Genomic DNA, 245,025 nt, shown 5'->3' with positions numbered 1-245,025 from the left:
GGCCTGCGGTGCAGCGCGGGAGGCGGCGGCGGCAACGGCGCGAGGAGGCCCGCACTGCGCCTGCGCGCGCGGCCCCGCCCGGCCCCGCCCCTCGCTCGGGGGCTGCCGGGGCGACTCGGCGGCCTCCGTGGGTGTCTCGCCCGAACCCGCGAGGGCGGGGTGGGGCGGGCGGCCGGTGATGCGGGCAGGCGGGTGATGCGGGCAGAAATGGCTCTCCTGCTTCCGACACACATTCCTTCCATAGGCGCACACGTGTGTGTGTGTGTGCGTGTGTGTGCGTGTGAGTGTCCCGAGCCGGGCGATCTAGACCCCGGCTGGCGTCGCGGTGTCCTCGGGGCTCGAAGGACGCGTGGAGGGGCAGACCTGCCCCCATTGTTTCCTGGAGCCGGAGCCTGAGGATGCAGACGGTCACGCCTGTCCCAGAACCGGAGCCCGTGGCCTCCGCGGCCTCCCCTCGCCGGCGGAAACAAAAGCCGGAATCGGAAAGACCCCCCTTAAACGGGCATTGAGGTCTTCCTGCTCTTGTCGGCGCCCCGCTCGCCGCCGGCGCCCGTTCCCGTGGCCCTGCCGAGCGGACAGGAACGCCGACCCCAGGAAAGGGCGCGAAGCCAGAAAGAACACGCTCTTCCCTTAAAATTCTGCGCAGCGTCCTGCTGTGTCTGCACATCTGTGCAGTGAGGGTGGGCCTTTATTCACGGAGGCCGGGGCTTTAGGGCGTTTTTAAGACACGGGGGGCTGGGGGGGGGTTGCAGTAAGGAGTTGCTGCCTCGGGACCGAGTCTCCGCGCCCCAGGAAATCAGGAAAATCAGAAGGTCCTGTTTGTAGCTTCCTCGAATCTGGAAAGGATCGGGCTTGGTAATTTTTTAATTGCAAGATCCCAAGCAACCAGGATTGGGGAAGAGATTCCACCCCCGCCCCCACCACCACCCTCCACCTCCCCCACCCCCAACCTCGCCCGGCAGCCCCGACGCACGCCTGTGGGATCTGGCCGACTTGGGTGGGATTTTGCGGGGGGAGGAGAAGAGAGAAGGTGACGTGCGTGGCGCCATGATCGGAAGTCTGGGTTTAATTCTGAGCTGCGAGGTGGAAAATTTGCGTGGGAGGGCAATTTCAGAGGTGAAGCCTCGCCTTCCCCTCTCCTGAGCAGAAGGGTTGTTCTGAAAGCTGGTTTTGCTGGTCTTTCATTCTGGCTACAGGCAATTCCAGAGGTACATTCGCGGATACATGGCTCTCTGGTAGATTATTCAAGTCCCCTTTTATCTCTATCTGAGCTTGAGGTAAATAAATCTCCACATTCCTTTAACTAGTTGCTGTTATCATACTACATATCTTCTGTAATTAGGGGTTGTGTAATACCAGCCCAGGAGTCTCAGGCTCTTTTTAGTGGAACTATTTTTATACGGTATACCCTTCAGGCAGAGGGAAATAGTTCTATAAAGTAAAATCCCTTTTAAAAAAAAAAATTAGAAGGGGCATATGTTTTGGTTCATTAGTTTTATTAATATGTTTTGTTTTGCCCAAGAGGCCTAAAATAAGAAACTGGTATTGTCTTACCATTTGACTTTCAAGAAATCAGATCTCGCACTCCAGAGAAAAAGGATTTTAAGTATGTGAAGGTACAGAAGGTTTATTAATTGGGAGTTTACAGTTTTTCAATCAAGTACTGGGACCGAGTCCTTGGTTATTCTCTTTTTAGTTGCATAAAAATTGTTCTAAGAAACAACAAGTATCCTTGTAAATTGTAAATATGTGATAAAGTATATAGAAAAGAAGAAAGGGTCCTAGAAAATTCACAAGAAAAAAAAAAAAAGACATGCCATGCCACTGACTTGGTAGGAATAATTAGTAGACAACCAGATAGGCAACCTTCTGCTTCTGTTGCTCCGTTGGGACATGGCTATTAACTCGCAATGAGAAAGAACAGGAGAGAACTAGAACTTGGCAATCTGCCCACTAAGACAAGACACTTCCACTCCAGTGCAAACAAAGGATTGGCCAGCCAGGCAAGGTTTGGTATCTGTACTAGTCAGGATAAGCTACGTTGAAACAAACATCTCAGCAGCTTATTGCAACAAAGGTTTATTTCTCACACTGTTACCTGTTTGACCATGTTTGATACAAGTTAACAGGTAGCCTATCACAGTGGGGTTCACTATGGAACAGACCCCTAAAACTCTTAGATTTTCATGCAGGAGGTTATTGGATAGATAGTGCTTCTAGGGACGATCTCTTTGGAGCGGAGGGTCCCACGATCAGGCAGAGGGAGAAATTCAAGTGCAACGCAGTTGTAAATGACGCTTTAACCCAGCCGTTCTCAACCTGTGGGTTGCAACCCCTTTGGGGGGTCGAACGACCTTTCACAGGGGTTGCCTAAGACCATCGGAAAACACATATAATTACATATTGTTTTTGTGATTAATCACTATGCTTTCATTATGTTCAATTTGTAACAATGAAAATACATCCTGCATATCAGATATTTACATGACGATTCATAACAGTAGCAAAATTACAGTGATGAAGAAGCAACAAAAATAATTTTATGGTTGGGGGTCACCACAACCTGAGGAGCTGTATTAGAGGGCCGCGGCATCAGGAAGGTTGAGAACCACTGCTTTAACCAATTCTGCAGAGAGCACTGATGGGTGGACCTTCAACATTGTCCTACACTGGGGCAGGGGCCAGGTCTTTATACCCTCACATCAACCAGTCATCGAACAGGTCTGCCCCTAGGGAAGGGAGACAACCTTGGGATAGAGCGCTTTCTTTAGCCAAGAACAACCCCAGAGAGGGACCCAGCTAGCAGCCACCAACATCTCCAGCAGTTGGGAGAGGTTGTACTTGAGTCCTGAAGGGTAAATCTGGGTAGCTCAGCACAACCTTTACTACATGGACTCTGCTCCTTGTAGTTACTCAAGTCCCCCGACTGATGGAAGCTTCAAAGAGACACATGCTTTCCAGATTGCCACTGTAGGAATCATGAGATGTAATTGCTGGTGCTGCAGTGTTTTGGTATGCCTGAGGAATGAAAAGGAGGCCAATTTATTAAAGCATAGGAGATTAAATTAGAGAGGTAGGCATGTGCCACATCATACGAGGCTGGTAAGGCCATCATGAAGGTGTGGATCGTTTCCCTATTTGCTCAGTTCCATACCCTTCCCTCCTCTTCTTTTTACAGGGGCTGACTCCTTCAAACTAAATTTCCAACACTCCCTTGCATACTGGCTTCCAGTTCGGCCCAGCCAATGGGAGGCACAAGCTTAAGTAAATCCAAGCTCCTTAAAATGGAACAGAGGCTCCCGCTCATTCGTTTCTTTCTTCGGCAAATACGTATTGTCCACTGCGCTCCAGGCTCTGTACGAGGCTACTTTGGACATAAGGAGCAAAACTATCGAAGTCTCTGCCCTCACAGACCTCTGGGATACCAAAGAACTTAGTTTCTCAAACACACGTGCCTTTGTGCCTTCGCACTTTGTTTTGTCTGCCAAGAATGCCCTTTCCCCCTCTGATTATCTCATTAATCCTTTTTACCGTTCGACACCCAGCTCAGATTGTACTACCTCTGAGAAGATTCCCCTGACCCCAAACTCCAAACAAAATGATTCCCTCTTTGCATTACTTTATTTTCGTTTTTATAATTTATAGTATTTTTATGATAAACATGCAGAAGCTTTACAATCAGAAAAATATATAGTTCACTGTTTTTAAAAGAACAGATATGAATGATACCTGTATGGTGCCTGAATTTCAAATTAGACAGGTTTTTTGTTTTCTTCAATAAAGTCATTTTCCTTTATTAAGTTTTAGGTAACTCCACCTACCCCACATTAATTTCATAATCTGTCTTTTATACCTTTCATATGAATTAGTTAATAACATTTTCTAACAGTTAATCCAGAAGACATCTGTTAAGAGGGAAAGAAATATGAGGGTATTGATTGGGTTTGGGAGTTGTCCAAAAGGAAAACAGATACTAAAAGGAACGAGGGAGGAAGTGTGGACAAACTCGATCAATTCATACATTTTCCTGGGCTAGCCATGTCTGTGGCTAAGGCAGAATAGATTATCCTCATTTTATTTTGAAAAGCGAAGCACATGCATATCCAAAAATAAATAAATAAAAGCAATTAATCAAATCTATATACCAAAAGACTGAATTAAAGTCCTCACCCTAGCCTGGGTCACTCAGTTGTTAGAGCATTGTCCCAATATGCCAAGATTTTGGGTTCCATCCTCGGTCAGGGCACATACAAGAATAAACCGCCGAAACCGGTTTGGCTCAGTGGATAGAGCGTCAGCCTACGGACTGAAAGGTCCCAGGTTCGATTCTGGTCAGGGGCATGTACCTGGGTTGTGGGCACTTCCCCAGTGGGGGATGTGCAGGAGGCAGCTGATCGATGTTTCTCTCTTCCTCTCTGTAAAAAAATCAATAAAATATATTAAAAAAAAAAAAAAAAAAGAATAAACCAGTGACCCGGCTGCTGTCAACCTATGTACCAGGAGGTCACGATTCGATTCCAGGTCAGGCTACACACCTGGGTTGTGGGCTTGACCTCCAGTGTGGGGCATGCAGGAGGCAGCCGATGAATGATTCTGATCTTTGTTGTTTCTATCTATCTCTCCCTCTCCCTTCATCTCTGAAATCAATAAAAATATTTTTTAAATATAAATTATTTTATATTTAAATATATAGTTACAGATTATATTATGTTAAATATATAATTATTTTTTTAATAAAATTATTTCATGAAATAGTTGGAGCTAGTTGTAGTCCCTGGAGTGAAAAGCCAGGTAACTGAGGACACAAAATAAGGCAAAGATACTTGATTCTGCACAGGCGTCTTTGTATCTTGAGGATTAGAAAAAAAATCATAATGAATATTTTTTTTCTTACTGCGCATTCTACAAATGTTTGAAACTTTTTCTAGGTATTAAGTATGTCGCTATTATTCTCACCTAGATGCTGAGGCTGTGGCATAAACATTGCAATGCACAGAAGTTAGAGAACAAGACTGTCTTATGGCCTTGCATTCTAGTTTTTCTGGCTTTTGATAAATATTTATCTGGCCTCTCATAATGACCTCCAAATAACTGCTGTAGACTATCTGCTTGTGGAAATTACACAAATAATTTCAAGAGCAACTGAAACTACTGTAATACCTTCCTCGCAACCTTCACCCTGTGTAAGATAAGTACGTATTCATTCTTTTTAGAGGCTACTGAAATATAGAAATATTTACTTCAAAACTTACTTTCTGCTCCAGCTGAAATGGATAGAGGGTCAGCCTATGGACAGAAAGGTCCCAGGTTCGATTCCAGCCAAGGGCACATGCCCAGGTTGAGGTTCAGTCCCCAGTGGGGGGAGTGCAGGAGGCAGCCAATCAATGATTCTCATCATTGATGTTTCAATCTCATCCTCTCCCTTCCTCTCTGAAATCAATAAAAATACATATTTTTAAAAATACTTTCTTCTTTCTTTATCTAGAATTTTCCTGCTTAAAATTGGTTAGATATTTAGAGCTAAAATGTGGTGTTTTTATTTTCTAAACACAAAACTAATCATACTTAAAATTTGAACCTCTTCCACTCAAAAATTCCTTTTCCCTTCAACTAAAACACCAATGTTAAACGCCCATTGCTGTAGGAAGTTGAATTATACAACAAATTTAGGATAAAATCTTTTTTTTAAATTTCTTTATTGATTTCAGAGAGGAAGGGAGAGGGTGAGAGATAGAAACATCAATGATGCCCTGACCTGTTTGTCTCAGTGGATAGAGCGTCGGCCTGAGGACTGAAAGGTCCCAGGTTCAATTCCGGTCAAGAGCATGTACCTTGGTTGCAGGTACATCCCCAGTAGGGGGTGTGCAGGAGGCAGCTGATTGATGTTTCTCTCTCATTGATGTTTCTTGCTCTCTATCACTCTCCCTTCCTCTCTGTAAAAAATCAATAAAATATATTTTTTAAAAAAAGAAAGAAACATCAATGATAAGAGAGAATCATTGACCAGCTGCCTCCTGCACACCCCCCACTGGGGACTGAGCCCACAACCCAGGCATATGCCCTTAGCCGGAATCGAACCCGGGACCCTTCAGTCCGCAGGCCTATGCTCTATCCACTGAGCCCAACCAGCTAGGGCTAGGATAAAATCTTTGTCTAAATTTGGTCTCAAAGGTGTTCGAAAAGCAAGAAGACCACCCACTCTTTTTTATAGAAAGAAATCCAAGTTACACTTATAAAAATAACAATTTAAAAAAAGACTGATCGTGGGCAGCTCATCTCAAAGCACGTCCGTATTTCATTTGGCATAAAGCTAACCATATCTCTGGCATCTTTAAGATTATTTTGCTTCAAAACAATCATTGCCTTCTACTGGCTAGCTCATTTCTCCTGGGGGACTCTCTTCCAGTATATACTGTTCGTATTAATCCCATTTTTCATTATAGCCCTAGCTGGTGTTCTGTGATTAGAGCATCTGCTTTCACAGATTTGATTCCTGATCAAGGGCACATACTTGGGGTGGAGGTTCGCTTGGGACACGTGCAGGAGGCAACCAGTCAATGTGTCTCTCTCACATGGATGTTTCTCTCTTGCTCGCTTTTTCTCTCCCCCGCCCCCCTCACTTCCACTCTCCCTGAAAAAGCAATGGAAAAAAATATCCTCAGGTGAGGATTAACAAAAAATAATTTTTTCAGTATATATATATATATATATATGTGTATATATATATATATATGTATGTATGTATATATATATATGCTATTATCCAGAAATCGGCTCTATAAACTTATTCTTCTTAAAGCACAGAATTAAAATATGGAACTATCAGGCTTATGGGTTTTTTCTCTTTCAAATATTACAGAATATGCCGAAACCGGTTTGGCTCAGTGGATAGAGCGTCGGCCTGCGGACTGAAAGGTCCTAGGTTCGATTCCAGTCAAGGGCATGTACCTGGGTTGCGGGCACATCCCCAATAGGAGATGTGCAGGAGGCGGCTGATCGATGTCTCTCTCTCATCGATGTTTCTAACTCTCTATCTCTCTCCCTTCCTCTCTGTAAAAAATCAATAAAATATATTTTAAAAAAAATATTACAGAATAATCGTTCCACATACCAAAAATAAATGCTTTTAGGAAAAGGCACCAAGCACAAACTATTACTAGAATGGTTCCACAGCTAAGAATTACTCATACACATTCTGTTTCCAAGTTTTATGTAGGACATCTAACAGAAATTTTATTTGCTATTGCCTCTCTTTCCTACATCTTCCTCTTAGGATTTTTTTTTTTCTTTGCACAAAATGTCAGTAATAGAAAAAATGGGGCAGAGAGGAAAATCTGGTGGTATGATTAGCCTCAGTAACAATTTCTAATTAAAAGGCTAATGATCAATATCACATAACCAATTATCCATTACCTCACCTATCTCTAACTAAGGACATTTTTAATGTTAAGGTAATTTTTAATGTTATTTTCTTCTTTATACTTTTCTATATTTTTTACTTCCTACAATATATTCTTTTTAAATTAGAAAAATATAAATATTATTTTAAAATAGTAGCTCAGGACAAAGAAAATTTTAAAAAGTAGTCTTTGGTATTGACAGCAAAAATTATACTCAAGGGAAAGGAAATACAAAAAAAAATACCAAACTCTCTGCATATTGCCAAAAAACAAATTATTTCACAGATGAAACTTTATCATTAGCACCATATCCTAACACTTATCAAAATCTTCTGGATTTTTTAATATTCTATTTAGATATTTTAATATTCTATTTACTTTGATTTATTACCAGTTAGATTTGTGACTCTTTATTTTTCTGTTTTATTGTAATATATCATTCATGTAAGCTTCCCAAAGCCCTTGGTGGAAGAGAAACAGTGTAAAGCGATTCCAGCACTAGAATTTTAACCAGGTTTGACCAGGTCCACATAGTTAGCTGAAGTGGGAATACTTCTTTAGAGCAAGGCATCATGAAGACAGCAAAACAACTAACCATGTGGCTAAAACCCATAGTATAAAAGAGCTCCAGCATGCAGTCAACATAGGCATACCTATAAACAACAAATCATCAGCGATACGCAGGAAGTTCTGACATTTATTTCTATCTCTTCTTGATTATACAACTAATGAAAACCCTTAGCTGCAAATGGCTAACTTGTGTTTTCTTAAATTTGTTTTAATGTACCTTCTTCTGCTGATTTTCTTTTATGGGTTCGGTTCTTGCACAATGCAGATCTGGCTAATATACAAACAAGACGGCTTATGAGATCAGGACCTTTATTATTATTTGCTAAAGCAGTGATGCTTTCTAAACCTGTAAATTCTGAATGATCACTTCAAATTGTATTGTCTAGGTTGTCAGTACAACTCCTGGTCAGGGCACATACTTAGGTTGTGGGTTTGATCACTGGTGAGGGCGCATGCGGTAGGCAACCAATCAGTGTTTCTCTCTCACATTGATGTTTCTCTTTCTCTCTCTCCCTTCCTCTCTCTCTAAAATCAGTAAAACATATCCTCGGGTGAGGAGGTAAAAATAAATGGTGCAGCCCTAGCTGGTTTGGCTCAGTGGATAGAGCATCGACCTGCGGACTGAAGGGTCCCGGGTTCGATTCTGGTCAAGGGCACATGCCCAGGTTGTGGGCTTGGTCCCCTGTGTGGGGCATGCAGGAGGCAGCCTATCCATGATTCTCTCTCATCATTGATGTTTCTTTTTTTTTTAAATATATTTTATTGATTTTTTACAGAAAGGAAGGGAGAAGGACAGAGAGTCAGAAACATCGATGAGAGAGAAACACCAATCAGCTGCCTCCTGCACACCCCCAACTGGTGATGTGCCCGCAACCAAGGTACATGCCCTTGACCGGATTCAAACCCGGGACCCTTGAGTCTGCAGGCCGACGCTCTATCCGCTGAACCAAACCAGCTAGGGCTCATCATTGATGTTTCTATCTCTCTCTCCCTCTCCCTTCTCTGAACTCAATAAAAATATATTTAAGAAATAAAAAAAAAATGGTGCAGCCGTTTTGGAACGCAGTTTGATAGTTCTTCAAAAGTTAAGCATACTTGCCCTGACCGGTTTGGCTCAGTGGATAGAGCGCCGGCCTGCGGACTGAAGGGTCCCAGGTTCGATTCTGGTCAAGGGCATGCACCTTGGTTGCGGGCACATCCCAGTGGGGGTTGTGCAGGAGGCAGCTGATCTATGTTTCTCTCTCATCGATGTTTCTAACTCTCTATCCCTCTCCCTTCCTCTCAGTAAAAAATCAATAAAAATATATTAAAAAACAAAAAAAAAGTTAAGCATACAGTAACCATATGACCCAGTAATTCTAATCCCAGGTATGTACCTAAGAGAAATAAAGACATGTCTATATGAAAATTTGTACATAAGTATTCACAGAAGCACTATTCATAATAACCATAAAGAATAAATAACTCGAATGGACATCAATTGATAAATGGATAAATAAAAGTGGTATGTCCATGTAATGGAATATTATTTAGCCCTAAAAATGTGTAAGGTACTGATACATGCCATAGCGTGGGTAAACCTTGAAAACTGAGTGAAAAGAAGCCCAACTCAAAAGACTATAAATTGAATGATTCTGTTTATATAAAATGTCCAGAATAGGCAAATGTAGAGACAAAGTAGATTAGTGGTTGCCTAGGGTTGAAGCGGGAGAGGCGTTGGGAGCAAATGGGGAGTGACCAGTACTGGAGAAGGAGTTTCTTTAGGGAATGATGAAAATGCTATAAAATTGATTGTAGTGATGGTTGTACAATTCTATGAATACACTAAAAACTACTGAATTGTCCTACTTGTTTATTTATTTATTTTTGTTAATCCTCACCCAAGGATATTTTTTCATTGATTTTTAGAGAGAGTGGAAGGGAGGGGAAGAGACACAGACAGAGAAACATCCATGTGAGAGCTCTCTCCCACATGGGCCCTGGGGATCAAGCCTGCACCCGAGGAACATGCCCTTGACCGGAATCTAACATGGGACCCTTCAGTCAACAGGCCAATGGTCTATCCACTGAGCAAAAATGGCTAGGGTTGAATTGTCCACTTTAAATGAGCTAATTGTATTCTATATGTAGTCTATCTCAATAAAGACGTTTTTACAAAGGAACTGAAAGGCATTTGCCAGTAACAACTAAATTGTTAATTCTCAGCTCCAGCCCATGTGGCTCAGTTGGTTGGGCATCATCCTGTGTACCAAAAGGTTGCCAGTTTGATTCCTGGTCAGGACACATACCCAGGGTATGGGCTCGATCCCCGGTAGGGGATATGCAGGAAGCAGCCAAGTGGATTGATGTTTCACTCTCACATCAGTGCTTCTCTCTCTCTCCCTCTCCCTTCCTTTCTCTCTAAAAAAATAAAATAAAAATTGCTAATCTTCAGACTGTCACTTCTCTTGTAGAGAGGAAGGGAGAGGGAGAGAGAGAAACACCGCACACACCCAGTGACCCGCCGGTGCACTGGCCGACTCTCAACTAACGGAGTCACACTGGCCAGGCTCTTGCAGGACACAATACTTTCTGAGAACAGAACCACACTTGAGAAACACAGTAGATCTTAAAGCAAAAATTTCTGAGTCCTTCTATTAACCTTAGAAGCGGGGCAAAATCAAGATTACGAAATTGAATCACTTCTTTCCCATGGGCCTTTACCCGATATTATCAGCATATTTATACACAATCTGGTTTGTTGAGAACAATGACTGAAATCTTAAGCTGCTTTAGGTTATACGAAGGGAATAATCCTTAACTTGTAAACTTCAGGCCTTAAAGTAGGTACCGGAATTTGTAAGCTTTGCTTATATTACCAGTGGTCTTTCTACTTCCTTCAAAACTCTTGTACAAGCAAGTGGTGTATTAAGCAAGAGACAGAGCTGTGATAAGAGAATTTCTTATAATGGCAGTGTACCTGTATCCCTGCTGAGATATCATCTCTTTGGTGACAGGCTTGTTTTAAACTTTCCCAAAGAGCTGCCAGCCAGTAATCCTATCATTCAAACCCAAGCAACAATTACAGCAACCAAGATGATGAAACCGGTAACTAATGGTACGAATCCATTACAGTGCCAAAGCTGGTCGCTGGTCTCTACATCACAGAGGATTTCGTACTAGGATTAGAGGGGAAAAATAATTAATGAGGTCATAATGGTAAACAAATGACAAGAGAAGAGTTAAGTGAAGTCACTAGGATTTACTTAGAAATCAACTGAAGGTTTCAAGCATTTTTGCAAATAACATGAAAGCAAGAATAGAAAGGTGCTTGCCTTCCAGAACAATTCCAGAAGGATGGATTTATATGATTTATTTTAACAATTAGTAAAGTGACATTTACTTTTTTTTACATTAACTTTTACAGAGCATTTTCACACCTATTTCTGCATTTAGGCCTCCCTCCCGTGGGGTGGCTAGAACAGGCGTTACTTTTCTCATCATCACTATCATAAGGGATGACCTATACCGAGTTCTTTTGTCCCAGGTAAAAAGGGATTTTCGGCCCCACCACTTTAGCCCAAAGAATGTTTTCAATGGGTCACAGGGAAAAAGAAAATTTCATGGAAATAATAGCTACAAAAGAAAGCTCACCATAGCAGTAGGTAAAATTGACAAAGTTTATGAGCATAAAAACCTAATGGCTGAGCCCTAACCGGTTTGGCTCAGTGGATAGAGCATCAGCCTGCGGACTGAAGGGTCCCAGGTTCGATTCCGGTCAAGGACATGTACCTTGGTTGCGGGCACATCCCCAGTAGTGGGTGTGCAGGAGGCAGCTGATCTATGTTTCTCTCTCATCAATGTTTCTAACTCTTTATCCCTCTCCCTTCCTCTCTGTAAAAAAATCAATAAAATATTTTTTTTTAAAAAACCTGAAATGAATCTCAATGTACATGAAAAAAAAGTTGATCCTGAGCATAATCATTGCAGTAAAATAAAAATGAGAATAGAAAAAAGTTGGAAATAGTTTCACTGTTATTGCAAGGACATTTGATCAAGAAATACATTGGTTATAATTATCGTTTAAATTGATATATTCATAATAATAGGGTTTAAAATGGCAGGTTAAAATTATGCACATGATTCAAATGGGGGAATAAAAAATAAGAAGGAGAGAAAAAAAATAAGGAGGAGTAAATGGCAGGATCAAATTGACATTATTGACTTGATTGTTAGAATCCTTCCTGACTTCTTACCAATTTAACATAATTATATAATGTTAAAATAAATCTGATTATCGCCCTGGCTGGTGTAGCTCAGTGGATAGAGTGTCAGCCTGTGGACTGAAGGGTCCCGGGTTTGTTTCCGGTCAAGGGCATATGCTGGGTTGTGGGCTCAATCCCCAGTAGGGGGTGTTCAGGAGGCAGCCGATCAATGAGTCTCATCATTGATGTTTCTATCTCCCTCTCCCTTCCACTCTGAAATCAATAAAAATATTTTTAAAATATAAATAAATAAATAAATAGATAGATAGATAGATAGATAGATAAATCTCATTATCATCCTGGTGTGGCTCAGTTGGTTGAGTGTTGTCCTGTGCACCAAAGGGTTGCCGGTTCGATTCCCAGTCAGGACACATGCCCAGGTTTCAGATTCGTGAGTGTGGGAGGCAACTGATCAATGTTTCTCTCTCGCATCTTGGTTTCTCTCTCTCTCTCTCTCTCTCTCTCTCTCTCTCAAATCAATAAAAATATATTTTAAAAATAAATCTCATTATCAAGCTCTCTCTTTATCTGTAATACAAAAAATATAAATATAGGCACCACCTCATCATGTTGTGGATGAAATGAGATAATGCTTATAACATGGTTAGCACAGTAGTGCACAAGTGGGAGGTGTTGTAACCCTACCTTTTCTAAGAATTTATTGTATTTTTTTCAGTGTACCAGACCAGGATCTTTAAAAATAGGTCTCCTGCTCATTAAACCACATTACTCCATCTGTAAGTACTTTCTTGTAATTGACGGAATACCCAGAGAGCTCTCTGATCAAGCTACACTGGAGCTTTACCTCTGACTATCTATATATGTTAAAATAAAATTTTAAATTAAGAAACATTCTCCCAAGCAACTACTGGAGTATAGAGATAATTAAATATTCTCCCAATTGTTTAGAAAATATGAAAAATAAAAATACCTGTGTAGTGGTGTGTGTTTTTTTATTTGACACATGAATAGAAGTTATTTTAGTTTGGCTTATCCACCCCAAAATTGCTTTATCTCTTTTCAAGAAAAAAGGTAGGCCAATGAAGTAATGGTATTTTTAGTTTCGCTAACAATAACGAAATATGGAATACTAGGAAATTATTCAGACTATCAGTCTTCTATAGAAAATAGACATGAGTAAAATACACCCACTTCAGAGTTGTTGTGAGAACTAATTAATGTCTTTAAAGTGCTTTGAAATTCCCATATGACAGACACCTAATCTGATCTTTTTCTGGGAGAGATGGGTAAAACATACGTGGGAAGACACTATTCATTTAGAAGCTAAACTTGGAGTTTGCTTGTGTAACTTGAATTTCTACTTGGTAAAAATGTAATTTAGCAGAGAGAATGCTGTTATACAATTTTTTAAATGCATGTCTCAAAAGCATATAATACTCATTCATTTTTTCATTTCATTCTTCATATATGATACCAACCACAGGTACACAAAGTGCTCAATTTCAAACAAACATAGCACTTGGAACTCTTTTGTGTGGTTATGCTATTATTTTTTAAAATCTTTCTTGTTTTTTTCTGTAACCCAAAATACGCAATTCTTTTTTTTTTTTTTTTTTTCATTTTTTTTTTTTTTTTTTATTGCTTAAAGTATTACAAAGGGTATTACATATGTGTCCATTTTATCACCCCGCCCTAGACAGTCCCCTAGCCTCCCCTATCCCCCAGTGTCTTATGTCCATTGGTTATGCTTATATGCATGCAAAATACGCAATTCTTAATTGTTTTTATTTCCAGGTTCATAATTTATTGTACACATTGTATCACATGATGTGTTGACATTAGCTTCTCCAGGAATGGGAAATTAATAGATGAGGTACAGTTTAGAATCCTTTTGTTAAAAAAGTTTTTTATTGATTGATTTTAGAGAGGAGGGGAGAGAGAAACATCGATTTGTTGTTCCACTTATTTATGTAGTCATTGCTTGCTTCTTGTATGTGCTCTGACCAGGATCAAACCCCCAACCGTGGTGTATGAAGGCAATGCTCTAACCAACTGAGCTACTCAGCCAGGTCTAGCATCTTTTTATGTTGCTTTCACAGCTGATTTTTTTTTTGAGACCTTAACTTGAAGTATAAAACCAGCAGAGCAATGCCTCCAAATGTGTCCAATACACAATTAATTCAACCCGTGAGAGTATAAGAGTTGAAATATTTTTGACACCTGTGAAAAGGAATTAGACATTAGTTTCTGAATCTGCCATGATTTCAATTTTAGCCTCTCCTGCCTCCTCCACAGTGCTAAGGATGCCCAACTGAGGGCTTAGGCTTGCTCCCCATGGGGAGCGGGGAGTGGGCCTAAGCCCTCGGTCGGACATTCCCTAAGGGCTCTGGGCTGCCAGAAGGATGTTTGACTGCCAGGTGAGGCCTGATCCCCTGGGAAGTGGGCCTAAGCTGGCAGGTGGACATCCCCTGAGGAGTCCAGGACTGGGGGAGGGCACAGGCCAGGCTGAGGGCCCAGTGCACGAAATTCATGCACTTGTGGGGGAGGGGTCCCAAAGCCTGGCCTGCACCCTCTTGCAATCTGGGAGCCCTCAGGGGATGTCTGACTGCCATGAGCCCGGCTTCTGGCTCAGTGGTGCTCCCCCTGTGGGAGCACACTGACCACCAGGGGGCAGCTCCTGCGTTGAGCATCTGCACCCTGGTGGCCAGTGCACTTCATAGCGACTGGTCATTCCACCGTTTGGTTGATTTGCATATTAGACTTTTATTATATAGGATAATAAAAGCCTAATATGCCCTAACCAGTTTGGCTCAGTGGATAGAGCATCGGCCTGCGGACTGAAAGGTCCCAGGTTCGATTCCGGTCAAGGGCATGTACCTTGGTTGCAGGCACATCCCCAGTCGGGAGTGTGCAGGAGGCAGCTGATCGATGTTTCTCTCTCATCGATGTTTCTGACTCTCTATCCGTCTCCCTTCCTCTCTGTAAAAAAATCAATAAAATATATATAAAAAAAAAAAAAGCCTAATATGCAAATTGTCCCATCTACTGGGAGTTTGACCAGGAGGCAGAGCCAGCCAGCCAACTGTGGGAAGGGAGGCCCTGGTCAGGAGTCGGCAGCCACTAGGGACCCTACCCATGCATGAATTTCATGCACTGGGCATCTAGTATATATCCTATCAAATAATAGCCAAACATTGTAATTGACCGTACCTTCGCTACGCCTCCCATTGGCTAATCAGCACAATATGCAAATTTACAGCCAACAAAGATGGCAGTTAATTTGCATATACCAGCTGGGAGCGAAGCAAGCCAGGTGGCCAAAACAAGACGGGCGGCGGAGGCGGGAGCAAAACAAGCCAGGCAGTGGAGGGAGGCGGGGGTGAAACAAGCCGGGCCGGGTGGCAGAGGGAGGTGGGGGCGAAACAAGCTGGACATCCCCCAAGGGGTCCCAGACTGCGAGAGGGCACAGGCCTGGCTGAGGGAACCCCTCCCCCCCCAGTGCACAAATTATTGTGCACCAGGCCTCTAGTATATAATATAACTAATATATAGATACGTACGTATATATATTGCATATATGTATACACATATATATGTATATGCCACCCAAAAATTTTGTACCAACTTAATTATACTTATTTATATATGTAATTATTATTTAAAAATATGAGGTTATTTTATACACACTATATTGCAGAGCTGAGATTAGAATGAAGCAGAAGAGGAGAGAGACTAGGATGTAAAATTTAAGGAGGCATTCACTCTCAGGGACCAAACCTGCACCCCTACTGTGCTAACAGTGAGTGCTTCCCTAAGGATTATGCCCTTGGCCTTGCCTCCCTAGTCCCTATACCTCCTGCAACTTGCTTTTTATTTTTCCCATTAAGTTATCCTGAACATATTTTCATATAGAACTGTTTCTTTTCAGTGGCTACATAATCTTATTATTTACTTGAGCACCTTATGAAGGACACGTGGTTCTAATTTCAGTGAGCATCCTTATTATACACATCTGTGCCTATTTGTGTTAGAATTTCTCTGTGTTGAACTTCAAAAAGAACAACTAGATCCAAGTCTAGTAAGCACTTAATTTTAATAACTAAAGGCATTTTGCCCTCAAAAACAATTGTACTAATTTATACTGTCATCAAAAGTGCCTGTTTCCTAACATTCTGACTAACACTGGGTATTTATGAATTTGTAAAAGCTTTGGCAGTTGGATAGGTAAAAATAATAGCCTGATGTGGTTTTAACTTGCATTTCTGTAAATGATGTTGGGCATTTCCTTCTCTTCCTTAATCATTTTTTTTTTTTTTTACTTCTTTTGAGGATTGCCTCTTTATGCAATTTGGAAAATTTCTCACAACATTGTTTTTCCTGAAATTTTATGAGATCTTTGTATGTTAGGGATTTTAGTGTGTGTGTGTGTGTGTGTGTGTGTGTGTGTATTTATTTTTTTTAGAGAGAAACATCAATGTGAGAGAGATATATCAATCTGCTGCCTCCTGCATGCCCCCTACTGGGGATTGAGCCCACAACTCGGGCATGTGCCTCTGACTGGAATCAAACCTTGGACCCTTCAGTCCACAGGTCGACACTCTATTCACTGAGCCAAACCAGCTAGGGCTTAGCTCTTATTTTTAAGCCTTAGGTCCATTTTGACTTAATTTCTGTATATAGTGTGAGGTAGTATGGTCCAACTTCATTCTTTTGCATGTGGTTTTCTATTTATCCCAGCACCATTAGTTGGAAAGACTACTCTTTTCCCATTGAACTGTTTTGGCATCAATGTAAAAAATCAACTGATCTTTCATGTATGGGTTTATTTCTGAACTCTCAGTTCCTTCCCATCGATCTGCATGTCTATGCTTGTGCCAGCACCACACAGTTTTGATTCACTGTTACTTTGCAGCAAGTTTTGGAATTAAGAAGTGTGAATCCTACCTTTGTTCTTCTTTTTCAAGATTGTTTTGGCTTTACTGAAACCCTTTCGTTTCCATATAAAATTTAGGATCAGCTTGTCAATTTTTTGCATAAAAGCAGCAGCTAGGACTGCTCTCATTTAAAAATATTTTTTTAAAGAATAGTTTATTGCCCTGACCAGTTTGGCTCAGTGGATAGAGCGTCGGCCTGCAGATTGAAGGGTCCCAGGTTCAATTCCGGTCAAGGGCATGTACCTTGGTTGCAGGCACATCCCCAGTAGGAAGTGTGCAGGAAGCAGCTGATCGATATCTCTCTCTCATCAATGTTTCTAACTCTCTATCCCTCTCTGTAAAAAATTAATAAAATATATATATTTTTAAAAAAGAATAGTTTATTGATTTTAGAGAGAGGAAGGGAAAGGGGGGAAGAGGTAAACATCAATGCAAGTGCACAACATCAATAGCGCTGCCTCCTGCATGTCCACTGCTGGGGATCGGGCCCAAAACGTGGGCATGTGCCCTTGACGGGGAATTGAAAAGGCAACCTCCTGACAATGCCCAACCAACTGAGCCACACTGGCCAGAGCTCATACAAAGTTTATTAATATATTTACTTGCGATTTCTTATAGGACTTTTGCTCTACCTATATTATCAACAAATTCCTCTCAAATCCCCTTTACTAACTTCAACCTTGTGGCCTAAAAACAGGCTGCAAAAAGATACAGAATTTTCTGTCTAATTAGGCATAAAAGATGTGAAACACTATAATATTTATTTACTACCTACAGGGAATTGTTAGTTTCAAATATAAATGTAGCTTAGTGCTGTGCCCACATCCAGAAACCAGATTGTGAATCAGATGTCAGCACAATGTATCATCACTACCTTGAAAACCTTCCTCCCGTTTTATGTCTATGGGCCAAGTGACAGACTTTAATTCATGCCTATTTGTACTATGCTCATTCCTGCTTATTTATGCCTGATAGTATGGTACAAAGTCAAACAGCAGGACATTTTAGTTAATAAACAAATTCTATATCTTATTTTGTAAAATATCTCTTTTTAAAAAAAATTTTTTTAATTGATTTCAGAGAGGAAGGGAGATGGAGAGAGAGACAGAAACATCAATAATGAGAGAGACTGTGTCTCATGCACTGGCACATGCGGTCACCGTAGGAGGGTGGACCTAGGAGCCCCCTCACTCTGACCACTGAATCCCGCTCTTCACACCCCTCCTGCCAGGGGCAGCCCCTCCAGGAAAGATGCCCAAAGCCGAGGGGCTGGACATGGCCTCTTCAACTGGGAATCACTCGAGGGCAGCCTCTCCCCTGCCCCTGGACCACAGGAGCCCGTCTGAGCCCCAGGCCCCTCGCCGCTTCAGCTACCGCTCCAAAGGTCCGGTTTCAGATGGGGTTTGTTTGGTTCTGTTTTTGTTTGGGATGGGTGGGTCACTGCGGTCTTAGATTGTGTTTCTCTTGCTACCAAACAGTCATGTATTAACTTTCTTTGGATGATGAATTTTAAAGTCAATAAATAGAAACACCAAAATAATAATAATAATAATAATAATAATAATAATAATAATGAGAGAGAATCATTGATCTGCTGCCTCCTGCACGCCCCCTACTGGGGATCGAGCCCACAACCTGGGCATGTGCCCTTGACTGGCATTGAACCAGGGACCCTTCCGTTTGCAGTCTGACACTCGATCAACTGAGCCAAACCAGGTAGGGCTGTAAAATATCTCTTAATGTAATGCATACATGTATTTATAACTGTTTGACTTAACACTAACTGCCTGGCCAACATTATAATTCTGAGAATTGCTCTCTATTGTATCATCTAAGACCAAATGCAGCCCATGCATCTAGGGTTCATTTTAGCATACTTGCATTAAACACTGTGTGAAACATTATAAAGGTAAACAATATAAAAGTATACCTTTATAATGTTTCACACAAGGAAACTCATGTGAGGGGTTAGCTGGTGTTAGCTGACAATAACATTTTGTGACAAGCATTTCCCTTTCTTTGTAAACTGCTACAGCATGTATGTTTACTTGCACCAGTAGTGTAAGTCTTCCTATATTATCAGTGATGGTGTGCCTTTCTAACTAATCATTTAAAAATAAAAGTTCATCTGCCCTGGGCAGTAGCTCAGTGGTTGGAGCATTGGCCTGCACACCAAAGGGTCTCAGGTCCGATTCCTCGTCAAGGGCATGTACCTGGGTTGCAGGATCAATCCCCAGCCCTGATCAGGGCATGTGAGGGAGGCAATCAATGTGTGTGTGTCTCTCTCCCCACTACTCCCTCCCTTCCACACACTCTAAAATCAATGGGGGAAAAATCCTCCTGTGAGGATTAGTGAAACAAACAAAAAAGTTAATCCAATCTTATATTTCATTGTTTAGTTTGTTTGTTTGTTTGTTTTAGAGAGAGAGGGAGAGAGAGGGAGAGAAAGAAACGTTGATTGGTTGCCTCCTGCACACCCTTCACTAGGGATCTAGCCAGCAACCCAGGCATGTACCCTGACCTGAAACGAATAGGCAACCCTTTGGTGCATGGGTCGGCGCTCAACCAACTGAGCCAAACCAGCCAGGGCTATTTCGTTGTATTTTTGTCTTCCAAGCCATAAACTTTTCACCAGCCAGAAAATCAACATGAATGAACATCTCCAAACTCCAGAAGCAGACCCAATAGTAACCTTGGAGAACCAGGCAGAAGGCTGTCACAGGACAAAATGAACAGCGGAGAGCATTACCAACCAAGTAGGAGGAGCCAGTGCTTACAGTTAGTCGCCTTCCATTTTCATGTTCTGTCCTTTAGGTCCATTTCTCCAATTTCAAGGAAAGATGTACATACTTGACTACTCCATGGGAGCATTTTCCGAATAATTGGGTGCTGTTTTAAAATCACCAACACTTGGTGTCGATATACAGACCTCAAAGCCCTCTTCGTTTAGCCTCTGTTAATGGTACAGAGTCTCCAAACTGTAGTGGCCACTATTGAATCTGGATTTCTGCCCTGACCAGTTTGGCTCAGTGGATAGAGCATCAACCTGCAAACTGAAAGGTCCCAGGTTCGATTCCAGTCAGGGGCACATGCCCAGGTTGTGGGCTCGATCCCCAGCAGGGGATTTGCAGGAGGTAGCCGATCAATGATTCTCTCTCATCATGGATGTTTCTATCTCTCTCTCCCTCTTCCTTCCTCTCTAAAATCAATAAAAATATATTTTTTAAAAAATCTGGATTCCTAGATGCCCTGGTGAGCCTCGATGTAGCAGCTTGGTGCTGAACTTTCTCAACTGATTTTAAAAGTTGTTTCAACTGTGCCTTCACTAAAATTCAATTGAGGCAACATAAATTAATACAAGATTAATGGCTAAGAGTGTAGTCTCTGAAGTTAAATCACCTGGGTTACAATCTCAACTCTGCCACTTTCTATTTGTGTGACCTTGGATGTTAACTAACCTGTCAATGCCTTAAGTTCCTTATACAAAAAAAATGAGGATAACAATATTAATTTACTAATGGGGTTAGGATAAAGCTTAAATTAGTTAACTTGTATAAAACATTTAGAAGAGTGCCTAGTACATAGAGATTACTTAATAGATGTTAGTCATTATTACCAACACTCCACTTGGAATATATAGATGAACTTCATGAAATCTTTGAAATTGTATGCAGAATTTTGGAGGTATGTGTATACTGCATTTTCTGGAGAGTTCATATTTTATCACATTCTCAATGAAATTCCATAGCTGCAAATCTTAAGAACCATTGTCTTTCAAATAAATTGTTCAGATTTTAAAGCAATTATAATTATTTATAAATTCATATAATTTCAAAACTTTCTCTAGTGTATGTAATTATAAATATATTATTATCTTACCTTATTTTTAGTGTACTATTATTTTAATACAGTAATAGTTATCTAGAGGTAGTAGTTTCATTATTATGTTTAATTTTCTTCTTTACATTTTCTATAACCTCCAATCTTACTTTTATAATCAAAATTTTAAAAAAAAATTAAGGGTAGAAAAAACGAATCTGACAAATACTGAGATATTTTATTTAAAAGGCTATCTACCTCATAGAAAATTAATCAAATATCATCACACTTCTCCTCTTTAACACCAAGTACCAGAGACAGTGAAATAATATCTACAAAATTTGAGGGGAAATTATTGTGATCCAAGAATCCTATACCCAGCTAAGCTATTTGTCATACGCCATTCAACAGAAAGTATTCTCACACATTCTTCATTTTTTCAAGGACCCAAAAAATATACTATTCATATACACTTTGTAGAACAATATTACTCAGAGGAACACTCTAGCCAACCTCCTAATGATTTAACTTAAAGAACTCTTGAAAATGCTATGCTAAAATAAAAAGAAGTTAACAATGATCAAACAGTACAGAGTTTAACTTAAACAGTTATAATTTAAAACAATTTTAAACCAAAATTTTTCTACTTAATTACTGAAAAGTTTCATGAGAAAAAGAAACTAGGACTCATCACTTCCTGTTAAGCATTTTTAAGTGAAGTTCTCTTTTAGCAAATAATACCTACTCACTTGAGAAATTTGCATCCCAAAGAAGAGGTGGGAAGAAATCAGCCCTCAGGTGTTTAGGCTGCACATTGTGATCAACTTGACTTAGTGACTCAAGCCAAGTAATAAACAAAGAGTGAACCTGACTGTCTGTGCAGGACCCAACTTGATGGGGAATTAAGGGAATTCAAAAACAACCATCGAACATTACATGGCTTGGGCCTTTGTTTTTCAGAACACTATAATTTCTCATCATCTTTGCCTTGGTTTTTCTGTTACTGGATATATCTCTTCCTGTGGATTCTTTTGAAAGTCTCTCTTCATGCCACCCTGAGGGTCAGGCTTATTCTAGAAGTGCAACGAAAAGAATGCTAGACCCAGGTGAGATGGCTGGCTCCAAGTCCAGCTCTGCCAGTTAGGAAAGTGATCCTGAGGCTAGTGAGCAAAACATGCTTTCTGAGCCTTCGTGTCCTTACTGTTACTCCGCACTACCTTAGTCAGGGCTGAAAAATGAATGGACTCAAAGATGCTTTGAACATTCTCAGATGCTCTTGTAAAGGTAAAATACTGTCTTTATTCTTTTACTTGGAAATCACCAGTATTCAATCAGTCTTGATCGCTTAGCACCTCAATGTTTTTTCCCTCCTCCCTCCCGCCCTCCTCAATTTGCTTTTAAGATTAGTATCAATGTCAGTTCCACAGTATGTAATGTTAAGAATAAAGTGCCTCAAGAGTGCGGAATCTCGGAGGGAAAGTGGGAGAGGGTAGGTGGGTGGGAGGTAATCAACCAAAGACCTTGTATGCCTATATGCATAACCCATGGATGCAGACAGTGGGATGGTGAGGGCGGGGGAGGTGGGAGGGGACTGATGGGGGAGTAATACTTTTAACAATAAAGATTAAAAAACACACAAAAAACAAAAAATAAACTGCAAAAATAAAAAGAATAAAGTGCCTCAGAAGATAACTGGTTATCTTTCATTTGTATGTTTTTATAAGAACAGGAGCATGTCAAGGGGCCCCAAGGACCAACCTGAAAGAATGTCAGGTAGCAAGAGATGGAACCATTTGGGTAACATCATGATACGGGGTTTTTGGACTGGAGCGTACGGCGTTCCCCTGGGCAGGATGGCTTCCCTGGGCTCTTTGTCCATCTGAATCGAAGAATGAAACCACAGACGGAAGATGCATAGCAAAGGTGGAAATTTATTGAAGGACAAGCACAGACTCCCACGTGGGGAGGGGGAAAGAGTCCCACCGAATTCCTTTTTTCATGGTTTATAAAGGCTGCGGTTTTTTGTGCCTCGATATCCCCTTAGATTGGTCACTATCCCCTTCTGATTTGGTCACTATACCAGCTCAAAGGTCGAACCTCACATGGGCCATGTGAGGCCCTCCTCCCTCATTGTTCTCCTATTCCCTCTGGGCTTTCTTCCTCCTTCTTTATTTTGTAAATATAGACCTTTTGCTACTCCCAGTTCCCTTATCTTTTGGACATATAACTGCTGCCTCTTCCAACTCCCTTGTCTTATGGAAATGTAACCTTTTGCAACTCTGTAGCCCTGTGTTTTTTCCATAGACCCCCTTAATTTAAAAAATTCCCTAAACCTGCCTATTTCACCCCTAAAAATTTCTATTTCAAAAATTAATAACATAATGTTGGATTATAACTCAAAGTAAACATTAGTATAAGTCCACACAAATATAAATGAATGAATGAATGAATGAATGAGGAAGAAGAAACACATCTCCTGACAGAAGAATTCCATTTAGTCCGTTCACCAGGAGATGAGCTTAGTCTCCGCTCCCCCACGACCCACCCCAGCCCCCTCCACCTTTCTGAGAGTAGGCTACACTTAGTGAGTTGCTTCCAAAGAATAGATCACAGAAAGGGGGAAATGGTAACACTACAGTGAAGAAGCCTGGCAAACTTGGCGTTAACCGAATGATGAAGGTGAACTTCACCAGGGATGCCTTGTCATGTCGCCCACCCCTGGTGTGATGAGAAGGGCACCGCACCTCGGAGGTGTGCTTTCCAAAAGCCACAATGGCCACCCGATTGTGAGGAAAACCCCAGACAATCCTAATTTGAGGGACAGTATAAACTCTGACCACTACTCCTCAAAACTGTCAGGGTCATAAAAAAAAAAGAAAAAGGAAAATCTGAGAAACTATCACAGCCAGAGGAGCCTAAAGAGACATGATGATTAAATGTAATATGGTATTTCTGGATGAAATCTGAACTGGAAAAAAAAAAACACCTTATGCGAAAACTAATGAAATCCAAATAAATGTGGATCCAAATATATAATCCAAATATATAATAATAAAAGCATAATATGCTAATTAGACCGGATGTCCTTCTGGACAACCTTCTGGATGAAGCCGGGTGCCAGAGGGAAGCTGGTGCTGGCAGCTGGGGGACGAAAGGCCTACTTTTGCACGAATCCTATCTAATAAAGATGGAATATGCAAATTGACCATCACTTCACCACAGAGATGGCGGTGCCCATAACCACAAGATGGCAGCACCCAGTCCCCTCAGCACCACTGGAGTCCCCCAGTCCTTTAAGCCCTCGCCGCGGGGCGAGGGGCAAACAGCGCCCCAGTACCCCGCAGTGAGCAGACAGCAGGGTGCAGCTTGCCCCTCTTTGTGGAGGCTAGGGGCAAGCAGGCCCCCGCAGAGAGAAGACACCAGGGCCTGCGGTGGCATCGAGCAGGCAGGTCCGCAGAGAGCAGAGAACCATGGGGAGCGGGCCTAAGCTGTCAGTAGGACATCCCCTGAGGGCTCCCAGATTGGAGAGGGTGCAGGTCAGGCTGAGGGACATCCACTCCCCATGCACGAATTTCGTGCACCAGGCCTTTAGTAGTTAATAATAACGGGCCAGTGTTGGTTCCTTAGTTGTAATAAATGTACCAGAATAATATAAGATGTTAACAGTAGGAGAAGCTGGGTGAGAGGTTTATGGGCACTGTCTTATCTTTGTAACTTTTCTGTACATCTAAAATCATTCAAAAATTAAAACTTTTGTTTAAAAAAGTTATTATAGAAAATGGGAGAAAAGGCAGTTCTTTGGAGGAAGCCATATATTGTAAAATATACTTTTAAATAAATTATTCTCCCTTGAAAATGGTCCTATCAAGAGATAAACAGGCGTGAGAGTGATCCTGAGGTGCCCTGGGAAAGGATCCCTTCATTTTGTAAATTGTGTTTTAGGGTAGAACATATTAGCATTTGGTCCAAAAACTCCAGGCTAAGCATTTGTGAGGAAATTATTCGAACGTTCACAGAAGCAACATAAGGGCTTGCCTGTCCTTGCCTGCGGCTTTCTTCATCTGGCTCTGTTTTCTGGTAGGAGCTGCTGATTTGACATCTAAAGGAACATTTTCCCACTGATTTCTCATGCTCGCCTGGGGCCTCTGAGAGCCAGCAGGGTGAGCCTCCAGCGGAGCTCCGAATTCGGGGAGGGCCGGCAGGGGGTGATTATGCAGACAGAGCTGTCTGCATTTTCCCTCCCTCTGCTTGGCAGAACAAGTACAAAGTCCTGAAGATAAAAGGCTTCTATTAATACCAAACCAATGAAACTCCAAGAGCTTTCTTGACGATGGTTGGGTCATCACCACTATTTCTCTTTCTCTTCCTTCCTTCCTTTCTTTTTTAAAGAACGTGTTTATGAGTCAAAGTCAGGATTTAGGCTTCCCTGAGCTATTTTCTAGTTTCTATCTTCTAGGAGTGCAGCAAAGATTCGCATGCAGCTTTCATGGTTTCCAAGAAGGAGTAGAAGCAAATGCCTTAATCCCTGGCAGCTCCTTTTCCAGCTCCCAAGGACAGGAGGGAAATGGGGAAACAATAGAAACTGTCTTTTCCTCCCGTGTCACATATTGCCTTGTACTCAGACATCTACTGTCTCCAGTCACAGCTCGGAGAGCTGCTGCACTGCACTTCAGGGACCCACACCCACTCTTACCCAGACCTCGCCGTCCTTGCTGCTCCACTTCCTTCACGAACGCGCTGGGTGGCCACAGTCTCCTTCCCCTTTGTCCATTTATTCCTTCAAAGCTATTGAGCAAGTCCTTTTAGGCTGAATGGCAGGTGCAGGGTGTAGGTGAAGTGCTCCTGGGATTTACAGTCTCCTGGAGACACGGCTGAGTTTTGGGTACACGGAGGTGAGAAATGTTAGAAAGATGGTTGGAGAGGGAACTTCTTTTTCGGGGGAAGGGGGTGATTTGCATACTTCTACTTCGGCCCTGTGGGCTGAAGGTAGGGGTATGGTGTTCAGACAGAGGGAGCCAAAGTCCTAAGGCCCTGAGGCAGAAATGAGCTAAAGTACTCCCCTCTGGAAGGCTGAGGTCCAAGAATGGAATGAAAGGAGACAGGCCAGAGAGATAAAAGCAGGGCCCATCGCAGGGTCCTTGTCTGTCCTAATAAGGCAGTGGTTCTCAACCTTCCTAATGCCGTGACCCTCTAATACAGTTCCTCATGTTGTGGTGACCCCCAACCATAAAATTATTTTCGTTGCTACTTCATAACTGTAATGTTGCTACTGTTATGAATCGTCATGTAAATATCTGATATGCAGGACGTATTTTCATTGTTACAAATTGAACATAATTAAAGCATAGTGATTAATCACAAAAACAATATGTAATTATATATGTGTTTTCCGATGGTCTTAGGCGACCCCTGTGAAAGGGTCGTTCGACCCCCAAAGGGGTCGCAACCCACAGGTTGAGAACCGCTGTATAAGGGGTTTTCCGTTTCTTGTCATAGGAAGCCATTAGAGTTGCAAGCAGGGGAGTAATATGATGGCTCCCTTTCTTTGGAGGGAGTAGCTTTTCCTACGTATACGTATACGTATACGTTACTCAAATCCACCAATTGTTTACATTTTACCCTGATTGGTTTTCTCTCCCGTCTTGTAAGACACAAATGTCAGTAACAAAACTCTCTCCCTGAACTCCGCTTTCCCTTCCAACTGCCGACCTCACACCCTCGGGCAACTGCTCCACAAGGCAACCTGGGGAAGGTACTTACCTATCAATCACACCTGAGAACAAAGCTCATTGGCCACAATGGGTGGAGCCACTGCAAGCCTGAAAATGTTGGGGTACTTAATCCCCTTAACAAAGGCGTCGTCTCTCTTGTTGCTTTTGGCTCCCTTGCATTCCCCTGCATGGCCCACTGCCGGGCGGGCCCCACACGGGAAGGACTGATGGACTGCAGCTGGAAACACAAACGGAGCTAGGGTGGTGCTGGATCACACTGCTTCTTCATGGAACAGAAACTCAGACACTGGCTTCTATTTTAGCTCTTTTAAAAGCAAAATGGGACTTCTCTGGCAGGACTGAGGGAAATGGGACTTTGGGAAACTCAGGGGTTTAACTCCATACAAATAAAAACCACTCACTCTCCTGTGCACGTCTCAGAAAATTCTTTTTCTTGGACTGTCCACTCCCAGGAGCAACAGGTAGGGATGAGAACCTCTCTCTGCTTGTAACAACAGGATTACGGGTGATTTAATTCTCTTTAGTATTCATATAATTTTTTCTCTGTGATGAATATGTATTATTTGTATACTAGAGGCCGGATGCATGAAATTCATGCAAGGGCCTTGGCCCTGGCCTCCGCCCGCCCGCTGCTGCTGCTGCTGCTTTGTCGGGAAGGAAGGAAGTCTGGGAGGACATCTGGTCTAATTAGCATATTACGCTTTTATTATTATAGATAAAGTAGGCATCTTGAGGCACCCCTGTGCTGCCTGGGGCACCGATCCTAAATTGCTTCTCTTACCAACTTCCCAGTATGCTTCCTACCCATTCAAGGTGTTTCTGGATTCTGACCTCAGGACTTCTTGTTCCCAGGGAGGGACTCTCTTTGTCCTCAGACCAGATTCCAAACAGTCTTTTGGCTTTGCCACTTGTTTCTTTATTCTAGTACAATGTGGGCTCTCCCTCTGGCCAAAGTGCTGTTGGCCACCCTGTGTAACAGAGAAAATATGCTGGAAGAGAGAAAGGTACTCTTTCCTCTGATCTATTATTTCACTTTGTGGAATATTTTAGGACTAAAAACATATTTTCATTGATTTTAGAGAGGGAGAGAGAGAGAGATAAAAACATCAATGATGAGATTCATTGACCACTGCCTCCAGCACACCCCACACTGGGGATCGAGACTGCAACCCGGGACCGTGCCCTGAGCTAGGAATTGAACCCTGACCTCCTGGCTCATAGGTCAATGCTCAACCACTGAGCCACGCCAGCCGGGCATTTTCGGACTTTCGAGAACTTGGAGAGAAAGATCATGAGTAAAAAGTAAAGGTTTGGAATAACATAACAGACTTAGGATGTGTATGAAAGGACCAGGCTTGTTTAACCTTAAAATGAACTAGATAACATACCATGCTCCATCTCCACCGAGGAAAAATGTAAAAAGGGGCTGCAGTTGCAGAAAAGGGGATTTTGGTTAGATCAGCAACTTTTACACTTCTGGCTGTGGAACTTTCCTTTTAACAAAACAGAACCTGGGAGCCTAATATGTGAAAGAGCGAAAAGAGGAATGGGGCCTACTGAAGCCTGAGTGGGGGTCGCCCATGTCTGCCAGCTCTTCCTTCCCTCAGAGGACTTGCCAAAGCAGTTTGAAAACCAGTGGTTTAGGTCAAGTCAACAAACTATAGCCAGCTGACTTTTTTTGTACGGACCATGAGCTAAGAATGTCTTTTCCATTTTTAAATGGCTAGGGAAAAAAGAATTATTTTATGTGCCATGTAAAAACTGCATGGCATTCAAATTTCAGTGTCCACAAATGAAGTTTTACTGGGACACGACCACGCTCATTTGTCTATGGCAACAACGGCAGAGTTAAGTAGTTGTGTTAGAGATCTTATGCTCTGTAAAATCTAGAATATTTACTGGTCCTTTGCAGAAAAAGTGTGCCAAACTCTGGTTTAGATGGAAAGCTTTATGATAGTGTACTGTTTTTAATATGTGATAAACCATTTATGTGATTTCTTCCTTTTGAAGGCATTAAAGTCAGGCGAGGCTGTGGTTTACGAGAGGTCCTGACTATATAGAGTAGAAATGACTGGTCTCAAACCACCCAGGATCCCTGACAGTCTGTCCCTTCCAGCCCTGGGAGGCTGTGGTTTCACCCTTGGGCTCCAGCCAGTCGCCTGCAGATGGCTAAAGGGAAAAGAAGGCAATGACCTGGCAGTATGCCAACCTCCCCAACCCTCCCTTTCCCAGTTTGGAGCCTTGAATTCCTGGCAGTTAAGAAAAGGATTTCCTTCAGAAGAATACAATGCAGTAAAGCTCTGGCCAGTCATTAGATTTCACAGGGTGGGAAAACATCTGTGATTTGGGAAGAGGAAAGAAAACCCAGTCTTAAGCACTGATAAGAGATGGTGCTGAGGAAGACTATGAGAAAGGAATAAAAGCACGTCTAGAACAAGTGGAGAATGATGGAAAATCTTAACATCTCTTAATGCTTTCTTTGAAATCACCTATCATTTTTAAAAAAATTATTTTTATTGACTTCAGACAGGAAGAGAGAGATTTCTATCAATGATGAGAGTGAATCACTGATCGACTGCCTCCTGCACGCCCCCCACTAGGAATTGAGCCCGCAACCCAGACATGTGCCCATGACCGGAATCAAACCCGGAACCCTTCAGTCTGTAGGCCGACACTCTATCCACTGAGCCAAACCAGCCAGGACAAAATTACCTATCATTTAAGATCAAATCAGGTCATTTGCATTAATACTTAGGACAACTCTTTTGTCTCCAATCTAGCATTTCACAAACATTATGTTTCTCTGATATATTAAACAGGTGGAAGCTGGAATTATTTTCTGTCACCAAAATGAGGATGAGCTCTGACCGGTTTGGTTCAGTGGATAGAGCGTCGGCCTGCGGACTGAAGGGTCCCAGGTTCGATTCCGGTCAAGGGCATGTACCTTGGTTGCGGGCACATCCCCAGTAGGGGGTGTGCAGGAGGCAGCTGATCAATGTTCCTCTCTTATCGATATTTCTCTCTATCCCTTTCCCTTCCTCTTTGTAAAAAATCAATAAAAATATATTTTTTAAAAAATGAGGATGAGACCTTAATACTGTCAGGGCCAGGGAAACTACCCCCTCACCCCTTTAGTTCTTCCAGCTGGTCAAATAAGTCAAATGACATGCAGCAGAATAACAAGAGAAAATAAAATTTTAATTCGTGCAAATAGGGAATTCACGTAAGCATGAGCATTCCAATGAGGCAAAATGAGGTATATATGCCATTTTGGACTAAGAAGTCAATAGGCAATTCACAGGTAGATGAGAAAGAGCAAACATCCGGTAAATAAATTATTGCAGGGCCACCCAGAAACAATGGGCCACAAAGGGGAATCTAAGGAACATACTGTGTCAAAGTGAATGTTATTTCCCTTCCTGAAGCAGGTTTTTCTGTCTGAAACTCTTTAGGCAGGTAAAGGGGAGGTAACGAACTCTTCTTGAGTTTGTTGGGTTTTAATTGTTTTCATCTCAAAATAATGTGCATGCGAGGGTGGCACTTTCTGGGGACATTCACTCCCAACCGCCACAATACCTTCAAAACCATGGGGCAATTTCTCAGCCTGAAGTATAGTGATTAGTAACTGGGGACTGAGGGAGGGCATGTGTGGGGAACTGATAAATCTCAAGTAATTTTTTCATTTATTTTTGCTCTTTAGTGAAAAAGGCGTGATTACGGTGATGAACCACAAAGCTATAAAAAAAGATATATCCCTCATGATCTCCACAGGGGAAAAAGGGAATAAAACAAATAGGCCTTGGCTGGTTTGACTCAGTGGATAGAGCATTAGCCTGCGGACTGAAGGGTCCTGGGTTTGATTCTGATCAAGGGCACATGCCTGGGTTGTGCGCTCGATCTCCAGTGGCGGATGTGCAGGAGGCAGCCAAGCAATGATTCTCTATCATCATTGATGTTTCCATCTCTCTCCCTTTCTGAAATCAATTTTTAAAATAATAAAAAAATAAAACAAATAGCCAGTATCATAGCTGTTAAAAGACTTTCTCTAAGCCCTAGCCAAGTGGCTCAGTTGGTTGGAGCATCGTCCCATTGACCAAAAGGTCATGGGTTTGACTCCGGTCAGGACACATACCTAGGTTGAGGGTCCTCAGGGGGTGTGTAGGAAGCAATTGGTCTTTCCTTTACTCTCAACATGGGTGAGGATTTATTGTTGTTGTTGTTTTTAAATATAATTGGTTTTTTACAGAGAGGAAGGTAGAGGGATAGAGTTAGAAACATCGATGAGAGAGAAACATCGATCAGCTGGGTGAGGCTGGGTGAGGATTTAAAAAAAAAGACTTTCTCGTCCTAGCCGGTTTGGCTCAGTGGATAGAGTGTCAGCCTGTGAACTGAAGAGTCCTGGGTTCGATTCTGGTCAAGGGCACATACCTCGGTTGTAGGCTTTAGGGCGCATGCAGGAGGCAACCAATCAGTTTCTCTCTAAAAATCAATGGAAAAATACCCTCAGGTGAGGGTTAAAAAAATGTTGAAAAACAAATAATAATTTAAAAAAACTTTCTCTAAAATCGTTTAAGGTTACACTAGCTGCTGAAACAAATAAAAATATTAGGTTGAATCATATTACGTTTTTACAGGTAAAAAAAATATCGGCAATTTCATGGTTCAAGCTAACATAACCCAACGGTAACAAAAATTTCTTTTTCTATAATGTCCAAAATGGATGTTCCTGATTAGTGTCTAGCTGTCCTCCAAGCCAGTGGTGGTGCTTCAGAGCACCAGGTTTTTTACCGTATAGCTTGTCGCTTAACACCTGGCTCCCAAGATTACTGTTCGTCTGCATCAATAGAGGGGGTCAGAATAGGGCACTGACAACTTCATTTTTATGGGCCAGGCTTCCAAGTGGTGTGCGTTACCACCACTACCATTCCACTGGCTCCAACTCAGTCACCTCTAACTACAAGGAAGGCTGAGGAATATAGTCTAGTTATGTTCCCAGAGATAAGAGAAATGGGTCTGGTAAAAGGCTGGCTGGTGGTTACCACAGAAGGTTCCCTAATGCCTCCGAGACTTCTCCCCTGCAATACGTAACTCTTGGGTCTTCCATTTTAAGTATAACAGACTTTGAGTAATACTTTATACTTGTTCAGTTTATAAGAAATTCTTGCATAAATTATGAGTTTCCAAGAGCCCAAGGAGATAAACAATTATTTCCATCTTCTAGATAAAGAAATGAAGGCTTAGAGAAGGCACATGCTGACTTGTCCAAGGACATGACGATGAAACCAGCTCCTAACAGCAGCAAGGATACTAACTTATATAGTACCTTTGGCTTATGCAACTTTCGTGTGTATTATTCCTCTGACCGCTACTGCAGGGACCTCCCATTCTGACAGTTTGTGGCCTCTCCGTCATGGCTGCTGGTTATTAGTATGTTGCTAACCCAGCAGATTATAGGATATAAATAGATTCATTTGTCATCTCTTGCTGGAGTCAGACACATTTACCCCTGATAGAAACCAAGGCCTTCTCTGCTTCTGGTCTCAGGTTAGGAAGGCAGGTTTTGAGGCCGTAAGAATTCATGTGATGGCTTACCTACACCTCCTTCTATGGTTCGGCCTGGCTCGCCAGGTGAACACCAAATTGCCAAAACTCAAAGGATGTTGGGAGAGCAGTCTCAGGGTGGGGCTATGGGACACAATGGAATGTACCTGCCAAGAGGTAGCTCTCTGCTGCTGCTCTGCCGTTTTCTACTTTCTTCAGTGTGCAGTCTCTTTTCACGGATTTCTCTTCCATAAACTCTAATTGCACTTGTTTTCCCTTTCAAAATGTATTTCTGATCTTCTATTGAGATCTCTGCTTCTGCTCCCCTGCATTCCCACTTCTTTAAGCAAGCAGGGACTGAAATAGCAACATGACCATCTTCCTCTGGCGGGTTTGAGGTTCACTTTGTGAACTACCTGAGGGTAGCAGCTGCTACATCTTCTGCATCTTTGAGTTCTCTTGGATACTTAGCAGGTACCTGGTCTCTGGTGGCTGTGTCAAATGCTTGCTGACCAAGACTGTTGTACAAGTATCTTAGAATTTTCAGAGATAAAGAACTCAGAATTAAAGCAAAATAAATAGCATGCTATTGCTTTAAAAAAATAAGACTTTTAATTATGATCACTTTCAAGCAAACAGAAAATACAATGATCAACCATATACCCACCACCACCACGTATTTCAACAAGATTCCAATTGTCAGGCTGTTAAGAAAATGTGCCAACACAGAGTAGCTTGCACTTGTCAGAATCATAGAGGTACAGCGGGGGAACAGAAGATGAGCCAAAGCCAAGTCTTAAAAGATGGCCTTTACGGCCTTGAGAAGCAACAAGTGGACAGAGAACTGCAAAAAGTTCTGAGGGTGGGCTCTGAAGAAAACGGCTCAGCCAAGGCCTTGGTAAGCATACTGAGGACCCAGAGAAAGTGGAGAAATATAGAAGTTAGTTTAAACCAGAAAATATAAAATTACAATTTTGAAGAGAAGGGTGTAGAATGCAATGAAGAATGAGTTAAGTTTTTAAGCAGGGGTTATTTTATGTGGTGGTCACAAGAAAATTCTTCAAATTTGCTGATCAAAATTAGGTATATAAAATTCACCTGAGCTTCCCATTTCAGCCTACATTCCCAAGGCTCTTTAGTAGGACCAGTGCTTCAATTTTAGCACAAAGAACCCTAACTTCCCATTTGGTTAGTGCTTTAAACAGTTCAGACTTTGGCACTTAAAGCTGAGAGCTCTGTTGATGGGGAAAAATATACAAAACAAAAAGGGGTATATATAAAAAAAGCCGATAGCTCTGTGATTCAACTTTGTTTTCCCCAGGCCTGTAGAAAACTCAACTTGACTAGGACTTTAGTGTTCTCAAAGTCTACTTTACTTCGGACAGAAAGCTTTGACTATACTGCTCTTAGCAGTCCAAATACCACTTTCATCTAAAAGTTATTCATCTAAAAGTCAATAAAGTGTCGTGGTACTACTGTTTGAGGCAAAATGACAACATTCTCTGGGTAAAAATAAACAGCTTTATGTTATAGAAATTTGTCTACAGATGGCTACATGTACTTCATGCAGCATTTACTTCAATCAAAATACCTAAATTTGAAATACATTTACATCTCTTAAAGTTTGTATCATCTTAATTTCTATAAACCTTATGACAGGTAATGTTGACCATTATTTATATATAGAAAATGAGGGGGGGTGGGGGGGGTTGGCTCATTTGCCCAGCGTTACATTAAAAGCATAAGTGGAGCCCTGGCCAGGTAGCTTGGGTGGAGCGCTGTCCCATACACCAAAAGGTGGCAGGTTTGATCCCTGGCTAGAACGCATACCAACTGATGTTTCTCTCTCTAAAAATCAGTAAAATATATCATGTGAGGATTAAAAGAAAAAAAAAGGCGGTGGAGGTGTAACAAAGATATAATCATTCTAACTAGCCCAACCCCTTGAATGCTTTTGCTGAATTGGGTTTTAGCATGATGTCCATGGCATACACAGAGATGCAAGACGTAACAATTCTATGAGAGTTGTGACTATCATGATAATACATGGCTGTCAACCAGGCTGCTGTTCACATATTAAACACCATCTTTTAGAAATAAAAGATTTCTCTTTGGTGTTCTGTGTCCTGGTTTATATCTCACATCTACTAACATATTATTTTTGCTCAGTTTGTTTTTCCCTTTACCCCCCTTTCTTAATAAAATGAGCCTGTATTACCCTTTATAAAAAGTCCCTTTAGCTTACTTTACGAACAATTCAGGGCCTACATTAAGAATTATTTTGTGCCCTAACTGATTTGGCTCAGTGGACAGAGCATCGACCTGTGGATTGAAGGGTCCCAGGTTCAATTCCCGTAAAGGGCATATGCCCAGTTTGCAGGCTCGATCCCCAGTGTAGGGTGTGCAGGAAGCAGCTGATCAATGATTCTCTCTCATCATTGGTGTTTCTCTCTCTCTCTCTCTCCCTTTCTCTCTGAAATAAATAAAAATGTGGTTTTTTTTTAAAAAAAAGAAAAAAAATTATTTTGTTAATCTTTTGGAACTGCAAATAAGTAAATAAAGATAGGAACATGATTTCTTTCTTTCTGAAGAGATGCCCAATATTTTTGCTCACCTAATTTGAAAATTTTTAACACAAAACCCAGCTTTATTTAAATAAATTCAGAGGCAGAAAGATAGCAGAGAAGGAAAAAAATGAAAGTCCTAAAGAGCGAGAGAAACATAGAGATTCTTAAATTGGTCCATCTAATCACTGCCTTACAAAAGGCTGTTTCAAATGAATGATTCACAGCTCTCACTTTTCAGATATGCTTATCAAAAACAGTAACCATCAAACACCAAATAAAATATAGAAAGGGCCAAAGGTTCTCTACCTAAAATAGAGATCACAGAACTGCCTCAAAATACCAAGAAAATATTTTTATTTGTGTTACAAAGACTAAAAATAATGACATAATAAAGTTAACAGAGTTGATGTCAAGACACAAGTAGGTTTGAAAAGCTATAGATGAGTAACCACTTTGTTTCACTAAAACCTCTGTTCCTCCTTGATTATCTTAGGGAGCATCTCTGGCATACTCTTGACTGAATCTTAAGCACGATGTATCCAGGTGATCCAACTGTGATTCCTTTCCATTAGTCCTCATTACCTTTCTTCTTCTTCTTTTTCTTCTTTTTCTCTGGACTCTGAAAATAACCAACAAGAATCCTTTTGAAAGAGTTGTAAATGTATGGATAATAAATTTTTCCTCATACAAAGCAAAGTAGATCTATTTCTCTTAAAAATAAATTTAAGCGAGAGATTAACATTTTAAAATATAAGAATCATCTCTTGCCCTAACCGGTTTGGCTCAGTGGATAGAGCGTCGGCCTGCGGACTGAAAGGTCCCAGGTTCGATTCCGGTCAAGGGCATGTACCTGGGTTGCGGGCACATCCCCGGTGGGGGATGTGCAGGAGGCGGCTGGTCGATGTTTCTCTCTCATCGATGTTTCTGACTCTCTATCTCTCTCCCTTCCTCTCTGTAAAAAATCAATAAAATATATTAAAAAAAAAAAAAGAATCATCTCTAAGAAAGCTATCTGTAGATCATATTCTCTCCCTTACTCAAAGCAAATCCATTTTGTAGTGAGTCTAATTTTGAGAAACAGTCTTTTATAGTATTGGTAATCAAAAACAAACATACAGGAACCGCTGTGCTGGTGCATGGTTCTTCCTCAGAAAGCGGTTCTTCCTTAATGTGTTTCTTCTTATCCTTTTTCTTCTTCTTCTTCACAGATGTCTCCTGTTCTTCCACCACTAGTACTCCTTCTTCTTCCTCTTCTTCCTCTTGCTCTTCTTTTTCTTCTACTTCAACTGAATAGGGTAAATGTAAAGATATAACAGTTAACATGGTATCAGACCTCAGTCCCCCCAAACCTTTTGAATCTTAGTCTCCTCCTGTCATTCTGGTCAATTATCCAGAGTTTATTAACACTCACCTAGTGCAATACCACTAACTTTACAAATGATACAAAGCTCAGAGATAAAAATAAATTACTCTCGATCATGCAGCTATGCACAGAAATTAGAATTAAGACAGATCATCTCATCTGCAAATCCACTGTTTTTGGGAAAATAGTGAATCACATCAGAAATGATTAAGAGTTTGTGCTATGGAGTTAAAACATGCATTAATTCACCCTGAGCAGTGGCCCTGAGTAAGTCATTTAACTTCTGTCAACTCAATTTCCTCATCTATAAAGTGCAGCAATGCACATCTCAATGGACCACTAGGATGTAATGAGGTAACACATGCAAAATACTTAACACATCAGAAGGAAGATTCGGTAATAGGTAGCTATCATCAAGACAGTCTTTTTACACAGAATCAGTGCAAAGGATAAAAATAAGGCAGGAAGGGCCTAGTGGGTGTGACTCAGTTGGAACACTGATTGTCCCAAGCAACAAAAAGGTTACAAGTTTAATCCCTGGTTGGGGTGTGTGTGGAAGGCAATGGACTGATGTTTCTCTCTCTCTAAAATCAACAAACAGCCGAAACCGGTTTGGCTCAGTGGATAGAGCGTCGGCCTGCGGACTGAAAGGTCCCAGGTTCGATTCCGGTCAAGGGCATGTACCTGGGTTGCGGGCACATCCCCAGTGGGAGATGTGCAGGAGGCAGCTGATCGATGTTTCTCTCTCGTCGATGTTTCTAACTCTCTGTCTCTCTCCCTTCCTCTCTGTAAAAAATCAATAAAAAAAAAAAAAATAAAATCAACAAACATATCCTTGGGTGGGGATCAAATAAATAAATAACGAAAGAAAGTAGGAAGAGGAACACTGAGGAAGGTGATGCATGTGGACATTTACACAGAAGTTAAGCAAACACCTAACAGAAGTGAGGAAATGAATAATGCATGAAGCTTGCCCTGGTTGGTGTTGTCCAGTGGTTAGAGTGTCGGCCTGTGTACCCAAGTCTCAGGTTGATTTCCGGTCAAGGGTACATGCCTGGGTTGCAGATCGGATCCCCAGACCCAGAAGGGGTCTTGTGAGATGCAACCAATTGATGTGTCCCTCTATCTCTCTGCCCCCCTCCCCTCCACTCTCTTTAAAAAAATCAATGGGGAAAAAAATCTTTGGGTGAGGATTAACAAAAACAACCAACCATCACCACCCACCCACCCCCATCCCCCAATGAATCTTGAGGGAAATATTCCAGGTAGAACAAATGCTAAGGTTATTTTGGAAGAGGGGTGGATGGCAGCAGGTTCAGGGAATAACAAGAAGAGCCAGTGTGGCTGTTACATTAAGAAGTGGTAGGTATGATAGGTGGTTAGATTCTGGGCATATTTTCAAAGTAGAATCAAGAAGATCTGCTGCAAGAATACATTGGGTTATAAGAGAACACAATTCAAGGATAAGCAACAGAGTGGAAGTGGCAAGGATCCATAAATGTTAAGTTTGAAAGGCTTATTGGGTATATAAGTGAAGATACATATCTGGAGTTTGGTGCTTTCAAAAGCTCCTAATGAATTGAGAGATCTCCTTATTGTTCAGTAAAAAAATAGAAGCATAGGAGTTAAATGTTTTCTTCACCTAGGGCAGGAGCCCACATTTGTTCACAGTATACTTTTGACCACTGAGCTATTTAGAAACCAAAAATTAAACCAGTCATTGCTTTAATGCAGAGGTCCTCAAACTTTTTAAACAAGGGGCCAGTTCACTGTCCCTCAGGCATTCCACACATGTGCACTGCGGGCCCAAGACTAGTCAGCTGCTAAGCAGGATAGGCAGCGGCGGCAAAAACACCCGGCGGGACGGATAAATGTTTTCGGCGGGCCGCATGTGGCCCGCGGGCCATAGTTTGAGGAGCTCTGCTTTAATGCTTGTCTTGCTAGACTATGTGGTAGGCACTCAACATAGGTCCAGCTAATAAAAAGGGATACTTGCAAGACAGCCTAGTATACTGGAGACTTTTTTTCTTTTTCTTTTTAATATTTTTATTGATTTCAGAGAGGGAGAGACAGAAAGAAACATCAATGAGAGAGAATCATTGATCAGCTGCCTCCCACACACCCCCCACTGGGGATTAAGCCTGCAACCCAGGAATGTGCCCTGACTGGGAATCGAACCAGTGACCTCCTGGATCATAGGCCAACACTCAACCACTGAGCCATGCCAGCCCCCGCCCCCCTTTTGATTTCAGAGAGAGGGAGAGATACATACATCAATGTGAGAATCATCAATTGGCTGCATTTTGCACACCCCCTACTGGGGGTCAAGCTCACAACCCAGGCATGTGCCCTGACCAGGAAACAAACCATGACCTCCTGGTTCATGGGTCTATGGCTCAACCACTGAGTCACAACGGCCAGGCTGAAGAGCACCTGTTATTTTTATTTATTTTTATATATATTTATTTTAGAGAGAAAAAGGGAGGGAGGGAGAGGGGGGGAGAGGGAGAGGGAGAGGGAGAGAGGGAGAGAGGGAGAGAGGGAGAGGGAGAGAGAGAGAGAGAGAGAGAGAGAGAGAGAGAGAGAGAGAGAGAGAAACATCATTGGCTGATTCCTGTATGTGCTCTGACAGGGGATTGAACCCACAACCTTGGTGTATGGGGATGATGCTCTAATCAACTGAGCCACTCAGCCAGGACTATTTTTAAATTTTAGCCCTAGCTGATTTGGCTCAGTGGATAGAGCATTGGCCTGCAGACTAAAGGGTCCCAGGTTCAATTACGGTCCAAGGGCACATGCCGGGGTTGCGGACTCACCCCCCTCACCCCCCCATAGTGGCGTGCAGGAGGCAGCCGATCAATGATTCTCTCTCATCATTGATCAGCTGCCTCCTGCATGCCTACTACCAGGAATCGAGCCTGCAACTCTAGCATGTGCCCTGCCCAGGAACTGAACCGCGACCTTGTGGTTTATAGGTGAATGCTCAACCACTGAAACACACCAGCCTAGCTAGAGAACACCTTTTATTTTTTTAGTTAATCCTCACCTGAGGGTATTTTTTTCCATTGCTTTTCAGAGAGAATAAAAAGGTTGGGGGGGGGGGGGGGTTAGAGAGAGAAACATCTATGTGAGAGAGACACATCAACTGGTTGCCTCCCACACTAGTCCTGACTGGGAACAAACCCGAAACCCAATCCTTTGGTGATCAGGCTAATGTTCTAACCACTGAGCTATGCCAGCCAGGGCTGGAGAGCCCCTTTTAAATAGCATTACTAAGATGGTAGGCTGATAGTATATTAGCACTCTAGTCCATTCAATGTAAGAGAGAAAAACACCTCTGGCTGGCTCAATCCTCCATTTAACCATGTAACAAAAAGATCTAAATAACTCATTTAGAAACCGCATATTTTTTTTTTTCCATTTTAAGCTGATTTTCAAAATAGTTCATGTGGTAGAAACCAAAGTTTTGGTTTGATATACTTAGTGTAATAAACAATTCCACATGTTCATAGAAATGAACCCCTATGAAATCTGATAAATTTTACAATGTCCTAACTATTCTCAGAGAACACGATGGCTTATTAAAATAACACTAACTTTCAATATGGATGATTTCACAATAAGGTTCAATGGCACAAATTTTACCAAGACTTATGAAGTCTGTACTTAAGGAATAAGAGTATAAATGACATTTAAAAATTCAAACTAACCTTTAATTTTAACCTTAGCTTTTTTTGCCTTCTTTTCAATTATTTCATCCTCTTGATCTACCTGTTCTATCTTGCGTTTTTTAGAACAGGTTGGCAGTGTGGAGTCACCAGAAGGATCATAAGTCTTCACTTCACTGAAAGAATCAAGGAATTTAAGAAAATCTCTACAGATATCTGTAACTAAAATAATCCTAAAGAGGTTTAAAAGAAATGCTATTAGATAACACATAAGCATAAAATGCTGTTTCAGTTTAGTGGCTTTGGGGCAGTTTATGAAAACTAAGTTTCCAAAAAGGTAGAGTGTTTTAATATTTTCCAGGAAGGTTCATCACACTTCAAGAGAAGTGGTAAGCTAAATGAAGTCTGAATCAAGTGACTACAGTGTAGAAAAATATTTATCCCTGGCCGGTGAGGCAGTTAGAATATCGTGGGTTTGATTCCCTGTTAAGGGCATGTACCTGGGTTGCAGGTTCGATCCCTGGCCCCGGTCGGGGTGCATACAAGATGCATTCTCTCTCATATCCATATCTCCCCCCATCCCCTCATCACCTCCCTTCCACTTTCTCCAAAAATCAATGAAAAAAATATCCTCGGGTGAGGATCAACTAACAAATAAATAAATAAATTTCAATCAGCATAGGGGAAAAAATCTCTTTACACCAAATCATTATACCAGGAAAGTAAAAACTGAATCAATTTAGGTTTTACAATATAAAGTAATTCAATGAAAACCAAACCAAACCAAATGATCTCAATCAAGTTTAATACAGAAGGCTCATCTCAAGAGCCCAAAAAGTAAAGGAACAAGAAGGGAATATCTATGCATAAATCCTTAAAACCCAACGATTGCTTTGGTTCTAACGTAGCACAAAGAAAAAAAAAATGGAAGCAAGGAGTGCTAAAATGTGACATAAATCTCATAAGTGCATGTGTTTAAAGTTGTAAGCATAGAATATTAAAAATTTATACAAAACAAGCTGAAGAATGGTCTGTTTTTTGAGTTGCAGGCTAATAACTAACTTTTAGAGGTTAAAAATTAAAACCGTAATTTAAAAAGAAAGATCCACATTTGTCAACTAAGAAATCTGGAAAATTTACAAACTATAAAAGAAAACATTAATGCCTAGCCAGTGTGGCTCAGTGGTTGAATAGTAACCTATGAACCAAGAGGTCACTGGTTCTATTCCTAGTCAGGGCACATTCCCAGATTGCAGACTCGATCCCCAGTAGGGGGCGTGCAGGATGTTTCTCTCATTGCTGTTTCTATCTCTCCATTCCTCTCCCTTCTTTTTTCTCTAAATTAAATAAACACATTAAAAAAAAAACAAACCACAAACACATTAGTGTCCATACTGAATACATAAGGTTTCTTTTTAGAATAAAACCATTTTTCTGAATGTGTATATTTAAATACATATACTTACAACTGTGATATACTGTATATTGCTTTCCCCACCCATTTCTTTTTAAATTCTTAAAGAATTACAAGATTCCTAAAAGTAGAATTTATGGGTTAATGACTGGAAACATTTTTAAGGCTCTTGATGCATACTATCTAACTGCTTCTCAGAAAAGCTGTCCTGCATTCATTCTACTTCCATCATCACAACCCCGTCAGTATTAAGCATCACCTCAAATAATAACCAGAACACCTCTCCCCACACATATCTTTCATAAATTTTAAGGTTAATCATGTGTCTTAGCCATTTTTATTTTTAGACTTTTCTTTAGTCTCTTTTTTAAGATAAAGATGTTGTTTAACTCTGAATTTTCTTTTTGATAAATTGTATACTATACAGGAACTATGAATGTCAAATATTTACTATCAATATTTGGAAATGAGTAGGGTAAATATTAAAAAAGCCAAACAAATATAGAATATGTACTTATTACAACAATATAAATGTGTGTATTTGATTAAAAAAACAAGACTGAATATGAAAAACTATAAATGCCACAAAAAAAAAGGGGGGGGGATGACATTGAGGTGCTTCAGTTAATAATAATAATAATAATAATAATAATAATAAAGTGCTGTCAACAATTAACATTTAAATAAACAGGAACTGTCCTCCATCTCCCACACATGTACTCACCTTTTATGTTCATATTTTTCTGCTTTTGCTAATGCCTTTCCTGTCCCACTTATTTTCCTTATCTAAGAAAAGAAAAATTATTTTCTAAGATAAGATCTTATATAGTATATACTCTAATACATCAATTCTTATTAAATATAAGGGAAATTGTCAAAAGTAGACACAAAAAGAATACTAAAATGTATCACAATACTGTTTAAAGGGGTCAATGGGGGGAAAAGAGGGACATATGTAATACTTTAACAATAAAGATTAAACAAAAACAAAACTGTTTAGCAGGTGAATTAAGTATATAACCTCCTCATAGTTGATTAACTTTTAACAGGTAACACTTCTACAATAGGCAGGGTGTGTTTCTTACCCCTCTATCTTCAATGGCCCTCAACCTGGCCTCTAATTTGGCTCTGTTCTCAACTCCCATCGCAGAACTGGAATCTTCACCAAAAGCATCATACCGGATAGCCAAAACAGTTTTGGCTGCCAACATTCGGGAAATCTAAATAGAGAACTTGAAGTTAGAAACATTCATGCTAGGATTTTCTTTAAACCAGGAATTACAAAAGCATTTTGAATCATACAACTCAAGCCACCTATCTTATATTTAAATCTTTGCTGCAATATTAACCACCATCGTTTTGGTGGATAAAAAGATCTTTAGTAGTTGTGTCTAAAACCAGTTCAAACTATTCTGCTAATGCCCTCCTTTAGTTTCTACTCACTGATATTAATTCTACATGAGGACAACCAGAAAAAGTGCAGCCCCCTTTTCAAGCTAATTAACATTTTATTTTATCAAACTCTTCATTACTATCACTTTGCTCTAAATTTTATAAAATTTTAGTTTCTTTTAAAATATTTGCCCTACAAAATAGACACAACATCACTGCACAGGGCTATTCTCTTTTATAATTTGCAAAATTATAAAATTGATGCTAAGTTGGTTTCCTGCCACTGTGAACACTTTTGATGTACCCCTTACCAATGGGTGTTTCCTATGAAAATACTGACACAGGAAATAAGATGGCTTTAACAGGACCAAAAGTACTTTCTTTAAAACTGTTCTTTCAGTATACAGAGTGCATTTTTTTTTTTTTTTAAATATATTTTATTGATGTTTTACAGAGAGGAAGGGAGAGAGACAGAGAGCTAGAAACATCAATGAGAGAGAAACATCGATCAGCTGCCTCCTGCACATCTCCCACTGGGGACGTGCCCGCAACCCAGGCACATGCCCCCGACCGGAATCGAACCTGGGACCCCTCAGTCCGCAGGCCGACGCTCTATCCACTGAGCCAAACCGGTTCCGGCCAGAGTGCATTTTTTAAAAAAATATATTTTATTGATTTCTTACAGGGAGGAAGGGAGAGGGATAGAGAGTGAGAAACATCGATGAGAGAGAAACATTGATCAGCTGCCTCCTGCACACTCCCTACTGGGTATGTGCCTGCAACCAAGGTACATGCCCTTGACCGGAATCGAACCTGGGACCCTTGAGTCCCCAGGCCGATGCTCTATCCACTGAGCCAAACCAGTCTGGGCCAGAGTGCATTTTTTAAATTTAAAGAATTCACCATTCTCTACTTAATGAGAATAGAAAGATTTATTGCATACTAAAGAGTATGAGGAAAAATGAGTTGTTTGGAGAAAAAAAAGAGAAAGTCTACCTCAGGAAAACGCTAACTCACCTTTCCCTTGTGTTTGGGACTTGTCTGGCCTACGAGCGAAGCGTGATAAATGAGACCATACTTAGGGGTATCCCGTCTAGACTTTAGAGCTCTGAAGAGTGCTTTTTCTGCTCCAAGAATCTGAACTGTGGAAGCTGCATGTTTGGCCAAATTCAAAAGAGAACCTTCAAGAGAAAAGAAGTAGCTACAATCACTTTTTAATTACTTCAAAGTCCCATGCATTAAACACAGAACCTACAGTCTGGTATTACAGCCACCAGAATAAAAATCTGATGTAATACAAAAATTTTCTAAGTCTAGAATTTCCTAAAAATCCTGATGCCTCAGCATTTGTGATTCTTCCATTAGCATCACAAGCAAAAGTATATGGTGAATGTCTGTGACAAACTGAAGATTGAGCTTGTTCAATTTTACATATTTGCCTGAAAAAGGGTTTTATTATTTTGCATTCCATTAGCATACCACAAGATCCTATATAATAAAAGCCTAATATGCTAAGTGTCTGGTCGTTCGTTCAATCAATCAAAGCATAATATGCTAATGATATGCTAAGGCCCCTCAACCGCTCACTATGACTCACCACCAGGGGGCAGCTGCTCTAACCTGTAGGTGAGCTTGGCTGCTGGGGTCCGGGCAATAGGAACTGAGCGAAATGGGCCGGACACACCCTGGAGTTCTCCCACAGTCCCTCCAAGGCCTTGATCATGCCCCAGTGGGGTCCCTCGGCCTGGCCTGCACCCTCTAGCAATCTCAGCTGGGGGCCATCCCCCTGAGTGCATGATTTTTGTGCACCAGGCCTCTAGTATAAATATAAACATACGTATTTACAGACAATCCTCAATTTAGTGTCTGTTTTTTGAGATTTTGGATATCAAATATACTTCAGATATGAAAAAAAATACACAACAATCCCATAAAAGTAAATGGAAACTTATTAGGACACCTTATAGAACCATGTGATAAACTCCAAACACTTATTTACCACTGGTTAAGATATGGATGAAGAGATATGTTTATAAGTACACAAATTGGGTATGAAAAATTGCTGCTTTGTTAGATCTGCTAAAATTTAGATAAACCTATGAAATTTTGGGTGCAGACAACAAAACCATCCCAAATGATTCTATCCTTACAACTGTGGATATTTGATGACATATTTAACCAGTGAAGTTTCTATTCTACTTTAAACACTTTGCTATAGGTGACATATTAAGATCTGTGATGGATTATTACATCTCCAATAATATAAAATAATGAACCAATACCTTACTATATTTAAAAGTATTCATTTACATAGTTTTTGAAGCACCCATCTTTATGATACCACCATATACAGTGAGTTTTAAGTTCCTTATTTAAAATGTTTTTACATGTCAAATATATTAAAATATACAACAGCATATTCAATTGTGAAACACATTCTTGATCAAGGTTTATATAGTCTGACATTACCGTCAACAATAGACGACATATATGACAGCAGTACACCATATAGTGTAGGAGGCTACACAATCTAGGTCTGTGTAAGTGCACTCTATGATGTTCGTACAATGTTGAAATGGCCTAACAATGACCAGTTTCTCAGACTGTATCCCTTTCATACAGTAGGGCAGGACTGTAAGCATCATCACCTGCTGTGATTTCTCAAAAGTATTCAAATTTTGATCCAATCAGTTTTCAAATTTTCTTTCTATAATCCTTACCTGAGAACATGCTTAGGAGGAGGGAGGGAGAGAATGATAAACATCAATTGATTGCCTTCTGAATGTGCCCCAACCAGGGATTCAACCCGATACCCAGGTATATACCCTGACAGGGAGTCTTACTGGGAGCCCTTCGTTATACAGGACTATTGATGTTAAACCAATTGAGCCAGGGTGGCTGGTAATTTTATTTTCCAATTAAAGTTGACCTTCAGTGTTATTTTGTATTATTTTCGGATGTACAACAATCACATACATTACACAAATGGTTAGACAATCACATACTTTACAAAATGTTCACCGGACATTTAAGTACCAACCTGGCACCATACATAGTTATTATGTACTAGAGGCCCAGTGCACAATAATTTGTGCACTGGCAGGGGGGGTATCCCTCAGCCCAACCTGTGCCCTCTCACAGTCTGGAACCCCTCAGAGGGCTTAGGCCCGCTCCCCTGGTGGCAGATGGCACGCCCAATCCCGTGGTGCCTGCCCCGTCTCCCCCGGTCGCAGATGGCAGGCCCAGATCCCACACTGGGTTGGGCGGCCAGTCAGATGGTGCTGCCGCCCGCCCCGCCCACCCTGCCCCACACAGGGCAGGCCCAGGATCGCGCTGCCGCCCACCCTGGGCAACACATGACAGGCCTGGATCCCATGCTGGGGCAGGCGGAGGCTCGGGATTGCTGCGGCCCGCCCCGCACACGGCAGGCCCAGATCCTGCACTGGGGCGGGTGGCGGCTCAGAATTGCTCAGGTGGCACAGCAGGATCTGCCTGCGGTATGCAAATTAACCGCCATCTTTGTTGGTGGCTAATTTGCATATCACTCTGATTAGCCAATGGGAGGGGTAGCGAAGGTATGAGGAATTACCATGTCTGTCTATTATTAGATAGGATTACTGACTACATTCCCTATGCTCTACTTTTACTTTCTTGGGGCTACCTTGTAACTACCAATTTGCACCTCTTAATTCTTTCATATTTTTCACCCAGCTTACGAGCCCCCCCCCCCCAACCATAGTTGATGACTTTTTATTATTATAAAATGTTAACTGATTGCATCCTCCTGTATTCATCTGATTATTCTAATTAACAGCAAAACTTCTGACAATGGACAAGTGTCTCAGAAGAGGTAGTGACTAAAGATGCCTTCATTATCCCAAAGGAAATCAGGCATATAAGTAAAAATCATCATCGAACACTGGTCCTTAGCCCTCACCCACATATTACCTACCTCTATTTATTATTTAATTTCTTTAATAACTGTAGTTTAAAGATTAAAAAAAAACCTTTGCTAGAAAAATACTCAATACCCATATTACAAATTACATTAAAATCATCACCTGCATGAGCAATGAGCCGTGCTCCAACTAATTCTCCAACCATGACTGTGACATTGGGTGCAATGGCCATCATTCGATTTTGTAGGTATTCATAGAGCTGTGTTCTATATTCTGAGATTTCAATCACCTAGTATAAGGAACAAAATGATTAACTCGTAAATGACTAAGAGTACAATTTAAAATTTACATGTCTAAAACCTCAGAGTCCTGTATCTATCATAGAACTAGTCATTGCATACCTGTTTCCTATAAAAGGGCTGCTGTGAAGATTTTTATTACATAACTTATGTAAACAACTTAATAAACTGAAAATGCTAGCCAAGCTCTAGCTGGTTTGGCTCAGTGGATAGAGCATCGGTCTGCGGACTGAGTGTCCCGGATTCGATTCTGGTCAAGGGCACATGCCCAATTTGCGGGCTCCATCCCCAGTAGAGGGCATGCAGGAAGCAGCTGATCAATGATTCTCTCTTATCACTGATGTTTCTATCTCTCCCCTCTCCCTTCCTCTCTGAAATTCAATAATAAAATATATATGGCCCTGACCGGTTTGGCTCAGTGGATAGAGCGCCAGCCTAGGGACTGAAGGGTCCCAGGTCTGATTCCGGTCAAGGGCATGTACCTTGGTTGCGGGCATATCCCCGGTGGGGGGTGCGCAGGAGGCAGCTGATGGATGTTTCTCTCTCATTGATGTTTCTAACTCTCTATCCCTCTCCCTTCCTCTCTGTAAGAAAATCAATAAAATATATTTTAAAAAATAAATAAAATAAAATACATATGTAAATAAAATGAAATAAATAAACTGTTAGCCAATATTACTGTTATTTTTAAAAACCTCCAAGGATTAGACATTTGTGTCACCCTCTGATTCTTGTACAGGTATTTCCAAAGGAAAGGGGGAAAAATCACTACAGGCTATAGACATAAACGTTAAAGTAACTCAAGCTATCCTTCTCTGCCTTCTTAATGAATTAATAATCATTATTCTGACAATGCAAAAACACAAATAAATTAGTACTTAAAAAAAAATCCTCACCTAGGGACATGTTCATTGATTTTTAGAGAGAAGGGAAGGGAAAGCGAGGGAAACACCCATGTGAGAGAGAAACATCAATCGGTTGCCCTCAGCACACATCCGAGACTGCAGCTGGAAATCAAACCCGCAACCTTTAAGTGTACGGGACAACACTCCAACCAACTGAGCCACAATGGCCAGGACAGCACTCTTATATTTCATTTTAGTATATATTTCCCCCTTCAAGTATATAAATCAAGATGGCATCAGATGAGGTAGTGACTGAACACCCTCATATTTATTTATCAGGTGAACAATAAGTTTAAAAATCATCATTGCCATCAGAAAATTATTATTACAGTGCTGGTATCACCACAACTAGTTTCTCTATGTGCAGTTTACCTGAGTGCAGAGATGCAGAATGTTGCAAATATCTTCTTCTGAAACCTCTGTTCCCATAGATATCTCTGCAGCTGCTTTCACTTCTGCTTCAACTTCCTCTGGCAGTAATTCAGAAAGTTGGGCTGAGGCATAATTCTTTCTATCACCTATGGAATGTTTGCAGGGGATGAGGGAGAATCACTTTTGAATAAATTATACAAAAACCACCAAACAGTCCAAAAAAGGGTAGAGATAAGCCAATGCAAAAGGTGCCTAAACAAAAACAAAAAGCAAACAAATTTGGCCTAGTAATTTTCCTTATGTAAAGGTTTAATTTTAGAGAGTAAAATCTCTCCCCATCACCTCCCTCAAGAAACAAACAAATACAATAAAATGGCAATATAATGAGCCAAGTAACTCATTTATTAATATTCAGCATCTTCTACTAATATTACTATATTATTGATATAAATGATACAGACTATAACACTAATAATACAGGTAGCAATATTGTGTTTAATATTAATTATGGATATCACCAGTCTATAGTTGCCCCTATTAATGGCAAATTCATTATGAGACATATTCACCAGAAGAAGCCATTTAAAGAAAAATTAGAGATCCACGTTGTTGCACAGGCCTTAAAAATAAAAGTTAAGCCCTAACCGGTTTGGCTCAGGGGATGGAGAATTGGCCTGCGGACTCAAGGGTCCCAGGTTCGATTCCGGTCAAGGGCATGTACCTTGGTTGCGGGCACATCCTCAGTAGGGGGTGTGCAGGAGGCAGCTGATCGATGTTTCTAACTCTCTATCCCCCTCCCTTCCTCTCTGTAAAAAAATCAATAAAATATATTAAATTTGTTTTTGAAATCTAACAGATATTAACATAGCTACACGCCTAAAACATAATTTTAATTGTAAAAAACTCTGGGAAGCTTGTTAAGAAAAAAAATTGTAACTCATCTTTTCAATGCCTTAAAGCATAAAGTTAACTCACCAACTTTCTGCAAACACTTGCAGTATGTCAAATTATCCGAAATAATTTTTCCTAATTCAGGGAAATGCCAGCCATACCATTCTCTACACCGCATAATGTAGTTGTTTAGTTCTTTATCCAAATCATCCAACAAGGCTGCAGCAGATTAAAATAAAAAACAAAAGGAAATAGGAATTTAAAAGGATTTTAAAAATTGTGCTAAATACACATAAAATTTATCACTTAACCATTTTCAAATGTACATTTCAGTGGCATCAAGTACATTCACAATGTTGTGCAACCACTAGAGAACTCTTTCACTATCCCAAACTAAATCTCTGTACCTACTAATGAACTCTCCACCCTCACCTTCCCCCAGGCCCTGGTAATCTGTTCTACTGTCTATGTATTTGCCTATTCTAGGAACCACACAAGGTTTTTTTTTGTGTGGCTTATTTCACTTAGCATGTTTTCAAAATTCATCTGTTGTAGATAGCATGTACTAGAATTTCATTCCTTTTTAAGGATGCTTATTTCATGGTGTGTATATACCATTATGTTTGTTAACATAACAGATGTGTTAACGGGCATATGGCTTATTCCTATCTTTTGGCTATTGTAAATAATGCTGTATAAACAGGGGTGTATAAGTATCTGTTTTGAGTACCTGCTTCAAATTCTTTTGGGTATATACCCAGAAATGCAATTGCTGCTTAAAGGACTTTTAAATATTGAAAAATTAAAACTGGTATTTCAAAAAATCACTAACACATTGCGTACTGCATAGAAATCTCTAAGACATACGCCAGGGACCGCGCGTTTTTGAGCAAACTGCACGTTATTTAAATCATAATGCACTTTAGGTGTTGTTTTTCAATAATCATAACATTTTTATTTACAAAAACAATTAAAGTTCCTAGTACTTTTTTAACGTATGGCACTGTGTAAAACATTTTCCTCTATGAAGAGGGGCCAAACAAAATTTACATAAGTATCTAGATTTGCTCCTTTTTCCATGGGCGTGAAAAACGAGAACACTTGTGAGCGGTCCTTAACAGATGGCGCACAAAACACGAGAAAACTCCTGAGCGGTACGAAATGTGTTAATGTGGAATGACCTATTATAAAATCAAGTGAAAATAGCAAAACATAGCACAATACAGTTCCCATATAGTTTTAGCATTTTTCATGGAAGACAAATGAAATGGTTTACACTAATAACGTCATTCACATATTTCCAACTAGTCTAAATTATGGGTAGTTTTTCCTTTTTCTATTCTGCATTTTCCAATTTTTAAAAAATATATTGTTATTGATTTCAGAAAGGAAGGGAGAGGGCGAGAGAGGCGGAAACATCAATGATGAGAGAGAATCATTGACTGGTTGCCTCCTGCACGCCCTCCACTGGGGATCGAGCCCACAACCCTGGCATGTGCCCTTGACCAGAATCGAACCGGGGACCCTTCAGTCCGCAGGTCAATGTTCTATCCACTGAGCCAAACCAGCTGGGACTCCAATTTCTTAGTAAGTTATACCCTGGCCAGTGGGACTTAGTTGACTGAGTGTCCGCCCCAGCCCCAAGAGGTCACTGGTTTGATTCCCAGTCAGGGCACATGTCCAGGTTGTGAGCTCAATCCCTGATCGGGGTACATGTGGGAAGCAGCCGATCAATGTTTTTCTCTCTCCTCTCCCCTCTAAAATCAATTAAAAAAAAACATATTTAAAAGAAAGAATTCCAGTTACTCTCTCTCAACAGAATTATAAAAGGTACAGTTTTTAATAGTAGGAAAAAACCCATGCAGAACAGAGTAGACCTCACTTTTACTATACTTACAAATTGCCTGGACAATCATTGTGTCCACTTTATCAGCACTAAATTTCAATCTATACCGGGACAAGCTGGGGAGAAGGAAGATAAATTACTAAGATAGCATTTATAAAAAGCATTTAATTAACATTTTAAAAAGTTGTAAAATCCAAATCCCTCCCTCAGAGCTAGTTTTAGTTTTACTTTTTCTACATGGGAAAATCAGTTCCAAGACCAGAAAATACACATTTAAGAAGAAAATACATCTGTCCTGCTATAACCTATAGTTCTGTAACATTCATTTACGAATGACAACTAGAATAATTCTGTATAGTACAGGTCATATTGATTCAGATTATTTTTACAGCATTTTCTTAAAAATATATTTTATTGATTTTTTACAGAGAGAAATGGAGAGGGATAGAGAGTTAGAAACATCAATGAGAGAAACATCGATCAGCTGCCTCCTGCACACGCCCTACTGGAGATGGGCCTGCAACCAAGGTACATGCCCTTGACTGGAATCGAACCTGGGACTCTTCAGTCCGCAGCCCAATGCTCTATCCACTGAGCAAAACCAGTTAGGGCTTTTTATAGCACATTAACGTCTTTTACCAGCAGGCAAGGGGAAAAAATGCTGCATGGTAACACCTGAAAACAGAAAGCTATGGAGGAATAATCCTATGTAATAAAAGCATAGTATCCAAATTGTCCCCGACCGGCAGTTTGACTGGGGGGAGGGGGTGCACGGCCAGGGGAAGGAAGAGAAGCCGCTAGGGACCCTACCAGTGCACAAATTTCATGCACTAGGCCTCTAGCACTGTATAGAAAGATTTCTTAATCTTGGCACTATTAATCTCATGGGCCCGATAGTCTTTGTGGTAGGGGAGCTATTCTGTTCACTGTAGGATGTTTAGCAATACCCCTGGACTCTACCCATTATATCGTATTGTTATTTTTAACAATCCTCACCTGAGGAGTGAGGATATTCTCTCCATTGATTCTTCAGAGAGTGGAAGGGAGAGGAGAAGGGAGGAAGGGTGAAAGCGAAACATTGATGTGAAACACATCAATTGTTTGCCCCTCCTGTCTCCCCGCTGGAGATTGAACATGCAACCCAAGTATATGCTCTTGACTAGGAATCAAATGCAAGACCCTCTGGTGCACAGACTGATGCTCTAACTATTGTGCAAACTGCGCCCCCCGTCCCCCACCCCCGGCCATGGCTACCTGTTATATATTAATAGCAGACCCCCCTGAAGTTGTAACAACCAAGTATGTCTCTACACATTGCCCAATATCCTCTAAGGCAGTGATCACCAACAGGTGGTCCGCGAGGTCTGAAAGGTTGGCAACCACTGCTCTAAGGGATATGTGATTGAGAACCATTGTTGCACACAATGCCAATTTAATGACAAGCTTGACTCGACCCAGTGTAGCTATTTGTTCTCTCCTAGAATTGTTTATTACCAAGTTCTTTCTGACTTTTGTGCATTTTACTTATAAGTCAGCAGAGCTTTAACCCTCCATCAATCTATGCTCAATATTTTTTGTTCAAAGGTATAGACTTTTTTTTTTTTAATATATTTTATTGACTTTTTACAGAGAGGAAGGGAGAGGGATAGAGTTAGAAACATCGATGAGAGAGAAGCATCAATCAGCTGCCTCCTGCACACTCCCCACTGGGGACGTGCCCGCAACCAAGGTACATGCCCTTAAACGGAATCGAACCCGGGACTCTTCAGTCCCCAGGCCGACGCTCTATCCAGTGAGCCAAACCGGCTAGGGCAAAGGTATAGACTTTTGTGTGCTATATTATTCTTTTAGTATAAATTTAATGTCAGTTTTACTGTTAATATTTTCAGGGCTATTGTTTTTGACAGTGCTCTGTTCACAAGGTTGCCTAAGTTTTGAGTAGTCTGACCTTAATCTTATTTTTCTTCACAAACCCTGTTATTTTAATGCAACTTCACAGAATGCCAAGCTTTTCAGGAACACATTACTGCAGCATAGCATAAATTCCTGTTCTAATGGACTCTAGTTAAATATGATAGGTCACCTGGCCGGCATGGCTCAGTGGTTGAACATTGACCTATGAACCAGGAGGTTATGGTTTGATTCCCGGTCAGGGCACATGCCCGGATTGCTGGCTCGATCCCCAGTGTGGGGCGTGCAGGAGGCAGCTGATCAATGACTGTCTCTCACTGATGTTCCTATCTCTCTATCTGTCTCCTCTACAATAAGTAAAATCAAAAACAAAACCGAGTAAAACAAGCAACAGAGATTAACACACAAAAAAGAGAGACCATAGCAGATGAGGAAAGTTTGGGAGATGGTAAATAGATGGAGGAGTAGCATACGATTCAGCAGAGATAAGAAGGGGGTGGGGGGGAGTCCAAGAGTTGTAGAGTCCAACACCAGAGAGGTAAAGGCCTACGGTGAGGTTTAGAGTTCAGGCAATAAAGCCAGAATGTCTGGGTTCAAATCAAGATAACAGCCAGTATTGACTTTGGGATGTACTACTGATTGTTATGAGAATCATAGAATGTGCTTAGAACAATACTATATAATTGTTTATTAAGTAAAAGCCAACTTTGTTTTCCAGTAAATCTCACCTGTGGGCCAACCCAAGACACATAGCCGCCATTTCACGTGGCTCTACCCCAGGTATTAATCCATCCATCTGTGAACGAATTCCTCTCATAAGTTCATTAACAACAGGACTATGGATGCAACTGAGATTCAGCTTCTCCTGTAATAACAAGAAACATTTGTATTAAATAAATAAAAATTATAAAAAGTTAAATACAGTTTAACCTACTTCTGTGTTTTATTGGTGTGAGGAATCTTTTACTACCTTACTTATTATTTATCTTCTTTTAAAAATTATAAGAGTAATTAAAAAATTATAAAGGTAACATACACAGATTTTAATCAATAGCACTCTAGGACAAATAAATAAAAAACAAAATTTTAAGCCTTAAGCCCTTTTCCTACAGATAAATGTTAGCATCCCTTAAGTACTGCCAAATACACATATACATGTGCTAACAAACACCAGCATTTTGGGCCATACCACCCTGAACTTGTCTGATCTCCAAATATATACATGTTAATATGTATGTGTACATACATACAAAAACCTTCACAATACAGTTTAAGTATTTACACACCCCTTACAAACAGGATAGTAAATTTTGTTTTCCATACCTTCATTTTGTCATATTAAGTGTATTTGCTAACTCGGTCATACAAATCTACAGCTCTAGTCCATCAAATACAAACATACAAAATTGTATATACTGCATCATGTTTAAGAAACAACTACTTAGAATGCATATGAGTAATATTCAGTGTAATTTTTTAAATGGAGAAACTGAAAAGAAAAAATTAAAGTTACCCATAACCCCACCATTAAGCAATTTGCCGTTCTGCGTGTCTGTTTACAAACTTTTGCTAAAAGTTAATGTTTTTTAAATTATTTAAAAAATATTTATATTAAATAAATTTTTATTGATTGCAGAGAGGAAGAGAGAGAAAGAAACATTAATGACTAGAGAGAATCATTGATAGGCTGCCTTCTGCACACCCCCTAACTAGGAATTGAGCCTGCAATCTGGGCATGTGCACTTGACTGAAATCGACCCCAGGACCCTTCCATCTGCAGCCCAATGCTCTATCCACAGAGCCAAACCAGCTAGAGCTAAAAGTTAATGTTTTTAACAGAAAAAAATAAACTAAGAATGAAGGTAGAGACTGACACCATCACAGAAAACTTCATGACCTGATCGTATTAGAAATAACCTATTTACACAAACTTCTTAAATTCATAATCCTGGCTTTAAAAACACTCAAAATTTCTAACTTTCCTACCTAGAAGATCTACAACATAAAATAATTCCAAAGATCAAACTATCACAACTGGCTCTCAAACGGTTCTGTTTTCCATTTTTGGGAGCCTACTTTTTCAGTCTTTCCTTCCACTCTCACTTTATGTTTAACCTCTAGCAACTCTACCCCCTACTAAAGTTTTCCAACAAACACATACACTAAAAAAACAATGTCATGACTCCATTAACGTTGGGGGTGGGGGGTGGGGGGCGACGTGCCTAAACTAAAATACGGCAGAATATACACAAATGGTTAACAGACGATCTCTAGGTGGCAGGATTAAAGCTATTTAAAAAAAAAATCTTTTTTTGGTGTATTTGAATTTCCTACAATGAACATACATGCTTAGCTCTGATAGTCATATTGAAATCAATGATGTAGCCTAGGGAAAAAAGATAAAGTATGAGAACTTATGACGAACAACTCATTACAAAGTCCTAGCTTTGAAGTCAAGATGCTGTATGGTGAGTTCTGATTAGAAGCACGAAAGAGAATCGTAACTTTACCTTTATGACCCCTCCTAGTTTAGCATCAGCTACAGCCAGGGGTTCATGAGCTTCTTTTACTATTTTCTTCAGAACTTTTTTCAGTTGCTTGTTGATTTTGCCCTCCATCAGAGCTGTGAATGCTTTTCAGGAAAAAGAAAAACAAGAGTTAATGCTCAAATTTTTAACTGTAAGAGCTTAAGATCTTATTTAAATTTAAAAAATAAAACAAAATATACACTCCCTTTCAAAAGGGCTAAATTTAACATGATTTCTACAATGAAATGATAAACATGTTTTATAAGTTACACATTTCACAACATCATCTGATCTTGCCGCCCTCATTTCTGCTCCAGAACCAGGAGTTAAACGGAAGGTTCTGCTGCTATGTAAGCCTGTTCAATTTTGGGAAGGCTTTCATTTCAGTTAACCTTTAAATCTGTTACTTTTATAACCCTCACCTTCCTTAGACCTACACTTAGATTGTCTGGACCCACATGAACTAACACCTCTTTTGATATCTGCCTGAGTTTTAGTTGAATTTAAAGTATGCCTGGCAAGAAGGAAGTTTGTCATAATTTCTAAGGCCAAGCATTTAGTCATCCAGATACTTGCTCTTTCCTCCTGACAATATCTCCATTCATTTGAATTACACATCAATTTCATTTGTTACCTGGGAATATTGAAGGTGAAGACAAAAACATTTGGCTACCACACAGCCCTCTACACCCTAAAAAGCTAAGGTTCAACCTATTTTGGGGGGATCTAACCTTTTACATTTTGTACAATAATGAATCCTTAATAATTTACCTTTCTAATAAGAGTTGAATTCTTTCCTTACATAATTAAAAACTTCTAGGGGGGGGGAGGGCAGACTAGAAAGGGTCAATGGGGAAAAGTTAGGGGACATATACTTTAAAACTCTCTACTCTAGATCTATTCTAACATTTACATTGATCTCCCCCTTTATAAAAAAGTTCATTAGCCCTAACCGGTTTGGCTCAGTGGATAGAGCGTCGGTCTGGGGACTGAATGGTCCCAGGTTCGATTCCAGTCGGGGGAATGTACCGTGGTTGCGGGCACAGCCCCAGTGGGGGCGTGCAGGAGGCAGCTGATTGATGTTTCTCTCATTGATGTTTCTAACTCTCTATCCCTCTCCATTCCTCTCTGTAAAAAATTCAATAAAATAGATTTTTTAAAAGAAGTTCATTAATTACTGTTCATATGCACTTTAAAAAGATGACATATAGCCCTAACCGGTTTGGCTCAGTGGATAGAGCGTCGGCCTGAGGACTCAAGGGTCCCAGGTTCGATTCCAGTCAAGGGCATGTACCTTGGTTGCCGGCACATCCCCAGTAGGGGGTGTGCAGGAGGCAGGTGATCGATGTTTCTCTCATCAATGTTTCTAACTCTCTATCCCTCTTCCTTCCTCTCTGTAAAAAATCAATAAGATATATTTTAAAAATAAAATAAAAAGATGACATATAGATGGTGACAGGGAAAGGGGCTGCTGAGTCTTCCCTCTACTTATCTTCTCCACTGGCCACTGTTTAGTATCTCCTAGTAGTTCTCACTTTGTCCAAATGTAGGCTGGCCCATATTTTACTGTGACTATTTGGAAGACTTATATTTTAAAAATTTGACCAAGCGTAAAAATAAACCTTTTCACGCAAAAGTCATATCTGAACGTCTGGGACCAATATAAATTGACATTACACCTCATCAGATGCTTTCTTACAATATGGAGTGTTAACGCATAGTCTGACATCTGCAACCACTGAATTTTCGTTGACACATCAAAACTGCCTTGTAACAGGCAGTGGGAAGTTTAATTCTCAGGAAGAACTCTGTTCTTAGTAATAAGGCAATGTTAAAATTTCTGGTAAAAACAGATGGGAAAAGGCATTGTAGAGGTTTCTGTGACCAGATTCCTGATAGAGCTTTCTACTTTCATTCATTTACCCCAAAATATTTATGTGCTATAATCTAGGGGTTTGAGAGCAAACAACAGTCTCTGCCTTCATGGAACTTAGATTAAGGGGAGGGTCAGAGGGTTCTCACCTCGTATGGAATTTTCACTAAATATCTTACAATATTTTAAGAAATACCAAAAACCTGGTAGGGAAATGTGCTTCTTCTGAAGCCTCAGTTTTATCATCTGAAAAATAGTGATATTACCTACTTCACAGGTTTGTTTCAAGATTTTGGAACGATGAATACAAAATCTGAAAAACTCTATGTGATCAATATATTAGCTATAGTAAAAACTTGCTTCATGTTTAGGTAGAGGTTGGACCTATCCATTTAATAGTTTAATAAGGATTGGTCAGAAATGTCCCAAAAAGATTAAAGAAGTTATATACAAAATAAGTTCAAGAGAGTCCACTCAGAATCAGGGTTTGCAGCTCTTTACAACTCTACTATGTGACTAATGCATCCGAGTGCATTTACCCATATTTAATTTTAAAGCTATGATGTACAGAACTGTATTTAAAAAATTCCCCAGGTAAAAATTATCATAGTTGTGCTTTATGGCGCTATAAGGCTTTTATTACCAATTTAGCAGCCCTAGAACCATTTTTAAAAATTAAAAAATTGGCCCATCGTTGGGTCTTCCTTCAGCTCACCCCTCTGCCAAGATTAGGATGGCCCATTAATAATCCAGCATATTTATTTAGTTGGATTCCTAAGTTTCACAAGAGAACTATATCTTTCTCCTGTGGCTGATGAAACAAATTATTTGGGTCTATCAAATTCATTAAGGCACGTCCTTACTTATGGCCCTTCATTTTCAAATTATACTTCAAGTAGGTGGCTGATTTGATATAGAATGTAAGCAACTGAAAATTTAGGGTTTTATATCTGGTCTCGTGTCCCCTAATATTAAAAAAACAACGTATAAAACCAACTGCTTACTGAAGTCGTCAATAAACCCTATTAACGTATGTCTGTTGTCCTATCAGAACAACTAATTGAAGGATGAGCCATCCATTCTTCTAAAGCATAAAAAATCATGCCTCCTTAAGTAACAGCTCTTATGCCTCTCTGTAGTTTCATAATAAACAAACACAAACCTAAAGGTATTAGTTTTCCTAAAACTTTTAATAATGTTGTGCTTTTTCAAACTAAAAATGTTATCCTTGGAGAGCTGTTTTATTATTTCAATTGGGAATGCTGGCTATTCTCAACGTTACCATTGTAGCAGAATGATCAGAGCTGTGTGCTTGACCACATTACCTTGGTCCCTTGTAGAACAGCTTTTACTGAATTGTGCTTTAGCATTATGCTGTTGGTTTCCACAGGGAGATCAATTTAACCACTTCTCAGCTCTCATCACATGGGGGGGAAACCAGCCCTATGGTGAAAAAAGCTAACTCAATGTTGTCTCAGTGGTAGTGACGAATTTGTTAGATCACTTAAATTCAGTTCTGAAAAGAATGCATCATTGACAACATTGAATAAGGTTAACTCAGGCAACTGAAGCAAACAATTTTTTAATACGGATAACAAATTGCCAAGATTAAAAACAAAAAAGCTAGTCTTTGACTTTACCTGCTAATGCTTCTGCTGTATCCTGAAATTTCTCAAAATGTTTTAGCTTAACTCTAGAAGAAAGAAAAAAATGTCATGCAGGCACACTGATTTCTGTAAAAGCCACATATTCAGGAAAGGGTGTTGAACTGTTTCCAAAGCATGCACTGATAAAAAGAACGTTCCTGTCAAAGGGTACCAGGGTGCAAAGTTAGACATTCTTCACAAAATGACCAGTTCCTCTAAATGTTAGACTAGTAATGTTTGGACTACTATAGAGAAGGTTGTAGGCTTTGAAGGAATCAACAGCAAAGAGGTTGGCTACCACATCTAAACCACAGGAAAGACGCTAAAGCTTCAACATCACCGCTGTTGCTTAAAGCTAGACTCAGATGCCTAAGAAAAGGCATGCGAGTCCGTCTTAGGCCAGGAATCTTACGACACTAATTTGTCATTCCAGTAAAAATACCATTAAACAACAGCTTATTGTCAGACCTGATTCCTGTCAACCTTATTTTAATTTTACTCCCTTCTTTCTCCCACACTTATGTGCAGAGTAACATCATTTTATATGGAAACAAATACATTTAATCCATTGCTGTCTCAGTGGTAGTGACGAATATTTGAGTGAGATCACGTTGATTCAGTTCCAACAAGAATACATCATTGACAACAATGAATCAAGTTAACCCAGCCAATTAAAGCATATATCCCTTTAAAAAGAGAAAATTAGCCCTAGCCAGTTTGGCTCAGTGGACAGAGCATCAGTCTGGGGATGGAAGGGTCCCGGGTTCAATTCCAGTCAAGGGCATATGTCCAGGTTGTGGGCTCAATCCCCAGTAGGGGGCATGTAGGAGGCTGCCAATAAATGATTCTCATCATTGATGCTTCTATCTCTCTCCTCCTCACCCTTCCTCTCTGAAATCAATAAAAATATATTTTAGGGAGAGAGGGAGGAAGGGAGAGAGGGAGAGAGAGAGAAAGAGAGAAAGAGAGAGAGAAAATATGAATGGGAATGAATTAGTCTTCTATTGTGTCTAAAATATTATCTTAAACAAGCTTTTCTTACCTGGTCAGAAACACCCTGTTGGCCCCTTAAATACATACCCAACAATACAAAGATTTAAGGAAAAAGTAGTAATTTCATTTGTCCTACCTCACTCACCCCTATTTGCACCCTTCTGCAGTGGCATTTGCTCATACCTCTCTGTATTTGTATAAATGCATATATAGATGCACAAGAACATGGCAAAAATGGGATCACTTTATACAAAATTTGAAGCATGGTTTTCTCAGTATATCATGGGCCACTCTCTAGATTTGTAAGAGATCTATAGATATACTAAAATTTATTCAACAATTATAGTACCAATGAGCATTATTTCAAATTTTGGGTTTTGCCACTACAAATGATAGAACTACATATTTGTTTCTCTATTTCAGCGGTTCTCAACCTGTGGGTAGTGACCCCTTTGGCGGTCGAACGACCCTTTCACAGGGGTCGCCTAAGACCATCCTGCATATCAGATATTTACATTATGATTCATAACAGTAGCAACATTACAATTATGAAGTAGCAACGAAAATAATTTTATGGTTGGGTCACAACATGAGGAACTGTATTTAAAGGGCTAGAAGGTTGAGAACCACTGAACTATTTAGTATGACATTTCTCTGGGTTCAACACTCTTTATCTTTAGCAAGCTTTAATAGTTTTCTATTCTTGTGAGTTTTTATTAGCACTAGCAGGTGAAATATTAAACGACATAACCTAAATCCACATGTATCAAGATATTAGTCAGGTCCTTTCTAGGACCACATCCACTAAATGGGTTATTTCAAAAGGTGATTCACAGATGGTGGAAGCCATCATGACTACCTTGAGGAAAAGCCAGCTCTCTTACCACTCATTCCTTAAGCTGGCATCAACATCACACTCTATTTTCTACTCCAGAGACCTTGGGGAACTCAGGTATACCTTTTCAGGATGTCTTACCTAGTTATTACTCTAGTGGGAGCTAGGAAGTAGAAGTCATAAAGAATGAATAAACTTCAAATTACGTTAAAAAACACTGGAATAACACTAACTTAGAGAAACTAAAAGTTAAATCCATGCTTTTTGACAAATATTGCTTTTGACAGAAATTTATACTTAATTCACAATCAGTTCATGCTTTGAAAGAACTTACGAAAAAGTGCTTTTGTGTTGCTGCCCAATCTAGTCTGAAACTAATAAAAACTAGCAGAGATAGCTTATGCTCCAAACAAGGAAATCTAATAATTAGGCTCATACCAGTATCATTCCTGAAATACATTTTAAAAGTTATGAATATAACAATTATGTGAACGGAAGGGAGGGGTATGTAAAAAGAAGCCCTACAAATGTGAAATGCTACATTCTTTTTTTCAAGGTGACTTACATTTTATTTGCTTTCTCAGGAGTTTCAAATTCTTTCCACAAACTATCAACCTCTTGAAGTTTCTTCTCATTCAAAACCTGTAATAAATATTTAAATAATTCTTAAAAATAGCACAGCTTAGCCCTAGCCAGTTGCTCAGTTGTTACAGCGTCGGCCCTCAGACTGAAGGGTCCTGAGTTAGATTCCAGTAAAGGGCACATACCACCCCCACCCGCAATATCAATCACTGCTTCTGTCTCTCTCCCTCCCTTCCACACTCTCTAAAAATCAATGGAAAAAATACCCTTGGGTGAGGATTAACGATAGATAAATAAATAAAAGCACAGCTCAGGCACCCATATACACCTACACACTTCAAGTACAACTGCACATGTAAAATGAGAATGGTGTAAGTTATTTTTTTCCTCTGAAATAATGAACCAGTTTTCTTGCCCAGTATAAAATTTTCAAATGAGTAGCTCAAGTAGCACATTTAATAACTGGATGGAATCCAGATTGGGGGAGGGGGTGGAGAATGTCTTTGCTGAAAACTTGCTATTTTTAAAGACACCTTAACTCCATCAAAAAGCCTATTGTATTCATACTTTCTTTAGAATACTTTTAATATGCCATTATTTTATACTGCCAATTAAACTGCCCTGCTGTCAACTGTAAGACATCCTAATTTCAAGGATGTTAAATTAAATAGGGGGGGAAATGCACCTTAAGATTGATCCTACCCTATCTTGTACTTGAGCAGTTAACTTATCACAGAGTTCTGGTCAGGGTGTAGAGAAATAACTTGTATTCACTCTTAATTTAAGTGAAACTAAGGGGATTTCTTGAAGGCAATTTTGTAGCATCTATCAACATAAACCATGCATATCCTATATGATCAGTTAACTGCTTTCTATAGAATAAATTTTGTTATTCACTGCTAATAATCTGAACATAAAGTATTACGGATTTCTCTAAAACTAAGATGCCATCAATTGTAAGACACATCCTGGCATTGAAAAATTTTAAATGCAAAGAAAAAAAAAGGGGGGGCACTTTAAATCTAAGAATCAGTTATTGACATTTAGGGATATATTCTTTAAGACTTCTTGACTGGGTGACATTTTATTTGTGCATACCGCACACTTAGCATACCATGGATGTGTAATCTTAGGTTTTAACAACCTAGAATTGCTGTGTATGAATATACCACCATTTATGCTTTTACTGATAAATATTTAGGCTATTGCTAAACTTTCCTTATCCTTCAGAAAACGTTGTTGTATGCACACACGTTGCATCTCTATAGAACAAGCTCCTGGAAGTGGAGCTCAGGAGAGTGGCCTCAATTTACCTCGTTCTTCCTAACATTTCAATAGCCTCCCAGGATACGAACGCCCCACTGCTCAATAATTTCTATGCTGATAAAGCCTTAACTTCAGACTTTACCTACGAAAACACCCTAATCTCAACTTGATCATCATCAACCCAGATTTCTCCCCTAGGTCGGTTTCAAATTTGAAATGACGGTTGCTTCTCCACGTATAATAGACATCGCAAGCTTCCTGCAGCCAACCCGTAACTCTTCAGTCCCCCCCGCCCGACTGAAAAGTCAGCCACCTGTTTCCCTTCCCTATCATCGCACATCCACCCACTTACTGACACCAAAACCCCGTTCAACCCATCAGCCAATCCCGTCAGTTCTACCTTTAAAATTCTCCCTAAGACCATCTTCCTATCAACCTCAATCAAAGCATCTTTACCTTGTCTGCTTTGATGCAAAACCACCCTGGCCTCCTCGCCTGCAGCCCTGCAATCCGGCCAGACAGCACAGGGAACCTATTCCTCTCGTGGGAACTTCTCAGCCATTCAAAACACTCGGGCTAAAGCCCCAACTCCTTCATCACCTCTAAAACTCTAACATGGCTTCTGTTCACCTCCCTCCAACCGGGCCAAACCCTCACCCAGAACCCTGCGCCCCACAGAGCGAGGCCACGTGCTCGCCGGAACACGCGCCTCCCGCGCCCAAAGCCTGGCCCTTCCTTTCAGAGCAGGGAGCATACAAGGCACCCTGCGACCCTGAGCAGCGTCACCCTCTCCGCGAGTCTTTCCTCTTCCCCGCCGGCCCAGCACGCGCCTTCCCCCTCCAACGGCTCACTCTCCCCTCTACCTTAAAGATGGCGTAGCCGACGGACGTTTCAAACAGCACCAGCATGGTTAGGCCGGGTCCGGGCGCCGCGCGACCCGCCGCGAGCTCTTATCCCAACAGAAAAAAGACCCGACGTGCGGCCCCCCAAGCCCGCAAGGCCGCGGCCGGCCAAGCACAAGCACGCACGCTGCCCTGCAAAGCACCAGAGCACGTTGCCTAAATGTTCCACGCTGCACTGCGTGCAGCACGCGTGAACGCGCTTCTCCTCCACCGAGGATTCTGGGAAGTAGCGCGCTTCCGGCGGGTGACGTGACGCGGAGAAGCGTAGCGGGACGTCACTTCCGCAATATTCCCGCCACGGGGAGTAGGGGAGGCGGGAGAAAACCACGGGATTGTCGCGAGATTTTGTCAGGCAACGAGTTTTTATGCCTGCAGACTGCACAGAGTCAAAATAAAACTTTGCTTACTATTATTTTTAGGGCTCGTATATGATATATTCCATGTGTGTCTCGGTGTCTGCCGCGGGCATGTGTAATTTGAGAGCTGCAAGCCGCTAGGCTGTACTCCTGCCTTGAAGTCCTCAGAATGACAGTATGGTCGTCACAGTTTCTGCGAGCTCTCCTGATGGTTCTTTCTGGCCAAAGGGATTGTTTTGCACAGATGTCTTTCAAGTATATGTGGGCCTCTCCCCCACCCCCACCCCTTTATTTACTGCAGTGACTCTAGGGTGTGAATGTAGATGTTCTGTTCTTTTCTTAGTGTAATTGATAACCGGAACGGTGAGCCGAGGTGTTTTCCGGGGGTCGTGTCTCCGGATGCTGAAGAATGAGCTACGCGGACCAGAAGATTTAAGCAAAAGTGGGGAGAATTTATTACAAGCAGATTCAGACTCCCCACCGGGGAGGGGCCCAAAGAATGGGTTTGCTTCTTAGCATATATGTGCTACAAGCCTGCTCCACATCTATCTATGTCACCACCTGATTGATTCCCTCACTGTGCCCAGCAATGAACCTGAACTTGCTGTTTCTATGTGTAGGGACACCTTGTTTATTGCAGGCCTCCCTTGGTTTCCCATGCCTCCCGCTCTGTATCCAAAAACATTTTATTTTTTTCTCAGCATGGCTGGTTTCTGTCATTAGGCTTGCTTAAACTGCCGTGTCTGCCCCTGTCTATGTTCTACCTGCCTTTGTTTCCCCCTGGATCCCTGCCCTATCTGCCTGCGTTTCAAGCTAACTCCTCTCATAATTTGCTTTTCTGATAACTTGCAGTCTCCTTGACTGGTTTAAATACCCCAATTCTTACACAAGTCTGGCTTCCAATAGCAGTAAAATTTCTTCCCTCACTTCCCAGTCCCAATATCCAGATTGCCTGCAAATATTAAAGAACAACCTCCCTGCCCTAGCTGGTTTGGCTCACTGGATATAGCGTGGGCCTGCGGACTGAAGGGTCCCAGGTTCAATTCCAGTCAAGGGCATGTACCTTGGTTGCAGGCATATCCCCAGTAGGGTGTGTGCAGGAGGCAGCTGATCTATGCTCTTCTCTCATCGATGTTTCTAACTCTCTATCCCTCTCCCTTCCTCTCTGTAAAAAATCAATAAAATATATTTTTTAAAAATTATAAAGAAGAAGAAAAAAAGAACAACCTCCTGGAAGTTTCGGAACACTAGGGAACTTGATTTTCACAAGCAGCTCTGCAACCCGAAATCAAGAGAAAAATTCTTAACTAAGTAACAGAAAAAGATGAAAGTGGGGGGAAATCAAGGGGTAGGGAAATCTATGGTACAGATGAGAGCGTGATTGATTATACCGTAGGATCCAGTGTCATCAGGGAAACAGAAGCCAAAATGGCTGGATTAGGAGGGGGGTGGGAGGGGCAGATGAATTGGAAGCACTGCATCTCTTTATATTGTTATATAACTTCATAATTTTTGGGGTCTAGTTTCCTTAATGGCAGTGCATCTGCTAGAGAATGGAATCTGTATCTTTCACTTACTTGGATCCTTATAAGGAATAATGTGCTAGTCATGAAGTCAGATCTCATTAAGTGATCTGTAAACATTTGATGAATGAATATCAGCAAGAAGTAAAGTTCTTTTCCTTGTGTCTAGAAGAGCTTGAACCCTTTACACAAAGAGAAGTGAAAATATTCAATGAGAAACTTCTTTCCTGTGGCATTTCCTAGGAGTTTTCTTTGCATAGTGCCCATTAATTAAATTAAACAATAACTCAAATAGACAAGAGGAGGTGACATCAAGAAGGAAACTAAAGGCTGGAGGTCACAGTTTGATTCCGGTCAGGGCACATGCCGGGCTTGTGGGCTCTATTCCCAAGTGTAGGGTGTGCAGGAGGCAGCCAATAAATGATTCTCTCTCATCATTGATGTTTCTACCTCTTTTCCCCTCTCTCTTCCTCTCTGAAATCAATAAAAATATTTGTTAAAAAATAGGATAAAAAATAAACACTGCCTGCTTCCACTAAGGGTAAACATGCATATCACACCCTACAGAAAGGGAACACACAAACCACCATGTGCCCTGAGAAACAAAAACAAGACACAGCACAACTAGGGTCTAGTTCTAGATCCCAAATTAAATGAAACCTTGAGCCTTTCTGTAAATTATTTACTCCCAAAGAAAACAACTCTTCTGCTGACTTTTGCAGTGCTGGTATCTGAAGATCAGCTTTGCAGATAAGATAATCATCTGAGTCCTGGCTGGGTAGCTCAGTTGGTTGGAGTGTCGTCTTGGGCAGCAAAAGTTGTGGGTTCAATCCCGGGTCTGGATGCATATGGTGCGTATGGGGAGCAACCGATTGATGTTTCTGCGTCGCAATGGTGTTTCTCTCTCTCTCTCTCTCAAGTCAATTAAAAAATCCTCGGGTGAGAATTAAAAAATATATATAATTATGTGAGAAAAATGCAATTTTTAAAAAACTAATTGTTAACTTGGTAACGTATTTTTCTTTTAATGAATGTTTTGTTTACTCTGTTTTGTTATGAGCAAGCCTTTGAAAACTGGCCTCCTTAATAACTTTCTTGGCAAGTAAATTTTCTTTCCCAATGATTTACCTGTTGACACTGAGTAGACTTCGGTGCCAGAGGAGTACTCTTTTCACCTAGACATAATCTTTCTGGCTCTTGCGTTGCCTCTCATGTGGCAATAGAGTTTTACTGACTAAATGTCTTTCTCTATTTCTGTTTCTGTTTCTGGTTAATGGCCAAGTCTGGATGTTGTTCTGGTTTTGATTTGTACAACTGCTGCTGGCAAGAACATGAAATCTGGCATATTTGTTTGTTTGTTTATGAGATGACTATTTGGTGTATGCTAGATGGCAGTCAGATAGGCACAGGGAATCTTGTCCGGTTGGCTAGCAGAAGGCAGAGTATGTGACTTCCTTTGTTTGTTTTTGATTATTTGTTCATTTGTCTGTCTGTCTGTCCTGCCACTCTTTGTTACTTGTCTTGTCAGTGGGGCATTATGAGTTACATACCTAAAAATGTTTTATGTGTCTGTGAACAGAAACTAGCTCTTTGAGATCTGGAACCACTGTAACCAACTGGTGAGTTCTGTGCTCTGTTTCCTTTCAACCCTTGGCTGAAGTTGGAAAGCTATGGCTACTGGTTTTGTTTGTGTATAAATGAAAAAAACTTTTTTCCTCCCTGCAAATGAAAGGTAGCTAGCTTTTATAATGGTTCGATTTCTGTATCTGTAGCCACACACGCCCTCTCTGAAAACTATTGATGATTAATTGTCATAAAAATTTGTCATTTGTGCCCTAGACAGCTTGGCTCAGTGGATAGAGTGTCAGCCTGACTGAAGGGTCCCAGGTTCGATTCTGGTCAAGGGCACATGCCCGGGTTGTGGGCTTGATCCCCAGTAGGGGGTGTGCAGGAGGCAGCCGATCAATGATTCTCTCTCATCATTGACGTTTCTATCTCTCTCCCTCTCCCTTCCAATCTAAAATCAATAAAAAATATTTTAAAATAAATCTGTCATTTGTATGTAATCAGAAAAGGGGAGGAAATATATACAATGAGGGTGGAAAATGATTTGAAAAAATAAATAAATTGAAGTTCTTGTTAATTACAGAAAACTAGAGGCCTGGTGCATGAATTTGTGCATGGGTGGGGTCTGGCTGGCGGCTCTAATGGGTGCCAATCAGGGGTGGGTCCAGCGGGGGGTGGGGGAGCTGTGGGTGGACAATTTGCATATTAGCCTTTTACTATATAGGATAATTTGGCCTTGCCCAAGTCTGGCCTTTGCCCTGGGCTTCTGGGAGGTAATCTACATCATATTTGATAGGCGTGTCTTTGTTTAGGATGGGGATTGCTCATTCAGGAAAGACCAACCATGTGATCAACCAGGCCATAAGTTCAACCATATGGGCAATCAATCAATCAATCAATTGGTATGCCTAGATTATTAAGCCCCAATAAAAATCTCTGAAACTGCCCCCTTGCTGGTTTGGCTCAATGGATACAGCGTCAGCCTCTGTGGATTGAGGGGTCCCAGGTTTGATTCCAGTTAGGGGCACATGCCCGGGTTATGGGCTCAGTCCCCAGTGGGGGCAGCCGATCCGTGATTCTCTCTCATCATTGGTGTTTCTATGTCGCTCTTCTCCCTTCCGCTTTCTGAAATCAATAAAAATATTTTTTTAAAATCTCTGAACCTAGTTGGCAATAATCTATGAATATTGTCATACTTCAGGGCTGGGACGGTAACGACATCCTCACTGATGGGAGAGGACAATGGAAGTTTTGTGTTTGGAACTCTGCCAGGTTTTGCCCTGTGTGTTTCTTCCATTACTGATTTGGACCTGTATCCTTTCCCTGTATAAAATTATGGCCCTTCCAGCTTGGCTCAGTGGTTGAGTGTCAAACTATGAATGAGGAAGTTGTGGTTTGATTCCAAGTCAGCGCACATGCCTGGGTTGTGGGCTCGATCCCCACTGGGGGGCGTACAGAAGGCAGCTGATGATTCTCTCTCATTATTGATGTTTCTGTCTCTCTCTCCCTCTCCCTTCCTCATGAAATCAATAAGAAAAAACATTTAAAAAAAAACCTTTTAAAAAAAATTCTTTAGCTTTCTTTAATTAAAATTCTTTATTATTTAAAGTATCACACCTGTCTCCTTTTTCCTCCATTTATCTCTCCCTGGCTGTTTCCACTCCCAGCAAAAACTTTTTCTTTATAACAGTCATTTTCATGTCTTCATGTCTTATCATACCTCATGAAAAAAATTCTTGTGGGCTTCCTTTGGAGCACGCCCAGAGATTTCTTCCTCCTTTCTCAAGCATGTACCTATGTTCTCTTTCTCCTAAACTCAAAGAGTCTCAACAAGACTTGCAACCAGGGGAGCAGCAGGCAGTGGCATTTTGTCCCAGGTAACCCCCTGAACCTGTCTCCAAGGCCCCCTTTTCTCTGACTTTGCAGTGAGCTAATAGGAGCCTGCCTTGGCTCACCCCTGTCATGTGACTTTTATTTCTCAGTCAGTCCATTCTGCCCTATGTGACTCACTTTCCCCCATAACAATTCTGGAGGGCCAAAGCAGAGCATGCCTAGGCTCTCTCCTGTGGCTTCTTCTATACCTAAGCCCTTCCTTTGTTCCGCTATCCCCAACTTTCATAAATGTAACCTCAAGATAAAAGGAAAAAAACCCAAGGAATCCTGAGTTCATTTTCAAACAAGCATGTTTTTTGTTTTTGTTAATCAGTGGTGGGCAAGCTCAACCAAGGGTTCGGTGAGCCTGAGGGGGGGCAGCGAAGGATGTAGAAAAGACAAAGAGGATAAGCTGGGGTGGATCTTCCTGTGCCTGGCTGAGGCCACAGAGAGAGATCCAGACGTCAAGCTGAGCCTTTATTTTATAGCCAGAGGTAAACAAGGTAGTGGTCACCATAGTTACAGTGTTCTTGTGAAGTTCACTTGTTTTGGCAGCACTTGCTGCACCTCTTGCAGCCCATTAGCTACCCAGATAAGATCTAGGGAGCATCATAAGGTCAAGCCTAATTATGCTAACAGGGCTGTGCCCTCTAAGCTGGGGCTTGTTTGTGGCTTTGCCAACAGGTCAGTGTGAGGCTTAACCCTATAGCTGCTCCCTACATTAATCCTCACCTGAGGATATTTTCCCATTGATTTTCAGGGAAGTGGAAGGGAGGAGGAAAGACAGAGAAACACCAGTGTAAGAGAAACACATCCATTGGTTGCTCCCGATTGGGGGCTCCAATCGGGAGGAGCCTGCAAACAAGGTACATGCCCTTGACTGGAGTTGAATCCGGGATTCTTCAGTCTGCAGGTCAACGCTCTTTCCACTAAGCCAAACCAGCTAGGGCAAGCATTATAGAAAAATATTATATATATATATATATATAATACTATATATATATATATATAATTTCTTTTTCCAGAGAAGAAGGGAGAGGGAGAGAGATAGAAACATCAATGATGAGAGAGAATGATTGATTGGCTGCCTCCTTCACACCGCCTACTGGGGATCGAGCCCCCAATCCAAGTATGTGCCCTTGATCAGAACCGAACCTGGGACCCTTCAGTCCGAAAGGTGATGCTCTAGCCACTGAGTCAAACCAGCTAGGGCAGCATGTTTTCAAAGAAAACCGATGAAGAATTAGAAGCAACCTATAGAATGTAAGCTCAATGAGAGTAGAGGCTTTATTTGTTTTGTTCATTGCTCAGAGTGGAACACTACTGTAAAAACAAACAAACCTATGTGACATTTACATACAGGTGGGTGGTGGGCAGAATAAATCTAATATCAATGGCCAAAAAGAGGGTAAGCCATGAGATGCAGTGGCAAAACATTTTGCAAAACTGTGTTGCCTGAGATTATTTGAGCAGCAGACCACATGTCTACTGAGCCCTGGGGGAAGGGAGTAGAAAATAGAAACTTAATAGAGGTTATTTTTAGAAGAGAGTGGCAAGATATTATAAGAAAGAGATGAGATCAGGAAAGAAATCCCTTAAGGGTTTGTAAGAAGCAACAGAAAGGAAGAGAGTCTAAAATTTGGGGCCTTACAGCCCCAGCCAGTTTTGCTCAATGGTTAGAGCATCAGCCCTCAGACTAAGTGTCCGGGTTGGAGTCCTGTCAAGGGGCTCTGGTTGGGGCTCGTGCAAGAGGCAACCAGTCGATGTGTTTCTCTCACATTGTTGTTTCTCTCTCTCTGTTTCTCCCCTGCCCTTCCTCTCTTTCTCAAATCAAGAAAAACATATTTTAAAAAAAGAAACTACCACTTGTCCAGTTGGGGTGTACTATCAAAGAAAAAATCACAATGATCTGAAAAGGCTACTAAAATAGTCCTTCCTCCCTCCTCCAATTATATACCTGCATGAGGTCGTATGTTCTCTACATAAACAAATTATAACAAATACAGCAACAATTGAATGAAGTAGATACAACTACCGGGTGTCTTCTATCAAGCCAGGCTTTTAAACAATTCAAGACATTTGCAAAAACGAAAAACACTGTCATTCTTCTCATTAGGTTTTCTAGTTTTTGAATTTAGAACATGTAGTCTTTTTTTATACAAATATGTTATTTATGCATTTCAAGGGCTCATTATTTTTTAACAAATACATATTTAATATGTTTTTTCAGTTTTAATTTCTAACATGTTAAATATTGATAGCAATAACACGTAAACAAAAGCTCTTTGGAATCTTCAGCAATTTTTAAAGGTTTAAAGGAGTTCTGGGACCAAAACGTTTAAGAATGGCTGTTGTAGCTGATTTCTACTTATCCTTTGGATTTCAATTTAGATTTTTTTTTTTTTGGAAGCTTTTCATGGACATCTGGTTGAATGTAAGTGTCCTATGTACTCCATTAATAGTACCTTACTTATTATTAGCAGCTCCTCCCAGCTCTATTATATATACACTAGAGGCCCGATGCACGAAATTCATGCAAGAGCAGGCCTTCCTTCCCCCGGCTGCTGGCACTAGCTTCTCTCTGGCACCCGGGACCCCGGCTTCCCTTCCAGAGGGAGGCCCTGCCCACGTGCCATAGCCCACCAGTTGGTGGCCTGGGCCTCCCTCTTTGGGGTGATGATAGAGCCCCCGATTGATCGCCCCAAACCAGCTAAGGCTCCATTATATTTTATATGTAACAGTTTTATTGAGGTATAATTAACATTTCATACAGTTCACCTACTTAAAATGTGTAATTTCTAGTTTTTTAGTATATTCACTGTGTTGTGCAACCATCATCACAATCGATTTTAGAATATTTTCATCACCTCCAAAAGAAAACCTGTGCCTCTTAGTAGTCACTCTCTATTTCCTCCTTCATCCCCCTGGCCCAGTAGAAGGCTGGAGCAGTAGTTTACTAATTTATTTTCTGTCTCTGTAGAGTTGCCTACTCTGGACATGTAATATGAATGGAATGATACTCTATGACTGGCTCCTTTCACTTAGCATGTTCTCTAGTTTTATCAACATTGCTTGAGTACTTCATTCTTTTTATGGCCTAATGATGTTCCATTGTATGGATATACAACTTTTGTTTTTCCATTAGTCAGTTGATGGATGTTTGGGCTGTTTCCACTTTTTTGCTATTATGAATAATGTTGCTGTGAATATTTGCATACATGTTTTTGTGTGGACATATGTCATCAGTTCTCTTGGGTATATATCTAGGAGTAGAATTGCTGGATCACACTAATTTTGTGCTTAACAGTTGGAGGAACTGCCAGAATGTTTTCCAAAGCACTTTATATTCCTCCTAAATAGTATACGATGATTTTAATTTCTCCATATGCTTTTCAACACTTCTAAATATCATTTTCTTTTTAATTACAGATATCCTAGTGGTGTGAAGTGGTATCTCATTGTAGTTTTTTAAAAAAATATATTTTTATTGATTTTTTACAGAGAGGGAGGGAGAGGGATAGAGAGCTAGTAACATCGATGAGAGAGAAACATCGATCAGCTGCCTCCTGCAAACCCCCCACTGGGGATGTAACCGCAACCAAGGCACATGCCCTTGACTGGAATGGAACCTGGGACCCTTCAGGCCAATGCTCTATCCACTGAGCCAAACCGGTCAGGGCTCATTGTAGTTTTAAGTTGCATTTCCCTGATTGCTAATGATGTAGAGCATACAAATGTCATTTGAATAAATGACTATTCAGATTATTTTAGTAAATTTTAATATTGGGTTGTCTTTTTATAATTGAATTGTAATGGTTCTTTATGTGTTCTGAATATTAGACCCTTACATATATATATATACTTGCAAATATTTTCTTCCTTTCTTTAGGTTGTCTATTCAGTACCAAAGGCAAAAGTTTTTAATTTTGATGAAATTCAGTTTATTTTCACAAATTTAAATAAATTGCGTCACATCTAAAAGCCATCCCTAAGCCAACAGTAAAACTGATGCCTTTGTTTTCTCCTAAGAGTTTTATAGTTTCGGCTCTTACATTTAGGCCTTCATTTTTAAGTTAAATTTTCATAAATTCCGAGGTAGTGATCCAAGCTCATTATTTCATGCGGATACCCAGTTGTCCAGCAACATATGTTGAAAGATTTCTTTCACCATTGAATTGTCTTGGCATTCTTGTTGAAAATTAACTGATGTGAGTGCTTCTTGATTTATTTCCAAATCTCTATTCTATTTCACTTGTCTATCTCTTTATCCTCTATGCTTATGCCAGTAGGGCCATTGTAATTTATTTTATTATGTATTTACTTACTATTTTTTTTTGGAGGGCCATTGTCTCTTAAAGGTCGTAGAAGGATCATTCTTTAACTCAAAGCAACCAGTTCAAGGGTCGGACTTAGCTCCTCCTCCCCACCAGTTTAGAACTTCTCAGCAGCATCTTTTTCATCAGTAACCACCCCATGTCCCTCCCATGAGATCCTTGTTTTGTTTTGCCCCCCCCCCCGCCCCCCCGCGCCCCGCGCATCAAGGTCACGTGTTTGCAGGGTCGGGGTGAGGGTGGGGGCTGGTTAAGCAAAATTCTTAGTCTAGGGGCCAGGAGCGCCGGTTTCCAATGCGATTGGAGATTGACCGGCCAGGAGACAATGGGAGTGTGTGGGCTCAGCCTTCGGAACCGGGCTCGGTGCGGAGAGGGGGGGCTGTCAGCAAAGGCCCAGCGCGGGGCGGGGACCGGGCCCGTTTCCCCTGAGGGTGGCCCGGCCTCCCGCGGAGCCGACGAGACGGTAGTTCCTTCACTCGCTCGCCCGCCGCCCGCAGCCCTCCCGCCGCGGCGCCCCCCGCCCCGTCCGCGCTCCGCCTCGGCTCGGTCCCCGGCCCCGCTCCCCGCGCGGAGCGGAAGTGACGCGCGCCTCAGCGGAAGTCCCTCCGGCCGCGGTGTTGTGCTGTGGGGAAGAGGGACGGAATTGTAAACCCGGAGCGAGGTCCTGCCTGCCCGAGGCCGCTGCGCTGCGGAGACCCCGGGTGAAGCGCCGTCACCATGTCTGACCAGGTACCGGGCGGGGAGCCGTGTGATGGCGGCGGCCGGGGCCTCGCTCGGCAGGTCCGCTCGCCGCCGGGCTGGGGCTGGGGCTGGGGGCTGGCAGCGCGGGGGAGGGGAGCGCCGCCGGGGGGAGGGGGCGGCCGGTGGGGACTCGGCGGGCCGGGGAGGGGCGTGCACTGGGGCCCGCGGCGGCGGGGCCTCCCGGGGCCTCCGGAGCCGTCCTGCCCGCTCCGCGCTCGCTCCTCAGCCTGGGTCCCGGCGCCTGTGGCCGCGGCCTCCTCGAGTCGCCCCCCGTGCAGAGCCCCGCTCCCAGCTCCCTGGGAGGGGGAGTCCTTGGGGAGCCCGTCTGCCTCCCTCGCGGGAGGACTGATGATGGCTGGAGCCGGGCCCCGGCCCCGGTTATGTAACGGGAGCGAATCTGCCCCGGCGGCTCGGTGGCCCTGGAAAGCGGGCGGGCTCCACTTTCTGGTCCTGGAGCTGTGGATGGTCCCGGAGTGGGGCGGGGGGGCGGGGGCCGGGGCGGGGAGGGCGACGCTGTCGGTGCCGCTGGGGACCGGGGCAGCTGCTCTCCGTTCGGGTCGTCGCGGGGGACGGGCCGCTGCTGCTCTCTCGGAGCCTTTCTCCAGGTGGGGGTGCAGAGCTGTCGCCCCTTTCCTTGTGCCTTTCCGCGTCTCACTCGGGATTGGCTCCGCAGCGCTCCAGTTGCGAGCGAGCCCTCGGGATGACCGAGGAACAAAGTAGAACGGCGCTGCTCGGGCCGCGGAAAGCGTTCCCTCTGGGCATTCGCCGAGGGAGACGGAGGCTCTTTGGGGGAGATCGGATAGCTTCGTGTGTTCAGAGCCGTCGCGGAACGTGTGCGGAAAGCTGCCTGTTAGGGCCAAGCGCTCCGTTTCGATGTTCGTATCAAGAATTTTCTGGGAATGTGCACTCCCATCAGGGGCGTCCGGCCGTCTGTGCTAAGCCTTTTCTTAATCCTTTTCTAGTTAACCACGCTTACGGCTAGGTTTCTTTGTTTTGTTTTTTTGTTTTGTTTTTTTTTTAGCAGTAAGGTGTTTTTGTCTGGCCTTTCGTTAGCCAAGGTGACGTTGACTTTTTAAAGTAATTTTGGGCCTTTCACTTGTTTAGTAATTATCTAGAAAACTGTTTCTCATTCAACTCCATAATGCACTTGAACTTTTAACTTGAGCACACTTACTCCCTTAAGCTTTTAACTCAGTTCAGTTTTGTGCGTCTTGGGCATACCAAGGGAGGCTTTGGTGGGCTTGTACTGTTGTGGGAAACGTACGTTTACATTTTTAAAGCTTAACTATAATCTAGATTAGTTTTGGCTGGATCTTATTACTAACAGTCTAGATTAATTCCCAAGTTGGTATGGGGATGGCATTATAAGTATCTCCCTAGATAGTTGTTTACTTGGTTGCCAGGGAGGAGAGAACAGGTGTCAATGTTTAGTTTCATCAGCCTTTTATTTTGATGCTCAGAAATGGCTAAGAAACACGTTGAGATTTACTAGTCGGGCGAAAGGACGATGTACAGAAGAACTATAAAGTAAGTTGTAGAATGTATTGCTCCAGTTTTAATTCTGCTCACTTACGAAAGACTGGAAGGAGGAAGTAAAGGACTTGGGACATTAACAGCTGGCTTTAGCCCAGAGGGTCTTTAGATTCTTTTCCAGGGTTCCTCAAGGCCAGCGCTTTTCTTTCTTTTTTAAATATATTTTATTGATTTTTTTACAGAGAAGAAGGGAGAGAGAGAGAGTTAGAAACATCGATCAGCTGCCTCCTGCACATCTCCTACTGGGGATATGCCTGCAACCCGGAATCGAACCTGGGACCTTTCAGTCCGCAGGCCGACGCTCTATCCACTGAGCCAAACCGGTTTTGGCAAGGCCAGAGCTTTTCATGGTGATACTAGGACGTTATTTGTCCTTTTCACTCTGATTCTTCCATGAGTGTTGAGTGGAGTTTTCTAAAGACTGACATGACTGATACCACGACAGGTTAAAATGTGGAAGCAGATGTGAAAATCCAGCTCCTTTCTATTAAGCCAGACATTAAAGAGATTTGAAAAATGTTGAACAGTGCCACTCTTCTCACTAGTTTTGTTTTGAAAACTATTTTTTAAAATTGATTTGAGAGAGAGAAGAGAAGGGGGGGGGGGAGAGGAGAGAGAGAGAGAGAGAGAGAGAGAGAGAGAGAGAGAGAGAGAAGCATTGATTTGTTGTCCCACTTAAGCATTTATTGGTTGCTTCTTGTATGTGCCCTGACCAGGCATGGAACCCAAAACCTTGGTGTATTGGGACGATGCTCTAACCAACAGCTATGTGGCCAGGGCCTTGAAAACTGTTTTACTAAAAAGTTTTGCTAATATATGATGGGCTTATTGTTATTTTAAAATGAATTAATATTTAAAGCATTTGTTAGTTTCAATGCCTAGTACTGTAAACCGTAATAGGTGTAATTAACCTGGCAAAAGTTTCATGGGGTTCTAAATAATTTTTAAGAGCATAAAAATCCAGAGACCAAAAAGTTTGAGAACGTTTTTTTAGTCTGATAGACCAGTATCATTGTTAATAATTGGGACCCAGTACAGTTTCATGTTGGGTGCTGTACAGTTTCATGTTTAGGGAGGATGCTAAGGATTTAGGGAGGTAGGAAGCTGAACTGTATCCTTAAGAGGCTTATAAGAGGAAGTAAGAATCCCAAGTTACTACTGGGCAATATCAGTAGCATGAGACTGAACCATAGTCTCCAAAAGACAATCTTTCTTTAAAGGAAGTTTTATTAGAACGATGTATTTTTTTCAGGAGCCTCTCAGGAGGTTATTGTCTGGGGCTAAGATACTGAAATTGAGTAATAATTTCAGGTTAAATTAGGTAGACATTAAATTCACACAGGACTTAAATTTCTGGGTTCTCCATTATTTAATGAAATATGAATATTTTTGGAATTTGAGTGAAACACTTGATTATAATTTTTAACAATTCCAGCATTATCCAGTGGATTTTTTTAAAAATATATTTTTATTGATTTTTTACAGAGAGGAAGGGAGAGAGATAGAGAGTTAGAAACATCGATGAGCCGAAACCGGTTTGGCTCAGTGGATAGAGCGTCAGCCTGCGGACTGAGGGGTCCCAGGTTCGATTCCGGTCCAGGGCATGTACCTGGGTTGCGGGCACATCCCCAGTGGGAGATGTGCAGGAGGCAGCTGATCAATGTTTCTCTCTCATCAATGTTTCTAACTCTCTATCTCTCTTCCTTCCTCTCTGTAAAAAATCAATAAAATATATTTAAAAAAAAAGAAACATCGATGAGAGAGAAACGTCGATCAGCTGCCTCTTGTGGGGATTTGCCCGCAACCCAAGTACATGCCCCTGACCGGAATCGAACCCGGGACCTTTCAGTCCGCAGGCCGACGCTCTATCCACTCAGCCAAACTGGTTAGGGCTCAGCATGTGTTCTTTTCAGCATGGAGACCACGGGATATTCAGACTTATACCATCTCAGGGCCCATAGAGAGAGTGAGTATTCCCAGAGAACCCTGGATGGACACCTCAGGCCTCCTAGGACCTATACTTTGAAGTCATTTCTGCCTTCTATTGGTCAGGCAAATCACTAAGGCCAAATTCAAGGGAAAGACATTTATATATTTATTTACTTACGGAATTATTTTTAATTGGGATGTAATTGACATATTAGTTTCAGTTGCACAATATAACGATTCAATAAGTGTATATTGTGAAGTGATCACAATAAGTTTAGTTAGCATCCATCACCACACAGTTACAAATTTTTTTGTGTGATAACTTTTAAGATCTGCTTTCTTAGCAACTTTTAAATATACATACAATTTAGTATTAATTGTAGTCACCAAGGGAAAGATAGGTTCTGTTTCTCAATGGGACGAATAACTAAAGAATTTGCAGTCATCTGTAATCCACTACATTAATGTATTTTTTAAAAAATATATTTTTATTTATTTCAGAGAGGAAAAGAGAGGGGGAGAGAGATAGAAACACCAATGATGGGAGAGAACCATTGATTGCTGCCTGCAACCCAGACATGTGCTCCAACCGGGAATTGAACTGTGATCTCCTGGTTCATAGGTTGACGGTCGATCTATGAACCACACTGTCCAGGCCCCTGCAGTGTTCTTTATATTTCCCTATTGATGTTTATTGATTTTACTGTTAGTTTGAGATAGCAGGCAATATGATGAACTGGGTAGGTATTAGAATTCATAATTATGTATACTATTATGAAATAGAATCAGTATGCTGAACTGTAGCTGTGACTTGAGAGAAATGGTAGTCTGACAGATACATGAAGTATTGCTAGTGGATATTGCAAGTATATAGGTTATAACAATATTACAAAGAAAATCTGACCTAAAAAAATATTTCATTGTATTTTGAAAGCAATATGATTGTTATGGATAGAGAACTCATAAAGGTACGTTGAATAGTTCCAATTTCAAAGCTATAAAGCAGTCATAAACTTCCCATAGCAGTTAGCTTTTATATAAAGTGTTAACAATTGTTTACTTAAGTTCCTTTCTGCATGAGACTGTTCACTTTTGAAGGTCAGGAATCAGCCTTTATTCATCCTTTATTTCTGAAATGTCCAGTACAGTGACTGCATACTTAGTAAAAGTTCTTGAAGTGGTCAGATTCATTTATTTAACAAGTTTATATTGAATGCCAATATGTTCAAGGCACCATTCTAGACCCTAGAATTGGATGGTTGCCTCAAAAACATGAAGCAGCAGGTATGTTCCTCCTCCACTTTCAGTTCCCAGGGTGTTTTGTTATTAAGGGTTGGTTGTCATGGAGTGGTTTTTATTTTCTGACTAGAGGCCCGGTGCACAAAAATTTGTGCACTCGGGGGGTTGGGGGTGTCCCTCAGCCTGGCCTGTGCCCTCTCGCAGTCTGGGACCCCTTGGGGGATGACCACTTGCTGGCTTAGGCCTGCTCCCTGGGGGATTGGGTCTAAGCTGGCAATCAGACATCCCTCTGGCAGCCTGGCAGCCCTCAGGGGATGTACACTTGCCAGCAGGGAGCAGGCCTAAGCTGCAGTCGGACATCCTTAGCGCTGCTGAGGAGGCAGGAGAGGCTCCCACCACCGCTGTACTGGCAGCCATCAGCCTAGCTTGTGGCTGAGCAGAGCTCCCCATGTGAGAGCGCCCTGACCACCAGAGGGCAGCTCCTGCATTGAGTGTCTGCCCCCTGGTGGTCAGTGTGTATCATAGTGACCAGTCATTCCTAGTCCTTCTGCTGTTAGGGTCAGTTTGCATATTACCCTTTTAATATATAGGATAGAGGCCTGGTGCACGGGTGGGGGCCTGCTGGTTTGCTCTGAAGGGTGTCCCGGATCAGGCTGAGGGTCCCCACTGGGGTGCCTGGCCAGCCTGGATGAGGGGCTGATGGCTGTTTGCAGCTGGTCGCACCCCCTTCAGGGTGGGGGTCCCCACTGAGGTGCCTGGCCAGTCTGGGTGAGGGGCTGAGGGCCATTTTCAGGCTGGCGGGCAACTGAAGCTCCCAACCTCTCCTTTTTTTCTTTCTTTTTTTATTCTGGGATTTATTTACCTTCTTACAGCTGTCACTGGAGCTGAGAGCTGGCTCCAGCTTTGAGGCCTTGGCTGCTGAAAGCAGGTATCTGGGGTTTGTTTAGCTTCTATAATTGCAACATTGTTTCTTAGAGTGCAGCTCAGAGCCCGGCAGCAGCAGGCGGGGAACCTTGGCTTTCTCCATCACTGGAGCAAGCAAGCCTCCTGTTCGCTTCAGCTCCCTGGCTGCCGGCCGCCATCTTGGTTGGCAGTTAATTTGCATATTGCCCTGATTAGCCAATGGGAAGCGTGTCAGAGGTACAGTTAATTACTCTATTTGTCTATTATTAGATAGGATGTTTTTGCTTCATGATCTTTAATTCTGTTAACAAGTTATCTGGTAACTTTATCTCCAAGATCAAATCATTTGCTTCTTCCAGAACATTGGGCTTATTATGGATAATTTTCTCTAAGACTGGTATAGTATCTCATTTTGGAATTTACAGAAATTGTGATTTTTTGGGGGGTGCGTAGATAATTCTCTAATATTCTACTTCTTTAAAAAAGTCATGTGGGCCCTGGTGGGATAGCTCAATTGGTTGGCGCGTCATCCCCATACACCACGGTTGTGGGTTTGATCCCTGGTTAGGGCACATACATACAAGAGTCAACCATTGAAAGCATAAATAAGTGGAACAGAAATTGATGTTTCTCTCCCTCCCTCCCTCCCTTTCTTCCCTCTCTTTATTAAAAAACACACACACACAGAAAAACCCCAACAAAAAACCAGTGTCCTAACTACATACTGGTACACAGATTAGTCTTTTTTTTTTTTGATATATTTTTTATTGATATTTTTACAGAGAGGAAGGGAGAGGAATAGAGAGTTAGGAACATTGATGAGAGAGAAACATCAATCAGCTGCCTCCTGCACACCTCCCACTGGGGATGTGCATGCAACCAAGGTACATGCCCTTGACTGGAACCGAACCTGGGACCCTTCAGTCTGCAGGCCGATGCTCTATCCACTGAGCCAAACCGGTTAGGCCACAGATTAGTCTTGACTGTTTTAATAAATTATAACATTACTAGAGGCCCAATGCATGAAGATTCATTCAAGAATGGGCATTCCTTCCCCTGGCTGCCTTTGCTTGCCCGGAGCCGCCTTTCCACCTTTGCCTTTCCGCCTTCTTCTGGCCCAGAGCCGCCTTTCTGCCTTCCCGCCTTCCCATGCTGCCCAGAGGCTCAGAGTGGCTGGGGCGGTGCGGAGCGCCTGCGTCGTTGCCATGGTGACAACCGAAATGTCCCACTCCACTCCCTCTGCTCAGCGCCTGTGTATGCAAATTAACCCACCATCTTTGTTGGGTTAATTTGCGTACTCCTGATTGGCTACTCAGTGGGTGTTGTGAAGGTACAGTCAATTTGCATCTTTCTCTTTTATTAGTGTAGATGTAAGTGGAATCATACAGTATGCACTTCTGTGTCTGGCTTCTTTTGCTCAGGATTGTTTGGAGATTTGTATGTTGTTAAACTCATTATTACATTGCGTTCTATTTTGTGACTGTACCATGATTTACTTATCATTCTGCTTTTGATGCACATTTGAGGTAGTTTTCTAGGACCTGTATATATTTTTTAAAGTTTTTCTTAATCCTCACGGGAGCACATTTTTATTGATTTTCTTGTTGTTGTTGTTAGAGAAAGGGGAAGGGGCACAGAGAGAGAGAGAGAGAGAGAGAGAGAGAGAGAGAGAGAGAGAGAGAGAGAAACATGAATGTGAGAAAAATATCGATCTCTTGCCTCCCACACACACGTCCATTGGGGCCAGGGATCGAACCTGCTACCTAGGTATGTGCCTTGACTGGGAATTGAACCTTTCCGTGTACAAGACTACGCTCCTACCAACTGGGCCACTCCGGCCAGGGCTTTAGGACCTATTTTTAACATAAGCCAAATGGTATTTATTTACAGCACCTTCTCTGTCAGTTCAGACTGCTTTTGAACTGAATAACAGAAAGTCTGATGTATTAGGTTAAACAAATATGCAGCTTATTTTTCTCATGGAACATAAAGTCTAGACTTAAGTAGTTCAGGACTGGTAAGGCAGATCCACAATACCTTCATACTCCTTTCTTCTTTATCCTTAACAGATGTTCACTCTCATGTTTATCTCCTTGCAGTAGCAAAAAAAGTTATTTTGTATCTTTGTTCCAGGCAAGAGAAAGGGATGGAGAAAGGGAAGTAGTAAAAGGAAAAAATATGTCATCTTATGTCTCATTGGCCAGCACTGCATCAGAGAAGCTAAGAACTATGTTTTTGTTTTTTTTAAAATATATTTTATTGATTTTTTACAGGGAGGAAGGGAGAGAGATAGAGAGTTAGAAACATCGATGAGAGAGAAACATCGATCAGCTGCCTCCTGTACATCCCCCACTGGGGAAGTGCCCGCAACCCAGGTACATGCCCTTGACCGGAATCGAACCCGGGGCCTCTCAGTCCGCAGGCCGACGCTCTATCCACTGAGCCAAACCGGTTTCGGCATGTTTTGTTTTTTTGTTAATCTTCACCCGGAGATATTTTTCCATAGATTTTTTAGAAAGTGGAAGGGAGGGAGGGAGGGGGAGAGAGACAGAGAGAGAAACATCAATGTGAGAGAGGCACATCGGTTGGTTGCTTCTCACAGGTGACCTGACCAGGGCCAGGGATCGAGCCTGCAACTGAGGTAAGTGCTCTAGACTGGAACCAAATCCGCCACCCTTCAGTTCGACATTGTCCACTGAACCAAACTGGCTAGGGTGAGAAGTATGTTTTTTAGCTGGCCAGATTTAGGCTTCCCTTTGTAAGAAAGGAGAAATGGATATCAGATAGGTGATTAACAAAGTCTGCCACACCTCTAAGTCTGTTTGCTAGTACTTTTGGATACACTGAAACAAACTTGTTCCAGGTTTTGCATAGATCCATAGTCTAGGCTCCAAGAGGAGGTTTTACAAAACCAGTTTAGCTATAATTTTTAGTTCCTGAGAAGTTGGCTGTGCATATCTAGCATTTAACCACAGTTCTAGGATTGCATGTAAATTTCCAGAAGATCCAGTATCTTGACAACTTTACTAAACATTGAGGCTACGGAGCTAAATCTGGTCAGTTTCATTGTAAATCTCTAGTAGTGTCTCATCAAGTGTGAATATATGGAGCATAAAAATGAAAGTATATATGTATTTTTGTGTTTTTAGAATTGTGTTATACCCACTGAAGTATGAGATAAATGACGTTTTCTTTTAACATAACCAGGATACTATTGTCACACCTTGAGAAATGAACAGATCTGTCCTGGCTGGTGTGGCTTGGTTGAGTGTCATCCCATGCAATAAAAGGTCGCCAGTTCGATTCCTGGTCAGGGCACATACCCAGGTTGTGGGTTAGATCCTAGATTGTGGTGTGTGTACTGGAGGCAACTGATTGGTTTCTCTCTCCCTCCCTCCCCCCCCCCCCTCTCTCTCCCTTTCTCTAGATTCAATGAAAACATATTTTTACAAAAGACTTAAACAAACAAACATCTGTTAATGCCATCAAATAAGAGTAAATGTATTTTAGGTTTTTGGGTTTTCCCCCAAATCACCCGTTTCAGAAGAATGAACAATCCTTGTACAATTGGAAGGGTCAGTGACAGATTGGGGGTAGTAGTTAAATTTGATGCTCTCTCTCTCCAGTTGATTGAATTGTCAACATTCTAATTGCCAGAATGCTTTTAAGCAGAGTTCTTGTTCTTTTGACTTTGAAATTGCACAATAAAATCCTTCTCATGAATTTTGAACATTTGTAAATGAAGATTGCTGTGTTTTCCATCCTCTCCAGTCTAGTTTTCTTTTCAGATCCTTAGATGTCTTCTATTTCCAAGCTGTTCCATCTATGTATTTTTTAAAATTAAATATATTTTTTATTGATTTTAGAGAGGAAGGGAGAGAGATAGAAATAGAAACATTAATGATGAGCGAGAATCAAAAATTGGCTGCCTTCTGCACCACCCATACTGGGGATTGAGCCCGCAAGCCGGGTACATTCCTGGACTGGGAATCGAACCATGACCTCCTGATTCATAGGTTGATGCTCAACCACTGAGCCACGCCAGTCAGGCTCCATCTATGTCTTGGAAAGAAGAGTTGATAGTGGGTAGTGTCTGATAAATTCCTTCATCATTCCAGTTACCATGATTCATTCTGTGGATGGCACATATCTGAAAATGTGGAGATTTCCAGTTCTTCTCTTTGATCTTGCATATACATTTACTTTTCCTTCCATTACCAGTTTCTTCTGCTCTGGGGCTGTGTATTTTTTACAGCCAAACCGACCAGAGCTCTCTGGGATTCTCTTTTCTCTGATGACCTAGTGCCCCAGACCCAGTGCTGAATGCTTTCACTGTTTTGTAACTAGTGTGCCATACCATTCTGCACTGGCTGCTTTCTTACAGGGGGGAGAGGGAAAGGCATCATACAAAAGACACTGAGATTACTGGAGACAGACTTGGTGTTTTTGTCCAAGATCACCTCATTTTCCAGACTAGTCCATCAAAGGAAAAAAAGCACATGAAAAGTTGGAATACAGCATTAGGCAAGCATGGGGCTATTAAGCAAGGGGCACAGGCACATTATTACAGTGCTTCAGAGTTGGGAAGAGATCACCAAAGTGGAGTGAGTGACTAGGGAAATTGGCAGCACACTTTTGGAAATTTCAAATCATAGCATTTACATATTCTTACGAAATTGAAGTGAATTTTCTCTTACCCAATGGTGAATATAAAAAACTGAAAGAATTTTTGTTTGGACTGACTAGTGTGTACAGTAGAAGTATGAAGCATTAGTAAGATTGGTACAGAAAATATTAATCAGCTTAATTCAACAACATTAAAGAATTGCCTAGCGTTTGCCTGACACTATCCTATATAATAAAAACCTAATATGCCAATTGACTTAATGGCTGAACAACTGGTCGCTGTGACGTGCACTGACCACCAGGGGGCAGACATTCAACGCAGGAGCTGCCCCCAGCCCGCAAACCCCAGGCCAGTCAAGGCGGGTGCCAGTGGGGGCCCCCCGATTGCCCAGCCAGTTGCCCCACATATTGGCCCTGATTGCCAGCCAGGCCTAGGGACCCTACCCATGCAGGAATTACATGCACCAGGCCTCTAGTAGAGATTATAAAGATGAAAAAACTTGGATTCTCTCCTTGTAGACTTGTAAGGAAGATAGGACATTCAAAATGGTCACAGAAAACATTAATTTATTTAACAAGCACATTGACTATCTTCAAAGTTCTTTGCACTTTATTTGACTAGAAATATCAAGAAGAGTAAGGCATACCAATAGAATCTGCTGGGAGATACAGATATTTAAATATGTGGTTATAAAGGATAAAAGTAAGTAGTGTGAGAACATTTAGGCAAGTGAGCAGGGACATAATTTTGAAGAAGTGATGCCTGAGTGGTCTTGAAAGGGGAATAGCATAGGAAAGAGCATTCCAAGCAGAGGGAATTAGTATGTACAGAGATAGTAGAGATAAGGTAGAGTGTGCCATGTTCAAGAAATTGTAGATAGTTCAGTATGGCTAGAGCAAAGGATAGTATTAGCAAGAGAGAGAGGAGAATAAGGCTGTATTGCTAGACAGACCATCACTGGAGGGACCAACGTATGTCAGCTAAGGAGCTGGAATTTAACCCTGAGATTTCTGGGCAGATTGGATTACATTTTAGAGTGATGGCTTTGGTGGTAGTTTGGAGAATTAATTGGAGGGAGCAAGACCGTATGCCTGGTATGCTGTTGCAGTAATGTTAATGGGCAACAATGAGTGCCTGAAGTAAGGCAATGGCTTGGAGAGAATGGGATAGACTTGAGAGCCAGTAAGAATTGTCAGAATGATGAATAAGTGTGAGATTTAAGAGAGAATCTCCAAGTTTCTGTTGTGTGCAATTGAATGTATGGTAGTAATTTATTGCAATTGTGAATCCAGAGGGAGTTGTAGAATTTTCCTTTGATTATGGTTTTCAGGAGCTGGAGTTAAAAGTAACAGCAGTGATATAACCATGGGACATCCAAAGTGGAGCTAGTCAAGCACTTTTATAAATGAGTGAAACTCAGAAAATTGTCAGGTTGGAGAGAATGATAACAGTTATTAGTACAGGCACATGTTAGAGATATTGCCAGTTTTGTCCCACACAACTGAAGTAAAATAACTTGTAATATTTTGCTGGTGGAAGGTTTTACCTTCAGTTTATAAAAAAGAACATCTAGAAAGTGCCATAGGATGAGGTATGCCTGTGTCTTAGAGGTAGTTGGAATCATGGGCCATCCAGGGAGACCAAAAAAAGCAGGGAATTGAAGACATGGAATCCACAGGAGCACCAGCATTTAAGGAAATGGCCAAGAGGAGGAGAGAATGGAATCTTGGAGGCCAAAGGTAGAGAATTTTCAAGGAAGGAAGTCATCAAGGAAGACATGTTTGTTATGTTAGGGAGTTAAAGATGAGATTTGAAATTATCCATTGTATTTAGCAATAAGGAGTTGAACTAGTAATGTTGGTGAGAGCAATGTCCGGTGGAATGGTGAGAGATAAGCCAGATTAAAGTGGGTTGAGAGAGAAAGTAGAGAAAGCAAGTACTGAATACTCTTATTTTTTTTTTTAACATTTTTCTTTACTGTTGAAAATGTTATAGATGTCCCTCCTTTACCCCCATTGAGCCCCTCCATCCAGCTCCCATATCCTCTCCAGGCCTCCCCCATACTATGTCTGTCCATGAGCTCTACATATATGTATATAGGGTCATTGGTTAATCTCTTCCCCCAGCCCTTTTCTTTGAAATAAGTCAGTCTATGGATCTTCATTGTCTCTGGATATTTTTTGTTCATCAGTTTATTTTATTCATTAGATTCTACATATAAGTGAGATAATGTGATACTTGTCTTTCTCTAACTGACTTATTTCACTTAGCACAATACTCTTCAGCCCCTTCATGCTGTCTCAGAAGGTAAGAGAACCTTCTTTTTTTTTTTTTACAGAGAGGAAGGGAGAGGGATAGAGAGTTAGAAACATCGATCAGCTGCCTCCTGCACACCTCCTACTGGGGATGTGCCTGCAACCAAGGTACATGCCCTTGACCAGAATCGAACCTGGGACCTTTCAGTCTGCAGGCCAACGCTCTATCCACTGAGCCAAACCAGTTACGGCGAGAACCTTCTTTTTTACAGCTGCATAGCATTCCATTATGTAAATGTACCACAGTGTTTAATCCATTCATCTACTGATGGGTACTAGGGCTATTTCCAGATCTTAGCTATTGTAAATAATACTGCTAGAAACATCGGGGTGCGTATATTCTTTCTGATCAGTGTTTCTGGCTTCTTAGGATATATTCCTAGAAGTGGGCCAAATAGTTCCATTTTTAATTTTTTTATGTTTTTATTGATTTCAGAGTGGAAGGGAGAGGGAGAGAGAGAGAGAAACATAACGATGGAAGAGATTCATTGATTGGTTGCCTCCTGCACACCCCACATTGGGGATTGAGCCTGCCACCTAGGCAGTGCCCTTGACCAGAATTGAATCTGGAACTCTTCAGTCCACAGGCTGACACTCTATCCACTGAGCCAAACTGGCTAGGGCCCATTTTTATTTTTATTTATTTTTTAATATATTCTTACTGATTTCAGAGAGGAAGGGAGAGGGAGAGAGAGATAGAGACAGAAACATAAACATCAGTGCTGAGAGAATCATTGATTGGCTGCCTCCTGCACACCCCCTAACCCGGGTATGTGCCCTTTACTGGAATCGAACCTGGGACCCCTCAGTCCGCAGGCTAATGCTCTATCTACTGAGCCAAACCAGCCAGGGCTGTTTTTATTTTTTTGAGGAAACTCCACACTTTTCCATAGTGGTTGTACCAGTCTACATTCCAGCAGCAGTGTACTAGGTTCCTTTTTCTCCACATCCTCACCAGCACTTGTTTGTTGATTTATTAATGGTAGCCATTATCATTTTAGTTTGCATTTCTCTGATAACGAGGGACGTTGAACATTTTTTTCATGTCTCTTGGCCATCTGTATGTCCTCTTTTTTTAAAAAAATATATTTTATTGATTTTTTCACAGAGAGGAAGGGAGAGAGAGAGAGAGTTAGAAACAGCGATGAGAGAGAAACATCGATCAGCTGCCTCCTGCACATCTCTTACTGGGGATGTGCCCGCAACCCAGGTACATGCCCTTGACCGGAATCGAACCTGGGACCTTTCAGTCCGCAGGCAGACGCTCTATCCACTGAGCCAAACCAGTTTCGGCTGTATGTCCTCTTTGGAGAAGTGTCTATTCAGGTCCTCTGCCCATCTTTTAATTGGGTTGTCTTTTCTTGTTGAGTACAGTGGGGCCTTGCCTTATGAGTGTCCTGACTAATGAGTTTTTTGAGATACCAGCTGTCTCTCGGCCGATTTTTTGCATTGAGTTGACAGAGTAATTTGAGTTAACGAGCTGCTTAACGAGCTCGGTCTCGGAACGAATTAAACTCGTAAGTCAAGGCCCCACTGTACTCTTGTACGAAGTTTGGTGAAAAAGATGAGGACAAAAAGTAGAGAAGCCGATTGAAGGGGGAGTATTTTTAATTGAGAATAAATGGTATAAAAGATATGAATAGGTTGCAAATGAGAGCATTAAAGGAAAATATTAATCCCATTTGGAAGGTTGAGGCATGCTTTGGTTCCTCAGAGTGTTTTTTAAATACTGGACTTCAGATGATGAGGGGTGCATTTCCCTGAGATGATTTCAAGAGAGGCTGAGGGAAGATATATATATTCCTAGTAAAGGAAACAGAAACCTCAAAGGGTGGAACGTGGAGAAATGCTGAGGGGCGTTTTTGGGGAACAGTAAATAAAGAGTCCAATGTAACCGACTCCTTGGGTTTGTAAAGAAAGTGGTAAGAGAAAAAAGTGAGAGTTGAGCTTGCAGTGGAGGAACTCAATGCGGGGCTGTGGGGTTTAATTCTATACCTTAAAGTACTGGAAGCTACTAATACTTTTTGATTGGGGTAGTTACACAATAAGAGCAGCTGTGCTGTAGAAAGAGTTCTGAAGCCTGTGGACGATGGCGGGGAAAGAACTCTTGTCCTGAGCAGCCTCTGTAGCTACCCTATCTAGGAAATACTGGAGCAAAATGCTCCCTATTGTGCTGACTGACTTCTGCTGGGGCTGGGGCTGGGGCTGGGGCTGGGGCTGGATTCTTCTTTGTGCTCACTTACACAAAGCTTCTTTACTAACACTCCTCCCAGTAGTAAAAGAGAACTCGGGGCTTTGTTGCTCTTCACTGCATGGAATAAGCTGTCCTTGCCCTCTGTAGATACTTAAAGGAAAAAGCAGCTGTTTTCTAGGAATACAGATTCATAGAAATGTGGTGGTGAGACTATGTTTAAGACAGTCTTCTAGTTTTCAGGTGAAATACTGTCTCAATAAACAAGGTTAATTTTGCCTGCTGCTGTAATATGCAGTAGTCAGCAAATGTTGAAAGTTCTGCAGAATGCAAAGAGGCAAGGAAGGATTCACACTAATGAAGTCAATTCTGTTATCTAAGTATTTTCCTAGACACTAACCTATATCTTCATGTTAAAAGCTACTTCTAGTTTAATAGGTTCAGTTAAATTTTGAATGTTAAAGAAAATTTACGGAGAAACCAAGATGGCAGCATAGGTAAACACCAGAGATTGCTGCCTCGCACAACCACTTCAAAAATACAACTAAAAGACGGAACGAACATCATCCAGAACCACAGGAAGGCTGGCTGAGTGGAAATTCTACAACTAGAAGGAAAGAGAAAAGCATACTGAGACTCAGAGGACGTGCAGTGCAGAAGTAAAATACAAAGGTGCGGAGGTGCATGCAGAGAGGTCTGGCGGCTGAGGACATGATTGTCTTTTTCAATCAGGAGGGAGTCTCAGGCTCTGAGCTCCAGTTCCAGGCGAGTCTCTGGGGACCCTGACTCATACGGGAGAAACGGGACTGTCTGGTTAACAAACTGCAGCTGTCCCAAGGCCCCAGGGCAATGTGCATTGTTTTACAGCTGGCTTCCGCTGGGTAGCCTCAGGCAGAGGCTAGATTAGCACCTCCTTAGATCCAAGAGCCAATGTACCCAGTGGTCAGAGTGGGACCATCCAATTACAACTCCTCAGATCCATAAGGGACACACTCAGGGGACAGACTCAGTGAGCACCAAAGCCCCACTGAAGCAAGTCTTGCCTCAGAAGGGTGTCTTCAGCACAGAAGTTCTCCCACTGTAGACGCGGCTGATTCTCACAGCCAATTGGCTTGGAGGTCAAATCCTCCCAGTGTTACCTACAACAATCAAGGCTTAACTACAAGAAGACTGCACAAAGCCCACAGGGGGTGCACCAAGAGTGTCTACCTCAGGCAATTGGGGAGGCTGAGCCACTGGGCCCTATAGGACACTTAGCACAGAGCCACTCTATCGACACAGCGAAGCATAAAAAATGCGGAGACAAAGAAACAGGTCACAAATGACAGAAATGGAGGAAAGCAAACGACTGGATATAGAGTTCAAAACCACACTTTTAAGGTTTTTCAAGAATTTTCTAGAAACCACCGATAAACTTAATGAGACCCTCAAGAAATCTAGTGAGACCCTCGATGTTGTGATAAAGGACCAACTAGAAATTAAGCATACACTGACTGAAATAAAGAATATTATACAGACTCCCAACAGCAGACCAGAGGATCGCAAGAATCAAGTCAAAGATTTGAAATACGAAGAAGCAAAAAACACCCAACCGGAAAAGCAAAATGAAAAAAGAACCCAAAAATACGAAGATAGTGTAAGGAGCCTCTGGGACAGCTTCAAGCACACCAACATCCGAATTATAGGGGTGCCAGAAGAAGAGAGAGAGCAAGAGATTGAAAACCTATTTGAAGAAATAATGACAGAAAACTTCCCCTACCTGGTGAAAGAAATAGACTTACAAGTCCAGGAAGCTCAGAGAACCCCAAACAAAAGGAATCCAAAGAGGACCACACCAAGACACATCATAATTAAAATGCCAAGAGCAAAAGACAAAGAGAGAATCTTAAAAGCAGCAAGAGAAAGACAGTCAGTTACCTACAAGGGAGTACCCATACGACTGTCAGCTGATTTCTCAACAGAAACTTTGCAGGCCAGAAGGGAGTGGCAAGAAATATTCAAAGTGATGAATACCAAGAACCTACAACCAAGACTACTTTATCCAGCAAAGCTATCATTCAGAATTGAAGGCCAGATAAAGAGCTTCACAGATAAGAAAAAGCTAAAGGAGTTCATCACCACCAAACCAGTATTATATGAAATGCTGAAAGGTATCCTTTAAGAAGAGGAAGAGGAAGAAAAAGGTAAAGATAAAAATTATGAACAACAAATACACATCAACAAGTGAATCTAAAATCAAGTGAATAAATAATCTGATGAACAGAATGAACTGGTGATTATAATAGAATCAGGGACATAGAAAGGGAATGGACTGACTATTCTTGCGGGGGGAAAGGGGTGTGGGGGGTGCGGGAAGAGATTGGATAATAATCGTGCACCTATGGATGAGGACAGTGGGTGGGGAGTGAGGGCGGAGGGTGGCGTGGGAACTGGGTGGAGGAGAGTTATGGGGGGGAAAAAGAGGAACCAGTGTAATAATCTGAACAATAAAGATTTAATTAAAAAAATAAAAGAAAACTTACTAGTTTTAAGTTATTACCAGCCTGAGATACACAGGTAATGGCCTTGTGATTTTACTTGTAAAATACAGTATCATTTGTTATATTCTTATCAAGTGTGGATTAGCAGTTTGAAATTGTTACAAATAATGGAGTATATATTTAAATAAGTGGATAATTTCGTGGCCAATTGAAAATTTCCAAGCTACTGCAGGATATGATAACAGACCTCTTTCTTGATTTCTAGTAAACTTGTGTTTGGGCCAGTAATTGACTTAGGATATTTTTGCTTAATTGACTAGCCAAGAAAATACATGTTGTTTGTATTCTCAAGTGCTTATTTTGTACCCTGAGCTAAAATAATGGGTAGTCATAAGTAAGAAATGAAAGTAGCATGTAGGAACTTTTATCTTTAAAAGTACTTTTCTTTCAGGAGGCAAAACCTTCAACTGAGGACTTGGGGGATAAGAAGGAAGGAGAATACATTAAACTCAAAGTCATTGGACAGGTGAGTTTCGTTATTTTTCTTTGTTGACTCTCCTTGAATATGTGAATAATTTCTGACACAGGAAAAATTCTGACTGGCAAGACAACAAGACCTTGCTTGGTTCTTGTCGTCTTCTTTTTTAAAAACTATTATTGATTTCAGAGAGGAAGGGGCGGGGGGGGGGCGGGGGGGGGGAGAGAGACAGAGGGAGAGAGAGAGAGAGAGAGAGAGAAAGAGAAACATCAATGATGAGAGAGAATCATTGGTCAGCTGCCTCTTGCACGCTCTCCCTCCTGGTGATCGAGCCTGCAACCTGGGCATATGCCCTGATTAGAATCGAGCCATGACCTTCTAGTTCATAGGTTGACTCTGAACCACTGGGACATGTGGGCCAGGCTTCTTTTTTAAAAAAAATATTTTTATTGATTTCAGAGAGGAAGGAAGAAGGAACTGTGACCTCCTGGTTTGTAGATAAACGTTCAACCACTGAGCCACATGGGCCAGGTGGTAAAGATGTTTTGTTAATTTTACATTTCTCTGATTATCAGTGAGCTGTAATTTTTGGTCTACATGTTCATATTGATTACATGTTCATATTCTCATTTACTGTGATTTCTTATTCTGAAAAATTTTAAAGATATAATTCAAGTACCATAAAATCCATTTTAGAGTGTATAGTTCAGTGACTTCAGTTGTCGGGGGAGGTACTTTTTGTTTTGAGTTGCTTTGAGGAGGGGTTTGTAATAATTCAGCTTTTATTTTACATATATAGGATGGACATGCAATTATGAAGGAATGTATTCTTTGATATACATGCTTTTACTTACACTGCTAACTTAAAAACTCAAGACAGATTGTCTTTATGTTTGTTATATTAAGTTTATTTGGAAATGGGTATAGAGTAATGATTAGAGTGTTTTAATAACACCTGTTATGAATAATAAAAAATACTTTGGTGGGAAAATACAGGTGACAAGGTTTGCTTCTATTTGTGTAATTAAATTATTTGTTTCAAGTAAAGCTAATAATTTACACAAAGAAGGGTAATTTTTTTCTTGTATCTCCTTAGGATAGCAGTGAGATTCACTTCAAAGTGAAAATGACAACACATCTCAAGAAACTCAAAGAATCATACTGTCAAAGACAGGTTTGTATGTTATTGTGGTAAATACAATGCTTTATATGTCATTCATTTATCTTTATGGCTTACCAGTGTATGTAATAAAGGCAAGTGCATTTTGGTGATCACTATTAAATTTCCTTGTTTGTAACCACGAAATGTTTAGTCATATGTTAAATTTACTATTAATTATCTTTTTGTTTTGTTTTTGTTATCCTCACCTGAGGATATATATATATTTTTTTAAAGTAGCAGTTATTATTCATTTGTGAGTTTTGTTTTTTAATATATTTTTATTGATTTCAGAGAGGAAGTGACCGGCTGCCTCCTGCAGGCCCCCCACTGGGGGATCGAGCCTGCAGCCCGAGCATGTGCCCTTGACCGAAATTGAACCCGGGGCCTTCCAGTCTGCAGTCCAACGCGCTATCCACTGAGCCAAACCAGCTAGGGCTTGAGGATATTTTTTCCATTGATTTTTAGAGAGAGTGGGAGGGAGGGAGAGGGACAGAGAGAGAAACATCTATGTGAGAGAGACACATCTATCAGTTGCCTCCCGCACACACCCTGGCTGGGGCTGGGGATTGAGTCTGCAGCTGAAGTATATGCCCTTGACCTAAGACCCTTCCAGCCTTGGTCTGCTCTAACCACTGAGCACCCGGCTAGGGCAATACTTTATTTTATGTATAGTACTACCAATAACTGCTAATTGCATTCTATGCTTTCAGTATTAAGGGATTTTCTCTTTTAAATAATCATACAGAAGTCTGTTTAATTTAGGAATACCAGATTCTCAGAGATTCTGGCCTTTATGAGTTAGATCAATAACAAATTCCTTTAACCTTTCTAGATTCAAATTCGGGCTCCATCACTGTTTGACTATGGGATCAAGAACAAGTTATGTGCCTTGTTTTCCCCTTAGAAAAATGGGACTATTACAGTGCCTACCCCATGAAGATGAAATAAGATGACCTACATAAAGCGTTTAACATGATGCCTAAAAATGTTCAGTAAATGTTACCCATTATCATTATTAACAAAATACATTAAAAAAAATAAGTGTACTTGGAATTAATATATAGATGCTCCTTAAAATGGGGTTGTGTCCCAATAAACTGATCATTAGTTGAAAATATTGTAAGTCAAAAAGGCATTTAATACACCTAATCTATTGAAAGTCATAGCTTATTATAGCCTATCTTAAACGTGGCAACACAGTACACTTAACCCTCATGTTCGCCTTACTGACTGGGAGCTACAGCTTGTTGCTGCTGCCCAGCATCGTGAGAGTATTGTACTGCATATCACTAGCTTGGGAAAAGATCAAAATTCAAATTTTGAAGTACAGTTGACCCTTGAACAACACAGGGATTATTTTGTATGTTATCTGTATTATATACTGTATTCTTTTTTTAAAAAATATTTACGTAATCACCTTTATTTATTTATTTTGTGTGTGTTTGTTTTTGTTAATCCTCACCCGAGGATATTTTTCCACTGATTTTTAGAGAGAATGGAAGAGAGAGAGAAAGACAGAGAGAAACATTGATGTGAGAGAAACACATTGATTGGTTCCCTCCTGCAGGAGTCCTGACCAGGGCCCAGGCTGGGGAGGAGCCTGCAACCAAGGTACATGCCCTGAACCTGGGACTCCTCGGTCCGCAGGCTGACGCTCTATCCACTGAGCCAAACTGGCCAGGGTTATACTGTATTCTTATAATAAAAGCAAGCTAGAGAAAAAAATCATAAAGAAAATCATGAGGAAATATATTTATAATACTGTACACATTTATTGAAAAAGATTCGTGTATAATTGGACTCGAGAAGCTCAAACCCATTTGTTCAAGGTTGAACTGTACAGCTTCTACTGCACCCATATCATCACTGTTGGACCATCATAAAGTCAAAAAATCGTAAGTTGGGGACCATCTGTATAGAGGAGACACCAAGATATGTTTTAATAATTGAATTGTGTTACATGATATTATTAGCTCAGGTATTGTAGGTTTTCTGGAGGGTTTCTTTTTACAGTTTAAATCAGTAACTTAAGTAAAAATCACTTTTGCTAGAAGAAAAAGAGATCAATTAGGTGTTAGGATAAGTAAAACAGTTAACATTTCTCTCTCCTGTTCTTGATGTTAATTGTTAAACCCATTAAAATCTTATTAATTGGGGCTCAACTGGTTCACATTTGTAAAAATGGTGATGAAAGCTAAAATTGAGTGTTCACCAGGGAAAAGGAACTTGCATTAACTGTGCTGTGCTAGGTACTCAGAAATAAGAAACATTGTACTTAATCCTCACAACAATTCTGAAGAAAATTATATAGTCTTTTTACCCCATCTATAGACCAGGATGTTGATTATTGAGGAAAAACAGCACAAAGTAAAGAAGTAATTTACAAAGCTCAAGTTTATGGAAGGTGCTAGGTTTGGGGAGATAATTAAAATATAACAACAACTTAGAATCATTTTCAGCGGTTTTTTTTTTTAATGCTTTTTTTATTGATTTCAGAGAGGAAGAGAGAAAGGAAAGAGAGGGAAACATCAATGATGAAAGAGAATCATTGATTGGCTGCCTCCTGCATGCCTCACATTGGGGATCGAGCCCATAACCTGGGCATGTGCCCTGACCAGTAATCAAACTGTGACCTGATATATAGGTTGATGCTCAACCACTGAGCCATGCTGGCCTAGCTCCATTTCACATTTATTGATTGGTTTGTGTATAAACTTTAAAAAATATATATATTTTTTATTGATTTCAGAGAGGAAGGAAGGGAGAGAGAGAGAGAGAGAAGAAACATCAATGATGAGAGAGAATCATTGATCAGCTGCCTCCTTCAGGACCGAACCCGCAACCCAGGCATATGCCCTTGACCAGAATCGAACCCGGGACCCTTCAGTCCACAGGCCAACACTCTGTCGACTGAGCCAAACTGACTAGGGCATATAGGAACTTTTTTGACCCCAGCACAATATAATACTTCTTTTTCAAAAAGATCCTATAATTAAATTAAAATCAAAGCATATTCCGCCTTTGTCAGTTAAACTTATTTATTTTTTTTAAAATATATTTTATTGGTTTTTTACAGAGAGGAAGGGAGAGGGATAGAGAGTTAGAAACATCGATGAGAGAGAAACATCGATCAGGCGCCTCCTGCACATCTCCTACTGGGGGTGTGCTCGCAACCCGGGCACATGCCCCTGATAGGAATTGAACCTGGGACCCTTCAGTCCGACACTCTATCCACTGAGCCAAACCAGTCAGGACTAAACTTATTTTTAAAAATATATCCCTGGGCCGAAATCGGTTTGGCTCAGTGGATAGAGCGTCGGCCTGCGGACTGAAAGGTCCCAGGTTCGATTCCGGTCAAGGGCACATATCTGGGTTGCGGGCACATCCCCAGTGGGAGATGTGCAGGAGGCAGCTGATCGATGTTTCTCTCTCATCGATGTTTCTAGCTCTCTATCTCTCTCCCTTCCTCTCTGTAGAAAATCAATAAAATATATTTAAAAAAAAAAAAATATATCCCTGGAAAGAATTTAAAATGAAATGAAGGGTAAGTGTGTGTGGTCTTATATACTTATGGTATAGTACATATTGAAAGATAGTTTTAATTTTTTGATGCTTTTGGGATGGTGTTTAAGCAGAAAATCTTAATATATTAGGTATGGAGCAAGACTTTCATAATACTTGTGGACTAAATAAATAATTCTTGATTTGTATTTATTAGTTATTTCTCTTTAACTTAGCATTTCTCTCCTTACAGCTATTTTGTTGAACAAATGATTAGAAAAATATATTTTAATATTTTTTGTGATATTTACAGTGCTCTGTATGCCATCACAGGTTTATTGTAGTTTATCTGGATAGCTACTGTGCTTTACCAAATTTCTATGATTTAATCTTTTAAAACCAGTTTTGCTTGTGTAGCTGGAAGATAGTAAGGGTGCGCATCCAATTTTTGATTTTATCTTTCACTAGGGGCCTGGTGCACACGAAATTCGTGCACGGCGGTGGTGGTGTGTGTGTGTGTGTGTGTGTGTGTGTCTGTCCCTCTCAGCTCAGCCTGTGTCCTCTCGCAATCTGGAACCCCTTGGGTAGGGTCCCTAGGCCTGGTCGGTGATCAGGGCCTCTTGGGGCTTTCCTTCCCCCGGAAGCCAGTAGCTGGCCCCGCCCCCGCCACTGCCACTGCTTGCCATCTGTGTGGCGTTGCCCCCCCCCCCCCCACACACACACACACATACACCGGTCGCCTCCCTCTGCGGGCAACAGGTGTGGGGTGTGATCGCTTGGCTGGCCTGGGCCTCCCTCTGCGGGGCGATCATGGGGCGATGGTGGGGCCCCCCGACCAATCGCATTGCACCTGCCTTGGCTGGCCTGCCTGGTGCCAGTGCATGTCATAGCATAGCTGTTCTGAAGGTCTGGACGGTTGTTCTGCTCTTTAGTCGTTTGGTCGATTTGCATATACGCTTTTATTATGATAGATATAGATAGATGTTAGCTTACAGATTTCAGAGGAAACTATAAAATAGTTGTCCAGAGCAGAGGCTTAGAATAGATTTAGCCTTAAATTTTGGCTAGCTATTGTACCCTGTCTATACCTTTGATTCCTTAGCTGTATAATGAAGATAAGGTGACAGACATTTATGATTATGTAGGTCAAATACTTGGAACAGGGAGGACCTAGCAAATAGCACTCAATAAATTGTGATTATGATAGGATTCGCTGTCTAGTTTTATGTTCTGTGTGTTCTGTTAAAGTTTTTATGTTTGCTTTTTGTGCATCAAAGTTCTTATTTCCTCTAAGATTTGTATGTATACATATTTATATATATATATATATATATATTTTTTTTTTTGCCTTTTTAGGGAGTTCCAATGAATTCACTCAGGTTTCTCTTTGAAGGTCAGAGAATTGCTGATAATCACACTCCAAAAGAAGTGAGTAAAATGTCTTCTTTGAGTTAAGAAAAATTTTAAATTCTGCATTGAATGATTTGGTTCACTGGTATTAAACTGCCCACTTCTTTTTTGTTGTTGTTATTAAACTGCCCACTTCTTGAATATTCTCTGATTTAAGTGGTATATCATTTGTCAGAGAGAAAAAGAATCTTTTGAATTGAACTTCCCATATGTTGCCTTCCAAAGTGCCAATAAAAAGAAAGGTTGAACGTAAAATGAGGCCGTCAGAAGACACACACTGTCTTTTTGAAGATGGACAGATGGTCCTCTGATTTGGCAGATTTCTGATACACTTTCATGGTGATGGTGACCTTTATGGTTTGATTTTGACTTTTTAAAAAAAAGTTTTTTTTATTACTGAATTTTAGAGGCAAAGCAGGAGAGGGAAAGAGAGAAACATCAGTGTGAGAGGGAAGCATCGATTGGCTGCCTCTTGCAACCCCCTACCGGGGATCCAGTCTGCATCCAGGCATGTACCCTGACTGGGAATGGAACTGGCAACCATTTGGTGCACTTGCCTGGCCAGGGCTCGATTTTGACTATTGACCCATTTCGAGAACTTGATACAGAAACTTAGTATATATTAATATATTTGGCTATGTCACCTTGATTTATGTTTTTAAGTGCTTCTGTGTCTTTGTTTTATCATATAACCTGGTTTGTTTTGTTTATATATTCCTTCAGTTTGGATTTGTCTGACATTTCTTCATTATTAGATTCAGTTTGTATTTTTGGTATGCGTGGCACAGAGTGAAGCTGTGTACTGGAGAGTACATCACACCAGGAAGTACATGGTGACCATTGTCTTGTTGGGGGTAATACTAACTTTGGTAACTTAAGGTGGTAACTGCTAGATTTATTCATTGTAAAGTTACCATTTTTTCTTTTTAATTGTGGGGAAATACTTTAAAACTGAAGATTCTTCGTGGGTTATTTGCCAGCGAGGGACCCTTCCGGTTGGTGTCTGTGTTCTTTTTAACATGTCTCCATCTTTTTTAAAGTTTTTTTTTTTTTAAAGACATATTTTTATTGAATTCAGGGAGGAAGGGAAAGGGAGAGAGAGAAATATCAATGATGAGAGAAAATCATTGATCGGCTGCCTCCTGCACACCTCCTACAGGGGATTGAGTCCGCAACACAGATATGTGCCCTTGACTGGAATTGAACCCAGGACCTTTCAGTCCACAGGCCGACACTCTATCTACTGAGCCACACCAGCTAGGGCTTTTTAAAAGTTTTTATTTTGAAATAATTTTCAACTTACAGAAAAGTTGCAAGAGTAGTACAAAAAATTTTATTCTCCCACCTAGATTCACCTGTTTTAATAGCATTCCACCTTTGCTTATTAATTCTTCCCTCTCCTCCCCTCCCTCCCATGTATAAGTGTACATATATATATATCCCTTGAACCACTGGGGATTAGGTTGCATGTGCCATGGCCATTTACTACTTAATATTTTATTTATTTGTTTTATATTTTACTACTTAATATTTTAGTGTGTATTTCTTAAGAACAAGTATATTTTATGTAACCACAGTACTGTTAATCAAATTCAGGACACTAATACTATTAGAATACTTTAAGCTACAAGCTAATTTTGTTATTTGTCCCAATTATGTCTTTTATAATAAATTTTCTCCTGTCCAGTTCCATGTCAACATATTTTACTCAAGTGCCTTTTTAGTCATCTTTAATTTAGAACATTTCCTCAGCTATTCTTTGTCTTCCATTACATTTATAATTTTAAGGAATACAAATCAGTTGTTTTCCAGAAAGTCCTGGATTCGGGCTATGCATTTTTGAATATATTTTATTGATTTTTTACAGAGAGGAAGAGAGAGGGAGAGAGAATTAGAAACATCAATGAGAGAGAAACATCGATCAGCTGCCTCCTGCACACTCCCCACCAGGATTGTTTCCGCAACCAAGGTACATGCCCTTGACCGGAATCGAACCTGGGATCCTTGAGTTCGTAGGCCGACGCTCTATCCACTGAGCCAAACCGGTTAGGGCGGGTTATGCATTTTTGGATGCAATACTACATAATTGATGATGTGTCTTTCTCAGGGTGTAGTATCTGGAGCACATGAAGCCCTTTATGGGTGGTGTTAATTTTGTGTAAAAAAAAAAAAAAAGTTTTTATTGATTTTAGAGGAGAAAGGAGAGTGATAGATAGAAACATTGATGAGAGAGAAACTTCAATTGGCTGCTTCCTGCATACCCCCTACTGGGGGTTGAGCTGCAACCTGGGCATGTGCCCTGACTGGGAATTGAACCGTGACCTCCTGGTTCATAGGTCAGTACTCAACTACTGAGCCACACTGCCCCAGCAAACCATTATTATTTTTTAATCCTCACCAGAGGAGATGTTTAGAGAGAGAAAGGGAAAGAGAGAGAGAGAGAGAACATCAATGTGAGAGAGAAATATCAATCGATTGCCTTTTGTACATGCCCTGACCTGGGATTGAACTTGCAGTCCTGGTATGTGTCCTGACCGGAAATAGAACCAGCAACTTTTTGGTGTATAGGATGATGCTCAACCAACTGAGCCTCTCTGGCAGGCTTAGTTAAACGATTAAATACATGTTCCATTAGATTTTAAACTCCTTTAAGGTCCTGTTCAATAAACACTTAAGTTTTATATGGTGAATAAGCTGGGAAATGAAATTGATTAAGCAAAATAATAAATGACTTTATTGACACATCTCTGTGTCCTTTAGATTAAAGGAACCAGGACTCTTACTTAGTCTTAGAACAGTGTAACTTGGATCACCTCTGTATCCTTTTTTCTTTAAAACTGTGGCCACATAATTGCAGCCAATTAAAAAAACAGTGCTTTTATATTCTAAAATATTTTTCTTTTCTCTTACAGCTGGGAATGGAGGAAGAAGATGTGATTGAAGTTTATCAGGAACAAACAGGGGGTCATTCAACGGTTTAGATACTCTTTTTATTTTCTTTTCTTTTCCCTCAATCCTTTTTTATTTTTAAAAATAGTTCTTTTGTAATGTGGTGTTAAAATGGAATTGAAAACTGATGCCCCCATCTCTTTAAAACATCTGGTAATTTGAATTCTCGTGCCCATTATTCATTATTGTTTGTTTTCATTGTGCTGATTTTTGGTGATCAAACGTCAGCCTCCTCATAGTGCCCTCTCCCTTTGAAATATGACGTGTGTGCACAGGGAGGCCACCTTTTTCAGGACTGTGCATTTTCAGGCTTGTGATAAATAAGGTCGACCAATGCAAGTGTTCATAATGACTTCTAATTGGCCCTGAAGTTCTAGCGTGTGATTGCTTCACTCCTGGACTATGACTTTCAGTGGGAGGTGGAAGTTTTTCAGAGAACTGAACTGTGGAAAAATGACCTTTTCTCAGCTTGAAGCTACTTTTAAAATCTGAAGGTCTGGACCAAAAGAAAGAGGAATATCAGGTTGGAGTCAAGATGACAGATGAGGTGAGAGTAAAGACTAACTCCAAAGATGGCTTCACTGAAGATAAAGCATTTTAAGAGTAAAGGAAAATCTTGTCAGAAGATCCCAGAAAAGTTTTAATTTTCATTAGCAGTTAATAAAGTTATTCATGCAGAAGTGTGTGCAACAGAACACTGCTCTTTTTGATTTTATTTGTACTTTTTGGCCTGGGATTTGGGTTTTAAATGGACATTGTCTGTACCAGCTTCATTAAAATAAACAAAATGTTTGTAAAAATCTTATTAATGTTCCATTTTATTTTTATTGTATAGAAAGAAAAAATATGGCCAAAACAAGATTTTCTTGCATAATACTGGAAATTATTGTTTGTATATGGAACAAATAAATTTTTCTTCAGTACTGTACAGTGATGATTGTGACTTTGAAGCACTGAAAGTTACTGAAGTGCCTTCTGAATTAGGGATTTAATTAAGGCCACAATACCTTCTTAAATGCTCAGTGTTCTGTGTGTGTTTTTAAAACTTGATATTTCTGTATGGTGCATATATATGACACTTCCCCAGTCATGTTGAATAAATGGGCACGTCAAAAATTCTTAATTGATTTATATCGATAATTTCAGTTTTTCCTCTAACCAAATGTTCTCTGCTTAAGGTTTGGTATATTTTGTTTATTTTTCTTTCATTTCTTTATATCTTATATATTTAAACTTAAAATACCAAATTAGTTTCTATTAGAGGGCTTAACCTTTTAAGTTTTTTTATTTTTATTGATTTTTTTAGAGAGAGGGGAGACATCGATTTGCTGCCTCCTGCACACCCCTTACTGGGGATCAATCCTGTGCCCTGACCAGGAATTGAGCCATGACCTCTTAGTTCCTGAGTCAATGCTCAACCACGGAGCACACCAGCTGGCTAACCTCTTAACTGTTTAATAAATCACAGAATTTAGTATATTTGTGCAAACACATAATCCAGTTTCATGTTATCCCAAATAGAATGCCATCTGAACATTTGAGAAGAGCAAATAAAACGTATCTCTAATGCATTTTATAAATTGTTATAAATTCCCTAACCAGGTCACCTGTTGAAAAATAATTGGCTTGCCTTATAAACCTATATTTAGCCCTACCTGAAAAAATGGTTTGTATTATACATGTATAGTCTAGGTAAATTAGAGCTTTTAGACCGTCACCTGGCATTTATTACATTACTGTATATTCAACAGTGATTAGAAATTAGACCCACTTGTAGAAAATATTCACTGAGTTGCATATTTGTATCAGGCCCGAGTAACAAACCTGATAGGCTATTTGAGCTATCCAGAATACATGAATATGTAGTTTGGTATCTTATTTTTGTTTGCATCTGTGAAGGATCTCAGCACTTAGGTAGTAGAGCTTAGCTACTGGGAAATAACTATTTTGATTGCAGTTAATTGGATTCTTCTAAATGCAATGCATTCTGCTATGGTTAAAATGTGCTTATCTGGTGTAGTAGTGTTGATAAAATAGGCCTTTCACAGCAATAATTTAATAGCATATCAGATTTGGACAGGAGCTTGAAGAACATTTAGTGTAGCCGCTTTACATAGTGCTTGACTGCAACATCCTAAATTTGTAAAAGAAGGAAGAAAATAAAGTCAGTAATGGTAATTTCCATGACAGGGATGTTTTCCTTGAGTGTTCTTCTGTTCTTGGTTAAATTACTTGAGATACTCCTTTTTCATCTGATAAAGTATTAATGAATGAATGAATGAATGAATGAGTAAATGTGTAAGTAGGGTCAACAAAGTTGAGAAGAAGTGCATGACATTTAAATTCGCTATGACTAATAGCCAATGTTTGGGTCATTTTATTGCTATTTTACATAAAACATAGTTAAAAATAAGTATCAAGTCTAATAAGTTCAACAACACAGCAATACAGAATCAAAATTCTGTTTGACTTCTGGATTGTAGAAGTGCAGCTCCTGTAGAAAGCAGGTGCCTTACAGGCATTAGTGGGAAATTCGAGGGAGCCCCCTGCAAATACAAAGTTTTCAGCTGTGGACATGAAGGATAGCCTAGGGCAAAGGGGATTTGTGGGAAGGTTCAGGTTCAGATAATGCTTGCTTTGGTATCCTTTCGTAGATCTTTGCTGAGGCTCTTTCATCCTCTTTAATAATCATTCCATGATCAATCCTAGATAGTGATAGTGTGATTTTTAAAAAATGGGACAATTACGTCTGTGGTTTATTCTTCAAATCACAGGTGGGAGCAAACCTTAAAATTTGTTAATTTTCAGGGTTCTAAAACAGTGCTGTCCAATAGAATTTTCTGTGATGATGAAAATGTTCTATATTTGTGCTGTTCAGTATGGTAGCCAGTAAGCCACATGTGGTTTTTGAGCACTTGAGCTGTGGCTAGTGTGACTGGAGAATTGCGTGTTTTAACTTACATTTAAATAGCGACATGGTTTATTGGACAGTGCAGTTCTAGAATCTATACTTTGAGGGTGTGAGATTACTCTCACAAAGCAGCTCATATTGCTCAAATGAACATTTATCAATTGATTACCTTGTTTTAAATAGACATTAGATTTTTAGGATGAAGTGGATGTGGTTTTGCTTTATAAAGACAATATAATAAAATTCTTAATATATGAATGAGCTGCTCTTAGCTAAATCAGAATCTGCATTACAGAATTTCCATTTACTTGCAACTTTTTCACACTTTAATGAAAATGAAGTATTTGGACTAGCCTAAGATTATGTTAGTGCCTTACTAACTGAAATTTCCTGAAATGCAAACAAATTATGAAATTTTGGGTCAATTTTAGGCACCAAAGCTTCTGAATTGAATTCATGTGATGCTAGAGAGGGTAAAGGATTTAGATGAGTGAAGAGTTTAACTGGATTGAGTAAAGTATTTGTGGCAGGGAGGATTGTTGGGAATGGGATTAAGTTAGGTGTGGGTTGAGGTGAACAAGACGAGATGGAACTAACTGGGTTCAATATGGAACATCATTATAAAAGGAAGTTTCTCTTTCTTTTACCACCTCCCAACTTACTTTTTAGTTTTCTTCTAGCCTTAAGGTCTGGGTATTTGTAGGAACTGGAAGTAAGAGTAGACCCATGGTCTGGAAATGCTGTGTGCCCACTGTAGGCCATTGGCTTCCTTGTGGAGTTCTTGATAGAAATGAAGATGTTTCCTCAAAGCAGACTTTTGCCTAAGGAGACAACCCCACCCAAAATCCCAATACTGATTAAACATCCTGGAAATGGTCCTTAGAAGCTAGTAGAAGAACTTTGGATTTTAGTGATCAATAAGACTTGGGACTACTGATCTTGCATTTTAGTGTGCATCTTGCATCATACTCTGTTCATTTAGATACATATGAGGTTTTTAGTATCATGAGCTTCCTACTGGGAAAGTAAAAGGAAAGGCATAATTCTCAGTTCTTAAACTTGTATTGCTGGAAGGGACTCCCTTATTTTAGAGGGAAAAACGGGCCAGAGAAATTAAAGTATCTGAGCCAGTATCACAGTGAAGAGGAAATATAGGCAATTGGCATTAAATTCCAACCCTGGAGTGAAGCTCTACTCACACATCCCTTTACTGCTCGGTTTTCTGTTTTCAGCTGTTTGCAGGAAGCCTTACAAAACTGCTCAACTGCCCCTCAGATGACCTGTCAGTTTTCTTTTTGTGAAAAATTGGAACTCCAATAGCTTGCTTTTGGTCTCAATACTTACGAATCCAGCCCTACTGCTATGACATGTGGAATATGTAATTTTGAAATTGAATCAAGATTTCACCAAAGATCCATTTTGTACTTCACACAACAGATGAGGCAAGTCCAAGAGAGGAACAACTCAAGGTTAGGTGGGAAACCTTGAAATAGAATACTGGCTGCCTTCTCTCTCTGGTCTCCTAAAGAGCATTAGGTTATATGCAGCTTAGAGAGTTGATTAAAACCGTATTACCCAAGAGATCCTATTATCAGAAAGACGCACTGAGCATTACTACTGTGTGAGAGTAAAGGGGGCAATGCCACTGGCCCCTGATGACTGGTTCTGTGCCTTTTCTCCTGACGAGGCCCTTGTGAGATCTGGTTTGGGTCTCTCTCGCCAGCCTCCTCTGGAGGTATTCTTTGTGCCTTGTTCACTTCCTTCCAGCCACGCCGACTTCCTTTGATGCTTCTAACATGCCAGTCTCATTCCTTTCTTTGGCTCTTTGCACTTCTGGTTTACCTGCTGAAATATTTTTCTCCTCGATGATTATGTGGCTAAGTCCATGTCATACAGATTTCACCTGATATATCTGAGAGGTCTTGCCCTGGCCAACCAATCTAAACTAAGGCTCCTGCAATCCTATCAGAGGTTTAAATTTTTTTCTGTATAGCATTTATTGCCAGCTAAATTATAAATAGATTTGCTTAGGGTATGTTGCCAACCCGCCGCCCCCTCCCCTAGCAGGTAAATGGCATGGTAGAAGAGACAGCTCTTCCTAACTCCTGAATTCCCAGTATCCAAAGCAGTGTCTCTGTTCCCAATAAATACTTCTTGAGAAAGGCAGGTGGTTCCGACTCGGGGGAGAGGGGAGTGTTTTCGATCTGGTCCTGGCACTGCCCCTAACTCACCCTCTGGCCCTGATCAAGATCCTTCCTGCTTTTGGGCCTTGTTTTTCTCATCTGTAAACCAGAGGCTGGGATCATCTCTGAACTCCCAGCTTCAATACAAGTTGTGTAAGCCCTGAAGAAATTCTGACATGGTAGTGAAAGACTCTGTCTTCTAGTTCTTTCAAACTGCTCAGGAGGGTGGGAAAACTTCACTTGCCCGAGGGCGGTGCCAGCACCAGCACCCGGCAGCGAAGCCCGTGAACAACCCCCGGACGTAACTGCTGCCCACGCACCCAGTACCTGGCTCGTTCGTGGGTTTCTTTCATGGCTTTCTCCAGAGCCAGCCTTGCTGCTTCCTCTTCCTTTTGCCTCCTCTCCTCCGCCGCCAGCCGAGCCTTCTCCTCTGCCTCCTGCTGCCGCCGTTGGTACTCTAGCCGCTCTTCTTCAGCCATTTCCACCAGGCGCCTGTGTTCCTCGGCCAGCTTCATTTCCAGTTCCTGCTGCCTTTGCTGCTCTGCCTCTGCCGAATAGAAAAGGGGCTGGTCTCAGCAGGGGTCTCTCTTGGGGAACACAGTTCTCGGACCCACCTCCAGCCTGTGGTTCCCCGGGATTCCCCAGAAGTGCGGCAGCTTACCCTCCAGCAGCCTGCCAGGTCCTCTGGGGCTTCCCTGAGGGTGAACTGACTGAGAGTACACAATCAAACCTACTATGTGCAGTACACTGTGCAAGGCACACAAAGCCTTGGGGGAGAATTTTCCAGAGCCTAGTGGTCTCCTGAGGTGGTATGCAGATGGGTTGAGGAGTGGGGATCCGGTCAGGGTCTGGAGAAACTTGGTGCTTATTCAGCTGGACTGTCCAGTCCAAAATGTGCCAGATGCAGAAGTTTCTTTCCCTTCTCAAAAGTGAGGCTGTAGAGATTGCCCACATCAGCACCTGAAAGGCTGCCCTGAAGCTATCCAGAGGTTTGAGTGTTTCCATCTGCTGGGGAAGGAAGCTGGGAGCTGGGCTCTCTCTAATTCAGGCAGCTCCTGAGCAGCATGCAAAGGGCAATGGGAAGGGCTGAGTCTCTGTTCAGGGGGTTCCTGAGTTCAGAGCAGGAGCCAAGAGTCATTTCCACAAATGAGTTTTTTTTTTTTTTTTAAATCTATCTCAACTCACTATAGTCACACATTTATTTCAGTTATCTTGGAAAGAAAATAGCTCATACATTTACAGTGCTTCACACACTCAGCCGGGATAGGCGCAGCTCCTGGGAGGTGCAATGAACACCCGAAGTGGGAGAAAGATGCTTCTGCCCAGAGGGACAGGGGGGCAGAGCGCTCCAGAACCCCCTCACCAGCTCGCGCGGCTTCCTCCTGCTGCTGCTTCCTCTGCAGCGCTTGCAGCCTCCTCTGGAACTCTTCCTGCTGCTGCCGGGCCCTCTCCTGGGCCGCCTGCAGCTGGAGCCACTGCTCTCTCTCCTCCTCCTGCCGCTGCCGCTCCTCCTCTTGTTTCTGTGTCCTCAAGCTGAGAAAACACAAGATGATCAGGGAAATGGCAGGAAAAACGGGCATCCTCGGCGCTGCAGGCCACGTGGAACATCCCCCTCAGAGGAGACAAGGTTTTCCCCAGGGGAAGCGAAGGCCAGAACACCTGGAGCGGGCCTGGAACTAGAAGCCCGGCTGTTTCAGCACCGCTCCGTGCTCTGGGGTGAGGGCCTTCAGTTCCCAGAACTTCCTTTCCCACTTTCATAACACGGATTTTAAAACTCCCATCTCACAGGGTTGCTATGAAGATTGAACGGAGTCCGGAGTCAAGGCCCATGAACAGGTCTCGTGTAAAGCAGACAATGTGGGCAGAGCTCAACAAATGTTTTCTTGACTGAATCGCAGAGCCCTGCCTGGAAGGCCCCGTGGACCTACAGTAACCCCTAACGACCAACACGCATATTTTCTCTGGTCCAGGTTATTCCTCGTCTAGCTGAGGATTGAGCAAAATGAGACATGCTGCTTTACTTCGGGGCATGAGCTGCAGAACCAACTTCAACCCTTAACATGGCCTTTTCCTTCTGCTTCCTAACGCGGCCATGGCCTCGGGCTGCGGCTGGACCCACCGGATCTCCTCTGCGCGGCGGCGCTGCTCCAGCTCCTCCTCCATCTTCTCTGCCCTCTCCAGCTGCTCCTGCCGGAGTCGCCTCTGCTCCTCCTGCTCCCTTCTCTTCCTCTCCACCTCCAGCCGTCTCATCTCGGCCCTTTCTGCTCGCTGCCTGTCCCAGAGAGCTTTCTCCTGCTCCCTCTTGGCCAGGAGAGCCTAAGGAACCAGAGAGTTCTTAATGCAAGGACTACGGGGAGCTTGTTTCAGCAGCGAGCCCCCCCCCCCCCCCCCCCCCCCCCCCCCCCCCGCTTGCCCCAGATGAGGTTGTCTCCGTTCTGAGATGGAATCATTAAGTTGTGTCCACACTCTGACCTCAGCTGCATACACTGCTGCCACCAGCGTGGGCTCTGGGACCAGACTGACCTGGGTGCAAGTCTCTCTCTTGCTTGCTTCAAGATTTGGAGACCACAGCTTCATTTCTTTGATACCATCTTTCTCTTGGGGCCATGATTGGGATTAACTGGATAGTGAAAGTGTCAACATCATGTTTGGCCCAGAATGTTTGTATGTCTAGCCTTCTCACCCCCAGCTGCACAATAGAATCACCTGAGGAGGTTTGAAAAATTACGTGAGACCAAGGCCCCACCCAATTCAATGAAATGATCATATTTAGGGTTTTAAAGAGCGTCTCTGATGAAGCCAGGGCTGAGTACCCCGGATTCTAGATAAAGGCTATTCACCAGGGGCAGTCTTAGGTATAGATGGGTCAGACTCACGTTTCATTCCAGACAAACCCACTTTTTCCATGAAAGGTTCTTTTTTCTCCCTGCTGCCCCTTTGTCAGAAATATGCCCATGAGGGGAAGCTCGAAAGGCAACTCTTCCATGTGTATCCAACTTGGGGTGAAACTTCCTCGCTTTTTAGCCTTTGCAGAGGCAGCATGGAGCGACGGGTTGACAAAAAAAATCTAAGAAATTCTGATAGTCCAGCAGGCCCAGAAAAGTTCTGCACACAGTTTGAAATTTCCATCTGCTGTGTAGAGCGGAATTCTGTAACCTAGGCAGCTGGGAGGACTAAGACCTATAAAGCAAACATCTTTCTGAAATCCTTTTTGGAAGACCATGGGCCATAAAATAAATACATAATAATTTAAAATAGTGACAAGAGTTCTGATTTTGGAGTCAAAGGACCTGGGTTTAAGCCTTGGCTCTACCACTCAATGGTTGTATAATCCTGGCAACAGACTTTTAGCTCCTGCAAGCCTCAGTTTCTAGGTCTGTAAAGTGGAACTAATCATACCTAAAAGTGTGGCTGTAAAGATCAAATGAGATTCAGCAGAGTTGTACCATATGCATGTAACGTAGGCAAGTGTAACCACAGGGGTTCAACTGGGTGTTTTTGTAGAGTTTAAAGAAACTTTTTTGGGGGTATAATATTTTTAAATGCAGTTCAGCACTTTCACCTCAGTGGAAGGAATAGCTGAGGAAAAATTGGCTATTTTGGTCTTATTGAGAGATGTACCTGGAAGGTATTACTTTTGGTTAATTGCAGGGATTTTCAAGGGTAATTTTCCTTATACTCACTTAGTTTTTCTCTTAAATACTTGACATTGGAATCAAGGCCCCTGGAACGAAGTGGCTCTGACATGCAGAAGCACCCTGTAAAGGCAGGTGTGTGGGAGCCGCCTGTGGGCCAGCTGTGGGCCCTGAAAAGCATTCTAGAAAGGAGGTATCTCCATCGCCTTTGGAGGCAAGCAAGGCATGAGCTTCAGGCCAAGTCAAGAATATGTGCTGGGCTCTGATGTCCTGAACCCACCTTTCCTTGTAACTGTGAGGCCTGTGCCCCTTACAGATGGCTCCTGTGCCAACTTCCTGCTCTTTAAGGCGGGGGTACATGCCCTGGAAGTTGGGGAGCCTCAGAATGCATCATTGCAGAGGGCCTTTGCCACCCTATGACTTTGACCAGGTCTGGCTTCTTCAGAAAGTCAGTAGGCACCAAAGCCTAATAAGGAAACCATTCTGCAGTCGAGCCGTTTCTGTAACGGCAGTAGAATGTGGGCAGTTTCCCCACCTCTCCGTTGCACCAGTGAGGACAGAAGTCCCTCTGGCCAGAGCGACATTGGGTCCTACCTTCGGAGGATCCCCGTGGCTTCTGTCTTCTTCCGATTCCGTGTTTCCTGTGACAGTCACAGTCGGGGTGGGCGGTGATCTTCCGTCTATTGAAACCTGGCTCTCCTGAGCATCAGCTCTGGGAGAAAGCCACGGCTCCTCTGCATCAAAGCCCGAAGGAAGGAGACCTCTGTCTGGGGTGCCTTCTTCTGTTCCCTGGGCGTCGGAGACATCAGGCCCCCTCAGCTCCGCTGCTGTTTCCCGGCTCCTTTCCTTCTGTGCCATTTTCCTTTTGACGCCTGACTGTTTTCCTTTGGGAACTAGCTCTGGTTTCTTTTTAGCCTTTGGGGCCTTTGACTTTCCTGGGTGAGAAGAGTCAGGGACAGAGGTGTGGCTAAGTAAACATGATCTCTATGCATCCTTTTCAGTAACTTTGTTTTATATATAAAACAAATATATATACAAAAATATATATATAAAACACACACACACACACACACTGAGAGGCCAGATTATTATGACCACCTGACGTTTGTAGGCAAATTAGCTATAATTTCACGCTGAAGTTGCTAGAGGGCCAGATCATTACAAACGTCTGAATAGCACAATATACCTAAGTATTGTTGCTGATCAAGTTCATCCTATCATGTTGATGGCGTATCCCAATGGAGATGGCTTCTTCCAACAAGACAATGCGCCATGCCACGGTGCTTGTATTGTGCAGTAGTGGTTTCAAGAACATGAGGGAGGCTTTACCTTGCTTAGGTGGCCCCCACAATCACCAGATCTCAATCCAATTGAGCATTTGTGGGACGAAGTTAAAAGAGCCATCAGGCAGCTGGTTCCACAACCATCAAATCTCACAGAACTGGACAGTGCTATTCATCAGGCATGGTGTCAGATTCCTCGCATCACCTTTCAATATCTCGTGGAGTCAATGCCAAGAAGAATCGCCGCAGTATTGAAGGCAAAAGGTGGCCCAACGAAGTATTGATGGGGTGGTCATAATAATCTGGCCAGTCATAATAATCTGGCCACTCAGTGTATATATACTAATATTTAATATGGAACGCTTCACAAATTTGCATGTCATCCTTGTGCAGGGGCCATGCTAATCTTCTCTGTATCGTTCCAATTTTAGTATATGTGCTGCCGAAGAGAGCACAAAAGAGCATATATATATATATATATATATATATATATATATATATTTTTTTTTTTTTTTTCTTCAGAGAGGAGGGGAAAGGGAGAGAGATAGAAACATCAATGATAAGAGAGAATCGTTGATTGGCTGTCTCCTGCATGCTCCACTGGGGATGGAGCCCACAACCTGGGCATGTGCTCTGACTGAGAATCGAACCATGGCCTCCTGGTTCATGGGTCAATGCTCAACCACTGAGCCACACCAACCAAGCCTCCAGCAACTTTTTCACGCCAGTGTGCAATGGAATCTCATAGGATGCAGATTCCTGATTCCCACTCCTAGAGTCTGATTTGGTAGGAATCTGCATTCTAACAACCACGCCAAGTGTTTTAAGAAGGGTAGTACACAGGCTACCCTTTGAGACACTGCCTTATTCTACTTGGATCAACTGTAATACAGCAATCTTGCTACTATAAATGTTCTGTTTTACCCTGACCAATGGTGGGGGCAAGACCTCCAGAGGGGAGGCCTGTGGACACAGCTGGGTGGTCACGCCCCCAGAGGCTGGCTTGAGGTGGCAGCTTTGTAACCTGGCAAAGCTTAAGCCTTCCTGGCTCCAAGGACTCTTCCTCAGTTCACCTCTGGGGCTCACAAGTATTTCCTTCTTCCAGTTCTGCCACTGCCATCCAAGCCATGGGCTACAACAACATGGACTCAGCAAGACTTTAAAAAAGCAAATCTTGAAAATAAATCTGGCCCAGGAGACTATTTAATGCCACCCTTTCTTATATCCTTTGATTTGTTTGGAGGGCATTCTGAATCAGGTGGCCAGAGAAGAACAGGAGCAGTTTTATATATATATATATATATATATATATATATATATATATATATATATATATATATATATATATATAAAAGTCTTTGGAAGCACAGGAATGTGAATTCCTTGTAAGAAAAATGGTTGCTGGGGTCACTCTGAGCTGGTTGCATCCGTTCCCTTCTCAGATGCTCTCCCTGCCCACTTCTCAGATGATGATTTAGTTATTAGGTCATGAGGCCGAGGTCATGGCATGTGTTTGGAATCAAATGGCAGGGTCAGGCCCTGGGTTGACCATGATACTGTTGGATCTGTTTGATCTTATGCCAGTCACCCAAACTCTCTGAGCTTCAACTACTACATGATGTAATAGTAGTTGTTCTATATGTGAATAATGTAGAATAGTATATAATATTTTTATCAAGATGTGGGGGTGGTACGATATCATGTATGCAGAGCTCCTAATACAGTGGGTACTCAGAAAAGAGGTGCTCATATTGTTATCATTCTCTCTCTCAGTGATCACAGGTCTCTAGGCAAGGCCAGTTTCCTCTGCCCCTGTCTACTGAGACATTGACATGACAACACCGTCGTAGCCGTGGTGGTCTAGGAGACTCAGAACAGAATTTGTTCCATAGGATCCACACTGATTATCAATGACAACTCCCAGCCCCCAGCACAGTCGCTTACCAACAACAGTCTTCGTTTCTATGTGGACCTTTCCTTCTCTGTCCCCATTGGGCACCTTAGACTTGTCTGCCTTAGTTCTTTTCTTTCTCTTGACATTGTCAATCGACTCCATCTCCTCCTGAAGGTGAACATGTAAGGAAATGGACTATGATTCAGGGACCATGATACATGTAGGAAAAGGGGGGGGGGGGAATCAAAGGGAGATTATGTTGAACAAGATGGAATGGCTTTGAATGGAATGCGTGTGGGTTCCAGATGAAGCAGAAGAGCAGGTCTTGGAGAGTGTGGAGCCTAAGGTTCGGCCTTTGATTTTCAACTACGAGGTATAATTTCACAGGAGAAAAGAGGAATAGAGTGTATTTTATGATCTGCCCCCTTTTTTTGATGCTAAATCATGGTCTACAGAGCAGGATCAAAGTGAAGCAGTTTTCACCTTTGATAGATGGCTGTTGCCACGATTACTGGCTAAGTGGTTTAAATCAAAGCCAGCTTTATTCACTGCTGCATCATTTGCTCACTTTCAGGAAGCCTTAAACTTTCCCTGTAGGCTGGAACAACATGGAGGTTCCTTCTAAGAGAGGATGGCAGAGCAGGGTCATAGCTACCCACTCAGTACCTATGATATGGTGACATAATAAGAAATAATACATTTGGCCTTCCGTCCTCAGTCCATGGCACAAAGCTCCTAAATCCTGTAATTTCTGGAGCATAAAGGGAGTATGTTTTGTTATTCATACCAGGCTCCTTTCAACAACACCTGAGATTATGTTAATGACGAGACTTTTGGAAAGTCCCTAAGCGGGGGGGGGGGGGGGGGGGGGGGGGGGGACTGGTTGCCAAGGGAAGCAACCAGGTGATTAGAGGGTTGGACCTTTTAGCCCCACACCCCCAACCACAGAGGGGAGAGAAGGGCTGGAGTTTGAGTTAATCGCCCTTCGCCAATGATGTAATCCACCACGTCTGTGTAATGAAGCCTCCATGAAAATCCAAACCAAAGGAGTTCAGAGAGCTGCTGGGTTGTGGACACATCCACATGCTTGGCGGGGTGACAGACCCCAAACTCCACGGGGAAGAAGCTCCTGCAGTTGGGACCATTCTGGACTTTGCCCTATGCATTTCTTCATCTGGCTATTCACTTGTGTCCTTTATCATAAGCTTTGTAATAAATCAGTAATAGCAAAAGTAAAGGTTTCCCTGAGTTTTGTGAGCCATTCTAGCACATTATCAAACCTTTGGGACTGGAGGGTGAGAATCCCCTATCTAAAGCTTGTTGGTCAGAAGCATAGGCAACCACCTGAGACTTGTGATTGACATCTGAAGTGGGGCAGTCTGTGGGACTGAGCCCTGAGTGTGCTGGGCCTGGACGAACTCCGGGTACTTACTGTCAGAATTGAAGCGTAGGACACCCCGTTGGTGTCCTCGAGAGCTGGAGAATTGGTTGTTGTGAGGAGAACCCCCACGCATTTGGTGTCAGAGGTGGTGTAAGCGAAGGAAAATGGAAGTTTCCTTTTAGTACCTTTGTAGGAATTAGAAACAGGCACCCTGTCCTTCAGGGGGATGCAGCCCAGTGCCGGGGGGCAGGACATGGTGAGCAGGCCAAAGACTGGATTTCAGCTCCAATTCGCTGGCTTTGTCAGGTGCCTTTCTATAGTAAGCAATCTACACAGTGATGGTGGGAGCCCTGCTGGGAGCATGAGCCAGGTGGGGCTTTTTGACCAAGCTCCTAGGTCTTTACACTCACACGACTGATGCTGGCTGGTGTTTGCTGCTTGGACAATCTTGGTTTCGTCTTCCCTTCTTTTTTCTTTGGAAGAAGAGGTGTGTCGACAGGACCCAACCTCCCTGGGGACTCAGGCCCAGGTTCTGCGAGTCTTCTGTGCAGATGGAATATGTCATCATCTTTGCCCCTTTGAAAAAAGCAAACCAACAGGACCAAACTAAAGAGAAAACTCTAGCGGACAAGGAAGAGAGAATGTGAACATTGACTGAGCACTTGTTCTCTGTCATTTCACATACCTGACCATTTCACACACCTGGCCATTTCACACACCTGGCCATTTCACACACCTGGCCATTTCACATACCTGGCCATTTCACACACCTGGCCATTTCACACACCTGGCCATTTCTCACACCTGGCCATTTCTCACACTTGGTGGGCATTTCATACACTTGGCCATTTCACACACTTGTGGGCATTTCACACACCCGGCCATTTCACACACTTGTGGCCATTTCACACACTTGTGGGCATTTCACACACTTGGTGGGCATTTCATACACTTGACCATTTCACACACTCAACCATTTCACATACCTGGCCATTTCACACACTCAACTATTTCACATATCTGGCCATTTCACACACCTGGCCATTTCACACACCTGGCCATTTCACATACTCAACCATTTCACACACCTGGCCAACTTGACCTTTCACACACCTGGCCATTTCACACACTTGGTGGGCATTTCACACACTTAGCCTGAATAAGGAAGATGAGAAAATTTGGCCTTCCCTTTTGGGATTGTCTCAGGCTCAATTCTAAAACTTAGGTAGCAGGGAAAATAGTTTGCCTCTTTGGGATTGCATGTTTACACCCTCAGTTGAATGACATCGGATTATCTAACTGAAATTTCTTCTACCAAAGGCATAGCTGAAAAATAAGGTGACCTTTAAGAAAGATCGCATAAGAAGATGCAACTACCCATCCATTCCTGCATGCCCTTGGAATTCTAATCTTGGTCAAATTCAGCCACCAAAAGGTCAAGTGCTGTGTTAGTTTGAGCCCCAATAGAATTGTTGTCACCGACAGTGTGCCTTGTGGACAACTGACTTATTTTCTCTGGGTGAAAAGGTCATTAGAAACAGCCATATGGATTTCAGGAACGGCGCAGCTATAGCTGTGTGCTGTGTGCCAGGCCTGGTTCTGGGCACTTTCTTTTTTAGGTACATCAGTATTGTATTTATTGTGCTGTGCTAGCACAGGGCCTTACTATAGAAACTTCAGAAATATTTGTCCAATGAGGTAAATGGAATTTTCCTGTAAATATATGAGTCTTTAAATCACTCAATGTCACTCTATAAAAACCCACAGAGGTATCCTTTAGAATTTAGGTCTGGGAAAACATTTATTTTCCCCGAGGAACAGGTATGCTGTAAAGGAGAACCGCAAACCTGACCGTGTTGCTTTTTTCCCTTCCACATTCAATAATCTCTGTATCAAGCCTGAAAGTCTGCTCTTTAATCACACTGTCTATAATGACTTTTGTGGAGTGTTGGTGTTCTTTTTTCCTTTCCTCCTGATTAAACAATTTTTTTGTTCTCTCTCTCTGGTATTTTTCTGAATTAAGAAAAATAAACAAGCCCGGCCAGTGAGGGTCAGTGGTTAAGTGTCAACCTATGAACCAGGAGGTCACGGTTCGATTCCAGGTCAGGGCACATGCCCAGGGTTGCAGGCACCATCCCCAGTGTGGGGCGTGCAGGAGGCAGCCAATCCATGATTCTCTCTCATCATTGCTGTTTCTATCTCTCTCTCCCTCTCCCTTCCTCTCTGAAATCCATAAAATATATGTTAAAAACAAAATAAAAGCAGAGAAGTCCACGTCATTCCAACTTTGAACACTTACGCCTTTGGGACAGTGTCTACCTCAGGCCTCTGGATGCTTTCAGCCCAGGAAGCACTGAGAGGGTCCAGGGTCGCACTCCTGGGCTCTGGGTCTGTGAAAACAGAGAGCATCCTTCCTCAGCAAAGGACAACAGTCAGTGGTCCCCAACATGGGAAAATGTCTACCTGGTAAGCAGTCAAAAGCATGCAAATTAGAACAGTGAGAGAAGCTGTACCCAGGAAATTAGCAAATACTGCAGAAATCAGTGCTGGCACATGACATTAAAATTAATAAGACCCTTTGGGAAAGTATGTATCAAGAACCAGAGAAATGTCTGGTCTTTGATTGGGGATCTCACTCCTGGGTATTTATCATAAGGAGATAATTCAAAGGAAGAAATAGCCTTTTGTACCAACTTATTTATTACAACTTTATTATTAATAGTAAAAAATTAAAAACAGCTCAACAATGGGGATTAGGGAAGTAATTTATGATGCATTAATTTGACGTTTAAAATTATGGTTGTGGGGAGAACCAAGATGGCGGCATAGGTTAACGCCGGAGTTTGCTGCCTTGAACAACTACTTCAAAAGTGAAACCAAAAGACGGAATGGACATCACCCAGAACCACAGGAATGCTGGCTGAGTGGAAGTCCTACAACTAGGAGGAAAGAGAAACGCATACGGACACTCAGAGGAGGCGCAGTGCTGAAGTCAAATTCTGAGGTGCGGAGTGCGAGGAGCGGGCTGGCGGCAGAGGTCGCGGTTGGCGTTTTCAATCGGGAGGGAGTCGCAGACTCTGAGCTCCAGATACAGGCGAGCCTTTAGGGACCCAGACTCAAACGGGAGAAGCGGGACTGTCTGGCTTCGGTCAGAGCGAGTGCAGCTTTCTTTCCGAGGTTTGCAGGACTCAGAGAGGCAGAGCCCCTGGGGACAGGACTGAGAGCAGCCATAACTGCTCTCTCCGGCCCACCCTGTTGATCCTGTGCGACCCGCCCCGCCCAAGCCCTGCACAGAGGCATTTGCCGGATAGCCTCAGGCAAAGGCTAGATTAGCACCTCCCTAGAGGACAGAAGTTCTCTCACTGCAGACACAGCTGATTCTCACAGCCACTTGGCCTGGAGGTCAAACCCTCCCTGGTATTAGCTACAACAATCAAGGCTTAACTACAAGACTGTGCACAAAGACCACTAGGGGGTGCACCAAGAAAGCATAACAAAATGTGGAGACAAAGAAACAGGACAAAATTGTCAATGGAAGATATAGAGTTCAGAACCACACTTTTAAGGTCTCTCAAGAACTGTTTAGAAGCCGCCGATAAACTTAATGAGATCTACAAGAAAACTAATGAGACCCTCGATGTTATGATGGGGAACCAACTAGAAATTAAGCATACATGGACTGAAATAACGAATATTATAGACTCCCGACAGCAGACCAGAGGAGCGCAAGAATCAAGTCAATGATTTGAAATGCGAGGAAGCAAAAAACACCCAACCGGAGGGGCAGAATGAAAAAAGAATCCAAAAATGCGAGGATAGTGTAAGGAGCCTCTGGGACAGCTTCAAGCGTACCAACATCAGAATTATAGGGGTGCCAGAAGATGAGAGAGAGCAAGATATTGAAAACCTATTTGAAGAAATAATGACAGAAAACTTCCCCCACCTGGTGAAAGAAATGGACTTACAGGTCCAAGAAGCGCGGAGAACCCCAAACAAAAGGAATCCAAAGAGGACCACACCAAGACACATCATAATTAAAATGCCAAGAGCAAAAGACAAAGAGAGAATCTTAAAAGCAGCAAGAGAAAGAAAGTCAGTTACCTACAAGGGAGTACCCATACGACTGTCAGCTGATTTCTCAACAGAAACTTTGCAGGCCAGAAGGGAGTGGCAAGAAATATTCAAAGTGATGAATACCAAGAACCTACAACCAAGATTACTTTATCCAGCAAAGCTATCATTCAGAATTGAAGGTCAGATAAAGAGCTTCACAGATAAGAAAAAGCTAAAGGAGTTCATCACCACCAAACCAGGATTATATGAAATGCTGAAAGGTATCCTTTAAGAAGAGGAAGAGGAAGAGGAAGAAAAAGGTAAAGATACAAATTATGAACAACAAATATGCATCTATCAACAAGTGAATCTAAGAATCAAGTGAATAAATAATCTGATGAACAGAATGAACTGGTGATTATAATAGAATCAGGGACATAGAAAGGGAATGGACTGACTATTCTTGGGGGGGAAAGGGGTGTGGGAGATGCGGGAAGAGACTGGACAAAAATCGTGCACCTATGGATGAGGACAGTGGGTGGGGAGTGAGGGCAGAGGGTGGGGCGGGAACTGGGAGGAGGGGAGTTATGGGGGGAAAAAAGAGGAACAAATGTAATAATCTGAACAATAAAGATTTAATTAAAAAAGAAAGATTAACAAAAAATAAAAATAAAAATAAAATTATGGTTGTAAGATAAGTGAGCAGTATGGAAGATATTATACAATGACAATATAAACTATAGTATGTTAGAATTATGTAAAATATGTATGTAGATGAATAAGGTCTGGAGGAGAAAATAGAAAAAAATAGACTGGAAGGTTTATGTGTACTTATATTTTTCTTAAAACCCTGTGTGGTGATAACATTAAAAAGAAAATTGATTAAAAAACACAGAAATGTTGTTGTAGGAGGAAGGCTCATGCAGTTCACACAGTTGGTACTCTTCGCTGGGGACGCCAAAGACCATACTGTGTAGCTCTTTTAAAATGAGAAGAATCTCTAGATTAAGACTTCATATTGGACTATCAGCTAGCTTTTATTTTAGTTACTATAAACAATTTTTAAATGATGGAAGATACAGGTTATTGCAAAAATTTGGAAAACACAAAAAAGCATAAAGAAGAACACCCCCTCCCCCATAGACACATAATTATTAGAATGACTAAAATGAAAAAGACCGACTACACAAGAGTTGACAAGGACACGGAGGAACTGGAATTCTCATACACTGCTGGCTGGAATGTAAAATGGTACAACCACTTAGGAAAATAGTTTGACAGTTTCTTAAGAAATTAAATATTAGCCCTAGCTGGTTTGGCTCAGTGGATAGAGTGTCGGCCTCTGGACTGAAGGGTTCCAGGTTCGATTCTGGCCAAGGGCACATGCCCGGGTTGTGGGCTCGATCCCCAGTAGGGGGCGTGCAGGAGGCAGCCAATCAATGATTCTCACTTATCATTGATGTTTCTATCTCTCTCTCCCTCTTCCTTCCTCTGAAATCAATAAAGAAATATATTTTTTAAAAAAAGAAGTGAAATATTATATATCATGCCATCTACCCATTATACTTTCAGGTATTTTATCCAACAGAAATGAAAGCCTATGTTGATACAAAGACTTGTACACAAATGTGCATAGTAATAATTCATTTGCAATAATTGAAAACTTGAAACAGCCCATATGTCCATCAACAGGGGAATGATGAACAAACTGGTGTGTATATACAATGCAATACTCCTCCGCAGTAAGAAGGATGAAGTAGTGATACACTCAACAACATGGATGGATCTCAAAAGAACTATGTAGTGGAAGAAACCAGACAAAAAAGAGTACATATGGTATGATTCCATTTGCATAAAATTCTAGAAAAGTAAATGAATCTATAGTGACAGAAAGAAGATCAGTGATTGTCTGGGGATGAGGGAGGCTGGAAGGGGTGGGCATGAGGAAATGTTTGGGAGTGATAAATGTTTTATCTCGATTGTGGTGGGTGGTTTCATGGGTGTATAGATATATCAACACTTATATAGTAAGTCTCAAAAGTTCTCCTCACGAGAAAAAAAATTGTTAACTATATGAGCTGATGTATGCTAACTAAACTTATTGTGATAATCACTTTGCAATCTATACATATATCAAATCATTATGTTATTCACCTTAAACTAATACAGTGTTGTAAGTCTATATCCTCATAAAACTGGGAAAAACTCAAAATCATAGCTATGCTTAATGTTTCAATGACAGACAATTTTGTAATTATACAAAATTAAAATCTAAGAAAAAGCAAAGTTGACTGCATTAAAATCTTTAAAAAAAAACTTTATTGTTGTGTTACATATGTCTCCCTTTCCCCCCATTGTGCATTAAGATCTTTGCAGGAGCCCTAACTGGTTTGGCTCAGTGGATAGAGCGTCGGTCTGCGGACCGAAAGGTCACAGGTTCGATTCCGGCCAAGGGCATGTACCTTGGTTACAGGCACATCCCCAGTAGGAGGTGTGCAGAAGGCAGCTGATGGATGTTTCTCGCTCATCGATGTTTCTAACTATCTCTTTCCCTTCCTCTCTGTAAAAAATCAATAAAATATATTTAAAAAAAAAGATCTTTGCAGGAAAAAAATAAATCGTAATATTGAACACAACAAAACCTATCTAATTGTACAATTTAAATAGGTCCCATTTATATATGTTAATCGTCCCTGAATAACGCCGCTAAAAGCCTAACAAAATATATATTAATACAATAAAGTGCTTAAAACAGTGCTGGCACCTGGTAAATAACAACAACAAATACCTCACCCATAATCACTCTGCCCTGATACAACTGCTGCCAAGAATTTGGCATGTTTACTTTCACGTACAAATACGAATTATACACTAACATTTTAATAGAATTGATAAATAGTGTACTTCTATGTTATTATACTTTCCTGTATCATAAGTATTCTTAAAAATGATTTTAATAGCAGCACAGCATTTCATCATATGGATGTACTATAAATGACTAAAACCAAACATGTCACCTTTGAAATACTTACTACCTGCCAGCATTGTGTTAGGTGCTGGGAATATAGTGGTGAGTAGGACGGACACACACCCTGGCCTCAGGGAGCTTAAGGTCTGGTGGGGAAGATGGATGTTAACAGCAAACAAAACAAAACTAAAACGAAAAATCTTTTTGAAGGTCGGACTCTAATATTCAATCCCCGTATTTTTCTCATTCTCTTTGAGCAATAGATGCTTGCACGAATTAGTTTATTTCTTCTCAATTTTATTTAAAGGTATTATAATTTAATGAAAGATTTGAAAAGAAAAAGTCACCCTGCCAGCATCAGTCTCTTAATAATACAGTTAATCTATCTTTCCGTGTTCAGTTGTTGTCCCGGTGCCCCCCACCCCAGAGCCTCTTTCCAACTTGGGCTTCCTTCTGCCATTCCCACACATTAAGGGTGGCGTATACACCAACCTGCAGGCTTTGGGGTGGGGACAAAACTGAATGCACAAGGTCGCATTCACTGAGGACACTGAGAAGTTGACTGAAGTGGAATCTTGGAATTTGTCTTGAGTAGCATGTAACATTAACAGAGCATGAGAGCTGATTATAGTATTTCGTGATAAGGGGAATTCTGTGAGGGTGTCTTTCGTTAGCATGGCTGGCTCAGAAAAAGCTGTGTCATTGGACAGCCACTGCTCCCCACCGCTATTCTGAACAGGGCACGACAGGACCAGCAGAGGGCGCGTTTGTATTGACCAAGAGCTGAGGTTCTGCACCGGTGTCATCTCACCATTTTGATTAGAATCGAAACCCTGTCCGTTTTGGGATGGGAACCATAGCAAGGTGATTTTTTTTCTCTCTCTAATAAAATAACCTGATATTTAGGAAGTACTGAAATAACCAAGGCAGTATTTTGAGTTACATTTACAACTTTTCACTGTATTAAAAAAATCTGTAAAATATTTTAAGAATGCAGAGTATAAAAAAAATACTGTATCATGATTACCCATGTTCTCAGCACCTAACTTTGTGAAATCTTAACATTTTGCCATATTTGATCCACATTTTCCCCAAAGAAATAAATAGTCCAAGACTTCATTCGAGCATATACAATGTCACTTCCCTCGCTCTCCCCCCCAGAGTTAACCATTCTCTTAAACTTGGTACTTACCAGTTGACAGGGTTCAAAACATGCTATTCCAAAATATGTCACCTTGGCGTATTGAATAGTCTAAGCTGAAGGACCCTGAGAAACAGCGGGTACAGAAAGGACTCGCACCTCCCTGTTCTCCCTGAAGCAGGTCAGGTGAGGGGCCCTCTCTTTAGGAACGGAGCATCCTGGTCCCTGGAGACAGCCCTTTCTTTCCCCACTGTTTTAAATGCCACTTTGCCATATGTGAGTGCATCCCCCCGCCCCCCCCCCCCCGATTCTCTATACTCTTCTGTCTGTCTCTAAGCAATGTCATTTAGCTTTAAAGTAAATTTTAATATTTTGTTGAGCAAACTCTTCCACTTTGCTCTTCTTCAAAATCATATTGGCATTTTTGACTCCTCTTTATGACTTTCGGGATCAACTTACCATGTTCCACCAAAAACCCTATTGGGGCATTTTTAAAAGTTGGAATTGAGCCCCGCCAATTTGTGTGGCTCAGTGGATGAGCATCGACCTATGAACCAGGAGGTCATGGTTTGGTTCCCGGTCAGGGCACATGCCCAGATTGCAGACTCAATCCTCAGTGTGGGGCGTGCAGGAGGCAGCCGATCAATTAATTTCTCTCATCATTGATGTTTCTATCTCTTTTTCCCTCTCCCTTCCTCTCTGAAATCACACTGGGGATCGAGCCCGCAATCCAGGCATGTGCCCTTGGCTGGAATCGAACCTGGGACCCTTCAGCTCACAGGCCGAGGCTCTACTCACTGAGCCAAACTGGCTAGGGCAATAAAAAATATTTTAAAAAATTGGAATTGCATTGAATTTATGGATTAATTTAGGGAGAACTGTCATCTTTATGATAGTGAATCTTCCTATCTATGAACATTATATACAGCATTATATAGAAAATTGTATGTATTCAGGTCTATTTTTATTTAATTTAATACAATTTTATCATTTCTTCATGAAACTGACATGCCCTTTTTTAGGTTTATTGCTATATATATATAGCAATATATATATATATAGCATTATATTTAAAAATTACATTTTTCCTGCCTTCCTACATAAACTGAACCACTGGATAACTAAACAGTAGAAGAGGGAAGTTTCTTTTTGTAAGAGTTTCCCAAATAATAAGTGAAGAAAGAATGATAGAATTTCACCATCACTATTTTGCAACCTCTCATGGATGAAAGGATAAGTAATGGTTGGCATCATGAAGAGACAAGCAAATATTAAGTGTCCCGATGGAAGAACACACGCCCTCCATGAAGTGGACTTGCCAAAAGGAAAAACCAAACCTGTCTGTGATCAAGTCTCTAGACTCTAGATCTAAGTACGAACTTAAAGGAAATACAGAAGACAGAGGAACCTGTGAAACTACACCATGAGGATGCAGCCAGCAACATCTAAATTGAGAGAAACTCTACAGAACAAGTGACTCCATTTCCTAAAAATAAACTAAAAGGGAGGCAGGCATGGAGGGGAACCTATCAATTAAGTAAGACTTAAAGGTCATATAACCCATTGCAATGAGTTCTAAAACAACTGTAACAATTGTGAAACAATTAGAACACTGAAAAAACTGATTGAATATTCAAATACATTAAAGAATAATTCTAATTCTTAGATGCAATAGTGATATTGCTATGGTTATGTCAAAAGAGTCTTTTCTTATCTTTTAGAGATACATACTCAAGTATATGGTAAAAGGATATGAGCCTGGAATTTGCTTAGAAATAACATGGAAAGGAGGAATGAGTTGGGGATGTAAGTGAACAATATTGGCCAGGAGATGGGGACTTGGGATTCATTGTACTGTTCTATTCACCTTTGTGTATGTTTGGGGTTTTCCCATAACAATTATTTCAAAATTGCATTATAAATCATGCTTTATGTTTTAAAACAACCTTTTCCCACCAATGACTTTTATTTATTGATCTACATTTAGTAATCTTGCTGAATTTTGGGGTCTTTTAATGGTTTGTCTTTTAATAGCTTATCTCCGTAGAGGCCCTCGGATTTTCCATGTAAGTAATACTATTGGGAATAATGACAGTGTTATTTCCTTCTTTTCATCCTTTTCCTTTCCCTTTCCCTCCTGTGCTGGTACAGTGTTGAAATAGAAACAATGAGCGAGGGCATCCTTATCCTAGTCCTGCTTCTAAAGAGAATACTTCTAAAGTTCGACCATTGAAGTGTGATGTTTACTGCAAGTTTTTGGTAAATAATTTTTTTTACCTCTTGATGTGAATTACATAAACATGTTTTCAAATGTCAGATCATCTTTTCTGAATTCCTGGGATAAATGAATTCAGTCATTATATCTATATACCTATATGTTTATCTATTTTTATCTATCTATCTAGATAGATCTAAAGATTTCATTGGCTAATATTTTATAGGAGTTTTACATCTTTGATCATAAGTGAAATTGGTCTATAAATTTCCTTTTTTATATTGTTCTTGTTTGGTTTTGAATAATTTGGTGTCAAAATAGAAGTGAGCTTTACTTCCTGGAAGGTGAAGAGAATTTTCAGGGTCAAGGGCAATAGCTGTGTCCTGAGGTTCTCATCCTGGGCTGATGGAGCGAGCCAGAGACATTCTATTTGTTTTTTAAAAAGTATATTTTTATTGATTTCAGAAAGGAAGGGAGAGAGAGGTAGAAACATCAATGATGAGAGAGGATCATTGATGCCCCCTACTGGGTATTGAGCCCATAACCTGGGCATGTGCCCTTGACCAGAATTGAACCTGGGGCCCTTCAGTCTGCAGGCGGACACTCTATCCACTGAGCCAAATCAGCTACGGCCAGAAACATTCTTAAGGAGGCACCACTTCCTGCTCTGGAGGAGAACTTTCTAGAAGGAAAAATAAAGCAGCAACAGAGTGTGTAGGTCACGTGGGTTGCTGAGGACTAGCCAGCTCTTTGAACCCAGTACCGGGGCTCCAGATAGCAGAGCTTGGCCGTGCCCAGTGATTGCACAGGCCTTGCACGGAGCAGTCCAGGGAGCGAGAAGCCCCGGCCAGCATCATGAGGTGACACTGCAGTGGTCTCACCTTCCAGGCTGCAGATTCTAGGGGCAGGGGCACTGCCTCTGAGCACACACTCTGGTCTCTGTTTTCTCCACCGCTTTAAGAGAAACCTTTGCACCACGGGCTACCCCTCACTTCTTTGCACAGGTTGGGCAGTCAGTACACTTGTGTCTTTCTGGAGCTGTTTACTCCTGGGGGCAGGACTGACCCTGAGCAAAGGCCATGAAAACGAAGCTAAATTGAACTAAACACCCACAAACACTGCGTAGAGACCTGGATTGCCTTGGTTTTAATAATTAGCGGCAATTTGCATAATTGTCTTGACTTCTAGACCTCAACTTCATTTATCTGTAATATGAAACGATTTCTAGAGATTTTAAATAATCTCCCAGATTCATGCTGGCTTAAAAAAACTGCTGCCATAATTTTGTGACATTTCTGACTTTGTACCTATTTCCTAATCAGAAACACACGGATGTCGTTACAGCTCTTTTAAAAAGCCAACGGCTTGAAGTGATAGGAACCCGAGTTCATACCTCAGCTCCTCCGCTTACTGGCTGTTACCTTGGGCAGGTTGCCTAACCTCTCTGAGCCTCATTTTCCTTATCTGTGAAACAGGATCATGTACTTTATCTCATAAGGTTACAGAGAGGCTAAAATCAGATAAACTAGTACATAACCTTCCACAGAATGCAGAGGCTGGTAAGGCTGCTTTCTCAGATTGGGTCTGCTACCCACACCTGGATTTAAGCAAAAAAGGACTTACAGAGAGGACTCAATCAGTCCCCCCAGAGCGATCCCCACCCACTGAGGCTGATTTGGAAAGTAAAGAAATCATCACGGTCCTGGCTGGTTTGGCTCAGTGGATAGAGCCTCGGCCTGCGGACTGAAGGGTCCCAGGTTCGATTCAGGTCAAGGGCACATGCCTGGTTTCAGACCCGATCCCCAGTAGGGCGTGTGTAGGAGGCAGCTGATCAGTGATTCTCTCTCATCATTGATGTTTCTGTCTCTCCCCTCTCCCTTCCTCTCTGAAATCAATAAAAATATATTTTAAAAAAATCATCATGTTACCAACTTAGAGAAAGTCCCTCCTGACAAAGTGCAATTCATGGCTACTAAAATTAAAGTCTTAAAGAAATAGATTAATAGCTAATCTTTAGTGAGTCCTTATTCTGCATCAGGCATTCTTATAAGCCCCTGACACATTAACTCAGCGGTTCTCAACCTGTGGGTCGAGACCCCTTTGGCAGTCGAACGACCCTTTCACAGGGGTCGCCTAAATACATCCTGCATATCAGATATTTACATTACGATTCATAACAGTAGCAACATTACAGTTATGAAGTAGCAACAAAAATAATTTTATGGTTGGGTCACAACATGAGGAACTATATTTAAAGGGCCAGAAGGTTATTAACTCCTTTATGTCACAACCACCCCATGAGATAAGTACTGTTAGTGTCCCCATTTTACACATGATGGGGAAAAAAAGCCCGGAGAAGTTCAGTAACTTACTCAAGGCCACACAGTAAGTGGTGGAGCTAGGATTTGAACCCAGGGAATCAGGCTGCATAATCAATGCTGCTGATCACTGTAATGCTGCCTAAATAGTACTCTCCAACCCTTCCACACCTACTATTTTTAAAAGATTGGAAAATCTTTTTTTTTAAAAAAATATATTTTTAAAAAAAAAATATATTTTATTGATTTTTTACAGAGAGGAAGGGGAAGGGATAGAGAGTTAGAAACATCAATGAGAGAGAAACATCGATCAGCTGCCTCCTGCACACCCCCTATTGGGGATGTGCCCGCAACCCAGGTACATGCCCTTGACCAGAATCGAACCTGGGACCCTTCAGTCTGCAGGCCGATGCTCTATCCACTGAGCCAAACCCGATAGGGCTAGAAATTCTTTTTAAACATTAGCATTTATCGTTCCTGACAGGCAAATGCCTTCTTTAATGTTCTGCAGTGACATTTCGCTGCATTAAGGACTGTGTGAATGACCTTTATGGAGCTCAGCTGCAGCCTGCCCGCTGCCATGAGGCAGGTAATGTGTTTGACTGACTTGGTTGTTGCTTAGATTCGGCCATGTTCTGTGCTGTTTACCCTCTATTGCCCTTGGCGGGGACCTGGGATCCTCGTCAGGGTTCACATTCCGCACATGGATTTATGCTACGGAAGATGTGAGGCCTGGGGCGAGTTTCCCTAGCTGTTGTCACTCAGTTAGCTGTGAAAATGGAGGCGGCAGGATACTTGTGTTAGCAGAAACCTTGCTGAAAAGCTCCACCAAACCCAGGGGTTGGGCGACCGTAATATGGTATTGTCTCATATGCAGAGCAGTGAAGCCTTTTTAAATGAGTATGAAAATTACTTTTGTCTAGAATGCCAAGTGAAAGCTATAGCAAAAGATGCACACAGAAAAAGATCAGGTTCAGGGTGAAATCCCAAGCCCACGACTGCACATTCATCTCCAGTAAGCTCCCCTGGTCTCTCTCACCCACGGGGGTCCAGGTGCCCCAGGGAGAGTCACTGAAGGACTACGGTACGCGAATTACTTCATTTAGTCTTCAGGCAACCTTGCGGTTCCAGCCTCAGTTGCGGGCACGGAGGCAGAGAGGTGGAGGTGGGGGTGGAGGTAGTCCTATTCCAGGGCCCGTGCTCTCCACTCAGGTGCCCAGAACGCTGCTGTAGCCTAAACAGAGCATCTGACGTGAATTGGGGAAAAGGCGCCCCAGTACGAGGGCCACGTGGGCAAAGGAGCCCTTCTGAGTGGGCACACCCAGGCCTGGGCGCAAGCCTAGTGGGCAGCGCAGGATTTCAGCTCGCACCTGCTCCCTCTGCTGGACGCCTTTGTACAGCAAACCACAAGCAGAACCCAGGCGGGCCCACCCTGCTTCACTCCTTGAGAACTCGAGTCTCTCACACGTGCTTTCACTCCTGCAAGAAGCGAGGAGGAGAGAGAACAGCTCTGCTGCCCGAGCCTACCCCACGCAGCGTCGCCCAGCAGCACGTGGAGAGGTACGTCACCCAGCAGGTACGCCCAGGGGAGAGCTAGTGTCTCGCTCAGGGACTGCGACTATTAACTCTGCCAAAAAGCCCAGTTCTGGGCCCAGTAGACTCATCATCATTATGAAATGGAGCATCGTTTTTGGAGGAGGCCGCCCTCAAGCAGCTCTGGGTCTCTAAAGGTGCTGCTCCCTGTCTGATGACGGGATATTATCCCTCCAGGCCGGGAACCGCAGCTCCCTCACCTGCATGTCCAAGCCCCTGTGAAAGCAGGAAACAGAGGGAGGTGCCTGCGGGGCCTTTTGTAACCCGCCCCCCCCCACCTCCCCCAGTCTCCACTCTCTTCCATCCATCTGCAGCCACTGGCAGGAAGGAAATCGTTCAGTAAGTAAGCGCATGTTATTATCAATCAGTTGGCTTGTGATGCACTAAGAACCCATGAGAGTTAGACTGAGCACTTTGGTCTGCATTCTGACTCCAACCCATGACCTGGGAGGAAATGGAAGGGTGGTCACTCCCCATTAGCGTCCTTGAGCGGGCGAACTTCATCCGGCAGCTACTGTGGTAAGATTCTAAAGCCCAGCCCAGCTGTGTCTCTACCTTGGGTGTCTTGATGATCTTCTCTGAGGGGTCCCCCTGCTTCTTCATGGTGGTCCAGTTCATCTTCACTTTCCTATTCGGTTAACACACAACAAAAGCACGTAAGACCAAAAGAAGTGCCAATACTCCAGCAGTCCATGCCTTTTGGTAAAAAGGAACCCCATGTTCTTAGTTGTCTCGTCTCTTTTTATGTCATCTTACTTTAACTTAAGTGGACAGGAAGTCTGCTACCAGTGTGAACGGCCCTGAAAAGCTGGGTGGCTTAGCCACAGCGCCGAGCAATTTAGGTTCTTTGTTATCCTCGTGTGGGAGGCTCATCCTCTCCACCTGTGCAGGGCTCAGTGCCTGGCGTTCACCGGTGTAAACGGGGATGGGGGGCGCGGGGCGGGGAGGTGGGGTGAGGGGTGGCAGGGAGAAGAATGTCATAGACCAGGGGTGGGCAAACTTTTTGACTCGAGCGCCACAATGGGTTCTTAAACTGGACGGGAGGGCCGGAACAAAAGCATGGATGGAGTGTTTGTGTGAACTAATATAAATTCAAAGTAAACGTCATTACATAAAAGGGTACGGTCTTTTTTTTTTTTTTAGTTTTTTTTTTTTTTTTTTTTTTTTTAAATTAAATCTTTATTGTTCAGATTATTACATTTGTTCCTCTTTTTTCCCCCCCATAACTCCCCTCCTCCCAGTTCCCGCCCCACCATCCGCAATCACTCCCCACCCACTGTCCTCATCCATAGGTGCACGATTTTTGTCCAGTCTCTTCCCGCATCTCCGACACCCCTTTCCCCCCCAAGAATAGTCAGTCCATTCCCTTTCTATGTCCCTCATTCTATTATAATCACCAGTTCATTCTGTTCCTCAGATTATTTATTCACTTGATTCTTAGATTCACTTGTTGATAGATGCATATTTGTTGTTCATAATTTGTATCTTTACCTTTTTCTTCCTCTTCCTCTTCTTAAAGGATACCTTTCAGCATTTCATATAATCCTGATTTGGTGGTGATGAACTCCTTTAGCTTTTCCTTATCTGTGAAGCTCTTTATCTGACCTTCAATTCTGAATGATAGCTTTGCTGGATAAAGTAATCTTGGTTGTAGGTTCTTGGTATTCATCACTTTGAATATTTCTTGCCACTCCCTTCTGGCCTGCAAAGTTTCTGTTGAGAAATCAGCTGACAGTCGTATGGGTATTCCCTTGTAGGTAACTGAGTTTCTTTCTCTTGCTGTTTTTAAGATTCTCTCTTTATCTTTTGCTCTTGGCATTTTAATTATGATGTGTCTTGGTGTGGTCCTCTTTGGATTCCTTTTGTTTGGGGTTCTCCGCGCTTCTTGGACCTGTAAGTCCATTTCTTTCACCAGGTGGGGGAAGTTTTCTGTCATTATTTCTTCAAATAGGTTTTCAATATCTTGCTCTCTCTCATCTTCTGGCACCCCTATAATTCGGATGTTGGTACGCCTGAAGCTGTCCCAGAGGCTCCTTACACTATCCTCGCATTTTTGGATTCTTTTTTCATTTTGCTTTTCCGGTTGGGTGCTTTTTGCTTCCTCGCATTTCAAATCATTGACTTGATTCTTGCGCTCCTCTGTTCTGCTGTCGGGAGTCTGTATAATATTCTTTATTTCAGTCAGTGTATGCTTAATTTCTAGTTGATTCCCCAATATAACATCGAGGGTCTCATTAGTTTTCTTGTAGATCTCATTAAGTTTATCGGCGGCTTCTAAACAGTTCTTGAGAGACCTTAAAAGTGTGGTTCTGAACTCTAGATCTTCCATTGACAATTTTGTCCTGTTTCTTTGTCTCCGCATTTTGTTATGCTTCCTTGGTGCACCCCCTAGTGGTCTTTGTGCGCAGTCTTATAGTTAAATCTTGTAGCTAATTCCAGGGAGGGTTTGACCTCCAGGCCAAGTGGCTATGAGAATCAGCTGTGTCTGCAGTGAGAGAACTTCTGTCCTCTAGGGAGGTGCTAATCTAGCCTTTGCCTGAGGCTATCCGGCAAATGCCTCTGTGCAGGGCTTGGGCGGGGCGGGTCGCACAGGATCAACAGGGTGGGCCGGAGAGAGAGCAGTGATGGCGGCTCTCAGTCCTGTCCCCAGGGGCTCTGCCTCTCTGAGTCCCAGCACCCGCTGCAAAGCTCGGAGAGAAAGCTGCACTCGCTCTGACCGAAGCCAGGCAGTCCCACTTCTCCCGTTTGAGTCTGGGTCCCTAAAGACTCGCCAGGATCTGGAGCTCAGAGTCTGCGACTCCCTCCCGATTGAAAACGCCAACCGCGCCCTCCGCCGCCAGCCTGCTCCACGCACTCCGCACCTCAGAATTTGTCTTCAGCACTGCGCCTCCTCTGAGTGTCCGTATGCGTTTCTCTTTCCTCCTAGTTGTAGGACTTCCACTCAGCCAGCGTTCCAGTGGTTTTGGGTGATGTCCGTTCTGTCTTTTAGTTTCACTTTTGAAGTAGTTGTTCAAAGCAGCAAACTCCGGCGTTAACCTATGCCGCCATCTTGGTTCTCCTCTTTTTTTAGTTTTATTCATTTCAAACGGGCCGGCCCGCGGGCAGTAGTTTGCCCACGGCTGTCATAGACTAAGGCCAGCTGGTGGAAGGAATCGGGGAGCCTCCAAGGACTTGGGGGAGGGCCCATGTGATGAAAGCAGAGACTGAGAGAAGTGGGAAGGGTGGGAGGAGTCAGACCTCCTAGGCCCTGATGGTAGCGTAAGGACTTTGGTTTTTATCTTGGGAACAAATGGGAGGCCCTGAGGGTTTAAAGTCAGGGAGCAAAAGGGTGAGACTGGCCTTTCGTGGAGTGTCCAGGATTATCACGGTTTGGGTTTCTTATCACATTTAATTCCCTCTTCCTTCTTTCTCTGAGTCTCGTAAGCTGCTTGCAATCCTACTGTCCAGATCTCCATGACTGTGGCTCTCAATCCTGGCTGCATATTAGAACTCTTCACGGAGCTTTAAAACGGACGATTCCCAGGACCTAACCTCAGACATTAAAATCAGACTTTCTGTAGCTCTGGCATTTTTAAGGCTTCTTGGCTGATTCTAATACACAGCCAGGGTTGAGAATCACAAATTTCCTCTGAAGTGTTGGAAGGGCGGCTCTTTAGTGGCCAGAGAGATAGATGTGGCAGGTAGAGCCGGTGCCCCCGGGGAAGCCCCATGTGTCTGATGAACCAGCCCTTGGCCTTCGCCCCCTGGATCTCTGATTAGTCCACAGTTTCACTTCAGCTGCAGGGAAGGAATCTGGTGCTGGAAGTCTCTCCTGGAAGCCCCTTTAGGGACAATCGGTTTTTCAGTTTATTATCAAATACTCACGCTGCTTTGGGAAGAGACAATTCATTTTTTGCTAATTTGTTTGACATTCTCTCCTCACGGGAGGGCTTTTTACCTGTCGTGTTTCTCACTTGGTAACTTAGTGTTTGTAGCTGATGAATTAGTCAAACATAAAAAAGCCGGAGCAGTTAAGTCATTTTCTTTCTTTTGCATGTTTGCTTGTGGAGACAAAGCAGAGTTGGCCTAATGCAGTAAAAAATTCACCCCTGGATACATGGAAAGGTTTAAAAAAAATTATTGCAGGAAAAACCTGCCTCAGTCATACTAAAGTGCTAAGGTCGAAGAGTAGAAAGAAGCTAAATTAAAAAAAAAAATCCCTGTTTATAAATCCTTTTAATCTAACAGGAACCTTGAATCTTAACAATATGCAGCTACAAGCCTTCTGGGGCAAGATATATTCTCATTTCACAGATGGGAAGATGGAGGAAGAGAGTCAGGAATTTGGGAATAATATTTTGGTGAGTCCCTGTTAGAAAAAGAAATAGTGTTGCCCTGGCCGGTGTGGCTCAGTTGGTTGAGTGTTGTCCCATGCACCAAAAGGTCGCCGGTTTGATTCTTGGTCAGGAAACTCAAATCCCAGCTCTGTTATTCTGGCCAAGTCATTTGCTCTTCATCTGCTCATTTAGCTCAGGAACATTAACTGAGTGTCTGTTGTGTGCCAGGCACTGTGCTAGGCACTGGGGGTAGCAAGCTGAAAGACCTATTGGTAAGAAACTCACTGACTTACAGAAAAATGACAAGAAATCTCAACCGTTGCACTGCAGTGTGGTCAGTGTTGTGACAGATCCTGACAGATTTCTGCAGGACCTCAAGAGGCGAAGCTAAATTGGGCCGGGGAAGGTTTGCCACCAGTGGAGCTGGCGCTCAGTCCTGCAGAGAAGGGCAGGCAGGGCAGTTCCCGCAGAGGAAGCCGCGTGCTGGTTTGGGGGTGGTTTGATGTGTCTGTAGTGCATGGACAGTGGGACTCAGACACAGGCCAGATCTTACGTGGTGCAGTTTGGGGTTTAAAAAAAAACGCCTGCATTTGTTATATTTTTCTATTTATAAAAGAAATACATCTTTGATGCTGGGATTTAATGGGAAGGCGAATGGGGACACGGTGAGGAATCTCAAGCAAACCAGGGATATGACTAAGCTGAATTTAAAAAGAGCACTGGCAGCAGTGTGGTGCTGTAGGGCTGAGGAGGGGGCAGGCTGGGTGGGGATAGAAACTAACACTTTGCAAGCACAAACTGCAGCACGGAAGCCAGAGAGACAGTTGGGGTGCCGGTCTGGGAGCCCGACTGCCTAGGCTGAAGGCCTGACCCCCCCCTGCGCTTCTTGCCTCGCAGATCACGCGAGTTATTGAACCTCTGAGCCTTCTTCAAATGACAGGGGTGGGTCAGGTGACCCTAGTTCCCACCTGTCCTTGGAGAACCTTACACCTGCCAGCTACCCTCACATACAGCACCCCATCTGAGCATGGCACGTCTAGGCCCATAGCAGGCTTTCGTAAGGAACTGTGGGAAGGATGGAGGAGCATGGGGTGCAGAAGTCAGACATGGGGCTCCGGTTGACTGTGAGCCAGCGGTGCGACCTATTGTTGAACCCAGGCTTTCCATCTGTGAAATGGGAGTGGTGATCAATATTGTACAGATTTCTTAAAAGGCTTAAGTAGGAAAATACATTTGGAAATTCTGTGTAATACCATGTAACAATGCATCTGAAAGACTAATTTCAATACCTTCTTAATGATGGAAGAAAATCAGGATCTCATTTGAAAATTTCAACTTCAAGATAGTACAACTTTTTATGTGTATTAAAAAGAACCCATACTTTTTCTTTAAAAAAGAAAACTGGTTTATGAAAAATTATAAGGTATCTTGTGAATAAGATTAAAATATATTGCCCAGCTGGTGTGGCTCAGTGATTGAGCATCACCCTATGAACCAGGAGGTCATGGTTCGATTCCCGGTCAGGGCGTGCAGGAGGCAGCTGATCGATGGTTCTCTCTCATCATTGACGTTTCTCTCTCCTTCTTCCTTCCTCTCTGAAATCAATAAAAATATATTTAAAAAGATTAAAATATATTGAATCCCCCCTCCTTTCCCAGGTTCTGAAGCCAGAACAAAGGGATACAATTAAATTCTTCATAGGAACAGACTAGGTAGACCTCAGGATCGGGTATTGTAGGTTTTGTGGCTTTGAATCCTAGTTTTCTTCGCTGTCAGCCTTGTGAGTCATCATCTCATCTCACCAATCCTCACTTTCCTAATCTACACAGTGGAGTTCTGCACACGTACCAAGAGGGAGGTGGGGAAAATGAAATAAGATTCAGTATGTGTGGGGCCTGGCTCTTAGCAGGGATCAATCAGTGTTCCTTTCTCTGTAAATTGAATCCTTTATAGATGTGAACACTCTTTGAAAATTACTATTTCATATAATTCTTGCCTCACTGTTGAGAGGCAGGTATGGAGATCCCAGTATTATTATCTTTATTTTCCTAAAGAGAAAGTGGAGTCCCAGAAACCTTACAAGGTCACTCAGGGTCACTCCCGGTCTGATCCTTTAATATAGATAAGAGTCTACTGGGCCTCTTTCTTTAGGAAATGTAATAGGCCCCATGCCCTGAAAATTTTTCCTTGCAATATTATTGTTCACGTGTCCTGGAATCATTGCATTTCAAAACTAGCTTGTTATCCCTCTACAGCTGTCCCATCAGTGGCCAAGGAAGCACGTTTAAAGGACTTAAGGCACCGAAACTTCTTTCCTAAGGGGCCGCTCCGTCTCTGAGCAATGTTGGAAGCCAAACATTATTTCCCTGTTACTTCCACTCACTGGACCATGCTGGCCCTCCCCCACATGATCACAGTGGCAGGGGCAGTCACCCTCTGCCTGGTGGGATGTGCCCACACCTGCCTGCATAAGTGAAACCTGGGGCTGGCCCCAGACAGGGGGTGTGGGTGTTGGGCAATGCTGCTCCAAGCCTTGCACTGATTTCAAGCAGGTTCCTCCTCTACCTCAAGTTTGAGGGCACCAAGCGATACCTGTCTGTGTGATGACTGTAAGGTGGAGCTTTTCTTGATTCTTCACATCTTCTGGGTATAACGTACCTATCCTTTGATGTCAATGTTGAGTATAAGCATAGTCAATTCTATATCTAGTATTAATTGGTGTTATTGCTATTTCCCCCCCCCCCACTCCCTAACCCTGACAATTTATTAAAGTTCTTGAGGGGGGGGGGGAGAATCTCTGTTATAATTTATTCATCAATTACCCTTTCTTTTTCAAAAATAGATTTAAAAAAGTGCTTCAATTTTTATGTGAACGCAGATTCCTCTGGATCAATCATGTGTTCCCAAATCTAAGCCTGATAAGATTTTCTTATAAAATGGGCTAAAAGTGTTACAGCCTTCAGTGTTTAAGGAGGTTCTTAAATTTGAGGAGGATTCACGTTAACAACTAAGAAAGGAACGAATCTCTCCCATCGTTCTCTCCCTGGGCCTGCCTCTGCGACAACACTGTACTGGGTAGCATTTGTTTCTCTTCATCTCCCCCTTAGTTGTGGTCTTGTGGGCAAGGATGGTCTGGGGGTCAGAAAGCTTGGTGTGTGCTCCATGAGTCCCCTACAGAAGCAGGCTGAGTTACAACTTCTGTATCGGGGAGAGGGTGGACTGGAAAGTGGGCCTTCAGAGTGACAGTGCCTTTCTCTCTATAATATGGTGTATAATATGTGTAGTGTATATACATAGATGGCGTATGATATATAACGTAGTGTGTAATAATAATATGACGCCGAAATTGCTGAGCGAAAAGTGCAACACAAAAGCCTTGTGGACACTAAATACACAAAAAGTTACTGTAAAATTCCTCACTCTGAATTCTGCGGTTTCTAGATGCTCCATAAACATCTCCTTATCTCACTTTCGTAGCAATAAGCACCTTTTAACATACTGTACCCATTGCCTGGAGCGGGATAAGGATCTCAGTCTGTTTTGTTTGCTGATGACGTATCCCGAATGCCCAGCAAGAGCAGACACATACTAGGTAGAAGATGCTCACTATGGGTTGAATGAATGAACAGTGACAATGATGGTATTACCTCATCCCAGAAAGTACCAACCACAATTCTTCAAGCCCTAAGGGGAGAACTAAACGGTTGCAAAGAAAAGAAAAAAAAAGGCTGGTTTCATTAATATAAGTGTTTTGGGCTAAACTAGGTTCCTACAAAATTCACATGATAAAGTCCACCCTCAGCACCTCAGAATGCCACTGCATGTGGAGACAGGGTTGTTAAAGTGGTAAAATGAGATCATCAGAGTGGGCCTTAATTCACCATGAGATAAGGACACCGACAACCCCAAAGGGAAGATCGTGTGAAGATACATGGAGAAAAAGGCTATCTACAAGCCAGTGAGAGGCCTCAGAAGAAATCAAACCCGCTAACACCTTGATCTTGGACATGTAGCCTCCAGAATTGTGAGAAAATAGATTTCTGCTGTTTAAGCCGCTCAGTCTATGGTACTTGGCCCTACCAAACTAATACAATAAATGCGAAATCAAGGCAATTATTTTGAATGCTTGTAGCAAATATCTTTTGTTGCCCAGAATCATTCTCTCTTCTTCAGATTTTAAAGATCCTGTTTTCCTTTTTGAGATACTTCTCCCCTCCCCACCCCTCGTCCCTGTGGTTCCAGGCTGGGCCAATCAATGTATTCCACTCCCCTGGCCATGTTGATTCATTTGAGCATGGACATGTGACCCAAGTCGGGTCAATGAGATTCATTTCTAGAATGACCTAGAAAAGAAAAGCCGGTGGTCATCTTGCCACCACAGGGAAGAGCCCATCTAAGAGGAAACAGGAACGCAGAGCCCAGCCATGCAGGGAAGAGATTTGGGGCAAATACAGGACTCTGACTCAAAGCCCCACCTTGCAGAGCTGAGAAGGGAGTGGACCAGAGAAAATGTAACACGAGAACTCTGGCTTAGTGGAGGTTAGAAAGGTGACCCTCATGGTCTGCAAAGTCCCAGCCAGTCTACAGCACTGGCTAAAAGCCACAAAGCGTGTATGGGGTTTCTGTCTCTCCTAGTCACTTCTTATCCAAGGGCTGGGATTTAGTCCTCTCTAGAGAGGGTAGCATGAAGGATCTGAGTCCCTTCCATCCCAAGCCTTGCTTTGTTCCCGACAACTTTCTTTTACTCCATGGTCATTTATTTCTAGTTCATTCAGCTCTCAGGTGGGCAAGAATGGGTAGGAAGAAGACCCTAAGCCATAGGCTATGGGATGAAAAGGGGGATCAATTTATGGGGCATTTATGGCTACCTCCCACGTGCAGGTGCGGTGTTAAATTGGGCAGAAAGGAGTACTGCAAAGATGGACAAATGGCATCTCTGCAACAGGCACTCAGTACCCTAACCTAGGTGAGAAGCTGAGCTCGGGAGAACAGGAACCAAGATGAGACATCTGGAATAGGATGTGCAGTTGACTTCTAAATAGCTAACTCAAGAACTAGTCTTCTCCACAGTAGGAATACCAGCTCTACCAAGTTACAGTGGTAAAATGGTAACAATTATTTGAACTGCTATTAAGATAAAGTGAATTGTATCTGCCTGTTTTATTATGGGGTGGTTCAAGTTCAAGGTTATCCTTTCTCCTCTCTGTTCCCTGTCCCTCACCATCCCAACCAGATACCCAACTGATTTGTCCCTGGCGGCTGGCTGCGATTACTGTCCTAATTTGTTCTTTCTTCATCTGCTACAAACTGCCTATTTTCTGTCCCTTGTGATAAAGCAGGAACTCTGAGGGACTTCTGAAGCTGTTTTGTACCATGCAGAAGTGTATTAACCGGAACGCCTGCGTGTGTGTCTATAAACCCCCTCGTCCTCTCAGTGTGAGATCACCTTCAGGAACGGTGTCATGTCGATGAGCAGCTTGCGCGTGCAAAATTCTTTTCTGTTTGAACATATCAGCCCTTTATTTATACAACTTTGAGGCTCTCCTGCCTTCTGAGCTGCTGCCTCGAAGGTCCGCAGGGCTGCCTGTGAAGAGAAGCAGAAAGCCCACCTTTCATAGGAATGATATACAGTGCGACCAGAGTGAGTCTAAATCCCCAAATATTTATAGAAAGTGACTTTTCATCGCTGGAACACTAATAGTAACACCTATTTTTACCAGGGAAGACACAGGGGACCCTATGTACACAGAATAACCCGAGACTGGTTATTAATTCATACCTGGAGCTGGTGTGATGGGGAAGTGGAGAAAGACACATTACTATGTTCCAGGGTTGTAATCACTTTACTTAATCCTCACAACTACCCTGTGAGGCAGATACTCTTATTCCCATTTCACGGACGAGGAACCGGAGGCTCCAGGAGGTGAAGTAACTTGCCCAAAGCCACACAGTTGAAATCCCCATCTTCCCAAGACTCCTTTCTTAATGAGATGGTTTTGATACTTCTGTAGCTTCCATGGATGGTTATTAAATCTGCCTTGCACCAAACAGAGTTATAGCCAGGTTCCAGTTTATTTCCAAATGTGAAACATGTTTGCCGCGTGAGGAAGAGTCACTTGAGCAAATCGAGCAGAGAGGGAAGGAGGAATGAGCGAAGAGAGGAGTCTGGGAGGTCCCAGGGGCTCCGGAGTCTTGGGGCCTTGCCTTCTCCTGTCACCACAACATGCAGATGGTGCCCTGTTCCAATGCACAACACAGTTGGATCTGAAGTTGCTTTCCAGCCCAAGCCTTTCCAGCAGCATGGGGGATTGATTGTTCTGAGATGCGAACCAGTGTTCCTCCTCGGCTTAAGACCTTCAGCAGCCTTTGCCCGCAGGATGAAGGCCAACCGGCTAAGAAGGTTTACAAGACCCTTTCTGCCTGGCCCTGGACAATCTCTCCTGCCTCATTTAGTCACTCAACAGATATTTATTGAGCGACGTTTCTATGCCGGGCAGAGCAGATGCGGCAGCGCAAGAAGCAGACAGAGGCGCCACCCCATGAAACTGCACATGCATTCCACCGAGAGGGAGGTAATGAGCAAGTAGACCGTAAGTTACGTCTGAAGGTGATTCGTGATATAGAGAAAAATACAGCCAAGAGGGGAGCGGGGAGTATCTGGGAACGGCATGAGGCTGCAGTTTTAAGCAGGGTTGCCAGGGAAGGTCCTCCAAGAAAGCAGTGTTTGAGCTCTGCAGCAGGCGAAGGAATGGGCTGCGGGCTCTCTGACGGAAGTGCTTACCTCACTGCGGAAACAGCAGGGTCAAAGGGCGGCTCTCAATGCTGACCTTTCAGGTCCTGGACAAGGCCATCAAGCAGGCCCTGCCTTCTCGTGGGCACATACTCCTCCCTTCCAGTCCCTTCTCATCCTTCAGGTCTGGCTCCTCTGTGCTGCTCATGACATCCCAGGGCACCGGGCACTCCCGCCATGTCCACAATGACGCCCCGACCAGGGCTGGGAACTGAGGCTGCAACCGAGGCACGTGCCCTTGACTGGAATCGAACCCGAGACCCTTCATTTCACAGGCGGACGCTCTAACCACTGAGCAAACAGCCAGGGCCACTTGATACATATTTGCTGAACAAAAGAATAACTATCGCATTGGGGACAACCTACATGTTATGGCCCAACTCGGTTCAAATGCAAAGGGCCAGTGAAGACACCTTTACAGGCGGTAGGTGCCGACCTCCAGAGGCCTGTCCCCTGTGTGGCTCTGGCTCCTCATCCCCGAGGGCTGACTTGCTGGGGTTGCATACATTAGTGTGCCATGAGATCACCCTGGGCGTGGACTTGATCATTTCCATATTTTCTAGGAGACTCACTCTCAGAAGTCTGTTTCTCTGGACTGTCAGAAACATCCCCTCCCATAGCATTTATATTACTTTTAAGTATTAATGATGAATTAATGGTTAGTGTGTCCCCACAAACAGCCATCATTCCAATGAACATCCACACCCTTTTCCTTTGTTTTGAAATATGGCTAGAGTTAAAGACAAACACATAGCCAATTTTTTCTTTTTTGGTTATCTCAGCCATAGCTGATTAGCTTCTCCGGGTGAGATAGCCCTTCCCTGTTTCTAGATCCAATGAACGAATTTTGTCCAAGCTAGAATCAGCAAAGCATTTCAAGCTTTCTAGCTTCCAAAATCATTCATGAATCACTGGGTGGAATAGTAGAAATCTGACAGTACTGATTTAAGGGAAATTTCTCCATTATCTCCAAGAGACAATTTTGTGATGGGCTGGGGACAAACAGCATAGCCAAGTTGGGCTGGAATTATTGTAACTCCTCATGTGGGGTTCAGATTGAAGAGTGGGGAGTTGGGAGACTTTGAGAAAGTCCCTTCAAAGCACTTGGCCTATAAATCTTTTGATACAACAATTCTCTTGACTATATGGCTCATCTCTCGAACATCTAGGGGCCATCAATTCTAGCTTAATGGAATGTTTTCAATGAAGGCTCTGTCGTCACTGGAATGTGAAGTACTGTTTGCTTATTATGTTCAAGAGTTCTAACAAATAAATGATAGTGAAAGGGGGCTTGGGAGATGGGAGGAAAGGAAAGATGAAATATATAAAGAGGATTCTGAGAGGTAGTGAGAAGAGGAGAAAAAGAAAATTGAAACCAGGAAAGAAAGCTATGCTTTGGGGCTGTTTATTTTTTAAAAATATATTTTTATTGATTTCGGAGAGGAAGGGAGAGGAGACAGAGAGATAAAAACATCAATGATGAGAGGAAATCATTGATCTGCTGCCTCCTGCACACCCCACACTGGAGATCGAGCCCACAACATGGTCACATGCCCTGACCGGGAATTGAACTGTGACCTCCTGGTTCATAGGTCGACGCTCAACCACTGAGGGGTGGTTTTTCACTGATTCATTAAATTGATATTTACTGAGTGATAGTGTATGTGTCAGACAAACAAACACATAAATAAGCAGGATTTTAGGGAGTGATAAATCTGAGAAGACAATGAAATGATGACAGGATGGAGGTTGATGGGGAAGGGGTGGGACTTGCCTTTGGGTGATCAGGGAAGACCTCTCTGAGGAGGTGACATTTGAGCAGAGAGCTGGGTGACAATTAGGAGCTATTCCTGGAAGGATCTATCTTTAGCAGTCAGTGTAGCTGATTATTCAGAGGTGAGACCAAGCAGGGATTCTTTGAAAAGGAAAGTAGAATTCCTGATGTGTGCCTGTTCTGCCCCAGCCTCCTGGGCCCCACCCCTGACCATGTGAGGCACCCCTCTCTTTTCTGAGCCATCAGAATGGACACTTGCAGCTCTTGGGCTATTTTGAGAGCAAAGACTGCAGAATAAGTAGCGAACAGAAGTCAAGGTCTCTGAAGGTGTAGAAGGGAGAAGAAAACACAAAGTTAGCCAGAAGGGTGAAGGTGGGGGAAGTAGAAGAAGCCAGAGATGCCTGGAGCTTTTTTGTTTCGTTTATGTGCATGCTGTAGTGGGGATGATCACAGCACGGATGGACGGGTGAAATGTTGAGCAGAAAGTCAAAACCCCTTCCTTCACCTGTACATACTTTAATATTTCTATGTCCTGCTAAAAACACCTGGAAGCCTTTCCCTTCAGTAAATGAAACAATAAAGATTAATGAGCGAATGGGGTAAAGCTGATTTGAATTGCACAGAAGGTGTTGCGTAAGTTCTTGGCATTTAAAACGTTATCTGACATTTAAAGGGAGATGACTGCTAATGAATTCAAGATCTAACACTCCGAGAGGCTGAGCCATGGAAAATCCAGGATTATTATCTTGCTGTAAACATGATGTGATTCAGTTGAAAGCCAGAACAAAAGAGAACCATCAGCTGTATACCAATATCCATATGCACACGCATATATAATGCAGCCAAACTTACAGAGGTCGTCCTCAAATTAAATATCATTTCCTTTCTTACTCTTGGATTATAACATCTGAGCTACAGACTCAAGGAGAAATGCTTCTCCCCAACAATTTTCCTCCTCCTTCAACGTGTGTATTTTGAAGGGTCACTACCGTGGGCTGGCTCTACACAGTCATTGGGATGTGTTACCATAAGGAGGAAAGGAGATGCTAAACCCAACCAGCTAGATCTCCACCCATGGGTCCCACAGAGCCACCAAAGATACGGATCTGTCCTACAGGCGTCTCTCAGGCCTTCCTCTTCTCTCACTCCTTTCTAATTGGGGTTCCCCATCTCTGAAGCTGCGGCTTAATGGCTCCAAGAAGAGCTATTGTCTCTCATTAACGAGGCTGCAACGCTCTCGCTGTCTAACTGCCTCCCACGCAGCGCACAACTTCATTCTCCTGGGAGCGAGCTGCCAAGAGTCTCTGGGAACTTGTGGGCAAGCTGAGCTGGAGGAAGAAAACAGAAGGCAGGAGGGCCTTTGGAGCCAAGATCTGAAATGTGCCGGAGCACACACCTCACCATTATCTTCACACATGGAGGGCAGGGGCGGGAGGCCTTTGCCGAAAGCCTTATGGGGTCTATCAAGTTGTCAGTTGAAACCTCTGTGCACACAGGGCGTGTGTCCCCCTCCTGTGAGCAAACAAAAGGAGCAGAGCCAGTCTCTCCTTAGGACCCCTGGGCCCCCTACTTGGCTGAGAGTCTGTCCCTCCACTTCCCTGGGTGGATGGGGGAGGAGAGGCTCTGGGTCCCAGTGGGGATGGATAGATCTGAGAGATTTAGTTATTGGGACTTGGTGGGGAAGGGGACCTGAGATTCCAAGCTTCCCGTTGGCCATGTCCCCTGATGGGTGGTGGGGACCAAATCCTGGAAAGGGCCGCGCCTGCCTGGAGCTGTGCAAGCTTCCCTGTGCTTGGCCTTCTCAGGCTGTTGTTTCTTGCCCATGGCAGCCTGCGGGCCTGTAAGTGGGCAGTAGGGATGGGGTCACAGGTGGGGCTGAGGGGGGCAAGGAACTCTTTTGGGCTCCTATGACGGGGCTGCCTGGAGGGATCCGAGTGGACAAGTGGCTTCTTATATCCTATCCAGTTGGAGGGGACCTCGCTTGTGCAAGGCCGGCCACCCTGGCCACGCCCAGGTCCTACTCTGAGACCTCATCTCTAGGTTTCCTTGGCCTCTCTGCATGGCTTCTTTGTGAGGAGCAAAAGAGATTCCAAACCACAGTGTGGCTCCACTCAGCACAAGTCTGCTCAGTGGTTCCTGTGACAGCCACCTGGGTTCAGCATGCTCCTCTTAGCCACCTGCCATCCTGGCCTACTCTTCATCTTCTAAGGGCAATTTGGTGGTGCTGGAAATGGGCTGAGTGACAGCTTTAGGACAACTTCAGGAGATGCAGTTTGTTTGGAAGCCAGAGAAGAGCTTTCTTGTTCCTCCCTGTCATGAATTTTGGTCTCCATCCACTTTTGTACGCCTCGAGCCAAGGGAAGGAGATTTACATCCTGAGTGTTTAGCACGTTAGCAGAATAGCTAGCAAACTTTAGGCTAGGAAGAGAAGGGCCGCAACCTCCCATCTCAGCTTTTGTGAGGGACTCACTGGGTAACTTTTGCCAAGTTGTTCAGCTTTCCGTGCCTCAGTTTCCCTACCTCACTGTTCTCCTCAGGGAGTTTTTGAATCTTGAAACCCAGGACACTTTAATTCCCGGGCGTCCACTATCTGGAAAGAAGTCTTATCTGCGAATTCTAATTGATATTGTTCTCAGTTTAATTAAGTGCTTTGTTGACACAACAGAATCATTGTTTATCTGGCTTAGCAGGAGCTGGAGGAGAAAAATTTTAAGCCAAAATAGTGATCTCTCCTGCCCCAGGGGAGGTAGAAAGGAGCTTTTGCTGTGAGGGGGCGTCTGGCTGCATTCAGGCTGGGACTTGGCCTGGTTTGGAGATGACGCACCCTCTTTTAGCCTGGGAGGTGGGAGGTGGGAAGGGGAGGTGGTGGGTACAGGGTGGGAAACCGGAGCAAGTCCCTGGCTCCTTCTAAGCCCCGACTTCACTTTAACCCCAATTTGTGGGCCTTCCTGGTTATGTCAGCTCTGGCGTGACTTTTCCGATCTGACAATGGAGAGATAGGGACTCTCAACTTGCAAATCGATTCCACTCTGAAAGGTCATTTAGAATCAGTTGATTTTCACTAGAAAAAGAAATGTTACCCGTGGTATTTGATTCCCACATTGGCCCATAAAAGTTTATCTAACCCATAATTTACTGGACAAGGAGTTGAACTAGTCCCGGTAATGCTGGGACTGAGGAGGCTGCGGGGAAAGGAAGAAAGATGTCCTTTCCCTCTCTTTCCTGCCCCCTCCCCTCGACTGGCCTCCCTGCTGTCCTCTGGCCTCTAACTTTTTCTCAGCAGCCTGTGCTGTGGGGGCTGGGGCCCTGCTGGACGCAGTGCTTCCAGCTCCCAAATTCCCTGCCCCCACTCTGCCCCCTGGCCCTTAGGTGCAGAGCAGAGATCGATTAAAAGAAGGTTTACAGTGAGAGATGAGAAACCCAGAGGAGTCTCGAAGAGGCAGAACTGTAAGCAGTGGAGCAAAATTCCAGACAGCATGGAGGATCCTGGAGGGGTTGGGGGTAGGGCTTGGGGGAAACAGTTGGTGGATTGGCTCAGAGTCCTGCCTTTCAAGCTTCTCTCTTTCCTTCTCTGAACCCTTCGATGGTACACAAGCTCCAAGCTCTGTTTTAGAATGGCTTTCAAGGCAGAGGGCGGGGATAGAGGAATAGTTACTATTGTAATTTATTGGGTTTGCTTAGTGACAAGCATTGTGCTAATCCCTTTCCATATCTTGTTTCATCTAATCCTTGTCATGACCCCATGAGGAAATATTATCCTTTGCAGATGAGGAAATTGAGCCTCAGAGCGTTCAATAACCCGCCTGCCACCCCAGGGACAGTACAGAAGAAGCTGGGATCTCAGTGCAGCTTGATGGGGTTCCCAAACCTGTAGGCCTCTTGGTTAGCACAGGCCACATGCTGAACTGGGCCCTGTCTGTCATGACATCTGTCTTCTCATCTGCAAAAATGAGGACAATAACTGTATCTACTTCATAGGGATGCTGTAAAGGTTAAGCGAGAGAATCCTAAACCCTTCACATAGTTAACCTCAAACACATTGGCTGTTAGGACCACTTAAAAATATCCTCTCCAGACAATGGGGAGGGAACTGTTGAAGCTTATGACAGGTACATGGAGATTCATTACACTATTCTCTCTACTTTTGCATATGCTTCAAATTTTCCATAATAAAAATACAAAAGAAAAATAATTAACTAGGCACATATTATGTGTCTGGTTGGAACCTACAGCCAGCAAATCAATAAACTAAGACTTACTGGAATAAATAATAGTCTAAGTAAACATTCAACAAATGAAAGCCTTGATTTTGTAATTAGAAACAAATCCCGCTCTCTGTAAATTATCCTTAAATTGTCAATGAGGTTTTTGGGCTGACAAAGTAATCCTGTGGTTGAACCAAAAGATGAAGTTTGCTTAGATCTTCAAAAAACCTTTGCAAAGTTTTACAACCAAAGCTATTTAGGAAACCAGGGAGAGAGGAAGGGGGATGGAGAATGGAGCTTGGGGAAATGCTGTACCAGGTGTTCAGAAATGAGGAACACAGGGTGGGAAATACAGCATACTTCTCTAGACGGGGAAACGCAGACAGTTAATTCTCCTGCAGATCAGTGCTAGGCCCAATCTTACCCATCAGCCTCAAAAACATCTCTAAGAAGGTGGCCCAATGACATCTTCAATCTGCACACAACCCAAAGCTTTTCCAGAGGGTGAAATACCAAATTGTGGCAACCAACAGAAGGAAGTATCTGGGGATTGTGGGATTGTTAGAGAAATGTCATCTGAACTTCCACATCATTATCACTGGAAATAAAACAAGCACAATCTCCAAATCCAATTTAGAAGATTAGGGGCTTTTTCTACCCGGAACATGGACCTTATGGCCAACAAAAGATTTATCTATCCTACCCCATAGCTACCATGTGCCAGGAACTGTGCTAAACGCTAAACACATGGGATACAAAGGTGAGTAGGCAATTTAGAAAGAAAGTCTGTCCTTACAGAGAGTCTAGCTTGTCCTTTTAGATATCAGTCAAAAAGTTCAACAGAAGGTAGGGTATCAGAAGGACACTGAAAAGGCTATCTTTGTATCTTTGTACAAAAACTTAGTGTGTCTACAGGTGTGTGTGTGTGTGTGTGTGTGTGTGTGTGTGTGTGTGTGTTTTCTTTGTCCTGAAAGAGGAAGGCTGAAAGGCGATATGAACACCATCTGTGAAACCACCGAGGAAACAGATGGGGTAAACATAGGTTTATTCAACCTAAATCCCAGTGCACTAGAATTACAGGCTACTCTTTGAAAGCCAAAAGAGGTAAATTTAGACCACAGAAGATCAAATATGAATTTCTACTGTTGTAAACTCATGAAACCGGAGGTCAAGAGAGATAATCTGGGCCGAAATAGAAGTGGCTTTGTGAAATGGGGAAAAGGGACGCGAGTCCAGTGTGACAGGATTTTAGGACACTACCAAAGTTCTAATCCCTACAAAGCAACAAAACCAAACCCAAGATAAAGCCTGTGAGAAAGGATGTTTGCTCTCTCTCACGGAGAGAAAGCGGACTCTGAAATCTGGTGAGGTTTCTTTCTTACTTTAAACAAAGAGATGCAACGATTCTGGGGTAAGCTAATTAGGGCTTGAGCTTGTCCTTTGATACTCTTTACTGACAACCTCTCTGACCTGACAGCTCTATAAACCAGTGGGCTCAGCGCCCCTCCCGCCCCAGGATTACAGAGAGAGATCTGGATGGACAAGAGAGTTTTATACTTTGAGATGCAAACTTTTCAGAAAAAGAGGCAAGTTCATTGTTCCCAAGGCCTAAGATCAGAGGCATAGAATGCTGAAAGGGATTGAGATCCTTAACAGGAGAATTCTGATAGCCCTATCCAACAATCTAATAAAACCTAATGAATGTTAAATAATTTTAACAGAAGTTAAAAAAATAATGGCGCTATGGTGTTGACCCTTGTTTAGTTTTCTGTACACTTGTTTTCTGTGACCCCCTCAGTTATTTTAAGCCAGACTTAAAACCAGGCGTCCTCATGATCTATTTTTCCTTCTTACATGGGGAATTTTGAAAAAAAGGAAAAACAGGCAGACTGAAAACAAAAAAACTCAACCTAACACATCCTTAGTTTCAAATTAGCATGACTGCACTTTTTTGAATGCATTATATGCAAGTCTTTTCCTTACAGATTCATTTTAAGAAATGTATTTTTTTTATTGATTTCAGAGAGGAAGGGAGAATGAGAGAGACAGAAACATCAATGATGACAGAGAATCATTGATTGGCTGCCTCCTGCACACCCCCTACCAAGCAAGGATCAAGCCTGCAACCCGGGCACGTGCCCTGACCGGGAATCAAACAACAACCTCCTGGTTCATGGCTTTATGCTCAACCACTGAGCCACGCTGGCCGGGCTATACATACATTTTTACAAACATATTGCAGCAGTCACGGTTGACATCACTTTGACTTCCATTTTTAAAGTCACATTGGTAGTTCTCAACTGGCTGGCGAGGTCTGGAGACATCTGTGGATGGTCACACCTGGGAGAGTGTTACTGGCCTTTAGTGAGTAGAGGCTCGGGATGCTGCTCAATAACCTACAATGTACAGGAAAACCCACGCCACGAAGTCTCTCTGGCCCCACATGCCAGTGGTGTTGAGGTTAAGAAACCCTGCGTCGTACCATTAGTATTAAATCACAATTTCTAGCTGGAACAAGCATCGTTTTTTAATGCCTGAGTTAAACCCCTCACTGAGAGGGATATGTCACAGTTAACGCTCCCATGTTGGACTATTATAGGCTGTTGCCCATATTTCTCTATTATAGATAAGGCTGCACTAGACATCTTCACTCACTTTTTTTCCTGCTGAATTATTCCCTTAGGATAAATTCCCAGAAGTCAGAAACAGTGAATCAATGGCTATCAATATTTTTTCCTGTTTTCACAAGTCATATTGCCATTTTGCTTTACACATGGATTGAAACAGATGACACCCCACCAGGAGTGTGCGGGTTTTACCCAAACCTTGGCAGTACTGGGTGTTGCCTTTTAAAAAATCGAGAGGAGACGCGCATCTCAAATAGAGCATTGATCTCCAGTTTGCCTCAATTTGCATTTAAATTGCCACGCAGGAGGAATATTTTCCCATACTTGCTTTCTATCACTATTATTGTTTGCCTTTTGCTTATTTTTCCAGGTCCTCAATGTTTTCCTTTTAAAGTTGAACGTGATCTTTACTGAGTACAGATAATAATGCTGTTTTAGGGAATGCAATTATTTTTAAACTTAAAAAGTTTTACTTTCATCCTCCTGCCCGCCCCCCCCCAACAGCATAGATATGTTAATGTTTCCTCCTAGAATTGCCATTTACAATTTTAATACTCTCGTTAGGTGCTGGTCACCTCACCCGAGCTGCAGCCTCCGCACAGGGAGGCCCTGGGGAAGGGGACCGCGTCGCCGCGATTGATGTCAGCCACCAGGTAGGGACCGCACTGGCCTCTGACCGTATCCCAGGCACGAAATTTCTCTTAATCAAATGAAAGGCCTCAGGAGGTGCCACGAGGCAGGAAGGGGACTACATGTGAAGGAGGCGATCACATTCCGTGAGGAGCTGCAAGGACCCGCATTAAAGAAGGGCACCATACCTTTAGGACCTCAGCACGGGCAGCGCGCCGTCTGCAGCTGTTATTAATATGCAAAAAATGCCTTATAAATACTTGATTCTGTTCGCAGTGGGGAGGCCGTTCGTTTGAAAGAGGAAGTGGGAGCTTGGAGTGGAAACACGACTGCTTGTCTCCTTTTCCTTTTTTCATTGCTCTTTTCATCTCCACATCCCCCTTGTAGTTTTCTGCCCCCTCCTCCCCCGCGACTGCACCCCCCTCCTCCAACTCCTAGGAAGTGGTTGATGTCAGCTGCTCCTCTCATTTCTATTTGTGGATGCTCCTCCGAGGCCCTGGTCCGTCGCCAGGTGTGGAGGGGTGTCTCAGGAGCTAGGCCACGATTTGCCATCCTGTGCATTGGAGGCAGGAGCCCCAGATCTTCCTGCCCCCTTCCCAGCGCAGACCCCGCTTAGGAGACGCACAGCAGAGGCGTTTAGATCCAGGCAGTACCGCCCGGCCAGCGTGGCTCAGTGGCTGAGCATCGACCAGTGAACCAGGAGGTCACGGTTCGGTTCTCGATCAGGGCACATGCCTGGTTGCGGGCCCATCCACAGTGTGGGGCGTCCAGGAGGCAGCCAATCAATGATTATCTCCCATCCTTGATGTTTCTACCTCTTTCTCCCTCTCCCTTCCTCTCTGAAATCAATAAAAAAAAAAGTATATATATATATATATATATATATATATATATATATATATATATATATAAAATAAATCCAGCCAGTAGGGGGCATCCATAGGCAGCCTCCGGAACCGGTGCATCCATGAACCCAGTCACGTCTGCCAAGCACCCGCTGGCTTGCTCTCTTACCCACCCCTCAGAAGTTATCTCCCAATTCTGGGTCTGTGACTTCTCCCTAAAGCGCGGGGCTGCCAAAGCATCCCACCTTTGGGGTTTTTGCTCCCCTTGCAGCCAGCGCCGTGATAAAAATGTAAAAGCATTTTATGTGACTGAACTCCAAATATGGGAAGACCCCAGTGCGGGAGGGAGAGGATGAGTCAGTGGGGAATTCGCGGACAGGAAGGAAGAGCAGAAACTGCTGATGCTGATAAAGATCAATTTTGTGTGATACCCTAGCCTGCTTCAGAGTGGAAGGCGACAGGGAGAGGAATCCATCAAGGTACGTAACTGAAATCTGCTGGGCAGAAATTTGTTTCTAAATCCTTTCCAGATGCTTTATAGTAACTCGAAATTAGTCATTTACATGGAGTAGGCTGAGGAAGTAGTTAAAATCGAAGTCAGTGATTAATCTAATAAAGGGCCATTAGCCTCAAGAAGTAAGGGGGGTCGGCAAGGAGGGTGCCACCCCGACTCTACCTCCATTTTCTCTGTGTTTAAGGGCTGGTGGGGCCCCCTAGACTTTTTCCTTAAGTGGTTTTCCTTTTGGGGGGTGCTGCTAGAGGAAAGAAGGCAATTGGCTCTGGGGGGAACGACCCCCCTCTTTTCACGAAGGGGGCACGTGAAGTTCTCAGAGCAGCTGGTTTTGCCACAGCTTCACGGGCGACCCCAGGGTTAGAGTGTCAGACCCTTGGCCTGGTGTTCCTCTGACTGCAAGGTTAACAGTTCCGTCTAGGACTTCATTTGGCACGACTGAGCCCCTTTTTCATGGCAGGTGATGCCAATTCTCCTGAAACACAGCCACGGGGCTGGGTGAATGTGGAGCGTGTTTAGGGTGTGTGAGGTATTTGCAGGGCCTTTGGAGTTGTGGAATTACCAAAACAGAGCATATGGCCTTAGCCAGTTTGGCTCAGTGGATAGAGCATTGGCCTGAGGACTGAAGGGTCTCAGGTTTGATTCTGGTCAGGGGCACGTGCCTGGGTTGTGGGCTCGATCTCCAGTAGGGGGCGTGCAGGAGGCAGCTGATCAAGGATTCTCTCTCATCACTGATGTTTCTATCTCTCTCTCTCCCTCTCCCTTCTGCTCTGAAATCAATAAAAATAGATTTTAAGGAAATATATAGCATATTATCTTTTCCATAGTTACAGACTGTCTTAGAAAAGCTTCTCGATCCCGTATAAAGTGTGTCTTCAAAGTGGGAATGTAAAAAAAATAAATAAATAAGCAAACGTTGGTTGTGTGGATCCTCAGTGGTGGGAAGGGATGGCTCAGCGGAGGCCTGATCCAGGCCTGGGTGTCTAACAGGGAAAGTTCGGGTCTTCCCACAGAGCCAGCTAGTCGCACAGATGAAAACAAAAACGACTTTTATCAGAGTTTAAACAAATCTATGAAAATGTATATTTAAGATTGTTTTTTAATGAGTGTGAGGGAAGAGGTGGAAGTCGGGCTGTGGCAGGAAGTGGGAGGTAAGAGAGAAGAGAGATCAAGCGCCCTTGTCACACCAGGGACCGACCTGAGAGGAGGGAGCTGGGTGGCTCCTGCTTCAGGGTCTGGGAACCCTGAGCAGCGGCAGGGATTCCCCTGAGTTGTCTCCCCAGAGAGTTGGAAGATAGTTCCAGCCTCAAAGCTTCAAATGAAGGAACAAAATTGCAAATATTTGTGAACATATGCCTTTGAATCACTGATATTCCTAACCTACCTGGATGCAGCCTTTTTCTCCTTTCTTTAAGGTGTCCTTGTGTTTTTTTTCTTGATAGCTCTGTCCCCCCCCCCCCCCACACACACACATTAGGAATGAGAATTGGAGTGGAAAAAACAGGCCCATTGCCACAAAGTCTGAGTGCTCCCAGCCTCAATGGATGGTACCTTTCTTTGTTCTTTGTTCCCTTTTTGATGTTGCAGGAATGAGGGAAAAGCCCATTCAGCTTATTCATGAACACGAAGAGCCAGACAAAACACTCCCAGTCTGTGAGTGAAGGAACCTCTGGGATTTTATAGTTCATTTGTCTCATTTTATTGATGAGGCAGATGAGGCCCAGAGAGGGGAAGAATCTCATTTAGGGTCACACAGCAAGCCAGGACAAGAACCCAAACGTTCTGACTCCCCATCTCCTGCTCATTTAAAATCAATACTGTAGCCCTAGCTGGCTGCTCAGTGGTTAGCGCGTCGGCCTACGGACTGAAGGGTCCCGGGTTCAGTTCCAGTCAAGGGCACATGCCCAGGTTGTGGGCTCGATCTCCAGTCGGGAGCATGCAGGAGGCAGCCAGTCAATGATTCTCTCATCATTGATGTTTCTTTCTCTCTTTCCCTCTCCCTGCCTCTTTGAAAACAACAAAAATGTATCATAAATAAATAAGTAAATAAAATCAATACTGTACCTGCTTCTCTGGCTTTTGGGTCAAAGGCGAGGTTTTGTTAAGATCCATGGGTAGATCGGTTCCAGATTCAGTGTTTGCTGTGGTAGAAATTAGAAAAGAATCCAAGTTGTCAGATGTAGGTCTCATGAATTTTTATACATACCATATACATGCACACCTAGTTCATATGTGTAAGATTATAAACACACATACCTACACAGATGGCATTCATATTTACTCAACAAATAATAACCATAACCTCTATGGGCAGTCTAAACACCAGTTACATATAGCGTTAAGACATATTCAAATTTCTATTTTCTTGTCTTGGTTGATCTTTAAAAAAAATTTAAATTCTTTGTGCTACTAAGACGCAGATAAAGTTGAAATTAAAAAGGAAATATTGATGGGAAAAATCTGCTGATGCTGCCGAATATGAATTTTGTATGATAGCACTTCACAGAAGCAGGAAAATGCTTCTGCAACCTTCCAGATTGAGAGATCAGAGATGTGCCCTTTCCCTTTCCCCTCACAGTGCGGAGGGGCAACAGGAGAGGAGGGGGCGTGATGCCACAGTGGGGCCCTCCAAGGAGCAGGTGCCCCACAGACACAGACATGGAGTTGGCGTGTAATCCACACGCCTCTCCTCCGCGGTTGTGCTATCTCTGCTCCCTACAGGTGTGGAAACTGAAGCTCGGAAGGTCAAGTCACCGCCTCAAGCTTGTGTAACTAGTGAGGTGTTTTAAAAAAATATATTTTTAATGATTTCAGAGAGGAAGGGAGAGGGAGAGAGAGAGAGAAACATCAATCATGAGAGAGAATCATTGATCGGCTGCCTCCTACACGCCCCCTATTGGGGATCGAGCCCGCAACCCAGGCATGCGTCCCGATGGAGTATTGAACCAGGACCTCCTGGTTCATAGGGCAACCACTGACTGGGCACCAGTGAGGCTTCGAGCCCAAGACTGCCTGATTGAAACCCCAAGCTGCAGAGGGATAGGGTTTATTTTGTTTTTCTTTCTTCCTCTTAGAAAGCAAATTCAGTGTTTATAAAGGAATGTTTATTTGAGGAACAAATTTAGCCAGGTGCATGGCTCCTCTGTCAAAGGAGTTTAGCCTCTTGTGTGGGACGAGTGTCCAACAGAAAGTTCTTTCCATGCTTGCTGCTCGCAAGTAGCTCTTTTAACAGCCTGTGGCCACATGTGACTCTGCTTCTTTGTCTCCTTGACCTGAAGCCTCCAGTCATGCCTTGTGGGCTGACCTTTCCTTTTCTGTTGTTTCTCAGCTGTCCTCTTCTGTCTCGTTTGAAAATGGCTTCAGTACAGATTTAAAACGTTTAAAAATTGAAAACAGCTGGGGAAACTGAGGCCCAGAGAGTGGTTTCCTGGGATTGGCTCAGGGCCATACTTTGAAATAGCCCAAGACCGGATCTCCTGATTTAGCATCTTGTACTTTCCCTTCCACATCGCACTGCCTCCTGTTAGCCTCACTTGAGCTTGCCACATCCCAGCTGCTTGGCCCCCGGACAAATCCAGCCCAGCAGAAAGAATCGTGTTGCGATGAGGTTCATTTCACTGTGGCTTGAAAGGAACCATGGGTCTCTTAGAAATGAAACTTATAAATTCTAACGCATAAGGAAAGTTCTTGCCACACCAGGAGAATGAATCAGTCAGCCAGAGTTCAAGAAACGTAAACACATTTTTAGATAGGAGGCTGAAAAATCGCTTAAGACTTCTCCATCTCGTGGGTCAAGACCCTGATAATTTACTGAGGTCTAAGCTGTCGAGGAGGAGACGCAACTCACACTGCATTCCTGGGAGACAGAGCAATGGGGGTGGTAACACTTTCTCTCTGGACAATGTGGGGAGATCTACCCCTGTTATCAAGCCGAAGAAACGAACTCATTGACTAACGCAGACACCTGGCCGTGAGCACAGACCCGGCTCCTTTTCGTCACTGCGGAGGCCATGTGCACAGTCACAGACACGGCTGGCACAGCCTCCAGGCCGGCCTGAAACTGGGAGCTCGCGGTCTTTCTGGGATGAACATTTCTGCCGCTAAAGAGATAAACAGAAAACACTCCCCTTCGCTGGCTGCCCACCAGCGGGCCAGAGCGGATTTTCAAATGCGCGCGTTAATCTAACCACAGGCTTTTAGCAAGGAGATAGCCTTCCCGCCAGATAACCGGCAGCTCAGAGATGACCCTTACTAGATGGGGTCCCATCCCAAGCCTCCTCTGCCTTCTTCAAGTCATGGGATCCTTCACCAAACACTCAAGACTTGAATAGCAGGAGAGAGCATCTGATTCTAGTCTGGAATAAGATGCCTTAAAATTTCCTTCTACTTAAACCTATGTTGACCATGTGTAATTGCCAAGTTGTGGTTCACTGTTTTAGTTAAAAAGGAAAGATAGTCATATTTACTCTGGCGGGTCCCATCTGGCATCAGAGTGGAAAGTGAACTCCAAAGAGTCACCTTACCAGGCAACGTGGGCCACCTGCCTCCTCCACAGATGCTGTCAGGGCTTGGGAAACAACGTCAGACCCGTAGGCTCCAAAGGGGCCCAACATTCTGTGGTCACAAGGGCAGTAGCTTTTGGAGGTGCTGGCAGGAGCCTCTTTAAATCTGTTCAGGGCCTTTTCCCACACGCACCCTTCTGAGGCACGAGTAGCCTTTGATCATTAGCCTGCTGTCATGGAACTTCGCCCACACTTGGGGTGGTTCATCATTGAGGAGGGATCTATTCATTGCCACACAGACCTCAGGGAGCAGCTTGGCCTTCTCAGAGCTTTGCACATGGACTTACAGCAGAAACCAAGAGGAGGAGGCCTAAAAGTCAGCTTTTGTACCTTCATGGTTTTTATTTTGGTCCAAAATGGAAGATGCAACGGCAAATTCCAGATTATTAAAAAGAAATTCTTCCCAGTATAAACTAAACCATAAAAGGAAGGATAATTCTGGTCCCTTTATATAGGCCAGCTGACCTTTCCTTAGGACTGCTATCTAAAAATACTTATTTCATATGATAGGACTCAAGGTGTCTATGACCTATAGGGTGTTTATTGTGTTGTAATAAATCTCAAGTCTGCTTGTTTGATGTAGAAGACTGAGACCCAAGATGGCCTTTGGTATTGTCATTATCAAATTCTTGGGGTAAGATTTAAGACCTTGCTAATGCCACACATTTTCTCTTTAAATTTTCCTGGATGATGAGGAGGGTGAGATGGGCATATCAAATAGTTGCTCAAGACCTGAGACAGTCTCCAGGCCAAAGACATACCCCAGGGAGCTCTATTAAAGGAGCCAGCTAGACGGATCTAGAAGATATGAGTCATTCTGAATTTAAATATGGAAATGCAATAAATGCAAGAGCAATATTTTTCTTCCAATTTGGAATAACAGTTCTTTTACTTACTTATGTCTTCGTAGACCAAGACTAGCTCAGTCTCAAGGGTCTGGCTTTAGCTTTGGGAAAACCAACTTCTCTCAAAAGTTCATAAATTATTTTTTATGGAGAGGTCCAGTGATACATGGCAGTTTACCAAGCCCCAAATGGAACGCAAGCTAGATGATGGAATTTAAATTTGACTTGTGTAGCAATAACAAAAAAAATCAGCTACATGAGAAACCCTCTAATCAAGATATATCATAAGATTAATAAGGATACTTCTGGTGGAAGAATGTATGGAAGAAGGGAATTAAAAAAGAGGTTGAAGGTAGAACTACATACAAAGTGGCTAATCCATTTAATTCATGTGGTGGCCTTAATGGTGCAGAAAATATTATTCTTGCTCACGTGCTCTCAAACAAGTATAGACATCTGGTCTCCCAGCCTCTAGTCTTTCCCCTTTCAATCCATTCTTTACATAGCTGGGAGAATCATTTCTCTGAAATAAAAACCTGGTTATGTCAATTTCTGTGTAAACAGGATCTCAAAGCCTTTGGGATAAATTCCTTAGTTGCTGGCTATGGCCCTTTATAATTTAGCTCTTGCTTACCACTCCAGCTGAGTTTCTCACCACTTCCTCCCCTGCGTGTGCCCTGGGGTCCAGGCATTACAAGCTGCTCTCACTTCTCCCATGGTGTCATTTTTTCTAGCCTTCATATGGCCCCTTTCCCTGGAGCCTCCTTTCTTCTTCTCCACTTGGCCGCTCCCTACAGATATCCTTAGAAACTCAGCCTAAGTGTCCTCTGCTTCCAAAATACTTCTCAACCTCCCAGTGGAGGTAGCCTGTGCTCATTCAAAGCTCTAAGCACACTCCGCTACTTTAAGGCATGGACTTTGTCTCTCACCTGTATTCTTGTGCCTGGCACTGTATTTAGCATTAGTAGGTGGTCAATTAGTATTTACTGAATGAATGAACAAATAATCTTTATGTACTCTGTAAAATAGACTCGCTAATTCTTTCTATTGGACATGTTCTGATACCGGTGTCTTCATTAATTTTCAAATGACAAATCGTAGAGAACTAAGACAATAGCAAGTGAAAATGCTTAGGCCACAGGGAGATGTATGAAAGCAGCAAGAGAGAAACCAGGGGGAAAAAAAATCCTGAGGAAAAGCCTCATGCTTCTCTGTGTTTTTGTTGTTGTTCTTTGATGAGAAGATAAACATCTGAAGGGTGATAAAATAGAAAAAAGTATTTATAGATTATTAATGAAAAGTATAATTTTTTGATCACTTGACAGAACAAAAATTAATATGCTAAACCTTTTTATGGGTTGAGAAATGTAAATGATACACATACCCACATATCAGCCTTAAAATGTGTTGTGCCAAGTCCTACTTCACTGCTTGAGGAAGGCCCTGATGCCATGTGCGTCTCATACATTAAGTGAACCGCAGATCTTGACTGCTTTGGGAGGGACATATTCAGAGAACTTCAGGAATCCTTAGACTTGTGAATATCCTTTGTATATCATATTCCCAATAAAACTAAAGTAGAAATGGAAAAAGAAGGGGAACTCTTTAGACTCTTGATGAGTCTATAAACAAAGGATTAGAGTAATTTATAAAACCATTTTTGGGGGTCAGAGACTCATCAAATTGTTAAACCCACTTCGCTTTCTCTTACTTCCATCACCAGCCCCAGCAATTGGCCTTCTTTTAAGGGCCATTAAGAAAAAACAATAGCCCTAGCCAGTTTTGCTCAGTGGATGGAGCGAAGGCCTGTGGACTGAAAGATCACGGGTTCGATTCTGGTCAAGGGCACGTACCTCCGTTGCAGGCTCAATCCCAGTAGGGGGCGTGCAGGAGGTAGCTGATCAATGATTCTCTCTCATCATTGATGTTTCTATCTCTCCCTCTCTCTGAAATCAATAAAAACATATAAAAAAGAAAAAAATGTTAAAAAATATATAAATCAGTGTTCTTCTTTAAAAAAAAATAATGTAACATGAGCTATTGCAGATGTTACAGTGAACATAGACCACAACACTGAGATGTGGGTGCCGGGCGGTTGGGTGGGTACACTCCCTAGTTTGGTGATGGCCTTTTGTCTCCCACCTTCATGATGTCTAGGATTTGACTTCTTGCTTCTGCAAAGTGACAAACTGCATGTGTCCCTGACTTCTGAAGTCATTTACAATTATTTGAAACCGATCTTCAAGTCCACAAATAATCAATGTCCACCATTTATATGATTTTTTAGAATCGTATCTTTTTTTATCTGAAACTGTTTATTAAAATAAAATGACCAATAAGAAAACAAAAGTTGTGAAACACTATAGGTGACTGGAATCACCAATAGAGTTTTCACAACTTTTTGTTAAATTGCTCTTTGAACTCAATTCCAGGGGGTATTGAGTATTTTCAGAGTAGTGTTATATCCATTTTCCTAAAAAACAAATGGGGGATGTTAAACACAAAGAGATACAAGAGTTTTTCTTTAAGGTCCTTGAGCAAATCAAGGGGACAAATACGTTTCCTACATTCTAAGCCCTGAAAGAGGTACTCTGTGCTTATAAGGGCAGCCTACTGGAATGCATTTTCCTGCAAAGACTATGTTCTGCTTGGTGGTGAGTCTCCCAGCTCCTTCTTAAAAAACAAAAAACCAGTTTAACCCGTATTATAGCTGAACTCTTTTATTATTCAAATGCACATAGAACATCTATAGTCTGTGTGTGCCAGCAGCATTCTGCCAGGTCCCCGTGGTACTGGTGGGTCCCTGTCCTTAAAAAGCTTGCAGTCTAATGGAGAGAAAAGCCTAGAAAGTAGACCATTCTGTAAGAGAGATGCTGTGATGGGCCACGTACAGGGTGCAGTGAGAGCGGGTGGAAGAGGCCTGCCACCCAGTCGGTGGAGAGGATTGGGTGGGAGGCACAGAAAAACTGCCTGGAGGGAGGTCGACTTGAGAACCAAATTGGGAACTGAATGATGAGTAAGAGTTAACCAGGGAAAGGGGTAAAAGTTGGGGGATAGCGGAAGGTAGAATGGTGGTTGTCGGGAGCTGGGGGCTGGGGGAGAATGGGGAGTTATTTCATGGGTATACAGTTTCAGTTTTGCAAGATGAAAAGAGTTCTAGAGATTGGTTGCACAACAGTGTGAATGTACTTAGCACTACTTTACTCTTAAAAAATGGTTACGTTGGCAAATTTTATGTTATGTCTATGTTACCACAATTTAAAAATATGTCGGGTGTTAGGAGGAGATGAGAAATTGTGCTTCAGGCAGAGGGAACAGTATTTTCAAACAATTGGAAATGAGAACAAGATTTGAATTAGCCTAATGAAGGTCCTTTAGGGACTAGGAATAGAGAAGAGAAGGAGTAAGTTTTCTTTCCTTTCCCTGGACATAGAGCTTATTATGGGGCAATTCTGAAATAGTTTGTCTTTGGCACTCTACCATTTCCTTTTCTGTACTTTTCTCCTTCTTCTGCCTCCTTCCCTGTACAGCTAATATTCTCTATTAATCCAAGCCCTCTGGGGCACTGTACCAGTCAGGCATGTTTCAACCCTTAAAACCCTACTTACCCTAAAATTACCCACCTCTATTTCCACCCCTATCAGAAATTGTAGTCCCTCAGCACAGCAGTTCTCATCTAGGTTGCAAATAAATAAAATTTTACTAAAGTGTGAATGACTATTAGCTTTTCAGTATCAGTACTTTAAGAGAATACTTCTGAATCCAAAATAAGTCTATTACTAGTGAGGTTTAAATCGTAGAACAGTACAAGTGAAGTTATAACATTTTGGTCATATTAGGAAGAATATTTTTGGTCTGGAGAGCTACCCTGTAAACAGGCCTATCTTGCTGGAAAATCTGTTTCAAGAGTTTGGTGCTCCTGAACAATTTATTTTTTTCAGCTTCTCTCCTTCTCCCATACCTTTAAAAGTTGCAAATCATTTTCAGTGTCATCCACACAAGGGGGTCTGATGCTGGTAAGGGGAATTGGCAGGAGTAAAGAACAACAGAAGCCATTTGTCTGAATGGGTCATTTTTAAGTCAGGAGCTTCCTAACGTCTCACATGTTGTCAGGTGGAAATGTGCCTGTGTAGACTGACATCACCACTAACCCTGAGCAGTGGTAAAAAAAAACACACCAGCTTCTTAAGATTCAAATCTCAGCTTCACCACTTAGCTGTGTGACTTTGGGCCAGTCATGTAACCTCTCTGAGCTGCATGGTCCTAGATAAAAAATAAAGATAATAGAATTTATCTCACACCATTGCTGTGAGGATGAAGAGAAATAATGAGTGTAAAGCACTCGGTGCAATGATTGGCCTATCAAAGAGAGACAACAATGGTAGCTATCATCACGATTCCCTCCTGCTCCTCCTCCTCCCCCTCCTTTACTGAAGGCTTCTATTTAAGAGCTGCTTCGACCCATTTCCAACCAATGGGCGAGAGTGAGCAGAACTGACACGGACACTCTCCCCATGATGGTCAGCCTCTCCACCCAAGGAGAACGGCAGGAAGGGTAATATGGAATACCGGGCATCCGAGCATTTCTCTGCTGACAGATTTTGAGATTGGCAAGCATATGACTGTGCCTTTTCCCCCCCTTCTAGTTTTGCAGTCTCTGGCAGAAACAGTTCCTTTCACTCAGCCTGGCTCCGGCCCTCCATCTATGGCCTGGCTTCCTGTTCCTTTAGCAGGTCCCTCACTCAGGATTCATTGCTGCCCATCCCAAAAATAAGCAGTAAGGAAGACCACACACATTTTGCTATTAATCAAAAACTATTTTTAGGAGAGAAAGTCTCTACATAATCATCCTTTCCTGCTGGTCTGCAGCAGAAGCAGCAATGGCTGTGGGTGGAGGTTGAGCTACAAAGTGGACCTCTACTCTTAGTGTTTGCTTAGTTCTCTATGGGGGAAACAATATGAAAGGCAGCTTGGAAGAGGCAGGACTGGTCTCCGTCCTCCATTTTTTTTTTTAAATTGACTTCAGAGAGGAAGGGAGAGGGAGAGAGAGATAGAAACATCAATGATGATTGAGAATCATTGATCAGCTGCCTCTTGCACGCCCCCCACTGGGGATCGAGCCCACAACCCAGGCATGTGCGCTTGACCAGAATAGAACCCGGGACCCTTCAATCCACAGGCCAACGCTCTATCCACTGAGGAAAACCAGCCAGGGCTCAGTCCTCCATTTAAAATCCAAGCCTGAGAGTCTTTCTCTCAGTTTCCCAGTTTGTGGTTGTGCAAGCTGAGCTGTGCACAATTCTAGGAGCCAATATCATCTTGTTATAATTGTGCAGCATATGACCTGCAGAACCCACAGGACATCCCTGAAAATTCTCCTTCCTGGGCCAGCTAAGCACAAGCACTGGTTCAACCTGACTTCTCTTCTCCCCCACTATTTACACTCAGACCTGCATACCCAGGGCTGCCCCTGAGTAACTCATGAAGTGAACCCTCTTTCCCACTTATTGCTATATTGGGGGAGAAGCTGTGTATTTCTGGAGGTCTAGGTATGAAATAATATGTACATGAGTCAAATGACATAGATGAGAAGCACAGGTGACTTTTTGAGGAAAATCTAAACTTATAGGAGATGTTGAATACTCGACCCCTCATTTTCATGGCTGAAATTTGAACTGACAGATTCATAGGCTGAAAAACAAGAAGAGTTTTACCTAAAGAGTGAAAAAGTCTTGAAAAAAGCTATTTTCCTTACCCCAAGACAGGGGAAAACACAAAATGGATGCCCTGATGCTTAAGCCTTGTAATGAATGGGATGGCTTTGAAAATTCCTAGATGCTATCATGGAGAGAAGGTTGACTTAGGGCTTAAAAGCATTGAAGAAAGTAATATTTTAATTTAAGATGTTTAAGGGAGAAACCCTGCCAGGACCATGATGCCAAATTTCTGAGAGGGGAACTCTTGACAGAGCAAGAGCATGAAACAGTTACTGCTTGACACAGGCTGTGCGGAGGTGCCCAGATGTGCACAGCAGATGTGTCGCAGAGCCCTGTGCACACAGCAATGGTGGGATGACAGACGCAGGCGCATGTGAGGCGCCCAGCCTCCAGCTGTAGTGTGAATACAAGGGTTGGGCCGGGGAGACGTGAGGGATTCTAGCCCATCTGATTACAGCCAAAGAAACAGACAGGCTGTTGCACAGACCTAATGAATTTTTGTGTGTGATCTCTTAGAGTCACCATGGGTGAGAATTATTCTCCTAGCTGTCCTTGTCAGTCACATGAAAATTAATTAAAACAATGCCGTTTCAATGGCCCCGGAGGATTAGGATGTCAGACCAGAGAAAGACAGTTAAGTTGGGGGGGATAGATAGCAAAGGGGTCAGATGAGTGGATGGGAAATGAAAGAATGGTTTTTAGTAGGAAATTGTGTGTGTGTGTGTGTGTGTGTGTGTGTGTGAAAGAGAGAGAAAGAGAGAGAGAGAGAGAGAGAGGTGTGAGATATTAAGGAGATAGCAATAGGGAGGAAAAGGTCCAGGAAATCATAGATTTCTGCAAAAGATTTCTAGATCATCCATCTAATACCTACTGAAACTAATTTACAAACACATGTACGTATGTACTTATGCTTCGTTGTCTCATTACTGGTAATAACCATACTAGAGAGGCTGCCGGAAATGAATGTCTGGGTTATCGGTTTGCTACAGTTAGGTGGGGCTTGGAAAAGCTGCTCTTTGTTGCTTTCCCACCTTGGTGTGCACACAGCCACACACACAGCCACACGCACACACACACTTAGGCTCAGTGTGGCGGCTTGGGATTCTGAGAACCAACACTGGAGAGAGGGAAAAGCCATAATTAGTGTTAATTGTTGACCCTCCAGTTCCAGAATAGAGGCTCTGGAGAATGGGAAATGAGAGCAAACATTAATTATTGAGGAAGGGACCTTGGAGACAGACACTCTGGATTAAAAGGAGAGAGATAAATTGCATAATGAATGTTAATTTTCCCTCCAAGAATTGAGTGCTCGGTGGTTGGGAGGGAGAAAGAGGCTAAAACAATCATGAAAGAGAAACCTCGGTGTGTGTCGGGGTGAGAGGGGACAGGCGGGTTATACAAACACTTTCCATCACGGCTTCCGCCTTGCCCTTCGCCTCACTCACTGCTCCCAAGAAATCTGCTCTCAGGGTTTTCCTTAGGACTCATTACTCACCACAGTGTTCTGCTAGGAAGCTCAGCCTCTTCCCTGGGAGCACACCAGCCCGAAAACAGCCACAGAGCATTGCTGACAGGCTTAGAGGCGCGTGACACTAGGATTTGCTTTTTATGTGCTGCTGGGAGTTTGACTTAAAATGAGGGAGGCGGTCGGAGCTGAGTGCCACTCAGGAGAGGGTTGTGCCCGTGGGAATAACTCAGGCTTCGGGGACTTAATTGTTGCTTTATCTTAATTAAAATACACGACACACACACACACACACACACACACACACCCTCTCCGCAAACTAATCCTCTTAACTGAAAGTGAAAATAAGAGATGAGAATTGCAGCCGATTTTGTCAAGATGCTCTACAAACAGGCTTGTCACGGCTGCTCCGAAGCAGGGTGCTGGTGGAGGTCCCATATCCCGTGGGTGGCCTGGGGACCTTCCTTCTGTGTCTGTCCACGGTTCTCATCCGCTACTGTCTGGATGATTCTGCAGGAGCTCAAGCTCGCCACCTTTTCTCTTGCCTGTCCTTCATGCTGGAACACACGTTGGCTTGTAGGACATCCCTCCTCAAAGCAATCCTGTGATTCCTTGTTGCCTAAGAAGCAGCATTTCAGCTCTGTCCTTGCATAGGAGGCCTTGCGTGGGCTGGCCCTGGCCTGTCTTTCAGCTCCTACCCCACCATGAAGCCCCTCCACAGTCCATTCCACACATCGTCCTTCTCCCACATCATCCCATACGGATACCCTACTTTCCTATCTCTTAGCCTTTGTTCATGCTGTTCCCTCCACTGGTTATGTCTTTCCTTCTTCTCTTTATCCACTTGGACTGTTTCTCAAAAATCAGTGCAAATGGAGATTCTCTGCAAAAACCCGTCCTCATCCCCGAGATTAGAATGAACCGCTCCTTCCTTGAACACCCCCGACTGGTGTTATTTAGGCGTCTCTTACAGCACTCGTCTTATTCCGCCTCGTGGTAGTTAGTTGCTTGAGAATCTGTCCTCAGACGGACTGTGGGGTCCTTGAGGGCAGCTGAGTTCCCAAGCAGTGAAATTGCTTGCCCATGATCACAAAATCATGGTGGTATTTAGTTTGGAGTTCTTTCTTCTTCCTCATGCTGCCTCGTCTAAAGGACTTGTCCTTTAAATGTCAAGCATCTTCACAAAGCCAATCGCTGCAAAGAGAAAAGCTACCCGAGGAAAATCATACTTTGTCAACTGTCCCACCAACACCAAAGGATCCTTTTACCCGTGGGTCCCCACAACCAACATTATCACACATGACAAATGGGGAGAACAAAGGGAAAGTCCACCAATGAGCATCTGTTTGCCCCCAAATTATCAGTGTTTTGAGACCAGCGGGGATATTCTTGGATCCTTTATCTTTTTTGTTTACCAAATTGCAGACCATCAGGAAATGACACCACGTATATTATCTATGACCGAAAACACATTACCTAAATCTAATGATTTAAAACAACAAACTTTTATTGTATCTCACACAGTTCCTGTGGGAACCTGGGAGTGGACGAGGTGTGTGATTCTGGGATAAAGTCTCCCTGGAGCCTCAGCCCCACTGTCAGCGTGGGATGCAGTTGTCTGGAGGTCTCTGGTGCCGGAGCATCCCCACTACAGTGGCTCACACACAAGCCTGGAGAGCTCGTTCTGGCTGTTGCCATGTGGACCTCTCCCTTTCACTGCCTCATGACAGACAAGGTGGTTGACTTTCCCAGAATGAGTACTCCACAAGGGAAACCAGGAGGAAGTGCCTTTTATTTTTTATATGTTTTAAAATCTTTATTATTGAAAGTATTACACATGTCCCCTTTTTTCCCTCGTTGACCCCTTCTAGCCCATCCCTGTCCCCCACCCCAGGCCTTTACCACCCTATTGTCGATGTCCATGGGTTATGCATGTATGCATACAAGTTCTTTGGCTGATCTCTTCCCTCCCACCCACCCACCCCCGCCTTCCCTGTGAGATTTGATAGTCTGTTGCAGGCTTCTATGTCTCTGGATCTATTTTGTTTATTTTGTTCATAAGATTCCACATATGAGTGAGATCATGTGATACTTGTCTTTCTCTGACTGGCTTATTTCACTTAGCATAATACTCTCCAGTCCCTCCATGCTGTCTCAAACGGTAAGAGAGTCTTCTTTTTTACTGCTGCATAGCATTCCATGGTACAAATGTACCACAGCTTTTTTATCCACTCATCTACTGATGGGCACTTGGGCTGTTTTAAGATCTTAGCTATTGCAAATTGTGCTGCTATGAACATATGGGTGTATACGTTCTTTCTGATTGGTGTTTCAGGTTTCATAGGGTATATTCCTAGAAGTGGGATCATTGGGTCAAATGGCAGTTCCATTTTGAGGAAACTTCATACTGTCTTCCATAGTGGCTGCACCAGTCTGCATTCCCAGCAGCAGTGTGCTAGGGCTCCCTTTTCTCCACATCCTCGCCAGCACTTGTCATTTGTTGATTAATGGTAGCCATTCTGATGGGTTTGAGGTGATACCTCATTGTCCTTTTAATATACATCTCTCGGATGATCAGTGAGTTTGAGATTTTTTTCATATGTCTCTTAGTCATCTTTATGTCCACTTTGGAGAAGTGTCTATTTTTAAATTAATTGTTGGTCTTCCTCTTGTTAAGTTATATGAGTTATATATATATATATATATATATATATATATATATATATATAGTATTTTTATTGATTTCAGAGAGGAAGGGAGAAGGAGAGAGAGATAGAAACAGCAATGATGAGAGAGAATCATCGATTGGATGCCTCCTGCATGCCCCCCTTACTGGGAATCAAGCCCGCAACCTGGGCATGTGCCCTTGACCGGAATTGAACCTGGGACCCTTCAGTCAGCAAGCTGACGCTCCATCCACTTAGCCAAACCAGCTAGGGTTCCTTATATATTTTGGATATTAACACTTTATCAGATGTATCATTGCCAAATATGTTCTCCCACAGGGTGGGGCTAGGGGTTTTCCAACAGGGTGGGGCAATTGCTTCCCCCCAGGCAGAAGCTGCCTCAATGGTAAAGATCTGCAGGAAAACGATGTCCTCCACTGACTGCGTGAGGGAATGACTCAGCACAGAAAACCAGGGTGTCTGCCTTCTGAGCTCTAACCCCAGAGCCCCCAACCCTGGCTTCTGCTCACACAGCTCCAGTCCACTCTGCCCTCCTTCTGCCTGGGCCCAAGCTGAGTGGCTGCACGTGAAATTTTATGTGTTGGCCCTTTAAGAGGGTGCCGCTGTCTCTCCCTGGCAGATAGCACCCCCTGCTTTCCACAGCCAGATGTTATGTGGGCACCTGCCTCAGTTCTGGAGCTCTCTGCTGGGGAGCCCAGCTTGGGGCTTAGACCCCAGAGTTCTCAGTGACAGCCCCCACAGCTGAGATGGCTCTCGGGAACTTCAGCTGTGGCCTGTGGGGCCCAGCGGCCAGCCTTTTGCGCCTCCGCCCCTCCTACCAGTCTCCCTGCGGTCTCCGCTTCTCCTCCTCAGGTATCAGGGTTCTCGCCAGCTAGACCTCAGCTGATTACTCAGGACGGTTTTTCTGTATTTCAGTTATAATTCCAGTTTGGTCCTGCGAGCGTGTCAACGTAGCTTCCACCTACCCGCCGCCATTTTGGAACCGGAAGTGCCTTCTATGACGCAGTCTGCGCAGCCACACACCCTCGCAGCTGCTATGTTCTATGTTTACCCGCAGTGGCCACTATGTCCAGCCCACTCTCAAGACGAGGAGAATTAAGCTCTCTTGCTTTGTTAAAAATGTATTTTTATTGATTTCAGAGAGGAAGGGAGAGGGAGAGAGAGAGAAACGTCAATGATGAGAGAGAATCATTGATTGGCTGCCTCCTGCACGCCCCACACGGGGCACGTGTCCTGACCGGGAATTGAACTGTGACCTCTTGGTTTATAGATCGACCCTCAACCACTGAGCCACATCAGCTGGGCTAGGCTCTCCCTTTTAAAGGAACAAGTGTCAGAGGATTTGTAGACATACGGGGATGGGCAAAAGTAGGTTAAGAATAATAACAAATAGCACAGTAATTAATAAATACATAATGATACAGAGAATAGACTGTTTAGCATACTCACAACTAAATAGCTACTTTTGCCCACCCCCTGTATTTTAAAACCACCACACCAACAAGAGTTGCAAGAGACAAGGATGCTAATTAAATTATTGAAAACAGGACATGTTTTGGAGGTGAAAATCCACTTAGGACAAGAACAAGTGTTAATTGGAAATTCTGAAAGAGATCAGGAATTTAAATTTACATGGGACCTGAAGTCCTAAATCATTAACATAGCCATCCTTGAACTTCCTGCAGTAAAAAACTTCTGAACAAAAGAACTTTTGAAAGAAAACTTCTATTGCTGCTGCTGCAATTGGGAGAATAGATTCAAATATATTTGAATCAAGAATAAGCAATTTAGAGGTCATATCTAATGTTTTAACTTGTATCCTTCCAAGTTAAGTTAACTTTTCTTTTTTTAAGCCTCTGAATTTTCTGAGTGTTGCAATGCCCCAACGTGACCAAGTGGGTCAAATTCCATCTCCAGTCTTCACATCTTTTTTTTTTCCTTTTTCTGAAGGTTTATATTCATCTCTATTCTGTCTGAAAGCAAGATATCATGACCTAATTGCCTAAGAATTTATTTCCAAATAGATGTTGACAAAGTCTGAAAGTCTCAGAAAGACAAGACAGATCATATTCATTCCTTTTACTGAAGGTTTTTTTTAATTAAAAAACAGCAACCATGAAACAACAAACTATGATCCCCAAAGAACTTTCCTTTGTGGCACCTGGGGTATTCAGTCAATCAACAAGCATGTCTTGAACATACGATAAAAATAAGAGGTTCTCTAGGACTCATACATTTGGGAGCTAAACAGAAAACAGATGAGGATAAATACAATAATCACAAAAGTGGGATTGAGAGAGAGGAATGATCTGAGGCTATATCCAGGCAGTTCTATGCGATGAGATGGATTTATGAAGGAAAATGTCCCAGAAAAGATAAGCCTTCCCCTGGAACTTAAATTATATTCTATTTGGGGGGAATTGGCCAAAGGCTGGGAGATAAGAGAAGAAAGACTAAATGTCTGGGGCTCGGTCGCCGAGTATAGTTGGAGATGTGATTGGATGGGTAGGTAGGGGATAGTGATTAAGATGGATTTGAACAAACTGAGCTGCAAAGAGTTTGGTGTGGTTGGAGCAAATCCTTTGCAAGAAATAAATTTTTTCCCCCAGTAAACTGCTTCTCAAAACAACAACTTTTTCCTATTAATAGACTCTTAGAAAGCTACATCTGTTCTATGGACCTTGTAGGGAGATGTGGGTTTAAGGTCCTACCTCACCTTCCAGGGCACCATCCAAGCACCATTAAGACTAAAAGTTCCCCCACCCCCAAATAAAAAATAAAAGCCCGGCCTGGGTGGCTCAATGGTTGAGTGTCAACCTATGAACTAAGAGATCATGGTTCAATTCCCATCAGGGCACATGCCTGGGTTACAGGCTCGATCCCTAGGGTAGGGTGTGCAGGAGGCAGCCGATCAATGATTGTCTTTCATCATTAATGTTTCTATCTCTCTCTCTCCCTCTCCCTTCCTCTCTCTGAAATCAATAAAAACATAGTTAAAAAATAAACATTAAAAAAGACTAAAGACCCACCAACTGTATATGGAGGAAAGGCCAGAGAGAGGCCGGTGACTGACTCACTAGCTGACTGATTGATTGATTCATTCAATAAGCTCACAGTGAACGCCTTTGGGCTGGAAAGGCAAGTTGGATTAATGTTCATGGGGTGGGACAAGATGGCAGGCAAGGCTCCATTTATTCAGCGTAAGTGTCATCTCTCTCTCTCTCTCTCTCTCTCTCTCTCTCTCTCTCTCTCTCTCTCTCTCTTTCTCTGTGTAGAAAAGTTATTGAAAGACTTTCCACCAGCACATATTGTGATCCTGCTATGTATGCGTCAGGCACTGTGCTAGGTAGGGGCCCGGGATACTGAAATGACTGAAACATCCTATCAACAATGTGACAACAAACTTAAATAGTTCCTCTCCCGCTTCTGACTTCTGCTTTGCCAAAAGGGGAGCGATTTCTCCTGGAACGGAGAGTGCAAATGTGCAGCAGGTGAGCCGACTCCTACGTGCTTTCCAGCTGTTGCACCAGCTGTGTCACAATGACAGCGGCCTCCACCTGTCTGACTCCCACCACCCCACGTCAGAACCAAGTTATTTTTGGACTCCTGTCATGTTGGAGGAAGTTCTTGAGCACTGAATTTGGAACCAAATGCAGTCCAGTTTCTGGAAACCATGTCCGAGGTGGCCAGTTCAGCAACAACGGACACAACATGAAAAAGGCAGCCATCGTCAGGGAACGTCCCAGCTGCTGTCCGTGGAGGAGGCAGGTCTCTCACTCCAGACGGGATGAGGAACTTGGATACAGCGAGGGACCGACCCAAAGTCATCTGACGACATAGGGGACAAGCCAGGGCTGCTCAAATCTCTTGGCTCTGAACCCACGCTCTCCTTACGAAGCCAGCCATGACATAACCCTCCAAACCAGTGCAGACTGCACTTTCCCTCAGCCAGAGGCCTGCTGGCTGTGCGGCTCCTGCACACACACCCTCCTGGTTCCTGGTGGTCGACACTCATCACCCTCTGACTTCATTTTCCTCCCCCCTTTGCCGCATGGCTGCTGCCCAGAGCCAACATCTCGTTCCCAAAAAGGGAACGTGCCAGAAGGGATTCTGGAAACGGCCTTGATATCTGTCAGGAGCCAGATGATTCACAGCAATGAACCAACACACATCACAGGGATGCCTGATCGGATTACCAATTAGCCACCTCCACCTCGGGAAGGTGCTCGGAAAGAGGAGAAAAGGTGGTGTTTAGTTTGGGCAAATACCAAAAGGGCTTTATCTTTCTCATCAAGGCATCAGCACGGCCCATTAGCCCTCCTCCGAGCCATTCCACAGGACTTCTCTCTCCAGATGCTCAGCAAGAGGAAACTTGTTGTGCAAACATTGGGTTATTATGTCTGAGCTACAGAAGCGCCTCTGTGTCAGCGAGAGGGAGAAACTGGCTGACTCGCGTCTGTGTTTAATGATGTCTCTGCTGCCGGGAAGTTTTGGAAGCTGCAGGGAAAGCGTTTCCCTGTGAAAAGGAGGCTGACCTGGGATTTACCATCTTACCTTCGCCTGACAGGAGCGTCTTGCTTTGGGTCAGCCCTGGGCCGGACAGGCAGACGTCTCCTCCATGGACCCAGCAACAAGGGACCCAGCAACAAGGGGTCTCTGGGCTCCTCTTGAAAATAAGCCCACGCATGAGCAGTGTTCGCCCCAAGGCAGGGAGGGCGGCTGAGCCTGGCCTGTGCTGCCTGGATCTGGTGGGAAAAGGCGGCTGTGCTCAGAGCCCGCCGGAGTCCAAGGTCAGCCCTGTGCCTAGGATTGGAGAGCAGGACCCTTGTTTGGTGCCTGTCCTCTGGAGGTGAAGGGGGGATGAACAGCGCGGGGCTGCCACTAGCTTATACCATGATTTTGTGAGTCTGGAAAAGGCAGCCCCTTGGGGCTCAAGCAGCCCATAGGGGCCAGGCGAGATGGCGAGGGGCACCTTGCGTGTGTAGCTCAGCCCTGGGCACAGGGTTGGTGATCCCAGCCTCTGCTCCCTCTCCTCCATGCCTTCAGACCAATGCTGGGGCTGCTCAGTGACTCCAGGGGCTCAGGCCAAGGGGAGGAGGAAGCTGGATTCCCTCAGTTGCTTAGAAAGATGGAAGGTGCTTGTATACCCTCACCTTCCCCATCTCCAAGGCAAAGGGTCAGGGGTAGAGTTGGCCACCAGTGAAGTAGACGTTTACAAGTACACAAGCACACACACATATACACAGAGGCATGGTGTGCATGAACGAAGACAAACACTCACATATTTATACAGAGATGTGCACACATACTTACACACATATATATAGGCATACCCACAAGGCAAGCATGCATCCCACATGCAGGTATGCATGCATGTACACATGTGTGCCACATATGAACAAGGACATACACATCAATGCACACACCTTGTTTGCAGACATGCATGCATACCTGCATAACTACACACATGCATACACAGGTATGCATGAATGCACAGAAACACACAGTGCACCCACATAAGCATGTTAGCATGTGCCTTCATACATGTGCCCTCATCCACACCTTCACTTGAGCTTTCAGGCTGCTCTCTTGTCATAGTCATGGCTCTGGCATTCATTCTAGAGATTCGCCCTTTATAAGGATGGCTGGGTAAGAGAGAGTGTGTGCTGTGTGTGCCTGTGTGTGTGTGTGTGTGGTGTGATTTGTCCTGGACTATACAGCCTCCCAGGGGTGCCCTTGCTGCTGTCATGTGGTAGCCAGTGTTTGGCTCATTTGTATCAAAACTAAGAAAGCACCACTGCCCTGCAAGTGTAAAGGGAGGGGATTGCAACAGAAGGGCTCTGTCTCTGAAATGGTTTGTAAGTGACAACCATGTCTTGGGGGAAAAGAGAGAGAGCGTTGCAGGGAGGAATGGAACTTAATTCTGCCCATTTCAGCCTAAAGCAGGGAAGCTGTAAACACAATGGAGTTATGTGTTTAATTGTGGACCTATGTGTTTAATTTATGCTTATAAGATGTCAAGTATACATGCTCGGAGGGGTGTGGAGACAGAGAAAGGAGGGGGGCGAGGACAAGGGCGAGGGTGAGGCAGAGGGAGAGGGAGAGGGAGAGGGAGAGAGAAAGGGAGAGAGAGAGCGCTAAATAGAGGCATCTGTCTCTGGGCGAGCATGAGCTGACAATGGTGAGAATGAAAGACGTGGTAGCTGTTGTTGCCTTGGTGGCTCTCAGTCCCCACGTGCCTCAGAGGGTCTCCCGCATCCCTGAGTGTGATTCCGCCATGAACAGATGCTTTTTTCACATTGTCTGCCGCCCAGGCACACACCACCTCCTTCATCTGGTGCTCAACCGGGGAAAGCAGCCCAAGGCTGCGAAGAGGGAGGGCGAGCTGGCTGGGCTGCAATTTCTAGAAAATGGCTTGTCTGTCTCCAGCCTGGCACCTCCCACTGGGATTTTCAGGGGCAATTTGGACTCGAAGCAATTTTAGCTTTATGAGCTGCGTTTAGATCAAAGCCCTGTGGAAGCGGTTACTGCACTGTCTTTGCATTGTTGCTCTTGTAGAAGCATCTTAGTCTCTGAGACTGTCAGCTCTTAAGAGTGAGAACGAAGTCACAGAGGGTGTGGCCTGGCCCTACCTCACCCTTCAGTAGAAATTGGAGTCCTTCTCTCTCTGTGCACAGGCCTCGGCTCTGCCCTGGGTGGAAGCTGCCTTCTCCCGGGGTCTACCCCCCCACCCCGGTAGCATCACCAGGCTCCCTGGCCCCCCGGGGGGTCATGGCTTGGGGCTTAGTCTGTCTGGTAGACCCAGTAGCGTGTCTCCCTGAGGAGTGCAGGGAGCTGTGTCATTGCACGCTGCCGCCAGGCGTGAGGAGAGAGTAGGGCAGCTTGGCAGTACGTGCTGGTGCGGCAAACCCCTAAACATGTACTGACTCTAGGAAAATGCGTGGTGAACATGAATCCCACTGACATTTTGGAAACACGGCCGATTCCCCCTTTCCATGCAGTGGCGTTCAGACGGCTTACATCACAGTTGCCTGGTGGCCCTGTAAGATGGTTAAAATGAGCCCGAAGCCACAGACAAGCCCAGCTGGGGGCATCCAGGCCCCACCGGGGTGTTTACCTTGTCCTTCTGCTGGGAGTGCGCCCCTGGAACGGCTCACATTCGGGGGGCCTGCGGGGCTGCTGTGGCCTGACGTCCTCAGGCCGTCCGGGCCCCTCTGGCCCTCTGGACTTTTTCTTCCCTCGATCAGGGACAGTGGTGGGGTCACCTTCTCTGCTGCAGCGTCTCCATCTTCAAAAGCAAAAGGAGAAAAAGCATGAGTGAGAGAACTTTTGAGTCAGCAAGAAGGAGAGGCAGCCTCTTTTCTAACCCGGGAGATGGCCCCTAGTGTGCAGGTTGGTTTATTCCCCTTGTTCTCGAGTTTGTCCCTCTTCCAGCCCTGCTAAGGGGCAGAGGCCAGGTAACTCCCCACATGGTGCTAAGGGGCAGAGGCCAGGTAACTCCCCACATGGTGCTAAGGGGCAGAGGCCAGGTAACTCCCCACATGGTGCTAAGGGGCAGAGGCCAGGTAACTCCCCACATGGTGCTAGGGGGCAGAGGCCAGGTAACTCCCCACATGGTGCTAAGGGGCAGAGGCCAGGTAACTCCCCACATGGTGCTAAGGGGCAGAGGCCAGGTAACTCCCCACATGGTGCTAGGGGGCAGAGGCCAGGTAACTCCCCACATGGTGCTAAGGGGCAGAGGCCGGGTAACTCCCCACATGGTGCTAAGGGGCAGAGGCCAGGTAACTCCCCACATGGTGCTAAGGGGCAGAGGCCAGGTAACTCCCCTGGCCAAGGTGAAGCTCCTCTTGGCTTGAAGAGTGGCCTTTCTTCAGGAATGGGGAGGATCTGAGCTGTGGTGCTTGTTATTCTCGCTCTACTGATGGCATCCTGATACCCAGGACAGACCAGAGAGCCTGCAGAGCAATTTCCCTAAGCCAAACCAACGCTCACATGGCTCCTCAAGGTCGTAGGGTACAAAGTAGCACCTCCCGAGGGTAGGTAGAGGGCAATGGGGTTGATGACAATGGCTTACCTCTGTTCTTTCTCTAACTCTCTCTTAAAACTAGAAGGACTGCTCTAAGTCTTTAAAAAATATTTTTACTGATTTTAGAGAGGGGAAGGGAGAGGGAGAGAGAAACATCGATCAGCTGCCTTCTGCATGTCCCCTCGCCTGCCACCTGGGCTTGTGCCCTGACCAGGAATCAAACCGGCAACCTCCCAGTGCATGGGACAATGCTCAACCAACTGAGCCACACCGGTCAGGGCCCAGGTAATCCAAGTTATGGAGACCTTGTCTTAATCTCATTCCATGAGCGTGGTCTTTATTTCATGTTCAACAAGCTGCTGCTCTGTGTGTAAAAGCTGGCTTCCCACACAGTCTCCAAGTATCAAAAGCTACTTGTTCAATACAAAGGGGAAAAGGCCATCTTTACGATGGAGAAATCTAGCCTCCTTCGACCAAATGATAAAATTTAACAACACCTGTAATGGGACAAGCTATAACAAATGAAGTAAGTGCAAAGGGATATTTTGTGTCCCTTGGTGTGATACCCTGAGGAGGACACATCACCTGCTATTCTTGCCAAAAATGTTTGACCAGAATCTAATCACAAGGAGGTAGACACATCTAAATTGAGGGCCATTCTGTAAAGCAACGAGCCTATTCTTTTCAAAAATGTCCATGTCAATGGGCTTGGAAGACAACCCCAAGCTCTGCGTGAAACTGCAACAAGGTATTAGGGACGTCTTACAGGCTGGCTTCCCCCTGGCAGGGTGGCAGAGGAGGGACAAGCTCCAGACACTCGGTCCTGCTGGACATGGCAGCTCAAAACAAGTGGAGGGCGGTGCGAGGTGAGCCATGCCCAAGACACATGTCACCGGCGTTGCCGTGGCTTGGGCTGTGCACCCGAAGGCGTGGCCCGCCGCTGGAAAACTCCTTTCTCACCTGTTTGCAGACAGCAACCCTTGCCCATACTTGATTTTTTTTTTTTTTAAAGAAAACGTTATAGTCTTTAGGATGATTGACTCTCACTTAACAGATAGAATAAATAAGCCCCTGCCCCAATAATTAAAGGAAACTCTCAAAACCAAAATGTCTCAAGAAGGTCCTGGCTTGGGTCCGTCGTACTGTTTATTCTAAAAAGCAGTGAATGCAGTGTAATGAGTAAGAGGAACGGAGGTCCTGGCACCAGAAGGCCAGGCTCCAATCCCAGCTGGGCCACTGAGAGTTGTGTGGCCCCAAACAAATGGCTTATCTCTCAGGCCTCCCGTGTTCTAATCTGTGAAAGGAGGGTAGGGTTGCTGTAAGGAGGAAATGAGATACGATGTGTTAAACATGAAGGACAGCGCCTGGCACAGAGGAATTCAGAACGCCCTAAATATTAATGCCCACCCTCTGCTCCTGATGGCCACTAGTCGGAGACCACCTGGCGCTTGTGATGCTGCCATCAGGCACTTGCTCTTTGGAAAGGAGGCTAAGTTTCTGAGAATGGGGAGCGTTCTACATGTGGCCCGTTACTTCCCACCTATCCAACACATGCAAGTACACACCCATGTGTATAATGCCAAATGGCCATAGGATGTATTGAAAGATCGGAGTGAAGGTTTTTATTATTGATATTACGGACTTTTTAATGAGTAACTACATATTCCTAAACAGGTTAGAAATGAAATTGTATTGGTTAAAAGCATAGGATAAACCATAGAGCATACAGCAAAGTTTTAATCAGTTTGGTGCTGTTTTATATCTGTGACCAGAGATTATTAAGTAGGGGGATGATCTAATGAGCAGCTGATGAGCGAGGCACCAGGCTGGTTTTACTGCTGCGTGTTGGTTAAGGCAGCTGCTGGCCAAACAAAAGCCGTCGTCCAGTGGCCACCTCCCCTCCAGCCTCCTTCTCCATGGCTGAGGACCCTTGTGGGCCCCGCCTGGCTTCCCTCTGGCTGAGATTCCTGGGGAATCTCAGGAGAGTGGGAGTAGCTACCTTGAGGTGAGAGTGTGGCCCTGCCCATGTCCCCTGGGAGATGCACTGTGAACTCCGCCAGACTTTCGGAGGACGCGTGCTTCAGGGGAGGCCTCCGGGGAGGACTGGGCTCTTCTGTTTCTGGTCCTGACTCAGCATGCGCAGCACCTGGAAGATGAGGAGGAAGCCAAGTTGTGGTGAATGCCTGTGGTTTTTGCCAGCTGCCTCTTTTTGGAGGGACCCATCTCTTCTCTGCTTGCACCATGTAGTTTGGGTGGAGCTGTGTCCATTCCCTGCATCCATGGATGGGCACGGGGCTGAAGCCTGGCTAAGGAGAGCACCTCATAGCCTTAGCCATAGTGACTGGGTCCAGGGTGGGCACGTAACTCAATCAGAGGCCATTCTAGTACTTTTGCAAGAGCATGTAGAGGCATAGTCTTCATTTTTTAAATTTTTAAAAACAGCACTGTGCAGTTTTAGTAACCATTCAAGTATAGTAGCATCTGGTAACATCAGGACAGAATTGGGATTTAAAAGTGTTTTCAAGAGCCAATACAGTACTAGCCATTGACCCAGCACACCAAGTGTACCGAAGTAGAAAAGATACAAGAAAAATAGCTACATTAGAAAGGCCTCAACACTTTAGAACAGGGGTCCTCAAACTTTTTAAACAGGGGGCCAGTTCACTGTCCCTCAGACCGTTGGAGGGCCGGACTATAGTTTAAAAAAAAACTATGAACAAATTTCTATGCACACTGCACATATCTTATTTTGAAGTAAAAAACCAAAACGGGAACAAATACAATATTTGTATTTGCATGTGGCCTGCGGGCCGTAGTTTGAGGACCCCTGCTTTAGAAAAAGAGTAAAACACTTTCAGTTTCTCCTCTTTATCCCCTAAAACAACATCACACAGTCTGGATCTACCTATTGTCCTACATCAGCTTCCTTTTGACTGGGGTTAACAGGTAGGAGGCCATCTTTACCTCCACATGGGGACAGCCTGCTTGAGAGGGAAGGCTAACAGAGATGAGAGAGTCAGACAAATAGCGCCCAGATGACAATTTCTGAGGCCTGGATCCACCTGAGTTGAGCCTGGAGTTTGTTCATCCTGGCACAACCCCCAACTCCGTGAGCAAATGCATTTCTTTTTTGCTTAAGACAGTTTGAGTTAGGTTTCTGAAACTTGTTCCTGGCCGGCCTGATCTCCCTCAGGAGCACCCACCCACAGGGGACCTACCTCTTCTGTGCACTTTCTCCTTTGAGGGGTGCCGGGTGTGGAAATGAATCTCCACTGGGAGGACGAGGAGCTCTGCTGGGGGCTCTCTGGCTTTAAATCGACTCCTCAGGGGGTCCAGGACTCCCGGTGGTTCTTGGGAGATAGGAGGTAATTTCAAGGTCTTTGAAGCCTGGAGAAAATTAAAAAACAAAACAAAGACCAACATGGCAGGCATTCAAACCCTGCCGCCTGCAGGGGACAAATGGCATTGATCTCACTGGATCTCTAGCACCAAGAGCTGCTGGTGGGCCCCCAGGGCTGAGAAGTAAAGCTAACCAACCTGGGACCCGGGAGTCTGACTAGAGTGGGAACTCCATTCTGTCCTCCTTAATCCAGCCTCTGACTCTTCTCAGAAGTGTCAACGTGATCAATTCAAAAGCCTTTGAGAGGAAAGATAGTCTTTCCTTCTCTTGCAACTGGGGGAACTAAGCCAGATTGAAATGATATAGCTGAGATTTCTAAGTATGGAGAGGGGGAAATCTCAAGGATGGGAGAAAATCAAGGTGCAGAACATTAGTTATGCAACCATTTAGGTAAGAAAGAGCGGAAAAGAGGAATACACATTTGTGGTTGCTTACCTTACACAACCTCTCAAAGCCTCAATTTCTTCCTCTGTAAAATGGGAGTAATCATACTATCGACCTCAAAAAATTGCCATGAGGATTAAATGAGCTAGTGATGTGTAGTTACAATAGTGTTTGGAATTGGGTTCATTTCTTTATTTCTTTGAGAGTAGACTTGTCTCTCATTAGGGTTTAATACTCTATCTCGCCACTAGCAGAAAAATCTATGTATCTCTATTCTTCTGTAATATGAGTTTAGCTAAAAAGAATCACTGTCTGTCAGAATCAGCCACAACTTTAGCCCAGTTTTTGTGGCCAAAAAAAACCCCATCCCAAATGGTGTGTGTGTGTGTGTGTGTGTGTGTGTGTGTGTGTGTGTATACAGAGTCAGAAACTCCAGGAGTGGTACTTAGAGTCTCCTGTTTCCAATTATTCAGAAGTTGCCGAAAACTTCTCCTTTTAGTTGCAGCTTTTAACAGGAGAACTTGGCTCTATGAAATGTATATGTGTGCTGGGTTTTGGGGAGTTCAGTTTCACAGGAGGAAAAATAAAAACGTTCCTTACTTTTTTAATGCCCAAAAAGAGAAAAACGATCAGAAACACACGTAGGCATCCTACATGTTTAGAGTTGAATAAGGAAGGAAATTCAACCCAATATATGCAGAGTTAATATTTATAATTTGGAGACAGTAAGAAAACGATTGACCAAATGCACGCACGCACATAGGATCCTTATGTTCCTGGAGACCTTCACTGCCCCGGTGCCAGCTGCCCACCAACTGCCCCTTTCTGAATACTGACCTTGTGCGTTCTGTGTGACAAGGTTTGCATTGAGAAATCTACGTGGAAACTCAAATGATTTGTGTGAGGTAGGGCTGACAAGCCAAGCCTTAATTTCTTTATTCTAATTAAAAATTTACAGTTTCAATGTAGTGGAAAATATTGCTCTCCTCTGTAAATCATGCGTGTGGGTTGAGGGAAGGGACTCCTGTCTGCTGGGCTGGTTCAGTTCTGGGATGACCTGGTGTGAGATTGGGGACGTGCCTCAGGCCTGCTGCTTCCTCCTGGGAAGACGGAAGCCCTGCTCGGGTGGTTGGAAAGGTTAAGGTCAGGACACAGGAACTCAGAGAAAATCCTGCATAGACTGAAAACGGCCTCCCTCATTGGCACCAGAACCACCTGGAGTGCCCGTGGCTCCTCGGGGGCCACTTCAGGTGACACGAGTCTCCACAATTAACTGCCCTTCCCAGTCGGACACAAGATACTTTCACCAAAACACATCACGTCCTTCTTCCTTGCATTAGGCATATGAGGTTGGCAATATTATCCATCATGCAGACAAGATCACTAAAACTCAGGGGGGGGGGTGACCTGCTAAGTTCACACAGCTGCTTTGGGGCAGAGCATTCTGGGTCCCCTGTGGGTTCCCACTCAGCATAGGTGCCTCCAAACTACCCCAAACCCAGATAGAATTGCAAGGCAGGACCAGGCCAGAGACAGCGAAGGACATCGCTAAGGAAGAAGGTGTCCTTGACTCCTGAAGGGACTGATAAATCTGTAAATTTACGTTTTCAAAGGTGACAGACCCTCCATTATGCAAAACCATTGCTGGATTCGAGATCTCTAGCATTTTCTGTTTCAAGTGGATCTATTGCTTACAAATTCAAATTCTGTCTTTTTTAAAAAAATATTTTTATTGATTTCAGAGAGAGAGGGAGAGGGGGAGAGAGATTGAACATCAATGATGAGAAAGAATCATTGATCGGCTGGCTGCCTCCTGCATGCCCCACGCTGGGGATCAAGCCTGAAACCGGGGTATGTGCCCTGATCGGGAATCGAACCCTGACCTCTTGGTTCATAGGTCGATGCTCAACCACTGAGTCATGCTGGCTGGGCTCAAATTCTGTCCTTACTCATTTACAGATAACCCCCAGCCCCTTAGTAGAACAAAGGATTCTGTTGCCACTAGAGAGTGAAGTAACATCAAATGCTTTAAGGTACAATTAGGGGCAGCTAAAATTCCTTGGACTTCACTATTTTCAACATTTATCACTACAGCTTTTTTCCAGCTCCACATGGTGAGGTCAGAGTGGGTAGGGCCAGTTCTCTGTTTGAGACATCCCTTTGAGTCACCTTGTTCCTAAATGGAGATGAATCTTTCAAGTGCATGCTTGCACGGGTACACACACACACACACATACACACACAGACACACAACCTTTTTCTTCTTCAGCTCCCCAGGTGTGTGTTTTTCTGAGTCAGTGGCAGAGGCCACAGGAGGGAAAACACATCTTTCAGCAGGAGGCTCCTGTGACAAGTGGCTGCTGCCGCCCGTGTGGAGTTTCATGTTCGCTTGTTTGTCTGTAGAAACAGGATGGGAATGAGAATTTATTAGTTGCAGGTATGGGGAGGGACAAGTTGGCTTTCAACTGCTATCATTTTGGGGTTAATGGGAAGAGGCAAAGAGAATGCTGGAGCACTGAGACAGCCATGGCTTTGGATGAGGTGGGTTCAGGGAGCCCTCATCTCGTAATCTGGTTGGGCTCTTGCTGGCTGAGTGAGGTGATAGAGAGAATGGTAATAATAATAGTTGATATATATTGAGTGCTAAATATGGAACAAGAATTGCGCAAAGTATTTTATATACATTAACTCAATCCCCACAGTAGACTTATGGAAGTATTATCATTATCCCCATTCTACAGATGAGGAAACTGAGCCTCAGCCAGATTAAATAACAGGCCCAAGATCATAGCTAGAAAAGGGGGGGAGGTGGAATTTGAACCCAGGCAGTCTGATTGCAGAATGTTTGCCATTGAGTTCTAGACAAAGAGCCTGTCAGTCTCATTCCCACCTCCAATTGAACTTTGGCTGTTATTATTATTATTATTAAATACGTTTTTATTGATTTTAGAGAGAGAGGAAGGGAGAAGGAGAGAGATAGAAACATCAATGAGATAATCATCAGCATTGATTGGCTGCCTCCTGCATGTCCCCCACTGGGGATCGAGCCTGCAACCCAGGCATGTACCCTGCCCGGGAATTGAACTGGTGACCGCCTGGTGCATAGGTCGACCTCAACCACTGAGCCACATCGACCAGGCTTGACTGTTATTTCTTTTTTTAAAAAATTTTTTATTATTGAAAGTATTACATATACCCTCTTTCCCCCCACTGGCCCCTTTTGCCCTGCCCCTTGACTGTTATTTTCTAAGCTGAGTGGCATGAGGAAGTGACGCTCAGCTGGTCCCAGTGTTCTCAGGTGAACTCTGCATGGTTAGGTTCACTCAGATTTACAAGCAGACATTTGGCTCCTTACCGCTGAGCTCTGCCTTCCAGTTGTGGAAGGAGTTGCCATAGAATGTAATGTGGGGTTTGTCACTCATGAGCCAAGGGTGATCAATGTGGGCATGCTCAAAGGCCCTGGAGGTTTGCTGTGTTTTTTCATTGTGGTTTTCTTTTGAAACCTGCATACGATGGTGGTTCTCTATCGACGTGTCCTAGGGAGAGACAGACACACATTTCTGTCAACAGGCTTTGTAAAGGAGCAGAGCAGGCTCCTGTAACAGTCAGAACTTGTGGCTAGACTTGTGGTTCCAAGGAAGAAATCTCCCCTGTAGCTGGGGAAGAAAAACAGGGTTATAAAAGCAAGATCTCTAATGCTGTTTGTTACAATAAGACATTTTATTATGGATGAGAGAAAGAATGACATTTAACCATGCTTGACTTTTGACCTATAGCATTCTTCTCCTCCTCCTCCTCCTTCTTTTCTATGCAAAATAATGTCTGTCTTTCTGCATCACTGAGTAGTGGTGCTCATCAGAATTTCCTAATAACATAAAGACAAAGGCAAGTCTATATATTTGATCAGATGTTCAAGGAATGGGAGGTGGACTATTAGGTGACTCTTAGTTGTAGCTTCTGCTGGCTTTTTACTGTATGCTGTTCATCAATATGAGGCAAGTGGACTTTTGTGAGAGGATAGTATTTGGTGGCTAGAACCTCGTTAGAGCATTTCTTCTTGAATGAAATACACAACAGATAAGGGAGTAGGGGTGGTAATATAGAGAAGCTACTCTTTGCAGCTCAGAAGGAAGCCCATGTATGCATTCAAGAAGCCCATGTTATCCTCTAGCTGTGGGTAGCAGCTAATGTGGTCATCCAGAATAAACACTGGACCACGGCAGCGTTTTCCTGTTACAGCTCCAAAAACTTCGGATAGGGATTCACCAGATCCAAAGGCTCCAGATAAAATGAATGGAAATACTTATAGAGGCAAGAGCTCCCACCCAACATCTTCTAAATTTCTTCCGCTGGTTGATATACTGTAAGAGACTGTTGATAACTAAGTTCCCATCATTGTTGCGTATCCTTGCCCACATGTCCCATAGTTAGTTAACTGTCAGAGGGTTGGTGTAAGGCCCAAAGACTGGGGTGAGACCTTGAGAAAATACAAAGAAGTTCATCAATCGTGTGAGAATGGGTGACAGCATGTTGGAAAGCCATGTAAAAGCACCACTACCTTCGGATTTCCATCTATACCCACAGGGTCTTGATAGAAGATGCACAGTCCCTTGTAGGTAAAAAATTTGCCTGACGACTTCCATGAGTGAGACCAGGGGAAAGCTTGGAGTGGGCAGGATGTGTGGATAGGCCACAGCAGGGGAACGGCCAAGAGCCCCACCTTTACCTACCTGGGCTACAAGACTCCATGTTTGGGGGAACAAGTGGGGCATGCAAACAGTGCAAAAATAAATAAATAAAAATAAAAATGAAATAGTAGTATCATTGACTTTATTCACCATGAAATTCCTCTTTCCTCTCCACTTCCATTATGTGGCATTCTCCCCCTTGCCTGTTCTCATTGGCATCTGACACATTTATTCAAGTCAAACACATTTATTTAAGATAGTTGCATGTGTTGTCTATGTTGCTCTGAACCAGTCATTTTGTACACACACACACACACACACACACACACACACACACACACACACACGGGCCTTAGACTTCAGAAAGCATTTTTACATTTTAACCCATTTAATTCTCAGTAACCTTGTGAGATATGTATGATGACAGCTCCATTTCCCAGAATAGGTCATTCAGGCTCAAAATTAATTAAATTTCCTGGACAGGCTCACCACAACTAGGAAGATATAGGACTTGAACCAAGACTTTTCCAATTCTGTGGCCAAGAGCTTTTTTTTTTTTCTTCTAGAGACTACAGCTAGATGAGGGGAACAGTCTAGGGAAGATCTGTGATTAAATAAGTTTGGAAACCCATGAGTTAAAGTTAAACTGGCTACTTCACCTATAGAACTTCTCAAAAATGGTCCATAGTTAAGTGTGCACTGTACCTCTCCATGAGGAGAAGATGGTATGCAGCATTTCCCAAATGTATTTGGCCATGAAACCCTTTTTATTTTTCATGGAGTATCTGGCAATGGCAGGGCTCTACAGGTGACACTTTGGGAAACAGCGGTCAATAGGTTCAAAGGACTCTTCTCTGGAGGATCCCACGAAATGGCGAAGGGAGGGTGCATTCCTCTGAAGTCAAGAAGAACAATGACAGAGGGGAGTCCATTAGAAATGGTACCTCTGCCTGGGTGTCATCTTCCTACCTGGGCTGCTTCCTGAGTGGCGGCAAGTGAGTCCCCTGATGGCTGTGGTTCTTGGCAACTGAGCCGTGGTCCATGGGTCCACCGGCCCCAGCTTCCCATTCATCGAGCCCTACTGCCCGACAAAGGTGAATGGCAGGTCAGTTTGTAACACTGGGGATTGGCATAGTCTTGTTCGCTGCCTGTCTTCTTGCTTTTCTGAGCAAAAGTGTTGATCAAGGCCCTTGTTGCTCCTGCCTCATTTCTGCTAGTGCCAGCCACGTTTGAGGAACAGAACTGCCCTTCCTCAAGGGTTGAGTCTTCCTTTCTTGGACTCAGTTTCCTCCTCTGTATAATGGGGATACTGATTTCTTGCCCTCACTTCTTTGCAGAGTTGTATGGAGCTCAAATCAGGTCATGAATGTGACCAAGCCCTCTGTAAACTGCGAGGGACGAGTGAATGACGGGGGTGTGGTTATGGTAGAGGGACCTGCAGCCCTGCTCTGTTGTCGTTGAGACACTGGGTCTGAAGCCCTTGATTTCCTGGCTGGCTGCTGGTTGTTTACTTGTGGGAAAACCTCTGCCAAGAGCACTGTGGTGGGTTGGCTGTTTAGCTCTCCGAACTTACCCTGTCTGCACAACCCTCAGGAAGAATCTGAGTCAACAGATGACTCCGGCATGGTTAACGAATCTTTCATCGATGGTTTAAAGGGTCCTGCAGCTATTTTCACCACTTACTCAAAGTAGATTTATTGCTGGGACAGTCTGGCAAACCTTTGTATGGAGCTGCTTTCGTAACACCTCCACTCTCAGTATGCAGCTGGGTGGAACAATGTGGGGTTGTCTTTCAACCAGGGGCTCTGGAAGCCTTCAGAATCTCTGTGTGTGTTGGAGCGCTGGACTTCTCGAGGCTCCCAGCCAGCTTCACCTTCCCTCTATCCTCTCCAACCTTGGTCATGCCCATCCTTGCTGCTGTTGGGTCCAGAGCCCATGCCCACTTGTGGGGCTACTCCCTCCCTACGGCTCGTCTGCCTCTGCCCATGGGCTCCTGAGGCTACTTTGGGGCTGAGCTGATGCTGAGAGTGTTGGTGGAACAGATACAGACTCAGGCTCAGGTTCAGAGGGGGCTACTCAGGTTTTTGTGGCCCAGCGAAGCCTGAGGAGCCCTGGGGACCCCTCAATCTGAGGAGGCCCCCAAGAAGACCTCAACGCCTTACAGTGTGGCACTAAAGACCTTTTTGTGTGTTCTACAATGATCCTTTGGGGTTAAGCCCAAAGGACTTATTTTTTCAAGTCCATCCTTCCTGGTCAGGTTAACCTAGAACCACATTTCTGAGGGTAGAGGAAGTAAAACTTGGGCCAAATAGCTGCACCCCTATGCCAGACTCTAAGTTGGGGGAGGGGACATTGTGGGTCAATGGATATAAAGAGGCATTCTTCCCTTTGGCTGTCTCCCCGGTGATTTTGATTATATGACTCAATCTATGTGAGGGAAACCAAGATTCTTCTCAGTAAACATCAGTGCTGGCTCATTTGTTTATGCTTAGTAGAAACAGGTTTGTAAGGAAAGTATCAGAAGGTTCAGTTTTGAGAGGAGATCACAAAACTTGGTCTCTCTATATTTCAAATACGGATTCAGATTACCCGAATAATGTGAATTGTGGTAGCAATTTAGAGCTCTTAGAAAGCTTTTTTTTTTTTTTTTTTTTTTTTTTACCTTCTCTCCTGTGATTTTTTCACAACAACCCAGAGAGGGTGGAATGCATATACTGTTGCTCGCTTTTTGCAGATGAGCAAACTAAGGATGCAGGGAGCATACATGACTTAGTCAACATCACATTGTTGGGGGATCTGAGATTTGTAGCCAGGACTTTTGCTCCTTTTCCAAATAGAGTCTCTGGCAAAGAGAGGGAGGCCAAGGGGGAAAGGACGTTAAAACCAATAAAACCGTCAGTCAGGGTTCAAGTTACAGACCGAACTGTTCTTATTTCTTAACAAATTGACTTTTGGTCCTGTGATCATGGGCAATTGGGCAATTGGGCATTGCAGTTACTTAGTAACTATGTTTTAAAAATACAAGCTGGGGAGGTCTATAACATTTCTTGAGCACTTACTATGTGCCAGATACTGCATTCTCCCCTTTAACTCCCACAACTAATCCTGTGAGGTAAAGGAGGGGATGGTCATCTCCATTTTATACATGAGGAGAACTGAGACCCAGAGAGGTCAGGTGGCTTGGAATCTGGCTCTAACAGCCAACGTATTCAATCACTTACTCTATATTGTCTCATTGTTTTCTGCCTGATTGTGTCTTTCTTAATGGACAGTCTTCAAACTTGACTAGTGTTGTTATCTCTAAGACCTCTAATTGAGTGACCATTATTTCTACCAATAACTACTCGTCAGGATACACCAAGCACCCGGTGCTGCTCCAAGACAGTCACCTTAATGTACCAAAGAACGTGAGGCCACACCTTGCAGGTGTACTTCCAAATACCATCTCCTGCTGTCTTCCCTCCGTTTTGGATTCTACAAGGTACATGTTGATTATATGGTCTTAAATATTTGGATTTTAACACCTTAAAATGGGGTTTCCCAAAATAAGGTCTAGGGGTCCTGGGTTTCATTGTCCTCATCTGTAAAATGAGGGTGTTAGTTAGTCTAGACCAGCACTGTCTGTACTTTCTGCAACAATAGAATATTCTATATGTGCTGTCCCACATAGTAACCATCGGTTGCATGTGGCTAGTGAGCACTTGAGATGTAGGTAGTGCAATTGTGAAACTGAGTTTTAAAATTTTGGTTTAACTAATTTACATCTAAATAGCCACAGGTAGCTAATGGCTACTGTCTTAGACAGTGCAGGTCTAGACTCTAGGTTTTAGATGATTTCTTAAGTCTGTTCCATCTAACATTCCTTAATCTGGTGGTTTTGTGGCAATATCCTAAGAAAAAGTATAGGCTTAGGAGGCAGAATTCTCTATTGCCATGACTGTTCTTTCTCTTGCTAGGTGTATATCTTGAGCAAGTCACTTAACCTCTTTGGGTTTCTATTTGCTCATCTCTGTAATGAACATAATAAGACTTACCTCATGACTGGACTGAAAATTACTGTGAGCTGCCCCTAATCTGTTCAGTACTATAGGGATTTTACTTGTCAATATTATTCTTGAGAACTTGAAGTATTAAAAGAGCCAGAAGTTGCCTTCGCTAAGGGAGATGGGAAAGATAACTGGATAGCACTATTGGACAAAGAATAGGGCCTTGGCTAGTACTAGAGTTTGTAAGAAAAGACAAGGCAAGAAGAAAAGCCTACCACAAAGTTAATGTTTCTGAAATTAAAAAGAAAATGTCCACAAACAATGGTAATGCCTAACCAATCCCTGTCCTTGGAAAAGGATCTGCTCTGGATAAGTTGAGAATCTAGTTTAGCAAATGAATGGAGAAGAAAATGGCAGGTTCTCGGAGCTTCGTGCCATTAACTATCCCCGCTATACATCTCCCTTGAGTTTTGATTCCAGCCCCAGGGAATTTATTCCTAACCTGATCCCCATGTAATTCATCTACAGGAAATATGCTGATCAGGCAATTGTACTTCTCTTTGTAAACTAACACTCTAGCCTATACGTCAGTCTCTATGCACTTTGTCAATATGAATCGACATCTCTGAGACCAGTTGATTCAGGGGCACAACCGGGGGCACTGAAGAGATTGAGTTTCTGGGCCATCCATGTCTTGGGAATGGTGAACTCACCCAGGTAATGCTCCTGTGTAGGACCTTCTTCCCTTCCGCAGATGGCAACCCACTTTGCCACTGCGTTAAGCCCTCTTTCTTCAAAAACTCTACTATCTTCAGTTAATATTCTTAGGCTTTGATGGCCTAGGATGTAAAAACACTGAACAATGGACTGCAATATTTCCATGTTGGGGGTGGATCACCATTGTACACCAAAGAGATCAAGTGGCTTCCCGAACTGATGCCATATACCTGATCCCGAAGTCGCCTTTACTAAGGGAGATGGGAAAAGATAACTGGGCAGCACTAATGCACAAAGAATAGGGCCTTGGCTAGTGCCAGAGTTTGTGAGAAAAGACTATGACAGTCAGGCATGAGGAATGTTCATTTTCCTCTAGTCCCGTCTATTTGTTGGTGCAGAAGAAATGGCAAACCGCCAAGTGGGCACTGGCAAACCCTGCAGCTCATCCCCCTTATCCCAACAGATTTGCCAAATAAACATGAGATGTCCAGTTAACATTGAATTTCTGATGAGCAATGAATACTTTTTAGTAGAAATATGTACCAAATATTGCAAGTTTAGTCCAGCCCCCCCGCCCCCCCGCAATAAATCTGACAACTCTCTCTAAACCCCAACCATTTCCTGTTTTCGCTTTTAAGCCTTTATTTACAGAGTGCTTTTGGGATCTCAGTTCAGCAGAAGGGTGTCGGTCTCACTCCTGAGTGGATTGTGCTGGAGAGCCGCCATCTTTCAGAGGAAGAGGCCTAACAGTTCCCCTTTCTGGAGGATCGAGGATCACCTTGGAAGGGGAACTAAGGAATGCTGTGAAGAATGTGGAGCCAGGGGAGGATCTGGCTTCTGGTCCCAGCTCTGCTTTTGGCTAAATAATCTTGGACAAATTACTTTGCCCCTGGGCCTCTTTTTCTTCACCTTGTAAAAGAGAGGGATTGAATGGAAGGATCTGAGGTCTCTGAGTGGGGAAGGCTGGGAAGAAAGTTCTACCGGGGACGTGGAGTATGGGGCTGCTGAGAGGAGCCAGAGGGAAGGCAGGACTTCCCTTCTTCCCCACACTCTTGTCGCTCGGCAAATGTGGGGAAGAAAAAAGGGCTTCCAGTATGAGAGAGCCTTGCATGCCACTGAGCTTGCGCACCTTTGCTTTAGCACAAAATGGGCCTGACATGCTGGTGTTTTAAGCCTTGATGGAAAGTTCTCTCTCACACCAGAATGTGAGGCGGGGCAGCTCAGGGTGCACCTCCTCCCATTTACCCACTGACCTGCACATGGTGCCAGGGGGCCATGCCTGCAAGAGACCTTGAGGGTGTGGCTCTCTGGTTGGCTTCGAAAGTAGAGGTACAGTGGCCAGAGTCTGACCTACTCCCTCTGTGGGGACACCGGTCAGGAAACGGCATGGCTGCTGAGCCCCAAACCTCCTACTGACACAGGCTGGTTAGCACAATCCTCATCCGTCATCCAGGGACTCCTGAAGGGGCGGCGACACCAGAAACAGATGCGTCCGCCAACAGACATAAACCAAGAGCCCACGGAGGCAAGCTCTAAAAGGCCCCGCCGGGCTTGCAGTTGGAAGGAGAAGGAAACATGAGAAATGCCAGACCCCATCTTGAGCCTGAGCACCAGAAAAGGACAAAGAGCCTCAAAAGAAAACACATGACTTAGGTCAGTCTGTGGAAATCGTTTTAGTGGCCCTGCGCGCCAATGGGAAAGCCAGCTTGACAAATCGGCGTTGTCATTTAATGTTTGTAACGTGAATATCGGGAGAGACAAACTACGTCCGTGTTCACGGGGAGCCTGGCATTTTAAAAATACCTGGCTCTGCTGACTCTCGTTTCAGCCAGGGAGAACTTGCTGCCAGAGTCAGTCCCCCTGTGCCAGACATCACGGGGAACAAATGCAAATAGTAACATCTTACACTTGGCCAGGGATTTTTATGATACAAGAACTTTTACCTCATTATAATCCTTTAAGGTGGATGAGTTAATATTATAACCACTTAAATGATACAGGAACTCTCTAAGGGTGATCAGTTAAGCACAGGAATAGCAAACTTGTGATAGCTATGTTGACATCTCCCCCCACCCCCTGGTCCATGGCAGACATCACCGATTAATTATGGCATTCTTGACTGATGAACTGATTGTGATCTCAGAATCCTCCTCTTTAAACATTTTTCAAAAGTGGAGGCATAATTTATATATAGTAACATGCACAGAGTTTAAATGCTCCGTTTAATAAAATCTGACAATCGTATACACCTTTGTCACCACCACACAAAACAAAATATAGAACATTTTCATCATCCCAGAAAGTTCTCTCATGCCATGTTCTGGTCAGTGTCGCCCCACCCACCATCGTCATTACTCAGGTCAAGAAGCCACTGGCTTGAGTTTCCTTACCATATCCTGCCAGAATTCACCAAGGAAGGTTTATGGTTTTTTTTAAAAAAGAAAGAAAAATATGATGAAAATATAAAACCTGCTTGATGGGGGAGAGGAGGTTTGGGACTTTGTCCTGCTGAGCAAAGCTGTGGTTTGCTCCCATTTTGAAGTGTTTAGGACATGGAAATGCCACAGAAGGTCAGCCTACATCTGTAGCTGTGGATACAGGACGACCAGAGAGACTCTTCAGATCAAGAGGAGGCTGGGAAGCCAAGTCCATAAGATGAGGGGATACCTCTGCTGAGGAGAAAGAAACAGGTATCCAGGACATACATTCATTCATTCATTCATGCATTCATTCGTTCATTCATTCATTCCTCAAAGATCTACAATGCACCAAACACTGTGCCAAGCACTGGAGAGAAAAAAAGGATGAATAAGACAGATTGATGATTCATAAATAAATTAAGTAACACATGAAAGAAAGCATGGCGCATTCAATTGGCTTTATACTCTAGGAATTTTTAAATTAAATGAATTCTTGGAATCCAAACACAGAGCATCAACTGGCCCTTGATGTCTGGACAGTTTATGTGGCAGGTACTTCAAGTGCAATAAGAGCCTGAAAAAATTCAGCCCCACATAAATTTTGAGGCGTTTTCCAGAGGATAAGAAAGAAAGGATTGTAGGGAGAGCAGTGCAAGCAAAATGACTTAAGTTCTTTCACTCACTCCATTTTTTCCTTTGGTCATGCAATGACTATTGAGCACCTCCTGTGTGGCCGGCGCTGTGCTAAGCCCTGGAATCAGGGCACCATTAGACCCCAGGCCATTTTTGGGTGAACTGGAGCTTCCTTTCCTCCCTCTAAGTCTGTGCTTCCAATGACTTTTCTGTGAATGCAGCAAGACCAAGCCTCCTCTACGATGCTCTGGCCCCTGTGCGGAGGGCACGACGCACTGTTCCATCTGGAGAAGAGTGTCTTGTTTTCCTCATTAGTGGGTATTTATTAAGCACCAGCTTGATTCTGGAACTTTCCTGGGTAGTGTGCTCAATGGTGCTGGGAGCTGTCCCAAAGAGTTAGAGAATCCTTTGTCCTGGACTCAGGGGTGTCATTTTTGCTTCCAGGGGTGGGCAAACTTTTTGACTCGAGGGCCACAATGGGTTCTTAAACTGGACCGGAGGGCCGGAACAAAAGCATGGATGGAGTGTTTGTGTGAACTAATATAAATTCAAAGTAAACATCATTACATAAAAGGGTACGGTCTTTTTTTTTTTTTTTTTTAGTTTTATTCATTTCAAAGGGTCCGGATCCGGCCCGCGGGCCGTAGTTTGCCCACGGCTGGCTTAGACTTTGAAAGCGAATGATGGCTTCTGTATTAGTTTCCTGTTGCTGCTAAAACAAACCACCACACAATGCAATGCACAGTTGTTATCGTGTAGTTCTGGAGGTCAGTTTGAAACGGGTCTCACTGAGCTAAAATCTGGGCTGTGTCATTTCTGGAAGAAGCTGCCCCTTTGCTTTTTCCAGTTTCCAGAGGCTGCCTACATTCTTTGGCTGCGACCCCTTCCTCCACCTCCAGTCAGCAATGTTGGGCAGAGTCCTCCTTATGCTGCCCTCTCTCTGGCTCTCCCTTTTGAGTCCTTCTTCTATTTATAAGGAGCCTGTGATTGCACTGGGCCTTCCCAGACAATCCAGGAAGTCTCCCTGTTTTAAGCATCTGATTAGCAACCTTATTTCCCCTTTGCCATTTAACCTAATCTAGCCATAGGTTCCAGGGATTTGGACATAGACACCCTTGAGGGGCATTATTCTGCCCACCACAGCTTCTTTACATTTTTTTTTTCTATTTTTCTGGTTTCTCTTAGTAGTTTTTCAAATTACGCCTGTGAGGTTGGTTGATAAATTTCAAATCTCATTGGGTACCTAAAGCACTGAGAGAAGCCCAAGGCCTGCTTAGGGCTACCAAGAAGACCAGTCAGGGTTAAATCTATTCACTCATTTCCAACGTGTAGAATAATATGTCAAGTAGAAAAAGCAAGATAGAAGAGAGAATGTATAGTACAATTTTAATCTCATAAAAGTTTATTTTATAGATGAGTAATTGTGGTGGAAAGATTGGAAGGGAATACATTAAAATTCTAAGAACAGTGGTATCAGGATGTTGGACATAGATTACAGATAGTTTTTTTCTTCTTTTTTGTATAACATAAAACATTTCAGAAATATAATTAGATCATATTTGTAAATAAAAAATATGTTAAAAATTATTCTCTTACACCCACCATCTTCTCATACATATTTTTCTATTCCTTCCCCAGCATCAGCTTGGACCACAAACCACCATCCAAAAGTTACTCTAAACATAAAAGGAGACAGAAGGGAGCCGGGAGGGGAGATTCTGGGAGGACGCAGGAATAAACAACAGCAGGAGGCTGGCTGTGACTGCGTCAGACTGCTCAGGCCTGCCTTGGCTTTGCCAACCCACCCCAGCTTCTGGTTTCTTCTAAACTGAATAATTAGTGGGCATGGCGTGGCCTCTTATCCCTGCTCTACGGGGAGTGCTTCCTTTGATGAGGGACTTGCTCCTGCTGGTCACCTTCCTGGTGCCCACCAGGCGTCCGTAGGCAGAGGGGTAGAGAGGACCCCCTGCACCTGTCCCCATCCCTGAACTGGTTGTCATGTCACCCACTCTGGTGCTGGCAGGCAAGGGTTTTCAGAGGATGGAAGCACCTGGTGCAGGCTGTGCTGCCACCCAGCAGCTCTGGGGTGGCAGGTGCCAGAGTCCCCAGGAAGCCAAGAAAGGCCCAGACAGCCAGCTGCCATCTTACCCCAGAGGGTGGCCAGGCTTTGTGTGCACGAGTTGACAGAGGGGTGAAGAGCGAACCCCAGAAACCCCAGGGCTGGCAGGCAAAGCCCTCCACGCTTTGACCCCACCCACTTCTGGTACAATTCCAGCTAAGACTACACCTCTCTAATCACCCTGCTTTCCCTGCCTGTTTTCCCCTCTAAGCTTTCACTCACCCATGCCTACAAGGTCCCTTCCCACCTATTTTTACCACAAGATTCAGCTCAAATTCTACCTCCTCCAAGACACCACGCTATCAATCACAATCTTTACCTTCTTTATACTTCTCCAGCATATTAATAAATTATAGTCTAGCCCGGCAGGCGTGGCGCAGTGATCGTGTGTTGACCTATGAACCAGGAGGTCATAGTTCGATTCCCGTCAGAGCACATGCCCTGGTTGTGGGCTCAATCCCCAGTGTGGGGTGTGCAGGAGGCAGCCGATCAATGATTCTCTCTCATCATTGATGTTTCTGTCTCTCTCTCCCTCTCCCTTTCTCTCTGAAATCAATAAAAATTATATATATATTTTTTTTAAAAAAAGAAGAAGAGTGGTTTTAACTTTGGGAATGTTTGAACAATGTCCTTCTGTTAAAAAAGAAAACAAAACAACAAAAAACCAAGCAACATATCTGTGTGTATTTAGAAGTGTGAGAACTCTGACATCTAATCTCTTGACTTAGCATTTATCTTCGCTCATTAGGAAGTTAGGTCATCAAGAGAGTTGAAGAGTAGGTGTATGTTGAGCTATAAAACCCAGACGTATTGCCACATGCATCTCATTAGATTCATATATAGAACTGGAGATGATGTAAGATGCTTTAAAAATTTTATTGCACCTCCTGTGATAGCCTCGATTCTCACAGGTCTGAATGAAGCCTACATTTTGTAGGTTTCCTGATTCACGGTTCAGCAGTATAGATTCTTCTGTAAGCAGCACTACTTTATCCACTTGCCACCTCCCCACTCACCCCCTCCCCATTTTGGCTCTTTTACTCTGAGCATGGTGTTTTTAACTCTTGAGCTATGCTACTTGGACAAAGAAATACTGACCCTGCAGAACAGATGGTGTGGTCACTGGTGGGCTCAGTTTACAGTGGTTCTAGTCCATTTCCCTTCCTGATCCCACCTGGCTCTGCAGCGTCAACCTTGCTCTCTCTTTTACTGTCTGCCTCATTCAAGGTCACAGATTTTTATTTTATTTTAAAAATTCCCTGACTTAGCTACTCTCGAGTTCTGGTGTGATTACCTTACCTACCTAGTTGCATAATCTCGAGTGAATTACTCAAACTTTCTGTGCTTCAATTTCCTCATCTCTAAAATGGGATAATAATAGTATGTACCCCCGGTATTCATAGAAAGCATACATGAATCATACATGGAAAGCACTTAGAACAGTGGCAGGAACATAGTAAATACTCAAATATGGTAATGAACATTGGTATTTTTATTTGTGAATATTATTTTGTAACCTGCTTTTAAAAAATATGCTGTGAATATTTTCTCATGCTATTCATGACTAATACATGACTTTATTGCCATTCTCTGACTATAGCATAATTTATTTAATCAATGTTCTATTGTCAGACATTTATTATTTTCAATATTTTGTGTAATAATTAGTAACCCTGCAGTAAACATTCTTGTGCATAAATTTCTGGGCACATCTCTGATTATTTCCTAAGGCAAATTACTAAAAGTTGAATGATAAATCAACGAGTATCAGCCCTTTTTTAGGCTTTTGCCTAAATGCCTTGCAGATATGTCATGTGAATTTGTGCTCCCAAAGCATTAGACGGCTCATTTCCCCACAGCCTTTCCAGCACTGGACATTATGGTTTCAAAACTTTCTTGCCAGTCTGTAGTTTCATAGTCAGATGGTGTGCACTGTAGTTTCCAAAGCTCTCCTCTTATGAGATTTTTCATTTTTAAAAAATCTCAAGCCCCTTTTTAGTTACTTCTGTAATTTTAATCTATGAAGTCTCTATCAGAAACTTCTGCCCTGTTACTATTCCTAACCTTTCCTTTCTGATTTCTTCACACCATTTCTCTTCTACCTGTTGGGAGTTAAACTATAGTGTTGTGTTTGGGTCAGGTCTGTGTTATAAATCTAGTAGATAAATACTATAGGAAGACAGGAACTTTCTTTTTTTCATTGAGCCCAATCTAACCAAAAATGAAGCAGTTCCCTAGAAGACTCATCTCCTTGATAGTAATAAGATACTTGTTGCCCCAAATATTTAAGCCACATAGACAAGTGTCTGAAAGCTGTGGAAGGGATTCTTCTCTGGCAGTAAGTTGACCTACATATTAGTGTCCAACTAGGAAAACAGAAACCCTCCAAATCTTTAAACATAGAAAAAATGTAATTCTGGGAATTGGTTACCCAGGTGGTTAAAAGCCAAAACGATGATGAGGTAACACTGAGATTCATAACATTAGGAAGCTAGCACCACCCTTAAACTGGGGACAGGTGGAGCAGGTGGGGTCACCTGGCGGAACCTGGAGCCACAGTGGGCCTGTCTGTTGGGAGCTGGACCACAGAGGTGATGCAGGTGCTTCTCAGCACCAGAGGTAGAATGGGAGGGGAGAAATACCCTGGCTTTTCTCTTCTCCTTCTCCGATCTCCTTCCAATGTATTCCATTGGCAAATTCAGTGAAAAGCCAGTTGACCCGGCTGTCTGTAGAATTATATGTTGTCGTGGTCAACGGGACTGTGCTGAGAGCAGAGTACTGGGAGCGTGAAGAGTGGGTGTGAACGCAGAGAGGCCGAGGCCTGCCACGGCGATTGCTGGAGGCCCTTCCAAGGCCAAAGGTAATAGGGCCAAGTGCAAAGCATGCTTGCCCTGGAGAGGTAGGCAGTCCTGAGTTTGAATAGTGACTTTGTCATTTACTAGCTCTGAAACCTTGGCCAACTTATTTAAGTTGGAGTTAAGTTAAGGGAGGTCTGAGAGCCTCATTTACAAATGCTCTCCCTCTGTCCTCAGTCTTATGAGGCCTTTGTAAAGATTAAATAAAATAATTGCTAAAAAAATAATTGCTAAAAAAATAATAGTCAGCATTCAACAACAATGAACTTCCTGTCATTCAAGAATTTGTGATTGTAGTAACTATACATGGTGTGAGATGGGTACTATTGGGGTGATCACTTCAGAAGTTATATAAATGCCTGAAACTAATGTAATTAATATTGTATATCAACTGCATTTAAAAATAAAAAAGATGCCAAAACCAGTTTGGCTCAGTGGATAGAGCGTCGGCCTGCAGACTGAAAGGTCCCAGGTTCGATTCCGGTCAAGGGCATGTACTTGGGTTGCGGGCATATACCCAGTAGGAGATGTGCAGGAGGCAGCTGATTGATGTTTCTCTCTCATTGATGTTTCTAACTCTCTATCTCTCTCCCTTCCTCTCTGTAAAAAATCAATAAAATATATTTAAAAAAACAAAAAAACAAAAATCTTTTTTAAAAATAAAAAAGATACTTTTAGAAAAGAAAAAAAGAATTTTAAGACAAAGGACAATTGGGCATTTGGTCAAGGTCATTAAGGTTCTCTATATATTGAAAGAAGGAAAAGGGGCAGAGGAATCTTTCCTTCTGGAAGTTCTGCTGATGGTCAGGTAGGTGATAAATTGCCCAATAGTGACACTGAGAGATGATCTAAGACCTTTGAAAGTATCACCCATGATCAATTCCTTCATTCCACAAACACTTCTGGGTCCTCACTATTTTCTGGAAGTGACTGAGACATGGTCCTCACATTCAAGGAGATGGCAACAGATGGGCGAAGAGATAAATCGAAGTGCATGACGGATGTGTACTGAGGAGGGAGCACTGGCATAGCTTTGCCTAAGGCAGTGGGAGGAGGCTTCAGCAAGGAGCTGACCTTTGAGTTGTGTTTTGAAGGATGAGCAGTTGTCCAGCTGCAAAAGCAAGGTCAAAGGGGAAAGTCACGAAAGAGTGTGACTTGTTTGGGGAATGGTGAGCGAGTCACATGGGTGGAGCCTTGAGGGGTCCATAGACAGGTGGAGGTAAAAACAAGTGGCAGAAGTGGCTAAAATGGAGGAAAAAGTCAGCGTGTGAAGGGCCTGGTGTAATAAGCTAATTAATGACTTAATTCTGTGGGGAACAAGAAACTGCAGAGTAACGCATCATCTGTAACTTAGAATTTCTTAGTGTGACACATGTTCCCAGCCTCTTCTCATGCATGCAGCTACATAGAGCAGGGGCCATGTGTCCATCTCGTAAGACATGAGAAAGTATGAATCAGAAAAATGAGCACAGGAGCTTTTCTTCACTATTAAATTCAGAGTGGAAAAAAGTCCTTAACTTATCCTGCAGACGCTGAAGGGCTCAAGGTAAAATATTCCAAATGTTCTCTCTCCCATTTCTACAAAGCCAAGCACATCCGAGGGGCGATGCTTCTGCTTGTGGTTCTGAGGCAGGATCTCAAGGATCTGGGGGGAACGTTGGCTGGCCTGGACCTGTCTGAACGCTGAAAAGGAGTTGCGTTACTCTAACGGAAAGGAAAACACAAAAGGATGAAAATATAATCCTTTATGCTTTTCAGAGCCCTCTCACTTAAATCACCTCATTCAGGCCTCGTGACAGTTGTGTGTGGCAGAGAGTGCCGAGATACGGTCCGGTTTAGAGGTGAAGAAATGGAGGCTGAGGGTTGCCTGCCTTCCCTGGGATCTGAGAAGGACTTAGACCTGAAGGTACAGATGGATTTCTAGCCACGCAGGCCCAGTGCGTTCCCCGACCCCCGACAGTGCTCTGCCTACCTGTCTCCTTTCGTGAGCCAGGATGGCTTCTCCGAGGTCCCGCAGCGTGAGCAGCTTCGGACCCGGCCTTTTCCTGTGGCCTTTGGGGCGCCAGGGGCCTTTTCTCCTCTCTCCGGGCGTCCATGCTGATAGCGCTAAACCTTCTGAGTAGAGGATCAGGACTCCCTTTCTGGTGCTGAAAGTTTTAGGGAGTAAGAGGCTCCATGTGTGCTGGGTGGGGTCGCCCTTATGCTGCGGTTTGCAGACCAGGACATAATCTTCTGGAGACTTCCAGTTCAAGTAATCCTGCAACGGAAAGCAACCACCTTGATCGATTCACTGTGGACAGCACATTAAAAAATTTTCTTTTAAATTATATTTTTATTGCTTCTAGAGAGGATGGGAGAGGGAGTTAGAAACAGCAATAATGACAGAGAATCATTGATCGGCTGCCTCCTGCACGCCCCCTGCTCGGGATGGAGCCCGCAACTTGGGCACGTGCCCCGACCGAGAATCGAACCATGACCTCCTGGCTCATAGGTGGACGTTCAACCACTGAGCCACACCGGTTGGGCTGGACAGCACTTTTATAGCACATACTGCTTGTGCAAGGTGTTGGACATTTTTTTAAAGTGATTGGTTTTCTCCGAGCTGCTCACATGGTGCACAAAACACAGTCACTCTTCTGAGCAACTGATTTCACATCTCAGAATTAGTAGGACCCAGGGCACGGTCCTGTTTTACTCCATATGACTTTCAGGGGAACTACTTGTGCCTAGAGGCTTAAGTAGGGAAGAGTTAGGTTACAGGCCAGTTAGTTTCTTGGTATGCAAGCAAGTCGTCAGAATTATCAAGGGCAGCAGATAACTTTGAAATTAGACCTGGACTAGCTGGCAGTTTAAAGAGGAGAATGCCATTCCAACCCATCACTCCCGCTGGACACAGGGAGAATTTCTATGCATTCCAGATGCGTTGTAACTTTATCTAATTTGGCTATTTCGGAGCCTATAAAGTAGTTACATATCTTGTAAGAAAGTAAATGCCATTGTCCACAGAGGTTTTTGAAACTCTATATATGTCTTTTAATACAGCAAAGGTCAGATATTGTGACAAACTACCATGACAATAGAAATCTCTGTATGAGCCAAAATTTTTCAAAATACCCCCAATGGAATTTTTATTCTTGGCAGCATTCAACAAAGTAAAATTGCAGTACAACAAGGGAATTTTGCCACCACTTTAAAATGAAAAAAAAAATTTTTTTGGCCTGTATTAAATATGAGTCCTGTGGGTTGAATTCCAGAAAGTTCAAGGAAGCCATTGAAATGACAAGAACACACACAGCCTTCCGACCACAGAGCGCAACTCTAAAAACCAGAGAGACATCAGCTTGCCTAGAACCCAGGTGGAGATTCTGGTCTTGAACCAAACCATCCGAATTCTAGACAATCTGGAAACTCCATCAGCCTAAAGCAACCGAGGCTGTAGGTCGGTGTGCAGGAGGAAGCAAGGGGGTCCCCGGGGCAACCGCGGGGTGTCAGGCGAACACCTTCTTTTCTTGAGTTTCACCAAGCAGGGAAGATCTGCCACGGACACCCCCCCCCCCCACCTCACCCATCAAACAAACCCAAACACGCATGGCTCAGCTCCAGATGGAAAAAGAGAGCATTCCTCCCGCACTGCCCCCCACCCCCACCCCACTCCCAATACGCCCTGATTCCGCTGTAAAACTCACCTCTGGTTCAAAATAGACTTCTACCTTCTGTTTGCTCTGGACCCACTTGCCATGCCCCCGGCTCAGGGGAGAGAGCGGGAGCATGTTTTCCCTCTGACCACCCTTCTCAAGGGCAGTTCATCTTGGTTTGAAGGCTGAAAACTGGTCACACCTCAAGATTTCCTGAGCGCAGCAGGGAGCCCGAGAAGACCACAAACACTGGGCCTTTTATTAAATGCATTTCCCCCTCATACAGCAGCTTCTTAGTAACAACCGGCCACACAGTTCAGACAGTGTGTGTCTTTGTCGGGAGAAAAAATAAATCGCAAACCCAAACTCCTCAAGCCTCGGATTGTCTACTTTCTGGGCAACCTCTCTCTCCCCTTTGCCTGTGGCCTGGTTGTCCCTGGTCCGGTTGCTCTGTTACCAGCGCACCTACAGATCTAGCCACAACACCATCCTTCTCCCCGCAGTGGCGGTTGTTTCCTGGTTGCTATGGCAGCGCAGGGACACGCAGTCCCTTAAACCAGCCCAGGCAAGGCGGAGACTGCCGAGGGCAGTGTTCACACACTGGGAGAGGGAGGGTCCAACAGGCATTGAAGGGGCCAGGCTCAGATTTCAAGTCCTGACGGGGGGGGGGGGGGGGGGGGGGGGGGGGAATGAGGGCATGCTGAGATATTTTTCCTGTTATCACAGCACCCGTCTTGTTTTGAGAGTGTCTTCTTCCTTCTCCTGATGCGAGAGCCTCTCACTGTCAACCCACCGTGAGTAAATTCAGAGGAGTCACCACGTCACCTAAAGCGACCGGTGAAGTTTTCCTTGGCTGAGCTCCAGCACCTCTTCCCCTGGACATGAGGCCCTTTACGGTCATTGCTGCTTTGCTTGGAGTGAGTGTGAGATCCTGGGACTCTCCAGAGAGCTTTGCCTACCTGCTTACCACCTAGGTGAATGCCATCTCCAAAGAGGGGCTACTTGGGAGGTACAATTGGGGGGCATTGGGTTGCCACAATGGCTGGAAGCCAATACTGGCATTGAGCAAGCAGGGGCCTGGGATGCTGGAGGCTCCGTGGTGTGTGAGACTGTCCCACGTAATGAGAATCGTCCGACTCTGAATGCCAGTAGCATCGGTTGTGAGAAGCACCGCTATGGCCTAGGCTGCTTGGCTCTCCTGGATGCTGACACTGTGAGGACAGGAGGCGGGGGTGGGGGTGGGAGTGTCAGGGAACAAAAGGATGCCTTTGCGGTGATCTGTGGCCCCGCTTTGGCCTGTTGTCTGTCAACTGAACCCCAGTGGCAGCCTGTGGGAGTGTCCCCCGCTGACCTGCACGAAGAGGTCTAAGAGGCCGCGGGCCCAGTTACCATTTAGATCTCCCTCTGGGGCTCGGCCTTCCCAGGAAGCAGGCTCAAGCCTCCTGAGGAGGAAATGGAGGGCATGCTGTATAATCAGGTTGGGTCCATCATCAGGAATCAAGACAGTGAACATAGAGGCTCAAAACTTTATTGTGGAATTTAGTCAAAACCACAATAAATACAGTGTCAACATCCATTAGGATGGCTATTATGGAAAAAAACACCCCCCCCCCCCCCGCCCCCCCCACACACAAAAAGAAAATACCCAAAAAAACAACTACAGAAAAGAACAAGTGCGGACAGGGGGAAATTGGGACCCTTGTGCACTGTTGGTGGGAATGTAAAATGGCGTAACTGCTGTGAAAAGCAGATAGTATGGCAGTTCCTCAAAAAGTTAAACAGTCCTGGCTGGTGTGGCTCAGTTGGTTGAGCATCATCCTGTGCACTCAAAGGTCACCGGTTCCATTCCCAGTCAGGTTTGGGGTTTGGTCTCTGGATGGGAGGCAACTGATCAACACTTCTCACATCAGTCTCTCTCTCTCTCTCTCTCTCTCTCTCTCTCTCTCTCTCTCTCTCTCCCTGAAAAATCAATAAAAGCACATTAAAAAAAATTAAACATAGAGGTATGATATGATCCAGCAATTTCACTTCACAATTCCACTTCTGGGTATATAATCCCAAAGCAGTGAAATCAGGGATTCAAACAGATATTCGAACACCCAAGTTTAGAGCAGCATTCTTCACAATAGCCCAAACATGAAAACAATTCAGGTGTCCAACGACAGATGAATGCATGAACAAAATCAATGTATACATACAATGGAATATTATTATTATTTTATATTTTTTATTAATTTCAGAGAGGGAGGGGGAGGGAGATAGAAACACCAATGATGAGAGAGAATTATTGATCAAATGCCTCCTGCATGCCCCACACTGAGGATCGAGCCTACAACCTGGGCATATGCCTTTGACCAGAATTGAACCTGGGACCCTTCAGTGTGCAGGCCAATGCTCTATCCACTGAGCCAAACTGGCTAGGGCTGATGGGATATTATTTAGTCTGGAAAAGAATTTCTCCCAGTCTCTCCAGGGGAAATTCATTCTCTGAGACCACCTGATTTGGAAATGTGAATTCACCCATAAAAAGGTCACCTTTCTGAGACTAAGCCAAGTGAACCTCTCACCTGGGACAATACTCAGGTGCTCCCCCCCCCCCCCCCCCCGCTACCCCCAAACACTGTGGCAAGGCTACCAGGCCTCTAGGGTAATGTATGAGCAGCCAGACCATAGCCCATCGCGGGCCTATCCTAAACTGTCGTGTTTACATCCACACTGGTTAATATGGACAATGAACAGATGTACAGATCAATTAATAGACAGTTAAAAGCATTTACTCAGTTCCCACAGCAGTTTATGGAAAGTGCATTTAGAAAGCAATCGAGATTATTGCTATTCTAAAGTGCTTGGGGATCCCAGATGAAAGGCCCCTGTAACTGGAAAGTATTTATAACTCAAGAAGAAACCCTCCACACCCACCTCCTGGCGTGCCTGACTGTCAGCCCATGCAGCATGTCTGTTTAAATTGCGCTGTAAATCCTATAGGGTGGAGACTGTGTTGTGATCCCTTGTAAAGCATCATGAATAACCACGGCGCTCTAAATAAATAAGGACCACATGGAACAAAGGAAAGAGATGTTCTTCGGCCATGTCCCCACTGCATAGTCAACGGCCATGTCCGCACTGCATAGGCAACGGCCATGTCCCTACTGCATAGTCAACGGCCATGTCCCCACTGCATAGTCAACGGCCACGTCCCCACTGCCTAGTCAACGGCCACGTCCCCACTGCCTAGTCAACGGCCACGTCCCCACTGCCTAGTCAACGGCCACGTCCCCACTGCATAGTCAACGGCCATGTCCCCACTGCATCCAGGAATTCGTCCCTTGCTCCAAAGTGCTTGGGGTCAATGGATGCTCCTCTGGGGAAGTGGCTGATGGGATAGTGTCAGGGTTCTCAGTCCCTTTTATTATTTATTTATTTAATCCTCACCCGAGGATATTTTTTCTTTTTTTAAAAATGTCTTTTTTTCTGCCGAAGCCGGTTTGGCTCAGTGGATAGAGCGTCGGCCTGCGGACTGAAGGGTCCCAGGTTCGATTCCGGTCGAGGGCATGTACCTGGGTTGCGGGCATATCCCCAGTGGGAGATGTGCAGGAGGCAGCTGATCTATGTTTCTCTCTCATCGATGTTTCTAACTCTCTATCTCTCTCCCTTCCTCTCTGTAAAAAATCAATGAAATATATTTAAAAAAAAGTCTTTTTTTCTTTTCTTTCTTTTTTTTATAATTTTTATTTCTTAAAGTATTACAAAGAGTATTACATATGTCTCCTTTTTTCCCCCCCTTGACATTCCCCCGGCACCTACCCCCCCCCCCCACCCCAGTGTCTTGTGTCCATTGGTTAATCTTATATGCATGCATATAAGTCCTTCGGTTGATCTCTTAATCCCCCCCCCCCCAAACCCTCCCCAGGCTTCCCACTGTAGTTTGACAGTCTGTTCAATGTTGCTCTGCCTCTGCATCTACCCCTGTTCATCAGTCTATACTGGTCCCCATTATCTGTCCCAACCTCACTGGAGCAGTCCCAACCTCACTGAAAAAATTTCTTTATTGATTAAGTTATTACATATGTGTCCTTATCCCAACATTACCCCTCCATTCCCCCCACTCATGCCCTCACCCCCCTGTTGTCTGTGTCCATTGGTTAGGCCTATATGCATGCATATAAGTCCTTTGGTTGATCTCTCCCCCCTGCCCCCACCCTCCCCTACCTTCCCTCTGAGGTTTGATATATCTGATTGATGTTTCTCTGCCTCTGGATCTGTTTTTGTTTATCAGTTTATGTTGTTCATTATATTCCACAAAGGAGTGAGATCATGTGGTATTTATCTTTCTCTGACTGGCTTATTTCACTTAGCATAATGTTCTCCAGTTTCATCCATGCTGTTGCAAATGGTAAGAACTCCTTTTTTTACTGCAGCGTAGTATTCCATTGTGTAGATGTACCAGTTTTTTAATCCACTCATCTACTGATGGGCACTTAGGCTGTTTCCAAATCTTAGCTATGGTGAATTGTGCTGCTATGAACACAAGGGTGCATATATCATTTCTAATTGGTGTTCCTTCCGTTGATTTTTAGGAGAGTAGAAGAGAGAAGGAAAGGCAGAAACATCAAGGTGAGAGAAACACATCGATCGGTTGCCACCTGCACGAGCCCCGACCAGGGCCCCGGGCCAGGAAGGAGCCTGCAACCAAGGTACGTGCCCTTGATCAGAATTGAACCCAGGACCCTTTGGTCCCCAGGCCGATGCTCTATCCACTGAGCCAAACTGGCTAGGGCTCTCAGCCACTTGTAAAGGGCAATGTGAACGTGTCTTATAGGAATTGGGTCCACCTGCAGTGAAGTCTACAAGAAGAGTCGTTGGTACCATCCTTGCTACCCAAGAGGAACAGTCAGTGCACAGAGAGGCATAATGGTTTGCACAGCCCCCGAGCGAACCAGAGGTGGAACGGGACCTTGCCCAAATTTGGTCCGAATCCCAGCCTGCTGTTCATCCCACTTCTGCAACAGAGTAGCAGCATCCATTCATACGACGCTACGTCGTGGTTAATACCCAGCCGTGAACAAGCTGCGTGACTGAAGCCACCACAGCGCCCTCTTCAGCCACGAAGCTGGTGCCTGGACACTGGGCCTGGGTCTGGCTACTGGACGGCTCAAAACAATCTCCTCACCCTTGCTTCTCCTCACCTCACCTTGCAAATCTAGCTGCAAGGCGGTCTAGGAAAGCACATTTTCAGCTTCCTAACCTCCTGCACAGGCGGGAAGGTGGAACGAAGGTCGATAGAGCCATCCATGGTTATCTACCATAAGCACGAAAGACGGACAAGTTGTTTGAGAAAATCAAAACAAAGAATTTTTAAAAATATGGGCGTGTATGTGACAGTCAGCATCCCCTCCCATGATTAAGGCGCTTTCTATTTGCTTGTGTTTTACACTCTCAGCTGGACTGTAAGTCTCTGGAAGGTAAGGACTAGATCCTGTAAGTCTTAGCACCTTGCATCGCATTACAGCTGCATACAGACTTGTTGCTTTCTTTTTAACATGCCCAGAGAAATGTGTACAGATCTTGGAGCCAGTATGCAAGATACATGAAAGAAGAGAATTATGTCAAAGCCTGTTTTAGCAGCTGGTAGTTTGCTGATAGTACAAAGCTTAGAGCCACAGGTTAAAGACTCTGATTAATGAAAACTCGATTTCAAAGACCGGAAGGGCACCAAGAGAATTAGCGTGGAAGACGCAGCCTTCTGAACTCGCTGGATGCTTCCAGACTCTCGGAGGACGAGTTACTTGGCTTGTTCAGAGACGAAGGCTCATTTCTCATGAGGCCAGGTCAGGTTTGAAAGAAAAGGCGAATGGCAATAAAGAATACTCTGGAATCATAGCAAGGGAGAAAGTGGCCTGACGGCTCTCTGCTTCCTTCCTCTCCCCAAGAATAAATTATGACCAAATGTCCTGCCTTGGTCAGGAGGGAGGGGACTGGAGATCTATTTACTTTAGATCTTTCTGAAGCGTTTGCTTTGGGAGTCTAAACTATTTATTATGCTTTTGCTCTGGGCTTCATTTTATTAGTAGAAGTGCTCATAGTAATTACAAGCTTTTAAATTCATGGTGGGGAGACAGTAAGAGCGGAGAAGAAGTAAAAATCACACATTCTGGTTTCTTCTGTAAAATGAATTGCTAGCGTTCACCTTGTGAACCCAGGAGCCCCTAACTCACAGGTTACCTCCCTGCCTGTTGTCCAACCCCACTGTGCAGGAAGGGGGCCCAGAGAGGAAGCCTGGGTTTGGGATTGATGGGGGAGAAATGACGGAGAGAGGGGTGTAAGGCAAGAGGGAGGACTGTATCCCTTGGGAGGCAGGTCGGGAGGCACATCCCAGCATCTTTCCCCGTTTCCCCCTTTTCCCAGAGAGCCAGCCCGTGCCCACACTCCTCCAGGCAGCAGCCCTGAAGTGAAACAGGCTGCTGACCTCTGGCTGGCCCAGGAGGCCCTGCGGTATACATTGAAGGAGGGATGGAAATCGTTTCTTCTTATCTCACAGAGCAACCCACCTTGGGGGCAGCAAGCTCCCTTTCCCAGAGGCCAAAAGGCCAGCTAAAACTCTACCACAAGTTGAGAGGCATCCATAGTGTTACAACAAGCATGGGCAGATATGAGCAGTGCCCTCTGGAGAACATCATGCTCCCGGCCAGCCCTCTCACTCTACAACAAGTGGTCCGGGGGAGTTGTCCATCAAACGGTACATCCCAAAGGGAGATGCTGATAGCAGGGCAGCTTTGCAGATTTCACGATAATCCTTCTCTTGAGTCACTGTCTAGACATAGTTAGGCGCACAAAGGGTTAACGGGCCTTGCAGGCCTCGGCTGCCAAGTACACTTAATGCTCAGCCCAGCACTCCCAGCTTGTATTCTGACGCTGCTGGAGTGGCCTGTTCGTGGCATCTGGTTCCCTGGCAACAGCTTTCATGGGCTCAATCAAAGCCCTTTCTTCTTCAGAAAGCTCCTACCGAGACACCCACCACCACCGCTAATCACCATCTTAACTCGGGGTTTAGGATGCAGCTGGTAGGCAAAGTAGCATCTGTGGCTGTGAGAAGGTGCAGCCACGGACTGGGCTGGACACACCTGCCTTGCCGCCACCCTCGCCCTGGAGTTCCAGGGGACCACTTGGAAATGACCTGCTTTTCCTCGGGGACAGAGACAAAGGCTGGGCCAGGACGTTTCCCGGAGCCGGAGTTCTTTGTTCGGCAGGAATCCATGAGCCTCTGTGATTCACGACGAGCTATTTCCTAGGCCGGTCTGTGCGAGAAGTGCGGGCTCTGTGCTCTGACAAGGGGCGTCGCTGAGCGCTGATCGGAGGGGGTTCTGACAAGGAAATCCATATGGTGGGAGGCTTGTCCCGGGTCAGCCGCAAGCTGGGGAGAGACGGCCGCCTCCACCAGGACCTGGGAGGCCGGCAGCTGCTGCACCTGCCCCAAGGGGTCCCGGCAGCTCCAGATCTGCTCAGAAGAGCAGCGAACAGTAGTTCCTCACGCAGCTTTTGGGGAAATGAGATTCTCGAACAAAAATGGGCATTTGTAGGAGAATTCTTTAGCTTTACTGAGAATCCTTTTGCGTTTTCTTGTTTTGTCTAGGGAATCAATAACGTGAAAGCGACAGAATAGAGGCGAGGAAGGAGGCAAGCGGCTCTCACTTCTGGTTCACTCTCTCAATCTATTTCCTCCATTTTATCTTTTTTCAAGTCAAATTTCGTCTCATGCATTTCTACTCACCGAAATCTAAACAGGTAGCGAGCGTCATGCAGGAACTAAAAGTATTCAGAATTCACAGTAATATTTAGAAAAGATGTTGACTTGTGTCCTGGCCATCCACCCTAATATTTGTGCTGCCCTAACCTTCTGGTTCCTCAAACACAAAAACAAAAACAACACAACACACACACACACACACACACACACACACACACACACACACACACACCCATCCTGGTCAGAGTGTTGAAATGTAGCGGGACAGTTGTCAATTCAGCGAGGGTTTGTGGCTGCTCTGCTGGGGCAAGCGAAGGGCCTCTCCTGTGTGGGGCGCGTGTACGAGTAGCGCTCTGTGTGTGATCTACCAGCCTGTCCGCAGTTTAGCACTGTCAGGGTTCTTGGTGGTACTACCTCACATCATGCTAAAATATGTTATGGCGGGCACTTAACAAAAACAACATACATTTGAGAGCCATCTGGGGACCAGGCTTGTTCTATTTCTTATGAGATGTGTAATGAGAAAATTCTTATCCTCTGAGCCGCAGTTTCCTCATCTGAAAAATGGGGATAGTGCCTCTCGCCCTAGCTGATTTGGCTCAGTGCATAGAACATCAGCCTGCAGACTGAAGGGTCCCGGGTTCGAGTCTAGTCAAAGGCATATGCGTGGGTTGTGGGCTCGATCCCTAGGAAGGGGCATGCAGGGGGCAGCTGATCAATGATTCTCTCTCATCATTGATGTTTCTATGTCTCTCTCTCTCCCTCTCCCTTACTCTCTCATATATACTAGTATATGCCTCTCACATGGTGATTTTGACCTTTTTAGCAAATGTAGGCTGAGGCATCTAATTGTTCATCATTTGTGTTTCCTGTTTGGTTAAAGTCACATTTTTATCCTACCCTTAATTAAATTATCCCTCTCGCCGAAACCGGTTTGGCTCAGTGGATAGAGCATCAGCCTGTGGACCGAAGGGTCCCAGGTTCGATTCCAGTCAAGGGCATGTACCTGGGTTTCGGGCACTTCCCAGGAGGAGATGTGTAGGAGGCAGCTGATCGATGTTTCTCTCTCATCGATGTTTCTAACTCTCTCTCTCTCTCCCTTTCTCTCTGTAAAAAATCAATAAAATATATTTTAAAAAAAATTATCCCTCTCTAGGAGGTAAACAGCTTCTCTTGAAAGTCATTCAGGAGGTTCTGAAAGATATTTGGCACCCGAGGGTGACTTTGCAAAGAATGAGCTGATCACACCAACCTCCCTTAACTTTAAAACCTCCCTTAACTTTAAATATGCTGCTATTTCTCCCGAGATATCTGTCCATTTTTATTGTATGTAATTACGATGCCCATCGTGTAGTCTGGCAATCCTCCTGTGTTCTCTGAAGTGCTTGGCGGTAGTTTTGCTAGAAAACATGAAATCGTAGTCCTGCCTTCAGCAATAAATATTTGCTTCACTTCTTGTAAATGTGCCTCGCTAAGTTCTCCCATGGGCAGCCGATAACAGCTCTGTCTCAACTTACTCTCCTGCCAGCAGGGGCAGATTTCTTGTGACATAATTATAAGTAGCTAAACAAGTAAGAGCCTGGGAAGAAAGGGAGTACAGCAGATATCGAAACGAGACAAACTCTGAGTATCCAAGTCAAGATTCTAGTGCCCAGAGTGAGCAAGTAAGACCAGCAGCCTCCGCCCTGACCCCACCCACCTCAGGCCCCTTGCAGAATAGTGTCTCACCAGGCTCAGCAGTATCTGGGGTTGCTGCATGTAACACACACAATACAAAGTAGAAGGTATCACAAGAAAGTGCTACAGGATAAAAAGCATGAAGTTGTGTTAAGAGAGGGATGGAGAAATGCTCTGGGAATTCAGAGGGACAGAGTAGTTCCGCTGGTATAAATCAGGGCAGAGGAGTAGGTGGCAGTCAAGCGGACGTTGAAGAAATAGGTACCGCGGTGGTCATGCAAACGCACCTCTCAGATGTACAGCTGCGAGGAGCATAGTTGACTGAGGGTCCCAGTTGCACATTCTGAAATCTATACCTGGGTTTGCCCTGAGGCTGAGCTTCCCACAGGCTTGGTCTTTTTAAAATATATTTTTATTGATTTCAGGAAGGGAGAGGGAGAGGGATAGAAACATCAATGATGAGAGAGAATCATTGATCGGCTGCCTCCTGCACACCCCCTACTGGGGATCGAGACCGCAACCTAGGTATGTGCCCTTGACCAGAATCAAACCTGGGACCCTTCAGTCCCTAAGCCAATGCTCTATCCACTGAGCCAAACCAGCTAGGGCAGGCAGGCTTATTCTTGAGAGACACTGCAGATATAGGACTCCTCTGGTGGGTGACTTTTGCTCAAGGACTCCCTAGCATTCTTGCCAAACATTTTTAGAACTGTAAATAGTCTAAGATAATTCCATCTAAACTTTTCCTCCCCCCTCTCCTTCACATGGTCAGACTTGTCCCTCGTCAGACAGTTCTGGCTCCCTCCTCATTTCCCCTCACAGGAAAATATGTTTTTCCTAAGAAATCTCTCCTGTTTTGATGTCCACTTCTTGGAGGAACCATATGGACACCCAATGCTGTGGAGGTGCCAGGTAAGTGTCCTCAGCATATTCCCAACCTACTGTTTCATTTGCTTTGTTATTTCCCATTCTTTCCTCAACTACCACTATGCTCTAGAAGTTGGCACTCTAGGTTATTCTCTGGAGAAGAGCTATTTCAGGCAGTAAGAAGTGCCTACAGGTAAGTCCAGAGGGGAAAAGAAAGCAGACCTAGAGGATGATTAGAAAGATGTTCTAGTTTTTCCTTATTATGCTAATTATTTCTTTAAACAGAGTTTATTTGTGTATTTTTAAAAAATGGTTAACTATGATGATGTTATTGAGCTGCATCTAAGGAACAAGCATAATCAGAGACTTAAAGGCATCAGGATGCTTTTGCTGCCTCTCATTTCTGAGGCCCATCAGCAAGCCACCAATGGCTCCTGGACTTATATCCTGCGGCTCAGGCACCCAGATTCCAGGTCCAATTCCTGGCGGAAAGCTCAGCTTGGCCCAGCTTGGGCCAGATACCCACCCTCACAATCAGTTGTGTTCAGGGGGACTAGGTCAGGGAAGGACCGTGGCTAGTCCATGTTCTACCAACATGGTAGAGTCCATGGCTACTGTGTGCATGCTGGATGTTCCCAGAGGCAGGAAGGATGGTTGCTGTAATGATTATGTGTAAAGAGTTGGCCATCTGTTAGGCCTTCAGGATCAAACCGTGCTTTGAAATCCCCAATTCCTCTTCCAGGATTCCCAGTCTCTATCTTCCTTCTTACCTAAACTCCCTATAAAGAAAATGAGATATTTTTAATTTAGAGCTTAGAGTAGAGAGGGCCTGCAAAACGTGCCTCTGCTTTCAAGTGGGTTATGGGTTATTTTATTTTGCCCCTTATTAAATTCCCATGGAATGTACTAATTTTTAGCAAGCAATTGGCAACACTGCTTTTGGACATTTGGAAGCACTGGGAAGAGAAGGCTCCAGCACTCCCCACTTCCCCTTCATTGCAGCTCTTTTTGGGGTGACTTCATGTCAGAAGGTTAATGCTATGTCCAAGCCCACCCTGTTGGCTTCTGAAGCCAGAGCCTTTGGTGAATTTAATGCTTTAGGACACGGTGAAGGTAAGATTTTGGAAGTGCCCTCCATTATCTTGATGGCCAAGCTCAAAGCTGGGCTCCTCATCTTGCCCCTGGTGCAGCTGTGGTGTCTGCTGCCAGTTGAGGCTGCCTTAGAAAGCTGGCATTGTGCTGGAACAGACTCAAGCCCCAATGGCAGACTTGGGTTGCACTGGAGAGTAGATTCCAGCACTGTCCCTGAAATGTGAACTTTTCCTGGAAACTTTCCAGGCTGCCTCTTAGAGAACAGCAGGCATCAACATATTCACACCAGGAGTCAATTAAAGAAACCCAAATTATTGCCATTCCAATAAACAATGATCTCTCTTCCTTTTCAACTAAACTTGTTAGGATGGCCTAAACGCCAGGTCTAATTACGCAATCAGATAGCATAATTCTGATTAGAAGCTTTTTGTCTAATTAATTTTCTCCTGCAACCCAACTTATTTTTAGTAAACGTTAAATATGTATTTAAATAACTTTAATGCATTTTTTTTTCTAAAACCTACTGGGATTCTCTTTCATTTATCCTTCCTGCTTTTTAATGAGGCATGAATGTTCCTAGGACACATTCAGAGAGGAAAAGAGCTAGGAGAATGCCACACCTTCAAAATTTAGCCTGTGAGGTGAATACATGTACCTCAGGTACAAACACATAGTTCAGACATCATAGATTGGGGTGGGGGTCACCTAAGATGGTTCTGAATAACTGTTAAATGTTTGATCCACTGGAGGAAAAGGGGAGGAAGTACAGTGGTAAGAATAGTAGCAGTTGATCATAACTACACCTTTCAAACTTGTCTGAAATAGACCCTCCAAGGGTACTCATTTTTAACAATTATCTGCCTCCTTCTCCTTCACTTTCCCTGTCTGTCTCTCTTACAGTAAATACAATTTTGTCTTCCCAAGGCACATCTCTGTCCACCCCAAAGTTGTGAGATCTGCAATCCCAGTGGTTTAAATACTGACCTTATAGGTAATAGAATGTGTCCTTCACATTTACTTAGCAGTGTCTGGTACATAATAGGAAGGAGGGAGGAAGGAAGAACAGAAAGAGGAAGGGGGAAAGGATGGAAGGAGTGAAGATTTTTTTATACTCTGCATGGTTAGGATTTAACAATCTCTTTTAAAAAAAAATCATCCTGCTAGTTGAAAAGTACAACTGATGAAATTTGTTGAAACTTAGTTTGACCAGATGCTGAGAGTACTGGCTAATGTATGTCTGGTACCCTTAGTATGTGCGCATGAGGAGTGGGTAATTGTGGGTGAACTCTTTTTCCTCTGTAGTGAAATTTCTGAGGGCTCTGAGTTAAGATTCTATGTTATCCTCATGTTGATGAAAATTACTGCTGTCATTTTAGGTTTCTCTCAGTTCGTTGCCCTTGTCAATTCTGATGATGAAAAAAGCTCCCTTGAAATAAAAAAACCCAACAATACAACATACCACACAAATTCCCATAGAACTCAAGAAGCTTCTTCCCTCACCCTTTTTTGGCATTTTTTTTTCTTTTCTTTTCTTTTTTTTGTGGTGGTGAAGAGAACAGAGAATGTTAGTTTGAAGCATTTAAGTTTGATTACAATTTAGTAATTGTAGAAATTACTCTTTTCTTTTTGCTACTTTTTTATTTTATTTTATTTATTTAATTTCTTTATTGATCTTTTGCTGCTTTTAGTAAGTTCTAAAACCAATGTTCCTGAAACCAATGTATTTTCTCCTTTTTTTTTTTCAAATTGGCCAAGAACAGCAGAAGTAAAGGGGAAAATTCTATGTAATCATTCCTAAGAGATAATAAAAAAAATCACAACCACCAAACATGAAATAAGATTTATTTTTCTATCAATAAATCTGAATAACTCACATTGACGTTACGCACATGGGAAAGGGAGAATTCCCTAAAGATTATTGCTTTAACATGTATGTACAAAGAGATTTGGGTTCACTGCTAGTGAAGAAGGGAGCCTTTAATCACATGTGGTCAAATGATCTGTTTGCACTGCTCAAAGGGAGATGATAGGGCGCACTTATCAGAGAGTCCCCAACACCAGTCAACAGGAGACCTCCCACACTCTTTGCCTTTGAGAAAAAGCCCAATTTGGCCAAACAGTAGATAAGGAAGAGAACTCACCTCTGGCTGGACAACTGCTGGCTGGGCTGAAGTTTGATAATGTCTAATAATATCTCATGTTTACATAGGAACCTTTTCCTAGGGGCAAAGTGCTTTACCAGCATTATCTCATTAATCTGTCCTCTGACCTTAAAAGCATCCACATTTTTACTGGGGCTGAGGTTGAATAGAAGAGAAAAAGAACAAAAGAATTAAATGGCAAAGCTGGATTTGGAATTCAGGTCTCTACATTGCCAGGCCAGGTTGCTCTCCTATAGTCCATCGTCATTCTGAGATGAGCGATTGAAGCCCATTCCAAATGATGGGGGCCCCATGGCTTGACACGGCCTCATTTAAAGAGGAGAAACAATTCTGTTACCCTTTTCTCTATTTAGTTGTGTCCAAAGAATTGCCGAAAAACCCTAAATATTCTACCTGTATCTTCTAATTAAGGAGCTCTTAATCTTGGTTCAATGGTTTTGGGGAGGTAGGAGGAAGTTGTCTGCAATCTTGAGTGTATATGACCAGACTTGCGTAATCTCTGGGGACTGAACCCACAGTTCTATCAAATTTCCAAAAGGATTTATGATTTCTTGAAAAGAACCTCTGGGTTCTTAGTTTTGTTCTCCAGCTGTAGTGAGGTATTATAGCCAGTCTAAAGCAAAGCTAGTATTTAGATATTCCAACTCTATGTTCAACTCTAATCTAGTTATGGCGACAGGAGAAGTGGATTTTGGCTGATAACCTATAAATCATATTTCTAAGGTTTCTAATACTTTAGTTGGCTCCAAATAAATTTCCACATGTGTTCCATTCATTCATTTTATTTATTTATCCAACAGACAATCACTGAGGGTACTACTTTCCTACGGCTGCTTTATCAGATTACCATACACTAGGTGGCTTAAATCAACAGATATTTATTCTGTCACAGTTCTGGAGGCTCTAAGTCGGAAATAAGACGTCAACAAGACCATGCCCTCTCTGAAGGCTCTAGGGAGGACACTTTCTTGCCTCGTCTAGCTTCTGGTGGTTGCCAGCAATCCTTGGTGTTTTTGCCTTTTAGACACATAACTCCATTCTCCGCCTCTGTCATCACATGATATTTTCTCTGTGTGTCTTTCTTCCTTTTTAAAAAAATTAGGACAATAGTCATGTTTGATCAAAGGCTTACCTTACTCCAGTATGACCTCATCTTAACTATATTAACTACATCTAACCCTATTTCCAAATAAGGTCAGGTTCTGATGTTCTGGGAAGGACATGAATCTCGGGGAACACTAACCAACTCAGTATACTGAGCATCACTTTGTACTGGATGTTCTGCTGAGCACTAGAAATTAAGTATTATAAGACAAATCACTGCCTAGGCACTAATAATACTTAATGATCTTGTTTGATTTTTTATTATTTTATTTTTTTGCCAGTAATATCCCTTCTTCTTGGGATTCCTTTCGTTGTCCCAGGATGATGTAGGAGTGTCCCAGGGTGATGATGTAGATATCTATGTCTTTATTCTGATTTTCTTCTGGATTCACATTCCTGTCCATTTTGGCAGAGAGCAAGAGAGCTGGAGCGTATCCAATACGGGGCTTGATTAGCTTTCAGCAGTTGAAATAGCTACAGATTCTTCCTTTCATCAAAAAATGAATTCCTGTGATACATGAGTATGTAGGCAACTGTAAACGGATCAGTGCAGAAATGGTGGGAGATGAGGCTGGAGAGCTTGGTAGAGATTATGGAAGGCCTTGTATGCTGTGCTTAGGATTTTAAACAAGGAAGAGACATAGTCACAGTTGCATTTACCATGATTCCTCTGGCACAGGGTGGAGACAAATTAGAGGAGGGACCAAAATGGAGGCAGCAAGACCAGTTAGGGAGCCTCTATGGTGATATAAGCAAGAGATGGTGACCATGTGGAGGAACTAGAATTCAAGTTGGTTGGCCGATTATGGGGGTTAAGAGGGAGGACAGGGCCAAGGATAAGTTGAAGCTGCTGGCGGAATAAAATATATGGCACCAGCTGTTGGATCTCAAACCATTGCCCTTGTCCCAACAATTCAGGATGCCTCTTAAACACCAAGAGCCTACAGGGCTGCATGCCTCTTAAACACTGAGAGCTTACAATAAAGCAAGCCAGTCCCTGGCAATGCCAGAGGGAGCATGATATGCCTTGTAACTACTCCCTCTCCCCTGAGACAAGTCCTATAGAGGGAGCTACAATAACCGGGTCTGATAAAAATTGTCTGCTTTGCTTTATTCTTCCAACCATGCTAATGGATGGGCTTTTAAACATCCATGTGGGCTTATCCTGGATGCCCAGGTATGGAAAAGGGATCGCTCAGGCTGATGGTGACAGAGCCCATGTTGGCTGGGAGACATTCTTGTGTCCCTTGATCATCTTAGCACCATGCACTCAACAAGTGAGCTGAAGTTATTTCCCCAAACTGGAATACCAGTGGTGACTTTTTTTCATGCTTGGAGGGAGTCATTAACTCATCTTTCCCAAACAACTCCCAAACTCCTTAGGGAATCTGTTGTTACCTGTCAAATCCCCCATCTTTGGGAAATCTTGGAGATTAGATATGGTGAACCCTTGCAAGCACATTCACTGAGTCATCTGGACTTGAATGTTGATATTCTGGAGTCACTTTGTCCTGAGGGGGATGTCTTATCAAGCTCCCCTGGACCCCTTTTATGTAAAACACAATGAATTAAATCCAAACCCACTTTGGCTCCACACATCTATGAGCTTGCCACTGGTGGCCATGGTCCTCCTGTGATCTCTGTTAAGTGGGATGAAGAGAGATCATGGAAAAGCAGGGCCTGACTCCCTGATAACAAGGTACACATGTCTTAGAATAAATGCATTTCACACTCCCACCCACCCCCCAAACTAATCACAGTTTTAGTGATATTCCAAAGAAGCAGAATCAATTCTATAGATACCAACAGTTTAGTCATGGTTGGAAAACAAAGCAGGAAGAGGGACCCACTACAGTGTGGGAGTCAAGGGCTCTTGGACAAGTTTCTTAATCTCTTGGTGCCTCAGCTTTCTCCGTCTTTAAAACGGGGATAATAGTGTCTATCTCAGAGAGCTGTTGAGGGAATCAAATAAGGTAAGGTGTGTAGAGTGGGTACCACACTCCATGTATGTGTCTGGTACATCAAAACCCTCAATTAATGTTCCTGCTTATTATGACTCTGGGATAAAGGGAATGAGAGTAATGATGGAAATTCACCTAAAAGCTGTCAAAGGAATGACGAATCAAGGTGTCGGTGGCTCAGGAGCAGGGCTGTGTTCAGAATTTTTTCTTGCTATCTCCCCCTCCTGGCTTTTCCCTTTGATCTTTTTTTTTTTTTTTAAACACATTTCATCTTTGTGTTTCCTTTTTCTGGGTGTAGAGTGACAGGTAAGAAAGATCTCTAGGTTAAAAGAAGTGTCCCTGAGGAAAATGAAGCTGGCTCCATTCTGATTTTTCTTGAAGGCTGATCCTATGCAAAAGGCTAACACTGGGTTGAATTCTTTTATTTTCTTAATCAAATAGCCAGGATTAAGAGACACAGTAATGTCTACTCCTACACACGCAGTAACCTGTTGAGTATTTCTATTCATCAGCAGAGTCCAAACCTGGTGCTCTGACTAGTAGAAGATTGTGCTTTATCATTTAACAACCAGAAAAGGCAAGTTAGGTAGCCTTCTGATTGGACAGCAGAGATGGCGTTTAGATTTTTTTCAGTGGCCACTTCAACTGCTCAGTTATAAATATAAGAGTGGTGGTGAGCTCTGAATGGGGACTTAGATATCTGAAGTAAACATTTTGTACAACTTGTGGACCCCAAACCACTAGGCCAGTGGTCGGCAAACTCATTAGTCAACAGAGCCAAATATCAACAGTACAACGATTGAAATTTCTTTTGAGAGCCAAATTTTTTAAACTTAAACTATATAGGTAGGTACATTGTTATTAACTTAATTAGGGTACTCCTAAGGCTTAGGAAGAGCCACACTCAAGGGGCCAAAGAGCTGCATGTGGCTCGTGAGCCGCAGTTTGCCGACCACTGCACTAGGTGAATGGAGGAATTGTATATCGCCTTCCTCTCATCCAAGATGAACTAACTGAATTTCCTTGCTGTTTCATTTAACTCTTGCTGTGAAATATGAGCCCCCTTTTGTAGGGGGAGCTCCCCTAAAGTAGACCCTGCATGAAGAACTTGAAAGTTTAATTTTTAGCCTTCTTTTTGTCAGCCACTTGTGCTAACAGTACTAGTAAAATAAAACTTCTTTGTGACTTGAGAGGTTGGTCTGGTTTGAAACATTTGCTCTTGTTTTCCGGGGCTCTTCTGACTTTATCAAGCCATTTGGCTTCTGAAGAATGCCGCAGAAGCACTGGCAAATGCCTGCGATGCTGGAAGCTGGGGGTACTGATGGCGAATTCCTATGGCTGAGAGCTTTCTACTCTCACTGGAACATGAACATACTTCCCGGGGACTGGCGCTGAGGTTGCCTCCTCAATTTCATTCTGTTCTGATGTAAATTATTTTCCTGACTTATTCTCACTTCAATCCTGGGCTAAATTAATAATAACAGAAGACATTAAGACCTTAGTAAATATTTGTAGCGTGGTGATTAGAGGCACAGGCTACCGCCAATTTTGCTGCTCTGAGCTCACCTTTCAGAGCTTAAAAGAGGGAACAATGGTAGCCACCTCATAAGGTGGTTGTGAAGAATAAATGAGATAATTATATATTAATACTGATGCTGATATTTATCACTTATTAGATGCCAAGTGCCAGTGGTTACGGCTTTGTGTCTTAACTACTAGGCCATATTGTACCCAGGGCTTAGCATATAGTCAATGTTCAAAAAAATGTGAGCAACTATAAAGATCATGATCATTATCACCAAAGTGAGCAGCCAATCTTCACTGCTTTTGACAGTATGTCTGTACAATCACGCCCCCTTTCACAAAGCTCCTCCCAGCGCCTATCTCTCCCCTAGCCCTCTTGGGTTCCTTTCCTTCTAGCCACACCGAACCTCCAAAGCACACTGTTCTGAAGGAAAGCCCGCTAGATTCAGAGTCCGTGGGAGACCTGTGTGATCCTTTATCCTGGCCTGGCCTGGCCTGGCCTGGGATTACTCATGACCTTGAACAAACTGCTTCTAGCCTCATGGTTTCCCGTCTTCAGAATATGATCAAGGTCTAGTTGCCTATTTGTTGCTAGTACTGTAGGGTCATGGGGAGAAGGATACAGGCATACCACAGAGATATTGCGGGTTCTGTTCCAGACCATTGCAATAAAGCAAGTATCCCAGTAATGGGAGTCACATGAACTTTTTGGTTTCCCAGAACATGTAAGAGTTATATTCACCCTGTAATGTAGTCTATTAAGTGTGCAATACCGTTACGTCTAAAAATACGATATTGCTAAAAAATGCTAACCATTACCTGAGCTTCAGCGAGTCATAATCTTTTTGCTGGTGTTACCTTTAATTTGTGAAAAACGCGGTATCTGTGAGGCTCAATAAAGCGGAGCTCAGCAGAACATGGTATGCCTGTGTGGTTTGCAAACACAAAGGAAGGCGTCTTTAGTGCACTCCCCACTGGAGACACTAAGTGAGATGAGAAGCATGTGCTTAGCTCTGGCTAAGGCTTAGGAAACACGTTCCAGAAGCCGGTGTGCTGTATCCAGGGCTTAGCCCAGCACCCTGGCACATCCTAGGTCCTCAACAAACAATTTGTTGGCGCTGAAGATAATGTATGATTTTAGCTCAAGGACTTGTTCTCTTCGTCTGCTGCAAGCCAGGGACCAGCTGCCACCCAGTCTCCCTCCAGCTACCCCAGACCTGGAGACTGGAGCTCAATGCTACGTGTCATTTGCTTTCCTTTGGAAATGAAAATGTAAAACTGGTGCTAAGTTATGTCACACAAGCTTTCATTGCTGCTGCTGTATTTCATATTCCCTGTCCCGCCATACCTCCCCCAAGATACTTTTCCCTTTGAATTGTCCTCTAGAATCTGCAAGGTCCAGCTGAAGTCTGGGGGTCATATTTTCTGAGGGTGAAAAGCTGACCATCTGAGTAGCTTGTTTTCCTTCACTGTATGGGACTTATTGCCCCACTGCCAACTCCCCACACATTTGTCTCTGCCTCCCAATTGCCCCCTTTTTGCTCCTAATATGCCCACCTCTCAGAAACCACTTCTTAAACTCTAAACGGAATCTGAGGCCAGGGCCAGGCAGCTGGGCGGCATTAAAGGTGGGCCTGAGCTCCCTAAGAGTTCCTGCAAAGTGAAGCAGGCCCCCAGCAAATGCACTTTGGAATCCTTCACAATAGCCTCAATTTTATTTTGTTAGTGTAAAGTCTTCTGAAAGAGGTTTAGGGACAACCACCTCCATCTTTCAAATAGGAATGATTCCACATTATAGGGTTGTTGTAATAACTGTGAGGATAAAGTCAAATAATGAATGTGAAAGTGGCTTTTGAAAACAGTAAATGCCACCAAATGTCAAGTAATATTATTCCAAATAACATTTGGGCTCCATATATTGCCAAACTCTGTCTAGAAATATAGTTAGTTGCTTATTTCCCCTTGGGGATGCCCTCCTTACCCTGAGCTATGTGGCAAGTTTTCCAGGTGGACTGTGCCTCTTGCTTTTATCTGTAATCCCTCTGGTCCCTGTCATAACACCTTTTATGTAGTGGCCACTTGGTCAGTACTTCTCGAACTGGGTCACTTACAAGTTATTATTGTCTCGATCAAACTTCCTTTCTTTCTACACCTGTGGCACTAATTGAGAAATTTCCAAGTGACTGAACTGCCCCTCCGCCCCATCTAAGAGAATAAGAGACACAATGTGTGTTTCCCAAAGTCCTGGCATTGTAACGGTACCCTTTTAACTAGTTCACTTTTGTATGAAATGTGAGGAACACAGATTCAGACGTAAGAAGTGTCACAAATTGGAGACTTGAAGAATCAAGTTTTATGAGGGTGAAATAAGAGAAAAATAGGCCAGATCTACAAATTGTTTAAGTCCGCGTTGGAGTGCTTTTGGTCTCTTCTGGGATTTCCTGGAGCCCCGGAGACTGGTATTCACCATCCGCATATGCATATATAAAAATATACCATCTATAAATAGCCACCTGCCTTTTCAGTGAAATTAAAGATGGGAGAGTTGGAAGAGAATTTCCTGGTATAATTACAGGGTTCAAACCTACAGCTGTTACACTCATAGTTCTACTCAGAGAATCTCTAATATCACTATTTTCTACAAGCACATTAAAAAAAAAGATTCTACTTTTCCTCTAACAGTAAAACGCTATCAACAGGACATTTATTCTTGCCAAGATTGCTGACATACCTGCTTTAAAAGATTGGGTGTTGTGTGCGGTTATTGTGGAAACTAATTTTGTTTTATAAACTGCAGAAAATTTTCACAAGAGTTTCTGCCCCTTATCTAGGGATTAACACCAAACTCCTGCCAATATTTCTCTTAACCTTTACATGTGCCCTTTCACAAACACTCTCCCTCACATATTTTCTGCTTAGATGCACCTCTTTAAAAAAAATCCCTGAGCTTCTAAAGGTCTTAGGTAAGAATCAACTACAGGCTGCACGCGCAAATCCACTCCGCTTCTCTGCCCCATGTGTCCACCCCCAGCCTCTTCTGGGTGCAGACATGCCCCCCTCCCCCCCCAAGCTGTGAAGATTTGAATAATTGGTGGAACAGGCCTGGATGATCCAGGAATTTTAGAAGAACCGAGAAATGTGTGCACAGTCTATTTGGTGAGCCTTCTGATGCCTTAATTTTGGGGAAGATAGAGACTGCTGATTGCATCCTCTTTGCCAGGCATGGGAGGCAGCCTACCACCATGCCTTCAAAAGTCATCAGGCGAACATCTGGGCTCTGAAGGAGGAGGCTGTTCTCATGTCACAGTGACCACAGCTTGCGGTTCCTTGAGAGAAGAGAGTCAGCCTGTGGTATTATTGGCCAGTTCATCCCAGGACCACCATGAGGCCTCCGCCCTCCTGTGATGGGAGTCGTTCCTGTGCCAGAGTGTATGCCCTACCCCAGAGACTGAGCCACTCTGCCCGCTACGAGAGGTCCTTACAGAGGCGGCTAAGAAGCTAGGACTCAGGTGCCACTCAAAAGGGACAATGCTCACAACTGTAGGACTCGTTTTAGTTCACGGACAGAAAGCTCCATGTGTCACACCTGGGGGGCGGATGTCATCCACATGACCACAGTTCCAGAGGTGCTTCCTGCTAAAGAGGCTGGACTTTGCGAAGCAAGTATCGCCATGACAACAGATTACCATTGCTGGAAAGATCAGAAGTGGTTTCAGGGGACCAGGATTTAAAGACACTGAAAAAAAAAGCCAGTAAGATTTACTCCTCACTGCCATACCTCAGATAGGGTCCATGGAATGGTCAGAAACCCTCCCTAACCTGAAGAATAAGGCTCATTTCTCTGTTTTATTACATTAAAATAGCATGGCTGCCCAGAAGATAAGAAGACTTTCTCATTCTAGTCCTTTGGGAAAATCCTGCTCGATTAGAAACGTGGAGAATCTTTCATGCCCCTGCCCGCTAAGGAAGAAAGGTGATCAGACCATACCAGGCCAGTGTGGAAGATGCCTTCTGAAAGACATGGGCTGCTTCAAAAAACAGAGGGAAAGCCGACATCCAGTAAACATGTGGAAAAATCCCTACACCTTAGAAAAAAAGACAAGAGCACACCATCCCTCTTCCCTCATTAAATTCATAACAATAACGGGTGGGAGGCGACATCCAATTTCCTATGTTGCCAAGGAATATGAAGACAAAATGGAACTCGAACTATTGGTATCACTGTAAATCGGTACAATCTTTCTGGGGAGAGTTGGGTAAAATGTATCAAAAGGCTTAAAAATGCTTACACTTTGTTATGCAGGTTACTTTACTCCTCTTATCTTTAAAAATTTAAAAATGCATCCAAAGAACTATATATAAAGAAGGATGTTTAATATAGTGTTAGTTTTAATAGCGAATATTCAAAACCAACTGACTATCCAAAAATTGGGGATAAATGATGGGTTAGCTCTAATTAGATTATGAAGCAGCCAACTGAAGATCATGTTTTTATATACTATTTAATTAATGTCCTAAAGAATTGGTTGCTCTATACTATAAAATGAAAAAAAGGGTATGTAAGCATTTTACAGTACTAATTTTGTTTCAAAATTCTAATTAGCAGGCTCACACACATGGCTGATGTGTTTGTAAATGCACACACACAAAAAAAGACTAGAAAAAAATAATCATTTGTTATTGTATTTTGGGGGTATATTGGATAATTTTAATTTTCTTTACATTTTTGTCTTTACATTTTTTCCATATGAATATAATGAAATAGTAACGTTATTTCAAAAATAAAAATTACTTAGAAAGAAAAAAAGAACTACATTAAGGACAACCACAGCATGAAAGGAATTAAACGGAGCACTTTTATCTCTGCTTACAAAAAAGCAGGTAGTAATTTATTCATACCCAGTCTTTGTTCCCTCACTGAAGACCGATGCTCTTCCATCTCTGAGAGCCCCCACGGACCAGGCCAGGCGGTGCTGGGGAGAGGAAAGGGACACATTTACGGGAGCAGTCACGCAGCTCTCCCGGCAGAAGGGTCTAAGTGCCTGTAGCAGTTAATTTGTGAGCAAAGAACCCTGTTGGGAGCCTTCCACCTACCCTAAAAGCAAACATTCTTCTTAATAGGCCATATTAGTGTGGTGTTAAAAAAAAAAAAAAAGCATGCTTTAACCTAAAAGGTGTCATTTTATGAACAAAAACTGGATAAACCTTAAGAGACTAGAAGTGGCTATTTTTTGCCTTCCTGGATGCCCAGATCTTCCCAGGTGAGGTGACCTCACACCCATTGTGATGCTCAAACCCAGGAGGATCTTAGAGCTGCTCTCTGCACAGAGTGCAGCCGCGTGACTTCCTCCTCCTGGGGAGGACCGTCTGTCGCTGGCTTGCACTCTGTGTATTTGTGAAGCGCGCCAGCCATGTGTGTGAGCCTGTTAATTAAAACAAAAACAGAACTGTTTCTGTGGGGCTTTAGAAGTGCAGAACCTTAGAGCCGAGGAAGGGAAGAAAAACAGCAGCATCCAGGCTACTGCTGGGTCTCCAGGGCCGCCTGAGAATGAGGCAACTGTATTGTGAAAAGCCAGGAAACAGCACCTGAATTAAAGAGAGGCAGGTGAAAAAAAAAAAAAAAAAAAAAGCTAGCAGGCTTGGAATTGGAAGTATTTAAGAATGCCTTTATCATTTCCCCGAGGGACTGTTTAATATCAAAGTGCCTGGATAGTGAAGGCTTCTCAGTCTAATCTGATTCCAAAGTCGGCTTCTGGGACAAGAGGGAAGAATAGCTTCAGGGGCTTCTGAGGCTTTTCCTGGGGTGAGGCCTGGAGTCTATTCCTGCCAGAGCTGCTGAGTCACTGCCACCTTCACTGCCACCTCGGGGAGTCACTTGACCTCTGGTTCAGTTGACCTAGAAGGGAGAATGCAGCTTATAGCTGAGGAATGCTCCTTAGGCAAGGCCCTTGCTATTATCTGGAATCGTCCCAGGACTTTCCCAGCCACCTGAACCCAAGGGACCTAAGTATTAACAATTCAGATAAGGTTCATCAGGATAATGCAAAACACGAATCAGTTTACACACACACACACACACACACACACACACACACCCCTTACTGAATTCTTCCCAAGAAAAGCAGACCAACAATATCTTCTAGTTCTCTCTGGAATACGTACTTCACCTCTGAAGGGAAGTAAAAACATGGATCAGATAGCAGCTCTTTAAAAGCGATGCTTATTCTGTACCTTCAGTCAGTTATCCAAAGCAGGATGTGAAAAGGCTTACCGGAGTGTGTGGTGGGTGGTGTGGACAGAGGCAGGAAGCAGCAACAACAGAAAAAAAATTAAGGGACACTTAAGGCATTCATGACCTTTTAAAAAAATACAATGAAAAAGAGACCTCATAACAAAATGTATGCACACTTTAATAGCTGATGATCGCTCAATTGATGTTTTGTTTTTTTTTCCAGATTTAACCCATTTTGGAATTGATAATTATCCAAAGTGTGTATATATTTTTTGGGGATACCCTATAGATCACCTCTTCCTCTTTGAGACCCATCCAATGTGTTTCTCCACACCCTGTTTCCGTACCACTAAAGCTTAGGTTTTTTGGCTTACTGATATATATATATATAGGCACTGTAAACTAAACAAACATTCACTTGGTATTTTTAAAAAAATTTATTTTGTGATCTGTACATGTGATAAAGTGGGGCTTCCTTGTAGACTTTTAAAGGCAAAACAAAACAAAAATCCAAAGTAAAAATGTATAAATACAATATATATTTTCTTACAAAAATGGGAGATTTACAAAATATACATACCGCACTTGTCTCTATTTTACAAATTTCACATGCAAGAGATACAACACAAAAGATGCCAAAGAACTGTGTAGTGGGAGTTTTAAAAATCTGACAAGTGAGACAGTTTTGGAGGTTTAAGAAACCCAAGGTCAATAACTTTCATATAAAAAGCAGCTCCACTCGACTGAACATTATAGAAAGTAACTTGTATTCCTGACAGTACCTTCTATGATTTAAAAACTGTTCAAAACAGCATTTTAAAACTGTTTTGAGAAATAGGACAGTGTTGCAAGATTGGAGGGTGGTGTCAAAGGTGGAGTAAAGGTTAGTTCCCATGATCCTCTGCTCAGCTTTAGACCATTATGCAAAAGAATCAGAGTTCTATTATAGAAAAAAAAAAGTACATGATTTAAGATTAATAAATTTAAGTCATCCAGCACATTTCAAAGGACTCCAGCGTTACTTTGAAGTTTACCTTCTTTTAATGACTTTCTTTAAGAAGGGGGCCCCTCATTTGAATAGTCCTCTTCATTTACTATCATTTCTGCAGGTCACCTCCCCACCCAGCCACACAAAGATGGGATCAGCATACACATGATGTGTTATAGATGGATTTATGGGACTATGAAAACAGGACAAAAATTTTTCTTAGTTCTAAAATTTAACTTGTCTGTATTATGGAGGCTGAAAACATTATGCTCTTCCTTTTACCTAGGAGGATTCAAGTTGGAGAAAAAACATAGAAAGAAAACCTACAGGCAGGTTTCTAGGAAGGAAAAAAAAATGAAGGGAGGGATTTCCCTTCACATTTTAACAGAGCCCATTTCATTGGATCATGTGTTCTGAATTAAAATTGATATAAAGCAAACAACAAACCCCCTTGCATTTCCTCTGGCCAAGTCAGAATCTCTGACCCAATGGGGGTACGGAAACACACTTGCCTTTCACCTTTCCTTAAAAAGGAATGTTTATCTCAACCAAATTAACATCCAGAGAGAAACCTCAGGTTTGCGCTACTTCGCCTGTAAAATTTGCCGTCTTCACAGTGATGCCTTTCCTCAGAGAGACACTTTTGTTTCCTCTTTTGTCTCTTACAACAAAGACAAGGGGGAAAATGCATTCCTGTTTTGAAAAGCAACAAGTCATCACTTCTTTTCAGGGTATCAAGCAAAATAAAACACCCTTCTCTCTTCCTCCGGCTTTCCCCAGAAAATAAAAAAAAAGCAGAAATACCTACTACTCCTTTGCATCATCTCCAAAGGCTACCTTCATTTCTTTTGCATCCTCACATTAGGATTCCAGGAGGCAGGCCTCCCAAGACTTCCAAATGCTTATTTTTCAAGACTTGAAAGGAGTAAGGGGGTGGGGGGTGGGGGAAGCAACAGGCGGGAGGGGGCAGGGGAGGAGAGACTGTGGGCTGTAATGTCTGACCCTGGAAATTAACCCATCTGGGCTCCAGTTTGGCCCCAGTGAAAAGAGATTATGGTTTGACCACCGCTTGACAAGGGCACCGCAGGGAGTCCACCCTTTATTAACAAAGGGGCCGCAGCAGACAGAGCTGTACCTTTCACCCGGGCCTCACGGGAGTGCGGACAGGCCGCTGGTCTAGCAGCAGGGGAATCGCTCACGGCCCCAGGGCAGCCGGAGCTGGGAGACACTCGGCACTCCCTGCTGTTCTCACTCCTCTCCACAGGCCCAGGCCGTCCGTACCGCACATGACAAACACCATCGTTATTAGGATCATCATCATTATCCTGCAAGTCTTTGCCAGAAGTTCTTTCATCCAAACCGTCTTCCCACTCAGGCCTCCTTTCCAAACCTCGTCCCACACCCACAGAAACCTTTTCCCTTCCAGGTCACTTCTCCTTGGAGAGGGAGGAGGTTCAGGAACAAGCCCCCCCCCCCCCCCATTTAGAAGTTCTTTCCCTCCCGCGCCTTTCCCTCTATTAAGGAGTGGGGGGCAGAAGGGGGAGGGCTCATACCGCAGTCTCCCCCTTGCTGCTGTGGCTGAGTCTGTGGTAGAAGCGGCGCCACGACTGTAGGGTTTTGCCGGACCAGATCCAGAAGCCGGTGGTGATGCCCACGATCATGGTCATCAGGTACTTGATCATGAAGACGGTGAAGTCGGGGCTCATGGGCGGGAAGTGGCCGGGCGGGCAGGGCACCGCGTAGCTCTTGCAGGTCTGCAGCAGCCAGGTGCGCTCCCAGTGTTCGCGGAAGGCCTGCTCGTAGAAGTAGCAGGCCAGCACGATGGTGGCGGGCACGGTGTAGAGCACGCTGAAGACGCCGATGCGCACCATGAGCTTCTCCAGCTTCTCCGTCTTGGTGCCGTCGTGCTTCATGATGGTGCGGATGCGGAAGAGCGACACGAAGCCGGCCAGCAGGAAGGACGTGCCAATGAAGAGGTAGACGAACAGGGGCGCCAGCACGAAGCCCCGCAGCGCGTCCACGCTGGACAGGCCCACGTAGCACACCCCGCTGAGCAGGTCCCCGTCCACCTGGCCCATGGCCAGGATGGTGATGGTCTTGACCGCGGGCACCGCCCACGCCGCCAGGTGGAAGTACTGCGAGTTGGCCTCGATGGCCTCGTGGCCCCACTTCATGCCGGCCGCCAGGAACCAGGTGAGCGACAGGATGACCCACCAGATGGAGCTGGCCATGCCGAAGAAGTAGAGGACCATGAAGAGGATGGTGCACCCCTCCTTCTTGGTGCCCTGCGCCACCGTGCGGTAGCCGTCGTCGGAGAAGCGCTCCACGCACACTGCGCGGTCCTCCAGCAGGAAGCCGGCCACGTGCGCCACGGCCACCATGAAGTAGCAGCCCGACAGGAAGATGATGGGCCGCTCGGGGTAGCTGAAGCGCCTCATGTCCACCAGGTAGGTGAGGACCGTGAAGAGCGTGGAGGCGCAGCACAGCACCGACCACACGCCTACCCAGAGGCGGGCGAAGCGCCGCTCCTCCTCCTTAAAGTACATGAGGCCGTTGGCGCGGCCAGGCTCGCACGGGGCGCCGCAGTCGCGCTCGCCCAGGAAACGGTAGCCCAAGTAGGGGGGGACCTTGAGCTGCCGGGGGCATGAGAAGGGAAAGGAGGACCTGCCCCTGCTCTCAGCCGCCCCCGGGGGCAGCGCGGTGAAGGGCAGGTCGGGCAAGTAGGGCGCGGTGGGGTAGGCCGTGGGGCCGCCGCCCGGACCCCCGGAGCCGTCGGACGTGTTCTGGCCCACGCAGATCTCGCCGGCGCCGTGCACCGGGAAGTTCTCGCAGCGCAGCCGCTCTGGCCACTGGAAGCCGAACTTGTTCATGAGCGCCTCGCAGCCCTGGCGGGCGCGCTCGCACAGGGAGCGGCACGGCGGGATGGCCTTATCCAGCACGGTGCACACGGGCGCGTACATGGAGCACAGGAAGAAGCGCAGCTCCGGGGAGCACTGCACCTTCACCAGCGGGTAGAACTGGTGCACCTCGAGGCCCGCATCCTCTTGGTTGGTGTGGCCCAGCAGGTTAGGCAGGATGGTCTGGTTGTAAGCGATGTCCGTGCAGAGCGGGATGGAGATGAGCTGGCAGAAGCCGTGGTCTGGCACCGAGATGCCCTTCTCGCCGTGGTACGGCTGCGCCCCGGCGCCCGCGGACAGCGCGCCTAGGAGCGCAAGCGCCAGGGCGCATAAGCCCCCGGGAGAGCGCGGCGTGGCCGCGCCGGCGCCCCGCATCGCCGGCCGTGGGTGCAGCGGCGCTCTCAGCTGGAGGATCGCAACGAGGCAGCCGAGGGAGGCTGGGATCCGGGGAGGCGCCACCGCGCCCGGCGCATGAGAGTCCTCCCGGCGCCGGGGCCGGGCCGTGGGCGGCGCGGAGCCGGGGGCGCTGCAGCTGGAGTGCCCGCGCCGCGGGGGCGCCGCCGCCACCTCCGCCCTGCAGTCGCGCCGCCGCCGCCGGGGGACCAAACTCTTCGGCTCGGGCCCGGCGCGCCGCCTTCTCCTCCTGCCGCGACGTAACGGTGCGGCTTTTCCTGCGGCGAGGAGCAACAAGCGTCTCCAGTTACTCCCCTTGAAAGTTTGCCCAAGTCTCTCGACTCACAGCGCACAGCAACGCGCGCGCCCCCCACACCAAGCCCAGCCCCCGGCGGGCGAGGACCCGGCGCCGCCGCCTGCGAGCCAAGGCCGCCGCCGCGGCGGTGCTGCTCCGCCTCCTCGCCTCGAGGCTCCGCTCGCCGCCGCCTCCTCCTTCGCCTTCTTTTCAACTCCCCGCTCTTTCTTCAGCCCCCAAGGCTCGGCCCCAAGTTTCAGCCGAACGGCCGCTTCTCGCTCTGAGTCCAATCGGTGCCTTGGAACCAAGAGCTCAGTGAGTTCTTTTTCGAAATCCAGTTACACGGAGTCCGCAGCTGCGAGGTCCCGGTGCCCGCGGCCTGGGCCTGGCCTCTCCAGCCCTGAGCAGCCCTGGCCCGTGAGTCCCGGCGCCCGGCGCCCGCCGCCGCCCGCCCGCAGGGAGCGCAGAGTAACGCCTCGCAGCCGCGCCGCTCGCCAGAAGAAGCGTCGGGCTCGCTGGATCCCGGGCCGCCCCGCCCCCTCCCCTCCCCCCATTCACAAACCACTCCGGGGGCGGGCCCTCGAGGTCCAGGGCTGCCCAATGGCAGCCTTTGTTTTCTGTGCGGCCGCCTTCGGATTGGGTGGAAGTCAGAAGGGGGCCGGCGAGGGAACCTGAGAGGCGGTGTCTGCAGCGCTCTGGGCGGATTCCTGCGGGGAGGGGCGGGGGGCTGGGAGAGAAAAGTTAAAAACTTTTACCCCTGAATTCGCTCGGGTGTTGGGGGGGGTACGCGCACCAGAAAGGGAGTTTGCTTGAGAGATTTGTTCCTCTTCTGGGTGCACTAAAACACACATCCCTGAATGGCGCATCGGGATAGACTTTTGCGGGGAGAAGCTGAGAATAACACAGCGCCTGAGCAGAGAGAGTCGCGGTAGCCCTTCTGGGTTTGAAAATGCTGGGTTTCTCGGGACTTTTAGGCAGCCGGGTCCTACTAGCAGGGTTCGGTAAGGGGCGAAAGGGGGTGCACCTCGCAGATCGCTTTTCTCTCTCCAGACCCCAACACACCACGTGAGGCCACAATCCCGTCTCCCCCCTACTCCGGGTTGTAAAAAAGGAGGAGGGGCCGCAGCGAGGAGAAAAGGGAGTCGAGAGGAGGGAGACGGCTAAGGCGGGAGGAAGGGCAGACCCCTCCTCCGAGAGCGGCGGGAGCAGGGGACCCTGGCCCCGGACTACCCCGCCCGCGCGCACGGCCCAGGCCCAGAGTACAGGGTAGCTTTAGTGAGGTTATAAGAAAACTAAGCGTTGGGGGTGAATGGTTATACAAGTACCTCGAGCCCGAGTGCCTAGGAACACTCTGTACGGGTTAAAGCGAGGTTTCAATGGCCCTGTTTTCCCATCTTAGTTGCAGAAGCAATACTTTGATCCTCTGCTTGGAATCTGGGAAGAAAAGTTTTAATGCGTGTTAGAAAACAGGGCATTTGCTAGTTAAAGAGTTTTTAGGAACACAAAGAGAGGTAATTTTCGTTCTCGGGTAGCGTTTTCTGATGGGCAAGCGTCCTTTTGTTCCGTCACATCTTCGCCCCGCTCCAGGCACTGGACGCCAGCGCGCGCTCTCGGGTTCCTCCAGGCGAGGTCGGAAGTGACCGCGCGCGGGCGGGGGTCCCGGCGCCGCTCCCCTCTCGCGGGGCAGCCGGGAACATCAGGCATCCCCACGCAGGAAAGTGACATGTTGAGAAAGGAACGATCTGCCGCTCTCTGTCGCGCACGCACACGCAGTCACAGAGCAATCCTGTACTTTAACAAACGTTCCTCCTGGCCGAGCCCTTCCTCCTGGCGCTGGAGCCCTGAGGGGTTTCTGATCGGGTTTCGTGTTTGCAGAAGTTGCTGCCTCTGCTGCCCCCGGTGAGCCCCTGCTCTAGCGAGGAAAAAACTGATCCCGAAATCTAAGACAATTAACTGGGTTCCTTCCCTTTCACGGGAGACTTCGGCTTCCTTGGTGTTCCTTTTATGTTCTTTATTTCCACAGTTCTTTGTCGTTCCCCACTCCTGTTAATGCGACCGGAGGGCTGAATCACTTGGGCCAACGTAAGGCACCAGACGCTCGCATTTTTCCATCGGACCCTCAACAGGAATCCTCATCGTTTTTTTCCAAAGCATCCGTCTCCCCCTCACATCCACCACGGCATGTTTAATTTACTTGGGCGTTTCTGCCTCAAGGTAATATGAAGGATTAATGACATTTGCTTCCAAAATGTCTCATTTCTTCCTTGTATTTTTTTAAGGGCTCCTCTTTTTTCTTCCTAAATTGATATTCTTATTCCCTAACCTTGGGGAGCATTGATGCTGTGTTGAAAGATGTTGCTTAAAGATAGTGCTGCTGCTTTGCTTTGTCATTGAAAGTGTGTGGTGGCGGTGGTGGTGGTGGTGGTGGTGGTGGTGGTGGTGGTGGGGTGGGTTGGGGGTGGGGGTGGGGTTGAAAATCCTTTTTTCTCTTCATGAGCTTCAGGATATCCTCCTTTTCTAAATCAAATTTTCTTGCTTATTCATTAGGCCCCTGATCTAAGTCACCTCTGCTTATTGTGGGAGAAATTGCAAGCACCGTCATTAAATAACATGAAAACCGACAGGATAAAATACTGTGTCTCAAATGCAACTAAAACCAGTTTAGTTGATGAGGCTTCTATTAGGCTTCTATATAGACCCAGACAGCTCCCTGGTGTTAGGTAATAGGGATAATTATTTAAAAAGGAAAGTACAAAAGATGAATCAAATATTTTAAAACCAATCTACACATAAGATGCAGAAAACCCATCCCGGGTGGAAAAGGTCACAGAGGAGTGTCTTCTTGCTGTGTCCCAGGCAGACAAGTATAAAAAACAGAGAAGCAAAACCCAATCCGGTGGAGAGTGTTTTGTTTTTAAGATGATTAAAAAAAAACACACCTCACTCCAAAATTATTCTGGAAAAATCAGAATTTGCTCTTTGTGAGAGGGTGGGGTAGCCTCCCATGCCTCGCCTGATATAGAATGTTAGGATTTCCAGGAGATTAGTTAGATCAGGAAAGTGAATTCGCAATTTAAGGGGCTAAAGAGTCTGTTTTAGCTTCTTTGAGAAATGTAGTAACATTGGTTCACATTCTGCCCAGGATCAATTTAATGTTCTTTTCCAAGCAACACCTTCCACCCCCAATTCCTGAAGCCACTAGCTGGTATCTTCCTTGGTGAGCTGAGGGTGGAAAGTTTTGTAACTGTTTGCTGCAGAACTTCCCATTGTCCCTGCCCTTTAAAACAGCAAAGGCTTTTATTTCTTCACGTCACAGCCATATGGCCCCACAGAAAAGTGATGCTACTCTTTGGCCCCAGTTATTTAAGTGCTACTTATTTTGGCCAAGTCCCAGGTTCATCTAGTTGAATTACATTCTGATGTCAGGCCAGATTTGAAAATGGCCACCTTCGTGGTGCCACAATCCTGTGGTTGTAGCGAAACTCCAGCTGCAAGAATTACTCATGCAAGACCAGAAAGGGCAGCTTGCAGCATCGCATCTACTTCCCTTTCTGGCCTCTCTTTTACCAGATAATTTGTGACTTCATAACATAGAGGACTTCTGAGTTGCCAGTTGCCAGGTTGCCATTGACTTACTTCCTTTCCGTGTAGTTTGTTTGGGGTGTTGGATCAATCTCAAAATGGGAACGGTCTTACCCTGAAAGCAGACTTTTAAGTGTTATGAACATTAAAGATTGAATAAGAGGAGGCCATGCTAAAGTCCTGTTAGGAGTGTGAGGCCCCACCCAGTGGAGGTGATTTATATCATGAAAATGTTTGATATTGCCTTTGTGACTTGAGGGTTGCATTAGTTATCTGTTGTCATATGACAAATTACCTCAAAATGTAACAACTTAAAACAACAAACACTATTGCACAATTTCTGTGGGTCAGAAATCTGGGTGTACTTAGTGGGTCTTCTGGCTTGGGTCTCCCATGAGACTACAATCAGAGAGTTGGTTGGGACTATAGTTACCTCAAAGTTTGATTCAGGAGGATCAGCTTCCAAACTCACTCATGTGGCTACTGGCAGGCCTCAGGGTATCCATTTCCAACTCATCACATGGCCGTTGGCAGGCCTCAGGTTCTTGCTAGCTGTCGGCCAAAGACATCAGTTCCTTGTGATGTGGGCATCTCATAAGGCCAGTTAAAACATGGTACCTTGTGCCCTGGCCAGTGTGGCTCACTTGGTCCAGCATTGTCCCCAGCACTGAAAGGTCGCCAGTTCAATTCCTGGTTGGTGGTTGGGGCACATGCACAGGCTTTGGGCTCAATCTCCGGGTCGGGGTGTGTTTGGTAGGCAGCCAATCTCTCTCTCTCTCTCTCTCTCTCTCTCTCTCTCTCTCTCTCTCTCCCCTTCACTCTAAAATAAAAACATATTTAAAAAACATGGCTATTCTGGATTAGTTTCCTCAAGAAAATAAATTACATAAATAAGAAAAAAATGAATAAACATGGCACCTTGTTCCCCCAGAGCAAGTGCTGAGAGAGAGCGAGAGCGAGAGCGAGAGCGAGAGCGAGAGAGAGAGAGAGAGAGAGAGAGAGAGAATGAGGGGCAGAGAGCTCTCGAAAAAAAAAAAAAGGCAATGGAAGGCGTAGTCATTCTGTAACCTAATTTTGGAAGTGACATCCTGTCACTTTTGCCATATTCTATTCATTAGAAGCAAGTCACTAGGTTTATCCACACTCAAGGGACAGCAGGGGCTACATGTGGGCATGGAAATCCATTGAAGGGTGAGGACCACTGGGAGCCAATTTAGAGACTGTTTATTATAAGTATTATTCATTCACTCCCAAAGTACTATGGAAGTGAGGCCAAAGAGAGAAACAACTCTTGGGTCTCTGCCCTCTGGGAGCCCGGAGAAAGGTTCACAAATAAAACCATATGTTGATTGGTTCTGACACCACTTGCCTCTGCTAGAATCAGAACAGAGCTCTAACTCTGGCCAACTGTGTTTTCCAACACATGCCATTGGACTAGAGGGAGAAAGAACGCAGAGGAAGTTGATTAATTGAAGACCACACACAACCCCGGGGAAAACCTCCAAGTGCAGAGGGTGGGACGATTTGGGTTGTGAAATCTATACTCAAAGGACAGAACATTAGAATATAGCATGTAGAAAGAGAGTTTGGGTATTTGGGTTGTGAGGTAAAAGTACCTTCGGTGATTGCTACCCATGCCTAGTCTGTAGGGTATTGTATTGATGGATAGGAAGGGTGTCCGAGGTAGTACAGACCAGTTTAGTTCTGCTTTTCAGCATCGATTTTCTGCCCTGCCTCAGGCAAGTCACTAAACCTCCCAGGGTGCTGTGAGAATTAATGAAATAATATTTATAAGATTTTTTGTGGTCTATGGGCAAAAACATCAAGAGGGCAGAATCCTGGTTTATTTTATCTTTATGGATGCAAATCATAGCGATAAAATAAAAGACCAATTTAGGTGCATATTTTGTGGTTTTGGTTTTTTGCTGAAGTTGTAACTTTTTACAGTGGTATGTTGGTAAATGTTTAATGAGCAATTTTATAGGATGAAATCCATGATCTATATACATTTGCCAATTTCCATGGTGTAAATACTGCTACTAGCACTGATTACCAAACAACTGAACTTGGAGTTTGGAAAAGATGGACAGCAGCAGCTCTGACAAGCCTCAGAGAGCTGGCTGTAGCACAAACCACTGGGTGAAAACGCACATCTCTTCTGACTGTCTCCTGGTGGATGGGCCCACAGCTAATCCTCCAAGGATTAGTGCCAGCCCAGGAGAGGCATCCATTCAGGGTTGACTAACAAGGCTCAGCTTTGCAGCCACCTTCCTCTTGCTCATGTTTTAGATAGAATTGAAAAAGATACCTCCTAGGATTGCAATTGATACTGAGTGATTGCAAACGTGTTGTAGGGTAGGAATTATCAGTAAAGACCCAGGAGATCTCTTCCTCATGAGTCGTTAGGAGAAATATATGCTCTAAAGCATATAAGGTCCTTAACATGGTGTGAGGCTGCCAGTTGTTCCCCAATATCTGTTCTTCCCTTCTTCCATAGTAATAGAGTTCCTAGTCTTTAGCGAGACATACAACCACTGGAAATAAAGACTCCATATCAAAGCCTCCCTGTGTCCATCTACTAAGTCTGGCCAGTGGAATGTCGGCTGCAGTGTTCTGAGCCACACAAAGGGAGTAGGTGTACTGTCCTTCCCTCCTCCTGCTGGCTGGAACTCCAGAGGCTATTGTAGACATAAGATAATTTTGGGAAAGGAGAGAAAGATAGAAGGATTCCGAACACTGTAGTGCACCTGACCAGCCTGGGATTTCTCAAACAGGAGATCAAAATAAACATTCTTTTAAAATAAGCCAACATTCTTTTAGTTTTTTTGTGTGCCTCTCAGCCACGCCTAATCCTAACTTATCTCATATTGCCTGGCGCATAGTAGACATTCATCAAGTGTCGGTTTTCTTCACCATCTTCCTTTGAAGGTTCCACAGCTCTTGTGATATTACTTGTATGCTCTCTTGTATTTTAGTGCTTACCTTATCCCCCAACCCCTATTCATCTGACTAAAGGTATTTGAGAGGAGAATCTGTGCCTTGCTGTTCTCCTTTGCCTTTCACAAGGTAGACGTTTGATTTGTTCAACCAAATGGTGCAGTTCATCGGTCAGATGAAGTCCAGTGAAAATAAGAAACCACGAATTGCAGAAATGCAGGATGGCGCAAGACTGAGCATGGAGCACAAGGCCTGGGAGTCACAGCCGAATATGTCAACCCTGTCCCATTCACTGTTCTTTTAGTGGCATGTCAATTTGGGGTGCATGAAGTAAATTAAGTGGCATGAAGGAACCAGCAGGAAGAGTAGCCCAAATAAGCAAAGCAGATGATTCTCAACGGGAGTGTGGGTGTGGGTGGTGGTCGAAGGATTTCATTTTTTTGAAAAATCGACTTTCAAAAACTACTTCCTAGCCCCCACCCGTGGAGAATCTGCCCACAATCTCCCCATGTGCATTAATGTGCAGCAGCCAGGATCCAAAATGGGAAGACAAGGTGAAAATATTTGGTTGTTTCACTTGGAAAAATATATGAAGTCATTTAACCGTCTTCCCAAGTGTATGCAAGTTTATTTTGAGATGGATGTGGTGCATTTCTCTCTCCCCAGGATCAGAGGGAAGGCTCCAGTTTCAGCCAGGGGAAATGAGGAGAATCCTGGGGGTCTCCTTCCATCACTAACCCCTGGGCCCCGGGCAAGTCAGTTAACCTCCCTGAGCCCATTTCTTCATCTGTGAAGCCAGGAAGCTGGGCTTTGCGATCTGGCCCGGCTCTGGAGCCTATGGCTGTATTTGGGGGTTCCTCATCTGGGCCAGGACCATCTACAGCCGGGGCGTTATCCTGTGTGCCGTGGAAGTTACCCATAAAGCCAAGTAAGGCTCTTTGCAGTTCCTGACAGCCAGTCAGTTGAGGCTCACCACCTGTGCCCCACGTGTGCCCAGAAGGCTGGGCACGCAGAACCCCGAGTGTGCCCTTAAGGGCTACTTGCCTACCGCGTTCCTTCCCTTTCACATTTCCACTTGGGCCCCTTTCCCTCTCCCTGCCTCCTCCTTCTGATTGTAAAATAGCACTTTAAGCCCTAGAGCCAGGCTCTTCAATTAAGGTGCAGACAAAGTGGTTTGACTCCACTTGATTAAAAACCCTGAATGGGAGAGAACACAAACCTCAAAACATTTGCCTTTCAAAGCCAGAGAGGGGAGGGAGAGAGAAACTGTTCTGTGCTCTGAATCTGCCAGATGTCAGTTTAAAGGGGCCTGCAGAATTCCTGAGCCTTTGTTTACCAAACCCTGCCGCCCCGTGGTCAGAACCTCACTGGAACTGGGGCCTGTGGCTACCTGGCTGGAAAGGCCACCGAAAGGCCATCACTGGGTGGGAAGGGTGCTGTGGGGAGCAGTACTTGAATTTTATTTTTTCCCCTTAATTATCTAGGGCTGCCCTAGGAGAAATCTGTCCTCTTTGCGTTGGGGAATTAACCCTTAATCTCCGCAAATGAGGGCAATCAACCCATTTACTAAATAAACACAGATCATTGCAGACTGGCTGCCCCTCTTTTGTGATTTAATTTGGGAACCGCCTCACCTGAGGGAGGAGCTGAGGCGTGGCTGGGCCGGCTACCTGGTCCCTAGAGGGAGGTGGTGGAGTGAAGAGGCGATTAGAAGGTGGAGGGAGCTGGGTTGAGACTAGAGAGGGCTTAGAGATTTCCTTTTCATTACTAAACCGGAGTCCCCCCCCCCCCCCCCCCCCCCGCCTGGCTTGGGTCTAACCTTCTGAATGTATTTGGGGCCTTCCGCTGTTTGGTGTTAATTTTGGCTTTGGAAGTGTGAGCCGGTTAAAGCAACTTTTATGAGAATGCTGGCTATCAGAAGTCTCTGGGATGGGGACAGAGAAGCCCTTTATTTCTTAGTGAACTCATTAATATGTTGAGGAGTCTCTCCTGCTTTTCCCCCTCCTCAGTCACCAGTCACTTTGTTTTTAAGCAGTCACAGAAGTTTGTTCAAGTCCTGGGTAGTTACACAGCAGTGGCATAGAGGGTGTTCAATAAATGACTGACTGAATGAATAAGGTATGTCTTAAGTTGAAAAGGATGAAATAAAACCACGTGGTATTTATTTATTTAAAAAATGTATTTACAAATGAATTTATAAATACATTCATGAATTTTCAAATGAATTTGAAAATGTATTAACAAATGAATTTGCTTTTCTGTGGTGATCTTGAGTTTGTCTCTAAATTATCATGGGAGTTTGGCACCATGCTGGGAGCCAGCCCCCCCTGTGATTTAAAGAAGAAGGGCTGCATTGGAGACAGATTTGGGGATTTATTTTTTTAGACATCAGAGGTCAGTTATTCTTTACCTTCATTTCACAGGAGAAAGCCTAGGTCCAGGGTGGTGGATTGAATGATCCAAGGGTTCACAGAAAGAACCGGAACTGGAATCCACATTTTTGCATTCCTGGTCCTGTGCTTTGTCTAAGTACTTTGCACATAAATGGTCCTCCTTTCTCCCTTTCCCTTCCCTTCCCTTCCCTTCCCTTCCCTTCCCTTCCCTTCCCTTCCCTTCCCTTCCCTTCCCTTCCCTTCCCTTCCCTTCATCTATTATCTATCTATCTATTTATCTATGAGCCCACAGTGAGAGATCAGTGTGACTGGCTAAGTAGGGGATCCAGGTTGGCTTGTGCTTGAGGGATCCCTGGAATGCGGTGAGCATGGCTGTTCTTCTTTAGGCCACAGCCTGAACTGACCCCCACAGCTGTGCTTTGTCTGGAAGGACAGGGAAGGGGGTTGGGGGGCCAGCTGGACCCCAGAGGCCGGGGGAGGGACTTGGGCTGCTCCTGATGGCCATTTGAGCTGGGACAGGGCTGCTGGCCTACTCCTGTGGCCTCCAGCAGACTTGTGAAGAGCTGCTAACAAAATGGAGGAGTTTTGAAAACAGCCAGAAAGGGGGGCGAGGGCGGTTGGAGGAAACATTTAAAGAAGAGATAAACAAAAGAGGCGACAGACTTCTCACTCTACCAAAAGGGGCTTTGGTTTACCTGTGAAACTTCACCCCTCCTCTTCCCCTAGCCTGACATTTATAAAGCTGGCTCACGGCTCCCAGGGAGGACCCATTATTTCAAGGCCTTGGTTCTGACGCCGGATTAGTCTTGCTGTGACTTAGCACTCAGGGTTGCTGATATCCTGACCTACATTATAGTTGAACAGTTAAGAGAAAGCCAAGGATGGACTACAATGTCTGGGGTTAGTCATGTCATTACTATTTGTATTAGCAGCTAACATTTATTGAGTGCTTACTTAGCCAGGCATTGTGCTAAGACCTTAACCCACACTCTTTGAATCTTTAGCTTCAAAACAGCCATTTGAAGTGGCTACTGTCTGTCTCACCCATTTTATAGATGGAAAAACGAAGGTAGTATAGAGAGATCCAAAATCACACAGATAGTGAGTAAAGAACAGAACTTTGAAACTAGTTCTCCTTTTGAAGAAAAAACAAACAAACAATTTGTGGCCCTGGCCGAGTGGCTCAGTTGGTTGGAGCATGTCCCATACACCAAAAGGTTGTAGGTTGCATTCCCGGTCAGGGCACATACCTAGGTTGTGGGTTCGATCCCCGCTCGGGGCGCATACTAGAGGCAACCGATTGATGTTTTTCTCTCACATTGATGTTTTTTTCTCTCTCTCTTTCTTCCTCTCTCTCTAAAATAAATAAAACATATCCTCGCTTGAGAGTTAAAAAAAAGAAGAAAACTTGTGGTAAGGAAAGAAGAAAAGGGAAGAAGTTGAGTCTGCTCCTTTGAGTATGAGGCACCTAAGTATGTCTGGCCTGGAGAAAGCCCCAGGGGGCAGACAGGGTGAGCCCAGTTTCCTGTGGAAGCCTCTATGGGACACCGTTCTATCCACCTTCTCTGTAGCCAGCTGTCCAAGAGGACATCACAGACCAGGGCAGTCATGGGATGCTGGGTTACTGTGAATAGGATGCTGGGCCTCTCCTAGTAGCCAGCTCACCTCTCTCACCCTGCTAGGAAGAATGAGCTATTTCGCATTGGTTTGTAGTATAAATGAAATGGGCAGGGCAAGAATGGTGGGAGAGTTCAAGGCTTTCCATGAACTGTTTTGAAAGCCCTTATTTTTGGTACAGCAGGAACTCCCCTCTCTTTGGAGATGCAGTTTGAGCGTAATAGTTGAGAAGATAGGTCCTGTGGATTTGAATCCTTGCTCAGTGACTTGTTAGGTGTGTGGCCCTGGATAAGCTCTTTACCTTCTCTGGGCCTCAGCTTCCTCATCTGTAAAATGGTGATCCTGCTAGTACCTGCCTCACAGGATTGTGAAGATCAAATGAGAAAATGCAGTGACCTTAGTACCTGGCATGTTGTAAGTGCTCAATAAAGGATAATTATTATTGTTCTTTAATGGTTTAAAGAGACAAGTTAGTCTAGACAGAGGGGGGCTAAAGTCTCTGGTTTCCCAGAAGGCTGCCAACGTCTTCCATGCTCAGTTAAGAATCAAAATACTCACAGAAATGGCAGGGCCAGGGGAACATCATGTCTCCATCTAAACCAGCGGTTCTCACCCCGTGGGTCACGACCCCTTTCGCGGTCGGACAACTCTTTCACAGGGGTCGCCGAAGACCATCCTGCATATCAGATATTTACATGACGATTCATAACAGTAGCAACATTACAGTTATGAAGTGGCAACGAAAATAATTTTATGCTTGGGTCCCAACGTGGGGAACTGTATTTAAAGGGCCAGAAGGTTGAGAGCCGCTGAACACGTTTCCAATGAATTAACAAGCTGAAGAGATGGATATCTGAAAGTTGCTACAGACCACAGGAGCTCCTGAAGAGAGAGCTTTCTTTTCCAAATCTGGATGCCCTGCAACCCATAGGAAAGATATTTTGGGCATCCCATGTTTATTTCCCCCTACATCCTTTTTAGGCATAGGGCTTTCAGAACAGGAATGGTGCTAAGTACAAATGAAATAAAAAGTGTTATTTTTCATTCCCAGCCAATATGCACACAGAGTTTATCAACATGGAGAAGCTGGACTTCCAAGGGAAAACAGGGAGAAAAGTGAAGAGGCACATATCCCACCATTGTTGCCCTGCCCATTTCTTTTTTTTTTTTTTTTTTAATATATGTTATTAATTTTTTACAGAGAGGAAGGGAGAGAGATAGAGAGTTAGAAACATCGATCAGCCGCCTCCTGCACATCTCCTACTGGGGATGTGCCCGCAACCCAGGTACATGCCCTTGACCGGAATCGAACCTGGGACCTTTCAGTCCGAAGGCTGACGCTCTACCCACTGAGCCAAACCGGTTTCGGCTGCCCTGCCTATTTCATTTGTAATAGAAACCACTTCGAAATGCCCTACTGAGCATTATGCATTTATAGAGCCATGGACACTGCCCACTTTCACAGTGGAAGGGTCTGAAGTAGTTATTTGCTGCTACATGGCAAGTCCCTGACCGGCAGCATCTGCAGCTAGGCCAGCGGTTCTCAACCTGTGGGTCGCAACCCCTTTGGGGGTCGAATGACCCTTTTACAGGGGTCGCCTAAGGCCATCGGAAAAACACATGTATAATTATATATTGTTTTTGTGAGTAATCACTATGCTTTAATTATGTTCAATTTGTAACAATGAAATTGGGGGTCACCACAACATGAGGAACTGTATTAAAGGGTCTTGGCATTAGGAAGGTTGAGAACCACTGATCTAGACCATATTGGTATTTCCCAAGAGGCTTTGCAGTAGGTGAGTGCTTAATAAATGTTTGTTGAATAAGTGAGTTGTTGTTTTCGCACCTTTCTTAACCCTGTGCAGTTCAATTAGTTGGTTTAAAAGAATTTTCCTCATCACAATTTCTGAAAGCCTAAGCACTAACGTTTGTGTTTATGTATGTATGTAAAAGAACAATTAATTACAAAATGCTGTTTTCTGTTGTAGCTAGTGAGAAACGGTGGCCTCTCTTTTATGACTTCTATAAACCAGTAAGAGCCTAGCACATCCAAAGGCTTACAACACGATCTCACTGTTAAAAACTGCAGATTATTTTGACAAACATTACAAACAAGCAAACAAAAAACCCAACCCTCACAATTGTCAAGAAAACGTAATGTGTTTTCATCTGGATTTCTACGAGAGGCTAAATAACTTGCCTAAGATCATAGAGCTAGTAAGTGTTAGGGCTGGGATTTGAGCCTAGGGGAGTCGGACTCAACAACTGGAGGCCTTGCCTGATCACACTGACAAACCTCAGGTGTGTGTCACGGGCCATTGGGCAGTTCTGGCTGGAGAGAGAGCTCACCTCCACCTGCAGTCCTGGGAGAGAGGGGTCTCTTTAAAAGGTTCCCATTCCATTTTTCAGACAGATTTAATTGTTAGAAAGTCCTTCATGGTATTGAACTGAAAACCTCCTCTCCAAGGCTTCCATTGATCTTCATAGTCCAAATGTAATCTCTCTTCCATACGAAGGCCCTCAGATAAGTATGTGCCACCCTCCCCCACGCCTCTTCCTCCTGCAGACTGTCTGTGGGAACCCTGGAAAGAGGCCCTCTCAAGACACCTGGCCCCCAAAGCAACCAAGGCGGAGGGGAGGTTGGCTGAGGCTTATGCAGGAGGCGGAATGTTAAATCAGGTTCTGTAAATAGCTCTGAGGCGATATTTAGACTGGTGGGCCAGGAATTCCCTAGGAAGCAGCTAAGGATGGCTCACGATCCCTGAATCACACCCTTCTCTGTAACACAGACATTGCCATAAGCTGTAATTGGCCCTGCAAGTGGTGAGTGCAGTGGGATAGCAACGACTCGAGTCTTCTGATTTGTAGCTGAGTCTTTATTCCAACCTAGCTGAGGTTCAGTGGGAACAGGAACCAGAAGCACAAACTGAGTGAGGATGAGACCAAAAAGACATCATACTGGGGAGGGGCCTGAGTGGGGATGCAAAGTAGGTTGAGCAGCGGGAATGGTTAGTCATGCCTGATGGGTCTGAAAGGGCAGCAAACCCTTGCTAAGTGCCGGGAGATACACGAATACCTTGGCAAGAGAGCCAGAGATGCTGATTAAAAAAATGTCCTCTCTGGGGTGGGGGGACAATGTGGGGATAAGGACACATTTGTAATACCTTAATCAATTAAAAAAAAAATATATATCCTCTCGCCCTGGCTGGTTTGGCCCAGTGGATAGAGCGTCGGCTGGCGGACTGAAAGGTCCCAGATTTGATTCTGGTCAAGTGCACATGCCCGGGTTGTGGGCTCGATCCCCAGTGGGGGGTGTACAGGAGGCAGCCAATCAATTATTCTCTCTCATCATTGATGTTTCTATCTCTCTCTCCCTCTCCCTTCGTCTCTGAAATCAATAAAACAGTATATGTATTTAAAAATGCCCTCTCCACTCATTACATTGTAGAAATAAAAATGCATGAGTTTGTTTCGGGGTGGGTAGAGCAATGAAGCAACTGGGAAAGCCCAGACAAGAGGGAAGAATGAGAAGCACATTCAGCACTCATTCTTAGGGGCTCTCCCACCCCACCTTTGGCTAGACTCTGACACCTGATGAATGGATGGCTTATCCTTGGGCAACCATGTGGCTGACTATCTCAAAATGGTCAGCAAAGACGAGATAGCCACAGAGCTTGGTGGAATCCAAATCCTGATCAGACCAGAGGTCCTTTGTAGAGGCAGCAAAGAGGGCCAACAGAAATGCATGTGTCCACTCACCCATCCAAACCAGGGTGCCAGGCCCCAGGCGTGGCCCTACCCACGCATGTCAAACTTGCTTTGACATGCTTGCCTTACACATACAGATTAGCACAGTCCCAGCATCATGCCCTGCACCCTCACTGGGCACCCACCGGGTGCCAGGCTCTGTGCCAGCCTGAACTGCTATGCGGGCTCTGACTGCCCTACCCTATTTTTAGGGTTTTAGGGAGGTGGTGTGGAGAGGGCATATCTTCTGTGCTGTTGGAATAGTGATGGCTCTGGGCTCAGGAAGGCTGGATGTTGGTCTGTCCACCCTGGGTGTCTTCTTAGAGATGTGAGGTCTGCAGGCACGGAGGGCTCCTCAGAGGAGGAGTACTCACAGGCCCCTAGGCCCCCACCCCAGCCAGCTTTTCTGTCTGTCTTACTCTTGGAGACAAATTCCCCTTTGTCTACATTTGGATATTGTTCTCCCTAATGAAACGGTGAAAGTCTAGCAGCCAGGCCTCGGCAGCCAAGCCTTTGAGCAGACGGGCACTCCGGCCTCGGTCTCTCAGCATCTCCCGCGATTCACATAACAGGACACCAGGCCCATCGAGATAAGCATCCTCCGGCCACAATGGCTTCCCTTTCTTCCCCCAGCCCTTCCTCCTGGCTCTGGCAAGGCGCTCACTCCAGCGGGGAGACTTCCAAGTGGGGGGCTGAGGTGCACCCTCCGCAGGCAGCTCCCTCCCCGCAAGGCTGTGTGAGGCTCCAGGGACAGAGATGCCTTTCCCTTTAATAAGCTTCTCACACTACATTAAAGATAAAAGCAGAAGGGAAATATTTATATTCTGACAAAGCAGCTCTTCCCTTCAGGCTCCTGTTTTATTTATGAACTTGCTCTGTCCCTCTCTCTGCCTTCCTCTCTCTTTCAGGGGCCCAGGCCTTTCTTCGCCTTCCCCCCTTTAGTCATTAATGTTGCGGGTGAGTGACAGCGACAGGGGGACTCGAGAATCCTTGTCAGGAGAGGAGAATTATATGTGGGCGCCATTCCCAGGTGACACCAGCAGCTGCTCCTCTGCCCCCGCGGGAGCTGCTCCCATTACCACCCTTATTACCTAGCACTTGGGCGGCAGAAGGCGTCACGCCGTCACTGTCACCCGTTACCTTATGTCGTTTCCAATGCAGCCGGTCCGTCCAGCAAATTGTTCAGGACGCAGTGACTGGAGGCGTGACTGCATACGCCCGGGCACCTTCCACCTTTGTTTACTACACATTTTCTTCTCTCACAGAGGTGATCCCTTAAGAATGCTGATTTCCTCCAGCTAATCTGCCCAAAGCCAATAAAACACAGGTATGCTGTTTTGACTTTCCATCCACCCCTTTGCGATGATTATCATTACAGTTTCAGACCACTTATTGTTCCAAAGCCCGTGCTAGTTTGTCAGGGGCTGGTCCTCTGAACACGCCCCTCTGCTCCAAGGAGTCTCCTAGATTAGTGGTTGGGAGAGGGGTTGGGAGAGGGCGGTTGTGGGGGCAGGAGGGATTTTAGGTTCCGCTCAGTGGGCCTATGTAATACCTGGGAGTATTCATTCTGGTTTGCAAGTTGAGTCTCTTTTATAGTTTGGTGCTACCCTTTTTTTTTTTTTTTAATATATTTTTATTGATTTCAGAGAGGAAGGGAGAGGGAGAGAGAGATAGAAACATCAATGATGAGAGAGAATCATTGATTGGCTGCCTCCTGCACGCTCCCTACTGGGGATCGAACCTGCAACCTGGGCATGTGCCCTTGACTGGAATCGAACCTGGGACCCTTCAGTCCGCAGGCCGATGCTGTATCCACTGAGCCAAACCAGCTAGGGCGGTGCTGCCTTTTTTAAATGAACATAATCATCAATTAAAAATTCAAAGTACAAGGAGAGCAACAAGTGACTTACCTGCCCACTTGCAGAGAAGCAATAGAGGTGATGGTTAAGAGCACGGAGTCTGCAGCCCTGGGTTTGACCCTCAGCTCTCCCAGTTCCTGTCTGTCACCACAGGAATATCCCCGTACCTTTTTCTCACCTGTAAAATGGGGGTGACCATAGTATCTACCTCTTAGGAATCTTATGAGGATTAAATATGTAGATGCATGAAAAGCATTTAATATAGTGCTTGACACATGGTGTAGTTCATAACAAGAATTACCAATACTAGTATATCTATCGATCTATCTATCTATCTATCTATCTATCTATCTATCGGAGAGAGAGGGAAAGAGATTAAGAACAAAAATAATTTTATAGTAACAGCATCATATTATACGTGATTTTAAAAATAATTTAAAACATGTTCTAGTTCTACTCGAACTGAACAGAAGAAAGACACTCAGGTGAAACTGATGAACTTCAAATATTAAAACCTAAATGCCAAGATTTATTAGTTCCTAAACAATCATGCCAAGGTTGAGGGGGGAAAAATCATAGATGACAAAAATCCATGGAAAGTTGAGTGGTTTGTTTTGATTGCTTACCTGCCAGCTCATTAGATGTCTTAGTGCTGTCACGCTCCTTCCCGTCTCCCAACTTTTGATGCTTCTACACTAGTGATTACTGTGCTTTCGGTACCTTTGCCCTCCAAGCCTTCAGAGGAGGCATTTCCACCAACAAGTGATTCACCAATGTTACTCTCTGTCCTACTGACCATCTTCCCCTCTACCTCCAAGCACAGCTGGTCTGCCATCTTCTGAATCTTGTAGATGTTGGAGAACATCTCATCATGGTTGATGAGGTCCTGGTAGATGATCATGATAGCGGCAAGGAGACGGTGGTGCTGCCTTAGCATGCGCATGGACTCAGTTAGGTTGTATTTCATTGCAAATAGCAGAAACTGGGTTTAAACCAGGGGTCAACAGACTACAGCCTGTAGGTCAAATTCAGCCTGCTGCATGTTTTTGTACAGTCCATGAACTAAGAATGGTTTTTACATTTCAAAAGTTTGAAAAAAAAATAAAAGAATATTTTGAGAAACTTGAAAATGATATATAATTCAAACGTCAGTGTCTATAAATAAAGTTTTATTGGAACATAGCCACATTCATTCATTTACGAATTGTGTATGGCAGGTGTAGGCAAACTTTTTCTGTCAAGGCCAGACAGTAGATAATTTAGGCTTTGGGAACTAATTTATGTTTTCTGCTGTAACTACTCACTCTGTTTCTTGTCCACAGGCAATAACCATGGAAGAGGAGACCTGTGGACAAGAAACAGAGTGAAAAAGTGCAAAGGCTCCTAGACAGGGAGCCCGGTGTCCTGGGTTCTAAACTGGACTCTCACCAACCAATGTTATGATTCTGATCAAGTCACTTCACTTCTCTGGGTCAGATTGTCTGCAAAGCAGAAGAGTTGGACTAGATTTTGAAGACTTCTTTTAGTTGGGAAGTTCTTTTTCTCTATTTTGTTACCCCAGTTAAATTACCTGGACTTTTTCTAAGGGGTGTGGCTGGAGTTAGAACACTTCCCTTGCAAGCAACAGAAACCAACGCTAGTTAATTTAAGCGCATAAGATATTTACTGTACGAATATAAAGGCAGGTCAAGGAACTAAAGGGAAAGCAGAATATACAGGCTCAGAGAGGACAGGAGCCAGGGCAGGCCCTGGGATTGAGGCATCAGGAACTAAGAAATAATCTCCTCAGGATACCACAGCCTCAGTAGAACGTGGATCGTTCTCAAGAACATTCAGTATTGTAATTCTGATGTTCTCTTTCTAGCCTACCTTAGGTTTGTGGAACCACTATGACTGTATCTAATAGGGAGGGATTGTTCCCAAAGCCAAAGGAGGGACTATTACTAGAAACAGGTGGAATGGATACCAGGTAGATGACCATGATAGAGTGAAGGACTGTAGTTGTCTCAGCACTAGACATTGTAGCATGAGGAGCCAATGAATGATCCAGAGAATTCAAAATGCTTCTTGAGTCAGTTGC

The 245,025-nt window shown here is 43.8% G+C and overlaps 4 protein-coding genes and 1 pseudogene across 7 annotated transcripts; 2 read left to right on the top strand and 3 right to left on the bottom strand.

The window, feature by feature from the left end:
* Positions 1–35,105: 35,105 nt before the first annotated feature.
* Positions 35,106–63,574, bottom strand: NOP58 (NOP58 ribonucleoprotein). 2 transcript variants are annotated; one of them, XM_081095393.1, is made up of 16 exons: positions 63,315–63,573; positions 61,169–61,245; positions 58,770–58,822; positions 58,455–58,572; positions 55,239–55,360; positions 53,457–53,593; positions 50,869–50,933; positions 49,056–49,190; positions 48,081–48,226; positions 46,667–46,793; positions 43,623–43,786; positions 42,299–42,433; positions 41,938–41,999; positions 39,842–39,975; positions 35,885–36,054; positions 35,106–35,387 (listed from the first exon to the last, which is right to left on the bottom strand). In XM_081095393.1, the coding sequence occupies exons 5-16, from the start codon at positions 55,344–55,346 to the stop codon at positions 35,337–35,339; spliced, it is 1,434 nt and encodes a 477-aa protein (XP_080951519.1). In that variant the 5' UTR covers positions 55,347–55,360; positions 58,455–58,572; positions 58,770–58,822; positions 61,169–61,245; positions 63,315–63,573; the 3' UTR covers positions 35,106–35,336. The 2 variants fall into 2 exon arrangements, with proteins under 2 accessions (XP_080951519.1, XP_080951518.1); XM_081095392.1 differs by lacking the exon at positions 58,455–58,572 and having other exon boundaries at positions 63,315–63,574.
* A 10,007-nt stretch (positions 63,575–73,581) lies between these two features.
* SUMO1 (small ubiquitin like modifier 1) lies at positions 73,582–101,385 on the top strand. 2 transcript variants are annotated; one of them, XM_081095355.1, is made up of 5 exons: positions 73,582–73,730; positions 91,411–91,485; positions 92,534–92,611; positions 97,494–97,528; positions 100,423–101,385. In XM_081095355.1, exons 1-5 carry the CDS (start codon positions 73,719–73,721, stop codon positions 100,445–100,447), a joined length of 225 nt encoding a protein of 74 aa, XP_080951481.1. In that variant the 5' UTR covers positions 73,582–73,718; the 3' UTR covers positions 100,448–101,385. The 2 variants fall into 2 exon arrangements, with proteins under 2 accessions (XP_080951481.1, XP_080951480.1); XM_081095354.1 differs by having other exon boundaries at positions 73,604–73,730; positions 97,457–97,528.
* Positions 101,082–198,398, bottom strand: KIAA2012. Its single transcript, XM_081095353.1, has 19 exons — positions 197,923–198,398; positions 196,209–196,493; positions 180,174–180,354; positions 179,073–179,215; positions 176,253–176,421; positions 175,034–175,180; positions 172,126–172,296; positions 151,797–151,873; positions 137,797–137,934; positions 128,590–128,662; positions 116,046–116,136; positions 114,157–114,322; positions 112,416–112,533; positions 109,783–110,123; positions 107,673–107,869; positions 106,917–107,086; positions 105,881–106,100; positions 104,033–104,191; positions 101,082–102,593 (listed from the first exon to the last, which is right to left on the bottom strand). The coding sequence occupies exons 1-18, from the start codon at positions 198,004–198,006 to the stop codon at positions 104,053–104,055; spliced, it is 2,910 nt and encodes a 969-aa protein (XP_080951479.1). The 5' UTR covers positions 198,007–198,398; the 3' UTR covers positions 101,082–102,593; positions 104,033–104,052.
* Positions 198,399–219,089: 20,691 nt separating this feature from the next.
* On the top strand, positions 219,090–219,733 carry LOC308522520 (S-methyl-5'-thioadenosine phosphorylase-like; annotated as a pseudogene). Its single transcript has one exon. The product of its transcript is annotated as an S-methyl-5'-thioadenosine phosphorylase-like (transcript).
* A 5,036-nt stretch (positions 219,734–224,769) lies between these two features.
* Positions 224,770–226,494, bottom strand: FZD7 (frizzled class receptor 7; the record flags this gene model as incomplete). The annotated part of the gene is made up of 1 exon (XM_081095352.1): positions 224,770–226,494. One exon carries the CDS (start codon positions 226,492–226,494, stop codon positions 224,770–224,772), a length of 1,725 nt encoding a protein of 574 aa, XP_080951478.1.
* Between the last annotated feature and the right edge of the window lie 18,531 nt (positions 226,495–245,025).

The sequence above is a fragment of the Myotis nattereri genome, assembly GCF_964212035.1.
Source record: "Myotis nattereri genome assembly, chromosome: 7".
NCBI lineage: Eukaryota > Metazoa > Chordata > Mammalia > Chiroptera > Vespertilionidae > Myotis > Myotis nattereri.
The sequence above is the reverse complement of the archived record's forward strand: the minus strand, read 5'-3'. Positions and strand labels throughout refer to the sequence as shown.

What these genes read in the sequence shown, in the direction of transcription:
- SUMO1 (XM_081095354.1), top strand. An exon ending in AACTCAAAGTCATTGGACAG is followed by an intron (nt 91,486 to 92,533) that starts GTGAGTTTCGTT and finishes GTATCTCCTTAG; the next exon opens with GATAGCAGTGAGATTCACTT. An exon ending in ATAATCACACTCCAAAAGAA is followed by an intron (nt 97,529 to 100,422) that starts GTGAGTAAAATG and finishes TTTCTCTTACAG; the next exon opens with CTGGGAATGGAGGAAGAAGA.
- KIAA2012 (XM_081095353.1), bottom strand. Translation starts at nt 198,006, where the DNA reads ATGCTCCCGCTCTCTCCCCTGAGCCGGGGGCATGGCAAGTGGGTCCAG. An exon ending in AAGTCTATTTTGAACCAGAG is followed by an intron (nt 196,494 to 197,922) that starts GTGAGTTTTACA and finishes TTTCCGTTGCAG; the next exon opens with GATTACTTGAACTGGAAGTC. An exon ending in TGGCTCACGAAAGGAGACAG is followed by an intron (nt 180,355 to 196,208) that starts GTAGGCAGAGCA and finishes GTCTCTCCCTAG; the next exon opens with GACACGTCGATAGAGAACCA.
- NOP58 (XM_081095392.1), bottom strand. Translation starts at nt 63,359, where the DNA reads ATGCTGGTGCTGTTTGAAACGTCCGTCGGCTACGCCATCTTTAAG. An exon ending in TACAGCAGAAGCATTAGCAG is followed by an intron (nt 55,361 to 58,769) that starts GTAAAGTCAAAG and finishes TTTCCTGAAAAG; the next exon opens with CATTCACAGCTCTGATGGAG. An exon ending in GCACCAGCACAGCGGTTCCT is followed by an intron (nt 35,388 to 35,884) that starts GTATGTTTGTTT and finishes GGTTATTTTCAG; the next exon opens with AGTCCAGAGAAAAAGAAGAA.